At 42.5% G+C, this 245936-nt stretch overlaps 2 protein-coding genes and 1 long non-coding RNA gene across 4 annotated transcripts; 2 read left to right on the top strand and 1 right to left on the bottom strand.

Annotated features, from left to right (window-relative positions):
- Positions 1 to 29684: 29684 nt before the first annotated feature.
- On the top strand, positions 29685 to 41823 carry LOC308626688. Its single transcript, XR_014017287.1, has 3 exons — positions 29685 to 30030; positions 40614 to 40735; positions 41174 to 41823. It is a non-coding gene; the product is annotated as an uncharacterized lncRNA (long non-coding RNA).
- Positions 30034 to 224596, bottom strand: COLEC12 (collectin subfamily member 12). Of its 2 annotated transcripts, XM_081252051.1 has the most exons (10): positions 224472 to 224596; positions 207434 to 207484; positions 72536 to 72658; positions 62780 to 62878; positions 60992 to 62038; positions 48654 to 49142; positions 47566 to 47702; positions 46134 to 46243; positions 39066 to 39211; positions 30034 to 31490 (listed from the first exon to the last, which is right to left on the bottom strand). In XM_081252051.1, exons 1-10 carry the CDS (start codon positions 224476 to 224478, stop codon positions 31471 to 31473), a joined length of 2229 nt encoding a protein of 742 aa, XP_081108177.1. In that variant the 5' UTR covers positions 224479 to 224596; the 3' UTR covers positions 30034 to 31470. The 2 variants fall into 2 exon arrangements, with proteins under 2 accessions (XP_081108177.1, XP_081108178.1); XM_081252052.1 differs by lacking the exons at positions 207434 to 207484; positions 224472 to 224596 and adding an exon at positions 114796 to 115006.
- LOC308626976 (V-type proton ATPase subunit C 1-like) lies at positions 117106 to 118898 on the top strand. Its single transcript, XM_081252584.1, is given in 3 exon segments — positions 117106 to 117682; positions 117686 to 118040; positions 118043 to 118898. Coding segments are annotated over 3 exon segments (1143 nt in total). The 5' UTR covers positions 117106 to 117220; the 3' UTR covers positions 118369 to 118898.
- Positions 224597 to 245936: the final 21340 nt, after the last annotated feature.

Genomic DNA, 245936 nt, shown 5'->3' with positions numbered 1-245936 from the left:
AATGTGTACAGATTTCAGATTGGGATGATGAAAAAGTTCAGGAGATGGATATGGGTGGCATTTGCACAGCACTGTAAGTGTACTTAATGACACTGAATTGTACACTTAAAAATGGTTAAAATACTAAATTTTATTTATACTTTTCCACAAGTTAAGAAAAAATCTATGTAAAAACAGCAGTCTGATGCCAGATAACTTAAAAAGGGCAAAAACGTCACAGCCATCAGTATGATCTTGAGATCTCAAGGTGAAGTGATATTCAATAAGGCAAGGAAGGTGATGCATTTTAAAAAGTTGTCCATCAAAACTCAATACCATAGGGCTTCCCTGGTGGCGCAGTGGTTGAGAGTCCGCCTGCCGATGCAGGGGACACGGGTTCGTGCCCCGGTCCGGGAAGATCCCACATGCCGCGAAGCGGCTGGGCCCGTGAGCCATGGCCGTTGGGCCTGCGCGTCCGGAGCCTGTGCTCCGCAACGGGAGAGGCCACAACAGTGAGAGGCCCGCATACAGCAAAAAAAAAAAAAAAAAAAAACTCACTACCATAGAAATGTGTTAGCATTTAGATCATGTTAATAAATGCCTTATAATTCCCAAAGCACTTAACGTGTAGTAAGACATTTGATCCTTTAAATGATATTTTGATATGAGTAACACAGCGATTATGCTCACTTTACACATGAGGAAGCAAACTCAAAGAGATGGGGTTCTTGATAGAGGTAACTGGCAACATGAAATTACCCATGGGTTTTGATTTCAATTTTTTAGCTCTACACTGTCATACTGTCGTAAGTAATAGTCAAGTTTTATTGAGTACCTCCTATGAGCCAGACACTTTTCTTGTATTATTCCTCCTCCTTACAACAACATTGTACATAGTTATACACATCAGTGAGGAAACAGGCTCATCTGTCCTAGGTCACATGGCTAGAGGAAGCTAGGTTTGGGATTTGAACCCCTAGCTGTAATGCCAAAGCCTATATTTTTCTCGAGTCTTAACTCATGAATCTTTACAAAGCCATGGGCCTAGATAATGGCTCATAAATTATTTCCTTATAATTAGATAAGGGTGAGGATCATATTGTCATTCATACCATAAGTGTTTAAAGAAGTATGTGATAATAACATTCCAAGGGCAGACATCCAATAACATGTAAATTCCTCACTTACGTTTATTGAGCACCTCTTCTTCCTTCTATGCTAGTGAGGTAAGATGGACCAGGGAATGCCTCTCTGTTAGGAAATACCTCCATGGGAAATTCTAGGATGGATTGTTTGGATGGATTCTAAGCATTCACATCTTTATTCCTCTTCTTTTCCTTGGTATGTCTCATTTGGATTCAAGTTATCATTGGTGAGGTGAGATCTAGGAGAAAAGGACCAGGGAGGCAGCTTAGTCTGCTTTCGTTCTGGTCTTTATCCTCTAGCCCAGGCCAAGGAAACTTTATTCCATGCGAACAAGTCAACCGTGTTAGCATGTTGGATTGCAGCCTTTGCCGGTTTGGGTTCTAGGCCCTAGCCCTCTTTCCTTTCCTCTCCCTAGGGAATTTAAGTGGATTGAAAGAACTATATTGACAGGGAACTGATGTTTGAGAGGCAAAGTTGAGCAAAAAGAATGAGACTCCTGCATTGGGAGAGGAATGTCGCTGAGAAGAAGAATGAAAGAGGTTTGGCACTTTGTGTATATTTTGGGAGTTACATTTTTGTGGAAAAAGAGAAATTGCATGAAAACTGTGTGGGTGCTGTCTTTTTTATAGGGTGGTGGCAATTTTCAAGCGTTTTATATTGTAAATATTGTGCTATTCATTCAATATTTATTGAGTGCCTACTATTTGCTAGGCACAAGAACAATATTATTGGATTATATATGCAGTATTATTATTTTATTTTATTGTAAGTAGTGTATATATCATTATCTAGTATACGTTGTGAAATCCTATTTGGTGAGCTTGATTGGACCGCATAGATGAACATAATTTAAGGTCAGAAATTGAATAGTGGGTGATTCTTACCCTGGTGAGCCCAGCTTCCCTGAAAGGTTAGGCAGAGATTTTGACTGAAATTGACCCATCACTTGGCTTGTATCCCTTTCCTATCCTGTTTCTCTCCCTTACTGGTTTCTCCTGAGAGCACCTTAATCATTTATTCACAAATTCTCCCCTCGGGGTTTGCTTCTGCAAGTCCTGATTGTGTTAGTTTGGGTCTACCAAGAAGCAGATGCCAACATTTGATTAGATGTGCAAGAGATTTATTAGGGAGGGAGCAAGAGCCAGGAGCAGGCAGCGAGAGCTTGCAGACCACAGTGCAGAGCTGACACCTGTGGAAAGAGAGAGGGAGGGAAGAAGAGAAGTGCAGCTCCAGGAAAGGTTTGACTTTGCCAGTGGGGAGATGTCAGGCCAAACTTCTTGTAGGAAGGGTCTGGCAGTTTGCCAGAATGGACCTGCCCTGGTTACCTCTGCCATGCTCAGTCATTGACCTAGAGCCACCCTCAGAAAGCCTGGCCTCGGTACAAGCGTGGTGGACCCAGCAGGCAGCAGTGGGGCTGTCAGTCAATTATGTTTCCCACAGCAAATGGTCTGAGGGGAGCGTTTTCATGGCCACCACACTCTCCTAAGTTTTTGATATAATATTTTCTTCATTTGTTTATTCTCAACTAAGATATATATTAGTTGTGTGTGTGTGTGTGTGTGTGTGTGTGTGTGTGTGTATGTGTATATATGGATGAACCTGGCACTTTGAACAAAACAGAAGAGTTAACCTCATGGAGTTTTTATTCTATATGGGAGAAAAGATTTTTTTTAAAGTAAAGAAAAACATAAAAGAATTTCACTGTGAAAAATGCTATGAAGGAAACAACAGCATATATTGAGTGCCCTTGTGTGCTTCAATTCTTAGTGCTTTACATGTATGAACTATTTAGCCTTCCCAGCAACCTTGTGAGGTAGGTACTCTTTATTATTCCTGGTTTACAGAAGAACCTGAGATGAAGAGTGCTTAAGTAACGTAGCCCCAAGGTCCCTCAAAACCAAAGGAATGAGAGACTGAGGCAGGGGATGCTCCGGCAGTATTTAACTTTTGAGTTGCCAGAAAAGACCTCTCTGAAGAAATGATATTTAAGCTAAAGCTTAAAGAATGGAAAGGAATGAGCTGTATATTTGTGAGGGTGGGATTTGGCAGAGGAAGGCAAGAACGACATTCATATGACTGGTGATTTTTCATTCTGTATGTTTACAAATGTTTATAAATGAAGGTCAAGATTGTTCAGTCCTAATCACTGTTGCAGGGCTGCGCAGCACGTTTCCCACTCCTCGCTTGCCATTCCCACCACCTTTGCCCCATTCTTGTAACAGACAAACAGTTGTGGGCATAGGACCAGGCCTGGCCAGCAGTAAGTCTTTGACATTTTTCTCCTGCAGCTGGACAATATGGCGGTTGTACTAGTCAGAGTTTCTCTTTTATAAAACAATAGAAACCTGCTCTGGTTAGTATTTTGAGAAGTAAGTTATTGGGAGGGTATCGGGAAGCTCATACAAATAAAAGGCTGGAGATAAAGCTTGGGCAGGCCTCAGTGGAAGCAAGACATAGCTTCAGTCTTGAGGTGCCCCGCCAACACCATTTCTATGGCTTGGCTCTGCTCCTGGATTCGGCAGCCCCTGGGCACTTGTCACCGCGTCACTGAACATTGACCACCACACCATGCTGCTGCAGCTGTCCTGCATCATCTCCAGCTCTCAGACCTTTGCACGTCTTCCTCGAGATTCAAGTTCGTGGCTGACAGTATCTGATTGGCTATACTCAGGTCTCGTGCTTGTGCTCTAGCTTCCAGGGAACAGGAAGAGTTATACCTGTCCCTCCTCACTTTCAGCTTCTGTAGTGAGCTGCAGAGCCCTATTTTGGGATTTCCCTTCAACTGGAAAGAGTATTTGGATGCTGAACAGCAAGTAGGATGATATCCATTGGTGATGCTGGCTGCCTAGCCTGATTCTCTGTTACCACAGGAGCCGTGGTGAATATTGAGCTAATGCTGCCGTCTTCCTTATCACTTGGAGAAAGCCCATCTTCAGAAAGAGAAAATGAGGCCAACACACAGACACAGAGCTAACAGATGGACTATAGGAAATGAAAAGAGAAGAGGAGGATCTAATGTACAGCTCAGTGATTATAGTGAATAATACTGTATTTTGCACTTGACATTTGCTAAGAGAATAGATCTTAGGTGTTCTCATCAATCACAAAAAAAGTAACTAGGTGAGGTGATAGGTATGTTAATTAGCTTGATTGTGGTAATCATTTATCAAAACCATGTTGTACACCTTAAAATACACAATTTTTATTTGTCAATTATACCTCAATAACACTGGAAAAAATTAAAACTTGCCCTACTAGATATATGCTTATTAGAATCATAACAATTAAGATGCCATACGAATGGTTAAGGGAAAGAAAAATTGCCTAATGAAAGAAAATAAGGAGCCCCCAAAACAGACCCACACATATGAAGAAATTTTATCTATGTTTCATTGTATCACATTTGAAGACATTGTGACTAAGAGTCAAGAAGAAAATGGGAGATTATATGATAAATCATTCTAGGACAATTGGTTATCCACACATGGGGAAAAGATCCCTCATATCACACAAAAAAACTACAGGTGGATTAATGACACAGTCTGAAATACAAAATTAAATTATTTAGAGCATATCCAATTACCATGGAGTAGGGAGGGATATCTCAAACAAAATACAAAAAGCATAAAACATAAAGGAAAAATGGATAGTTTTGTCTACATTAAAATTAACTTCAGCTCATTAAGAAGACAAGATAGTAAAAATGGAAAGACGGGGCTTAGAGTGGTGGAAGATATTTGCGACTCTTATAACCAGTGATTAGTGTCTAGAATATATTAAAAACTTTTACAAATCAATAAAAAGGCAAACAAGTTAAAAATGGCAAAAGACATAAACAGTAAATTCATACAGAAGAGGAAATATGAAAAGATGCTTAGCTCCCTGAGTAATCAGGGAAATGCATAAAACAGTACTAAGATATTGTTTTCTCATCTGTGAGATTGGCATGAGTTTAAAAGCCTGATGTGGGACTCCCCTGGCGGTCCAGTGGTTAAGACACTGTGCTTCCACTGCAGGGGGCACGGGTTCGATCCCTGGTCTGGGAACTAAGATCCCTCATACCATGCCGCGCGGCCGAAAAAATAGAAAAAAAATTTAAAAAGCCTGATGCATGTTCATGAGGAGGTTGGGCCTGTATACTCAGCTAATGTAAGTGTAACCTGGTACAGCCATTTTGGAAGAGAATTTAGCATTCTATAAGGTTGAAGGTGTAATACCCTTCAATCCAACAATTCTCTAGGTATAAACACAAGAGGATTTCTTATATTGATAACATGTATACAAAGAGACACGTACACAAATGCTTATTTTGGTACTGTTGGTAACGCCACAGAATTGGAAACACCAAGTGTCAATCAATGAATTGGTGAATAAATACTAAAATATTCATTTGCTGAGTGTAAGGCAGAGAAAATGAAAGAGCTAGATGTATTTGTTTCAGTGTGAATAAATCTCTTTGGTTGGAGTGATCATGTTTGACTTTTATAATTTTCAATAGGAATGTAATAAGCCAAATGAGAAAGCCTTTGGAGGAAAGAGAGAAAGTTCTGGGATTGCCAAGGGAAAAGCATTTTGTGGATGAAGTTGTTTTTTCCATTAAAATAGGATCATTTAACTTTGCCTCTCCTATCCATAACGCAAATTATCTTAAATTCCATTGGAATGATACCTTCTTTAAAGTAACTTTAAAGAAGTGGTTTAGTAAGTAACTTACTAAAGTTTCTTACCAGGAGAGGTCAGCATTTGCATGGAAATATCTCCTCTAAAGTAGAAAGACGAAGAGACAAAAGTGAACTTTTTGTATTTAGATATATTCCTATCTGAAGTGGATTCTGGTAGTACTGACCTTAACGGCCTTAGTCAATGCAAATTGTAAGTAAGTTATTACTACAGAAAATGGTATATACATATAGTCCTGTGTTAGAATACTTCCTTAGTTCTGAGCAACTCAGCAGGTCCATCCACATTACAGAAGTCAGGAAGGCTCAGCTGGACTTTGGTGTTTTTTTCTTTCAAGGAGCTCCTCTAATGGCTGTCTATGTCAGTTTAAAACACAAGTGATACAGACTTACACCTGGGGGAATTACTAAGTTATGACTATTTCATGAGGTTTTGTGACCTTCACTCTAGCATGTGCTATTTTTATTCATAGCTCTTAGAGGAAAACGAAGCACTTTGCCCTCAGGGCTAGAAGAGGCCTCTGCCACTTGGTTCTGGTTAGACTTTCCACTAAAATGTTTTTGCCCGACTCTAGCTTCCTTCCTCCCACTTTGTAAATGGAAAGTCGTGAAGAGGTTCCTGTTTTGATGTCAGCACCAGACCCACACTAAATCATCAGTGATTGATGGCAATGAATCATAGAGGCGGTGGCTAAGAGAGCATTTTTGTTCAAACGTCTCTCCCACAGTGATTAGCACACTGCCTTGTACTTGAATATCTGCCTTAATGAAAACAGAAATCTGATCAATCCATTCCTTCAGTGGCTCCAAATAGCTTTCAAGACCTAGTTAAATTAGCTCCACATTCAAAGCTATTCATAGCATGGCCCTGCCCAATCCATCAGCCTTATATATTGATATATTCCTATTCATAGTAAGTTACTATATGCTAAGCACACATCGTATGCCATCATTGTCTTTTATACTTTATATACATGATCTCATTGATTCCTTTTTGAGATATTGTATGCAAACGAGGAAAACAAGACTCAGAGAATTAAAAAAAAATTCTTTACACGACTAGGATTTGGACTTGAGTGTTTTTGATTCTAAAGTCATAATTATATATTGCATTTCTCTTGTCTCGCCTCATAACCACATACTCTGCAGTCAGACTGAGCTACTCTTAGTTCTTTTTATGTCTAATAACTTTCGTGTACATTTCTGCTTCTTCCGGAATGCCTTTCTTCCCTGCTCTAACTAGTCGAATCCTTCTTGTTTAAAGCTCAGCTTAATCATCTCTGCTGTGGTTGACCCTCCCCGATCTATTCAACTGTGTTCATGGCCCCTGCTCTGAGGACAGAGTAGTTTTTCTTAGCATGTACATGAGGGAGTACGGCAGAGGATTCGGGAGTTAACTGCTGACGTTACTCTGGAAGAAACATTGCTCTGGTTCTTCAGAAAAGAACGTGTGGAAATCCACTTTTAGCTTGCACCCCAGCAAGGAAATGTGTTCAAAATAAGGGAGCAAAATAAGTCCATCTCCTTTGACCCCGAGATATAATTACTAGGAGAGGGAGAGTACTGATTGAGCAGTAACTGAAGTTTCAAGAAGGAGCTCCCAAGGTAGAGTTGCAGGGCTAAGAGAACAGAAAAAGATATTACTCGGATGAACAAATCAAATGGGCAGCTGTGTTTAAAGGTTAGACCTGAAATGAACTCTGAGCCTTTGCAAATACAGGAACCAAAAGGGCCTTGAAAGTGAGGGAAAACAACTGCTACCCAAACTACAGGGAGGACTTGTGTGCTCAGAATGGGCAAATCAGGAGGAAGCAACACTCCTTTCTTAAAATTCTTTCCATAAGGTAGCTAATGGCTATTTTGAGCATGCTACCTGGGAACAGAAACTTTGAGGGATTATATCTCCAACATGCTTTTTCATTTCTTTCTCAAAAATTGGGAGCTAGATTTTCACTTAGGTTTGTACCATGAGCATTGCCTTTCTTATTTCGCAATGGCTTTTTCCTCTTTTTTTTTTTTTTTTTTAATGTGCATCTTGTACAGTTTTCTAGTTGCTGAGACTCTGGAAATTTCCCGGCAAATTATGGTTCCATTTTCTTAAGAGCAAGGAATTCTTTAAAGATATGGCCTTATTAGTTTCCCATTTCAAGTAATTTATTTTTATCACTCATCTTGAAAAAATATATGAGAAAAGGAAGGGAATTAGTATTTACTGGGGATATGCTAAGTGCCAGACAACTCTTTCACATGCATTATCATAACCCCGCTCCCCCAGGGTTTCCCAAATTTAAATGAAGAATAGACCTCTTTTTAAAAAGGAAAACATTTCCACAGACCCCTTGTAATGATTAAAGTTATTTTATGTTTCTTAAGTGAACAAACATAAAACTAAATACAAACAGCTCATGTATATGGCATTTATGTAACTACAGGACTAAAAGCAAATATACAAATTAAATAGAAACAAAACTTCAAATGACATAATAGACAATGTAATTCTGTTAAAATAAAATTGAGGCTTGCAATATAAATACAATATTGATTCTCATAGTGCAGTTTTTTTTCACTTTGGCATTTCTATCTGCTGTGTGATGATTCCATTTCACATTACTGCTTACTCTTTGAACTACTGTGAAAATCCGAGATTTTTACAGCACATCATGATATGATTTAACCTTTGCTTGGCCCAAATGATTATTTCATTATGAAATCCACCTCTGTTCTTGTTTCATTACAATAAAAAATCAATCATGACAATAAAAATAGAACTATGTCCACTCCTCAAGGGTGGGTCTGCCTTTTTCACTGGTGTATTCTTGGTGTCTAGAACAGTGCCTGTCACATAGTAGGTGCTCAATAAATGTTTATTGGATGGAAGAGTTAATGAACAAAAAACACTTGAGGCCAATACATTATTACCTGTAAGGGCAGTTTCTGAGATCTTATGGTGATAATAGATTGTTCGATGGTCGTCCACATGATTCACAGTGTGCTTATATTGCTGAGATAATATTTTGAGGCATTAATTATTGATTTCTCTCTGTGTTTTCCCTCTCCAGCCCTCCCCTTTCTTCCTGTCCTGACTATTCCAGCAGGTACTTGGTTAAGTCCTTGCTTATCCTCCATCCGTACCTTCAGATCCACTCTCCATTCTTCTCCAGCCTGATCTGTGCCCTTGGAGGCTGCTCATTATGAATTGTATCACTGGTCCCTCTTGTCTTTTGGCTTCTGCTTGGATTTGGCCAGTGGGAGGCACTGGCATGAGACTGAGGGACGTATCTCAGTGGCTACTTGTTTGGACATAAGTCCTTGCTCCCACACAGGCCCCCATGCTTTGGTGTTTGGGGCTCTGTGAAAAGACACAGAGTTGAGACAAAGCCCTGGAGATGTGGGGTGAGGGGAGCAAGGAGACCTGAAGTTAAGTTGTTTGTCCTCCTGGTGGAATGGTAGACTCAGAAATTAAGTTTAATTGTAGAGAATTAAGTAATATATTTATCCCTGCTTAAATTTGCAGATTGAGATTCATACCCTCCATGGTACTTTTTTTAAAGGTTATCATTACAGTGGGAACTCCAAACTTAAAAATTGCCCCAGTGAACTCAATGGACCCCATCCAGGAATCCAGTTTGAAATACACTACACTATGTCATACTGACCTTTGGGTTACAAAATTCTAAAAGCTGGTTTCCGTGTGCATGAACAAATACTGTGACTAAAAGTTACACTCTGGAAGCTTCCCTGGTGGCGCAGTGGTTGAGAGTCTGCCTGCCGATGCAGGGGACACGGGTTCGTGCCCCGGTCCGGGAAGATCCCACATGCCGCGGAGCGGCTGGGCCCGTGAGCCATGGCCGCTGAGCCTGCGCGTCCGGAGCCTGTGTTCAGCAACGGGAGAGGCCACAACAGTGAGAGGCCCGAGTACCGCAAGAAAAAAAAAAAAGTTACACTCTGGGAGGCAGCAAAACATAGTGGATAAGAATGAGGAATCTGGATTCAGATTCCCGCCTTGCCACACACCATCTACGTGACTTTCAGTAAGTCTGTGCCTGTTTCCTCATCTGTAAAAGTACACAGAAATTTGAGGATTAAATAAGATAACATGTAAATAACTTAGAAAGGTGCACATAATAAGTTCTCAGTAAGTTTATGGTAATTATTACTCTGATCTCAGTAGTCACTCAAACACCACTTCATTTCACTGTTTACTTGCCACTCACCCTGCAGTGCACAGCAGAAGGCACTCATGAAAAAATGATAAAGGGTTTATCTGCTTCCAAGCAGATGGTTAGCCATTCACCAAAAAAAATCCATTTCTTCTTTTTCTTTGGGCAGAAAGCTACACTACATTCCTTGCACCCTTACAAGTAGGCATACAATGCAATGAAGTTCTAACCAATGGTTTGTGAGAAGTTTTACATGTCACTTTTGAGCTAGAGTTTCTAAAAGGCAGGGTTTTTAAGTGCCCTCCTCAGTGTCTTGATGCAGAAGATGACAAGGCTGTAGGAGATGACACAGCCACAAAATGGATGGAGCCTGGTTCCTGAATTGCCATGTGGAGGAGAGCTGCCAAACAATATCTCCTTCACAGTGAATTCTGGGAAAAAAAGAAACTCCTGTGGTCTTTGAGCCATTATACATTTTTTGAGGGGCTGTTTATTATAGCAGCTAGTGTTATCCAAATTAATATACTCTTCTCATAACTCTAACCATGATGGAGTACATGGAAAAGGTGGATATTTGCAGTCAAATATGTTGTCTATTTGGATTCAGATTTTCAGGAGGGAGAGGGTGGGGCAGAAACTAGAAAAATGGGATCCTTTTATATCTTGTTTTTTCATAAAGCCAGATCCCTCCCAGATCCTTCTGGTCTTACCCATGGTGTTTCACCCTGGGCAGTGTTTCCCCCCACCTATCATTTTCTTCTTTATGAGAGCTTCCAGGCAGCAGTCTCCTCAGCTCAACCACGAATGGCATCTGCAAACAGTGCTGGCCCCTTTTTCTATCTGGGTCATGCTGTGTGTGTGTTTCTGCATTAGTGGGATAAAGAGCTCTTCCTGACCCTTTGGTTCCTTTCCCAAATGATCCACTGGCAATTTGTAAAGTGAAAGGTTGGTCTTCCAACAGCCCATAAGTAATGTGACTTACTAATCAAAGGAATATCATCATACACAAGGCACTTACCTGGTTTAATTGAAAACAAGGTTTATTGTTATTTTGGGAAAATATTTTAAAATTCCAGATTAACTGTGTATCTACTTCTTGAGACAAAATACCTTACTTTCAGTGAGCACTTTCTAGAATGAAAGGCCCACCCCTTCACTAAATGGCAAAACCACGTGGTAGTTTCCATGGTATTTGGTCACCAACCTCCAATCTAAATTATGTATTTGACAGAGACACTTCTTAGGATACAAAAAAACACCCATTGGACAAACCTGTATATGACCCTAGAATGGCCTATCCAGAGTGGGCTCAAGTGGGCTCATCCCGAGGGTGCTGCTCCGATTCTGGGCAGCCCAGGAAGGCCTGGCTTGGGTCAGTTTCAGCGTGGCTCTGCTCTAGGCTCTGTCTGGAGGCCTCCCTAATGGGAGGTGTTGGTGCTGTCCATTTCTCTGCCTTCTTCAGGGCACTGCCAACCTGCAACCTTGGCTTGAACTAAAACACAACTAAAAACAAATTGTAGGCACATTTTTACCTGGAGTTGCCAGCTGTCCTGGGTTAACCATTCTTATCCAATAAGCAAGCCTGATTCGTAGAGAAAAATAAGCACTTCAGAAACATTTGGAAGTTTCTCTCTTTCTCTCTCTCTTTTAAACTCCTCAAACCTGAAACGAAAAAAAAGGCAATACTTCTAAAGTTGCCATAGGTAGATTCAAGCTACATTGATAGTTTTTGCTATCAGGACTTCATTTTACATTTTAAAACAATATTCCAACTCTGAAAAAAATTACTCTTTTGGCAGGTTTTCAGGAAATAAATGCTTAACCATGTTAGATTTTAGAAAAAAGGAAAGAAAATTAGTCACTCAATACTTTGAAGCATCCAGTAACTTCTAAGTCCCTGGAAGAATCAACACAAGGCAGACCTCTTGCAGATTTCTTAACTTTTCTATTCTCCTAGAAATACCAGTTTCTCAGCTGGCTGGAACACAATTTGTGAGCCAGGATTGGCCCAAACCAAATTGCGGTTTTTCATTTTTCTACAGCAATGGCATTCAAACTGGTAATAACAGCCACAGTGTAAAGTGTGCCCTCCAAAACTGGGCAGAGTGGGAGCTGGCACACGGATGTTTTTCTGACCTGCTCTGTAGAGGATGTCATGTTCTGGCCAGTCGCTAGAGTAGTAGTGACCACCCACTGGGCAAAGAACCTATAGGAGAAACTATGTATTCTCCAGCCTAGCACTACTCTCTGGTTTGGCAGAGTGGAGTGCCAAGGAAAAGCACAGACTTAAGCACCAAAGAGCCTCACTCATATCACATTCCTGCCCTGAACCTACCACAGTGGGAAACTTAACCAGCCACCTGCTATCCATTTACCAGCACAGTGGAAAGAGAGATCATGGGATCTTGGTGCTGGATGGAGATGGACTGCTGCCATGTTGTACCCCCTCTCAGGGTGGCCTTATAAAGGCTCACTTTATAAAGAAGGAGAAGTACCCTGAGATACAGATTGATACGAATTCTTGGGCAAGAGTGAATGGCTTGACTGCTTGGTTGGGGCCCAGAAGGAACAAAATTGGAAGGTCCATGGTGAGGAAATCTGGGTAAGAGGCATGAGGATGTATCTACAGTTGTGGGCACAGAGTATGTGTATCTTTGTATCCTACATTAATGCCCACCAGAGAACCCCCACTGCAGAGGGAACTCTCAACCTCAAGGTAGACAAGATGTCTCATCTTGTGGATGTGGACAGCTAGTGATGAGCCTTGGGGAGACCAGACCACCCACTTGGTGGCAGAATGATGTCAATTTCAATTTGTCCTTTCCAGAATTGATATACCTACCCTACCCACATGTCTCTATTAATATCACCACCCAAGGGCTCACAGAATTCCTGATCTATTAAAGATGGCACCCTGCACAGCATTGTGGCAAAGGGCACATGAACACGAGGTCTACTGGTCTCCCCAGAGATCTGATCAACCAGAAGTAGCTAGTCTAATGGGAGAGTGCAAAGACTGTTGAAGGCTCAGCTAGGGTTCTAGCCTTGGGGCAATAACCTGCAGAGTTAGGGTGCTGTCCTCCAGGGTGCAGTATATCCACTAAGTCAGTGGCTATAGTGCTATGCTCCCAATAACTAGAATTCACAGGTACAGGAACCAAGGGATAGAAATGGGTGTGGATCCTCTCAGGATCACTGCTTATCAAGCTTGCAACTTTAGACTCTGCCATTTTAAAGGTTCTGGTTTCCACAAGGGGAACACCAAGCAGCAGTTGAACTTGAAGCTGTGACTATGTCAGGTCATTTTAGGCTCCTCATGTCAGTGGAAGAACTGGCAAAGAAAAGAATTATCCCCTTGGTGGGCAAAATTGACCCTAATTACCATGAGGCATAGGATTGCTCCTACATAATGAAAGCATGGAGGAGTTGACTGGAACCCAGAGGACTCACTTGGGTGTCTCTCGGTGCTTCCATGCCAGCAATAACAGTAAGTGGGCAACTTCAACAGCTATGGTTTGATGAGGCCAAGGCAACTGAGGACTCAGGGCTGAGGTTCTGGGTCAGCCCATCAGGCAGGAAGCCTCAGCTGTCTGGAGTACTGGCCAAAGGTGAGTGAAATCTAGAGTGGGTGGTGGAGGAGGTAAATGAAGGCTTTATCTTGGGATCTGCTTTCCAGGGAACTCAAGAAAGACCCCCAGCTTCTGGCACAGGATCTAGAACATAGCAGGGAGGCCCTAAGAGGTGGACTATATGAATCTTTGATGAATGTATGAATGAATAACTGTGCCTTGTGCTCTGTGGTAAAGATGCTCAAATTAATTCACATTTGAGAAGTGCTTAGGGATCTCAGGGAAGGTCTGTATGTTAACACGTGACACCCACAGCCCCTGTTCAGCAGGGTTCACTCACCGTTCCTCCCACCGAACCAGGGTCTCATGTTGAAAGCTCACACACAGCTTTGGAAGTGCACCAAAGCCCCTCTGTGCTTGCCTCCCCAAGCCACTGTGTCGCCAGCAGGAACTCATTATTCCTCAGAGTCAGAGCGACAGAGAGAAACACGATACTTAAGGCTTAACCATTTTCTTCCCCCCAAATAAAAAAGCCAAGTCACACGTGGCTATAATTTGGATGCTGTGTCACTTTCACACTTTATTGCTCCACACATAAGCCAGTTGAATGTTTTTTAAAGTGACTGAATGAATTTACTTTTTAAATTATCCCACGTACCTTACTCTGATAAATTACCAAACTAGATGGCAAGTGTAATATAGTTGCAGCGTTGACAGTGGTCTAAGGCTCAGTTCTATGAAAAATTGCTTCCCCTCCGCCCCTTCATCTCTCTCTCCTGGGATTGGTTGGTGGGAGATGAATTCTCCAACAAATGAGCTATCTTCCTTTTTTTTTTTTTTTTTTTTTTTGCAGTACGCGGGCCTCTCACTGTTGTGGAGCACAAGCTCCGGATGCGCAGGCTCAGCGGCCATGGCTCATGGGCCCAGCCGCTCCGCGGTATGTGGGATCTTCCCGGACCGGGGCACAAACCCATTTCCCCTGCATCTGCAGGCGGACTCTCAACTACTGTGCCACCAGGGAAGCCCGAGCTATCTTCTTGAGATGTAATCGTAGGCCTGGAAGGACTTGGAGGTGTTTTTGCCTAGTGCCCAATGCCAAAAGCAGAGGCTCTGCAGATAGGGTCAGAAATCTATCAGTCTTTCACTCTATTCCCATCTTTTTTGCTTTCTCTTAGTTCTGACATTTTACAGCCTGGCTCACTGATTCTCAGCTCTTACATTTCTAGTCCATTCTCGTATGCTAGAATTTTGGTGGCATTTGTGAAGAGATTGAAATACTCAGAACAACAGTAAACAAGTAAGCAATAAATTACCATGCAGCCACTGCTCGGGTTTAACACTTCCTCAAGGTGTTATGTAAGCATCCACAGTCATTGCCTCATTCACCTGGCAGCTTTTCAGGCCATGTTGTTGTTTCAGAAGACCTTTTTACTGTCCTTGCCTTTTGCTCACATGGTTAAATTAGCATAAAATTTGCCTTTGGTACTAGCCTGATAAAAATATATGCTTTACCGCCTTACAGTAAGTTCCACATAGCTCTATATTGCTTTTCACAGCCTTGTCACCTCTGTGTTTCATTTTTTGAACAACTCTGTAACAGTAAGTATTGTAGTTGTGCCCCAAATGAAATTTATATGTTGATCAGTATTTGGCCACATGTTAGTAATGGATTTGTGAGATGCCACCGTACTATATGTGACCTACCAATTAAGAATCCTGGGTCTAGCTAGTAGTGAAGAAAACAGTATAAGAGTTATGAGTTATGAGATTAAAGCCTTGAATGTTAAGACCTGAAACCGTAAAACCCCTGGAAGAAAACAGAGGCGGTAGGCTCTTTGACATAGGTCTTGGCAATGATTTTTGGTAATCTGACACCAAAAGCAACAAGCAAAAATAAACAAGTGGAACTATAGCAAACTAAAAACTTCTGCCCAGCAGAAATGAAAAGGCAACAAAATGAAAAGGCAACCTACTGAATGGGAGAAAATGATTGCAAATCATAGATCTGATAAAGGGCTAATATCCCAAATATAAAAAGAACTCATATAACTCAATAGCCAAAAAAAAATCTGATTAAAAAATAGGCAGAGGATCTGAATAAACGTTTTTCCAAAGAAAACATATGAATGGCCAGCAAGTACATGAAAAGATGTTCAACATCACTAATCATCAGGAAAATGCAAATCAAAACCACAATGAGATATCACTTCACAGCTGTCAGAATGACTTATCAAAAAGATAAGAAATAACAAGTGTTGATGAGGATGTGAAGAAAAGGGAACCCTTGTGCATTGTCTGTGGGAATGTTAATTGGTGCAACTACTATGGAGAACAATATGGAGGTGGCTCAAATTAAAAATAGAACCATCATATGATCTAGCAATTCCATTTCTGGATATTTTTCTGAGGAAAACAAAACCCTAATTTGAAAAGCTGTATGCAGCACCCATGTTTATTGCAGCATTATTCACAATAGCCAAGATATGGAAACGGCCTAAGTGTTCATCGATGGATGAATGGATAAAGAAATTTTGGTATATATATACAGTGGAATATTATTCAGCCTTAAAAAGGAATGAAATCTTGCCATTTGTAACAACATGGATGGACTTTGAGGGCATTAATACTAAGTGAAATAAGTCAGACAGCGAAAGACAAATACCATATGATTTCTCTTATATGTGGAATCTTGAAGAAAAACAACAAAAACCAAAAAACTGAGCTCATAGATACAGAGAACACGTTGGTGATTGCAAGAGGTAGGAGGTGGGGGTGAGAGAAAGGGATGAACTTTTTTTAATAGATTGAATAAATTGAACTCAAAAAGTCAAAAAGAATATTATATTTTCCAAGCTAATGTAACCACTAACATAATGTCAAAATAATGTCTAAATAGCAAAACAAAAAGTAGAGAAGGGGGCAAAACAATATTTGATCCAAAAGAAGACAGGAAAGGGGAGAAAGGGAACATGAGAAAGTGAGACACGAAACACGTGATGCTTGATTTAAATCCAAATACACGACAATCACATTACTTATAAGTGGACTAAGTATTTCAGTTAAATAACAAAGATTAACCACTATACACCTTTTAGAATAGCCAAAGTCCAGAACACTGAAAACACCAAATGCTGACAAGGATGTGGAGCAACAGGATCATACATTGCTGGTGAGAATGCAAAATGGTACAGCTACTTTGGAAAACAGTTTGGCAGTTTCTGACAAAACTAAACATACTCTTACCATACGATACAGCAATCATGCTCCTTGGTATTTACCCAAAGGAACTGAAAACTTATGTCCACTCAAAACCCTACATAGATGTTTATAGCAGCTTTGTTCATAATTGCTAAAACTTGGAAGCAACCAAGATGTCCTTCAGTGGGTGAATGGGTAAACTGTGGTACAGCCAGGCAATGGAATATTATTCAACACTAAAAAGAAATGAGCTATTAAGCCATGAAAAGACATAGAAGAAGCTTAAATGCATATTACTCTTTATTAGTAATATGATAAATAGTAATTGAAAGAAGCCAATAAGAAAAGGTTACATACTGTATGATCCCAACTATATGACATTCTGGAAAAGGCAAAACTATGGGGACACTAAAAATATGTGTTACTAGGGGTTCCAGGGGAGGGGGAGAGGGATGAATAAATAGGTGGAACACAGGGGATTTTTAGGACAGTGAGACTATTTTGTATGAAACTATCAATATGATGATGGCTACATGTCACATGAACCCTAATGTAAACTATGGGCTTTAGTTAATGTAGCACTATTTGTTCATCAATTGTAACAAGTGTAGTGCACTAATGAATGATGTTATTAAGAGCAGAAACTGGGGGAGGGGGTGGTTGAGAGGGGATATGGCAGCCCTCTGTACACTCTGCTCAATTTTTCTGTAAACCTAAAACTGCTCTGAAAAATAATGATTAAAAAAATTTACGAGTTACGTTTTTAAGACAAAATTATCCAAAACTTGGAAATAACATAAAAGGATGAATATATATCCGTGCAGATGTCATTCTGTCGCATTGACCAACAAGCCCGTCAACGGGCCATCAGAACCTTTAGGGAATGAAACTTTGGCAACTTAATGGCTCAAACGCTGTAAAGCTGGATGTTAATGAAGATAATTGATAAGCTGCCAGTGATTTTTGACCAGTAGAGAAGCAGATGATTTCTGTCTGGCTGAAGACAACTCCAAAGGTTATGGCCCTATTGTCCTGTTAGTGTAGCTTTGTATCTAATTTAGCAACTAAAAAAAAATTTATTTTTATTTTTTATTTTTTCACTTTGTAATTCTTTTTGTAATTTTTATTTTATATTGGAGTATAGTTGATTTACAATGTTGTGTTAGTTTCAGATGCACAGCAAAGTGATTCAGTTATACATATACATAAATTTATTCTTTTTCAGATTCTTTTCCTATGTAAGTTATTACAGAGTATTGAGTAGAGTTCCCTGGGCTATACAGTAGGTCCTTATTGATCATCTGTTTTATATATAGTAGTGTGTGTATGTTAATCCCAACCTCCTAATTTATCCCTCCCCCCACCATTCACCTTTGGTAACCATAAATTTGTTTTCTAAGTCTGTGAGTCTGTTTCTGTTTTGTAAATAAGTTTATTTGTATCATTTTTTAGATTTCACATGTAAGTGATATCACATGATATTTATCTTTCTGTCTGACTCACTTCACTTAGTATAATAACCTCTAGGTCCATCCATGTTGCTGCAAATGACATTATTTCATTCTTTTTTATGGATGAGTAATATTCCATTGTATATATGTACCACATCTTCTTTATCTATTCCTCTGTCGATGGACATTTAAGTTGCTTCCATGTCTTACCTATTGTAAATAGTGCTGTAATGAACATTGAGGTGCATGTATCTTTTTGAGTTATGGTTTTCCCTGGATATATGCCCAGGAGTTGTTATTGCCCTGTTAGTATAGCTTTGTATCTAATTGAGCAACTTTTTTTAAAAAATAGACTTTATTTTTTATTTATTTATTTTTTAAATTGAGTTGGCCAAAAAGTTCCCTTGGGTTTTGTTTTGTTTTTTTTTTTACATCTTTATTGGAGTATAATTGCTTTACAATGGTGTTTTAGTTTCTGCTTTATAGCAAAGTGAATCAGTTATACATATACATATGTCCCCATATCTCTTCCCTCTTGCGTCTCCCTCTCTCCCACCCTCCCTATCCCACCCCTCTAGGTAGTCACAAAGCACCGAGCTATCTCCCTGTGCTATGCGGCTGCTTCCCACTAGCTATCTATTTTACGTTTGGTAGTGTATATATGTCCATGCCGCTCTCTCACTTTGTTACAGCTTACCCTCCCCCCTCCCCATATCCTCAAGTCCATTCTCTAGTAGGTCTGTGTCTTTATTCCCATCTTACCCCTAGGTTCTTCATGACATTTTTTTTTTTTTTTTTTTTTTTTTTTGCTATACGCGGGCCTCTCACTGTTGTGGCCCCTCCCGTTGCAGAGCACAGGCTCCGTATGCTCAGGCTCAGTGGCCATGGCTTACGGGCCCAGCCGCTCCGCGGCACGTGGGATCCTCCCGGACCGGGGCACGAACCCGTGTCCCCTGCATCGGCAGGCGGACTCTCAACCACTGCGCCACCAGGGAAGCCCATGACATTTTTTTTCTTAGATTCCATTATATATGTGTTAGCATACGGTATTTGTCTTTCTCTTTCTGACTTACTACAAAAAAATTGAGTAGATAGTACAGAGGATTCCCTTATACCCTGCACCCAGTTTCCTTTATCTTAACATCTTACATTAGTATGGTCCATGTGTTATAATCAGTGAACCAATATCGGTTCATTATTATTAACCAAAGTCCATACTTTACTCAGATGCCCTTAGTTTTGACCTAATGTCCTTTTTCTGTCTCAGGATCCCATTCAAGATACCACATTACATGGAATTGTCAGGTCTCCATAGGCTCTCCCGGGCTTTGACTGTTTTTTGTTCCTTGTTTGTTTTTGATGGCCTTGACAGTTTTTAGGAGTACCAGTCAGATATTTTGTAGGATATCCTTCCATAGGAATGTGTCTGATGTTTTCTGCACGAATAGACTGATTTTATGGGCTTTTGGGAGACAGACCAAAGGATAAAGTGCCATTTTCATTACATCATATCAAGAGTACATGCCATCCACATGATTTATGACTGTTAATGTTGGCTTTGGTCACCTGGCTAAGGTAGCACTTGTCAGGTTTTTCCATTCTCTGCCCTCCCTCCTAGTAACCACTGATCTTTTTACTGTCTCTATAGTTTTGCCTTTTCCAGTTGCTATTATTGGTGACCTCTTACAAGAGAGGTTGTCGAAAGTGCTACCTTGCTTTTAAAGTTCCTTAAGATGATTCTGTGTGCCCTTCAGACTCTTATCAAGTCACATTAAGGATATTGGTATTGTAGACAGAGTGGTGGGAGAGTGGGACGGAAACAGTGCTGAGTTTGATGACCCCTCTGCTACTCAGTGCCCAGTCCATTAACGCTTCAGCCTCAGCTTCCTCATTTTGTAAAGTAGGAAATGTCATAGCAGCGCAATGATACTGTAAGTGATAAAATATCCTAATCCACTGAGATGTTTGTCTGAAATAAAATTATATGTGTGAAACACTTCCTAAGCTCTACAGAAAGATAAATTATTACCATCTAATATAGGGGTTGGCAAAATTTTTCTGTAAAGGAACAGATAGGACATGTCAGCGTTGTAGGCTATCTGGTCTCTATCGCAACTGTTCAACTCTGCCATTGCAGTTCAAGAGCAACCATGGACAGCACTTAAACCAATGAGCACAGCTGTGTTCCAATAAAACTTTATTTATAAAAACACGCAGGGGGCTGTATTTGGCCCACAGACTATCGCACGCTGACTCCTTGTCTAGAATATGCGTGGAAAGACACAAACCACTCTGCCCCCTTCCTCCTGAAATCTCTTCCAAATATAGTGCTGGTGAGGACATTCAGTAATTTATTGGGAGTCTTGATGCACAGACTACAAAGACCCTAGGTGGATTGAGTCCATACACATATGATATACATAAATAAATGATGGAATAAATTAATAAGAGGGGGAGAAGAGACAGATCTCAAGGCTTGATCCTGAGGCCAGATGCACCACTGTGGTACTGCTGATTTTGAGGAGCTCCAGGGAGTGGTGTATCCTTGAACTGAAGACTAGAACGTCAGCAAGGATATACAGTGCTCAGCCATCACATAAGACGCCTGGGGAGAGAATGGTGCCAATTTGCAGAAAATAGGAAAAAGGGGGTGTTCGGGTGAGTTGGTAAAGGGGGTTGAGTAAGGACATCAGGGTGCCCCTATTCCCCAAAAATTCCCACAAAAGAGAAGAGCTGAAAGGGCTCCTGCTCTGAAGACAGGCTAACAATTGCCATCATGGAGGAACTCTTTTTTTCTTTTTAATTTTGCAAAGTTTTCTAAGTAGGTAGTGTCAGTTTGCAAGCCCCCCCGAGCTGGGTGCTAAGCATGTGGAGTCTTCGTTATCTCACCCTGGGAGGGCTGGCTGCTGCCTTGTCTCGGAGGACAGGTTTTATCTTTTTTTTTTTTCTGGAACTGCCTCCTAAATGCCTTGTGACAGCCAAGTTCCCAAGGCCAAGGGCCTCACTCTGCTTCATTCCACCTGTGCAGTTGCAACTGGGAGGAGATGTGTGGGAACTGGCTGAACTTTCTGATCAGTTTTTCCCTAAATCTAAAACTGCTCTAAGAAAGTAATGTCTATAAAGATAAGGAAAAAATGGTCCACTTATAAATGTCATCCCCCCTTATAAATGTCATCCCCCCTTTTACCTCCTATCCCCAGATTCCTCCCCACAATGACTAAGAGTCCACCTTTGGAGACACACTTCTTTGGGTGAACTTCACCCAAAAGAAGGCTACTTCCCAGCCTTTCTACCGAGGTTTGTCTCCCTCCCTGTCCCTTCCTCTGTCTCTTGTATTAGTGGCATTGGGTTTTTATTATTGAGATTTGGTTATTCTGGTGCAGACCCTGTAGGGTGAGGCTGGATCTTTTCTGAAGGTTGAGATCTGTGTCTTGTGAATAACTGGAGACAGATGTTTCCAGAGTGGACCCATGGATCTGTAGGCAGGAGAGGGGCACTTTGGGGGTCTAGATGCCTAAAAGGTGCTTCTGGACAGGGGGTTTTCAAGGTGATGTCAGGGGGTACCCTGGAGTGAGGAAGGGAGCAGTCCAGGTGAGACCTCTCTTCCCTGGAATCCTCCATGGCTGGCAAGCTCTGCTTGTCTAGCAACTGGATGCTCTCTGTGACTGTTTATCTTTTATTGTGCTCTAGCCCTGACTGTAAGCTTTCTCCAGAGCTTCTAACCTAGAGAATGAAAGGGAGGGGTTTGGTCAATGCTTGGATGTGAGCATTGACAGAGCAGTGTCCCCCTCCTGCTGTGATGACAGCAGGGATCCATGAGGCCCCAGGAGAACGTGAAGCTTAGGGACACATCAGGCTGTGTGGTCCAGGATGTTATCCTTCAAGTGCTAATCTTGGGGATTGGTTTATTTTCTTATGAGAAGTGGTATTTTCTTATATAATCTCTAATACTAAGTAGGAGATTATTTCTCAAAAATAGCAACAGGGCTAGACATGGAAGGATGAGAATCCAGAGTTCATGCAAATGTTCAGACGGATCAGCCTTGCCTGCTTTTCAGTGGTGCCCAGTGCCTTCCTGCGGGGGTTTCCGGTTGCTGGGAACAGCCTGTCTCTGGCAGGTCTGCTCCTGGGTAGGTTCAACCCCAACCTGTATTTGGGTAACATGCTGGGTTACTGGCCTCCCCTGCTCTGGCCTCACGTGGTGCCCGTTGTGGCAGGGTGCGTGTCAGCGAGCTGAATTAGGGAGGAAAACAGTCCCCACGGGAGGTGGGAAGCAGCAACCCCAAATGCCAGGGCCAGCTGACCAAGCTGCCAGTTCTTACTGCAGACTGTGGAATGCAGTGCATTTGATTCTGTTGCCTGCGATGGAAGACGAAAACAGGAAAAGGTAATGCTGGGGCTCTATGATTTCAAAACACTTTGGCCACAGAGTTGAAAAGTGAGCACAAACGATCTTGAGCAGATGATTTTTTCATGCCTTCAGAAGAGTATGTGCAGTGCCGCTGGCTGCTCCTAAGCTGTCATCATCTTAAACTCAGGTTTCACCTGCCTGGGGGGGCAGGCGGAGGACTTCAGGACTTCAGTGGACTTTAAGGCAGTGCTTTTTCCACTGAAAGAACTCTTTCAGATGGACTCTGGGGTTAAAAAAAAAAAAAAAAAAAAAAAAGGTAACAGCTTTCTCTTGGCTGATCCTCTTTCTTTTTCTCTTCCATTCTATGTGTCTATGTTTCTGTCTCCTATCTTTCTTCCTCCCTCCCTCCTTCCTTTCTTCTTCCCTTCCTTCCTCCCATCTGTCCATCCATCATTTAATTTGGGGGGGCTTTTTTCTTCTTTCTGAGAAATGCCAGGCTCTGTATGAAGGTGCTGGTCATTATTCCTTGTGCCTGTTGATTTAGGCCTCTTGGTATACTTCACCCAGTGAAGTTGTAGGTATAGGGTTGAAATAGGTGAAGTTCTGGTATAAACTGATTATTTCTTTGCAGAGTGTCAATTAAATGGCATCTTATAGGACCTGAAATCCAGACTATTTTATGAAATGGACTCCAAACTATACCTTTCGAGTAAAAAGAGCTTATTTTCACATAGTATTGTCCAAATGGAGGCATGGCAAATAGTTGTTTAGAAACAAGTTGTTATTACCATCAATAACAAGGTAGTGTGTGTCTACAATGTCCATGATCATCGTATATGCTGATTAAACAAGAGAAAAATCATTATTCATTTTACTATCTATGAACATCATGGCGGAAGGTTGGAGCTAGGAAATCTTTTGGCGGGGGCAGGATTATAGATTTTTAAGAGCATGTTAGCAAGTCCACTGGGGACTCTTTCTTGCTTTTTGTCTGTTTGAGCAGGATTTCCCACAGCATCAGGCTTCTGTGCTGTTCCTCTTGTGCCCCTTTCCTCCCAGGTCTCAGTAAGTGGGACCTGGAGCTGCCTCATGCAGCTGAGTTCAGCCAGCCTCTCCCATATCCTGTCTGACCTTCAGCTCTCCTTTAGTTGGCCTCTTAGAGTTTGGTTGAAGTTCCAGGAGATATGCTTCCAGTGGGATTTGTGTGGGGCAGAAAGTCGTATTTCTACAGGTCATGAGGAAGGAGGTAGAACCTGTGAAAAAACTACTTATGATGGGGCCAGAGCCTTTCCATGCAGCCAAGCATCTGTCCATCCATGCTTGCATCTATCCTTGCAACTATTCATGCATTCATCCTTCCATCTGCCCCTAAAACAAAGGGAGGACACAACGGTATATGAATTCATTCTATTCATTTTGGGTAGATACGATTTATATGCATAAAAAGACTAGTGTATTTCATGCAACTTTTCAAAAAAAATAATGAACCTCAAATGGAACCTCATATGAAATAAATATGTAGCCATCCGGATAGTGATCTGGAGCTACATTTGGTCTGCAGGTACCCTCCTTCCATCCACTGTGGCCCCTTCACAGGATCCCTGGGCTCCCCAGAGCACAGTTTACAGACTGCTGTATAAAACAAAATATTGGTGATGTGGTACAGGTGGTGGGTCTTGGGGGAATTAAGGAAAGAGAGAGCTCACTGGGGGCTGCAGACTTTTGAGGAAGTGTCTTGAAAGAGATGGTGTCCTTGAAAGGGGAGTCATGTTTGGACCCATGAAGAGGAGGGGGGCACACACTAAGTGGCAGGTAGAGGCCAGGGATTTGATGAGCAAAGGCCCTGGAAATGGAGGTGGGGTACAGGTAGGAGGGGTGTCAGTCAGGGTCCAATAAGAAAAAGATGGCACCCTCAGGCTGGAACCAACTGGAAGCCAAGAGCCAATGAAGCCCATAAAGATCTACCTTCCAAAACCCAGAGAATGGTGAAGAAGGGGTCTGGAGGGACAAATAGAAAATAACCACATAGAGAGCTGCTGGGTTAGAGCTAAAGGACTTGTATCAGTTAGCTCTTGTTCCAGTAATGCTGTGTGATAAAACAGCCCCCAAATCTCAATGGAATATATATCGCATTAGGTGTTTATACTCACAGGTCTGTGGGGTGGCCCAGTGGCTCTGCTTCAGGCTCTGAAGGCTGGGCTGGCTCTGCTTCTTGCTGCAGGTCTGTCTTGGCTGGGGCAGCTTTGCGCCATGTGTGTTCACTCTAGAGCCCTGGCCACAGGGGCAGCAGCTACCTAGAGGAAGCCCTCCTCAAGGTGATGGCAGATGTACAAGAGGGCAAGCACAGTTACCCTAGGATTTCTCAAGCCTTTGGTCACATCACATCCACCAATATTGGCCGAAGCAAGTCACCTGGCTGAGCCCAAGTCAAGGGGGCAGGAAGGTACCCTCCTCCCAGAGAGGGGAATTACAAATGGGTGGATACAGGGAGGTATGGAGAATAGGAGCCAGTAATTCAATCCACCAGAGTCTCCACAGGAAGGCAAGTTAGAAAATACAGTTGACCCTTCAACAAAGGGTCAAGTTAGGGGCACCGACCCTTTACACATAACTTGTGGTCCTCCCTCCATATATGCCATTTGGTTCCTCCATATCCGTGGTCTGCATCTGCTGATTCAACCAACTGTGGATCGTGTAGTACTGTAGTATGTATTTATTGAAAAACATCCACGTATAAGTGGACCCATGCAGTTCAAACCTGCGTTGTTCAAGGGTCACCTGTATGTTGTACAGGAGGGGAATTGGTGTGGGTGGGTTTGGAAGGTGCAACTACTATTTATACTGCTTCCCACCCATAGCCATACTCCTTTCCTTTTATCATAATAGAATTTTTAGCTTGGCATGTGACTGTATTTCACGGCTAAAGCCGATATTTCCCAGACTCCTTGCAATAAATGAGGCTATTTGACTAAGTTCTGGCTAAAGAGATGTGAGTGGAAATGATGTCTGCAATTTCTGCCTTAAAGGGATGCAATTCTCTCTCCACCTCTCCCTCAAGCGTGCTTCCTGGAATGTGGGTGTGGTGCTGAGCCCTCTTGGACCCTGCGAGTGCGGGTGATGGCTTCAGGATGGAAGAACAGGAATATAGTAGGAGGGTGGCTCCCTGGGCTGCTTAGGTTCATATAGTTAGATAGAGGAGAAGAAGCCTCCATCTCATTTAGGCTGGCATTATTTTGGGTCTTCATTTCAGCAGCCAAATCTGTAATTAATACAAACTGATAGGAACCTCTACTCTTATACCTAATTGAAGGGATAACACAGAGAGAGATACCAATTAATTTTTTTCAGCACTTACTGGACTAAGAGAGAAGAGATGATCACAATTTAAATTTTTCTCCATGTCACTCCTGTCTAGTATTTTGAAAGGCATGATCAGTGAGTTAATTGTCAATGCAAATTCATCCTAATGATAACAGGACAAGCAATACCACTTCTGAACCAGTTCTGGACCAATGCTGGTTCTGTCCATGAGCAGAGGGCCTGGTGGGAAAGAGAGGTGTGGGGAGAGAGCTATTTGTCACTTGTTTGAATATGCCTCACAAGCAGGAAGTAGAGAGGAGGATTCAAACCTGGGTCTATTTGGCTCCCAAGCCTGTCCCCCTTCATTTGACACTAATTATATCAGAGAACTCTGTGAGACGTCCAGTTACTCTAGACTCTACGGTGGTTTCTCCAAACTGGACCTCTTTAGACATCCATGGCATGGGCGCCAAGTGGACTTTTGCCTCTTTGCTCATTGATAACGAGGAGATTGGTCTAGTACTTTTATGTAAAGAGCACGAATCATGATTCCTCCATTATCTCCCTGCTTCTGTTAGAGAGACCTGGTGGCTTGACTGATTTCTTGTGGCAAAGAACAAAATACAACCCAGAAAGCCCAGACTCTCAGGAAGGTTACTGTTGGATCATAGGAGACAGCATGGCGGGGTGGAAGCTAGGTGGCCATGGGTTCAAATCCCAGTTCTTGGAACATTATTTAACCTGTCTGATCTTCAGTTTCCTTGTATGGTAGTTGGAGATAGTAGGTGTTGTTACAGCTACTCTAGAGCCAGCACTTTGTGCTGGTTTATGTCAAGCCTGGCCTAGCTCCCCTGCTCTCAGGCACAGGAACTGTTTTTAAGAATCTTATAATTCCCTGCAGCTTGCAGGCGTTATTTAGTGGGTCACGGCAATGAGTGATGATTAAAGAATACAGCAAACTCTGGCACCAACGGTTAGAAGACTGGCCAGAGAGGACTAACCCTTTTGTTAAAGCCCATTTAATGACCTGCCTGGTTGAGTTGTTGGCGGGAGTCTCCTTGCTGGCAGCTGACTCCCAACCAAGTTGTACGAGTGATCCCTGTTTTACCTAATAAGTCCTTGGAGGAAAGCTGGAGGCTGGGATACAACCCTGCCTATGGCAGGCAGGGCTGGACTGAGTTCATTCATAGACTCATTCATTGAAAAGTTTGAAAACCAGGGGCTCTGCTTCTGGAGAATTAAAGTTGGTTTTCTTAAGCCTGCTTTTCTTTGGACTTCTGCCCACCTGGTGTAACCTGGGCGTGCTATGTACTTATTTGAACAAGTATATCTAGGAGGAGAGGAAAAAGCATGAACGGGTGGAGTGGAATCTCTTTAACATCTGCTCTGTGATTCATAAAATAAGTGTGATGCCATGCCACTAAGGGATGCTTTCCAGGAAAATGGAGCTATGGTACAGAGAAATACCTTCTAAAAAATGGCAAAAGTTCACCTATACTTACTTCTAAAACTGTTCAGTATAACAGAAAAGAGATATTTGATTACACAGCCATTTAGAAAAGGTTTCTAAAGCTTTTCCCTGACTCAAGGCCATATTTTGATAAATGAATCTGCTTTGCCAGTTGATTCTTTTCACTCAATATTCCATTCATAATATGTATATTACATATATATCCAATATAGTGGATGTATAGTAACCAGTTGTTATCAACATGAATTGCTTCATTTCTCCTGCTTGGCTTCTCCCATTCGTCAGTTCTCTTAAGATTTCATTGCTGACTGGCCATATTCACCTTTCTCTTCTTTCTTTCTTTTTTTAAAATAAATTTATTTATTTAATTTAATTTATTTATTTATTTTGGCTGCATTGGGTCTTCGTTGCTGCGTGCGGGCTTTTTCTCTGGTTGTGGTGAGCAGGGGCTACTCTTCATTGAGGTGCACAGGCTTCTCATCGTGGTGGCTTCTCTTGTTGCAGAGCACGGGCTCTAGGCACGTGGGCTTCAGTAGTTGTGGCACGTGGGCTCAGTAGTTATGGCTCATGGGCTCTAGAGCACAGTCTCAGTAGTTGTGGCGCACGGGCTTAGTTGCTCCACAGCATGTGGGGTCTTCCCGGACCAGGGCTCAAACCCGTGTCCCCTACATTGGCAGGCGGATTCCCAACCGCTGCACCACCAGGGAAGCCCACCTTTCTCTTCTTAATTCAGTAATATTTAGGCCTCTCAGCTAATCTGTAGATAATCTAACATAGTGTGTGGGTTTTCCTCCATGTTATCTGGAGCACTTGTGTGTAGCATTTGGCATGGAAGAATCAGCTCTTCCTTCAGGGTGCATTTGTTTTGAAAGGATTCAGGCTAGAAGTGATGCTTGAGCTGAATCTTAAAGGAGGTACTTTCCAGGTAACAAAGGTAGGGAAGGGAAGTTCAGGTAAAGTATGGGGGTAAGAAAGAGCATGGAGGAAATTACAGGTGGCTTGCAAGGCTGTTCTGGCACATGGCAAGGGAGGGCAGGGTTGCAGCTGGAGGGGAGGCTGGAGGTGCAGCTGAGGACCTGGTCACGAGGGCCTTATCTCCCCTGCAGGCAACTCAGAAGATTTTAAACTGGGGGTAAGGGTTAGAATGGACTTAGATTTAGGGACATAAGAATGAGGAACCTGATCAGATTTGCACGACAGGGATGTGGGCAATGGGCAAGTCTTCAAATTAGCCTCAGTGTCCTCATTCCTAAAGAAGAGAGAAAGGTTTTGCACCACGGTTAGAAGAGGTAATGTATGTGAAAGTGCTAAATATATTTAAACTTTTATTATTATTGGACTTCTTTGAGCCATGAATGAGTTAACATACTTAGTTTAAGAGATCAGTTTTGTCATCTGAGGCAAAATACACATGCTTAATATTGTTACCTGATTTATATAGGGATATACGATTGATTGGCTGCGTTGGGTCTTCGTTGCTGCGTGCAGGCTTTCTCTAGTTTCAGTGAGCGGGGGCTACTCTTCGTTGTGGTGCACGGGCTTCTCATTGCGGTGGCTTCTCTTGTTTCGGGGCACAGGCTCTAGGCATGAGGGCTTCAGTAGTTGTGGCTCATGGGCTCTAGAACGCAGGCTCAGTAGTTGTGGTGCACGGGCTTAGTTGCTCTGCAACTTCCCAGACCAGGGCTCGAACCCGTGTCCCCTGCATTGGCAGGCGGATTCTTAACCACTGTACCACCAGGGAAGTCCCAGGGATATATGATTTATGTAGCTTTCTATTTCCTTAAACATCTGGTTTTTAAAATGGGAGCAGGTCTTACTGTTTGTTGTCTGCTTTAAACTCTAACTGCTAAAATTGGAAGGATATGGGAAGACCTGGTGAACGCTGCTCATGGAAGAGGAAAAGAAAGGGTTTTTTCTTTCTGGTTGTGCACTCATTCTTTCAAGAGTCATTTAAAAAGAAAAAGTTTCCATCTTCTCCTAGCAACTCAAGTGCTTGAAGACCTCATGACATTTTACCAAAACTCTCCTCCCAGAAGGGCATCAGTGGTGAGTAGGTGAATAGAAACATGGTGTATAGATAGCTAAATATACAGAGGAGTACATGAGGCATCTGGTAATGTGTGATTTTCATCTGATTTTACTGTGTTATTAAGACGAACCCTGCTTCCTAAAGAAAATAAGAACATTTTCAGAGCTCAAGTCTGAATCCTGCCTCATTCCTTGGTGATGATGTGACCCAGGAAATGACATCACCTCCCTGAGTGCCCCCCTCTATAAAATGGGGAGAGTAGTAAGGCCTACTTTTTAGGGCTGTTGGGAGGATGACATGAGATCATCTGATTGAAGCCTGACAAATGATAAGCACTGGGTAAGTTGTTATTAGGAACACCCTCAGCTGTGGGAGCCAGCACCATTCTCTTCTGAGCATAGCATCAGACGTTCAAGTTGCTTCGGAACATGAATCTTAAGTGACACCTAAGAAACCAGAATAGGATGAAAAAGCGGATAGAGTTTAGTCTATAGAAGGTCTTGAGCCTGAAGAGGTACCAGCGTCCAGTGCCTGTCTTGTGTCATAGGGCCCAGACGACAGCGGGTCCTACCAGCCCGACCAGACTACATGGACCGGACAGGAGGGCATAAAGGTGCTGAGGAGGTGACCATTCCTGGGCTGCAGAGATGGCATGAACGGTGACCAGGGCAAGACAACACAGTCCACACAGCTGCAGGTGTGAAAATCAAACTCTGTCTTTATTCTTTTACCATTGTATGTGGGATAGGTAGCAGCACTGCTGGGGAGCTCCTTGGGAGGAGAGGAGAGGGAATCTGTTGGATGGAAATCTTACCTTTGAGCATCAGTTACATCTAAGCCTGTTTTCAGCACATTTCATGTTAGACTTTTCAATGGCAAGTCAAGGAGTAGAAGGTAGATGGGCTCAGACAAAAGGTTCTTTGCAAGAGTTCAACATAGTGGCCAAGATTTTATTCTTGCATTTCATCATGCATGTGCCTTGGAATTATGGTTTTTTTGGACTCTGACTTAAGAAAACATAAACTTTCCAGGTAGTGTATAGCTGTCCCCATCTTTCTAACATTTCTGCCTCTGGCCGATGTGATGCCATACTTTCCTGACATTTAGTATCAGCTCTGGTATGGGTCTGATACCAAGTATATCCATACCTCAGCCATAAAACAGGACCTTCTAGATGGCCAGATTCAGGTGCTCCGCCCTTCCCAACAGATGCCTCTCCACCACCCCTGACTCCGCCAAAAGGAAGTAAAAGCACATCCTGAGTTGACCACTTCCTCTGAGCCTGGCAGACACACAGCAAGAGTCTTGGCTGGTGATGGGCTTGATGCATGGCCCACTTGACTGAGCCACATATATGCTCAGGCTTGACCTACACTGGCAAAATCTGCAAGGACACTTCTAGACATTTCAAGTGATTGATTCCTCTGAGGAAATGATACATTAAAAAATATACATATACACACATATTTAATTATTTTTTTAAACCACAACTGAAAAAAATTCTTTGCCACTGTGTAGAATTAAATCTGACAAGAAACCCTATGCGTTTTTATTAGTACCATTATTGTTTTCTTTGGCTTCATGTACTATATTGGTAAAATAACAAAAAAAAAAAAGAAAAAAATTGTAAAAAGGCAAATATTTTGTACAAAAATACAAAGTTTTAAAAGCTCTTTAAGTATATTTCATATTGTTACTAAGAGTTGACCTATATATCTGTATGTCTGCATATTTTTCCTACATGTGGGATTTTAGAAATGTAAGGTACTGTTTACACAGTATATGATTTCAGTTCTTCCTAAAGCTCAACAACCAATGATAATCTTTTTTCTGATTGGAGCATTCCATACTCTGGAAGACATGATTTGCATAACTGTACGATTACTGGCTGAGAAAAATCTATGTGATTCAGTCCATTTGCATACAGAAAATCAATGTATCATACTGGGAGAACACTTTTGTTCCCAAGTCCTTAAGTAATGGCAGATGGTAAAGAACGTTGGTTGTCAATTTTTTCAGTAATTGGTTTTCAGTGCTTTTTTTTCAATCTGGTGAGAAGGTGATGCAATGAGGAAGAAGTATCTTTTGCCTTTGAGAACTGTCCGAAAATTTGCTCTTATTATTATATCACAGTCCATTATAATGCAGGTGATAGTACTAAAAGAAAGGAAAAAGGATGGGTGTTAGTTTTTCTTAAAGAACAATGTTAATGTGTAATTCAAAAAAGGAACATGTGTTTTTATAGGAAACATTCCAAATACATCGTTCAATAATTATTTTTTTCAAATAAATGCCTAGAAATTCTTACTCAGATTAAATAAAAGGTAAAATTCACTTTGAAAGAGCCTATTCTGGGGAATCCTAGTCCCAGCTCAAATCCCAAACGGCCAAAGAAGGCTAACAAATGACAAATCTGGGTCACTTGTCACACTCTACTCTAATCTCTTGTTGAGATATTTGTGTTCTTTTCCTGAAACTGACCAGGATGGGAGTTCCTTACATGTCTGGAGACCTCTAGCACTTGGACGAGTGCTTGACACACTAGAGGTTTTCAATACACGACTGTTGAATGGATAAATGCAAAATTTGTGCCCCAGTTACTGTCAAAAATAATTTGAGCAAAATATATTTTTGTCATCAACTTTGTTCTTAAAAATTGAGATAAAATTGACATATAACATATTAGTTTCAAGTGTACATGATTCCAAATTTGTATATATTGCAAAATGATCACCACAGTAAGTCTAGTTAACGTCCACTACCACATGTAGTTATAATTTTGTTGTTGTTGCTGTGATGAGAATTTTTAAGATTTACTCTTTTAGCAACTTTCAGATATATAACAGGATTATTAACTATAGTCACCATGCTGTACATGACATTACATTACCATGCCTTATTTATTTTATAACTAGATGTTTATACCTTTTGAGCCCCTTCACCCATTTTGTACACCCCACCACTCTCCGCCTCTGACAACCACCTGTTTTCTGTATCTATGAGTTCCATTTTTTTCTTTAAGGTTCCATATAAGTGTGATCATATGGTGTCTGTCTCTGTCTGACTTATTTCACTTAGCATAATGCCCTCAAGGTTAATCCATGTTGTCACAAATGGCAATATTTCATTCTTTTTTATGGCTGAATAATAATATTCCATTGTATTTGTATACTGCATTTTCTTTTCCCATTCATCTATTGATGGACCGATTGCTTCCATACTGTAAATAATGCTATTGTAAATAATGCTCCAATGAACATAAGGGTACATATATCTTTTCAAGTTAATGTTTTTGTTTCTTCAGATGAATACCTAGAAGTGGAATTGCTGGGTCATATCGTAGTTCTATTATATTTTTAATTTCTTGAGGAACCTCCATACTGTTTTTCCATAGTGGCTGCACCAATTTACATTCCCACCAACAGTGCATTAAGTGTTCCCTTTTCTCCACATCCTCGCCAACACTTGTTATTTCTTGTCTTTTCTATACTGACCATTTTGACAGGTGTGAGGTAATATCTCATTGTGGTTTTCATTTGCATTTCCTTGATGATTAGGGATGTTGAGCAGCTTTTCATGTACCTATTGGCCGTCTGTATGTCTTCTTTGGAAAAATGTCTGTTCAGATCTTATGCCCATTTTTCAATGGGATTGTTTGGTGTTTTGCTGTTGAGTTGTATGAGTTTTTCATATATTTGGGATATTAGCACCTTATCAGTTCTACGATTTGCAGATATTTTTTCCCATTCAGTAAGCCGACTTTTCATTTGCTGATGGTTTTCTTTGCTTTGCAGAAGCTTTATAGTTTGATGTAGTCACATTTGCTTATTTTTGCTTTTGTTGTCAGATCCAAAAAATCATTGCCAAGATCAATGTCAAGGAGATTATCACCTATGTTTTCTTCCAGGAATTTTATGGTTTCAGGTCTTACATTTGAGTCTTTCATCCATTTTGAGCTTATTTTTGTGTATAAGAGAGTGGTCCAGTTTCATTCTTTTGCATGTGGCTGTCCAGTTTTCTCAACAGCATTTATTGAAGAGATTGTCCTCTCCCCACTGTACATTCTTGGCTCCTTTATCATAAGTTAGTTGATAAATAATCCATATGCATGGATTTATTTCTGGGTTATATATTCTGTTTCACTGATCTATGTATCTGTTTTTATGCCATTACCACACTGTATTGATCCCTGTAGCTTTGTAATATAGTTTGAAATCAGGGACTGTGTCTAGCTTTGCTCTTCGTTCTCAAGATTACTTTGGTTCCATACAAATTTTAGGATTGTTTGTTCTATTTCTGTGAAAAATGCCATAGGAATTTTTCTAGGGACTGCATTGGATCTGTAGATTGCTTTGGATAGTATGGACATTTTAACAATATTCTTCCAATCCATGAGCACAGAATATCTTTCTATTTATTTGGGTCTTCTTCAGTTTCTTTCATCAACGTCTTATAGTTTTCAGTGTATAGGTCTTTCACCTCCTTGGGTAAATTTATTCCTAGGTATTTTTTCCTTTTTGATGCAATTGCAAATGGTATTGTTTCCCTAATTTCTCTTTCTGATAGTTTGTTATAGTGTATGGAAACACAACATATTTCTGTATATTGATTTTTGTGTCCTGCGACTTTACAGAATTCATTTATTAGTTCTACAATTTTTTTTTTGGTGGAGCCATTAGGGTTTTCTATATATAAAGTATCATGTTACCTGCAAATAGCGACAGTTTTACTTCTTCCTTTCTGATTTGAATGCCTTTTGTTTCTTTTTTTTGCCTAATTGCTCTGGCTAGGATTTCCAATACTATGCTGAATGAAAGTGGTGAGAGTGGGCATCCTTGTCTTGTTCCTGATCTTAGAACAAAAGTATTCAGCTTTTCACCATTGAGTATGATGTTAGTTGTGGGCTTGTCACAGACCCTCTATAGAGAGTTTCCCTCTACAGGGAATCCATTTGAGAGTTGGTTGTTTTTTTTTTTTTTATCATAAATGAACACTGAATTTTGTCAAATGCTTTTCTGCATCTATTGAGATGATATATGATTTTTTTCTTTCATTCTGTTAATGTAGTGTATCTCATTGATTGATTTGTGGATGTTAAACCATCCTTATATCCCTGGAATAAATCCCACTTGATCATGGCATATAATTCTTTTACTGTATTGTTGAATTCGGTTTGCTAATATTTTGTTGAGGATTTTTACATCTATAGTTCAACAAGGATGTTGGCCTGTAATTTTCTTTTCTTGTAGTGTCCTCGTCTGGCTTTGGTATCAGGGTAATGCTGGCCTCATAAAATGAGTTTGGAAGTGTTTCCTCCTCTTCTATTTTTTGGAAGAGTTTGAGAAGGATTGGTATTAATTTTTCTTTAAACGTTTGGTAGAATTCACTAATGAAGCCATCTGGCCCTGGACTTTTGTTTATTGGGAGGTTTTTGATTACTTATTCAATCTCTTTACTAGTAATTGGTCTGTTCAGATTTTTTAATTTCTTCATGATCCATTTCTTCATAGATGGTATGTTTCTAGGAATTTATTTCTCATAGGTTGTCCAATTTGTTGGTGTATAATTGTTCATAGTGATCTTTGTATTTCTGTGATACCGGTTACAGTGTCTCCTCTCTCATTTCTGATTGTATATATTTGAGCCCATATTTTTTTCTTGGTAAATCTAGCTAAAAGTTTGTCGATTTTGTTTATCTTTCAAATACCAGCTCTATCGTTAATCTTTTCTATTATCTTTTTAGTCTCTATTTCATTTATTTCCACTCTGATCTTTATTTCCTTCCTTCAACTAACTTTGGGCTTCATTTATTCTTTTTTTAGTTCCTTGAGGGGTAAGGTTAGGTTGTTTATCTGAGATCTTTTTTTCTTGATATAGGATGTATTGCTATGAACCTCCCTCCTAGAACTGCTTTGCTACATCCCATAAGTCTTGATATGTTGCATTTTCATTTGTCTCACCATATTTTTTACTTCCTTTTTGATTTCTTCCTTGACCTACTGGTTGTTCAGTAGCATGTTGTTTAATCTCCTCATATTTGTGATTTTTCCAGTTTTCTTCTTGTGATTGAAGCCATATCAAGCATCCTTTCCAGTCACAATGATATGTGACTAGAAATCAATCTTCTTCTTAAATTTATTGAGACTTTTTTTGTGGCCTAACATGATATATTCTGGAGAATGTTCCATGTGCACTTGAGAAGAATGTGTATTCTGTTGCTTTTGGATGGGATTTTTTCTATCAGTTAGGTCCACCTGATCTAATGTGCCATTTAAGGCCAGTGTTTCCTTATTGATTTTTTGGTCTGGATGATCTATTCACTGATGAAAGTGGGGTACTAATACTGTACTGCTGTCTATTTCTCCCTTTAGGTCTGTCGACATTTGCTTTTTTTACTTAGGTGCTCCTATGTTGGGTGCATAAATATTTACAAATGTTATATACTCTTGTTGGATTGATTCCTTTATCACTATGTAATGACCTTCTTTGTCTCTTATTCCAGTCTTTGTTTTAAAATCTATTATGTCTGATATAAATATAGCTACCCCATCTTTCTTTGGGTTTCCATTTGCATGGAATATCTTTTTACATTTTCACTTTCTCTGTGTGTATCCTTCATCTGAAGTGAGTCTCTTGTAGGCAGCATATAGATGGGTCTTGTATTTTTATCCATTCAGCCATTCTATGTCTTTTGACTGGAGAATGTAGTCCATTTATGTTTAAAATAATTATTAAAATATATGTATTACTTGCCATTTTGTTAATTGTTTTCTGGCTGTTTTGTAGTTCCTCTGTTTCTTCTTCTCTTGCTCTCTTCCTTTGTGACTTGATGATTTTCTGTAGTGGTATGCTTAGATTCCTTTATGTATCTACTATAGGTTTTTGCATTGTGGTTATCATGAGGCTTACATACAACAATTTATATTTATAATAGTCTATTTTAATAACTTAAGTTTTAATGCATTCTACAACTGTGTTTTTACTCCCTGCCCCCACACCATTTTGTTTTTGATGTCACAATTTATATCTTTTAATCTTGTGTATCCCTTAACAAATCATTGTAGTTATAGTTATTTTTATTACTTTTGTCTCTTAACCTTCATACTAGCTTTATAAGTGTTCCTCCACTACCTTTACAACATTAGAGTATTCTGAATTTTACTATGTATATGTAAAGGTAAATATATTTTGACCTTTACCAGTGAGATTTATACTTTCATATGTTTCCCCGTTTTTAATTAGCACCCTTTCTTTTCAGTGTAAAAAAGCCTCTTTAACATTTCTTGTAAGGCTGGTCTAGTGGTGGTGAACTCCTTTAGGCTTTGCTTGTCTGGAAAACTCTCTCTCTCTTTCAATTCTGAAGGATAACTTTGCTGGGTAGAGTATTCTTAACTGGAAGTTTTTTTCTTTGAACACTTTTAATAAAACCATTCCACTCCCTTTTGGCTTGCCAAGTTTCTGCTGAAAAATCAGCTGACAGTCCATAGGGGTTCCCTTGTATGTAACAAGTTATTTTTCTCTTGCTGCTTTTAAGATTCTCTCCTTGTCTTTAACTTCTGACATGTTAATTATAATGTGTCTTGGTGTGGGTCTCTTTGGGTTCCTCCTATTTGGAACTCTGGGTTTCCTGGATTTGGATGTCTGTTTCCTTCCCAGGTTTAGGGAAGTTTTCAGCCATTATTTCTTCAAGAAGTTTCTGCCCCTTTACCCCCCTCTTCTCCTTCTGGGCCCCTATAATGTGAATGTTGGACCACCTCATGTTATCTCATAAGTACCTTAAACTATCTTCACGTTTTTTCATTCTTTTTTCTTCTCCACTGGGTGTGTTCCACTGCCCTGCTTTTGAGCTCACTGATCCTTTCTTCTGCTTCATCTAGTCTTCTACTGAACCCTACTAGTATATATTTTCCAGTTCAGTTATTGTATTCTTCAGCTCTGTAACTTCTATTTGGTACATTCTTATATTTTCTATCTCTTTATTGAAGTTCTAACTGTGTTCATCTATTCTTCTCCCAAGTTCAGTGTGAGCATTTTTATAACTATTATTTTGAACTTTTTAATAGGTACATCACTTATCTCCATTAAGGACTTTTTATAAGGTTTTATCTTGTTCTTTCATTCAGAACATATGTATCTTTCTTCATTTTGCTTGACTCTCCGTGTTGTCAAACTAGATAAAACAACCCTCTTTCCCAATCTTGAGGGAGTGGCATCTTGTAGGAATGAACCTTATCTTTCAACCCTGCCCTAGCTCTTGCTTGTCCTTCAAACCACTGTGATTGTTCAAGCAGCCTTTTTTATTTTTAGTGGCTCCTAGCATTTGAGTGTGCCAAGACCTGTCAGTGCCCCAAAGGGGAGGATCTCAGTCAGCAACTAGAGTCTTGCTGGTAAGAAACTAGACCTTCAGGCAGCAGCTTTTAAAGTATGCAAATATTTATAGTCTTGTGGGACTGAAATGTATGTCCCACTGGCCACCAGAACTGGGTGACCTAGAGGTGTCTCCTGCACAGTTGTTGCAGAAATCAGGGTGCCAGACAAGTGTACAAGCTCCATCCTGGGAGCTACCTGCACCCTGTCATGAGGCAGAGGGAGGTCACAAAGATGGCATCCACCAGCCTTTGTCCCTGGAGGGCACCTCAGTAGGTCCCTGGATGAGCCAAACCAGAAGCCTACCCCTCTTGCTGAAGCTCCAGGACAAGCAAATAGGCCTCTTTCACAGAAATACTGGGGGTATGATTCAGTTTGCTGTCTGCACAGTCCCCTGGGGATAGCAGCTGGCCAAGAATGATTTATTTGTTATAGTCTCATGGGACCCAGGAATGCAAGCTCACTGGCCACTAGAGCCAGGAGATCAAGGGGTGTTCCCTGGGGGGCAGCTGCAAAAAACTGGGCATCAGACGTGTGTAAAAGCTCCCCTTGGGGTGATACTGGTGCTGTGGAGCACAGCAGAGGGAGAGCACAAAGATAGTGCCTGCCCTTCAACGTCTCCCACCAACTTTCAAAATAAAGACTTTATGAGATAGAATTACATAATATTCACAAGACTGTATAGTTTAGAGCTATCTAAACATGTTCATCATCCCTAAAAGAAACCCATACCTATTACCACTCACCCCCATTTCCTCCTTCCCCCACCACAAACTTTCAAATCTAGTTCTGATGAAGAAAACTTAAGATGCTATGTCCTGAAGAGGGTCATGTATTTAATGAAGCTTTACATAAGTACCTTTTGAAATGAAAAAAAGAATCTCCAAATGCCTCTTAGGCTTATGAGCTTATAAGGAGGCAGAGAAACTATATCCCTACATTATCTAACACAGCATCTGGCCCATAGTAAATGCTCAATAAATACATGTGGAATTGAATGCTTGGCCACCTGAATTATCCGTACATGGAACTCTATGAAAAAGACTTAACACTGGTGCCATATGTTAAATAACAATTGACTGACAATATTATAAGGTAATGACCTAGGCCTTTTAGTCTAATATTTATTGAGTACTTCCTCTACATTAGGCACATTTATTAACTTCTTTAAGTCCTCACAACAACCCCATTAAGAAGATACTATTATTTCCCTGAGGTTCATAGCTTGCCCAGCTAGTAAATGGCAGAACCAGGACTGGAACCCGATTACCGAGCCTACATTCAGATCCCTTATACTCATCACCGCTTGCCCTTTAATAAGATATAAGCTCAGAGGCTCTCTCTTTAATCCCCTCTGCTGCTTACCTGTCTCCCTGTCTTTTTCGCAAATGAAGTTATTGAGGTCCACACATTGGAAGTCGTTCCACTGCCCAGCATAAATCAGCCCAGCACAGTCCTCTCCAGGCCCATGGCCATGACCCCAGTTATCTGGCTGTCCAGCTTTCCAATTTCTTTTAAGAAAACAGAAATCAAGTATTATTTGCAAAGTCACAGAGAAGTTTTCTTTACCCAAGAGCAGCAGAGAAAAGTAAAAAACAAAACCAAGGCCTGTCACTTGTCCGGGAATGAAAATGCACTGTTTAAAAAGCTGTGCACACTCTGATTCAGAATAAGCAGCTGTTTTGCAGAGCACTGTGTTACGCAGCATCTCCCTGCAGCCTTGTTATCATTGCCACAGTGCGATCAGCTCACTGAGCTGCTTCATCACGTTGCTCAGAGAGTAAATCTGTCTCCAGCACAGTTAGATGAATGGCAGCTTTCTGACGTGCCCTGGAATGCTGACTGCTGGGCATGTGGGTGTATATCTGTGTGTGAATGTATATGCATTCTGAGGACCACACACACACACGCACACACACACATTCTTGGAAGAACCCAGAGGGATCCTTGTACGTTCTGATATCTCTAACAAGTCAGAGTCAGGCAGAGACAGCGAAAGACCCTTGATATACACTTACAAGAACCTACAATTAAACACTTGGTTATGGTTTTCTGGCTAAGTTGTAGATAGTTAATTGCTGTAGAAAGAAATAGTAATTTATTCTTACTGAAAATGACTTATACATCTCACTGCCTTTTTTGGGAGAGAGACAAGTTTTCTTTAGGATGAGCTCATTTGGGGCTTAACTTGCATGCTGCTGCTCAAAGCACCCCTTTGCCAACGTTTGCTGTTCCTGACTCTATTTCCAAGCAGTCAATTAGATGTGCTTCCAAGACTCAAAACTCGGAAGACTACGTTTTCTCTGAGAACCAGGTCTTTGCACAGAAGCTTGTGGTTACCTCCTAAGAGGACAAGCTTGCCTCGTGCAGAGGGTCCGAAAAAACATCTGCAGTAGGAAGTGCTTCCCATAAACGATGACTCATGACCCAACCAGCATCATCTAATAATAACTCACTTTGGTCCATGCTTCATGTTCGTATCAGAGTGGCTGCGGCTTTGGCTGCTAGAGAGAAATCTTCCACTGTACAGACCCTGATAGCAGGAGAAAGTTCTACAGCAAAGAAACACTTCTCACTACTAAGATTTTCCTTTTCTGAGGCCAGGCTCTTACCAGGGTCACCTGGGGACAGAGCCCAAGTTGCCCTACTTCTTTTGACGACAAGACCAGCAAAAATCAGGGCAATGGGAAAGGAGAGTTGAAATTTACAGTTAAAGGGTGTAACAAGGTAGCGTGGACTCCCCCAAACCAACTGTATATTTTGGGATATTTTATAAAATGAAGTGACCTCACTTAAATAAATCTAGTGATGAAGAGATCATTTAGATGAAACCATCAACTGATGAGAGTAAATGCGGGACGATACTCAGGTGGAAGTCAGAAATAGTCATTCGTTAACTCATTCATTCGACAGATATTCACAGAGCACCAACTATGTACCAGGGATAAAGAATGCTAGCTGATGGCAACATGGCACTGTGGAGAATAGAGTCCCAGCCCTCTCAGAACTTATATCACAGGCAAGAAACAAATGAGGTAAGACTCTCAGACTGTCACAGTGATGCCAGAAGAGATGAAGTTGGAAGGAAACTTTCAGGCAAGCTTTTCTGTGTGTGTTTCCACCTTGCAGGACCCTCCCGGAAATGTCAACAATGCCTGGGCAGTTTGATGTTGTTGGTGTACACTTTGTTCATTTCTGTAGTTATACGAGGGGGTTCCATTCCAATTTTGTTTATCAAATTTGAGATTGTGATTCTTGATGCATACTGACAGGACATTTAGTATTCTTTATCTCCCAGTTAGTTGGGAAATCGCATAAATAGGAATTCTGATAGAAGATCTGTTTAATATTTTCCCCTTGCATTTCCTTGCCCTTTTGAGTAGATAAAAGGGGTTTATAGATGAGACAAAAAGAGAACTGCTTGATAAGAAAGGAGATTGTCTTTATCACCGTTCTCCATTCATTTTTTCCAGGTCACTGGAATTCTTCACATGCAGTGCTTAAAGCAATCCTTCAGGACTAAAGGTAGAAGGCAGCTGTGAGTGGAGTGACTCCAGTGGGACCAGCATGGATGTGCGGTGGAGTAGCCTGAAGCCAGGCTGCAGGAGCAATTTGTCTCAAAGACTAAGTCTCACAGCATCTCTTTGGAAAAGCTAAAATCACATGGAATGATTTGTGGCAAATCCCCCCAGTCTGCATGCTTGTAATAGAGCAGAATGTGTCAGATAAATAGAATGTATATATTTTGGAGAAGAATTTCAGCTTAAATGTTGCCTAAACCTCATTCATAGGTAGATTCTGGAAAGAAGAATGGCTGAAACCTGGGCGCCAGATCCTTGAATGCCACAGTATAACGTACACGTCACAGAAGTGGTTGGGTAGCAACGTGTGTATGTACTTGGACACCGTATTCTGAGTACGCTGGGGACCGTGGAAGCATCTGGAGTCCCTCTTCCAGGGAGCTGGAATCACTGCAAGCACCTCAGCCAGTGGGTGTGAAGCACCCCCCAGGATTCTGGGTTTCTACTTATGGAGGTAGAGCACAGACTCTCAATTTTGGGAACAGCCCCTTCCAACCTCACAACTTAGTATTTCTCATCAACCACAAGATTGACTGAGGCTTCGTGGCTAAGAAACTTCTGCTGGTAAGAGCCTGACCTCAAAACAGGAAAAATCTTAGTAGTGAGAAGTGTTTCTTTGCTGTAGAATTTTCTCCCACTATAGAGGTCTGAACAGTGGAAGATTTCTCTCTAGTGGCCAAAGCCAGTGCCACTGATAGAAACATGAGGCATGACCAGAGTGAGTGAGTATTGAAGTAGATGATGCCAAAGGTTCCCTTCTGGTCCTTACCATTCTACGGTTCTATATTCTAAAAATGTAGTATTTATAGACACATTTTTATATAAATACAGAAGGGCAGCCCATGTTTTGTCTTTGCAGTGCAGAGATGAAAGCTGTTACTCGTAACTTGACAGCATACTCCCGTTAAATGACATCCTGTGCAGGGGACCAAGAAATGGACAAGAGGAAGAGAGGAGCTTCAAGTGTGTTTTGGGAGACTCTCAGGAAGCACAGCACATCTCTGGTGATCTAAGGTGGGCAACTGCAAGCAGGGTGGGCAGGAAAGGCCTTCCAAGGCTCCCTTACAGTTCTGCTCTGAGCAAGTGGGCAGAGTCTCCATCCCATGTGTGTTTGACTGCCCCGTGCCTACCAGGCAGTCTCCATTGACAGTGATGACCTTTGCCAAATGACACACCGGCATTTATTCCATCAAGAGTAGAAAGACCAGCTTTGACATGCTCCTGATTTCACTGGTCTTCTCCCTGGTTTGTCTGTTTTCTATTTCATGGCTTTCCAGTCGTTATTATTTCCTTCCTTTTGCTTGCTTTGGGATTAATTTGCATTTCTTCTTCTACCCTCATAAACTAGAAGCTTAGGTCATTAATTTTCAACTTTAAAATATTTTTCTAATATAAGCATTGTAAATCTATAAATGCCCCTCTATATACTGTTTTAGCTGCATCTCACAGATTTTGATACGTTATGTTCTCATTGTCTTTGAAACATTTGCAAATTTCCTTTGTGATTTCTCCTTTGCCCCATGGGTTATTTAGAAGTGTGTCTTTAATTTCCGAATATTTGGTGACTTTATAGACATCTTTTTGTTATTGATTTCTAATTCAATTTTGTTTTGGTGAGAGAACATACACTACATAATTCCAGCCCTTTTAAATTTATGGAGACTTGTTTGATGACCCAGCCCATAGTTGATCTTGGTGAACATAGCATATGCACTTGAAAAGAATGTGTATTTGTAGTTGTTGGGTGAAAAGTCCCATAAATATCAATGAAGTCAAGTTAGTTGATAGTGTCTGCTATATCCCTCTTGGGTTTTCTATCTCTTCAATACTTGTTCTATTAATTACTGAGAGGAGAGCATTGAAACCTCCTTTGAAGCCCTGCTCTTCACCGTATCCACATTTAGGGTCAGAGTGTCTGTCTTCCTGATTGTGACAGGGTCCTGGAAATCAGACTGTTTTTACATGAGTAGAAGAACAGTACCTCTCACTCGTATTGTGCCCCAAAGTCCAGAAAAGATCCTCCAAACCAGCACAGAGGCTGGGTCATGGTGGACACTCCAGGATAATTCACTGAATGTTATCATGGGACTGTGGGCCAGTGGATCCCAATGTCCAGTCAGAGGACTGGTGCTGGGCAAGAATGAAGTTCTCACAGGTCTGTGGTGAAAAGAGAAAAATGAGGACAACTCTGTGTGTATGTGTGATGGCCAACTGTCTTTTCTTGGTTTTATTTTTGTTGTTTTCGTGCTGAGATTTGTTGATAGGTGATTTTTTTTTTTTTTTTTTGCCTGTGCTGTGTAGCACGTGGGATCCTAGTTCCCTGACCAGGGATCGAAGCCGTGCCCCCCTGCATTGGAAGTGTGGAGTCTTAACCACTGGACCGCCAGGGAAGTCCCTGTTGATAGGTGATTTTTAAAACCCATGTCCTTAGTTGGGCAACTAAAATCTTGGCAACACGAGTCAGCCCTGTAGTCTTTCTCTTGGAATTGTATTGGCGTGTGGACCCAAAGCATTTGGAAACCTGTCCTGGGGACCATCCTGAGACATCACAGATTGCTTCTCATGCCATCCTTTTCCCTAATCGTCATAAGATTTAGTGAGTCAGGTCGTATGTTTCATGGGAAGTAAATCTTCATTCAAGTCCACGTGTGCCCTAAGCTTCTGGCATCCAATCCACATCGCCGTTGCTTTTTGTCTGTTTATTCCAGCACTGTCTTTCTCAACCAGCTCTCAGTATAAAAATGGAGTGGGGGCAAGAGGCAGAGGAGAGAACCTTTTATCCCTTGTCTGTTTCCTCTTTACAGTCCCCTCAGCAGCCTGAAATAATTTCACAAGGGGTGTGTGTGTGCGTGTTGGAGAGAAAGGATAAGAGTAAAGTAGGGAGACTGACTTCTTCTGTAGCCTGGACAAAGTACGGGGAGGTGCCAGGTCCAGAAACCACTGTGGGTGGCAGGGGAAAGGGAAGTGGATGGACCAGGCTTGGAGGCCACAGAAGCAGAGGAGGAGGGTACAGGTGAGTCTGAGTATATGGAGAAGTACTTGGGGTGCTGTACCGTGTTGGGAGACCCCTGAGAGCCTAGAGCCCCATCCCCAGGCAATGGCAGGGAACATTCTTCTTGTCTTCACAAACCTGTTGTGAGTGTGTGGCATCTCCTTCAGGACATGGTATAATACATAACTGCTAGGAAGTGTTATCCTGCAATTAGTGACTAGTATGAAAATGATGACAGTGATGACAATAGGAGTAATAATTCTTGAGCATTTCCCATGGGTTCAATGTCCTCAATGCTTGATATATATTATCTCATTTAATTTTCACAATACTGACATTGGTCCTTCTGGAATCTTCATTTCTAGATGAGGGCATGGAGATTCCACACAGTTGAGTAACTTGCACAAGGTCACGAGCTGTTGAGTGCTGGGTCCGGACCTGGAACCCAGACCTTATTGACTCTAAGGCAGGTACTCTCTCCCCTCGCTACACTAACTCTTTTTCTAGTTTGTACTGTGCTTATTATTATATGTCAAGTTAAATTAGCCTTCGGCTATTGAGGCCTCATAATATGTCTGCCTAATTTATTCTTGCTTTTAAAATGTGATCCTGGGGACAAAGTGAGAGAGTGGCATGGACATATATACACTACCAAATGTAAAACAGATAGCTAGTGGGAAGCAGCCGCATAGCACAGGGAGATCAGCTCGGTGCTTGGTGACCACCTAGAGGGGTGGGATAGGGAGGGTGGGAGGGAGATGCAAGAGGGAGGGGATATGGGGATGTATGTATATGTATAGCTGATTCACTTTGTTATAGAGCAGAAACTAACACACCATTGTAAAGCAATTATACTCCAGTAAAGATGTTAAAAAAAAAAAAAATGATCCTGGGGTTTTTTACATGTCTATGTATTCCCTTGGGTGGAAAACTAGAAGTACAGTCTGGGCTGTGGCTGGGAACAGAGCTCCCAGGAAGGTGTCTGGGGATGTGAGCCTTCTCAGGTCCCAGGTACCAATTCTGGCACTCTCCTCCCAAATCACATAATTCCTGCTGGAGCCTGGGAGAGACGAGGAAACTTCCACCTTGGGAGAGCTGGCATAGGCCGTACTGTTCTGTTCCCTCTCAATCCATTCCATGTGGGCCAATCCAGTTTTTGCTTAGAGGAGGGCTTCAGATTGAATTTCTTAGTGAGTCTAACCCAGGCCTTTTTCGTATTTATGGTTGTGAGAAAAGTGGAGGGGACTGAGGGTTTTTTTTTTTTTTTCTAGCTCCCCACTGACTCGCTTAAAAAAAAAAATGATCCTGGCACTCTAGACTGTCAGTCACAAATTTCTCTTTCCCTTAGTAGTCTCTGCCTCCCGTCCCCCTCTCCCACTGGTCCGATTTTAGGTGACAACTCTCACAACTGTTTTGACTCTCCTGAAGCATATCTCTGCTGTGCTGGCTCTCGTCAGAAACATGGCTGGTGAGCTCCGACCATGATGGGGAGCCTGGGGCTTCTTTGGCCTTCATGGCAGCATTTAAAGAGCACGCTCGGCCACAAGTGCCATCCTGGGTGGTTTTATGAGTCTCTGGTGGTTTATTTTGTTTGTTTTTTTTGTTTGTTTTTGTAGAAATGAAAAAAAATTCACTCCATGAAAAGAAAAAAGAAAACCCCTATTTTTACAGCATATTGATTCTCAACCATAATTTCCCTACATGGAAATAAACATGCAGCTGGTACCTGGAGCCTCAGTTTGAGGAACGTGTAGGACACAAGGTCGTTCAGGAAGAAACTGTAGGAAGTCAGTCTGGCAAGAGGTGAAAACATAGACCAGTGAGAGCCTGACCAGCAATCTGGAAGTTTCTGAGACTCACTTATACTCTAGAGGTGTCCCATCCAGCCACTTCCACTCGTTTTCCTGCTCTGAGTCTGTGAGGCCGATCCAGTAGTTCTCTCTCCCTACCATCTGCTTTTTGATCCATTGCTGAAAAATAAATCAGAAACGGCACATTACTATTTCTTGAACAGACGTTTAGGGGACTTTCCCCTCAATGTTTAGAAAAGAAGGACACTTTATAAGAGGATGTTTATCAGACTTTAACAGAGAAGTATAATGAGATTTGAATAAGATAAAGCTGTCTCAAAAAAAAAAAGATGTTTGTCAGAACTTGTGCACTGCTCTTGCTGTTCTCTTTTTATTGCGCTTGTTTTGCACTGTTTTGGGGGCTTTGACGTTTTTTCCTCTTATAAGTTTATAAGCAATATTTAAGGGATGCTCTTTCTCCCCTAAAGTATCCAGACCACTCAATGAATCCCACCAGGCTCCACCCCCTTCCACCACCCCTCCCTCCCACGTTCTAAGAACAGTAACAGCCACAGCAATATTGAGTGCTTCCTCTGGGCCAGGTCCCATGTCCAGTGTGTCACATACAACGTGTCTTTGAGCCATTACAACCACCAACCTAAGACAGATGACAAGTGGCTGAGCTGGGATCAGGCCCAGGTCTGTATGTTTTGAAGCCCAGGTACCTGACTACTGTCTTATGGATGCTCATTCCCAGTCAGTTACTGCAGAAGCATCTGTTTTCAGGGTCATGTCTGCCAGAGACACTTAAGGAAAAGGAAGGAGGCCACTGGAACAGTGTGGCATTAAAGAAAGAGCATTGGTATTGTTGCTAGTTGGACCTCAGTTTCAATCTCAGCTCTGCATTTACTTGTCTCATCATGTATTAATCATTTAAACTTTGCGGGGCCTCAGTTTTCTTATTTGTTAGATGGGGGTAACATTACACATAAGCTCTAGGGATGTGGTGAGGTTTATAAGAGAAAATGCCTCATACAGTGCCTGGCACACAGTAGTGGCCTAGTGAGTGGTCACCATCGGTATCATGTGTGGGCTCTGCCCCAGGGCCTCCTCTGCTCTTCCTGACTGTGCCAAGGCCGCATGTCTGGTCCCTTGCATCCCTCCCCACCCCTACGGTGCTTAGGCCTCTCTGCCTCTCTCTCCACAGGGTCTTGGTGCCGGCCTGCCAGGCTTACGGCTCTTTCAATGGCCACTGGGAAAAGCCACACACCTCCAGGCTTGATAAAGCAAGACCTTCCAAGTGGAAGCATAAGGACCTAATTCCCATGCCATGAATGCTTCTTGTCACTGGATAAATAGCCCAAATCTCCATAATGCAGCCTTCTGTGTTTATGTGACTATGAATTCTTGATATCTTTGAATCCTCAGTAAGCACGTACTTTCCAGGTGTCACGATCTTTAAATTACAGTTTTCCCCAACTATAAGTATGCTGCAGACATACCTGTTCCTCTCTTGTGTTTATGAAAATGAGATGTGAAGACTTGTCTTCACAGGCAAGTTTTGCGTCCTCAAAAATTTCTTTTTCAACCGAAAAATAGTAGCATTTGTCTGTGAAGTTCTTCCAGTGAGGCGGGCAGCCTAGGAATGCAAAGTTTAAAAGTATTGATTAAAACACACACACACACACACACACACACACACACACACACACACACACAGCACTATGCCTTTCCTCAGCTGTGTTTAAGAGGCACAGCTATGGCCCTGCTTCCCCACGTCTGTGTGCCAAGCCAGTGACTGACATTTGGGGACATGCTGGGAGCAAAGACTAGTCCAGGAAAGTGGCCTGAAGAATACACAGTCGTTAAAACTACATTATCTGGAAAATATCTACCCTGAGCCTTTGTTCCTCTGTGTCTGGATTCGTCTTTATAATGACAGAAATAACAGACACAGCCACAAAAAGCAGCACAGGCACAGATGTTCAACATCAGTCTGGAATCACGTGGAACCTGTAAACAAGTGGCTGGGAGAGCCCAGAACTAGAACTAGGCTCACGGAACAAACATGACTGAGCTGGACTGAAGGAAACCAAGTGGAATCGGGTGTGGGTCAAAGGAGAGAAACACAGGCTTGGTTGCAGACCCAACACTCAGGGTTTGACCAAAGGTTTCACTATCAAAGGACGAGAAGGCGCCATAACATCTTCTCAAAAAGAAATACGATCTGGCTTCAGGAACAGAAAGTTCCATCTGCACGTTAACCACGGGTCATCCATCCCCAGGTGAAGGGCATAAAATGAGGACAGGGATGGGTCCGGGGTGGCCAGCCTCGGACTTTCCTGAAGGAAATGTTTGGGACCAGTTTGTCCCCGAGGACCCCAGTCAGCTAATCATAAACAAGTGCTGGAGGGCCTGGTGCTGTTTAGAGAGAAACACAAGTGCCTGAGCGCCACCGCCTGGCACGGGGCCGTGGGAGCAGCGGGGGCGGAGGCCACCCTGTGCGATGCCTTCACTGCCAATAAAACGCAGTGTGGGGGGCGCACATTGTGGGGGGCACCCTTCCCGGGTACGAGGGGCTCAGACTCACCGTTGGCCTCGGGTGCTGCGGTTGGCTCGCTCTGCAGGGCCAGGGGCACCACCGCCCCTGATGGGCCTGGGGGACCGGGGGGGCCCTTGGGACCCGGCATGCCTGGCACCCCAGGCAAGCCCGGCAAACCCCTCGGCCCGGGCACCCCAGGCTCCCCCACGGTGCCCTGCAGTCCCTGGAAGCCAGGGGGGCCCTGGGGGCCCGGGAGTCCGTCCTTGCCTGGTGGGCCGGGAGGGCCTGGGTCCCCACTGGGGCCCTGAGGGCCGGGCTTCCCGGGGGACCCGCGGGAGCCTTTGGGGCCCTGCAGGCCTTTGGAGCCTTTGCCGCCACGCTCTCCAGGGGGGCCAACCGGCCCGATTGGGCCCCTCTCACCGGCCTGGCCGGGAGGGCCAGGCTCCCCCTTCTCTCCTTTCTGTCCCTTGTTGCCAGTGGGACCCGGGGGTCCCTGCTGTCCTCTGTCACCTTTCGGACCCCTGGGACCAGGAGGACCTAAAACAAAAAAAAGACAAAAGGCATAAATGTGAAATCCACGACGCCTCTGGTCATCTGGGACCATTTTGTCACCAGCAGGAAGGCTGTGTGGGTTGAGAGCGGGATGCCCTCCCTCTTATTTCCTCCTCTTTCCACTGATGTGATGAATATTTATGAACTACCTGTTATATGACAAGCACCATGTAAGGTGGGGGAGAAGGGGTTGAATTAGACCAAAAAGATGCCATCGAGTGTTGAGGGCTCTTATCCTGTAATTCCTGCACCACACCAGCCCCGGCCTCTCCTCTCTGCTCCTCCACCAGTGCTCCTGTCCCCTTCAGCGGTGCTGAGGGCACACTGCTCTCCTTAGGGCTAAGCCTCACCCTGGACCAGCGTGCAGGGACGGGCAGTCTCCATGAGAAGTGCGCTCGGGGCCAGAGCTGAGGAGGATCAGTTTCATTTTTTCCAGAGAGTCTAATGATGCAAATAGGGAAGGTGGACTAGAGGAAAAAAGAGATGGACCATCTAATAGGCAAGGGAGAAAAAAAGACACCATTTTCCACCAAAGGAGGAAAAAGCAGTTCCCCCTAAAAAAGGTTGGGAGAAGAAGGCAAATACCTGTTCATCCCTTCTTGTTCCAAAAGGAAGTTCACATAACATGGGATTGTTTTGTTTTCTCTGAGCTCTCAGGGGTAGGTAAAGTAACAGGGATGTCACACAAATACATCACAACAAGGATTTGTATAGAAAATGACAGTGTGAGGTACTTTCACATACATTATGTCACCTGACCTTCATCTATGACATAGAATTCCCACAGCACATCTGAGGACACGCAGGGCCACAGACACCAAGCTCTTTGTTCAAGGTCACTTAGTGACTCAGGACAGATCTACCCAGGGGAGTAAGACACGGACAGTCACCATCTGGGAGAGGAGCTGGGACAGGAATTCAGGGCTTCTCGTGTTGAAATGGACGCATCGTGGAGGGCACTGTGCTCAAATATTCTGCTGCCTGGAATCTTAAGAGTTTGAGATCTCACTATTCTTCGTGAATAAGTGTAGGAGCTTCAAACCCATTCTTTGGACAGAAGCAGAGAGCCTCTGAGGCTGGAAGGGCAGAGGTGCAGGGGAAAGGCAGGGTTGGTGGGACTCCGCACTCCCACAGTTTTTCCTATTCCCCTGCACCAGCACACCCCACCGGCTGGTCGGGATGGAACCGTGAAGCAGCCTTTCCCACCTCAGTAGGGGGAATCTCTGCACCCTCCCATCCCAGGCCCTATGGACATCACTGCGCCCACATACCATCCATGGCCAAGTCCAGCCTGCCATCTCTGCCGTCCCTTAGCAGGAGCCTAGGTCCTGGACTCAGCTTTCCTTACTTGAGGCTACCCATGACGCTGCCCCTGGACTTACTGGCAGGACCCTCTACGGAGCTGTAAGCGAGTTTATGCCAATGGCTAGCACTGGCTTCAATGCGTTCTTTCTAGGGTCATCTACCCCATAAGTGGGAGGCTTTGGGATGAAGCACCCTCTCCCTGAACCCATTTCACTGACTCCTGTCCACCTGCTCCTGTTGACTCCTCTCTACCTTCAGCTCCCCTGGGCTCTGGGTCCTTATCTCCATCTCATAGTCAGATGGTCCATCTTCTTTGGGATGTCCCGCCAGCACCCCCAACCTGGTGTGTCTACACTGACCTTGTCATCTCTGCTGTTCACGTCCTCCTCCCACTACCCCTTATCCCACTGCATCATCACAACCATCTCATCACCATCCTAGTGTGAGTGTTCTCTCTCCTCTCTCCCTCCTGCCCCTCTCTGTCTTTCTGGTAGATTTTCACAGTAACCTCTTTTTTTTTTTTTTTTTGTGGTACGCGGGCCTCTCACTGCTGTGGCCTCTCCCGTTGCGGAGCACAGGCTCCGGACGTGCAGGCTCAGCGGCCATGGCTCACGGGCCCAGCCGCTCTGCGGCACGTGGGATCCTCCCAGACCGGGGCACGAACCCGCGTCCCCTGCATCGGCAGGCAGACTCTCAACCACTGCGCCACCAGGGAAGCCCCACAGTTACCTCGTAACTGCTCTTCCTACCTCTGATTCCTCTCCATTCATCCCACTCTGCATCTTTCGCCTTCTTTACACATAACTCTGGTCTCCACCTGCTCTAGAATATTCAGCCCCTTCTTGATCACCTGATGTCAAGGCTTTCATGACCTGGTCTCACATGTGTTTATTCCATCCTCCCCTGCACTTATGCAAATTTCTTCTCTTAGAATTTTCTCTGCCCATATCCATCTGGAGAATTCCTGTTCACCCACCATGTAATCCTCCCAGGTCACTCCAGATGGAAGTTTTTCCTCTTTCTATGATTTTTTAGTCCTTGTTTATTCTTCGAGGATCCTTCCCCATCTAGCAGCTAGATTATAGGCCATAGTCATTTTCCAGCAAGTGTTTATCAAATCAATGTGCATCACAGGTCAAAAAGCCCAGTGCACTAATGCCAACATTATGGGCCCCAGCAGAGACCAGAGGGAGAGATTTTGGGGGAACAGTGTCCTGCCTGGTGTCCCTCACCTCATTCCAAGAAGTACAGCTCCACTCAATCTACATATCAGGTTGACCCTGGCTGCCAGAGTGGAATCACCATGGGGAGATGTCTTTCCTGACTCTACTCACACTTCAGAATTGATCTAGTGGTCTTTTATCCACAATCTTTTTTTTTTTTTCTGTTTAACTTGATGAGGCTTATTAAACAGCCAAGCCATTTAGTAAAGACATGGAGGGTGGGTTTTCATTGCCAGATCAGTCTCCTTTAAAAAATAACTTAGAGGCTTCCCTGGTGGCACAGTGGTTAAGAATCTGCCTGCCAATGCAGGGGACACGGGTTCGATCCCTGGTCTGGGAAGATCCCACATGCCGCGGAGTAACTAAGCCTGTGCGCCACAACTACTGAGCCTGAGCTCTAGAGCCTGCGCACCACAACTACTGAAGCCTGCGTGCCACAACTACTGAAGCCCGTGTACCCTAGAGCCCATGCATTGCAACTACTGAGCCCACGCACTGCAACTACTGAAGCCTGCGTGCCTAGACACCATGCTCCACAACAGGAGAAGCCACCACAATGAGAAGCCCGAGCACCACAACGAAGAGTAGCCCCTGCTCACCGCAACTAAAGAAAGCCCACGCATAGCAACGAAGACCCAATGCAGCCAAAAATAAATTTTAAAAAATAATAAAAATTTAAAAAAATAAACAGGGCTCTCACTTTTATAAAAAAAATAACTTAGTTCCTTTGTGTAGTTGAGAAATAGTGTCTTACAGATTATTAGTGGGTAAGGTGGCATGTGTGTTCCTCCACAACAGATGTAGCATTATGGAAGATTCTAGTGGAACAATACTGACAATAGGCCAAAACGAACACACAATATTCTAATTTATTTAGAATAAGGGCAAAAAGAAAAGTAACTTTTTTTTTCCCCTCAGCTACTTCTGTTTTCTTTATGTTCTATGTTTAACCTTAAGAAATCCAAATAATGAGGAAGGTCTGTTGGGAAATTCAAGTGCTTTAGAAATTCTTTATCCTTATCCTCTTCGTGGATTTGCCAATAATCACGTCTGGGGTTGGTGCTGTACTTGCAAGTTACGGGAAATGAGTTCACTTGCAGCCATGAAATAGTACCCGTTCCGGGGCCTGTCTCCCGGTTCTGAATGTTCTGACAGGGACTTATATTTGTTCCAGAACACCCTCCTCTGGTTTCCGACAGAATTCCAAAGACGTACAACTCTCTCTTTGCCTCCTCACATGAATCCAAGACCTCCCTTACCTGAGGTGACGGCTTTTTGTGAATCTTATTTCTTTCTGGGGTCGGGTAGTTTATTGTATTCAGCTGTTTCCCTCTGAACCGAAGTTGTGCTTGAATGGCCCTATCTCCTCCACATAGAATCGTGGCTTATTTTAAGAACAGCATAAAAACACGGATCCCACAGTCAACACAAAATACCAACAGATGCTAATTTCCAGATCTTGAGAAGGAAGGGAATAAGACACTGGGAGAAGATGCAAGATTTTGCCTCTGATAGTCTAAAATCCTATTTGTGATGGATTTCCTAGCTGGATTAGCATAAAAACTGAAGCACTACATCCATCATAAATAGGTTATCTGTCTCTCTCTTTAAGATAAAGTTTTATATTCATGGCTGTGGATAAACTCCTAGCAAGCATACTATTATCAACGCATGTCTTCATCCCCAGCTGCCCCATCCGCAGAGCTAGAGCAGGAGGCTGGCGCTCTGCCTACAATGCTGGGCTATGTGAAAACGTATTCTGTGTGTCCCATACCTAGGGGATTCATTCATTCATATACTTGGCTCATTAAGACAGTACTTTGCTCCTTAAGACCTAGATATTTGCTAATCATTTCTTTTTAAAAATCACTAAGAAAAAGAGCTAAAACCATTTCAGAAGTCAGCACTGGATGACCCTACAAAGCTGATCATTAATGCCATGGGTGTATCTTCCTCTAGGACCTGGGATGTTGGTATTGCTTTTGGCATCTAGATGATCCCAGGCTTTTAGGTATTACTTGAATCTTTTATTAGGCAGCTATTGAAGTGAAAATAAAATGAAATAAAATATAAGCCATCCATAGTGCCTTAAAACTGAGAACACTGAGATAAATGATGAGGGAGTATTTATGAGCTCATGTGATAACAATTTGAATTCAGAGTCAAGAAAATGTAACACTACATGTGAGGCAGACATGATGTCTCATACAGAAGAGCAAACTGGAGATTTGCTTTCAAGGCCAAGTGGGTGGCTGGCTTGGGATTCTGAAATGCCAGGATACCCATGTTGCTGATAAAGCCACCAAAGGCTCCAGAAATGCCTGTATATAACCGACACCAGAACTTGGAGCAACCATGTTTACAGTGCCTGCTAGCAAAACCTTCTCCCCAGGTTCCCAGGCTCCAGAGCCCAGAGCCTTGAACACACGAATCCCCTAAACAAGCAGCTCCAAACAGGACAGAAGACTAAATCACTGTGCCATTTCTGCTTTAACAACCAAACTGCAGGCCTTGAGAAGGGCCCAGCCTGTGTCCTATGCCAGAGATAACTTTCCAATTCGTTTTCCAACAAAACTGCTGGTGCTTAACAGAAAGTAGAGAAACCACTTTAATTCTTACTGCCATTCAACATCTTGGAGAGACTGTTTTAGAACCACGAGTGGTTGGGTTGGAAGACAGAAGAAAACAGTAATATAATCTGACATATTTTTCTTATTATTAAAAAAATCTACTTTGCATTCAATGAAATTAATCAAACATTTATTTAACACCCACATATGAAAAAGTGGTCCTGCTTCACTTAGGTGAAAAGGAATATACAAATTAAAAGGAAATTTAAGAGGTTTTTTTGGCAATCATTTTGAAGAAGAATTTGATTCTTGACCTCATGTTCAAGACAGTCAGGCTTCTGGAAAGCCATGGAAGCTCTCTCTCCACAGAGGAGGATATATTTAAACCACTGTTTCTCACCAACTGGCCACCGTCTACATCGATGACTTTGAGTTGCCTACTCTCAAGGCTCCCCAGACAAGCGGTCTTGTTTGGGGAAGAGTATCAAGAGGGGGTGGGGTCGACAATGAGAGGAATCGAGGCCTCATGCCTGATCCACTTTGCTCCATGCCCTGTCCTGCTGCTGTGTGTGCTGTCCAGCCTTCTTGTGCATCTTTCAAGGTCCAGATCAAATGTCAGTCTCTCACTGAAGCCTTAACTGATAGCTCTCCTGAAGATAAACTCTCGTGTATTCAACCTCCCCAAACATGCCATCTTTCTCCTGAATCATCCGAGGGCAGCAGGGTACCATGTGGAAGCATGGGTTTGGGGACCAGACAGACCCGAGTTTAGCACTACCTACCACTGACTAGCTGCTTGATCTTGGATTAGTTACTCAGGCTCTCTGTGCCTCAGCCCCCCTCCCTGCAAATGGGGATGCTGACGATTTCTACCTTAAGGAGCTGTAACAATGAACAGAGACAACTTATCCAAGTGCTCACTGGCATGACTGGCATGTTGCAGACACTCAATAAAAGTCGATTAGGGACTTCCCTGGTGGCACAGTGGTTGGGAATCCGCCTGCCAATGCAGGGGACACGGGTTCGAGCTCTGGTCCCGGAAGATTCCACATGCCGTGGAGCAACTAAGCCTGTGCGCCACAACTACTGAGCCCACATGCCACAACTACTGAAGCCCGCGCGCCTAGAGCCTGTGCTCCGCAACAAGAGAAGCCACCGCAATGAGAAGCCCGCACACCTCAACGAAGAGTAGCCCCTGCTCGCCGCAACTAGAGAAAGCCTGCGCACTGCAACAAAGACCCAACGCAGCCAAAAATAAATAAAATAAAATAAAAAAATTTATTTTTTAAAAAAAGTGGATTAGAAAATGAGTGAAAGCCAGGGGTCGGCAGCACCGAGTGTGATTCCTCTCCTGGGCTGGGCACCAGGAAGCCAGCAGTTAAGTACTTTTGGACCCACATGGTACAACTATAGTCCTTGTGCACATGAAGCTGTTGTTTTCCACGGCGATGTGCTGGCTGGGGCTCCAGTGGAGGGAAGACTTGGATAGGAACTGAACAAACTCACTCTTGGGTATGAATATTAGCTAACTCCCTGCCAGGTACTGCACTATTTTATTTACATTATCTCATTAAGTACTTATAACTCTAAAAGGTAGATGCAGATGGGAAAACCAAGGCACAGAGAGGCTAAAGAAGTTGGTACTCGTATCCAGGGCTATCAGGCTCTAGAGCTTTTGTTCTCACCCACTAAACCTCGTGCTTCTCTCAGAACAGCAGGTGCAGGGAACTGTCTGATTGCACTAGGAGGATGTGACTTACACCTGCATGGCTTGCAGAGAATAGCTCAGGATGTGAGGTGAACTTGCCACCCAAGAGTGTGTGTTATGAGTATGAAGTCCTCCATGTGCCTAATTAGGATAAAAAGCATTACATTATTGGTAACAAAAAAAATAAGGCTTTCTTAAGGTTTGGGGGTTTATGGATGTAGAGATAATTGTTATCAGGATTCAACATATGACTTAGTTCCACATTACCATCTGGCTTCAGTGCCATCTAATCAGTCAGCTTCAGCTTTCACTTCCTAATGAGGCAAGTGTCTCCTGTGGCTGAAATGTCCCAGAAGCATTAGGGTTCTTGGTGCATGTCACCAAGAATTTCCTGGAAAGCATCAGGGTATTCTGAATCTTGCAGAGGCAAACCCAGCATAAGCCAGTGTTAATCCCATCCTGCTCCTTCCTGTTTTATCCCATCTGTCTCTCATCCTCAGGGGTGGGATGTGCGTACAGAGAAAGAGGAAAGGCGCTAGAGATGCAGGGTGGGAGGAAACGCTTGCATTTGGAAGTGGAGGTCTTCCCCCAGTCTCTGGTTCTTTTGGAATCGCTGGTGGGCATTCCCGTCCTGGAGGAAGTTGAACACATTGAATAGAAAGGGGGTGGCTTGGCTTGAGAAGTTTCTCAGGTCAACTCACAGAAAGCTCAGGTAATGAGAAGACCAAGGATAAATGTAAATGGGAAAGCATAAGAAAAAAAAAGAAAATACCATTCAGAGACCAAACTCTGAGGTCTTTCAGAGACACTGAGCCAGGAACCTCACCCTAAGTGACATCTCCCACTTAATACGTCTAAACAGACCTCCCTTTCTGCATCTCCTGGTTGGTACTGCCATCCGCCTAGGTGCTCAAGCCAAACACTTAGGAGACACCCATTCCTCCCTTTCCCCTGCCCTCCATGGCTGATGCATCCGTGAGCCTCGTCTACCTGCAGGCAGCAGCCCCTAACCCCGTGTTCAGTTTCTGTCCACAGCACCCCGACTCCTATGATGTACTGGTGCCTCTTGGCTGCCCCTTTGGGCTTGGGACACTTCGGGGAGGGAAATCCAGTGTCCTGTGCACCAAACGTAGTCAAGAAGGGATTGGCACAGACTCCAAACTGCACAGCCCCTCCAGCCCGGGGATTCCTCACCCTGGTGGGCACGGCCTGTTGTCCAGGGAAGGGCAGGGCTGTCCTTGATTCTACCTCCATGATTCCTCCTGACTGTGGAGACCCACCTCTGTCATCTCCACTGCTACCATCCAGCCCACGTCACCCATGACTGGTCCATCTCCCCTCACTGGACCCCTGCCTCCAGGCTCACTCCCCCAGAATCTGTTCTCCCCGCAGAGAACATTTATTTTTGTATTTAAAAACGTAAATATTTTTATATTTAAAAACATAAATATTTTTATATTTAAAAATATAAATCAGGTCATGTCACCACCTTCCTTAAAACTCTCCTTCACACTTAGAATGAAATCCCATCTCCCTGCTCTCACAGGCTCCCTCGGGACGGCTGGGAGGGGGGCGTGCACTTTCTGTGATTATCAATGGGGTTCGCACCATGGGCTTTGCACCAGACACACTGGGCTCAGATCCTGTTTAGCTACTTATCATTTCTGTAAATTTAAGCAAGTTCCTTAAACCTCTCAATGCCTTAGTTTCCTCATCTATAAACAGGTGATGATTTTCTGAGTACCTGCCATAGAGAGTGGGTGTTAGGACTCACCAGGATGGTTCATGAAAAGCCCTCATTCCTCTCACACTCAATATCAGCTGATAAAAATAATCAGAACAATGGAAACATTAACTAATTTAAAGCTGGGCTCTGAATCTTCAACCGTGAACTTTTCATACCCTTCCTTAGCTGTTAAGCTGCACTGTCTGTAAACTAAATATGTCAGAAGTTTCTTTGTACAAGAGAAGTTAACAATTAAACCCATGGAATAATAAAACTATGAAATTTATAGCTAGAAAATATCCATAATACCATGATAGGATTGCCTAAGGTATAACAACTTTAAGAGACAACTAGAAAGTTCTTATTTTCTGAGGTTGCACGTCTGCTGAGATCTGCCCTCATCCTGAATTTAGGTTGAGAAAGAATAGGAAAAAAAATAAATCAAGCACTGAAGAACTTTCTGGTCATTTGAAAGCCCACCTCTTTATTCAGAGTATCACTCATACCTACAATACCCTGATGGGCACTGTCCAACCTCTCCAGAGGTGGGGCATGCCTATGGTTCAGGAAACCCATTATAGTCTCAGGCAACACCAATTTTTATAAGGAACATTATATAAAACCAAAATTTATTTTCCTTTAATGAGTACCCACTAGTCTTTGTTTCACCCTCTGGAGCACCTCAGATGTCATTTAAAATCTCTTCCACATGCTGGCCTTTTGAATAGCTGTAAACAGCTGCCTTATTCCCCACTAAGCTGTCTCTCCTACAGGTTAAAGTTCCCAGGTCCTTCAGTCCTTCCTCACAGCACATCATTTCTAGACCCCATCATCCTGGTCATATTTTTCCGAGCATGATGGTCTGTGAGTGCCCCTGTTGAAAGGGGCTCCCCAACATACGCACTATCCTCCAGGAGTGGTTTTGCCATGCTGAAGGGAGTAAGATATCACCTCCCTCATTTTGGAAATCATATTTTTATTAATACGGTCAAAGATCACATTAACTTCCCTGGAAGACACATTTAGTTGCTTACAGTCAACTAAAATCCCCACGCTTTTCCTGCACACTTCCTCCAAGCCATGCCCTCCCATCAACACTGGCATTTGGTCTTTTCTATGTACGAGCAGGTTTTACATGTCTTCCCTATTTATTTCACTTAGTTGGCATCTCTTTACTATGCCAGCCTCTGCAGATCATTTTGGATTATGATTCTATCACCCATTAAATAGTATATACAGTTTCATGTCACACAAGTATTGGATGACCAGGTCGTCCACATCCTCAAGCGAGTCCCTGCAAAGCTGTTGAGCAGGTCCCTGCCATCTGCCACCCAGATCTGCCTCCAGGCTCAGAGGAGCTCATGAACTATCACTCTTTATACTCAGTCATTCAATAGTATGGCAGTCACACCCCAGGGTGACTCCCAATGACTCAGGCCCTCGTATAATCCCCTCCCCTTAAGTATGGAACCTCTAACTTGCTTCTAACCAGTAGAATATGGCAAAGGCGATGGGATGTCACTCCCTTCACTAGGTTACATTATATAAGACTCTGTCTTTGCCAACTAGAGTGAGAGAGACTCCCTTGCTGGCTTTGAAGAAGCTGTAATGTTTTGAGATGGTCACATGGCAAAGGACTGGGGGTGGCCTTTAGGACCTGACAGCCGATCTTACAATCCAAGCAGATGAATTCTGCCAAGAACGTGAAGGAGTGTGGAAATGAGTCTTTCCCCAGTCAAGACTGATGAAACCACAGCTCCTCGCTAAGACAGTAGCTGGGTGAAACCCTGAGCAAAGGACGCACCTGAGCTGTGCCCAGATTCCTGACCACAGAAACTGTGAGATAAGAAGTGGGTGTTTTAAGCTGCTGAGTTTTTAGTAATTTGCTATGCAGCACAGAAAATGAATACAACCAATAAACCCATCTAACTGGGCTATAAACCAGCACTGATTGCTCCATCTTGTTCAAGGGTATCACCGCCAAGTGCCTTGGTGAAATCCAGATATGCTATTTTTCATTCTCCTAGTTTAAACAATATACTAACTCTGTTAATGTGAGGACATAAGATTAGGTTCACCAGTCTTCTTCTTAGTGAATTAATTCTGATGATTATTGCATTCCTGAAAACTCAAAAATTATCCTTTTCATAATCTCCTCTCAAATTTTTCTTGGGCTTGAAGGCAAATTCCCCATTCTACACAGTGTGTAGACTCTACCTTTATCCCCTTTTTTTGAAAATCAGGATTACTTTTGCTTATAGCCAGTCTCTTTTTGCCCTAAAATTCTCCTGATTTTAAGCTACATGAGGGCAAAGACCAACTGGTTTTCTTTGTACACCCCAGAGCGCCGAGCACAGCATCTTCCACTCAGTACTTTCAACTTAAACCCTGTGAAAATAGTTCAGACTGAAAATACTATTAATATATGGTTGCTGCAAATCTTCAGAAGTAGGCTTAATCTAATCCAAAGACTTTCAATTTATAGGGATGATCTGGTTGAAAGCAAAACTCAGATTTTTATATAAGTCCATTATTCCCCTCCTCTGTGGTGTTAACAGTTACTGTAATGGCCAACCATCCATCTGCTCATGACACTTAGAAGCAGGAATCTCTTAATGGTAACTCCATGATCTAAAAGAATTAATCTTCCTTCCAAAGGAGCCTGATTTATAATGTCAGTAAAATAGCTAGGCACTAAGAAAACCCAAGTTAACCAATCTTTCATCCCACAAATATTTAATGGAACACATTTGAGCACTGTCCACAAATTCTTAGTTATGCTTCCTTTCAAGAAATGGAGCTTAATTCCCTTCCCCCTTGGGTGTGGGATGGACTTAGTGACTTGTTTCTAAATTAGAGAATGTGGTGGAAGTGATGGTATGTGACTTTTGAGTCTAGGTCATAAAAGGTATCGTGGCTTCCTTCTTTCTGTTTCTCTTGGATCACTTGCTCTGGAGGCAGCCAGCTGCCATGTTGTGAGAACACTCAAGCAATTTCACATGGTGAGGAACCGAGGCCACCTGCCAACAGCTGACAAGCCAAGAGCCGTGTGGATGAGCATCTTGGAGGCAGATCCTCAGCCTCAGTTAAGGCTTCAGAAGACTGCAGCCCTGGCCAATATCTTAACCACAACCTCATGAGAGTTACTAACCATCTAGCTAAGCTAAGCTGCTCCTGAATCCCTGGTCCATAGAAACTATGAGATAATACATGCTTATTGTGTTAAATTGCCGAGTCTTAGGGTCATCTGTTACACAGCCATAGATAACTAATACAAACACAAATTCAGAATTTTCACTTACCTTGTAGTATTGTAAAATTCTTGATGAGCTGACCATGCTTGGAGTCCACCAGCTTCATTTCTTCCATAATCACTGATAAGTTGGCCACTTCAGTGTCCAACCTCGACCTCATCAAATCTTGTTGCATCCTGAGAGAAACAGAATCCAAACGGATGTTGGCCAGTGTGTTATTCAAGGAGGTCAGATCATCTGTGTGTTTGGTCAGCGTATCCGTGCACGTGGTCCTGACTTCATTCAGGTTGCTGGTCAGTGTCCGTAGGTAGTGGGCCGTGTAGCTAATGTTGCTAATGATGTTCACAATGTCGGTCTCAAAGAGCTGGAAGCGCTCCTCCAGCTGGCTGAACTTGACAGCCGTTCTGTTCTCTGCATCCCTGTGTACATCCTGCAGATCTTTCAGGTTCTGCTCATTGGCTTGGGAGGCTGTAGTGATGTTGTCCATCTGCCCTGCAAAGGAGCTGAGCTGGCTGTTCATGTCCTCCAGGGTGTCATTGTTGGCTTTGGCCAAGGCAGAGTTATTGGCAGCCAGCGTCTGCAAGCTCTGCACTTTCTCCTTTAGCCAATCCGTGTCCTTCTTGGCTTGAAGGAAGACCTGCTGCAGGTTTTGGAAGTCATTCTTGATTCGCTGGATTGCCTGGCTTGTGTCATCCAAAGAGCGCTGCAGATTTGTGATGAGGTTCCTTTGCTGCACCTGGGTCAGGTTCAGGTTGTTGAGGTTCATGATGACCACATTGTGAGAATACATCTGGCTCTGCAGGTTGCCCTGAAGCACACTCGTGTCTTGCTGCAGATTTGTGACATAGCCGTTATATGCCTGGAGGGTTTTGTTTACAGTGGTGATGAGGAAGGAGTTATTCTCCAAAGTTTCTTTCAGTTGACTCTGCTGGTCCACCAGTGCATCCCCGCTCACCTGTAACTTCTCCAGCGTATCTTTGTTCTTGCTAGTCTTTTCTGTAATCTCACGAAGTTGCTGACGAAGATCCAGAATGTCTGACCTGAAGGTGGAGAGTTCTGAGTTGGTGCTGAGAGCTTTCTTCCCAGTTTGGTCCCCTGGAATAAGACACGTGTTACTCAGATTGGTGGCATGGAGAAGTGTTCAGGTGAGGTCACAGATCCCAGAGACCTAACTGGGATGTGCTCTATTTCATACATAAAACTTGTGGGATATGCAGACTGCACTGCAGTAGTAATATCCATATCTCTGTTAAAACTGGGTCCTCAGAAATTGGAAAGGCTACTGAGTACTAGGACAGACTAACTTGGGTGAACACTTATCTCAAAGGAGGGGGAATTTGCCTGATTCTAGAGCACTGGGAAGGACGTCAAGAAGGCAATAATCTTCTGTTTAATTCACCAAAATTCACTTTTTAAAAATTGAAAAAAATCACAGGATAAGAATAGGCTGGGATCTTTTATTTTTTTAAATTAATTTCTACAATTTTTTATGAGGTTTAAAATATTTCAAATAGGAATTTACTGAGTATTTCATAAAAGAGCTTTTAATAAAGGGTATTTGTGGTTCTTTTTGATCAGGATTGGTCTTCAGGTTTTATGTGGCACATAATAATGTTTTCTGGGGAGTGGAATTCAACTCCAAAATTGGTCCTTAACTTTAAAATTTTAAAGTCTTTGAATTAAATCATGAGGAAAGATTCAACACACAACACGAAAGTTTAAAGTCTTTCTGGGTGAATGTGACTTTAGAGCCATGTCATTCTAAAAAGCTGTGGTCATTTACATAGAGTTGAGTTAGGGGATTCAACTTAATAGTTCACTCTCATTGCAGATTACCTAATTTTTTCAGGTCGCTTTCCACTGCTGTGAGCTTGTCATCATAGGTTTGGCGAGATGTCTCCATGCCACCTGTAACACTGTCCATTTTCTCTACAACTAAGATTTGGAAATCAATGGATTAATACACACACCTGCCCATATTTTATCTTTCAGTTTCAACAAGACAGCATTTCATTACAGAATAAAGGAAACAGAGTGAAAGAAAAAGAGTATAAAAGAAATTAAATATAGGGAAAAAGCCATTCTTTTAGAAAAATAAGCAACGTACTTGTCACAAACCCCGGTGGTAGTTTACTTGGTTGAGAACTGTATGTTCTTAAAAGCTGTTCTCAGGATTCTGTATTGGGTTGGAGATTTTAGAAATTGTATGGAACTCATTAAACATTTTTTGTATTATAGAAATCCTCAATCTGTGTTATTTTTTATATTAACTTCCATAGGTGGAGGCATAACACAAAATGTTGTCACTCATCAGACTCCCTACCATTCTTGGTAGGTGTAACTCGATTATATGGAAGGAGATTCCATGGCAAAGAACATCTAGCTCAAGTCTATACATAAAGTCGTTGTAAAAGGGATGCAAAGTCAAGGGTGTTTGCTACTCTCTGTCATGAGTTCATCACTGAGGCTTGAAAATCTGCTTCTCTGTAGTGACAAGTGAATGTTTATCAGTTCCCAAGAAGATGCCTAAGTGGGTTTCCAAATAATAATTTACTAAGAAGACTTTTTTCCCAGCATTTTCCTGATTGTACATGATAGGGAAAGTTAGTGATGTAGTGTTAAATTAAAGCCACTGTCATTATTCATTCTCAGAAGGCAGTAATTCTCCATGGTTATGAATTTAAGTTTAACATTCTAAAATGTCTGGGAATTGTCTCCTAAAGCAAAAGAAACAACAGCAAAAAAAAAAAAAAAAACGGGACCTAATTAAACTTAAAAGCTTTAGCATAGCAAAGGAAACCAGTGACAAAGTGAAAAGACAACATACTGAATGAGAGAAAATATTTGCAAATGATATGACCCATAGGGGTTAATATCCAAAATATATAAACAGCTCATGCAGCTCAATATCAATAAAACAAACATGCCAATTAAAAAATGGGCAGATTTATTATACAAACACCAAACTTACTGAATTATACTTTATTGTAATTTAGAGAATGAATATGTAACATATATGTATACACACACACACATATATATATCTTTTTTTAATTGATTTATGGCATCCTCGATGCTTCCCTGAATTCCAAAGTTGCAGTGTCAGACTCACTTTCATCTATTTCCTTCTCTTTATACCAGCCTTCATCTTTCGTATTATTGGAATAAAAATATGCAGGTCACTAAGCTCTAGTCTATAAAGAAGAAAACTCTTACTCTCCCTAACAGTGATCCATCCTATGTCATAATCTCTTTCGTCTTCTACCTTCTCTAATATTGTACCTCTTCATATAAATGAAAACCTGATTCCTTCCCAATAACACCACTTCCCTGGAGGTCCTCCCTAGTGGGGACTGTAGGTATTGACATAATTGTTTACCTCTGGCACATCTTGATCCTTATCTTTGAAATATCTTTTAACCCTTTCCTCCTTTTGAAATCAGCATCACCCAATTTTAATCTACTTTTCTATCTATGAGGCTATAAACCACAGAACTTCAAGACATGGTGTACCTTCTCTCTGATTTCAGCATCTTTTTCTTCTCATTCTTTCAATGCAACATTTCTTGAGACTTCAATGTTTCCCTATTCATCTGGAATGGAGGCGTTGCAACAACTGTCTCTTGCTCCTTACAACTCAAGCCATGTCACTGTAACTCATCTTCCAGGAGACTCCCCCACCACCAAAAAAAAAATCCAACCAACCAGCCAACCAAACAAAAAAACAGGCACAAGATCTGAACAGACGTTTTTCCAAAGAAGATATGCAGATGGCCAACAGGTATGTGAAAAAAATGCTCAACATCGTTAATCATCAGAGAAATGCAAATCAAAACCACAATGAGATATCCCCTTACACCTGTCAGAACGGCTGTCCTAAAAGTCTACAAATAACAAATGTTGGCAAGGAAGTGGAGAAAAGGGAACCCTACTACACTCTTGGTGAAAGTGCAAATTGGTGCAACTACTATGAAAAACAGTAAGGAGGTTCCTCAAAAAACTAAAAACAGAACTACCATGTGTCCAGCGATTGCACTGCTGGGTATATATATGAAGAAAATGAAAACACTAATTCGAAAAGATACATGCATCCCAATGTTCACAACAGCATTATTTTACAATAGCCAAGATATGGAATCAACCTAAGTGACCATCAACAAAAGAATGGCTAAAGAAGATGTGGTATGTATCTATATATATATATATGCATATATATACAATGGAATATGACTCATCCATTAAAAAAGAATGAAATTCTGCTATTTGCAACAACATGGAGGGACCTGGGGGGTATTGTGTTTAGTGAAATAAGTCAGACAGAGAAAGACAAATACTGTATGATATCACCTATATGTGGAACCTAAAAAAATAAAACAAACGAATATATATATACAAAACAGAAACAGACTCACAGGTAGAGAACTAATGTTTACCAGTGGGGAGAAGGGAGGGGAGAAGGGCAAGATAGGGATTAAGAGATACAAACTATGTATAAAGTAAATAAGTAACAAGGATATATTGTACAGCACAGGGAAATATAGCCATTATTTTGTAATAACTTTAAAAGGAGTATAACCTATAAAAAATCGAGCCACTATGTTGTACACCTGAAAATCAACTATACTTCAATAAAAAAATAAAGATAGAAAAAAATAAAGTGTAGTGAGTGAAAAAATAAAAATAAAAAATAAATGTCAAATAAGAATATATCCCTCCAGAAGTAACTCCTGTGAGATCCAACCTCTAGCAGCTTGGGATCAAGTCTGACTGTCCCTCTTGGTATCGATAGCTTTTTAAAAAATAATGACTAATTTTTTAAGCATGAATATGTTTTATATATTACTTATCAGCCAATGGACCCAGTCTATTTTATTCAGCAAGCGTTCCACCCACGTGGGACTGTGTGAGAAGATTCTCCAGGCTCCCATCAGGAAGCAGAAGTATGTTCCCACGCGTATGCGTGACCTAAAGTGAACCAGGCTCCACGGCTCCCAGCACCTTCCCTGGAGAAGCTCGTCGTGCTCTATCTCAAGCTTCTATATAGTCTGGTCATAATGAAATGTGTGCTTTGCACCAAACGCTCTTTCTCCCCCAAGCCTTTCCATGCATGCTTCTCCCCACCTAGAATGTTCTTCCCTGGCCTCTTCCCCAAGCTAAGCCCTCCTTGCTCTTCAAGACTCAGCTGGTCACGTCCTGTGGGAAATCTTTGCTGAAGTTTATGTTGCAGGGGTCTCTCTCCCGATTATAGGACTCTCGTCACTGTGTTGTCATGGTTTCTCTACTCTAAGACCCTTTAGGGCAGGACAATTTGTGTTGGTTTTATCTCCAGCTCTTAGCTCAGTGTGTGGCGCGTAGTAGGTATTCATCACATACTTACTCATTACACCGTTTATTTAAATAAATGAGAATCTGCCTGCTGGCTGCTGACGCCTGTGGAAAAAAATCGACTGAGCTAGAGGTTATGCAAACAAACGTATAAACCAACCAACGCAGGGAGGCCTCGGCACTGGCAATGAGTATGGCATTTAGTTGAATAATTATCGTTTTTTTAAGATGACTATATAAACACAGAGGTATAGTTATAATAATCTGAGGGCTGTCTGATAGGCATGCACATTCCTAAATCCCTGGAAAATGGGAAGAAGAAAATGTTTCATCTGCATTTTAGCAAAGCTACCCTTTAAAAAAAAAAAAACGAATGTTTACAAGTTTAGGTTCAGTTTTGATCCTCAAATCAAACACATGCCTCAGTCTGTCCTCAAACCACATACAGGATCTTAAGTCCTGACCTTTTTTCCTGGAAGCCAAAGAAACCTCTGAATATGCTGACAGGCAGTCATTTTCTACCCTCTCTAATTTTTCTTCCATTTTACTTTTTAAAAACACAGAACTGTCGTAGACAGATAATTCAGGTTTGTATAGAGTAAAAGGAATAAATACATTCATTAAAAAAAAAAACTGTTAGGTTTCTCTTTGGTGCTAGGAAACTTTGCCCCGCCCACAAGGATTATGAATCCGTTACATGCACCAGTGCCTGTGTGTCTGTGTTTAAAAACACAGGATCTGGGTATAAAGCTGCAAACTTGAGGGCTGCAAAACTGGCAGCTTGCTACCTGCTTTAAAATACTAGACTGATGGAGATCCAGAAGTAACACTTGCTGTAATAACACATAGCATTTTCACTGTTTTTTACTCTTAACTCATTAGCACAAATTCTCTGTCAGGAAAATAGTGGCAGACCATCCTCTCTAACCCTGGAAACTCCCCATCTTTGGAGGGAGACCTCAGTTTGTAGATTGTTCTCATCTGAGGAAAACAAACATGAAACACAGAAGGGTCACGAGCAGTCTGTTTTTTCACAGGCTCCCCTTTATTGGAAAGTGTTTCTCGACAGATTTTTTTCTTTCAAAATATCATTGCTTTAGGTGTCATATCTGAAGTGTTGCCCTTCTTTAAGTACCCAAAACTCAATTCTCTAGGATCATCTGACAATAATACCTTTTCTATAAAAGCATGTTGGTATCATTCCTTGGCCTGGGCCACTAACCTCCTTCTCCCTCGTCTGGATTCCACCCGTCCTTTAAGGTCTACTCCAAATCTCACCAGCCCATTGTGCTAAGCCTTGCCTGATGATCTGATTCCACACCAATGGACTCTTTATCTGAATGGCAATAAAAACAGCCTCTATGGATTGCCTACTCTTTGCAAGGTGCACTGCATCGTCACTGCAGTTAATCCTTATGATTGCTGTTTTGCAGATGAAAAAATTGAGGCTCAGAGATGTTCAGTAACTTGTCCAGAGTCACACAGCTTATTTTTTTTTTATTTTTTGGGGGGGTAAAAATCTGCACTTTACTTTTTTAATTTTAAAATTTTTATTATTTTTTTGGCCACACGGCATGCAGGATCTTAGTACCCTGACCAGGGATCGAACCCACACCCCCTGCAGTGTAAGTGCAGGGTCTTAAACACTGGACCACCAGGGAAGTCCCTCACACAGCTTATAGGTGACTAAGTGGGATAGCAGGCCAGGAGATCTAACTCTAAAATCCATGCTTGCTCTATAATTCCACATTGCCCTTCATCCAGTATTTCTTTTTCCTAAATATGGTTTCTTCCAAGAAAAGTCCCTTCAGGGGAAGGACTATGTCTTCTTTATCTTCCCTTTACAGTCATCATCCTCAGATGTTTACCAAGTATCTGCCAGGTTTGTGGCCCAGAGCTGGACATGGAGGATCCAAGAGACTTAGCTCATGGCCCAGGCCCTGGGGACAGGGAACAAGAGCAGAGCACAGAGCTCCTGCCTGGTGCTCCCGAGGGTCTGTACCAGCCTGATTGTGGTTCTGAGGGAGAAACACGCCCCCTACTGGTACCTGGGACTTCCCAATAATACCAGTGATGCTCCTTCGTGATGTAATAAAGACATTTCTACCTTGAACACTATTGCATATTTCATTACAAAAATACAGAAGATTTGGTTATAGGGTGTTATCCTGGATTCTGACAACAGCTGCACAGTGTGAGCTGATGCACATCTGAAAGCCTACTTATCCAGCTGTAACTGCTACCTTGGCAGAGCCGAGCAGCAAGGCAGACATTTATGACTAGGAATGTTGCATCAGAGGAGGTTCTTACTGAAACAGATTCAGATGTCTGTCTTTCATCTTTATCCTAATTACACCTTAAGGTAGATGCCTGCTGGGCAGGACCACAGAACAGGATTTTCCTGTTCAGGGAATGTTCTGGAGGAAAAATGACCCACTGAATTTAGGAGGTGGCTTCTGTCATGGAAGCTTCACTGACCGATGACAAAGAGTCCAGGACAGAGGGTACACCAAGCTGTAACTGTCTGAGAATGTGCTTTCTGTAAAGTGGCTGACATGCCTCATTGTCACAGCCAGTGTACTGACCTGTCTGGGTGACTCAGCAATCCTCTGACTTGATCAGCAAATTCTCTGGAAGGAGCTTAAGTTACATCCTAACTTGTAGCTGCGTAAGTGACATAAAAGGAGAAGTAAAGAACAGTTTTGAGGAAAACACCATGGAACTGCCTCTGCAAACTCTGATAGATAAAGGAGTTTCTATTTTACTTCCTTCCAACGTCTCCTCCAGAGAAACCTCTTTTTTCACTGAATATTCTTTTTTGTTTCTTTCTTCCCTTTTTTTTTTTTTTTTTTTAAGTGGAGCGAGTTTCTCCAGACTTCAAAGGGAGATGTGTGAAGGGAGAACTTATCTTTCTGCCTCTTACCATGTTGGGTCACCAGAATCTTATCAGCAAGAAAGAGGAATCGCTATTCAAGTAAAGGGAAAACACATCTGGAAAATATCAGCATTTTAGCTCATTAAGGCTGTGTTTAAAAGACAAAAATTGCATGTTGTGTTACCTTATTTTTGTCAGTAGAAGCCTGAGGGATGGGGACCCTGAAGGAGGGAAAGAGGGGCCTCCAACTTGTCTCACTCCCTCAATCTCTTCGCCCTTCATCCTGGCGAGATACACCCCAGAGCAGGCCAAGTAATAATCTTCAGGATTTTAAGCTTCTAGGTAGGGCCTTGAGTCGCAGCAATTGGCTTAGAGGTCCCTGGGCATTGATTGACTGCCTTTATAGAAGTCGGCCCTAATCTACAATTCAACCATCCATCCATCCATCCATCCATCTTCTCATTAATTCATTCAGTAAACTTTATTGGGTAACTCTTCCGTACTATGAGCCAGGTGCTAGTGGGAGATATGATAAATAAAAGATAGTCTCTTGTCTTCGTGGAGCTTACAGTTTGGGTGGTGAGACAGACCCACTGGCCATAATGATACAGTGTGACAGGGGCTAAGAGTAAAAAAGGATGCCATGGGGACCAGCAGGAGGGCACCCAACTCAGCTTTCAGGGGCTTCTTGCGGGACATGTGTCTGAGGGAGACATGAGGGAAAGAAGGAAGAGAAAGTCATAAAGAGAAAGGTGGAGAACAGGGAAAAGGTGTTCCGGGTGAATAGACCAGCCCACACAAATATGCCAGAGCCGAGAAGGGCTTTCTACTGTCATAAAAATGGAGGAAATATCTGTACTTTAAAAATAAACAGGGCTTCCCTGGTGGCACAGTGGTTGAGAATCTGCCTGCTAATGCAGGGGACACGGGTTCGAGCCCTGGTCTGGGAGGATCCCACATGCCGCGGAGCAACTGGGCCCGTGAGCCACAACTACTGAGCCTGTGCGTCTGGAGCCCGTGCTCCGCAACAAGAGAGGCCGCGACAGTGAGAGGCCCGCACAACCGTGATGAAGAGTGGCCCCCACTTGCCACAACATAGAGAAAGCCCTCACACAGAAACGAAGACCCGGCACAGCCCAAAATAAATAAATTAATTAATAAACTCCTACCCCCAACATCAAAAAAATAAAATAAATAAAATAAAAAATAAAAATAAACAAACAAAGCCCCCTATTTTGTATCTTTCTGTATAATTCTTAAGGCATAAAGATCCTAGACCTTATCTTTTTGCAGAGGTAAAAATGACAAAATACCATACAGAGGTATTTCTTCAAACCTTTCTCATCTCTGTTTACTTTCATATCACACAGTGCTAAGCCCTAAAGACACCTATTAAATGACTGTTTGATTTCAAGCATCTCCTTTATCTGAGTTCACTAGGAAAAGTTGTGAAGTGAGTAGTGACCTAAATGACCCAGTAAAGGAAGACAACCAGGCTGAATTACCTGGGACATAAAACACCTTCCTTTTCCCCACTAGGTTTCCTCCCCCGCCTCCCTCTGTCCAGCCCCGCCATGATTTAATAGCCTTTCTTAACACTTGCTCTGTTAATCCTAGGTTAGATTAACTCATCACAAATGGATAAAATGACCTGGTAATTTTCCAAACTTCCATTGCCCAAGTTCATCAGTCAGCCCACTACAGGATGCACACAATTTTCCATGGAAATAGCCTTAGAAGTGGACTTAACAAGCCTTGACTATACTGAGTATTTTTAACATGTTTTGCCATTCTCATAGCTAGAGCTGTAAAAACGCAGTTATGAAGAAGCAAAGAACAGAGAGATTCAGCCACTCGCTACCGGGACCAACCTTAGTACTGGTGGCTCAGTTACATCATCTTTGCTCATCGCAGTCACCTTGAAGAGTGGCATTATTATTGCCATTTTACAGATAAGAAATCAGAAACACTAAGGGGTTATGATTCATACCCAGGTTACACAGCCATGCAGAGGATTGAGCGTGATGCCCGGCACACCAGCGAGCACTTAATAAACATTCACAATTGCATTACAAATGGTGGACTCAAGAACTGAACCGGGACTGTCTGGCTCCAAAGCCCATTCTTATTCCAGTACATTGTTTTCTCAGGAAACCGATAAACACTGGGAGAGCAGTGGGAGGAGTTACAAGGTGGAGGGAATTCACTTTGCATCCTTCTGTCCCCAGGTCAAGTCTATGGGGCAGGGAACAGAGAAGGGAACATGTGGGAATTCTCCACTGTTAATCTGTCAGTGCTGAGGGAAGGCAGAGCGAAGATCAACAGACCCCATGTCTGCCTCTTGCTGAAACCAGACATCACATCTATCTCGCATGTCTCTGTGAGGCTTCCATGGCTGTTTTCTTTTCTTTTTTTAAGATAAATAAATAAATAAATAAAGTTATTTAGGGCTGTGTTGGGTCTTCGTTGCTGCACGCGAACTTTCTCTAGTTGCAGTGAGCTTGCGGTGCACGGGCTTCTCACAGGCTCTAGAGGGCAGGCTCAGTAGTTGTGGCACACAGGTTTAGTTGCTCCACAGCATGTGGGATCTTCCCGGACCAGGTCTTGAACCTGTGTCCCCTGCATTGGCAGGTGGATTCTTAACTGCTGCACCACCAGGGAAGTCCCCCATGGCTGTTTTCTATAAAAGGGTTTACGTAGTTTGTGATTCTGAATGAGGGTGCCTTCAACCTGCAGTGTCTGGAACGGGGGGTGGGGGGAACCAACCCACTTTGCAGATCTGGAAGATTCAGGCAAAAATCCTCCACTGACCTTAAACCAGACATGTTGAAAGAATGCCTAATGTGCCATAAGGTACAGCTGAGGTGGTGGTGCCACCTCTTTTCATTTCTACAGGGTGGTATTTTAATGGGGGTATATAAACAGTGACCACAGTAAATGTGCTGAAGAGAAACAAAAGGGAATTAATTGGCCAGTCCCTAGGTGAAGTAAGTCGTATCTCTTGGAGGTCTTATGCTCTGTCAATACAGTTTTCCCATGTGCTGACTCCAGGGTTTTCATGGGGCCTCTTAGAGATAAGATGAAAAAAGATAGAGGAAGAGGGAGTATTTGGAAATAAGTAGGAAAAAGCAACAAAGAGGAAAAAATTTTATAACTCATAGAGGACCATGATTATGGTTGAAATGACTCAAAAGGAATTGCTACTTCTCTCCTTTCAGATCCCATAGCTACAAGAAGCTCAAGACACAAAGATGGAGCTTAAGATGTTTAAGTTTTGTTGGCAAGAGTTATATTAATGAAATACTTCACACTTGCAAATGTACTTGTTTTTTCAGGCTTAAATTAATGAAAGAAAACTTGCTATTTGGAAGGAAAAAGGAAAGAGTACTTACCTTTGTATCCCAAAATGGCTACTGTGATTGTTAACAAGGCACACAAAATGTATAATAATATGATAGAAAACTTCAGTGCCCAGTTATTTTTACATTTGGTACATTGTGTTCCTTCCTGAATACCTGTAAGAAAAGTCAAATCTTAATAATAGTAACCAAAAACACATTTCAAAAGTATCTTTCTGCATTTTGGTTCAAATACTATAACTAAGAATATAGTTTTTACATATGCCCTACTATAGGATAAGTGGTATTTTAAAATTAAACATACTTGAACAACACAAGCACTTTAAATCTCGCCATTATATTATTATAAACGTATTTAATGACTTGAAAATAGATAACTTTGTCTCATAGAACAGTTTCAAGATCACATTCCATTATGATAATTATAATTTCAATAAAGATCTCTACATAACAAGAGATTTAAAACACCCAAATCCACTTGTGTCAGCCATTATTGGACCTACAGTAATTCAGACACAACCAACAACAACAAAAAATTGTGACTGGGGCTTCCCTAGTGGCGCAGTGGTTGAGAGTCCGCCTGCCGATGCAAGGGACATGGGTTCGTGCCCCGGTCCGGGAGGATCCCACATGCCGCGGAGTGGCTAGGCCCGTGAGCCATGGCCGCTGAGCCTGCGCGTCCAGAGCCTGTGCTCCGCAACGGGAGAGGCCACAACAGTGAGAGGCCCGTGTACCGCAAAAAAAAAAAAAAAAAAAAAAAAAAGTGACTTGTCCCTTGATGTTTGTTTCAGTGGTGTGCTCGAACTAGTTCCTACTGGCTTGCAAGAGTCAACTGTCAAATTTGTAGGAATTTTGGGAACTGGTTGTTAAACAGTTGGCAGCTTGAAATCAACCCTGGAGGGAGTATTTACACCATGGAAATTGGCAAACACTACAAATGATGCCCTCCCACACCCTCAATTGCTTCACCAGCATGCCACTGGCTATACTGTATTATAACCTATAGCAGAAAATATAGGTAATTTTATGATTAAAATGCTCCATATATAACCATCTTTGTACATTACATATATACAGAAAATAGACACTGACGCTTATTTAAGTTATCACAGTGATTTACATAACAACTAGAGAACCAGAAAAACCAGACATTTTTGATGAGAGGTAAATTTTTAGTGCTCACAGCTGAACTTTTTGAAAAACATTCTAGTCTAAGTGGTAAACCACCAACACTTCTGCAAGTGACTCCAGAAACTAACCCATAAAAAGGGAACTTGCCATCGGACTAATGAGAAATACAGAAGACATAGACTCAACATTTTAATGTGAAAATCACATTGTAAGGAGTATCCCGAGAGTCTTCCTTTCCCTATGTGTGTCTTACTAATAGCGTCTCCCAGGAGCAACAGCACATAAAGGACTGATCTTCTATGATTGTGCTCAATAACTTTTGATGGGTAAATTGTGAAGATTAAGCCACAGCTGAAGTTTCTCTCCTTTGGTTTGTAATTTTACGCATTGTGCCCTTCTTCGGTGAAAAGAGTTCTTCAGCTGTGTTTAATGCAAAATGATGAGAGAAGCAGCATAGAACAATGACTCAAATTAAGTTTCAGGGTTTAACCAATCCCTCCAGTGTTCTGGGCTATACACCCAAGGGGAGGGGGCTCAATCTGTCTGTTCCATGACTTAGAGCAATGATTCTCAAACTCTGCGGTGCACTGGATTCACTCGAAAGGCTTGTTGAAACACAGCCTTTCTAATTCAGGAAGTCTGAGAAGGCATCTGAGAATCTGGATTTCTAACAAGTTCCCAGGGGCTGCGATGCTGCTGGTCTGGCCACCATGCTTTAGAGCACCGCTTCTCAAACTGTCAAGTGCTTACAAATCACATTGTTGAAATGCAGATCCTGATTCAGCAGGTCTGAAGCAGGAGCTAAAATTCTGTATTTCTAACAAGGTCCAGGAGATGCTTCATTGGAGGAACACATTTTGAGGAGCTATGGTTTGTTTTAGAAGATGGTCATGCTGGATCAACCTTGGTTAGCCAATTCCTTGAAGGTAAAGCTGTAAAGTCAGACTTATTGATCAAACAGACCTAGAGTTAATCAGCTTCTCAGCATCGCAGTTTTCTCATTTCCTTGACTCTTTTTCCTTTCCATCCTCCTCCTTCCATTGCCACCTGGATGTTTCAGTGCCATCTCTCGTGTCCAAAACTGACCTTGGTACTAGTCCTGCCAAACCAGATCTCCAGCTTTCACCCAACTTTTTTATTTCCATCCAATCTAAATACTCCTACTATCCCAATCCCCCAGGTGGTCAAACTCAGATACCTTGAAGTCTTCTCTTATATTTATTCTCCAACTCAATCGGTCATCAGACCCTGCTAATCTTCCTGTGGATATTTTTGTCATGATCATCTCATCCACAGTTTATTGATGTTCACTTACTGCCTACACTGTGCCAGACTCTAATATAGATACTTTACATCACCTTTAATTCATATAATAACCCTTCAAGATGGCATGGTAGTGAGAGCTGAAATGACATCCCATAGACATCATAGTCAGGATTCGAACCTGGGCCTTTCTGACTCCAAACGGCATGACCTCTCCCCTATGCCACGGTGCCTCTCTGGTCAAGCTTTCCTATCCATTTCCACTGCCACCATCCTAGTGTGAGATCTTTTGATCTCAGTGGAAGATTCCTCTTCCATTCCCACTGGAATCCAGCCTCACCCTGTAACAAAATACTGCTGACCTCATGATGATGCCAAAAAGAAAAAAACAAAAACAAAGAAAACTTTCAATCGTTCACCCTTAACTAAAGGATGAACACACACACACACACACACACACACACACACACACACACACACACACACCTGCTCGTAAGCTCTCTATAATCTGGCAGTTTAAAATGAAACAAAGACCCCTATATCCAGTTAGAGTGAGCATATTTTTGGAATTGGGAGTGGGGGAAGCACAGGTAGACCCAGAGATATGCCACATCTCATGTTCAGAAAACATTAACTTGCTTTGGTGGCAATTGTAAAACACAGAAGGAGGATAGACCCAGGGATGCTGTGGAAAGATTGGAGGACAATTTTATGGTTGATGGAGGGTTTCATTCCTTTTGGATTTTAGGACTGTGGTGAGTGAACTCTTTACGCCTCTCCAGGGCTATTTCTTTCATTCCATTAGAAGAACCTCAGAAGATTTGGTCAGAGGGCAGATGATGATAGATAACAGAATTTGGGGCTAGAGCATTGCTTAGCGGTCATCCGGTCAAGCATCATTGTGTTACTGATAATGGAGAGTGAGGCCGGCGAGGTAAAGCAGAATCAGAAGGAACGTGCCCTGACGTCCAGTGCAGGGGTCCTTTCCTCCCCTTCTCACCATGCATGCTGTTGCTGTGTTTTTGCCACTGGACATCTTGTGCATGTGGTCTTCATGCAGATCTGCTCCCAGACAGCTGTCACTGCTTCACATGCTGAAGAACAAGGGTCACTTCCTAGTGACACGCATTTCTCGTTGCTGACTCTATCAGCATTTAATCAATATCAGATGGCACCGCCTGGTCTCCAGTCCTACTTGACACAATTTCTCCGTCTTGTTTTTTCTCCCTCCCAAGACTTATTTTTCATAAGAATTCTGTTTTATCTTTCCCTCTCTGCCCTCCACTGGGAGGACATCTGGCCAAACATACGGATGCCTACTACAAAGAGACCCTGCTGGCTCACGGAGCTGGGGGACCCCCTCCTCCTTGAACCTAGATGGTCACAAAAAACATTCAAGAGAGACATCCCCCTGTTACCAGCCTTTGTAGTGTTTGTTTTCTTAGCATTACTTTCCAGAGACGGGGGACTCTGTTCCCATTGCGAGGGGCCGGTAGGAAGGGCGGGGAATGGATCCGCAAGGCTGCAGATAAGAGATTCTAGGTCAGGAAGTGAAGCAGTTTGCCCCTCACCAACGAGAGAGCCAGCTTATCACAAAACCTGGCCCAAACGGCACATCTACAATTCAGCAGGCCACAGGCAGAACGTGCCTGCAGGACCCATGCCCTCCCATGGGTTACCCCTCCTGCTCTATCCCCACTGAACTCAATGCTTGGCTTGTGTTCTGAATGCATTTTCCAGTGTCCAAGTCTTTATTATACAAAAAACATTGGGGAGGCCAAAGGAAGCCAGAATCACTCTGGTTAACTCCTTGAGTATTCTACGAAGTTCAGAATAGGCTGACAATTTGGTCCCATCCCCAGTGTGCAAACTCAAAGTTCCCTGTGTTGCCCTGCTTCCAATAACACGTTTTAAGTAAGAAGATGGGGGTCAGTGCGGCCGCCGATCAGAGTAGGGTGAGCTAGTTGGAGAGAATAAGTGAGAAACACTGCAGGAATGACAGTGCCGAAGGCCAGAAAAATTCACCAGCGAAGAGAATTCCTTTCTGCTGTGGTTCTCCATAAAGAGCCCTCCCAAGTTCTGTGGTCCTGGCCCCAATACAGTCTGTTTTGCCAATCATTTTGGAAAACAAGAGTCTCCTTCACTATCATATTTTTCTACTATCACCAAAAGAGGGCTCTCTGTTAACATGGATGCGTGCTGATCAGCGCCCTTCCTCCTTAAGTGAAGCCTGGCGCTGTGGGCGAGTGCACGGCACTTCCGGGCTGTCTTAATTATCATAAATGTCCAGAGCTCAGCGGTGTTGCCATAAAGATCATGTTACCATAGAGAAGCTTCAAAAAGCTGGTAGACTGCAAAATCCAGAAAACCACAGGTTTTGATCTGAGTTTTGCAGTGACCTTTTCATGTGGTTTTTAAATAGTTATTAATCTACTGCCTGGTGGCATATATTCCCATAAGCCCATGAGAATGATTTGGCTCTAACGGTAAAACTGATGATTCAAATACATTCCTATCATTAAAATGCCCTCAAAAGCAAAAAAAAACAGTAAGAGTTAACATCCTAGTTAGTTATTTGGATGTAGCGCAACATCACTAGAACAGAAGCTAAATACATAAAACACTTTATCCCACGAATAATTAGTTTTTCCTTATTATAAAGGCTGTTTACTAAATGATGGGATATGGATTTATTTAGTATTTTTTAAAAAGTATTAATGAGTATTTAGTTCCCCAAATATAAATCCCAGCCCTGGACAACTTATCATGCCAAGTTTCTTAACTAATGTAGAGAATCATGGTAACAGAAAGAGGACAAGAATTTAAAATAAAATCACTTTCTGTGCAAAATAAATGAAGCCTCACAGCATCGCTATATTCATAAAGATGCATTCAAACCAGAAAAATGATTTAGAACAGAGTTTCATGAATTTGAACTCTTCAGCATTCATCCTGAGCTTATATTAATATTCTGCACATTTACCAAAGGTATAGTTTCTTTTGACAAAAATTTTTCATGTATATATTAAAAGAGGCAGCCAGTTCTGGTTTGGTCTTAATGTAAAAAATCTATATTTATTATTTGTTTAAAATTTATAATGTATACCCTGCCTGCTAAAAAAGAATTGTTAGAGGCAAAAGCCAGATAATGATGCCACTCAGAATATATAACATCTGCCAGAACGTATAGTGTCTCAAAAGAATGCTATTACTTTCTCTTTGTGGTTTTTATAATAGGAAATCCTTTATTATATGAACTGTACACAAATGCCTTCAGTTCTGAGGAGCGGAATCCTAGATCCAGGAGGAGTTCATCCATCACATCTCTTACATATGTCCCTCCAGGCTGGCCCCTTCCCCCTGGCTCTCTTCCTATTCATTTTATTCCATGGGCACAGAGTGAACTGTCAACCATCCTAATGATACACTTCAGCAGCCCTGACTAGCTTCATTATCAGCACCACCAAACAATGTCCTTCTGTGATTAGGCGCTGAATCTTTTAATTAAAAGGACACATGAAAATTTGGCTCCAGCTTGGACCATCAAGAGTCTGTCGTATAATTGAGCTGGACACTTAGACTGCACAGGTATTTGGAGGAAAGCCACGAGATATTTGTTTAGTGGATGAGAGTTTGCTATTGCTGCAAACTCGAAGAGGAATTGGTAAGGATGGCGGCCAGTCTTGAGTACCTGATGTGTACCACGTCCCCCTGCCCAGCTACTCACAGTCCCTTTAATAACCCTGCCAAGTAGGACTTCTGACCCTGATTTTATAGATTTTTAGGAAAGTGGGGGTCAGAGAGGTTGAGCACCCAAGCTAGTGAGTGGCTGAGCTGGAAGCTGAACCCAGATGATCACATGTTGCTTCCCTAAGCTTGTTGACCTTCAGAGGTGGAAAGCAAAACAAAGCAAGGAGAAGGATGCCAAATGAGAGAAACCGTAGAAGGTGGACAGGTTAGACTTGTAGAAGTGTTCTGTCAAAATACAGGAATGCAGAAACATCCTTTCAAATGTTGACAGATAAGCCTTTCTCAGAAATGAGCAGGAAAATTTAGTCTCCAGGAAGTTAACTATTACAGGCCTGAGGTTTCTACAAGCTGTAATTTCTCTTCCTATTCTGTGGTGACATACTTGAGCACCAAGTTAATTCCATCCTAAATAAATCTTCATTATCTCTGTGAGAAGTCACGACTGGCTTGGAGGTTTGGCTGGTAAGGTCTGTTAGCCCCTCAGGGGAATCATCCCCCAATGGTGGTGAAATTTCTGGGATGGGGTGGCCTGGGAAGAGAAGGTAGCTTTATAATTTCAAGGCAAACTATGAGATATGTAAAGGCTTTGAGCTTGAAACCAAAACAAGTTGGTTGCCCCTACTGAGTTTTCTTCTGAAGTTCTAGTTCACTGAAATAGGAGCCTCAAAAGTCAATGGTGCACTCATCTATGGACCCAAATAATTGGTGGTTCAATCCTGCAGGAGTTGGGAGAGAAAAGTTAGTGGAAAGGAAGGAGGTGAAAGAAGGATTTATTGAGTGGTAATAAAAATTTATCTAGCCTCTTAACCCCCTTTTTAAAAAAAACCTGCCTGGGGACTTCCCTGGTGGCACAGTGGTTAAGAATCCACCTGCCAATGCAGGGGACACAGGTTTGATCCCTGGTCCGGGAAGATCCCACATGCCGCGGAGCAACTAAGCCCGTGCACCACAACTACTGAGCCTGCGCTCTAGAGCCCACAAGCCACAACTACTGAGCCCACACGCCACAGCTACTGAAGTCTGCGTGCCTGGAACCCGTGCTCTGCAACAAGAGAAGCCACCACAGTGAGAAATCCACGCAGCTCAACAAAGAGTAGCCCCCGCTTGCTGCAACTAGAGAAAGCCCGCACGCAGCAATGAAGACCCAATGCACCCCACCCCCCAAAAAAAAACCTGCCTGGAGTACTTTGGAAAAAAACAATTCTTTTTACAAATACCAGCTTGACCCCATGGTTCAGAAATCCACTGCAACAGTAACAGCTCCAGGTGGCTCAAAGTAGATACCAAGAAGCTCACTACCTACCATCCTCTGACCACCCAGGTCCTCAGAACCTCACAACCTGAGGACTTCAGCGGTCACCTCAGCCAGTGTCCATCTTACCAGTGAGGAAACTGCAGTCCAATGAACTTCTCTGCCCTCCAGGCTGTCCCAGGCTTGAGGACTTAGGTCTCTGGATTCTCTGCCAAAGTTCTTTAGACCCCAAAACACAGCCCACCATACTTCTTTCTCGCTACATCCCATTTATTCAAGAAACAAGGATGGAGCACCTAGTCTGTACCAGGAGCTGGGTAGAATGGTGAACAAAACAGACAACAATCTCTGTCCTTATGGAATGTACACTCTGGTGGGAGGATATTTTAGTATGTTGGAAGGTGCTAAAGGCTATGGAGAAAAATAAAGCAAGGACTGGACAAAGGGAACGTGGGAGAAGAGGCGGATGGCAGTGTAAGCAGGTGGTCAGAGAAGGCTTCAGGGAGTAACATCGGGGCCAAAGCTTGAAGGAGCTTGGGGTGCTGGGCGGGGACCTCATGGCGCAGCCTCAGCGTCTGCCTGTCTCCTCTCTGCGTCTTGAGATTTGCCCCCCTTCTCCCTGGAGCACTCTTCTCTCTACCAAACGACTTCTACTAAAAGCCGTTTAATTTCCTCACAAATTTCCTCCTGGATGAACCCTCTTCTAATAAGCCTCGCCCCAAGCCCAGCTGGGCCTGGACCCCTTCGGCTCCTCTGAGGTTCACATTGCATAAATCTATTAGGCTCATTTGTACGGTTTTCAAGTAATTTAAATGCCATCTCCTTGGCTATGACCATGGTATGGGAATGTAATTGTTCTGCTGTGCTGCTTTTGCATTTCTCTGAACAAACCAGACCCCTCTCACATACCCTGTACGCCCTGCAGATTCACGAATATGGGCCTGGAGCGTAGAGCCCGCCACAGGCAGACGGGCTCTGTCACCCCCTCAGCCAGTCCTAGTCAAACAAACTGGCAGCAGCGCCAGGTGTGGAGATTTCACAACCTTCTCTCCCACTCTGTGTCCAGCCTCCTGGGTGATGGGTGACACGCTGAGCTCAGTGTCCTGCAGGCCAGGGTGTAGACGTCCTGGGAGAGGCATTCAGCTCAGGGCCTGACAGTCAAAACGCAGACATACAGGACACCTTCCAACCAAACACTCAGGAACCCACGGCTAGAAAGGAAGCATCTTCTTTTCACCACTGGGGAAGGGGTGTGCAGTGGGATTTACTAACCAAAGAAATGCAAGCTGTTCCCAGAGACCCTTCCCAGCCGCAGGGCTACAGCTCTCACAGAACTAAACCTGACAGGGCAGAGGTGAGAAAGCAAACCCACAGTCCAACATTTGCCTTGAGGTGCTTGCTTTTAAAAGTGTCATTTTAGGGCAGCTGAACAGAGCGGGCAAGTCTCAGTTAATGATAGCGTATTTGTTGTCGATTACTGAGGCAGTGTTGGGGCATGTGGAAATTATGCTTTGGAGTAGGTGCTGGCAAGACAACCCACTATCTCTCACATATCTACTTGACTTTCTTTAAACCAAAAAACGAGTGTTTTGATGAAAAGAAAAAGGACCTCAATGTAAGTGAAAATATCAATCAGCCTGACAGACACTCCTCATTCCTGTATAAATATGTGTTTTTTACTTTCTTCAAGTGAAGATGATAGTTGAGGACACTTAAATTAAGGGAAAAGTGAGCCAGACAAGGTGACAGATTTTCCTGTCAGCGCTTTAAAGTAATTATCTATTCTGTGGTGAAGGTAGCCTCCGTTCTGAACCTCGATGAGAAGTCAGTCAATTTGAAATGACCCAGATGAGGGGGGAAAAAAAGCTGGTAAAAATAATGAGGAAAATGAGAAGGCTCTATTTTACAGACCATGGGACTGGGGGTGAAGGGGGTGTGGCCCCCAGATTCAGTGAAGAGCATCTGTTCACCAGCTTGGTATTCACACTTGTTATTAAAACTGGACAAAGGACAGAAAGAGGAAGAAATCTTTTCATGGAGCAGACAGCCCTGGCTGTAGAGGTCAAAGGAATGAAACTGAAAAATATAAGTGGAAAATCACTACACCAACAAGTCAGAAGGCATGCAACCAATTATAATTAAAAGTAAAGTAGGAGAGCGGCTTCAAGATGGCAGAGGAGCAAGACGTGGAGATCACCTTCCTCCCCACAAATACATCAAAACTACATCTACATGTGGAACAACCCCTACAGAACACCTACTGAACGCTGGCAGAAGACCTCAGACCTCCCAAAAGGCAAGGAACTCCCCACGTACCTGGGTAGGGCAAAAGAAAAAAGAAAAAACAGAGACAAAAGAATAGGGACGGGACCTGCACCAGTGGGAGGGAGCTGTGAAGGAGAAAAGGTTTCCACACACTAGGAAGCCCCTTCACTGGTGGAGATAGGGGGTGGGCAAGGGGTAAGCCTCAGAGCCATGGAGGAGAGCGCAGCAATAGGGGTGCGGAGGGCAAAGCGGAGAGATTCCCGCACAGAGGATCACTGCCAACCAGCACTCACCAGCCCGAGAGGCTTGTCTGCTCACCTGCGGGGGCGGGTGGGGGCTGGGAGCTGAGGCTCGGGCATCTGGAGGTCGGATCCCAGGGAGAGGACTGGGGTTGGCTGTGTGAACACAGCCTGAAGGGGCTAGTGCACCACAGCCTGCCAGGAGGGAGCCCGGGATAAAGTCTGGAGCTGCCGAAGAGGCAAGAGACTTTTTCGTGCCTCTTTGTTTCCTGGTGCGCGAGGAGAGGGGATTAAGAGCACTGCTTAAAGGAGCTCCAGAGACGGGCGCGAGACACTAAGGCTGCTGCTGCAGCCACCAAGAAGCCTGTGTGCAAGCACAGGACACTATGCACACCTCGCCTCCCGGAGCCTATGCAGCCCGCCACTGCCAGGGTCCCGTGATCCAGGAACAACTTCCCCGGGAGAATGCACGGCGCTCCTCAGGCTGGTGCAATGTCACGCAGGCCTCTGCTGCTGCAGGCTCGCCCCGCATCTGTACCCCTCCCTCCCCCCGCCTGAGTGAGCCAGAGCCCCCAAATCAGCTGCTCCTTTAACCCCGTCCTGTCTGAGCAAAGAACAGACGCCCTCAGGCAGCCTACACGCAGAGGCGGGGCCAAATCCAAAGCTGAACCCCGGGAGCTGTGCGAACAAAGAAGAGAAAGGGAAATCTCTCCCAGCAGCCTCAGGAGCAGCGGGTTAAATCTCCACAGTCAACATGATGTACCGTGCATCTGTGGAATACCTGAATAGACAACGAATCATCCCAAAATTGAGGCAGTGGACTTTGGGAGCAACTATAGGCTTGGGGTTTGCTTTCTGCATCTAATTTGTTTCTGGTTTTATGTTTATCTTAGTTTAGTATTTAGAGCTTATTATCATTGGTAGATTTGTTTGTTGATTGGGTTGCTCTCTTCCTTTAAAAATTATATATATATATATATTTTTTTTCCCTTTTTCTCTTTTTGTGAGTGTGTATGTGTATGCTTCTTTGTGTGATTTTGTCTGTATAGCTTTGCTTTTGCCATTTGTCCTAGGGTTCTGACTCTCTTTTTTTTTTTCTTAGTATAGTTTTTAGCACTTGTTATCATTGATGGATTTGTTTTTTGGTTTGCTTGCTCTCTTCTTTCTTTTAAAAATTTTTTATTTTTAATAATTTTTTTCTATTTTTATAACTTTATTTTTTTCTTTCATTCTTTTTTTTTCTCCCTTTTCTTCTGAGCTGTGTGGCTGACAGGGTCTTGGTGCTCTGGCCGGGTGTCAGGCCTGAGCCTCTGAGGTGGGAGAGCCGAGTTAAGGACACTGGACCACTAGAGACCTCCCGGCCACACGTAATATCAAACAGCAAGAGCTCTCCCAGAGATCTCCATCTCAACGCTAAGACCCAGCTCCACTCAAAGACCAGCAAGCTACAGGGCTGGCCACACTATGCCAAACAACTACCAAGACAGAAACACAAACCCACCCATTAAAAGAGAGGCTGCCTAAAATCATAATAAGTTCACAGACACACCAAAACACACCACAGGACATGGTCCTGCACACCAGAAAGACAAGATCCAGCCTCAACCACCAGAACACAGGCACCAGTCCCCTCCACCAGGAAGCCTACACAACTCACTGAACCAACCTGAGCCACTGGGAGTAGACACCAAAAACAACGGGAACTATGAACCTGCAGCCTGCAAAACAGAGACCCCAAACACAGTAAGTTAAGCAAAATGAGAAGACAGAGAAATACACAGCAGATGAAGGAGCAAGTAAAAACCCACCAGACCAAACAAATGAAGAGGAAATAGGCAGTCTACCTGAAAAAGAATTCAGAGTAATGATAGTAAAGATGATCCAAAATCTTGGAAATAGAATGGAGAAAATACAAAAAACGTTTAACAAGGACCTAGAAGAACTAAAGAGCAAACAAACAATGATGAACTACACAATAAATGAAATTAAAAATTCTCTAGAAGGAATCAGTAGCAGAATAACTGAGACAGAAAAATGGATAAGTGACCTGGAAGATAAAAGAGTGGAAATGACTACCACAGAGCAGAATAAAGAAAAAAGAATGAAAAGAATTGAGGACAATCTCAGAGACCTCTGGAACAACATTAAACGCATCAACATTTGAATTATAGGGGTCCCAGAACAGGAAGAGAAAAAGAAAGGGACTGAGAAAATATTTGAGCAGATTACAGTTGAAAGCTTCCCTAATACGGGTAAGGAAAGAGTCACTCAGGTCCAGGAAGTGCAGAGAGTCCCATACAGGATAAATCCAAGGAGAAACATGACAAGACACATATTAAACTATCAAAAACTAAATACAAAGAAAAAATATTAAAAGCAGCAAGGGAAAAGCAACAATTAACATACAAGGGAATCCCCATAAGTTTAACAGCTGATCTTTCAGCAGAAACTTAGCAAGCCAGAACAGAGTGGCAGGACATATTTAAAGTGATGAAAGGGAAAAAACTACAACCAAGATTACCTAGCAAGGATCTCATGCAGATTCGACAGAGAAATTAAAACCTTTACAGACAAGCAAAAGCTAAGAGAATTCAGCACCATCAAACAGCTCTACAGCAAATGCTAAAGAACTTCTCTAGGCAGAAAACACAAGAGGAGGAAAAGATTTACAATAACAAACCCCAAACAATTAAGAAAATGGTAATAGGAACATACATATCGATAACTACCTTAAATGTAAATGGATTAAATGCTCCAACCAAAACACACAGACTGACTGAATGGATACAAAAACAGGACCCATAAATATGCTATCTACAAGAGACCCACTTCAGACCTAGAGACACACACTGAAAGTGAGGAGATGGAAAAAGATATTCCATGCAAATGAAAATCAAAAGAAAGCTGGAGTAGCAATTCTCATATCGGACAAAATAGACTTTAAAATAAAGATTATTACAAGAGACAAAGAAGGACACTACATAATGATCAAGGGATCAATCCAAGAAGAAGATATAACAATTGTAAATATTTATGCACCCAACATGGGAGCACCTCAATACATAAGGGAAATGCTAACAACCATAAAATGGGAAATCGATAGTAACACAATAATAGTAGGGAACTTTAAAACCACACTTTCACCAATGGACAGATCATCCAAAATGAAAATAAATAAGGAAAACACAAGCTTTAAATGATACACTAAACAAAATGTACTTAACTGATATTTATAGGACATTCCATCCAAAAACAACATTTTCTTCTCAAGTCCTCATGGAACATTCTCCAGGATAGATCATATCTTGGGTCACAAATCAAGCCTTGGTAAATTTAAGAAAATTGAAATCATATCAAGTATCTTTCCCAACTATAATGCTATGAGACTAGATATCAATTACAGGAAAAAATCTGTAAAAAATACAAACACATGGAGGCTAAACAATACACTACTAAATAACCAAGAGATCACTGAAGAAATCAAAGAGGAAATCAAAAAATACCTAGAAACAAATGACAATGAAAACACAATGACCCAAAACCTATGGGATGCAGCAAAAGCAGTTCTAAGAGGGAAGTTTATAGCAATAAAATCCTACCTCAAGAAACAAAAAACATCTCAAATAAACAACCTAACCTTACACCTAAAGAAATTAGAGAAAGAAGAACAAAAAACTCCAATGTGAGCAGAAGGAAAGAAATCATAAAGATCCAATCAGAAATAAATGAAAAAGATATGATGGAAACAGTGGCAAAGATCAATAAAACTAAAAGCTGGTTCTTTGAGAAGATAAACAAAATTGATAAACCATTAGCCAGACTAACCAAGAAAAAAAGGGAGAAGACTCATATCAATAGAATTAGAAATGAAAAAGGAGAAGTAACAACTGACACTGCAGAAATACAAAGGATCATGAGAGATTACTACAAGCAACTCTATGCCAATAAAATGGACAACCTGGAAGAAATGGACAAATTCTTAGAAAAGCACAACGTTCTAACACTGAACCAGGAAAAAATCGAAAATATAAACAGACCAATCACAAGCACTGAAATTCAAACTGTGATTAAAAATCTTCCAACAAACAAAGCCCAGGACCAGATGGCTTCACAGGCGAATTCTGTCAAACATTTAGAGAAGAGCTAACACCTATCCTTCTCAAACTCTTCCAAAATATAGCAGAGGGAGGAACACTCCCAAACTCCTTCTACCAGGCAACTATCACCCTGATACCAAAACCAGACAAAGATGCCACAAAATAAGCTACAGGCCAGTATCAACGACGAACACTGATGCAAAAATCCTCAACAAAATACTAGCAAACACAATCCAACAGCACATTAAAAGGATCATACACCATGATCAAGTGGGTTTATCCCAGGAATGCAAGGATTCTTCAATATACTCAAATCAATCAATGTGATAACCCATATTAACAAATTGAAGGAGAAAAACCATATGATCATCTCAATAGATGCAGAAAAAGCTTTTGACAAAATTCAACACCCATTTATGATAAAAACCCTCCAGAAAAACCCTAGGCATAGAGGGAACTTACCTCAACATAATAAAGGCCATATACGACGAACCCACAGCCAACATCGTTCCCAATGCTGAAAAACTGAAACTATTTCCTCTAAGATCAGGAACAAGACAAGGTTGCCCACTCTCACCACTATTATTCAACATAGTTTTGGAAGTCTTAGCCATAGCAATCAGAGAAGAAAAAGAAATAAAAGGAATCCAAATCAGAAAAGAAGAAGTAAAACTGACACTGTTTGCAGATGACATGATATTATACATAGAGAATCTTAAAGATGCTATCAGAAAACTACTAGAACTAATCAATGGATTTGGTAAAGTAGCAGGATACAAAATTAATGCACAGAAATCTCTTGCATTCCTATACACTAATGATGAAAAATCTGAAAGAGAAATAAGGAAACACTCCCATTTACCACTGCAACAAAGAGAATAAAATACCTAGGAATAAACCTACCTAAGGAGACAACAGACCTGTACACAGAAAACTATCAGACACTGATGAAAGAAGTTAAAGATGATACAAACAGATGGAGAGATATACCATGTTCTTGGATTGGAAAAATCTACATTGTGAAAAGGACTATACCACCCAAAGCAATCTACAGATTCAGTGCAATCCCTATCAAACTACCAATGGCATTTTTTGGAGAACTAGAACAAAAACTTTCACAATTTGTATGGAAACATAAAAGACCCTGAATAGCTAAAGCAATCTTGAGAAAGAAAAACAGAGCTGGAGGAATCAGGTTCCTGGACTTCAGACTAAACTACAAAGCTATGGTAATCAAAACAGTATGGTACTGGCACAAAAACAGAAATACAGATCAATGGAACAGCACAGAAAGCCCAGAGATAAACCCATGCACATATGGTCACCTTATTTTTGATAAAGGAGGCAAGAATACACAATGGAGAAAAGACAGCCTCTTCAATAAGTGGTGCTGGGAAAACTGGACAGCTACATGTAAAAGAATGAAATTAGAACTCTCCCTAACACCATACACAAAAATAAACTCAAAATGGATTAAAGACCTAAATGTAAGGCCAGACACTATCAAACTCTTAGAGGAAAACATAGGCAGAACACTCTATGACATAAATCACAGCAAGAACCTTTTTGACCCACCTCCTGGAGTAATGGAAATAAAAACAAAAATAAACAAATGGGACCTAATGAAACTGAAAAGCTTTTGCCCAGCAAAGGACACCACAAACAAGATGAAAAGACAACCCTCAGAATGGGAGAAAATATTTGCAAATGAGGCCACTGACAAAGTATTAATCTCCAAAATTTACAAGCAGCTCATGCAGCTCACTGTCAAAAAAACAAACAACCCAATCCAAAAATGGGCAGAAGACCTAAACAGACATTTCTCCAAAGAAGATATACAGATTTCCAACAAACACATGAAAGAATGCTCAACATCACTAATCATTAGAGAAATGCAAGTCAAAACTACAGTGAGGTATCACCTCACACGGTCAGAATGGCCATCATCAAAAAATCTACAAACAGTAAATGCTGGAGAGCGTGTGGAGAAAAGGGAATCCTCCTGCACTGTTGGTGGGAATGTAAATTGATACAGCAACTATGGAGAACAGTATGGATGTTCCTTAAAAAACTAAAAATACAACTACCATATGACCCAGCAATCCCACTCCTGGGCATATACCCTTAGAAAACCATAATTCAAAAAGAGTCATGAACCACAATGTTCATTGCAGCTCTATTTACAATAGCCAGGACATGGAAGCAACCTAAGTGTCCATCAACCGATGAATGGATAAAGATGTGGCACATATATACAATGGAATATTACTCAGCCATAAAAAGAAACAAAATTTAGTTATTTGTACTGAGGTGGATGGACCTAGAGTCCTGTCATACAGAGTGAACTAAGTCAGAATGCGGAAAACAAATACCATATGCTAACACATATATATGGAATCTAAAAAAAAAAATGTTCTGAAGAACCTAGGGGCAGGACAGGAATAAAGGCGCAGACATAGAGAATGGACTTGAGGACACGGGGCGGGGGAAGGATAAGCTGGGACGAAGCGAGAGAGTGGCATGGACATATATACACTACCAAATGTAAAATAGATAGCTAGTGGGAAGCAGCTGCATAGCTGGGAGATCAGCTTGGTGCTTTGTTTCCACCTAGAGGGGTGGGATAGGGAGGGTGGGAGGGAGACACAAGAGGAACGGGATATAGGGATGTATGTATATGTATAGCTGATTCACTTTGTTATACAGCAGAAACTAACACACCGTTTTAGAACAATTATACTCCAATAAAGATGTTAAAAAAGAAAAGGTAAACTAAGTGGGGAAAGTATATGCTTATTATCATTTCCATGCCTATGTAAAGAGTTCATAAATGAGCGTTAAATTTAGAAAATTGTGTAAAACTGAAATAACTAGATGAAAAGATACGTAAGTACCTACATTTGTATGTACACACACACACACACAGAGTGACTTTCTTCAGATGGTAGAGATGTTTTTGAACAAAGGATTTCTAAGGCAAAATTCAAATTCACGATTTCCCATCATTTCTCAGGGGTGTGTTGGAGCCAGCTTACACCCACTGGTGACAGCCAAGTGTTCTTTTTTTAAAAAATAAAATTTATTTATTTATTTATTTTTAGCTCTGTTGGGTCTTCGTTGCTGTGCTCGGGCTTTCTCTAGCTGCGGTGAGCAGGGGCTACTCTTCCTTGTAGTGCGCAGGCTTCTCTTGTTGCAGAGCACAGTCTCTAGGCCCGCGGGCTTCAGTAGTTGTGGTTCGTGGGCTCTAGAGCACAGGCTCAGTAATTGTGGCACGTGGGCTTTGCTGCTCCATGGTATATGGGATCGTTGCAGACCGGGGGACTCAAACCCATGTCCCCTGAATTGACAGGCAGATTCTTAACCACTGAGCCACCAGGGAAGCCCCAGCCGAATGTTCTTATCTCTTCACACCCCGTGTTCAGAGACTTTAGTTGACAGCTTGAAGCTGGTCATGCTGGGAGTATTTACACCACAGAAATCAGCAAACACTACAAATCAGGGCTTTGGCCTCCTGGAGAACTGGTTGTTAAAGTTGGCCAGCATGCTGTTCAACCTGGTGCAGCTGACCCATCACATTTAAACAAGTGAAACAACTGTTCTGTCCATAGAATCACATGAGAACTTCAGGATCTCTGGCACTGTCAAGCTGGACATGGTGGAGTCTGTATTGGACTGTTGTTCCTTCTCTCCCCTCAAGGTAGTAGGGATAGCACACACGCTCCTATTGGTGATTTGTGCACATTAGAAGTTTTGCATTTAAAACTTGCATGGAAAGTTCATAAATTACAAATTCATCATATCAGTGGGACATAATGTCAGTGAGATATTATGAAACTCAGTGAAACTGACAATGTTTATTTTAGGGTTCAATTCCCACATGTCTGTTAACTTCATACCAGGGACACAAGTTTGACTTAACTCTGACCAGCCACCCTGAAAACTAATTTCTTTCTCATGTGGAGGAAGGGATTTCAAATGACAACCCTCAGAGTCTGGAAGATATTCTCTTGGCCTCCTAACATCATGCAGGAATTAAAACCACACTTGCGGGGCTTCCCTGGCGGTATAGTGGTTAAGAATCCGCTTGCCAATGCAGGGGACACAGGTTTGAACCCTGGTCTGGGAAGTTCCCACATGCCACGGAGCAACTAAGCCCGTGCGCCACAACTACTGAGCCTGCGCTCTAGAGAGTCCGCGAGCCACAACTACTGAAGCCCGTGCGCCTAGAGCCCGTGCTCCTCAACAAGAGAAGCCACCGCAATGAGAAGCCCGCGCACCACAACGAAGAGTAGCCCCCCCTTGCCGCAACTAGAGAAAGCCCGTGCGCAGCAACGAAGACCCAACGCAGCCAAAAATAAATAAAATCAATAAATTTATTTAAAAAAAAAAAAAAAACCACACTTGCTAGGCAGAAAAAAATCCAAGAGTCCAAAAGAGCATGAAACTTCTGTACCTTTTTAAGATGCACAAATGTCTGTGACAGCAACAAATGGACACAGAAACAGAAAGAGGAGAACATTAGAAATACACCAGCTGAGCCGCTCAGAGTGGAGGCCAGGTGCCTTTCAAACTTGACCTTTTAGAGCAAAGAACTGCAAAGTTTGGTCAGGGCTGCATCAGCTCTGGTCCATTATTCAACGGATATCAGAGAGGCAGAAAATGTATACACAATTTCATCATATGATATGAAATTCTTAGGGTAAAATCACTTAATTGTATTTCATGCTCAAAGAAATGAATTTTATTGCCCAAATGGATAAACTGCTTCTAACTAGGGCTGTAAACTGGTTAAACAGGCTGAAAGAAGAGGCTTTGGACAAGTGCTTCACAATACTGTCCAATGCACACCTAGCTCAGGGTTTTCTCCACTACCCCCGTGAATCTGGAATTTGGAATTAATATCAGGATCACCCACTAGGGAGTCATTCATATATTTCTAATATGCAACTCTACTGGTTTACATGAACTCCTAGAAATCTGTATATAGTTTAGAACACAGTGTGAGTTCACTGCTTATTATTCTTTAAAATCTCTTGTGGCAAAAGAGTCCCTCTTGGTTAAGAAGATGTAGCTGTCTTGGGTGGCCACTACACAATGGGATGCCAGGGATGGGCTCAGCTTGGCAGACCAAGGACACACCCCCCATCTAGAATGGGGCCTGAGCAGGGCTCTTCCTTCTTGGGGAAGCAAAGCTTCCCAACCCTACTGTTGGAAAAGCCACTTGAAGCTCAGGTCCTAGGGATGACGGGTCAGCAGTGTCATCTGGTGAACACAAAGAGAGCACTATTTCATTAACTTCACATTATGCATGGCTCTGGAGAGGAACTGAAAAAGAAAGATTCAGTGATTCACAAAACGTCTGTTCCTAAATGAGGAATCAGATGAAGTCTGGACTTAATAGCTCCAGCTACTTTGCAATGTTCCTTCCTGCTGGAAAGCAGTTGTGTTATAACAGCAAAGCTAGTAAAGACAACCAGCCACCTGTAAATACAACCTACTGGTTGCCCTGAAACAATGCGTCCCTTTATACAGCACTTAGAGGAAACAACACCTAATAAACAACACCTAGAAAAGCAAAGAAACATATACTACTGTAAGAGGAAACATCCCACTTACAACCGTGGTTATGACAGTGCTTATAAAATTAGAAGCACTAATTCATTAGGGTATACAGCGCCCTAAATGACTGTGTGATTGTATATTTACTAAATTTTATCTATAGGATGGTTGCATAGGAGTAAATCTTCCTGGCTTTGAGTTTGTTTCCATCCCTGCTTACTTGCCAGACACACATCCCAAACTGGGCACAAATCATCTAAGAGAAATGTTTATCCAAATGGAACTGGAAAAGTCAGGGGCTCCAGGTGGGCCCTGGGGCTCTGGGAAGGGCCCTTCTTTCAGTGACTTCTGCTGTACAGGCCCAGGGTGGGATGGAAAGGATCACAGAGTAGGGGACGGAAACGAGATTTCTTTTTTGAGGAAAAGAGCAAAGCTTGTGATTATCTAGTCAGAACAGGAGAAAGGGGACAGCTGTGGCAACCGGGAAATGAAAGTAAGCAACAACAGGCTTCACGAAATAGACTGTAAGGAAGGTTCCTACCATCAAGTCATTTGTGTCCCAACGAGCTGGGAAACCCTGAGGTGGAGTGTCTGTGCTTCACTTGCTGGGACACAGAGATGATACAGATTATTGCTGGTAGTAATGAAGAGCAGGCTCTAGAGAGTGAAGGAAAAACAAACTAGAACATGAAACGAATATTTGCCCAACAGTCTTGTTCATTACTTGGACATCTAGGGCAAAATCAAACCAGTATGTCAGGCAGAGAAATGAGTGCCAATCTAGTATCCACTGTTAAAATATGGTGATTCTTATTTATCAAAGGGCCAATCGCTTCCAGTACTAAGGTTTTATAGCTGCACCTGGTCCTCAGAGCAGGGTGGGACTTCACTCCCCTTCCCCTCCCACCCTTCCCCACAGCCAAGTACATCATGTGGCACGAAAACTGGGAACCAAACAATGGGGCTCCCCCCTCGTCAGATGTACCCCACTTGGGCGCACTATGTCCAGACAATGAAAGCATCCCCCTTTAGTAGATGTATTTCAGAGTCCTTCTACAACCTCAACTCCCCTCCCTCCACGAACTCTCTTTAAACACAAATCAGGTAATAAACTGAAGAGATCAGCACTGTCTCCTTTAAGTCAAGCACCACAGTGTTGAGATCACTGAGCCACAGCTGTGAGCAGGCTATTCAACCCCTTAAGTTGGTGCAGAAGTTTGTGCAAAATAGTTTCCTAACAACATCATTTTGTAAGGTACGACCAAAAGTGTTATTTACTGACACCAGGTAATAGAATTCACGCAAGGTCGAGCAGTGTGTGATCCAAGGGAATGCCTCTAACTACTTCATGCCAAGCGGGACATATGATGCTGTGACACAGGAAGTGTATCGATGTCTCATGAATAGGGGATCCAAAATGGATGTCTGATCTTCTAGCATAAAAAGAGTCTGGCCTAACAGGTTAAACCTCCTCCCGTCTTTAAAGGAAACAGATTACAGCTCTGTTGCAAAATCTAATGAATCCCTCTGAGAGACTGATATTGTTAAATTAATGAAACAAGGAGGCCATCGGACTGAGATGGCTCTAATCCCGGCAAGGCCTATGGAAGCAAACCAAAACCTGAACCTGAAATGCCTCAAGGTTACGAAATCTAAACCCAAGGACAACCAACCACAAACAGCCAACTAGGCTTTAAGCTACAGCCGATCAATAATTTCCTGTCTTTGCTTCTGCACCTTTTCCTTGTAAGTCTGGCCCCAGCTCTTGTCGGGTAGAATGCTCCAACCACTTCCAGTTTGGTGCCATCCAGGTAGAATCGATTTTTCTTCAAATAAGCTCTTAAAATTCTTAATATGCCTCAGTTTACCTCTTAACAGTCCATTCGAGTTAGAGAGGAGCCCAGACCACGGCTTCCCCGTGACCAGGACAAAACTGAAACGTTGGTGACAGTGGTGGAAAGGCACACAGACTGAATCCAGGGCAGTTTTCATAGTTTTTCTCAATTCCCATCTTGATGAAAAATGTGAAATCTCTACGTGTGTTTCCGACGGTCCCCATTTCCCCCTGCACAGAGATCAGTCAGGGGGCATGTCGATGCTTCTGACCCTGATGGGAGGAGCAGACAACCAGTGAGAGGAACAGTGCGGGAGGCAGCGTGGACATACAGGCCGGATTCAGACAGCACTGGGACTATTTCCTTAGCCGCACTGATGAAGGGTTTCTACTGGGTCCTTAGTGAGGAGAACTGGAGCCTGATATCAAAACCCACTGTATGTCCTTTGTAGTTTATTTTATATAATTAAGTACCACCAACTGCGCGGGGTTTGCATTCCAGGGCCTGGGATCAGTCATTCTCGACAATCCTTTTGTTGACTTCCCTAAGTCCCAGCTAAGAAACCCTTGAGGGCTTCCCTGAACTGGGAGGAACTGATTAGCGGGGCAGGACTCTAGCGCCCAGGACGCCCCTCCCCCGCCCCACCATCTCCGCCAGGTGTGCTTCACGGCACACCTGCAGGGGAGCATCAGACAACAGACACACCGGGTGCGTGCCCTGCCTCCAGATGCAAAAGAGGCCAGTACGTACCCGCGGGACTGGGAACGTGTATTTCTACCATGGTACTGCGGCAAAGTCGCGAGGTCTCCCTGTTAAGTCCCTCTCTTTGTTCCCCTTCTGAGACTGGACCTCGTCTAGTGTGTGGGCCCTGTTCCACCAAGGACCCGAGGGGACGTGGCAGGGGGCTTCTAAATACCTCAGGCCTAGGTTGTTGTTTCAAACCACTTGGCTCATGTGCGTGTCTGTAAAGCATTGCTAGAACTGGAGGTGTTTCAAAGGCAATGAGGAGCATATGAGAACAAATGATCTAATACGGCGGGTGAATTCCTGGTAACTTAGTCACTGAGCAAGGAGGCAGAACAGACCTTGAGTGATAGCACACCTTGAGGTCCTCAAAAATACATTCCACACCTTCTCAGGGACCATAATTTATCTATCTTGGGAACACTGTAAGCAATATTTGTCAAATATAGATATTACAGATTCTTAACATTACAGAACTAAAAGTTCCCTTTAAAAAACATGTACATTTTCACACGCTCGCACATAGGTTATCCAAGGTTGCAAATGTGGCCTACAGTTGTAACGAAGCCATTCAATGAACACGCAACTGAGCGCTATGACCTGTCCCCAGAAAAATGTACACAGACATCCATTTGGACATGATTTCAGGAGATCCATGAGCTCCAGATGCCACTCACAGACCTGGGGCTCAGAACCTGTGATGCCTGAACTCTCATAGGATGTATGAGGATGTCATAATCCTTTCCCACAAGAATGTACGGGTAAAAGTTGTCTGTCACTCGGACACACATCTGTTCCCCCATGGAACAGGATGGATGGGAAATTCCATTGACAAACATCTCCTCCCTCACCCTTCCTCCCTGCTGATTCTCTTGATTGCCAGGCCCAGGTAATATTTATCTGTGAGTCCCTGGTCCCAATAACTAATTCAACACAGCAACACGTTATGAATCACGAGTGTGGACCACAGTTGTCTATGCAGCCACTTAAGTAGCATCATCAAGACAACCCAATGCAGAGAGACAGCAAAGGAAAGAATCACTCAGAAGAGGGGAGGAAGCTGGACACAGATACAGGGGAAGTTGGCGAGAGTTCATCTGTTGTTAAAAATCAACACGTACAATGTTGACAGTGGAGGCCCAGATGTCCCATTAAGCAATGTCCTACTTAAAGTCTCAAAAAGTTGGCAACTGTCCTTATGGGAACCAACAGCAGGAGCAGCAGCTGTAGTAAATGAATCAGAAATGTCCTTTCTACACATCTGGCTTCCTCTTGATCATGTCTCCCCTCTGCTCAAGTTCTTCTGGTAGCTTCTCACCTCACTGAGATAAAGAGCTGAGACCCACAAAGCCTATCTTCTCCCCAAACCTTCTCTCTCTGACCTCATCTACTCTTCGGATCACTCCTTCTGCTCCAGCCACATTGGCCTTGCTGCGCCTTGAACACACCAGACACATGGCCCCAGGACCTTTGCACTTGCTGTTTCCTCTGCTTAAGACTCTATCCCTCTATACCCTCACAGCTCTCTCTCTCTCTCTTACTTTTTACAGGTCTTTACTCAAATGTCACCTTGTTAGAGAGGCTTTACCTGATCAACCTTTTGAAAATTACAGCTCCCCCATCCCCCTTTCCTGTTTTATTTTTCTCTATAGCACTCATCACCATTTAACACACTATCTAATTTACTTATCTTTTGGCCTCCCCCAACAAGAATGTAAGTTTCATGCAGAGGGAGATTTAGTGAGTTGCACTCACTACTCTATGGCTAGAATATGGCTAGCACAGTGCCTACTGCACAGGGTTATTGAGAAGATTAAATGAGTTAAGACAGATAAAACACCTGAAAAGCACAGGGCATATAATAAGAATCATGTAACTGTTTGCTATTATTTTGATTTTTGTTTTAAACTCCATGACACACCTAATGAGTAGTTGGTATTGTAATAGCCATTTTACAGATGTAAGAGGCTGAGGCTCAGAACAACTTTGCATGCTAGTGGTTGGCAGAACCAGGATTCAAACCCAGATCTGACTCTATGCTCTGTGCACTCATTTCCCTCGATCTGCTTTGGGAGTGCTGGGATAGAAGAGAGGCAGAAATCCATTCATTCTGGAGCAAGGGCCAAGCCCGAGAAGGCTCTAGCCCAAGGGGGTGGGCGGTAGGGAATCAAGTTTCCAGAATCCAGAGACATTTCTACTGCATGGATCTGAAATGGCATGTGGCATTCTGTTTACTTCCTAACCTCACCAAAAAATGTAGCAGAACCTGCCAATTAAAAAATGTTTTCATGACCCCAGAAAATCCGCGTGTTGGAGACATTTACTTTAAACAGTCATTCCACCATAACAGGAAAAAGAGGTGGAGCATAGGAGTTTATTATAACAGCTGCTTTCATACCCAAAACAAGGTTTGGCTGTTTTGGGCAGGTTGTCCTGTAGTGCAGTTGGCAAGAAGCTGACAGACTGCATGAGTTTCCTTTCAAAAGATCATTTTGCTTCCTTAGAAAAACCCACGACTGGACGATCTCGTGTGACCTGCAGATGTTCCTCCTCTGTCACCCCGGGGCTTCCAGCCTACCTGGGCCTAAACAGGGCACGAGCTTGTAGCACAAGAGGGTGTGGGTTTTGGAACTGCAAAGACCTTGGGTAGAATCGAATCTTGCCTTGACTAGCTGCTTAACTCTGAGACTCAGTGTCCCCGTCTGCACAGGGCTATTATGAGGATGAAAGTAAGGCAACTGCAGCCCCTAGCACATTATCAAGTACCACTGGCAGCTATTATTAGGATGCAGTTATTATCATGACTTTAAATGGTGACAGGATTGAGTCCCGATTCCTCTGAGACATTCCTTTTACAAAATGCACACAATGTGAAGTACAACTCCTTTCCTGGGGACTTTTTAAAAAGTGACTTATCTGCACCCCCTTCCTTTCAAAACTGCAAAGTTGGCAAGAAAAGGAACGGGGAGAGATGCCAGGGTCCCCCTGCAAGTGTCACTGCTCTCGAGGTCCAAAATAAGAGGAAAGGGAAGGGAGAGAAGGGGACCTGATGGCAGCCTGCAGCGCAGGGCTTCGCTGGGGTTGACACTGGAAATCCGAAAGGAAGCAAAGGGCTCCTGACTCCTAGGGACCAGGGCCATGCTGGGCTGCGCCTCCTGCAACACAAGTGCACAGCAAGCGGCTGAAACCGTCTCAACACTGATGGCTTCCAGATGGCAGGAGAGCAACCAGCACACGGCACAGGTCAGTCCAAGGGGTCTGATGCCCATCATTTGGGCCAGTGACCCAAACTCATAAAGAACCCATGTGAATTAGAACCAGACGTCCCGCATGTTCGGACCCCCTGGCTGGACCAACAGTGCGTGCTGGGGATCCCAGGTAATGGGCACACACCCTGTATCCTGCAGGGTCTCCAGCTGCACGGAAGCCACCTCCCTCCAGCAATGCATGCCCTGCCGCATTTGAGTCTGAGACCCACGGACAGCACAGGCCTTGCAGCACAAAGGAAATGAGCTTCCCACAGCATTTGGGAACTGTGGGCTGGGCTGGGTTTGGGACCCATGCTCGAGGGGAGGGAATCCTTGGCCATTGCTGGCAGCTCTGAAGACCTAGTTTTGATTTCAAAAGCCTTTAATCCTGTCTATTCAGAGCCTGAACTTGGAGCACTTGCCTTCCGAAGAAAGAGAGGGAAGCCGGTGAGCAGCACAAGGGGCGTGGATTCAAAGGGGCACCACCAGCTGGCACATCTAAGTCCTCATTCCTGGGCTCCAGCCTGGCGAGGAGTCAGGGTGGGGAAGGTGGGTGAGTGGGTGGGGCCTGTACTCCTTCCCCACTGAGAGGGCTGTAGTTTAATTCAGTGCTAAAACATCCCACAGCCCAAATACCAGCTCAACCGATAGAAGTGCACATCTTCAGCCTGAACTCCACATCCAGGTGATATTCCAAATATTTGATAAATGCCCTGGCACGAGCACTAATCAATGAGCAGGGATACCCCATGGCGCTCCCAGCTAAGTATCTCCCTGCCTGCATCCGGACAGAGACGTTTACAAAATACCACAGCAATTACCGGTGGGTGGAATATCCCAGCGCAGCCAACACACTTTCCACTGTTGACTCAGAGCTTACACTGCCTGGTGCTTTTCCTGGAGGGCGCCCTGCTCCGCGGTAGCCTGGCCACACAGAGCTGATGGGACGTCAGAAGATGGACTATCCGCCCCAGTTGTGAATTAAAAATAAAAGCTGTAATGAAAGCAGACAGGCGGATGTCCATTTTAAGTTGCTCCTCTGTTTAAGGAAAGCAGCCGTAAGGGCAGGTGCCAGGGCTCGGAGGATATCCTTCTGTTCCTGTGAAACTGGGTAAAAACCCCAAGTGCAATGTTTTGTGAAACAAACACTCAGGTGCGATTGCTGCAGGCCCTTCCGCGGGTTGACCAACATCGGGTCCTGCAGGGTGTGGCTGGTGAGGGAGAGAGAATGAGGACACCTGGTGCCCACCCTCCAGGAGCTTGCGCTGAGGTCCTGGCAACTAGTATCAAAGTCGGACATGACCGGCTCCCTCCATGTGGCAGTCTGTACTGCTCTCCACGGGGCCATTCTTAGGGCCAGAGGATGTGCCAAGAGAACCACGTTTGTCTTGCCTTTTCTGCACCCTCCTGACACCGTGCACTTCTTCCCAACTGATTTCCCCTTTTCCTTTTCACTCCCAGATTGTTACCCTCTCCATTCTCACCTTTCTCCCCCGGCCCCGTGCACGCTCTCCCCTGCTTTTTTTTTATAGCAGTTGTGCTTCCATTTTTATAGCAGTTGTGCTTCTTCCTCCCGGTTCTTTCTTCCCACCCGTGCCCTTGAGAACCTTACATCCAAACTGTCAGAAAGCAGCCTGCCTGCCCTTGGCTGAGGGTTGAATGGGACATTGGGAAAGTGTAGGATGGTTTCCAACAACTCCCTTTGTTTGGGAGACAAGGGCTGGATGGATCGCTCAACCCTTTTATCGCAACACTAGATTTTCGTCAGAAAAAGTTGTAACAAGCAGAAGGGCTCACTGACTCCTGACCGGGTCGCAACCTACACATTTTGGAAAAGCGAAGGAAACAGAGGGGGAAAACCGGAGGGAAAAAGAAAGAAGAAAAGAACAAACAGCAGAAGAGAAAGACCCCACTTCAGAGTGATCACAGCTCATTCAGGTCGAAGTTCAAAATACTCAAACTGTTCCTTATGTCCCACTACGCAGCAGCCTCTCAGGGCCTCTGACAAGTGATTTAAGAGGAGTGGTCTGCTCTCATGGGAGCTCACGAATCTCCATGCAGGATGGTCCGACTGAGCGAGCACAGAGCCGCACAGTGGGGAAGGCAGTGATGCAAAGGTCATACAGACAAGGGAGAAGGTCATCCATCAACCCGGACGTGCGAGCGTGCCCGGGACAGCTCACGGGACGGGAGCCATCTGGCAGCTTCGCTTGCAAGGCCAGATTAAGAAAGCACCAGCACAGAAACCACAAAGGAGAAGATGAAGCTGTATTTCCGGAGGAAAAGCGAAGATTTCTCCCCAAAGCTGAGGTAAGAGCTTTATTGATTTATTTTTCCAATGATGAAGAAAAAATCCTACTTCCCTCTGATTTGGGATTATTTTTAGCGTATGTGCCTCAGCTTTGAGGCCCACACGTCTGGCCGTATCTTTTCCCCAGCGTGAAAATTTTCAGGAGCTTCCCACTGCCTAGTGTATGAAACAAACGCCATGGCATGGCACCCAAGGCTTCCAAGGTGGGACCCCACCCACCTCTTCCCCTTTGTCTTCTTCCTGCATTCTCGGCTCAGACTTCAGAGTATTTGTGTTTTCCAGAGCACGTTATACTGTCTCACACTTCCCTGGTACATGCGCTTCCCTCTGCCTGGAACACCTTTCCCTGCTTGCTTGCCTACCGAGATTTTACTCTCCCTCTGTAACCCATCTCAAAACTCTAGCTCCTCCGTGAAGCCTGACTTCCTGGGTTCCCTCTCCTGGACTCCACTGCACTTGAGAGCCACCCCATTACGAGAACGATATTTCATTGTAATACAGATAAGAAATGTATCTTTTCATTCTTTTGTCACCAGTGTCTAGACCACATGAAGTGCCCCAAATGTATGCCAACTGTTCGTGTAGCATTCATTTGGATTCTAAATGCATACACATTTAGTTACACATACACATACACCCACACAGACATCATCCCCTGCATCTCCAGGGTTGTGGGTTTTAGTTAGGACCCTGCCATGAAGTTTCTGACCAGGGCCCCAGAGTTGGGACGGACTGATGGAATGGCATAAGTGGTCTATCAGAAATCAAGTCTAAAACTTGGAAATGAATGGCTTCAAGTGCTTGGAGACCTCATATGCACAGGCCTTAGCTTCAACTCAGGCAGAGTCTACATTGTCTGAGAGAGGAGAGCAGAGAGAGGGAGGTGCAGGGTTTTGTGCAGAGTCTCACACCTGGTCCCCTTCCAGCTTCCTGGGAAAATGGCCCTTATCAGGTCATCCTATGTAAAGAGCCATTTATTATATCAATTTTTTTTTTTTTTTGGCTACACTGCGCAGCATGTGGGATCTTAGTTCCCCAACCAGAGATGGAACCCGTAGCCCCTGCATGGGAAGCTCGGAGTCTTAACCACTGGACCGCCAGGGAAGTCCCCTATTTCCATCAATTTTAATTCCATTTTTAATTAGCCCTTTCCCAAAGAGCCATCCAACGTCAAAGTTGCTGAGATAAGCAGTTGAGACTTTAATAAATGTCAAAGCCAGTGGAACCAGCCTCAGAGAAAGGCAGGTAAGTGCAGGAAGAGACCTCTTGCATTCCAAAGCACACATGGAAAAGCACAGAAGTAGGTATTTACGTATGAAGGAATTTTTTAAATAGTCCATCGTACTGAGACATAATTCTGCTCCAAAACCTTAATTGTCAATAAGCCTGGCGTGAAACTGACAGGAGGAAAAAGGGGTATCTAAATCTCAAATGTTCTGCAGTTCTGAAATTTGGTTCTGCATTCTATTAAAACACTTCACCTCTCATCAGGAAAATAATTGCTGGATTTATGAATGTCAAGAACTCATTACTAGGCATATTTAACAAGCATACCAGGTCTGTGATCGTCTAGGGATCTGAAAAAAGCTACTTGCCACCATGCGGGAGATAGGAATATAATAATCAGCAGTATACTCATGATGGAGGTGGAATAGTATTTTCATCACCATATATGGTATACCATGGTTTAAAAAGGCAATGCAGATGGCCAGAAGAGAAAATATTATTTCTAGAGCAAAATATATCTTTAAATGATCAAACATCTGCCTTGCAAATCACCTTTCCTGTTCCAAGTTGGGGACTACCTATGTAAATCATTCAGACACACTCAGGGGGAAAAAATCCCTTTTTCTTTCTACCTTTCATGCACAGGGTCAAGAATATAGGATCAATTAGTTTCACAAGCACATTGTCTGACTTACTACTTTACAGAGCAAATTGCTCAAAGACAGGATGAGTGTCTTCTAAGAGTTCTGCATCTCATCACAGTGGAGTAGGTTTTCCGAACCTAGCAAGTGCACAACACAAAGAAAGAGGATTCAGAATGACTGAAAGACTGGAACTCTGGAGCGAACCCAACACGATGAAATGCAGTAGGATGTAGGGCATTCCTTACCCTAGCAAGATGGTGTGGTGGAAAGGGCATGACTCTCACTTTCATCCTGATACCCCACTGATTAGTGCTTAAGTCTCTCTGAGCCCCCATTTTCCTCATCTGTAAAATGGGCATAATTACATGCACATCACAGGATTATTGTATAGGTTAAAGGAGACCATGCATTGCCAATGAATACAGTGAATGTGGCACATATTAAGTCAATGTATTGTAGTTTCTTCTTCTCTCCTTTTAAAATGCAATTCCTCTTTGGAGGTATCTGCAGAGAACACACTTTCTGGTCTGTGCCTTCATGCTGCAGGTTTTACACGGCAGTCCCCACATGGGAAGTCTGTGGTTTTCCAGCACTTCCTGTAACTTCACAGGAAAGTCTAGCTAATTCTGGAGTCCAGGATTGGGAAGCTCACTGCTGTGGCACACTTAAGCCATATCCTCCCACCTAGCCTTTATCAGTATTAAAGGTGAATTTTTTAATTTTAAAACAAAAAGCATTTGCCAAAAAAAGATGGGGGGTAATGGTTTAGAAATAAAAAGACCTAGGAGTTAAAGTGCATAGCAAATTCACCTTGAGTTAGTGATCTGGTACAGCTCAAGCGTCATAATGTAGTGTGATGGAGGGGAGTGATCTCTCAGGAGGGAGATGAATATCTCCCCACATCTCAACCCCCCAAATGTCTCATCAGAGCATCCCAGAGAGCGAAATAAAATATGTGCCAGAAACACGATAAATAAGACATGAAACACAAAAACATGAGCTCAGCTAGCTCAGCTGTGAAACTTAAGTTATGATTATATTGGTTTTGTATCAATGTAAAAAACTTCAAGCTGAGAATCTAAAACCCAAGAAACAAGTATGAGTTCCAGCTTACGGAGAGACCTACCAATTCAACAATAGGCTGTAGCCCCTCCTCGACCCTAACACCCTCTCCCATTCCTTCTCCACACTCAGCCTGGGCGGCCAGCAATGCCTCTGACTGGTAAAGACTTTAGAATACTCGTTCTCAACCTCAGCTACATTTGCTATTTCCCCAGAAGTTTATACAAATCTTGGTGCTCAGACCACACCCCAGGTCAATGAAATCAGCATCTCCAAATGTGGGGCGCAGGCACCGTCCAGGTGATTCCAACACGCAGCCAAGGTTGAGAACAACTGTTCCAGAAGGCCAGTCCCATTCCAACCTGGAGGACGGTACCAGTTCTGAGCCACGAACCTGAGGAAGGTTGGTGAGGTAGGAGCCTGTTCAAAGAGTGACCAGGATGGTGAAGAGTCTGATCTCTGACATAAGGATAACTGGCAAAGGAAAGAGAGACAGGCGACTCGGGAGTATAACTGGTACTTAAAATCCCTGAGGCCCTGTCAGGTGTAAGAGGAAATCATTCTGTTCTGTTTTCTCTGCATTGATATCAAAGGATGGGAACTACAGAGAAATGGATTTCAGCTCCATCTCGGAAGAACTTTTGTATGAAAACTCTGCAAAGACTAACTTATAACCTGTGGCTGAACAGCTTCGAACACAGACTATGGTGAAGCCCATCGGGCAGGGAATCTACAGGGAAATCAGGCATCGGACAGGGGATTAGACCACGTGACCCTTCGGGTCTGCTGTAACTCTGTGATTCCAGATGTCTTTGATTCCAAGGGCTCAATGACTAATAATGGACTAAATCACAACTTTGCACAGTGAAGAAAAAAGATTTTGTTTAACTCAAGAGAACAAATCCATTATAAACCTTACCAAATGGATAAACATGAGTGGACTGGGACTTAGGAATAAACCCCAGAAGACTGAAATGCCCAGAAGTTCTTTCCACAATACCATACAGTTCATTAGAACAATGGGAAATAGAGCAATAAAAGAAGCAGCTGAATGGCCCCGCTGTGGCAGCGCTCTGGGAGGCTATCTGCTGATTTAAGAAGGCAGACACTCAGGAGGAGACCCCCGCTGTTTATATGGTTGTCCAAGTTAATTATCCCTATATTTTCAGATGAAATGAATGGTAATCTGTTTATCTAGGTCAAATATTTGGAGCTGTCTTTGTCCCTTGACAGTGGTACAAAATACATAGTGTTGTCCTTTTGGGCATTATAAGAAAAGATCAGGTTAAAAAAATAGTAGCCGCTTCTTTATAGGTTCAACACAGTAAGCCCTTATTTCTGAAGTACTCTAATTAGATCCAACTCTAAACAAGTGGTTTAAAATGGGATTTAAAAAATGACAGAAAGAAAAGAAATTTTGAATTCATGCCATATTTTTGTCTTGAGTTTATGAATATGTTTCCCCATAGAGATTATGAAAATCTGGCCTCTGGCCTCTGCAACCATTCCTAAGAGCAGTTAACTACCACTGCACAAGGAAAAAATGCATGGAGCCATCATAGACGGCTAATAAAGTGCTGTATTGTTTACCAGAACAAAGAGGGGTGTCAGAGTGGAGGAAGAAACTTTACATGTCACAGTGTACATGGGGAGGATGTGATTTAAACTGCAAAAATAAATAAAATCTTTGGAAGAGTAAGGTGCTTCTTAATGGTATTTACCAGGTGTCCTTTAAGGTTGGTCTCATTCTGGAACAGGTCAATCAGAGTGAGCTGTGGATAGATAGAGGTAGGGTGAATAAGCCCACTGTGGAGAAAGGATTATCAGGGACTCTGCCATGGGGTGGGGTGGGGTGGGGTGGGGGTGGAGGAGAAGGCCAGGCTCTGGTTTGGCCCTTGAACGATGGAGCCTTCAGGGAACTGCAGAATCACTGAGCAGCTGAAGTTAAAAACTTCCCTTACTTTGAGTCCCTTACTCTACTAAGCAGATCCAACGTCTCTAACATTATTGAAAACCAAGTATGCAAGGCACCTACCAAACGCAAGCCTGCAGCGGTGAGTGGACGACGTGGTGGCTGCCATCTTGGAATCCCAGGGTGATGATGCTGTATGACCTCCGTTCCTACACCAGCATCAGCATCACCTGAAGCTTGTTAGATGCAGAACCTCAGGCCTCTCCCAGACCTACTGAGTCAGAATCTGCATTTTAACAAGATCCTCAGGTGATTCCCATGCTCATTAAAGTTGGAGAAGCACTTCAGTAAGAAACCTTTGAGTTTCTATCCTTTCATTTAAATTTGTTTAAAATTAAGACTTTATGTTTTAGGGTAGTTTTAAGTTCACAGTAAAATTGAAGGGAAGATACGGAGATTTTCCACGTACTTCCTGCCCACCCCTCCACATGCACAGCTTCCCCCATTATCAACGGCCCCCACCAGATGGTACATTTCTTACAACTGACAAACCTGCATTGACACGTCATCACCCAAAGTCCATAGTTCACATTAGAGTTCATTCTTGGGGTTGTATATTCTGTGGGTTTGGACAAATGTATAATGGCCCGTAGCCATCATAATGGCGTCACACACAGTCGTTTCACTGCCCTGAAAACCCTCTGCTCTGCCTATTCGTCCCTCCCTCCCCCATATCCCCTGGCAACGTCTGATCTTTTTACTGTCTCCATAGTTTTGCCTTTTCCAGAATGTCATATGGTTGGAATCATAAAGTATGTAGTCTTTTCTCATTGGCTCCTTTCACTTAATGTGCATTTAAGCTTCTTCCGTGTCTTTTCATGACTTAATAGCTCATTTCTTTTTAGTGGTGAATAATATTCCATCATCTGCTAGTACCACAGTTTATTTATCCATTCACCTACTGAAGGGCAACTTGGTTGCTTCCAAGTTTTGGCAATTATGAATAAAGCTGATATAAACATCTGTGTGCAGGCTTTTGTGTGGACACAGATGCAGGTTTTCAATTCCTTTGGGTAAATACCAAGGAGTGTGATTGCTGGATCGTACGGTAAGAGCATGTATAGTTTTGGAACAATAACCTCTTATTTTTCAGATACAAACCTGAGGCTCAGGGAAGTTATGAGACTTACCCAAAGTCACACCATGAACTCATGGCAGCCAGGTCTAGAACAAGCATTTCTTGATGCTTCATCTGTAAATACACGTTGTCATGGGAGAAGAATGGATATGGGAACCAGGGAGACCTGAATTAGGAAACTCTGTGCCTCGGTTTCCTCACCTGTGGACACTAAGATGCTTATACTTCCTCAACAGTGTAACTGTGAAGACTGAGTGAAATAACAACTGAAAATGCCCAAAGTGCTCAAAAAATTTAACTCCCGCATTTTTTTTTCTGTTCCTACCAGCACCTTTGAGGGACCCAGTACCTCGGGAAGAGGCAAGGTGTATACCTGACTCAGGCTGGGGGTTTTTCTACATAGTAAGGAGTTTTCTTGGACAAAGAATGCAGAACTTACTTCATCTGCTGCAGGGTGGGTGCCACATTGCTGCCCCTGTTGTTTAAGACTGGTGTCTACGCTTTATATAGATCCCTGGATGCCTCCAGCCCTGTTTTCTAACAGTGACATGCTTGCTTTTGGCAGATTAATTGGTAGTGTTGTCAGCACAGCTGCCTTTTATTGCCAATAAACTTGGGCCCCTGTGAGCTGTGGCCTTAATGATTTGTTATTTCTTTTTCCAAGAGGGATAAAGTATATCCTGCTTTAAGCTGGTGTTCTCTTGTATCAGGACATGAAACTGAAGAGCACACTGAGGAATCGATCGTGTAGCAGTGACTAGAAGGGGTGCCTTCGAAAAAGCAAAAAGTGAACTGAGGCTCCAGCACCCTTCCTGGCTCTTTTTCATCCTCTCACCCAATCTTTCTCCCCCAAATCCATGCTTAATGGAAAGAGGCAGAGAAACTTCTGCTCATAATCTAAGCCTCATGAGGAAATTTCCACCAGTAAAACATTGTGATTTGTCTCTCCCTACTTAAATGTGTGAAGGCTTCTATGCCATAGAGCAATCTCTTGGTGATGTTTTTCCATGTCACACTGGAGTGTGACATTATTAAACATAATGTGCTCTAGGAAATTTCAGACTCCTTGTTGACAACATTTACAGAGTTAAGCAAAGCTCATTTTGATGAGTACAATCACTGTACAAACCATGTGTAATTTTTAAAAGCTTCACTATCTTGTTGGGTTTATCAGTGTTTTTCCTTACAGGTGACAAAATTAATGTCATATAAAGCAGAAGCCTGCTGACTTTACTTTTTACCCTACCAAGAAATAATCACTTCGGCTAATTATTAGCTCTCTCCAACATCAGGAATCCAGGGAAATCAAAGGAAAATTTAATCCACGGGAACACAAAGGTCTGTTTTAGTCAGTAGTTTCAGTATCTTCTCCACAAAATAGTTTACCAGATCTGCTGCTAGGCAGAAGGATGTGAATTTTACCTTCTTCCATTCTACCTTCTAGTCAAGGGGCTAATGAACTGTAAAACAGTCTCAACTGGACAGCAGGAGGCATAAGGAACAAAAAGAACTTGGTAATAAGCCATCAACATAATTAGTCCTTGAAACAAAAAAATCCAGCTTAAATGGTAACTTTTAAGGCTGTTAGTAGCCCTCAGCTTCCACAATGGCAAGACCTAGTAAATGACTTATTATACAATTTTATTGTAGTCAAATACCACCTCATTTTAAATAGAGGCCTTGTAAAATTGAACTAGATTGATGTCTTAGAGTTATCTGTGTAATCTCTAACTCCATCCGCCTAATTGGATCATCGGCAATGGCTCTTTCGGCCATTAGTCTTAATTAGCATGGCGCCACCATTACTGTGCATGCACACGTGGCTTCCAAGTGGGAGCACGCAATCACCCACCGGCCTCTTTACAAAGAGAGTCACTCGAAGTTTTTGTATGTGTGTGGGTTTCCCCAGATGTCAACCACACATCCAGCGAAGTTTGTAAACGTCCGTTTAAATACACTGAAGTCATTTCATTAACTACCTGTGGCCACTCATGTCCGAGAGAGCCGGTATGTCAGAGACATGGACCAAACAGGGACGTGCTGGGGAAACAACTGAAGGTATTCCTGGCAACTAATTAACGTGACATGAAAACTAGCTTTTGCCACGAAACCTGTCTCCCAGGGAAATTTGAACAGGAGCTGACACATCAGCAGTTGCCATAACTGACTGTGCTTATAAGATTCTCACCTACCTTTATCTCCCTTTCTTTTTGGTCGAAGAACCCTTGGGAGAGCACACACCTTCCCTCCCCAAACCAGGGTCAGCTTTGTTCACATTTTCAACATGAGTAGAAGTTTATCTTTGGAGGCCTCCTGCCTGTATCTCTGCATTGCCCTTCTTTCTTCTGAGCACCCTTTCTGCATCCTCATAGGCTCATGTGCCTGCCAGCTACTGGAAATTCCTCGCTCCAAGTACCTCTTCATCTGACAACATACACTCCCTCTCCCGGACAGCGTGTAAGCCAGGCGTTAGAAGGAAAGCAACATGATTACATTATTCACAATTCAGTGTGAAGACAGACCAACTCACCGCAACTCTCCTAAGAGTATTAACAATTGAAAAGATGAGCTTATTGTTATCATTGAATTTATACTGATACACTTTCAGCCAATATAACTTTGGAAAGGAACTTATTTTAGGGAGAATTGGGAAAGAATGTTTGAAAAGCAAGATACATATATCTATTTCACACACACCCCACCCGTACACACACAGAACCATGCTACAGAAAACTATACAGACAATTTTTAAAATGAGAGCGCTGTAGATCCTAAAGCGCCCTTTGAGTTTCTTAAATCCAACCACAAGTCACAAATAAAGTCATCCCTGGTCCTCCTCCACTAATTCAGAATAATCCTCCCCTTCCCTCACCCTACTCCCGGAGAGAATCAAGCTCACTCAGTGCCACCCACAGACTCAAGCCTGAAGAATGGAGCTGGAAACTTGGCATGGTACTTCTGAAAAATTGCTAATCCCCGAGCCTGGCCAGTGGATGTGGAAATCTCATTCGTGGTTAGAATCCCACTCACAGATCAGGCCACAAATGGGAATTCATTTTCCGCCATGGTATCCACAAACCTCATCTATAGCTTTCTGATGAGTGGCTTTTGTTCTAAGTGAAAGATCAAAGATAAGCTCCCAATAGAATTTTTTTCTTTAACACTAAAAGCACAAATAAAAACAAAAGAAGACAAAACACAGCGCGAACACACTGCCACACTCTTGTTTCACAGGTGCCGCCTCAACCTGGGGCAGTTTCCAGCACCCGGAAGTGCTTTGCCCAGCAGGGGGCGACACTGCTCCCAATCACATCTGCATTCTCCAAGAGCAGGCCTCAGATGCTCCCAAAATCTGGGAAGGGAAGCGAGTCCTGTTACCCAAACCGTGGTTTGTTATGGAAGCAGAGATGGCCTACACCTTTCCCCCTATGAGCTATTTCTGAACAAGAAGCAAGATGAGAAACTAGATTTGGAATTTTTTGAAGCAGAAACTACTCTCTGGGACCCAGAGGTTTTTGGAGATGTCCCATTATCTATTTCCTGGCACTAAGGATCATTCAGCAAATGACTCTTTTCTGTGCTCAAAGATACGATAACAGAGGCAAGGACTCCTTTGGCACATGTGCTATAATCCCTGAGAGTGAAGAAGGCTCTGCTTTCCTAATGCTTTTGTCACTGTTTAGCAGCAGGTCACAGAAGGCACCTGGACACCCCTTGCTGCTACACTGGTGGGACAGACATTGTCCCCACAGCAGCAAACTGGTGTTTGTCAGGAAGTAACCAACCGTGCAGGGAGCTGTGTTGACAGGGAACTGGTTCCACTCTTTTTTTCTTTTGTTCTTCTTTCTTTTTTAACCTGAATTTCCAGTTGTATTGCAAAGCCATTTCTAAACAATGGATTTCCCAAACCAGTCTCAAGTTTGGCTGTCAAAGGGTTTTGTTTCCACTGAATTAACATAAACTCTAACAATTTGGGAGGCTGGAGAGAAGCAGGCTCTTTGGTGTGTAGCTGCTTTCCTCTTGTAGAACCAGTAAACTCCCAAGTTTTGAACTGAAAGAGACTCAGGAGATGATGTATCCTCTCATTTTGGGAGTGTGTGCAGGTGCCAACTGGAAAGAAGTAAGTGGTAATGTGTGTGCCCTAACAGAGAAGAGGGAAGAACATTCTGGAACATTTCACCCTGATCAATTTGGGGATGGGTTGCTTTTGGGAACCTTTGGCAAGTAACTGCATCAAAAGTGTCTCGGTTTTTTAGTGAATACATAACATGTGTTGAGTTACCAGATCCACCCACCATTCTGAGATCTGGAATCTCCTCCCTGGCTATAAACTGGGGATATTTGGTGCTGTATTGAAATCATCCTTTTGAGTGCTTGTGGCTCTCTAGTTATAAGTAATTTTGCTGATCTGGAAGAGAGTACTGTCTTTTGGGACCCTAGCTTACAATTTAGTGCATTGTATCAGCAGTGGTATTGATGTCTGAATTTCACCCCCTCTTTGTATTTTCAGGGAGAATCAAGTGAAAACAGTCAATATCCACAAAAGTAACACCAAAGTATATGCACACCAAAGTAACTAGATACGAGTTAGCTCTTTAGATGTTCAGTGAATAAGTAGAAAAGAGATGGCAATGCTTCCACTTAAGTAGAGTACTCTGAAAAGCAATTATTACAACATACAGAGTTCAAGTTCATCCTCATATTGACAATAAGTTAGCTTTGAGAAGATTTGATCACTGGATACCAATAGGTAAGATTATTTAAAGTTTCTCCAATGTTTGAAGCTACTCTTGCATTATACCGAGAATATACACGTCCACACACTCATGTATGGCAACATGTATGTATGTTTGGTAAACAGAAGGGTGAAAGAACAAATCCTTGGATTGTCTCTGGCCAGTGTATACCTGGGGCCATGCGTGGGGTCCAGGAACTAGAGAGTGCTCATCCTCCCATGAACAGATGCCTCCCTTTAGCATTCCTGCCTAAGGAGTTGAAATTTTTTCTGAGTTAACTGCAGTGAGCCTTCCAACCCTACAGTGTTTGGAATTTTTCCCAACAGGCGCTACTCTAGCCTGGTGGCTGCTGAGCACGGTCAACATAACCTACAGTTCACTGGTCCTTTGGGTAAGTCAGTTGGGCCTGGGAAGGTAGAACAATAACTATACTAAAATCAAAAGACCTGGGTTACAATCCTGGTTCTCCCACCTCACATCCATGCCAACTTGATCAAGCCTCTGTTTTCACATCTGTCTGATGGGATAATCATACCAGGCCTGCTCAAGGTTTTTATGCAATTCAACTTAGATACTGGATGGGAACAATGGGAATACATTTTACGAGTTGTACCATGTTGTATAAATATTTGGGATTGATTTATGTTTGGCAAAATTTACACTTTTACCTTAGATGCTATTTGGTGAATGCCACAGGCCTTCTGAGACTGAAGCAACACACATAACACACACACATCAGCCTCTTGAACCTAGGTTTGCACTTCACACAATGACTTTAGCCGCTAAGGAAAAGAACCAAATCTCAAAAGATGCTCAACCCACAGCTTTACTTCTGTAATGTGAGGACTTTTTATGCTACCACCTTCAACCTAGATTCACAGCAATACACATGCCGGCAGGTCAGGGAACTCTACTTAGCAATCCGGCCTTAATTCCAGGTCAGTTGGAGCCAAGCCATGGGATTGCACTATTAGTCCGGGATAACCAATTACTTTCCTTCCATGATTAAACATCTTTGGAAAAATATTGTTTTTCTTTGTTACATAACCCAAAGTTCAAATTCTTTTGTTCTTGAGGTCTCTGCCAATGAATGGAAGCTCAAGTTCACTGCCTGCTGTCCAATACTTTTTAAGAGCCCCATTGTAAGAAATAATGTTCATGGATGATTGCCTAAAAGATATGAAGAACTTCTATTTCTCTAGATACCCTAAATTGTATCCGCACACCAAGCCAAACCATGGAAAAGCTGCAGGCTTAGGCTGAATCGTTCTGGCCCTGTGTTCAGCTGGTTTTACTGAATTACACTTTGGCAGTATGCCACTGGCTTGCATTGAGGGACATTACAAGAAACAGTCCTATAAAAATTGCTAGTGTGGGGAAGATATTTCCACTGTGTCCCCACATTGAGCCTTCGATAAGAATCAATGGAGAAATTTCCCTTGGCTCTTAATTCCAGCAAAAGCCTGTTTCTTTTGAGCAACTGGTGTTTTTTCATATGGGTATAGCAAAGTTCACAGTTCCCTTTTTGCTTTGGTATCTAGGAAGCTCAGAGTCAATTTTTGTCCAACCCCTAACAACTAACAGTACATAAACTCTATATGAACTGTTCATGGTCTTATATTATTTTTCATCCCTTATATTCCCTACACTTTAATTTCTTTTCTATGTAGTGTGTGTTGGGGTAAACCCCCCTGAATCTTTTTGAGAACAAATGTGTATGGAACTCATTGGCCCTGCATAAGCCTCTTCTAGATCCCAATCTGCCTTTCCAGCCTTGTCTTTGGCCACTTTTTACCTTGAATCTGTGCTCCAGTCACACTGAGCCATGTCATGCCTTCACGGTGCTGTGCTCTTTCGTGTTGTTCTACACCTGCCTATGTAGGTTCCCCTGCCTGAAATACCCTCTGCCTGTCTCTCAGTCAAGCAAAAGCCTGGCAGAATGCAAGAGTCCCCATCTCTGTTCCTGTACAGCTTTTCATTCACACCATCAGCTTATCACATACATTATACAGTAGACCAGGTACACCCCTCTGTCCTTTGCTAGATCATAAACCCCTGGAAGGCAATGCCATTTGCACTTGTCTTTGTATCTCCAGATACAAAGTTCCAGGTGTACAACAGGTCCTCCACAAACATTTGTAAAATTAACGAGTAAATGAGCGCTCCTGTTCCAGCACCAGCACGTGGGACCCTTCTGATGCTTGTTACCAAGGTTGATAACAAAATGCATTTCAACATTTGCAACCTGGTGGTGGCTGCTAGAAGCACAAGTGCAGGTGATGCCGTCTTCCAGAGTGTGGGGTACCGGTCCTCAGAGCAGACCCCAATCCTCCAACTCTCTTCTAGAGACAGCAATACTTGGATGCTCCTGCCGCCCCGCCCCACTACCACCTATGGCATCTGCTGCTTGGTCAGTTTCAGCTGTTTGCCATTGGTGAGGCTAACACCAAAACAGCAATCATGGGAAGCCAGAAACAGAAAAAAGTGCAGCTAATTCTGGTTTGTGATTCTATAGGCCAGAGGACAGGGGCCCAGGAAGGGGGATGGGAGGCAGCCTGGTATCCTGGGGGCAAATATCTATGCATATGAGCGCAAAGGAAAGTTAACACCAGAAACCAATTACTCAATCAATTTTCCAAACACTGGGGTGGAAACGATGCTTCTCCAGCCTCCCTTTGTTCTTCCAGTGCCAGAATAGTGTGTTTCTCGTTTGCTCAAGAATCCAGAATATTCTTAGGATGATGAAATAGAACATGAAAAGAGCATCACAGTGTTCTCAGCAGAATGCTGCATCGCGACATATTAAAAGGGCCTTGCACAGCAATGTTCAATTCGATAAGCAGTTACTTTCTACCTTGAAGGTTTCCCATTTTTGCCTCTTGCTTTCGTGTTTGCTTTCCTTCGAAATCTGACAATAAAACTGATGGGATTATTACTGTTTCAACAGGAAGACCACTGAATCCAATGCCTCCATTTTACAAATGCACAAGCTGAAGCCCTGTCAGATACAATGACTCAACCAAGGCCACACAGACCAAAGCGGCAGAACCAATACTGGACCCCCAGCCCACTGTTCCTCCCAGGACACCATACCAGCTGCCTCTCTGTAGGCATCCAACAAAAAGCAAGTACAAATAACCAGAAGCTCCTGGGAGAATAAGCCAGTCCATTTGTTTCCACGTTGATGCCAACTCAGTCCAAAAAACTCTGGTATTAAAGGGCTAACAGACTTAGTTGATGGACCCAGCAAGTGACTAATGAGTACAGGGACTAAGGTTGTAAAGAGATGCTGTATCTTCAAGCTTGGCGTCTGGGACTGGTTCGACAAACACTGGGAGAGCCTAGCACTGACCCAGTTGCTGGAAGGAGATGAGGTGATTGAAAGCCAAGTGTGGAAGAATGCAGCAGAAACCTAAGACTCAGACCTCCTGCTCTGCTGACGAACGTGTTATGTAGGTCACTTGGCAACAGGACATGGCGTGCATCAGCAGAAAGATACTCGGTATTTCTGCAGTTGAGGTGGGAGGGCACAGGGCCCTACAAACAGTTCACAGTTAAGTTGGGAGTGTTACAAGGAAGGCGAGTGTCTGTGCCCTACAGTCTCAATTCTGCCACAACAAGCTGTCTCATCCCCAATTTTAGGGGCCAAGGGTGTCCACGATCTCTCGGCACACACAACACAAAGGGCAGGCTCGTGAGAGGTGTACCAACTCAAGCACAGAAAGGGCACTAGACATTTTTGAGTTTCTGATTGCCTTTTTTTCAAACAGTAAAAACACGGATAATAATCCTTCCCAGAAAAATGTGAGGTTAAAAGTTTAATCTGAGTTCACAGCACACACATTCCAAGGGGGGCACCGTACTTGGGGAAATTACTCACCTAGAGTTTATGTAAGTTCCGAGGCGATTAGAGTCAGCCGACAAATTGGAGCCAGAACACGTTTACATTTAAGGCTTAAAATGTAGATTCCTCTTACGGAAGAAAGAAGGGTGTCGGGGGTGGGGGTGGAATCACCCACCGCGCAATGTTTCTTGTTAAGGGACCAGACTCCATTAAGTGTCAGTCCGTCATCTCAAAGAGTGTGGAAGATGCCAATACACGATCCCCCCTCTGCCCGTCCCTCTTAAAAAGCGCACGTCACATCTGCTTGCAATCAGCATTTATCTCGCGGCGTGCGTCTGACTCATTGGGAAAACTCAAAGCACATGTCTATTCCTGCTGAGGCGCCGGCCATTACCATGCAGGTCCTATGCAACCCTGAGCACACGGCCAAGAAGCCAGTCCCGGCTGGGTTTGATGACTTTGCTACCAGCTTCGCAAATGGAGGTGACACCCGTGTCAGCCTCCACGGAGCTCTCTTGTCACTTCCCAGCCCCAGTCACAATGAATGCTTCTCCTTCTTTGGTGAGCAGCCCAAAGAGAAAGTGTTTGGGAAAGAGTGGCCACATGTAACTAATGGGGAACATGTGGCTTGTTAGTTTCTGGAAGCAAACGGCATGCGTGCAACCCCTCCAAAAAAACCCTTGGTCAAAAAGCAAAATCAAAGTACTCTTTCTTTTTTCCGAATGTCTGCAGTCTCTGGGATGGAGCTTGGTGATTGCAGCACACTTTTCACCTGGGTTTCTCTCCGCCACCTAATCTGATTTCAAGCAGCCTCTCTAACAACACTGAAAGGGAGTGCAGCATGAACCTACTTAACCATGGCCTATACCAAGCCACACTCCGGGTTGAAAAGTGAAAATTCATCAGACTTAGCATTCTGTCTGCTGGATCTTTTCTTGTTTTTCCTTCTGATTTTGGCTCTAGTCAGCCACAAGTCACAGCAAGGTCATGGCCATAGTGGGTCCACAGAGGTGCCTTTGTGTAAGTTATAAAAAGGTGACCCTTCCAGGCAGCTCAGCCCTTCCGGGAGCCTTTCTGCAAAGCAAAACCTGCACCAATGAATGTTGCAGCACTGGCAGGAGCTCATCAGCCTTTCCTTTCCAGAAATCTTGAAAAGTGATGGACACTCTAAAGTTTGTTCACCTTAACTGGAAAAGGCCACACCAGGCTGTTAAAATGCAAGGGGCCAAAGGCTTGAATAAAAGTCTACCATGTACCCCTGTCTGTGTTCTCGGAATGCTGGACCTCTGCATGGAGAGGCTGGCATGAGTTATCTAGACCCGATGGGCTTCCATCTGGCCAGGTGACCAGTATTCATTTTGTTCTAGAAGCACCTCCTAGATGGAACTGGTTCCTTTGGTGAGGTGGCGTCCACTTTCCTTGGGTCCTTCCTTAGTTCTGCGTATCTCTGGAAAGATGGGAGATTTCCTGTCCTCCTGGTTTGCGCAGAATGTCCTCCCTGCTCTTTACTTCTCACCAGTGGCCTGTATCTTCCCTCAGACTTTGCAGGCAGGCCTGTCCTCTGAGGCCACCTCTACCTTTGAACATGCCACCAACCTTTTTTTTTTTTTTTTTTTTTTGCGGTATGCGGGCCTCTCACTGCTGTGGCCTCTCCCAATGCGGAGCACAGGCTCCGGACGCGCAGGCTCAGCAGCCATGGCTCACGGGCCTAGCCGCTCCGTGGCACGTGGGATCTTCCCAGACCGGGGCATGAACCCGTGTCCTCTGCATCGGCAGGCGGACTCCCAACCACTGCGCCACCAGGGAAGCCCTGCCACCAACCTTTGACCATCAACCTCAGAAGATGCCATTTCCTGGAGCAGTGGGTTCTAAGCATTTTGAACATATATCCTCCAAATCCTTATTTTTTTTTATTCTTTATTTGTTAACATATACATTATCTACACAGGCTATTACCATTATTTAACAGTTCAAGGCACAAAATAGATTTTGAGATTTATCATAACAATTACACATGTAAGTTTCCATCCAGACTCCCAGTGACATTTTAAAATTTTTGGAGGTTTTTTGGCCAACTGCTTATTAAATCAAATTAGATTGCCGGCTTCGTGGGCTCTGGGGTCGAGGAAGTCGTGAGGCCGGAGCTTACGTCGGGTAGGGATGGATCGCCGAGCCGTTAACGTCTGCCAGCCTGTACACCTCTGTACCTGTTACTGGTGCCACTTCCTTGTTTGACACTTCCCTGGGTCTTTGAGAGAAAGTAGAAGAAAATGCCATTCATTGTATAGTTAGGGACCTATCTAGACCCTTGGACCTAGAAATGGACATCAAGTGATTTGTTTAAGTCTAGCATAACTTCCATCGTCTTCTGATTGCCGATTACCTGCACAGTACTTCACCACAATCACATCTAGAGAGAAGGAGTCTCTCTTGATTTTGGAAGAAATATCTGGTAACCAACATGACTGAGTTCTGGCTTATATCAGCTCCTGGGGAGAAAACATGTCAGCAAACATGGGAGAAATGGCATGCGGCAACTATGAAGAACAACAATCTTGCAGTTACTTCAAAGTTCAACATTCCTGACTTAAAGGTTGGCACACTGGACGTCTTGGTTGGTTTGTCGGATGAACTGGCTAAACTGGATGCATTTGTAGAAGGGGTGGTTAAGAAAGTGGCTCAGTATATGGCTGACGTATTGGAGGATAGTAAAGATAAAGTTCAGGAGAATCTGTTGGCCAATGGAGTTGACCTGGTTACTTATACAACAAGGTTTCAATGGGACATGGCTAAATATCCAATCAAGCAGTCCCTGAAAAATATTTCTGAAATAATTGCCAAGGGAGTGACTCAGATTGACAATGACCTGAAATCTCGAGCATCCGCATATAACAACCTGAAAGGGAATCTTCAGAATTTGGAATGAAAGAATGCAGGAAGTTTGCTAACTAGAAGTCTAGCAGAAATTGTGAAGAAGGATGACTTTGTTCTTGACTCAGAGTATCTCGTCACATTACTGGTCGTGGTTCCCAAGTTAAACCACAATGACTGGATTAAGCAGTATGAAACATTAGCTGAAATGGTAGTTCCAAGGTCTAGCAATGTTCTCTCAGAGGACCAAGACAGTTACCTGTGTAATGTCACCTTGTTTAGGAAGGCAGTTGATGACTTCAGACACAAAGCCAGGGAAAACAAATTCATCATTCGTGACTTCCAGTATAATGAAGAGGAGATGAAAGCAGACAAAGAAGAAATGAACAGGCTTTCTACCGACAAGAAAAAGCATTTGGACCACTTGTACGGTGGCTGAAAGTGAATTTCAGTGAGGCGTTTATTGCGTGGATTCATGTAAAAGCGTTGAGGGTTTTTGTTGAGTCTGTTTTGAGGTATGGCTTGCCAGTGAACTTCCAAGCAATGCTCCTTCAGCCCAATAAGAAAACAATGAAGAAACTAAGAGAAGTATTATATGAATTGTATAAACATCTAGATAGCAGTGCAGCAGCTATTATTGATGCTCCTATGGATATTCCAGGCTTAAACCTGAGTCAACAGGAATATTACCCCTATGTGTACTACAAGATCGATTGCAACTTGCTGGAATTCAAGTAAAATGAGCCCCCCAGATAGCCCTGCCCTCATGTCGGGGTCGGTGTTTGCTAATAGACATAGGTTGTAGTATGGCTGTACTTTTAACTCTCTCTTACCCCTTGCTTGCTTCTCACCCCCTTTCCTATTCACGTTCTCTTGTAGTGGTCCATTTGTCAACATTTTGTTTTTAAAAGGAAACTATATGTCTTGTTTCTTTTTATTGATCAGGTCTGTAAATGTGTACTAAAAAAAAATCAGAGTTTATTTATAAATAGAATAGTTTATTTAAAAAGAAGGTCTTACTTCATTGATATTGTGGTATGCATTAATTCCATTTGTTGCTGTTGTGACAGAAGCCTTGTGTACAAGGGAATGGTGTAAATAGTTATACCATTTTGTTCACTGTATTTAGTAGACATAATTGTTTAATAGTTATTGAATCATGATGTAAAGAAATGTGACAATATTCAGGTATGTGCTTTCTGAATGTTTCAAATTACAATCTGTGAGCACTTGACACCCACAGGAGAGAATAAAATTACCTGTGCAAAGGTGGATTGTGGTGTGTGTAACTTCCAAAGATTACAGTTCAAGTTTGAAGATTATTTTTGAACACGTGATGGGTACTTATATTTGGACACTAGACTTTCAGGTCTCTCAATTAGGAGGTACAGCCAATTTTTGAATAAAGTGTAGTAGAACTCTGCAAAAAAAAAAAAAAATTAGATTGCCACTGTTTCTACCTTGTAAAACTGTGACCTTGTAGTGTGGTTGGCGAACATTCTGCAGTGGGAGTAGCAGGAGGGCTACTTCTGCCATTTTGTTCGGTTTTCTTGGGAACTGTATGGTTAGAGTGTTGTCTTTAATCCGTGGTTCCTTTATAGGAGTCTTTTCAAGCTATGTGTCCCTTTTGTCGAGGTTAAAACTAGATAATACAACTGGTAAATCCATTTAACCAGGCACAAGGAACCAGGCACAGGACACTCCATGCCTTTGAATTGGAAAACTTGGAAACAAAAGACTAAAGACTGGCCCATTCATTCACTCAGGGTTAATACCAGGTCAGGAAAAAAAAAGCAGAGGGAGCTTTTTGGGGGGCTGCCAAAAAAATGCTACTTTCACAGTTGATTCCACATCTACATCATTTCTGGTTTAGAGCACTTCCCAACAAAGGAAGGGAAGCGACAGATACCACACGTGTGCCAACGTCTCAAATGCCTCTAAAGGGAAGCAGGTAAGGTATACGACCTAACTTCTTAGGTTTAAAGAAACCCAAATCGGGGCCTGTCTTCACACGCCTTTCCTGACCACAGAAGGTCAGGGAAGCATGGGAACCACGAGACAGTGGAGGGAACCATGCCGTTCCTCCTCCCATTGGCCCATGCTGCCTCTCATCCGGCAACAGTAATATCTACCGTCTTAACACCTCCAGTAAACTGATTTTTGTCACCCCATTCTGGGTTTGAAAAAACGAGAGCTGCTATAGGCACATTCAATCTCAAGGGTCACAACTGCTAGTGTTAGAGGGATGTTGCTACTTTATCCAAGAAAAGCAACCACCGTCAAGGTGAGAGGAACGAGCAGCACATTCCCTTTCCGCCCACTTCTACGGTAAAAACCCCAAATCAGCAGATTTCTCCACTGTTGAGAGTGAAGACTTTTCTCTAATGCTTGAAAACAACCGGCCCGTCCCACGCAGGCTCCCTGGGACGGTGGGAGCAGCTCTGCTCACTCAGTGGGTCCTGATGCAGGGAAGGGCCCTGGGGGAAGGGCGGGTAGCTGCCTGCAGCAAGGTCCAGAAAACCTCAGGATGGGAAAGGAGGGTTCAAGCTAGGGAGGAGTTAGTTAACCATAAGCTAACTCTAAGTTATAGTTAACCATAAGCTAACTCTAAGTTAGCTTATACACTGAACTATCCAACTCAGTGGCATCCACAATGGAATTCACAGAAGTCAATAATTATATAAAGAACGAGAAGAAAACTGACATTGAAGCCAACAAAAGACAGGAACAGAGACAGGCAAAACCTCCATGTTTTCTGGGCCGGCGGGACATATGTGAGCTAACGGCTTTGCTCTCATCCACATGCTGCCTCTTTTCTCGCTACTTGGAGGTGTTCATATACCCGTGGACATAAATAAGACAAGAAGGAAAGAATCAAATGCCAGCCTATATACAGTATCCAGACCTGAAACCTAACCTAAACATATCCAGATTCCTCTGATCTTGTTACTAATTTAAGACAAGAGAGTAGTTCTAAATAATGCCAAGCATCTCAGGGCCACCCATGGAAACCAGGCTACTTTATCAGCAGCTCAAGGCACTATTTATAAAAAGCAAAACCAACCAAACAAAGCCACCCAAAACAACCCAAAGCCGAAATGCCATCCTGGAAAATGCACAAGAATCTGAGGTCGAGGACATTTTCTACCCTGCTGGTCTCAGGCCAAGTGTAAGATGCTACTGACAGAGTGAACTTCAGACGGCTGGGGGAGGTTGGTGGGGGGGGGTGTGACCCCGGCACTAGAGACCTGCTGGGTGTGTGTGGCCAGGAAGTGGGGGCTGCGGAGCAGCTCACTCAAAAGGACCCTTCTCCTCTGTCCCCGGCTCCTGCTGCTCGAGTGTCCTTTCTTGTCAAACCAGCCCCGAGAGCAGCCCGAGCTCTGCCACGTCATGTCATTCACTAATTTATTCATCCATTTAGCAAATATTTATTGAACTCCTCTGAAGGGTCAGGCCCTGGGGATACACACACGAATGGGACACACATGGCCTCTACCTTCATCTGAAGCTTTCTCTAAGTCTCTCTGGCAGGTTGTTGGCTTGAGTTTTCACCCTGGTTAAAAGGCAGATGTTGGGGGCAAAACTGTGCTTTGTGTTCAGTAAGTGGAGTTTTTCAATCCAGGCTGATGCCCGCTGCTTGGAAGGAGCAGGCCCCTGCCCCGGCCTGGGCTGGATGTGTGGGGAGAAGCATGGTGGGAAATTAATTTTCATCTGCTTCACGGTTTGCTTGGGACTAACCCAACCTAGGACAGAGCCCCCATCTTGGCTCAATCCACAGACAGCCCTTGTTAGAGGGTGTCTCGGGGTGGGGGACTAGAGAGGCTCTATTTATTCAGGGTCTATAGAAAATCCCATGACAGTTTCAGCAAGGACTTGCCGTTCTCTCTTAGTGTGAATAGAGAACGCTCTTCACCTCCATCTGCGTCCCCAGCACAGGTCTGCTGGTAGTGCTGGGAGGAATGAAACTGCAAAAAAAGTCTGGGGCAAGTGGGTATCTAGAAGATGGAAAAGGCCCAGATAAGTTCTAATCTGGATGATCTCTGCGTACTGGATGATGATGTGCCCTCAGAGTGGAGCAAGTTTTAGTCTAAATCATGCCAATTCTGTGCTCAACCGTTTACAGGCTAAATGGATCCTTTTAGTCTGTCATAAGTTCATGCACTTGGAAGGACCAATAATGTAGACTTAAACATGCCATAAACTTAAAGGAAACGAGGGTCCAGGGCGTGAGGAGAAATGAGCTATTACTCCTCTGGCAGGGAAAGGCCATTGTATTTCATGTATGATTTGACCATGCTTCAGGAAAGCCATTTTGGCTTTAAATGGCACATTTCTTTCTGCTTTATTAGGCTTCCTGAAGGGTTATTTTACCCCCAGGTACTTTCTTACACTGAGTAGTATTTCAGTTGTGTTGCACAAACCCAGAGGTCTTGCAGAGATCTCAGGAATACTTGGTATGTCACTAACGGTCAACAACCAGCAGACTGTGGTTCTGGAATCCTGAGATGCACACTCGGATCTGTGATGGATGTTTATAAGTCTCGGGATGTGTCTTCAATCATTGCAGAAATGCCTGAGCACGTGGCTGTTGGTTGTGCAACGTGAGACGTGACTGACAGTGTCTCTTAAGATGGACATTTGTGCCATTATTTATTATTGTTCTGGTAACATTTACTATTTCGGAGTGCTTGTTGTTCTGTTCTAAGAAATAACAATTTGAGTATGGATTTTTTTCAAAGTAAGTAGCCTAAACCTCCTTTCCCTGAGTTTTGGAGCAAGGCAGCATCTGGGAACATATGGCTACAGCTTCCTGAAAAATAAACTGTCCTTTCTTATTTTGTTAAAATGCATTCTTTATCCCTAGTGAAACCAAGATGAGATTAGTTCATGGAATTTTATTTCCTTGGGACTTATCTACATGGGGACATGAATCTCATTAGAGCCTCTGAAGGCAAGGGCTAACAGGATGCAGACCGCCTTGCACATGGATGTGATCCCCACTCAACAGTTCTCACCTAGGAACTGCATATGCTCGGTTGTGATACTATCTGCATCCAGGCTGGTTTCAACCTCTTTAGTATTTAGGTATTTTAAATTAGTTATTCATCAGTGAAATCAAATATTTTTATTTGCATTATAGTGCTTCAGATCTGTCACTGCTCATGCGCCACACGGCATGTGGGATCTTAGTTGCCCAACCAGGGATCGAACCCATGCCCCCTGCAGTGGAAGCACGGACTCTTAACCACTGGACCACCAGGGAAGTCCCCCTGGCAGGTCTTTAAAATAATTCCTCTATAAAATCCCCAGCAACTCTGTCAGTCAAAGCCATGCAGTTACCTTTGGCTTCCTTAAGGGATTCAACCCTTATTCCAGGGGAAACAGACCAAGTTTTCAAAAAGCAAAACTGTTTTCGACGGGAAACAGACCAAGTTTTCAAAAAGCAAAACTGTTTTCGACTCCTTAATTGCTCATGAAAGCACAATTATTACCAACAGAAAAGATATTTTCTAACTGTCACTAAGGACTTGTCCTCAGTGTTCTGTGATATCTGCAGCTGAAAGTCTCCAGGTGTCATGGGGAGGGCCAGGGCCAGGGCTGGGCTTAGACTCACAATGCATCCTCTTGGCACCCAATGCTCTTTTTTTTTTTTTTTTTTAAAGAAGATGTTGGGGGTAGGAGTTTATTAATTAATTTATTTATTTTTGCTGTGTTGCATCTTCGTTTCTGTGCGAGGGCTTTCTCTAGTTATGGCAAGCAGGGGCCATTCTTCATCACAGTGTGCGGGCCTCTCACTATGGCGGCCTCTCTTGTTGCGGAGCATAGGCTCCAGACACGCAGGCTCAGTAGTTGTGGCTCACGGGCCCAGTTGCTCTGCGCCGTGTGGGATCCTCCCAGACCAGGGCTCGAACCCGTTTCCCCTGCATTAGCAGGCAGATTCTCAACTACTGCGCCACCAGGGAAGCCCCACCCAATGTTCTTGATTATGAAGTTGGGCTCTCTTCTCCCTTAGAGATCCACTGAGAAGTACCTCAAGAGAATATGCTCAAAAATTTGCTTCAGTATAATTCTTGGGGGCATGGCAGTGGCCGCACCATGTCATATGAGCTTCATAGCAGGCTTCAAGCCCTCTTTCTTCAGGGTCCAGGGACAGGAAGGCTGAAAACCATCTGTGCTACGTGATGACCTGGAATTCAGAGACCCAAGAGGGCCTGAAAGGGACATTTGTCTTCTGGAGCAGTTAACACTTGACTCCAACAAAGGCCTCCCTCCTAAGACAGCACAAAGAGTTCTACTCTGGAAGGCATAACGAATGGTCTGAGTTCAAACATGGCATCACCGTGGTTAATGGTTTCCTCACCTGTAAAACGAGGGTTTGGGTATATTCAACAACCTTCCGAACCCCTTCCAGTTCTCATTTGTGTGACTCTGTAATTTTATTCTACATAGAATTATACCCTAGCAGACCATGGTAGAGCAAAACTGTAACATAACAGTACGAAAGAGGGTATTTATGACAGTTAACCATGGCCAAACAATACAAAGGCTACCAGAAGTGAGGCGAGAAGGCGACTTCTCATGACTCCTTTACTGCAGAGATCTAAAAGATCCAGGAGAAATCTGGCAGGGATCTAAAAGATCCAGGAGAAGTCTTGCCTTGTGAGATGTTCAACTTTCACATAATAAGGGTCTTAGCGGTAGGTGAATTAGGGCTATCTCCATGACTGGTATAACGATCCCACTCCTCCGCCCTGGGCAGCAGTAATAGTTTGTTCTTTGCCTTCAGGTGTATGTTTGGGAGCCTCTTGGAGGGTGAGGCATGTGCACAAAAACTAGAAGCACATAAATCAGGCACAAAGTGACTAAGCAACCATGGCCTGAGTGACCACTTTGGGAGAGCATCTAATTGTTTCACAGGAAGTGTCTGACGGTGTCCCTGTTCCTGACAGTGAGCCATCTGGATTCACTTCTCCTTCAAGGGTTAATTTATGTTGCCCTTCAAATGGGTTTTTTTCAACTTTCCATCTATAGTCTTAGCACTCAGAAGAATGCTAATCCTACTGAGAGGACTTTGAGATACTTGGTTCCTAGGCTTTAGGAAACAAAGGCTGAGAGTTATGTATGACCAGCTTAGGAGAGACCTTTTGAAAGTAAGAAGTACAAACTAGATCAGGGATGACACAATAATGATAGAAGGACTCAGCCTGGAACTTCCCTAGTGGTGCAGTGGTTAAGAATCCGCCTGCCAATGCAGGGGACACAGGTTCAAGACCTGGTCCAGGAAGATCCCACATGTCCCGGAGCAACTAAGCCCGTGCACCACAACTACTGAGCCTGTCCTCTAGAGCCCACGCACCACAACTACTGAGGCTGCACTCTGGAGTCTGCGAGCCACAACTACTGAAGCCTGCACACCTAGAGCCCGTGCTCCACAACAAGAGAAGCTACCACAATGAGAAGGCTGTGCACCACCACGATGAGTAGCCCCCACTTGCCACAGCTAGAGAAAGCCCGCGCACAGCAACGAAGACCCAACGCAGCCATAAATAAATAAATGAATGAATGAATGAATTTATATTAAAAAAAAAAAAAAAAAGGACTCAGCCTGGACCAGAGCCACTGCCTAAGGGCAACCAGGTCCTTAATGAGTGGAACTGGTAACTAATAGCAAACCCCACTTTATCTTCTGTGTGGTTTGTTGTATGTACACATGAGTGGCAAATTGTGTAAGGTCTTCACTTATCAAAGAGTGTGATTTCAACCACTCCCAAGAAATCCTTTTGTTGTCTTCATACAGACCCTGCGTTAAAAAACAACAAAAAACAAAAAGACAAAAACACACAGACAAACCAAACAACTTTCAGGGGTTGTTATAAATAGATTTGAACACAGGTGACCATAAAAGACAAGATTCTGATGCCCAGAGTGGGAAAATTCAGGCTAGCAGCACCCACCTGCCCCACCCTTGAATACACAGAACACAGACAGCACTGGGTGTGCTAACACTATACACACTTGCATAGGGGCACTAAAGAACAGTATATTAAGCAAAGAGTGTTTTGTTGGTGGTATTTGTTTTATTTTCAGTGATGATTTACTGTCCAACCTTCTGAAAAGACAGTTTTAACTGAAAACACATCCATCTTATTTCTTTTGGAAATCTCTATCAAAAAGATACATGGGGGCTTCCCTGGTGGCGCAGTGGTTGGGAGTCCGCCTGCCAATGCAGGGGAAAAGGGTTCGTGCCCTGGTCCAGGAAGATCCCTCATGCCGCGGAGCGGCTGGGCCCGTGAGCCATGGCCACTGAGCCTGCGCGTCCAGAGCCTGTGCTTCTTAGCAGGAGAGGCCACAACAGTGAGAGGCCCGCGTACCACACACACAAAAAAAGATAAATGGAGTTGATGATTACAGTTGTATTTCCATTAGCTAACCAAAATGACGAGCTGAGGAAATTATCCAGTTTGGGTAAAGGTAAGAGGATAGTTATCCTTTCAAATCTAAAATGTCCACACTGCCAATTTCACCAGGTCATTGGGCAGCCTTCTGATTCACCTGAAGCCAGGTAAACATGGCGCAGGGTTGGCTCATCTGTCGTTCTCACATTCCTATAGTATTAAAAAAAGGGAGTGGGAAGAGGTTTTCTTTTGCTGCTCTGGAATTGGAAGAACACCAAGATCCAGCCCAGGTCATTTTCCCTTTTTCCCCAAATGTATTTCTGGTTGGTTTATTTTTTAAATTTATTTTAGGTAAAATGAGAATAGCAAAACCACGTGAAGATTAAGCATGAAATGGAAACTGTGATGTCTTCGGCTTCACACATAGCAGCACCAATGTGCTTGTGTAATACAGTAACGAAAGCACTGCTAGCTGAACTTCGGTGACTTCTTTTGATCCCTTGAAATCTGTTTATTCCCTTGAACTGGAATAATTCCTGTGGCTTTGTTTGTTTATTAGCAATTGTTTTTCAAACTTTGGAAAAATGTAGCCAAAAAAAAGAAAGAAAGAAAAGCAAGTGATAAAACAGGAACAGCATTCCTCTGCCTGCTATTTACAAGACACTAAAATGAATTAAAATTTACTCTAATAATCTCCAAGAATCTCAAAGTGCCATTTCATATGTTTAAAGATATTATCAGTGTGATAGAAATTTATGGGGAACTGGATTATGGTGTTGTAAACCAAGGCTTCTTTTGACCGAGTCATGAACTTGTGTTCCTGAATGAAACAAAATATTCAAAAGACAGGATGGAGCCACATATTGATTTAAAGTGGGACTAAGGATGGGGCTGTATAAACTGAATGAAAATTAGCTACCACTGCACAGGGCTTTCAACCAGGTGGACCCATTCATTCATGGCCACATGGCAGGCAGACATAGAAGAGAGTCATGGATTGCAACAGTGGAGACTTCTGGTCTACCTTCACATCTGCATCTCTCTTTCATCCCATCCCATCCTGTTCTCCTGGCTACCTCTGCTGGGCTTCTGAACCTTTGACTTTGCCCTCCTCTCTGGCTCCCTGCTTGCCCCTTGGACTGGCATGGGACAGTGGCCTGGCGCTCAGTGCTCTCTAGGACTGGCTTGCAACCCTCTTTGGTTCATTTTTCTCTTGTCTCTTTGGGTAATCACTTCCCCACTCAGGGCTGGGCTCTAGACCCCAAGTTCAGCTTTAGCCATCTGTCCAGTACCCTGAGCAGACTGACCCCAGACCCCCCTGAGATGACTGGACAATGTGAGTTAACAGTGGGCACCTTATATTAAGGTGCCTGTACTCCCCAGGCTGCCCTTCCTGTGACGGGACCACAATTACCTGAGGGGGTGTCCATCCAAACCCCATTTCAAAGGCATTCCTTGTGATGTCTCCAGGGACCTAAAGTATGAAAAAGCTCAGAGACGGAAAGGTGTCTAGAAGTCTTAGTCAGAAATGGAGTGTGTTAGGCAGGGTTCCCCAGAAAAACAGAACCAATAGAATGCATAGGAATTGGTTCATGCAATTGTGGAGGCTGAGAAGCCCCAAGAGCTGCGGTTGGCAAGCTGGAGACCCAGGAATGCTGATGGTGTAGCTTCAGTCTGAGTCTTAAGGCCTGAGAACCAGGATAATGGTCACTGAGACACTAATAAAAGGTCAGCACAGTGCCTGGCCCCTGATAGGATTACAGCAAATGTCAGTCTCTTCCTCTAACTCCATAAGAATCAAGTCTTATTAAAGTCTGAGAAACAGAAACATTCATATCATACATGTAATCCACCTGTGTTTTCAATAAATAAATAATACATCACATACTGCACTTCCTTTAGCAGTCTTTCTTTTCAATCACTATCTTGTACTAAAAACTCCTGTAGTTCACAAACAGAAAAAAAAAAAGACGTCAGATTTTGAACGTGGAAAGGAATGAATGCAGGATTAAACTTGAATTATTCATAGCTGTCTCAAAGTTGAAACTCTCCAAGGAATTCAAGTATTGCCAAATATCAAGAAAAAGAAAAAAACGGGGAAAGCAAAAAAGAAGGAAATAGATTTAAGCTTATGTAAGTCGAATTTCAGAGACACGAAATAGGTCTAAACTCATTAGTGTGTATGGGGCTCCTTAGGAAATAATTTTGCTACAACTTATTTCACACTAAAACAGGGGTTGAAATGCCTGACTCAGAAAGGACTGTGTTCCATAATTATGACCAGCTTATTAACCTTAGACAAAGTCAGTGCTTTTTCACAACTGAAAGAATATTATCTGGGTATTCTGCATGCAGACAAATGTTTTAGGCTCTAAAAGAAATGTCTCCTTCTCTCCAAAATGCAAGCATTCCTATAAAGAGTGTTGATGAGTTGCTTTACTTATGATTCTGTAGGTATTTATTTACTACCAGAATCCGTCTATTATACCATGGGCACACTTAACATAGCAATACTGGAACATGTTAGCATTGTGGAATCTCACTAATTTGATCCTATAGGTATTTATTAATTACCTCCTATAAGTAGAGGACTCCTCCCTGTTGATGCAGTTATATCTACATTTATACACATAACCACACATATCTGAATAGGCTTCACCTAACTGATTTGGAGTTGCATGGGATTTACTAGGCATGGGCACACAAAAGAAGCAGGAAAGATCATCTCTGTGTCAGTGAGCTCACAAGCTGACTGAGGCCTGTGGTGGGAGAAAAATGTGGGCAAAACTGGCCTCAAATCCTGGCTCTGCCAATTATTAGCTGTGTGATCTGGAACAAGTTACTTAATTTCTCTGAACTTCAGATCTCACCTCGGTAAGTCAGGGTTAATAATACCCTCCCTGTAGCATTATTCTGAGGATTAAGTGAAATTATGCGTAAAGTGCCAAGCACGTGGTAGACGCTTTTCTTCTTACATAAATCCTAGAAACAAATGTTTCCTGCAGGTGGTTTGGTGCCCTTCTGGTTTGTTAAGTGATGCCGCATGTGCATAAAATACTGAGCTTGGAAAACCAAGCTGGCTAAAAATTAAAGCTTAGGACTCCTGCTTCCAGGAGGATGAAGTGGACACACTTTCTCCCATCTCTCCTGTTAAGTATAACTAAAACCCTGGACATTAGATTTAAAACAAATTTAAGAAGACTCTGATAGGTGGAGAAAAGAAGGCAGACTAGCTAGGGATCTCAGGACCCATGGAACAACACGGTGGTGAGTTGTTCTCCTTTCTTTTTGTTTCACGTGCCCCATAGTTAGAATTGAAGCCAGCAACTCTAACCAAAGTTAGAGACACCAAAGGGCACAGATGAAAAAGGTCCCAACAAGAGCCTGCCCTCTCAAGGAAAGGGGCAGTCTAGCAAGACTGCAGACATTTAAATAATAAAAGCTGTGCTCCAGCCAAATGCCACACACACAAAGATGGTGGCCCTACCTCTCCCCATGCAAGCCAAGCCCAGGTGGGGAGCCTAGACTTCCCCACCATGAGGTGCCCCAGCACCCCTCTGGAGTGGTGTCAGAGAATGCCCACTGGAGAATCAGGACTCTCACCATTGCCTAGTGATAACAAGGCCACCCCACTGTGGGGTCAGAGGAGACCACGGAGAGAGCTGGAACTTTCACCCCTGCCCAGGATTGATGCTTAGTGATGAGCTATGAGGATAATGAACAAAATGTCACCCATCAAGTGTCAATGGAGGCTGAGTGGGGGACCTGGATTTCTGCCCCCACTTAAGCAATGAGGTGGTGCCCACCCCTGCCCTGCTGAAGTCCTGTCAGAGAGAGCCAGCTTAAAACGGATTTCAGTAAGACCCAGAGTCTCATAAAATAATATGAAAATATCCCAGTTTCATTTGAAATCACTGTCATACCAAGAAGCTGAAAAATCTCAAACTCAATAATAAAAGGACAATCGATAGATGCCAACACCCAGAAGACACAGTTTAGGATTCCCTGCCAAGAATTTTAAAGCAGTCATGAAAACTTGCTTCAATGGGCAATTATGAATGTTTCAAACAAATGAAAAAGATAGAAAACCTCAGAAAGGAAATGGAAAGTCTCAGCGAAGAAACAGATGACCTAAAAAAAAAAAAAAAAAAATCAAATGGAAATTAAAAAAAAAAAAAAAGAATACAGTAACCAAAATAAAAAGCTGATTGGAAGGGCTCAACAGCAGAATGGAGGGAACAGAGGAAAGAACCAGTGAACTGGAAAGTAGAATAGTATTTTATCTGGACAACAAAAAGAAAATAGATTGAAAACAAGATGAGCCTCAGGGACCTGTGGGCCCAAAACAAAACAAAACAAAACAAATCTAACACTCATGTCATCCGAGTTTTGAAAGGAGAGAAGAGAGAGGAGGTGGAAGAGGACTTGAAGAAATAATAGCTGTGAAAACTTCTCAAATTTGGCAAGAGACATAAACCTACAGATTCAGAAGCTGAAGGAGCCCCAAACAGGGTAAAGCCAAAGAAATTCATGCCAAGACACATCATAATTAAACTTCTGAAAGCTAAAGACAGAGAAAAAAAATTGAAGGCAGCAAGGGAGAAACATTTTACTTGTGGGGGAAAAACAATTCAAACAACAGTGGCTTTCTCATCAGAAAAATTGGAAGTGGAAACAATATTTTTCAAATGTGGAAAAAAACACACAAACAAATAAAACAACTAACCCAGAATCCTATATCTAGCAAAAATATCCTTCAGGAATAAAGGGGGAAATGAAGACATTCTTAGAGGATGGAAAACTAAGATGAGTTGTAGCTAGCAGACCTACTCAGAAAGAATAACTAAATAATTTTCCAAACAGAAAAATAAACAGAAGAGACCTGGAATGTCAAAAAAGGAAAAAAGAATATAGTAAACAAAAATATATGTAAGTGCAATCAATTTTTCTCTTCCTCTTGAGTTGTCTAAACTATGTTTGATGGTGAAGCAAAAATTTTTGACAACGGTGCAGAAGCCACGCAGTGGAGGAAAGACAGCATTTTCAACAAATGGTGCTGGAGTATCCACAGACAATTCTCACACTTGTATGAAATTTAACTCAAAATGGATCACAGACTTAAATATAAAACATAAAACTTTTAGGAAAAAATTAGAAGAACATCTTTAGGATCACCAGATAGGCAAAAAGTTCTTAGATTTGACACCAAAACCACAATACATAAAAGGAAAAATTGATAAGTTGAACTTCATCTAAATTAAAAGCTTTGCCTCTGGAAAAATGTCTTGTTAAAGGATTGAAAAGACAAGTTACAGGGTGGAAGAAAATATTTGCATACCATATCTCCAACAAGGAACTAATAGCGAATATAAAGAACTTGCAAAAACTCAACAGCAGAAAAGTGAATGACCCAATTAGAACATGGGTGAAAGACATGAAGAGACATTTCACCGAAGAAGACAGATGGCAAATAATCACATGAAAAGATGTCCAACATCATTAGTCATTAGAGTAATATAAACTAAAACCACAATTATATACCACAACACACCTATCAGAATAGCTAAAGTAAAAAACAGTGACATCTCCAAATGCTGGTGACGATGTGGAGAAAGTAGACCACTCATACACTACGGTGGGAATGTAAAATGGTACAGCCACTGGAAAACAGTTCGGCAGTTTCTTAAACAATGAAACATCCGACTACTACATGCAATGGCACTCCTGGGCATTTATCCCAGAGAAAGGAAGACTTGGGTTCATACAAAAATCTGTATACAAATGTTTATAGCAGCTTTATTCACAAGAGCCCCAAACTGAAGACAACCCAGACGTCCTTCAATGGATGAATGGTGAAACAAATTGTGACGTATCCATCTCATGGAATACTACTCACCCATAAAAAGGAATGAAGTACTGATATATGCAACAATCTTTTTTTAATTGAAAAAAAATATTATTTTTATTTTTTAAATCAATTATAGTTGATTTACAACATTTCAGGTATACAGCAAAGTGATTCAGTTATATATATATATTCTTTTTTTTAGATTCTTCTTCATTATAGGTTATTATAAGATATTGAATACAGTTTCCCGTACTATACAGTAGGTCCTTGTTGGTTATCTATTTTATATGTAGTAGTGTGTATTTGCTAATCCAAATTCCCAGTTTATCCCCTCCCCTTTCCCCTTTGGTAACCATAAGTTTATTTTCTATGTCTATGAGTCTATTTCATTTGTATCATTTTTTTTAAGATTCCACATATAAGTGATATCATATAATATTTCTTTCTTTGTCTGTCTTACTTCACTTAGTTTGATAATCTCTAGATCCATCCATGTTGCTGCAAATGGCATTAGTTCATTCTCTTCTACGGCTGAGTAGTATTCCACTGTATACATATGCCACATCTTCTAAATTTACCCATTCATCTGCCGATGGACATTTAAGTTGCTTCCATGTCTTGGCTATTATAAATATTGTTGCTATGAACATTGGGGTACATGTATCTTTTCAAACTAGAGTTTTTGTCTTTTCCATATATGTGCCCAGGAGCGGGATTGTTGGGTCATATGTTAATTCTATTTTTAGTTTTTTAAGGAACCTCCATACTGTTCTCCACAGTAGCTGTACCAACTTACATTCCCCTCAACAGTATAGGAAGGTTCCCTTTTCTCCACACCCTCTCCAGCATTTATTATTTGTAAACTTTTTTTTTTTTTTTTTTTTTTTTTTGCAGTATGCGGGCCTCTCACTGTCGCGGCCTCTCCCGTTGCGGAGCACAGGCTCCGGACGCACAGGCTCATTGGCCATGGCTCACGGGCCCAGCCGCTCTGCGGCATGTGGGATCTTCCCGGACCGGGGCACGAACCTGTGTCCCCTGCATCGGCAGGCGGACTCTCAACCACTGCGCCACCAGTGAAGCCCTATTTGTAGACTTTTTGATGATGGCCATTCAGACGGGTGTGAGGTGATAACCTCACTGTAGTTTTGATTTGCATTACATGCAACAATCTTGATGAAGCTCCAGGGAATTATGCTCATGGTGGGGAAAAAGGGTATACATTGTATAATTCTGTTTATATAACATCCTTGAAATGAAAAATCATAGAAATGGACAGCAGATTAGTGGTTGGTGGGGATTAAGGAGAAGGTGGAGGGGAGGGAAGTTGGTGTATCTATCTATATAAGAGAAATGTGGGAACCTGTGATAATGGACATTTTCTGTATCTTGACTCTACCGATGCCAACACTCCGCTTGTGCTATTGTACTATAGTTCTGCAAGGTGTTACCATTGGGGGAAACTGGGGAAAGTGTACAGAGAATCACTTTCTATTACTTCTTACAACTGCATGTGAATTTACAATACTATAAAATTTAATGCTCCAGAGACGACTTGCAAACTGGTAAAGAAAGTAAGCCAAAGCAAAACAAAACAAGCAAACAAAAACCAAACTCTTATGCAAACATGATCTTTAAAGATAAAAGAGTCCTTACTTATCAACTTGTCTGATTTCTTAATCTGAAGTTGGCAAATGGAGGCCCAGAGGTGGACTGATTTGCTCAAGGACAGACCTGGGACTCTGACCACCAGTCTTGGTCCCAGACACTGAGCCTGTGGGCCACAGTGAACACATGTAATGTCTGTGTAGTTAAGAGGGGATGCAGGAGCTGTTTCCTCATCTGAGCACAGACTACTTCACTTGAATTATTTCACTGCTTTTCTGCACCTAATAAAGCTACTGTCACAAAGACAAGGGAGTAGCCTTGATTTTAAAGGTTGAGTTCAAAATGCATTTGTGCAAGCTTGGAATGAAGCCATTACTTGTGATCATTCCTCTAGAATTACATACATTGTTCAATTCAAGGTGAGAACAATAAACATTTGCATGAGGTTTTACAGTTCATTAACACCTATATACTCCTTATTTCACTGGATCATAGCAACAACTCTATGTGGCCTAGGAATTATTGCCATCTCCAATTTTTAGATGAGGCAACTAAGGTGCCATAAAGCTATATAACCAACCCAAAGTTAAAAACTAGCAAATGCAGAATGAGGGCGCCGACCTAGATTTTCTATCTTCAGTTACTGCTGCCTGTCCCTCGCATCTGTTGTGTTCTCCCAGATCTAGGGACAAGATATACGTTAATCCTTACAAAGCTAACCCCATCCTGGATGGAAATTCCACTCTCCAGACCCGAAGTTAGGCTTCATTCCTTACCATCCTGGCTCCAGACCTTCTCTGCACCATCCAGTCATTCTACACAACAACATGCTCTTATTTTTGTGGCTAATTGAATTATAATTATTTGTTCAACTCTCTTATACTAATCTTCGTATCTTCTATAATAGATACCCATTGACGCGACTCATTTGTAAAAGTTGCCTTTCTTGTCTTGTTTGTACACTGGTCTGTCTTATCTGATGACCTCTTTGAAATTTAAAAGCTTTTGGATTTAGACTCTAGAAGTTTCTACAAGGCACTGGCAAGCAGGTTATGTGTCACCACAGAAAAGGAACTGGCTCTTCAGGAACTAAGGGAAAGAGAATAAATAGCAGAGCTTTTCTGGCTACATGTGCAATAACATGGAGATTTATTCAGTTGCCTGTCACAGTGACATATGAACCTAATTACATTGTAATTCATGTCTGTCTTTCTTCAACTACTCAATACTCCGGTGTTGAATATGTTAGGCTTATAGTAAGCTGGAATGAAGAAAAATAAATAAGAAGCGATAGTCAATAGCACTAGTTCCTGGTCAGGCTACTGAATTTCACTGCCCTCAAATGAGTTATCATTACACTAGTAGATGTGGGTGAGATATTTATGGGGTAGAGAGATGACATTTAAACCTTTTTCTGGATTATCCAGTTCTTATTTTCTTCTTAAAGAAACATAAATATCTAACAGACCAAAATTCAAACCTGACCTGTTATGGTGTTGACCCACAAAAAAGTCAATCTGGGAATTGTTTCATCAAAAAGCAAAAGCCAACTGAAAATAGTAAAGGCCAGCCAGGAATGTAGAGTGAAGTACTTATCACATGCTGGCTATGGTAGGTGACTGAAACATGAAACAGGACTGGGTTTTAGGAGATTTGGAAGAAAGGAAAAAAAGAAAAATGAATCCACTCAGAGGTTGAAAAGAGAGTAAAGGAAGAGTGACCGCCATGATATCTATGAGCTGTGAGTCTCTCTAACTACTCCCTCAATATTTTTAGTAAATGTCTTATTATGATATCCTAGAGAAATTCCACCACTCACTTTAAGTGTCTTCTGTGCCTCCTTTCCAGTAGGGAATGGCTTTCCTTACGAGTAGGGAGGTAACGAAGCTTTGGGACTCTTCCCCGCCCAGCTGTGCCCCCTCACACAGCAGGAACACTGTTCACAGGCTTCTCTTTCAGAGAGGGTCATGGGAAGCTCCAGCTCTAGGGAAGATCAAGTTCTGATACGTCTCTGTACTCAAAGTTTTTTAAACTAAGAATAACATTAAAGTTAGAAGACCTGTCTCACCCTGCATTCTCGACAGCATGAGATGACGTTTGGCTAATCAGGGGGAGGTAGAAAAGGAAGGAGGGAGGGAAAAGGCATTCCAGGTAGGGGGTCCAGCAGGTGCAAGGGCATGGATGTGAGGGAGAGTGTGCCAGGTTTAAAGAACGGCAGGAGCTAGGTTCATTCATTTCACACGTACTGTTGAGCACCCGGGCCAGACATTATTCTAAGGGTTACAGTGACCAACACAGACAAAGCCCCTGCTCCCATGAACCTGCCTCTCAGCTGGGCGTAAAGGGGTGGGGAAAAGACGTAAAATAAACAAGTAAAGGAACATGAAATATATACAATGGAATACTACTCAGCCATAAGAAAGAATGAAATAATGTCATTTTGCAGGAACATGGATGGACCTAGAGATTATCATACTAAGTGAAGTAAGCCAAACAGAGAAAGACAAGTATCACATGATATCACTTATACGTGGAATCTAAAAGGAAAAAAAAAGACACAAAGGAACTTATTTCCAAAACAGAAAGAGACTCACAGACACAGAAAACAAACTTACGATTACCAAAGGGGAAAGGAGGTGGGGGAAGGATAAATTAGGAGGTTGGGAGTAACATATACACACTACTATGTATAAAATAGATAACCAACAAGGACCTACTGTATAGCACAGGGAACTATACTCAATATTATGTAATAACCTATAAGGGAAAAGAATCTGAAAAAGAATATGTCAATATATACAGAGATATATATATATATATATATATATATATATATATATATATATATATATATATGACTGAATGGTTGTGTTATACACCTGAAACTTACATGATACTGTAAATCAACTATACTTCAATAAAAAATTTTTTTAAAAGGAACATGAAAATATCAGATAGTGATCAGCACTATGCAGAGAATCCAAGTGGCTGCTTTGAGCTTGGGTCCTCAAGGAAGTGATTATTAAGAGGAGATTATTAAGTGATTATTATCAAGGTGATTATTAAGTGGAGATTGAATGACAAGAAACCAGCCATACCAAGAACACTGGGGAGAAGGTATAGCTAATGCAAAGGTCCCAACACAAGAAGGAGCTTGAAAAGAGAAAGAGGGTCAGGGTGGCAGTGGCGAAGGAATGGGGAGCTAGGAAACATGTCCTCAGCTCCAGTCAACGTTCAGACACGCTGCTCACATCTAAATGGAAAAGGGGAGGTGTTTCTTAATGCTGTTTCACTTATTCCCTAGTCTCTCTGTGACACCTATAGATGTATGTGAGATATTGGCTCTACCCAAATATTCACCGACACAGGTTCAAACCCAGATTCCAAACCCCTGCCTTGTCCTTCTCGCCATCAGCCTGGCTCCCCTTCCCCAGAGCATAACCACAGATGAGCCACATTCCCAGGGCCACTGTCAACATGTCAATCAAGTGACATGAGCAGAGTCTTGCCCTACCCTCTGGCTAGGAGGAGATGATGGTAGGAAGAAAACATGGTGGAGGTGCTGAAATGGTAGAGCCAAGTTCAGTACTATCAGCCTCAGAAGCATGATTAACAGAGGAGAGATTTCACTCCTAAGGCCTGTTGCTGTCAGCAAGTTCCAAGAAACATTGGTCATTGCTATAGCAACTGATTTCACATGCATCAGCAGAAATCGTAACAGTATTAGTTCCTCCTGGAGACAAGTTGAAACTGCCTACAATTAGTGTTCCCCATTTCCTCTAATGGTGCTGGCACTGCCCTGATCTTTTTGCCTTTCTCTAACCACTTTGGGTTACTCAGTTTTCTGAGGCCTCCCATTTTTCTCCTTGAAGAGGATGGTGCCACCCTAGACAATTAGGCCGTTTATGTGCTGTTCCGAGCCTTCCAAAGCCAAGGAACCTGGGGTTGGGGAGTGGGGATCAGAGAGGGAGAAATCACAGTATTCAGAGTTTAAAGTTCTGGGCTTGGGCACCAGCTCTACCAGTTAGCTGTCTGACCCACAGAAGCACTTTACTTAACCTCTCTGTACTTCTGTTTCCTCATCAGAAAAATGGCGCCATTAGTATTACCTCTCTCATGAGATCAGCATGTAGAACAAAGTAAAAAAATGGGTGTGAAAATACTTTGTAAGTAGAAGAGCCATGTAAGTACCAAGTATTTGCCTGAAGCAAAGGATCTTCTCTTCATTTTCGGAGATAAACATCCAAAATGATGATATGTATTTATTAAAAGTCCTTACCATATACTGATGAACCTAGTGGCAGGGCAAGAATAAAGATGCAGAAGTAGAGAATGGACTTGACAACACAGGGGGCGAAGGGGAAGCTGGGACGAAGTGAGAGAGTAGCATTGACATACATACACGACCAAATGTAAAATGGATAGCTAGGGGGAAGCTGCTGCATAGCACAGGGAGATCAGCTCGATGCTTTGTGACCACCTAGAGGGATGGTATAGGGAGGGTGGGAGGGAGGCTCAAGAGGGAGAGGGGATGGGGATATATGTATACATATAGCTGTTTCACTTTGTTGTACAGCAGAAACTAACACAACATTGTAAAGCAATTATACTCCAATAAAGATTAAAAAAAAAAAAGTCCTTACCATAGTCTGTAGCTTCCTTCCACCTCTATTACAGAATTCAAGGAAGCCATCAGTGAAAGTATGCAGCTAACCGAATTCTGGTTCTGCCTCTTCCACCATTAGTAGCTTTGGGATCTGGGACACTTAACCACTCAGAGCCTCAGCTTCCTCAACCACAAAGTGAAGATAATAATACCTAAGAGCTGATGCAGGGAACAGATAATACATCTCAATATTCTTTGGAAAATATCTAATACATTTAAGGATATACATTTGAATATCTGCATACAGGCATGCATATGTTTTAGATAATTATGAAGTCATAATTTGAATGTGAGATCAAAATTTTTCCATCAAAACATTTGCAGTCAGTAATCTTTATATAGAAAGAACTCTGAAATGAAGTGCGTTGAATATCTATCTTTTTAAGGCAGGCACAGAGTGAGATAGAAGTAATCTCCTTTGGGGCTTCCCTGGTGGCGCGGTGGTTAAGAATCCGCCTGCCAATGCAGGGGACACGGGTTTGATCCCTGGTCAGGGAAGATCCCACGTGCCGCAGAGCAACAAAGCCCATGCGCCACAACTACTGAGCCTGTGCTCTAGAGCCCGCGAGCCACAACTACTGAGCCTGCATGCCACAACCACTGAAACCCACATGCCTAGAGCCCGTGCTCTGCAACAAAAGAAGCCACCACTATAAGAAGGCTGTGCACTGCGACAAAGAGTAGCCCCCGCTCACCACAACTAGAGAAAGCCCACGCGCAGCAACAAAGACCCAACACAGCCAAAAGTAAATAAATAAATAAATGCATTTATTTAAAAAAAAAGAAAGAAATAATCTCCTTTTTGTAGATACAGTAAATGGTGGGGCAGGGGGGATTTTTGATCTGCCACCTGTGGTAGATTAAAGATGACCACAGATTCTTTGCTATTCCTCCCACTGACACGTGTAATTTATGTTCCTTCTTCTTGAGTCTGCAGGGTAGGATTGGGGGTGTCTCTGTGAAAACTTAACCATCAGAATATGGCAGAAAGGAAGCTGTCTGCCATGTCAATTTCCAAGCCTTAAGAGACTATGAGCTTTTACTCTGACTCTTGAAAGACTTGTTTTTGGAGCCCTGAGACACCACATAAGAAGTCTGACTACCCTGAGGCTGCCATTCTGTAAGGAAGCCCAAGCTGCTCACCAGGGGAGGTCATATGAGGAGAGAGAGTTGCCCAGCTGCCCCCAGGCCGCCTAGCTCTCAGCCATTCCCATCACCCCAGCTGAGACCCTACGATGGTGGTGCAGAGGTGAGCTATACCTGCTGCCCTGTCTAAAGTCCTGACTCACAGGATCAGAGATAGAAGAAGAAAAAGTTTAAGCCACAGAGTTTTACAGTGGTTTATTTTACAGTAATAGATAGCTAGTAAATCATCCAAACGTGAAATAACAAAATGTTTGATGACCATTTATGAAAGTGTGTCTCACCAAAATGAAATTTCAGCCCCAGAGTTGCTTCAATCTTAGAACAGGGAAACATTTTCCTATGGCTAGCTGCCAGCGGGTGTCTGAGAAATTATGGCAAACTGGAACGATTCCTCAGTATTTCCAAGTACACTGACAAGGGGAAAAGCCTCATTAAGTTTCGTCGAGCAACAAAATCTACGTAGGCTTAATCTCTTTTGCAAAAATACAACAGAAAGGGAAAAAAAGTCTAAAAATCTATAAACAGCCCTCAAAAAGTTTTTGGGTGAGGAGAGGGGGGTTCTTGATTCCCCCCTCCAGCTGTCCAATAGAGGTTAAACTCCTTATTGGATGATAACTTGAGGACTGTAGAAATACTGTACCAGGGGACTTCCCTGGTGGCGCAGTGGTTGAGAATCCGCCTGCCAATGCGGGGGACACGGGTTCAATCCCTGGTCTGGGAAGATCCCACATGTCATGGAGCAACTAAGCCCGTGCGCCACAACTACCGAGCCTGTGCTCTAGAGCCCGTGAGCCACAACTACTGAGCCCGCATGCCACAACTACTGAAGCCCACATGCCTAGAGCCCGTGCTCCACAACTAGAGAAGCCACCGCAATGCGAAGCCCGCGCACCGCAACAGAGTAGCCCCCGCTCGCCGCAACTAGAGAAAGCCCATGCACAGCAACGAAGACCCAACACAGCCAAATATAAATAAATTAAATAAATAAATTTATTTTTTAAAAAAAGAAATACTGTACCATGCATTCAAAATCATGTACCATTGAAGAGAAATTACTTCTAGAGCATACTTGGCAAATGATCATGCAACTCCACAAGAGGTAACTAAGAAAGATTCAGACAAATATGTTAAACTCATTTGTATTGTATGTATTTAAAATTTTCTGTATATTATTATGTTTTGACATCTTAAAAAAATCTTTCTGGCTGGAGAGGGACTGCTCCCTCCAGAAGCCAGACAATCCTTGGAAATGGCAAAGGACCCAGGCTGAAGCAGGTCTTTGACAAGCAAACTAATCCAGAGCCACACCTCCTCTGTCTGGTCCGTACACCCCAGGAGGCAATATTCCTCTGCCTTAGTCACCCCAGGCCAGGTACTACACAACTGAGAGCACCGTATGGTCCAAAGCCCTCCAAAATTATTAAACTAGCTAATCCTAAACCATTTATCCTGTCCTGCCTTGCCTTTCCCTGGGAAACCCCAGTAAAAACTGTGGCCCTATTTTACCATAACATGGACATTCTTAGAATATCATTCAAAGGGTTATGTGGTCAAAGACTTAGCTGAAATCAAGAGTAACTGCTGGGAATTCGGGTGGGTGAGGTTAGGCTAGTTTAGTGACCATGGAATTATGGAGGGGCTTTTCTCAGCTTACAAAGGAGAGAGGAGGTGAGAGAGAGCACAAGAGGAGAAACTCAACTGCTTCATTTCAAAATCCAGTTTCTCATGTAATCTAGCAGGGAAAAAGTTATGTAGCTTTATAAGCACCTACTTAAATTAATTCTTTTAAGTAAAATAGCTAAATGGCTGCATACAGAGCTTTAAATTGCACAGGGCTACATATCTTCTGAAAATGAAGCCTGTCTCTAATGCTGAGTTATGAAAGCCGCATATTAAGGTAATGAGCATATACTTTAATAGAAATACAAGATGAAATTGAACCTTCTTGCCTGGTGATATAAACCAAATATGTTTTATTAATATGGTAGAGAGCAGATGGTGAAAAATGTAGAAAGGTACGACTCACTTCTACCTTGAAAGGCTTTACTATTCTCTGCTATCAGCAGAAATCAGATTTCATATTTTCAAAACTTCTAAATATGGTGCCTTTATTTTTCTGAGAAAGGCTACCGTGAAAGCCAAAGAATTAAGGTCTTTTCTCCTTTTCCAGATCCTCTACCTTCACCATTGCTCATCTTCTTCCGGTAGGTCGATGAAGCAGGAGGCTAACATGAAGGACTCAAAGGAATGTAGGAGGAATCTGGAGGTGTAATTAAAAGAATTATATGTCTGCCTTTCTGTGCCTTTAATTTAGGAAGTCAGTGGCTTAAATCACCTACTTCACAGCATGAGTAAGGCACAGAAAGTCTGGGCTGTCGCCACATTTAAAAGGACTCTGCCACCCAGACTGCACACAAGCAGCACTTTCTTCACTTAAAATGTTGAAGTGATTCCCACCATTGCCTACGGATGGTCCTTTTATCTAGACATTCCTGCCATGAGGATCTTTCTATCAGCTTCTTCAAGTAGACTCCAAGCTGCCATTCAAGCATTTTCAATATCGCCAACTCATGTCCTAAATGAGGGGTCAAGAAAGGGTTTCATGCACTTGGGTCATGTCAGCTGGACTGGGGTTAAAAGCTCTCATTCATCATGTCAGATTCTGGACATCAAGTTGTAGGACAGGCCTTTCTGGTCAATTCAGTCAAATGACTGGTGGTTGAGCCACTGGACTACCGCCTCCCTCCCAGTCTCACTAGTTCTCCAGGTGATCTGGAAACCAGCTGTGGCCTGAACACAGCTGTGAGTACAAAGGCCTTTCAGACCACCATGCATGTCCAGCCCTGTCAGGTGAGCAAGTCGCCAGGCTACTGGCCTTTGTGTAGGCAGTAGACAAACCCACAGGAACACCTACGACTCGGTGTGACACTATGTTACTATACATAATGCTGTGTTATTTGCCAACAGCAGTTAGGTGGCTAATTTGGGCAGTTTTGTTTCTAAAAGTGGGAAATACGCAGTTTAGCAATGGCGGCCTCACAACTGTTCCCTTATTTCTGCTGGCCTCTCCCAGCGACAGAGCCAGATGATGTTCTCTTTCCCTAGATCTTCAGCTCAATTTCCTTATCCTCATCCCACTCCTACCTCGCTCAAAGTCAGGTGTTTGAGTATAATTTTTATGCCACCCTACTGACTGATTCACCTATGTGTTTGCTTAACACTGACTGAATATTTGCTAGGGGCCACACCGTGTGTTAAGAACAGGAGATAAATGAATACTCATGATAAGAAGGTTTCAACAAATGAGAAATATATCAGGTAAAAATGTGAACGTTCCCTGTATCTTTTCCAATTTTACTCCTTCCAATTGTATTCCTAGAATGTGCTGTAGATGGGTTTATCTATATCTTCTTTAGCTTTAAAAGTGCATTTATATGTGCACACACAATCTATGTATTATATTCTAAGCATATACACATGGGAGTGTTGGGGTGTATGCACGTTCACACACAATTTTATTTATTTATTTATTTATTTGCGGTACACGGGCCTCTCACTGTTGTGGCCTCTCCCGTTGCGAAGCACAGCCTCCGGACGCGCAGGCTCAGCGGCCATGGCTCACGGGCCCAGCCGCTCCGCGGCATGTGGGATCTTCCCGGACCGGGGCACGAACCCGTGTCCCCTGCATCGGCAGGCGGACTCTCAACCACTGCGCCACCAGGGAAGCCACACGCACAATTTTAGATACGATACTCATGAGGTTAAAAGTATAAATTATTGAAAATTATACTAAATGTTCTTTTAAAATTCCCACTCTGATCTTCTTGTTTATACACATTTTTCAGAGTTTGCAGAAAGAAGACACCACTGGACTCACAGCCAGCCAGCCCAGAGGCTTTTGCTCTGTAAATATTCTTCTCACTCCATTCATTCAAAAAATATTTGTTGGGCTTAGACCGTCTTCCAGACACTGTGCTAACTAGGAGCACAAAAATGAATTACCCTCAAGTCCAGAGTACACAGGATTAAAATGAATATATCTAATTTTTCCAAATAAAATTCTTACGTTTAAAGAAAATAACCTCAAAAACCCTTTTGATTATAAATATTTGTTTTACATCGCATAACGGACAAGTGTTATAATGACAGCTGTTCAACTGCTGGCCTTCCCAAGTAACAAGACAGGCTGACTCAGGATCAGTGCGTGTGAATGACTTTTCAGGAAACTTGAGAAACTGGGCAGCTGTCACACCATACGCACACTCACGGGCTGGCCTAATGACAGGACGGTTTGGGGTCGTTCTGATTTTCCCTTGTTGGTAATTATGGTCGCCTTAGTCAGACTGGGCGATGTGGCCCCCGGTTCAGGGGCAGTGGAAGAAGTGCCCAGGAGACAGTTATGCAGGTTGAGAGGCTGAGGAGTTCATTCGATTTCAAGCTTTAACGCCATCTTGTTCCTCTCGTCTTAGAAGAAGACGGTCTCTTGCTCCTGCCTCCAACTGGGAAGGAAAAGAAAGTGACTTTGGAATGTTCTATAGATAGGCTTTTATAGCTGCCCCCAAACTCCGTCTTAAGGACAGCATCTTCTAGTGAGAGAAAACATTATACAACAAATGTCCCTGATCATTTTTCTATGGAGAGTGAAAGCCCAGTTATAAATTACACTATTGAATACTTGAATCATGGCATGACCTACAAGTGACCTTCTGCCTTCATCGGTCCAGCCAGCCTGGACTCCCACATCACTGTCACCATAGACACTGTATCACAAGAGAAGACCGTATGGGACTTACGTAACCACAGGCCTGTCCCCACCCCAGCCCTCTGCTCACATGAATGCTAAGCAGTGTATAATTTAGACAGGGGGAGAGGCGATCATAGCTTTTGACCTCACACTGCTATGAAATTCCAGGCTTTTATGTGCAGGAAGCTCCATGTTGATCTTGGCGTCCCCATGGGTTAAAAATCCTGTTTAAATGTTGCAGCCTTAGAATAGTCTTTGAGGTTTTTCTATGTTGTTTTATAAAAGACTCTGCCTGATTATTTACAGATGCTGTCTCTGAGAAAGCTGAAAATAGTCTCACTACGAATGCTGAAATCTGGACCCAGGCTTCCGTAGTATTTTATGGTGAACAGTTCATGAGAGCTCAAGCCCAAGGCTCAACCAGCTTTTAAACGGGGTTTTCTGTCAGTGTCTCTAGAGTTGAGGTTTCTGTTGACCTGACCTCAGCCTGTCAAGGAGTCATTCGTCAGTGCTCTCATTCAGCAAGTATTTGTAGAGCCCTACTATGTGCCAGGCCTTGTGCCCGGGGCTGGGGACACGGAGATGAAAACCAAGGCTCTGCCTTTGAGGAGAGGAAGTCAGTCAACCAACAACTAGAACATGGTGTGACAAATGTTGTGACAGACAAGCAGGGTGCACTGGTCACCTCCCAGGGCACAGGGAGGCGGGGAAGTGAACAAGGAGGCCAGCTCAGATGCTCAAGCTCTCCTTCCCTCGCCCTCTAACTCCTACTAAACAAGGGCTGACAAGCAAGGTATGATTTCCTCATCTGTTTTTTCCTTCTTCAAATGTGAACCAGGCCTCGGCCTCTAGGGGAGCATGATCTGTAATATTCTAGATTAAGAAAGACCCATTCTTGTTCCACAAAATCTCTAGAGAGGAACTTAGTACAGCCTTCATAAACGTGTTTGCAGTAATCATCACCGTGGGCAGAGAGGTCCTTGGTCTCCATGACCATAATCCTTGAGCTGCTTTGCTACTCGAAGCAGCTCAAAGATTATAAGCTGCTCATAATCTTTGAGTTCCTTTGTCCCGTCCCAGCCTTGGGGGAAAGCTGGCCCCTGGAAGCCTCTGTCCACACTGAGTCATGCCCCCGCCCTCTCCTCTCCAGGCCAAGTGGTCCCAACGCCTCCCACTCAGGACTCATTCACCTCCTTCAGTGCATTCAGTGTCAGGTCCTGGACTCACTCCAAACCCTCCTCATCACTTTTCAATTCTAAAACACAGAACTGGGCCAGGAGAGGAGTGTGCTGGGCCAAAGGTTTTCCTTCCCAATTCCTGCAAATTCCTGAGTCTCCACAGGCTGGTTGAATGAGTCTCTTTTAACATGACGACCAGGGGAGACTCTGGGATGACAGCTTCGAGGGAAGGAGTTGAGGAGAGTAAAATACAGTCCTAACAGGCTTCATTAGGGACACACAGCCCCCCAGTCATCAACATTACCACTCCTGGCACCACTAGCTTCTCTCCGGAGCCATCAGGACATGTGGGTGAATACTGGAGAAGTGCTTTTGGGTTAACAGTAGTGCCATTAATCACTGGTACTGAGTTAGAGACTTCTCCATATGATTTACAACCTGCAGTAATAATGACCTGGTGAGTTTGAGAACTCATCACTCCATCTCTTATCCTATAGTGTCTCCTTAAAGGAAAATGAACCAAAATCTAAGCTGAGAGCAATAATGTAACCATATCTCGTCTCGGCACAGCATTTTGTATTTCCCCACATACCACCTCATCTAATCCTCACAATAACCTTATGCAGTGAATCTTACAGACTGACTTATAGCTAAGAAAACAGAGGCACAAAGCTATAAAGTGACTTGCTCAAGGTCACATGAAAGTATCAGAACTAAAATAATATTGTATGTTAATTATAACAATTTAAAAAACATTAAAAGAAAGTGTCAGGAGTAGGACTCAAAGGCAAGTCTACCTCACCTCTCTCTTTTACACTATAACTATTAGTGTTTGCAAAATACATCTTAGTTGTGACAACTTTTCATATACATGATTTTATTGGTCTTCAAAACATTCCTAGGATGTAAATAAGGAACTAGCAAAAATAAAAACTGTGTAGGAAATAACTGTGAAAATTTTTGAAATGCACCAGAAGGGTGAGTGGACATTGCCTAGTTCACCCTTCCCTAGTTCACCCTTGCCAGTTACCTTGTACTATGAGGACTTGGCATGTTTTGTGGTCTTTGAGCTATTTTACAACTCATAAACTGTAGATAACTGAGTGCAAACAATTCTTGCCCACAGAAACACAATTGCATTTTGCCCCCTGAAAGTGCAATTGCTTTCCCTCTCCCTGTAGAAGGAGCCAGTTTTGCATCTCTTAAGCCAATTCACTTCAGCATCTTTGGTTGCCTATCTATGCACTTACCCTTTGAATTCTCCTTTGAACTAGTTGTAACATCTTACTTATTCATCAATTAATGAGTTAAATAAATCCTTGACACATGCTCATTTGATATTTGTATGAGATGATGATTTTATCTTGTAAAATAATTATGCTTTAACAACGGCTAACACTTACTGAGCACTTACTATAAGCCGTTACTAAGGGCTTGACATACACTTAATTCTCACAACAACCATAAGGCAGGCACTCTTATTATCTCCGTTTTCTAGATGAGGAGACAGAGCTTCAGGAAGATTAAGTCACTTGCTCAAGGTCCCAAAGGCAGCAAGGGAGGGAATCTCTTCTCTCCTGCTTCCTCCTGAGGCCACCCCTACTGATTTTTCCTTGGGGTCTGTGATATCTAGAACTAAATAACTGAGGAAGCAAGGTCCCTGATGGAGGTAGACGTGTGAGTCCATCTTGAGCAGTTATGGCTGGCGGGCTGCAGTTCATGGTAAGTTTAACACGGTAAGGTTAAAATCATTCTCATTTTGGATGTTGATCAACACCCCACTGCTTGACAATTTGGGGAGCATTCGGTATGATTTGTCTCCCACACAATGTGAGTTGAGGGAAGATGGTGTCCTGGAAATAGCAGTGGCCTCGTAGTTAGAAAACATGCATTCCTGCTCTGGCTCAGCTGCTGACAAGTAGTGTGACCCTAGGCAAGGCACTAAACCTTCCCAGTTCTTGCCTGTAAAGTGAGGAAGCCTGGATGGACAGAAGGGTAGGTAGGATGACAAATTTCGCTGTGCCCACATTGAACAAAGACAATGGGCACTGAGCCAGGTGCGCATTGTATGGAGGTCCCTGCCCCTTCAGTCATTAATCCTGGGTCTCAGGGATGGCAGGGGGGCAGGGGGGGATCCTCATTTTAAGACTGGTAAAGGAGCAAGTATTACAGGTCATCTGGCACACACAGGCAGATGTGTTCTATATCTTGCCCCTGCTGGGCAGGGCTGTCCTGGGTGATCTCTCAGGCCCAGCCCTTTAGAAGCTTCTTCACAGGGTCCCTGGGCAGTGGCTCAGGGCTGCAGCCCTCTTGGAAGAAAAGTGAAACTCTACAGCTGGGACTAAAAAGACCTGAGGCTTACTTATGTAATTGTTAATCCCTAGAGGCGAAAGACGTTGTCTTACTCATCTTTCTGTCTCCCCAGTGACTTGCACACCTCATAACTAGTTCTCAAATGTGCACTGAATTGAGTGGAATACAAGCCCATTAACTAGTTAAATAACTGATGCAACAAGCATTTTATGGGCATCTTCCACATGCCTGGCATTATCCCAGATGAAAGACACCCCAAGCCCACCCCACGGTGCTCACGGTACAATGAGACGTGCTCCTCAGATTCCACTCTCCTCTCTGGCTGCCTGTGCGGAGACACTCTCTTCCCCTTTCAAAGTCATCTTTAGTGCTTAACGATCATCTTTTCAAAACATGCAATTCTACACATACTGTTATTTGCTCCCATGGAGGCCCTACTTAAAGAGATTTTTCCAACAAATATTGATTGAATGTTTACCAGGGGTTATGGCTTGTTCTATGCAATGGACTAAACAGAGAAAGTCTCTGCTCCCACAGAGTTTATGTACATTTTAGGGTGAGACAGGGTAGTGAGAGGAGATAGATGAAATTAAAAGAACGTTAAAAAAAAGGCATGTAAATTGAAAAGAAAGAAGTACAACTGTCTCTATTTGAAGATGACATGATATATATGGAAAACCCTAAAGACCAAACAAACAAACAAACCTGTTAGAACGAATAAATGAATCCAGTAAAGTTGCACGATACAAAATCAATATATATAAAATCCATTGACTCTCCATACACTCACAATGAACTATCAGAAAGAGAAATGAAGAAAACAATCCCCTTTACAATAGCACCAAAAAGAATAAAGTACTTAGGAATGAATTTAACTAAGGAGGTGAAAGACCTATACACTGAAAACGATAAGACATTGATGAAAGAAAATGAAGAAGACAAAAATAAATTGAAAGATATTTAAAAATCTACAAACAATAACTGCTGGAGAGGGTGTGGAGAAAAGAGAACTCTCTTGACCTATTGGTGGGAATGTAAATTGATACAGCCACTATGGAGAATAGTATGGAGGTTTCCTAAAAATCTAAAAATAGAACTGCCATACAACCCAGTAATCCCACTACTGGGCATATACCCTGAGAAAACCATAATTCAAAAAGAGTCATGTACCATAATGTTCATTGCAGCACTATTTACAATAGCCAGGACATGGAAGTAACCTAAGTGTCCATCGACAGATGAATACATAAAGAAGATGTGGCACATACATACAATGCAATATTACTCAGCCATAAAAAGAAACGAAATTGAGTTATTTGTAGTGAGGTGGATGGACCTGGAGTCTGTCATACACAGTGAAGTCAGAAAGAGCAAAACAAATACCATATGCTAACACATATATATGGAGTCTAAAAAAGAAAAAAAAAGGTTCTGAAGAACCTAGGGGCAGGAAAGGAATAAAGACACAGATGTAGAGAATGGACTTGAGGACACAGGGAGGTGGAAGGGTAAGCTGGGAGGAAGTGAAAGAGTGGCCCTGACATATATACACTACCAAATGTAAAACAGATAGCTAGTGGAAAGCAGCCGCATAGCACAGGGAGATCAGCGTGGTGCTTTGTGACCACCTAGAGGGGTGGGATAGGGAGGGTGGGAGAGACACAAGAGGGAGGTGATATGGGGATATATGTGTACATATGGCTGATTCACTTTGCTATACAGAAGAAACTAACACAACATTGTAAAGCAATTATACTCCAATAAAGATGTTAAATAGAAAATAAATAAATAAATAAATAAATAAATAAATGGAAAGATATTTGTGCTCATGGATTGGAAGAATTAATATTGTTAAAATGTCCACAGTACCCAAAGCAATCTATAGATTCAATGCAATGCTTATAAAAATTCCAATGGCATTTTTCACAGAAACAGAACAAACAATCCTAAAATTTGTATGGAACCACAAAAGATCCCAAATAGCCAAACTAATCCTGAGAAAGAAGAACAAAGCTGGAGGTATCACACTTCCTTATTTCAAACTCTACCACAAAGCAACAGTAATCAAAACAGTATGGTATAGGCATAAAAACAGACACATACATCAATGGAAGTTAACAGGCCAGAAATAAACCCACATATAAATGGTCAATTAAATATTGACAAAGGAGCCAAGAACATATAAAGGGGAAAGAAGAATCTCTTCAATAAATGGTGTTAGGAATATTGGATAGTTACATGCAAAACAAATGAAACTGAACCCCTATATTATACCATACACAAAAATTAATTCAAATTGGACTAACAACTTGAACGTAAGACCTGAAACCATAAAACTCCTAGAAGAAAATATAGGGGTAAGCTGCTGGACATTGGTCTTAGCAATGATGTTTTGGATTTGAAACCAAAAGTAAAGGCATCAGAAGCAAAAATAAACAAGTAGGACTACACCAAACTAAAATGCTTCTGGGAGCCTGAACCAAGATGGCGGAGTAGAAGGACGTGCTCTCACTCCCTCTTGTGAGAACACCATAATCACAACTAACTGCTGAACAATCATTGACAGGAAGACCCTGGAACTCACCAGAAAAGATACCCCACATCCAAAGACAAAGGAGAAGCCACAATGAGACGGTAGGAGGGGCACAATCACAGCAAAATCAAACCCCATAACTGCTGGGTGGGTGACTCACAGACTGGAGAACAAGTATACCACAGAAGTCCACCCACTGGAGTGAAGGTTCTGAGCCCCACGTCAGGCTTCCCAACCTGGGGGTCCAGGAACAGGAGGAGGAATTCCTAGAGAATCAGACTTTGAAGCCTAGTGGGATTTGATTGCAGGACTTGAACAGGACTGGGGGAAACAGAGACTCCACTCTTGGAGGGCACACACAAAGCAGTGGGACCCAGGGGAAGGAGCAGTGAACCCAGGGGAGACTGAACCAAACCTACTTGCTAGTGTTGGAAGGTATGCAGAGGCGGTGGGTGGCTGTGGCTCACTGTAGGGACAAGAACACTGGCAGCAGAAGTTCTGGGAAGTACTCCTTGGGCTGAGCCCTCCCAGAGTCTTCCATTAGCCCTACCAAAGAGCCCAGGTAGGCTCCAGTGTTGGGTTGCCTCAGGCCAAACAACCAACAGGTAGGGAACCCAGCCCCACCCCTCAGCAGTCAAGTGGATTAAAGTTTTACTGAGCTCTGCCCGCCAGAGCAACAGTCAGCTCTACCCACCACCAGTCCCTCACATCAAGCCTCTTAGATAGCCTCATCCACCATAGGGCAGACAGCAGAAGCAAGAAGGACAACAATCCTGCAGCCTGTGGAACAAAAACCACATTCACAGAAAGATAGACAAGATGAAAAGGCAGAGGACTATGTACCAGATGAAGGAACAAGATAAAACCCCAGAAAAGTAACTAAATGAAGTGGAGATAGGCAACCTTCCAGAAAAAAAATTCAGAATAATGATAGTGAAGATGACTCAGGACCTCGGAAAAACAATGGAGGCAAAGATCGAGAAGATGCAAGAAATGTTTAACAAAGACCTACAAGAATTAAAGAACAAACAAACACAGATGAACAATACAATAACTGAAATGAAAACTACACTAGAAGGAATCAATAGCAGAATAACTGAGGCAAAAGAACGGATAAGTGACCTGGAAGACAGAATGGTGGAATTCACTGCTGCAGAACAAAATAAAGAAAAAAGAATGAAAAGAAATGAAGACAGCCTAAGAGACCTCTGGGACAACATTAAACACAACAACATTCGCACTATAGGGGTCCCAGAAGGAGAAGAGAGAGAGAAAGGACCCAAGAAAATATTTGAAGAGATTATAGTCAAAAACTTCCCTAACATCGGAAAGGAAATAGCCACCCAAGTCCAGGAAGCGCAGCGAGTCCCATACAGGTTAAACCCAAGGAGAAACATGCTGAGACACATAGTAATCAAATTGGCAAAAATTAAAGACAAAGAAGAATTACTGAAAGCAGCAAGGGAAAAATGACAAATAACATACAAGGGATCTCGCATAAGGTTCATAGCTGATTTCTCAGCAGAAACTTTACAAGTCAGAAGGAGTGGCATGATATACTTAAAGTGATGAAAGGGAAGAACCTACAACCAAGATTACTCTACTCGGCAAGGATCTCATTCAGATTCGATGGAGAAATCAAAAGCTTTACAGACAAGCAAAACCTAAGAGAATTCAGCACCACCAAACCAGCTCTACAACAAATGCTAAAGGAACTTCTCTAAGTGGCAAAAACAAGAGAAGAAAAGGACCTACAAAAACAAACCCAAAACCATTAAGAAAATGGTCATAGGAACATACATATCGATAATTACCTTAAACGTGAATGGATTAATGCACCAACCAAAAGACAAAGGTTTGCTGAATGGATACAAAAACAAGACCCATATATATGCTGTCTACAAGAGACCTACTTCAAACCTAGGGCCACATACAGACTAAAAGTGAGGGGATGGAAAAAGATAATCCATGCAAATGGAAATCAAAAGAAGGCTGGAGTAGCAATACTCATATCCCATAAAATAGACTTTAAAATAAAGAATGCCACAAGAGACAAGGAAGGACACTACATGCTGATCAAGGGATCAATCCAAGAAGAAGATATAACAATTATAAATATATATGCACCCAACACAGGAGCACCTCAATATATAAGGCAACTGCTAACAGCTGTAAAAGAGGAAATTGACAGTAACACAATAACAGTGGTGGACTTTAACACCTCACTTACACCAATGGACAGATCATCCAAATGAAAATAAATAAGGAAACAGAAGCTTTAAATGACACAACAGACCAGATAGATTTAATTGATATTTATAGTACATTCCATCCAAAAACAGCAGATTACACTTTCTTCTCAAGTGCGCACAGAACCTTCTTCAGGAGAGACCACATCTTGGGTCACAAATCAAGCCTCAGTAAATTTAAGAAAATTGAAAATATACCAAGCATCTTTTCTGACCACAACACTAAGAGATTAGAAATGAATTACAGGGGAAAAAACATAAAAACAAAAACACATGGAGGCTAAACACTACGTTACTAGATAACCAAGAGATCACTGAAGAAATAAAAGAGGAAATAAAAAAATATCTAGAGACAACTGACAATGAAAACACAATGATCCAAAACTTATGGGATGCAGCAAAAGCAGTTATTAGAGGGAAGTTTATAGCTATACAAGCCTACCTCAAGAAACAAAAAAATCTCAAATAAATAATCTAACCTTACACCTAAAGAAACTAGAGAAAGAACAAACAAAACCCAAAGTTAGCAGAAGGAAAGAAATCATAAAGATCAGATCAGAAATAAATGAAAAAGAAATGAAGGAAACAATAGCAAAGATCAATAAAACTAAAAGCTGGTTCTTTGAGAAGATAAACAAAATTGATAAACCATTAGCTAGACTCATCAAGAAAAAGGGGGAGAGGACTCAAATCAATAAAATTAGAAATGATAAAGGAGAAGTTACAACAGACACCGCAGAAATACAAAGCATCCTAAGAGATTACTACAAGCAACTCTATGCCAATAAAATGGACAACCTGGAAGAAATGGACAAATTCTTAGAAATGTATAACCTTCCAAGACTGAACCAGGAAGAAATAGAAAATATAAACAGACCAATCACAAGTAATGAAATTGAAACCGTGATGAAAAATCTTCCAACAGAAGTCCAGGACCAGATGTCTTCACAGGTGAATTCTATAAAACATTTAGAGAAGAGCTAACACCCATCCTTCTCAAACTCTTCCAAAACACTGCAGAGGAAGGAACACTCCCAAACTCATTCTATGAGGCCACCATCACCCTGATACCAAAACCAGACAAAGACACTACAAAAAAAGAAAATTACAGACCAATATCACTGATGAATATAGATGCAAAAATTCTCAAAAAAATACTAGCAAACAGAATCCAACAACACATTAAAAGGATCATACACCATGATCAAGTGGGATTTATCCCAGAGATGCAAGGATTCTTCAATATACGGAAATCAATCAATGTGATACACCATATTAACAAATTGAAGACGAAAAACCATATGATCATCTCAATAGATGCAGAAAAAGCTTTTGACAAAATTCAACACCCATTTATGATAAAAACTGTCCAGAAAGTGGGCATAGAGGAAACCTACCTCAACATAACAAAGGCCATATGACAAAGCCTCAGCAAACATCATTCTCAATGGTGAAAAACTGAAACCATTTCCTCTAAGATCAGGAACAAGACAAGGATGTCCACTCTCAGCACTATTATTCAACATAGTTTTGGAAGTCTTAGCCACAGCAGTCAGAGAAGAAAAAGAAATAAAAGGAATACAAATTGGAAAAGAAGAAGTAAAACTGTCACTGTTTGCAGATGACATGATATGATACATAGAGAATCCTAAAGATGCCACCAGAAAAGTACTAGAGCTAATCTTTGAATTTGGTAAAGTTGCAGGATACAAAATTAATGCACAGAAATCTCTTGCATTCCTATACACAAATGATGAAAAATCTGAAAGAGAAATTAAGGAAACACTCCCATTTACCATTGCAACAAAAAGAATAAAATACCTATGACAATATTGTGAAAATGACTATACTACCCAAAGCAATCTACAGATTCAATGCAATCTCTATCAAATTACCAATGGCATTTTTTACAGAACTAGAACAAAAAATCTTAAAATTTGTATGGAGACATAAAAGACCCTGAATAGCCAAAGCAGTCTTGAGGGAAAAAAACGGAGCTGGAGGAATCAGACTACCTGACTTCAGACTATACTACAAAGCTACAGTAATCAAGACAATGTGGTACTGGCACAAAAACAGAAACATAGATCAATGGAACAAGATAGAAAGCCCAGAGGTAAACCAATGCACCTATGGCCAACTAATCTATGACAAAGGAGGCAAGGATATACAATGGAGAAAAGACAGTCTCTTCAATAAGTGGTGCTGGGAAAACTGGACAGCTACATGTAAAAGAATGAAATTAGAACACTCCCTAACACCATACACAAAAATAAACTCAAAATGGATTAGAGACCTAAATGTAAGACTGGACACTATAAAACTCTTAGAGGAAAACATAGGAAGAACACTCTCTGACATAAATCACAGCAAGATCTTTTTTGATCCACCTCCTAGAGTAATGGAAATAAAAACAAAAATAAACAAATGGGACCTAATGAAACTTCAAAGCTTTTGCACAGGAAAGGAAACCATCAAGATGAAAAGATAACCCTCAGAATGGGAGAAAATATTTGCAAAGGAATCAACAGACAAAGGATTAATCTCCAAAATATATGAACAGCTCAAGCAGCTCAATATTAAAAAAACAAACAACCCAATCCAAAAATGGGCAGAAGACCTAAATAGACATTTCTCCAAAGAAGACATACAGATGGCCAAGAAGCACATGAAAAGCTGCTCAACATCACTAATTATTAGAGAAATGCAAATCAAAACTACAATGAGGTATCACCTCACACCAGTTAGAATGGGCTTCATCAGAAAATCTACAAACAACAAATGCTGGAGAGGGTGTGGAGAAAAGGGAACCCTCTTCCACTGTTGGTGGGAATGTAAACTGATACAGCCACTATGGAGACCAGTATGGAGGTTCCTTAAAAAACTAAAAATAGAATTACCATATGATCCAGCAATCCCACTACTGGGCATATACCCAGAGAAAACCATAATTCAAAAAAACACATGCACCCCAATGTTCATTGCAGCACTATTTACAATAGCCAGGTCATGGAAGCAACCTAAATGCCCATCGACAGACGAATGGATAAAGATGTGGTAGATATATACAATGGAATATTACTCAGCTATAAAAAGGAACGAAATTGGGTCATTTGTTGAGACGTAGATGGATCTAGAGACTGTCATACAGAGTGAAGTAAGTCAGAATGTGGAAAACAAATACCGTATGCTAACACATATATGTGGAACCTAGAAAAATGGTACAGATGAACCAGTTTGCAGGGCAGTAACTGAGACACAGATGTAGAGAACAAACGCATGGACACCAAGGGGGGGAAAGCCACTGCGGGGGTGGTGGTGGTGGTGGTGTGATGAATTGGGCAATTGGGATTGACATGTGTACACTGATGCGTATAAAATTGATGACTAATAAGAACCTGCTGTATTTAAAAAAAAATAGAAAAAACCTATTTATTAGGTTTATAGACATGTGCAATTTGGAAAAAAAACCCACTACTGTTACCTTGAAAAAATAACTAAATAAAATATTACCAAGTTGGCAATACAAGTTAGCGGGGAAAGAATGAATTATTCAATAAAGTAGTTTTATTCCCTTTAAAAAAATAAATAAACAAAAATAAAAAATAAAAAGCTTCTGCTCAGCAAAGGAAAGCATCAACAAAATGAAAAGCAACCTATGGAATGAGAAAATATTTGCAAGCCACATACTCACTAAGGGATTAATATCCAAATTACATAAGAAACTCATACAAGTCAATAGCAAAAAACCAAATAAGCCAATTAAAAAACAGGCAAAGAACCTGAATAGACATTTTTCCAAAGAAAACACTCAAATGGCCAACAGCTACATGAAAAGGTGCTCAAGATCACAAATCATCAGGGAAATGCAGATCAAAACCACAGTGAGATGCACCTCAAACCTGTTAGGATGGCCATTATCAAAAAGACAAGAGAGGGGGCTTCCCTGGTGGCGCAGTGGTTGAGGGTCTGCCTGCGGATGTGGGGGATGCGGGTTTGGGCCCTGGTCCGGGAGGATCCCACATGCTGCGGAGCGGCTGGGCCCGTGAGCCATGGCCGCTGAGCCTGCGCATCCGGAGCCTGTGCTCGGCAGCGGGGGAGGCCACGGCAGTGGGAGGCCCGCGTACCGCAGGAAAAAGGAAAAAAAAAAAAAATAAGACAAGAGATAAGTAAATGCTGGTGAGGATGTGGAGAAAAGGAAACCCTTGTACACTTGGTAGAAATGTAACCTGGTAGTGCCACTATGGAAAACCGGATGGAGATTCCTCAAGAAATTAAAAATAGAATTACCATATGATCCAGCAATCCCACCTCTGGGTATACAGCCAGAAAAAATGAAATCATTATTTCTAAGAAATATCTGTACACCAATTCTTTGAAGCATATTCACATTAGCCAAGGTTTAGAAATAACCTAAGTGTCCATTGGAGGATGAATGGGTAAAGAAAACGTGATACATATACATATACCACATACATATATATATTTATTTACATATATATACATACACACAATGGAATATTATTCAGCCTTAAAAAAAGAAGAATATCCTGACACTTGCAACAACATGAATGAATCTGGAGGGCATTATGCTAAGCGAATTAAGCCAGACAGAAAAAAACAAACACTGCATGGTATCACTTACATGTGGAATCTAAAAAATAAACGTTGAACTCAGAAACAAACAGAAAGGTAATTGCCAGGGGCTGGAGAATGGGGGGAAATATGGAAAGGTAGGTAAAACGGTACAAATTATCAGTTATGAAATGAATAAGGTCTGAGGATCTAATGTAAAACATGGTAACTATAGCTGATAACACTGTATTGTATAACTGAAATTTGCTAAGAGGGTGGAACGTAAATATTCTCACCAAGAAAAAAAAAAGGTAAATATGTGAGGTGATAGATGTGTTAACTCAATGGGGGAATGCTTCCTCAATGTACACATACAGCAAATCGTTATGTACGCTAAAAATATCTTACAATTTTGTCAGTTATACCTCACTAACACTAAAAAAAAACTTTTAAAACTTTACACTATGAAAAAACTTTTAATTATTAGAAATCTTGCCTTGAATTTCAAAAATAAAAAATGCCAGCAATAAAATTTCATACCTTTCATATTTCTCCAAGACAAGTTAAATGATGGCAAAGAAGGTTGATTTCCACAAGATTTTCTAGTATCTCCCATTTTCAGACAATAGAGAAAGCAGATCTTTTTTGTTAGAACTAGTGCTAAGTAATTGGTTACTTGAAGTTACTCACTGGATAACTGGATCAAATGGATCAAACACACATCATGGGTTGCTCAGCAATCTGTTATTATGACTAAAAGAGTAATTGGTTAGCAATTATATCCAACTGATATGTATGGACACATTCTGTGGGAGCTCATTAAAAAAGAATTATTTTAAATAAAGTATTATTCCCCAAGTGAAGCAGTATTGTATTTAATTAGGTAATTAAAAACTGTTTTGAGACTTAAAATTTATAAGCCATGTTGCCCCTCCCACCCCCCTTTTTTTCTTTTTTCTGCTGTGGTTTTATTTTGCCTTGTTGCAGTTCTTTCAATTATAATTTTATTTTTCCTAATATATTTTTTATCTTTCTATTTTATTTTGTTTTTTATTCTTTGATATTGTGCTGCTCCTTTTTTTCTTTCCTCCTTTTTTTTTTACCACGCCATGAAGCTTGTGGGATCTTGGTTCCGAGGCCAGAGATCGAGCCCAAGCTCCTGTGGTGGGAGCTCCAAGTCCAAACCTCTGGACTAACAGAGAACCTCGGCCCTCAGGGAATATCAATCGTAGTGAGGCCTCCCAGAGGTCCTCATCTCAGCACGAAGACCCAGCTCTATCTAACTGCCTGCAGACTCCAGTGCTGGACATCTCAGGCCACACAACCAGTAAGACAGGAATACAGCACCACCCATCAAAAAAAAAAAAGAAATGATAAAAAAATATGTTACAGAGAAAGGAACAAGGTAAAAACCTACAAGACCAAATAAATGAAGACGAAATAGGCAAACTATCTGAAAAAGAATTCAGAGTAATGATAGTAAAGATGATCCAAAATCTCAGAAACAGAATGGAGAAAATACAAGAAACGTTTAACAAGGTCTAGAAGAACTAAAGAGCAAACAAACAGTGATGAACAACGCAATTGCTGACATTGAAAATACTCTAGAAGGAATCAATAACAGAATAACTGAGGCAGAAGAACAGATAAGTGAGCTGGAAGATAAAATGGTGGAAATAACTGCCAGGGAGCAAATAAAGAAAAAAGAATGAAAAGAATTGAGGACAGTCTCAGAGACCTCTGGGACAACATTAAACACACCAACATTCAAATTATAGGGGTCCCAGAGGAAGAGAAAAAGAAAGGGTCTGAGAATATATTTGAAGAGATTATAGTCAAAAACTTCCCTAACATGGGAAAGTAAATAGTCAATCAAGTCCAGGAAGCAAAGATAGTACCATAGAGGATAAACCCAAAGAGAAACACACCAAGACACATATTAATCAAACTATCAAAAATTAAATACAAAGAAAAAATATTAAAAGCAGCAGGGGAAAAGCAACAAATAACATACGAGAGAATCCCCATAAGTTTAATGGCTGATTCTTCAGCAGAAATTCTGAAAGCCAGAAGGGAGTGGCAGGACATATTTAAAGTGATGAAAGGGAAAAACCTACAACCAAGATTACTCTACCCAGCAAGATCTCATTCAGATTTGATGGAGAAATTAAAACCTTTACAGATAAGCAAAAGCGAAGAGAATTCAGCACCACCAAACCAGCTTCACAACAAATGCTAAAGGAACTTCTCTAGGCAGGGAACACAAGAGAAGGAAAAGACCTACAAAAACAAACTCAAACAATTAAGAAAATGGTAATAGGAACATACTTATTGATAATTACCTTAAATGTAAATGGATTAAATGCTCCAACCAAAAGACATAGTCTGGCTGAATGGATACAAAAATAAGAACTGTACATATGCTATCTACAAAAGACCCACTTCAGACCTAGGGACACATACAGACTGAAAGTGAGGGGATGCAAAAAGATATTCCATGCAAACAGAAATCAAAAGAAAGCTGGAGTAGCAATTCTCATATCAGACAAAATAGACTTTAAAATAAAGACTATTACAAGAGACAAAGAAGGACACTATAGAATGATCAAGGGATCAATCCAAGAAGAAGACATAACAATTGTAAATATTTATGCACCCAACATTGGAGCACCTCAGTACATAAGGCAAATGCTAAGAGCCATAAATGGGGAAATCAACAGTAACACAATCATAGTAGGGGACTTTAACACCCCACTTTCACCAATGGACAGATCACCCAAAATGAAAGTAAATAAGGGAACACAAGCTTGAAATGACACATTAAACAAGATGCACTTAATTGATATTTGTAGGACATTCCACCCAAAAACAACAGAATACACTTTCTTCACAAGTGCTCATGGAACATTCTCCAGGATAGATCATATCTTGGGTCACAAATCAAGCCTTGGGAAATTTAAGAAAACTGAAATCGTATCAAGTATCTTTCCCGACCACAATGCTATGAGACTAGATATCAATTATAGGAAAAAGTCTGTAAAAAATACAAACACATGGAGGCTAAACAGTACACTACTTAATAACCAAGAGATCACTGAAGAAATCAAAGAGGAAATCAAAAAATACCTAGAAACAAATGAAAATGAAAACATGACGACCCAAAACCTATGGGATGCAGCAAAAGCAGTTCTAAGACGGAAGTTTATAGCAATACAATCCTACCTCAAGAAACAACCAACATCTCAAATAAACAACCTAATCTTACACCTAAAGAAATAGAGAAATAAGAACAAAAAACCCCAAAGTGAGCAGAAGTAAAGAAATCATAAAGATCCAATCAGAAATAAATGAAAAAGATATGAAGGAAACAGTGGCAAAGATCAATAAAACTAAAAGCTGGTTCTTTGAGAAGATCAACAAAATTGATAAACCATTAGCCAGACTCACCAAGAAGAAAAGGGAAAAGACTCAAATCAACAGAATTAGAAATGAAAAAGAAGTAACAACTGACACTGCAGAAATACAAAGGATCATAAGAGATTACTACAAGCAACTATATGCCAATAAATGGACAACCTGGAAGAAATGGACAAATTCTTAGAAAAGCACAACCTTCCAAGACTGAACCAGGAAGAAATAGAAAATATAAACAGACCAATCACAAGCACTGAAATTGACACTGTGATTAAAAACCTTCCAACAAACAAAAGCCCAGGACTAGATGGCTTCACAGGCGAATTCTATCAAACATTTAGAGAAGAGCTAACACCTATCCTTCTCAAACTCTTCCAAAATATAGCAAAGGGAGGAACGCTCCCAAACTCATTCTAAGAGGCCACCATCACTGTGATACCAAAATCAGACAATGATGTCACAAAAAAAGAAAACTACAGGCCAATATCATAGATGCAAAAATCCTCAACAAAATACTAGCAAACGGAATCCAACAGCACATTAAAAGGATCATACACGATGATCAAATCAAGTGGGGTTTATCCCAGGAATGCAAGGATTCTTCAATATACGCAAATCAATCAATTTGATAAACCATATTAACAAACTGAAGGAGAAAAACCATATGATCATCTCAATAGATGCAGAAAAAGCTTTCAACAAAATTCAACACCAATTTATGATAAAAACTCTCCAGAAAGTAGGCATAGAGGGAACCTACCTCAACATAATAAAGGCCATATATGACAAACCCACAGCCAACATCATTCTCAATGGTGAAAAACTGAAACCATTTCCTCTAAGATCAGGAACAAAACAAGGTTGCCCACTCTCACCACTATTATTAAACATAGTTTGGGAAGTTTTAGCCACAACAATCAGAGAAGATAAAGAAATAAAAGGAATCCAAATCAGAAAAGAAAAAGTAAAACTGTCACTGTTTCCAGATGACATGATATTATACATAGAGAATCCTAAAGATGCTACCAGAAAACTACTAGTCAATGAATTGAACTACTAATCAATGAATTTGGTAGAGTAGCAGGATACAAAATTAATGCACAGAAATCTCTTGCATTCCTATATACTAATGATGAAAAATCTGAAAGAGAAACTAAGGAAACACTCCCATTTACCATTGCAACAAAAAGAATAAAATACCTAGGAATAAACCTGCGTAAGGAGACAAAAGACCTGTATGCAGAAAACTATAAGACACTGATGAAAGAAATTAAAGATGATACAAACAGATGGAGAGATATACCATGTTCTTGGATTGGAAGACATGTGAAACATGTGAAAAGGACTGTACTACCCAAAGCAATCTACAGATTCAATGTAATTCCTATCAAACTACCCATGGCAGTTTTTACAGAACTGGAACAAAAAAATTGCACAATTTGTATGGAAAGACAAAAGACCCCCAATAGCTAAAACAATCTTGAGAAAGAAAAATAGAGCTGGAGGAATCAGGCTCCTGGACTTCAGACTATATTACAAAGCTACAGCAATGAAGACAGTATGGAACTGGCACAAAAACAGAAATACAGATCAATGGAAGAGGATAGAAAGCCCAGATATAAACCCATGCACATATGGTCACCTTATCTTTGATAAAGGAGGCAAGAATATACAATGGAGAAAAGACAGCCTCTTCAGTAAGTGGTGCTGGGAAAACTGGACAGCTACATGTAAAAGAATGAAATTAGAACACTCCCTAACACCATACACAAAAATAAACTCAAAATGGATTAAAGACCTAAATGTAAGGCCAGACACTATCAAACTCTTAGAGGAAAACATAGGCAGAACACTCTATGACATAAATCACAGCAAGATCCTTTTGACCCACCTCCTAGAGAAATGGAAATAAAACCAAAAATAAACAAATGGGACCTAATGAAACTTAAAAGCTTTTGCACAGAAAAGGAAACCATAAACAAGACAAAAAGACAAACCTCAGAATGGGAGAAATTATTTGCAAATGAAGCAACTGACAGAGCATTAATCTCTAAAATTTACAAGCAGCTCAATATCAAAAAAACAAACAGCCCAATCCAAAAATGGGCAGAAGACCTAAACAGACATTTCTCCAAAGAAGTTACACAGATTGCTAACAAACACATGAAAAGATGCTCAACATCACACTAATCATTAGAGAAATGCAAATCAAACCTACAATGAGGTATCACCTCACACCAGTCAGAATAGCCATCATCAAAAAATCTACAAACAATAAATGCTGGAGAGGGTGTGGAGAAAAGGGAACTCTCTTGCACTGTTGGTGGGATGTAAATTGATACAGCCACTATGGAGAACAGTATGGAGATTCCTTAAAAAACTAAAAATAGAACTACCATATGACCCAGCAATCCCACTACTGGGCATATACCCTGACAAAACCATAATTCAAAAAGAGTCATGTACCACAATGTTCAGTGCAGCACTATTTACAATAGCCAGCACACGGAAGTAACCTAAGTGTCCATCAACAGATGAATGGATAAAGGAGATGTGGCACATATATACAATGGAATATTACTCAGCCATAAAAAGAAATGAAATTGAGTTATTTGTAGTGAGGTGGATGGACCTAGAGTCTGTCATACACAGTGAAGTAAGTCAGAAAGAGAAAAACAAATACGATACGCTAACACATACATATGGAATCTAAAAAAAAAATGGTTCTGATGAAGCTAGGGTCAGGACAGGAATAAAGACTCAGACGTACAGAATGGACTTGAGGACACGGGGAGCGGGAAGGGTAAACTGGGATGAAGTGAGAGAGTAGCATTGACATATATACACTACCAGTTGTAAAGTAGCTAGCTAGTGGGAAGCAGCTGCGTAGCACAGGGAGATCAGCTTGGTGCTTTGTTTCCACCTAGAGAGGTTGGATAGGGAGGGTGGGAGGGAGACGCAAGAGGGAGGGGATATGGGGTATACGTATGCATATAGCTGATTCACTTTGTTATACAGCAGAAACTAACACAACACTGTAAAGCAATTATACTCCAATAAAGATGTTAAAAAATATATATAACCCAATATAATCTGGGAGAATAATAATTAGGACACCAAACTAAATATAAATATAGTGGCTTTCCATTAAGATTTCATTAATTTAATGTTTTTCTCCCTTTGGATTAAATTACATCAGGCCAAAATGAACTTGCCACAGAGCATATTTTCCAAGGAATGAAAACAACATTTACTAGGGGACACAAACACAGTTTAAGAAAAAAAAATTTTTTAAGGTATTTTTTTCACTTTGTTATAAAGCAGAAACTAATAAAAAATAAAATAAAAATAAATAAATAGGGCTTCCCTGGTGGCGCAGTGGTTGAGAGTCCGCCTGCCAGTGCAGGGGACACGGGTTCGTGCCCCCGTCCGGGAAGATCCCACATGCTGTGGAGCGGCTGGGCCCGTGAGCCATGGTCGCTGAGCCTGTGCATCTGGAGCCTGTGCTCCGCAACGGGAGAGCCTGCAACAGTGAGAGGCCCGTGTATCGCAAAAAAAAAAAAAATAAAAATAAATAAATAAATAAATAAATAAATAAATGTAAAAAAAGATATTTTTTAATCAGATGGAAGGCTTTACTTACAAAATGTAAAAGGTCATAAAAGCCCCCATTTTGGGGTAATCATAATTTTTTTAACAAGCCAAAGTGAATATTATTAATATACAAGTGAGACTTTTAGTTCTTTAAAATGCAGTGGGGAGTAATTTTTCCTAAACAGTAAAAAGGAAAATCCCTCTGAGATTGTGAAGTCACAGAATTTGAGACTAAAAATTTGCTCACGTCGAGACACTGTTAGTTAACCATCTGTTCTGCATGTGTTTGTGTGTGCTTTCTTAATGAAAGCATTTTGTCTCCCCTGTGGTAATGATGTAGATTGCAAAATATTTAAACTATGTTGGAACAATGTGTACCACATCAGATAATCGCTATACTTGGCTGATTTGATAGTAAACAAGGCAAGCTCTTTTCTCATGCAATTCATTACCAACACAAGCTAGCAGAGAGCATGCAAGAGTGAAAGGGAAATAGGACCACATGATAGAAGATGTGGATCTGAATGTCTAATTCCAGGCTGGTGTGAATGAATAAAATCTCAGTGAAGAACCAAGTAGGCAGAAGCCCTACAGTCTATGGGAGATTCCCCACCACCCCATCTATCTAATCCAGCTCTTTGTACTGTCTAGTCCTTACTGACCTTATTTTAATTCACAGCTTTCCTATAGCTTTTTTTTTTTTTTTTTGTGGTACGCGGGGCTCTCACTGTTGTGGCCTCTCCAGTTGTGGAGCACAGGCTCCGAATGCACAGGCTCAGCGGCCATGGCTCACGGGCCCAGCCGCTCCGCAGCATGTGGGATCTTCCCGGACCAGGGCATGAACACGTGTCCCCTGCATCGGCAGGCGGACTCCCAACCACTATGCCACCAGGGAAGCCCTAATTCACAGCTTTTATCACTGCCTGGCATTACAGGTATACTGTTTATTCATTTATTTCCTGCCTCAGGTGAGGGCTCTGGTTTGCTTATTGTAGCATTTTCAGCTCCTGGAACAGGACCTGACACAAGAAAGTTCTCAATAAATATTTGGTGAAAAATGAATACATCCTTTGGAGAACTGCAGACTCTGTACCTGGATAACTCTGCATATTAATTACCCCTGTTTTGAAAAATTATATTTTCTCAGAGCTCTTTCCTAGTTTAATTAATTATTTATTAATAAATGATCAGCTATTAACAGTACATTTTGAAAAATGTTCTCTTTCACTGATATAGTAAATTTGAAACTTACGGGGAATTAAAAATCTCTACGGTTTTATTTGTACAGACAAAACTGCTAAGAATATGAGTATAAATGGACTAAGCTAAATTTATAAATCCAAGCTAGTATATAAAAAGTAGGAATTTTTTTAACTGAAAAGTCAATTTTAAATTCTTTTCAACCTATCTTTATACCACAAAAAAACAATCATTATACAGACAAAAATCTAACCAAAGGACTGAATATTCTTAAAAAGAGGGAAAACTTTTACTGTAAAGCCACTGTTGTGTAAAAGAACATTTTTAGGACCAAAATGAAAAATATGATGAGTAATAAAAATTAGTATTCCTGGGGTTTCCCTGGTGGCGCAGTGGTTGAGAGTCCGCCTGCCGATGCAGGGGACAGGGGTTCGTTCCCCGGTTCGGGAAGATCCCACATGCTGCGGAGCGGCTGGGCCCGTGAGCCATGGCTGCTGAGCCTGCATGTCCGGAGCCTGTGCTCCGCAATGGGAGAGGCCACAACAGTGAGAGGCCCGCATAACACACACACAAAAAAAAAAAAAAAAAAAAAAATTAGTATTCCTGACAAATATGTTTTGTTAGCCCAAGGGGCCAAAATTTTTTAAATACAGGATGACCCCAGGATTATATCCTTCATCAATTTTGCATGTAAGTGGTTGTCCACTTCAAGTGTGTTTAAGTGGGTGGCAACATATTGGAACTATGGTCACATCATGTGGCCTCTTATATAGCTGGTTAACACATTTTATGGTGACTGGCCTACTGTCATGGGATTTGGATCAGACACTCCATACTTTGTATCTCTGTCTTATGATATCCTGAAAATTCTTCAGGACAAGGATCATGTCTTATTCATGTTTATTTCTTGAAGCACCTTGGACAGTGCCTGGCACACAGTTGGTGCTCAATAAAAAATCACAGTTGAAAGAATGGGGCTTCCCTGGTGGCGCAGTGGTTGACAGTCCGCCTGCCAATGCAGGGGCCACGGGTTCGTGCCCCGGTCCGGGAAGATCCCACATGCCGCGGAGCGGCTGGGCCTGTGAGCCATGGCCGCTGAGCCTGCGCGTCCAGAGCCTGTGCTCCGCAACGGGAGAGGCCACAACATTGAGAGCCCCACGTACCACAAAAAAAAAAAAAAAAAATAGAATGGATGACCCATGGAATGTGGAAAAGGAAGGAGAGAGTAAAGGAAAAGACAACTGAGGTTTCCAGTTTGAGTGAATAGTGATGGTGCTGATGACAGTGGGATTCCGGAGGAGGAGCACACTGGGCGGAAACAAATGAGTTTGACTTTGGACCTTTGAGTTTGAGGTCCTGTTACATATCTGGGTGGAGATGTCCAGTGAGTAGTTGGGAAAACTGGGCTACAGCTCAGAAGTACCAGAGCTCCTTCTCAAATTCACTTTTTCTTGACTCCTTCCAACATACAGAGGGCTACGTTGGAAAAGCAGCAACAGTAGTAGTTGTAAGTGATGATAAGGATGCTGCTGCTGCCATTGCTGATAATAATAATAATAACTGATAACACTTATTGATCCACTGCCATGTGCCAGGCACTGTGCTAATGGTTTATATACATGATCTCATTTATTACAGAAACCCAATGAGTACCCAATGGGTACTCTCCCAGTGTTACTTAGGGAGAGTAAATAACGTGTCAGTGGTCTGTTACAAGGCCATACCCTTAATCATTTTACTAAAATCCAAACCAACCCAAAAAGACTTGAGGAGTATAAGGAAAGAGCACTGCCATCCTTAACTCTAAACATATACCTTCTCTGTAAGTCCATCTACACTCAGGTCTGGAACTGCATCCATCGTGAATCTAGATTTGATTATGTCCATTCATTTATTTCATTAATTTAGTCATTCATTTACTAACAAATGTATATTCAGTGCCAGATATTACATTAAGTGCCAACATCTACACTGAAGAGCTAGTTCTGAAATCTACATGAAAACAACTAAGTACTAAAATAATGTTATCACCAGCAATAACATTAAAATAATGATAGCAGGAGTTTATAAAACACAGCGAAAGAGGCAACAGAGTATGTAGACAGTCGTACTGCAAAAGGAGCCTGGGGTCCAGGAATCCACACTCAGCTCAGCTACTAATCTGGCTACGAAACCTCATTGAAACCTGGGTCGCAATGTCCTTATATAAAAATTAAGGGGGGGCTTCCCTGGTGGCGCAGTGGTTGAGAGTCCGCCTGCCGATGCAGGGGACACGGATTCGTGCCCCGGTCCAGGAAGATCCCACATGCCGCAGAGCGGCTAGACCCGTGAGCCATGGCTGCTGGGCCTGCGCGTCCGGAGCCTGTGCTCCGCAACAGGAGAGACCACAACAGTGAGAGGCCCGCCTACCGCAAAAAAAAAAAAAAAAAAATTATCTTCCCAAATCTCCTATCTGAAGCTCACTCTCCCCCACAATCACACAGTGGCTCCCTTTTCCTCAGACTCCTTGCCATGGCTTTTCATGCAAACAACATCCCCACTGCACCCCACTGATGTGGCCTAGACTGTTTTTTCCTGCTTCATCTCTCATCAGAGCCATCCACACATCCCCCCAAGTGAGCCAAACCACTTGCCATTCCCAGAAGTGCTCCACCTGGCCCCTCCTCCAGGCGAACACTCACACCATTTGCTTAGCTTGGAGTGTCAATCCCTCATCCTTGCCTATTTTCTCATTGACGTCCCTGATCTCCACTAGCAGCTTTTTGGTGTCTGACTTACTCCTGATATTATAATTCTCTTCACTTATACTTCCCTAGCTGGATTCTGAGTTTCCTAAAGATGTTAGCAGCCAGCACACTCTCTCAAACATAATAAACACTCTATTAATGTTCACTAAAATGTAACTGAGCTGAACTTCAAATTAAGGAAAAGATGAGAAGTTAAAATCTTTGGTATATATATATATATCTGGCTGATACATATTTGAAGTTTCTTTTTATACACTGTTTTTTTCTGAATATCCAGAGTTAGACAAAGCATGCAGAATTTTGCCAACTTAAAAAAAAATCCTTCTGGATATCATATTATATTGAGTAACCTTCTACACCTAAGTTGAAGAAACTCATTTGTTTTCAAAATGCAAAAAGTGTTGAAATATAAGGACTATTATCTTGATGGGTCAGCCTGAAGAATTTCCTGGAACTTTACACTCTTGTTTCTGATAACACACAACAGAAATTTAGACTGAAATCTAGACTCTTTATCTCCTGCTCACAGCAAAGGTCCACAAAAGACTGTGATTGTGTTTCTGGCAGTCAGATATTCTTAATAACCGTTCACCTTTCCCCTTTGGTCTTCATGTGTCTGTGTTGTCTCTGAAGAGAATTTAAGTCAGAATCCGTGACTAATGTGCAGAGTATGTCAGCCAGACTATCCTTCCAGTTAGCCATCAACTCTCTGTCATAACATTGCTTCTTGGTCAAGTTCCTCGACTGCATGAAAAAAAAACCTACTTAGTGATTAAAATTATGCTCAAATAGGCCCTGCACTGCCAGGGTACTAGCCAGAGAAATGGGGTCTTTCTCATGTAGACATGGGTTTATTTTGCAGGTAATAAAGGAAAAAAGAAAGCAGGCTTTCAGTAATTTAGATCTGGGGTCCCACACTGTACACGCAGTTTTGGTCTAGACATTACATAGATCTCTTCTGTGTTCGACTGGGATTCTTAGGCCCTAATACCAGCCTACCTGGGAGTCACCTGAACCAAAAGTCACGACCAGAGGCAGGTATCACAGCAGGTGTATTGTTTTCCTCTAAACAGCTATGGAAGAGTTTTTCTGCATTGTTCTGTGATGATCTGTGTGTTCACCACTCCTCTACACCCAGACTGCAAGTTTCTTGAGGCCAAGGTCCGCGTTTCATATTTTATTTGTATCCCTCGCATGGCGGATAGAGTCACCAATGTTGAAATATTTAGCACATGCTCCATAAATATCTTCAATTAATTGATTTTGCCCTAAAAAGATAAGTAACACAATCCTTGTGGTCTTCAGATATTTCTAGCTCATAACTTGAAATAACCACACATTTACATAACCCAGGAGCTTCTAAGGCGAAAAGCAATTCAGTGAGGAGAATAAAACTGGATATGGGGGTGCGGAGGGCAGAGGAGGCAACAGTCACTGAGGGGAACTTACAGGGTGTAGTGGGCTGTTGGGCCCCAAACCAGGACCTCTCTTACCAGGACTGTATATTTTCAGAGAACAGCTCCATTAAATATTGATGATAGGACTATGAAAGGCCTAGAATTAAATTCCAATCCTGTTTTAATTTTATGGGCCATGCAACATAAAGAGCGAGGGAGAACAGCTGGGCCACTGAGCCACAATGCACATGTTCACAGCTGGAAGAGATCAGAGATGACCCGACTTAAATTAGCTTCGGGGTGGCCACCTGCACAACATTTTCATTTCTCTAAAATTCTTTCCCCTGCCCATGTTGACCTGTCCCATGACTCTCCACTTAAACTGGATTTTTTTTTTTCAAGTCTATTTCCGTAGCCTCTTTTCTCCCCTACACTCAAGCTGGTTTTCACTGCATTGCTGGTGCACGTGCACACACGGAATGAGGAACTTGCAGTCGTTTGCTGAACTGGTCGAGTTCTCTCTCTTTCGTATATTCCTAAGTACAATTAGAAAGGACAGGAAATGACTCCAGGGCTGAAAGTTTTATTCTGATTTGGATAAGTGGCTTGAGTCAACCCAGATGGTGATACTTCATACAGACAGCATTCGAGTTAAAAGAAAAGTCTTTGGAGAAATAATAACAATGACAAGAGTTTGCATCGACTTAGCCCTCACCAGGTGCCAGACACTTTTGTAAGCTCTTTTGCATCGATTAATGTATTTAATGGACTGTTTGAGCTACAAATTGGGTACCAAAGAATCCCTAATATTTCTCTGGCAACAAATAAAATAGACTAAGGAAAGTAGAAGCTAAAGCTCTGACCTGTCATCTGAAAGCACACATATTTCTAAAGAAATACACTTTTTAGATATTTACAGTTTATATACATATGTTACATGTATATAGTCAATTGTAATTCAGCTTTGAACTCCTGGGTATATTTTGAGTTTAACTTTTTAAAAAATTATGAAAGGGGCCAGGGGACATATGTGCTAGATTATAAGGTAAAAGCCATGTTCTTAAATAAATGTAACAAAGGAATTAATTTGGCCATAGAGATACTATTGGATATAAAAAGGTAGACATGAGTGATTTCAGATGTTGTAAAGTCAGAGTGCCAGCTCAGACCTCCTGCTATTACAACCCAGGCTGAGAGATGAATTAATCATTTACTTTTCCTAACTCTTTTCTTCTAATCTGATAGTTTAGCCTCCAATATAAAGTGGTACTGTATCATGGAGCTAAAATAATTCCAAATTTTAATATACTCTATAGTTCTGCCAACTATTTATTATTTTTAACCATATTAAAATCTTAAGTGAACATTTGTCATTTTATTTCCAATACTTGGAAGGTTTATATGCCAAGTTTAGCTTCACTTTATGAAAAAAGAAGGTATACAGTGGAAGATCGAAAGTTCTCATTCCATAAAGCCCCAATCACCCCACAGTTACAAACTTTCACTGAATGTCTCTGAGAAGCCACCGAAGAAAGAAGAACAGACCTGAAGTTCGGGGACAAGGCCACAATTATGGGAAGTCAGGTGCAACTGGCAGGAAGGAATAATAAATAAAGGAAGCAGGAATAATAATTTTGCATAGGAACTGGTTGCCCTTAACATGACTTGTCTCTCTGGGAAACGCTGTCAAGACCCAACTCAAACCTCTCTTCCTGCCTCTGGCACTGTCCTTGCTCTAAGAAATCAGCTGCACCCGAGCATTCTTTGTACATACTTCATTTATAATTCTTTGTTTCCATGTCTGCCTTTTCCTCAAAACCATGAACAACGGAAGAGTTTTTTGTGTGTTTGTTTTCTCTTATTCACTGTCCATACGCCTAGACCAGCCAAAATGGTACATTCTCTTGAGTGCTTAATATGTATTTGTTAGATAAATGAATGACTGAATGAACAAATGAATGGGAAGAGGTAGCTAGGCTATCAAGGGAGAGAAAACCTAGAGAAATGAGGAGAAATCAAACTAATAACCACAGCAATTCAAATTTTCTGAACCTCACGGTCTCCAGAAGCACGAATTTTTTTCCATTTTCCTAATTTTATCTATCATCTATCTATCTATCTAACAATCTTATTGAGATATAATTCATATACCATCTATCTGGAGAACAGCATGTGCAGTAATAATACGGAAATAGGACTAATATTATACCTTACATGTGATTAAAGTTTTACATAAAAGCACACTCACATAGGTTAATGCATTGGATTCTTTCAAAAGTTCTTTGAGTTACATACCATAGATTTTATCATCCCCATTGTACATATCAGGTACCTGATTCACAATTACAGATGATTCTGGGAAATGCTGGCTTAGTTAATCAGGGTCCCTACAGTGGTGCTTCACTTTAAAGTGTTATGCACATAGTACATCTCCAAAGAAGGTTACACTAGGCAGCTTTTCCTGCACTGATATGATCAACAGGCATTTTTCCAAGGATCACCTTTGGAGACTAGTTTGAAAGAACACATTTTGGGAAACACTGTGCTTAGTCATTCAGCATTCAGTTGGAAGTGTCTGTCATACTATACGACAACGGGTATATAATGGTGAACAAAGCAGACACAGTCCTCTGCCACATCAGACTGCAGTTCAGGCATCCATGGGGATGGACACAGGCAGACTGTCCACACGCCTGTACCAACCACAGCTGTGTCTGTTCTACCTCATGCTCATATTTTCCTTTTACCAGTGAATGTGCCCCTATAAAAACCCCAGGGAGAAACTTTGGGACAAACAAAGTTACTTTTCTTTATATAGTACTCAACAGGAAACTAATAATGTCTCTTGGTCTAATGTAATTGGTCAAATGTTTTAAAAAATCATATCAGGGCTTCCCTGGTGGCGCAGTGGTTGAGAGTCCGCCTGCTGATGCTGGGGACACGGGTTCGTGCCCCAGTCCGGGAGGATCCCACATGCCGCAGAGCGGCTGGGCCCGTGAGCCATGGTCGCTGAGCCTGCGCGTCTGGAGCCTGTGCTCCACAACGGGAGAGGCCACAACAGTGAGAGGCCCGCGTACCGCAAAAAAAAAAAAAAAAAAAAATCATATCAGATCCAGAAGATCAATTTCTTTCAGTCAATAGGTTTAACAACTAGGAATGTTCCTTACCCAGATTTGTAAGAAAAAGAAAATATTTGGGGGTTAGAAGGACACTAAGTCAACAAACGTTTATTGACCATCTACTCTGTGTGGATGAATGAGACAAAATGTCTCCCCTCAAGCTGTACAGAGCCTGCAGAACAGAAAAGTCTAACAAACATTATCATCCTATGCAATGAATGCCATAATAAAAGAATGGAATGCATGATACTGGAGCACAAAAAAAGGGACATGAAAATCAGCTGGAGGTGGGGAAGAGGGGATAAAGTGGCAGAGGAATATAATGCTTAAATGGAGTCTTGAACTGATGCTTCTGATGACCATCGTCAAGGCAGGGATTCTGAGACTGTATGCCAACCTTGTGCTCCTCGGTGCTGGGGATGCCCAAGGAGTAAGTCAGACAATGGTGCAGAGACGGAAGAAGAGGTCACGAAGCATGCAACGTAGGCTGGCATTTTCCTTCCTCCTCATGCCTCCCGGGGCTCACTGATATTCCATCTCCACAGTATTTCCTTCAGAGATGGGTTATAAATTCAAGCCTTTGATTATGATGTGTACGCAGAGGGCATTTGAATCTTTAACTTCAGTCCTGACTTCTCTCCTGAGCTCTTCATGGTTGGGTCCAACTCTCTGTAGATACTTCTACTTGGAAATCTTCTCCTCACCTCACCTGTTGACCTCACACTAGGTAAGAGAAAAAGATCACCTCGCAAGTGTTCCTGATTTCAACCTCTCCTTTTTTTCAATCCATTTCATACACTGCAGCTGACCTAATGCTCCTAAAACAGAGGTTTTGTGTGCCTTCCACCATATGACAGCATCTAGATGTTCTACAGGGATCTCCAGTGACTCCCCTGTCCCACTCAGAACAGGGTCCTGGCATAAAAGACAGGAGTAGAGGCAGGCTTCCTGCCTCTGGGTCTGGACTGCCATGACCTTGGGCAAATACCTAAGCCCAGGAGGACTGAATAAGAAAACCCAGGCCAATGCTTAGCACAGATCCAGCACTTAATTCCCCTCAGTAAGGAAGGCTTTCTTATTAAGTTCTGCTTGTTCCTGCCTTTAGCTCTTTGAATATACTGCTTCTGTTATGTGCATTCATGTGTGTTCATCCTGCTTGTGAAACTTGCCCTCAGCACTACAGCCCAGAGCGACCTCTGCTTTCTCTAAACTCCTAGGACCTTAACTACCAGCCCCTCTACACAATCTAGAGCCATTTCTCTGAAGGCTAGAAGCCCCTGTAAGAGCTCATCTGGTCCACTCACCTGCTGGCAGGAGAGGCATCTCTTTTTCCTGATGAATCATGTCTCATATAAAATCCTGATTGTTCCCTAATTATCTATACATGTGTTAACATGGAATATATATACATGAAAAGAATATATATGAATATATATGATTATATATATTCTTTTCATATATATGAAAAGAATATATTCTGTATGTGCATATTCTTTCCAACTATGTTGGAAGCTCCTGAAGAAAAATTCTTTTCTAATTTTTCCCATGGCACCTAAATATAGTATGTACTTAATGAGTATTTAACTGACTTTAAGTATTTCAGATTGGAGTTAAATGATGGATCAGAATCTCCAAATCTGGAAAAAATAGATACATCAACTTTCTCATGGTTTTAAGAAACCAAAGGTCAAACCTGAAAGAACTCAATTACCCTGTGTCTCACTTTCATGTGTTCTGGTTGGTAAAGTGAAACCACTCTAACTTTTTGTTTAAATCTCCTTCTGGCCTTCTATTGAAATGGTGGTTGAGAATAGTTGTCTCTGGAAGTGAGGCTGTCCTATCAGGTTTTCATGGGAATGTGTGTGTGTTCGTGTCCCCTAAGGTGCTCTTGGCTCCAGCTCTGTGGCTGTGTTCCCTTTGCCTAATGGTGCAGGCAGAGGAGAAGGGGAACAGTGGAAATGGATCGTGAGGCTGGAGCGTAAGGATAAGGGTTACGTTATGATGAAAAAGAAAAGGGAAAGAAAAAAGGAGCATGCTCTCCAAAGTTTTTGATCAGACACCCTTATCAGAAACAAAGCAATGAGCAAGCATCCTTGAGTATATGTATTTATTTATAAATGATATATACCTGTGATCTTTATCCATCATTCAAGAGCATTACAACTTACATGTCTTTCTCTTTTCTCAAATAAAAGACAAGCAAACATGGTTATCACTTTGGAGATCACTGGGGTAGAATCTAGAATCCCTAGCTAAGGGCTGGTTCCGTAAAAAGCCTGCGGCAAGGTGAAAGTGCTGACCTAATTGAAGCCACACCTAAAAATAACACACCATCTGTACAGTTAATAAAGCCATGTAGATAGAAACTATAATAAGCCCATATTTACATTTCAGTGTAAAATGTAAGAAGCAGTTTTCATACGAAATTAATTTATTTTTGAGACATGATATTTCCAGAAGTGGCTTCTAGTCCTGTCACTCAACATTTTTTAGAGGGATATTCCTGTGTTTCTTTGGTGTTTTTTTTTTTTCTGGTAGGGGATGGAATAGAGGGGGCAAAGTAAAAGTTAAAATATAAGTACAGGTATGAAAAACAAGAAAACTCTTTCCCCAGTGTGAAAACCACTCATTTGAAAAACATACATCTCTATGTAAATGAGATAGACACATGATATTTCCACATTGCCTTAAAGCAAGAAATTTAGAGTTGTCAGAAATCATATCCTGAAATCATCTCACCGAGCCCCAAAACCAACAGTGACCACAGTTCTCACAGTGGTATGCAAGATTTGACAAGGCTTTTCCAGATCTAGAAAAATACTTCCTCCTTGATTTGTTATGTTTCGTTTCTACTTTATCAGTTTAAGCTATTTTTATTTATTAAGACATTTTTCCTTACGGATTATTTTACAACAGAGGTCAAATCTGACTCATTACCCTCCTCATATGACATTTACAGTTTGTTTCTTGCAGTTGAAAATGGTTTTCCCACATGATATTTGCAGTCTGAGGTGAACATATAATAATCAAACCTGACCGGGGCAGTACTTTTCACTGTGACCAAGTATGTGTCAGCAGATTCCATTCAGTGGGGATTTCAGAGCACCCTGGAAGATACATTATCAGTCTCACCTAGGTGGTAGCTACTGTTTCTCAACCTTGCTCCTCTTAACTTGCAGATGTTGTTTACATTATAATGTGAGATCTTATTCATCTAAATGCCAATTATTCTTATTTATGAAAATTCTGATAGGGATAAATGGACATATATCTTTTTTTTTAACAGAACAGCTTTATTGAGATATATTCACATACCACATGATTCAACCATTTAAAGTGTTCAGTTCAATGTTTTTTAGTATATTCAACCATTTAAAGTGTTCAATTCAATGGTTTTTAGTATATTCGTAGAGGTGTGCAACCATCACTATAATCAATCTAAGAACATTTTCATCGTCCCAGAAAGAGACCAAATACCCACTAACAATTCTCCAGCTCCTATACCTGCCTGGCAACCACTAATCTACTTCCGTCTCTACAGATTTTCCTATTTGGATGTTTTGTATAAAAATAACCCTTTTGTGTCTGGTTTCTTTGATTTAGCAAAATACTTTCAAGGTTCATCCATGTTGAAGCAGGTACCAGTACTTCCTTTTTATAGCTGAATAATATTCCATTTTATGATTATACTATATTTTATTGATCCATTCATCAGTTGATAACATTTAAGTTGTTTCCACTTTTTGGCTATTATGAATAATGCTGCTTTGGACATTCGTGTGCAAGTATTATGTGGACACGATTTCATTTCATACTTAGGAGTGGAATTGCTGGGTCATATGAAAAGTCTATGTTCAACCTTCAGATTATTCCGATATTTATCTTTTTAATCTATGTATACAAGTTTTGTGAAGAAATTCAAATGCAAAATGCAAAAACAAAAGTCCTGGGCCTGCTTCTTTTCTAAAACAATCTCCATACCTTTCAAAATGTTAGCATTACTTGCATAAAATATTTACTGTGTTAATTGCAAACTATTCTATCTTATTAGAGCAAGGCCAGTTGATCTTAACGCACACTGCAACGTTTTGTCCGCCGTTCATTTGTATTACTGAACACCTCGAAAAACAACCAAAAAGGCATTCATTTCATTCGCATTTTCCATTTGACTTCTCCCTAATCATCCTGAATTATTTTACCCATTTCTCCTCAGAATACAAGGGTCTGGGGACATATAAGCACATCAATAGACTTCTGAAAAAATAATGCATTCATCTTTGACCTTGAGTGGGCTGTACCACCTTCATAGCTATTCCTGATCATTTGTACTGGTTTATCTTCCCATGTTCAAGATGCCGACTATCGGGCTTCCCTGGTGGCGCAGTGGTTGGGAGTCTGCCTGCCGATGCAGGGGACACGGGTTCGTGCTCCGGTCCGGGAGGATCCCACATGCCACAGAGCGGCTAGGCCCGTGAGCCATGGCCGCTGAGCCTGCGCGTCTGGAGCCTGTGCTCCGCAACGGGAGAGGCCACAACAGTGAGAGGCCCGTGTACCGCAAAAAAAAAAAAAAAAAAAAAAAAAAGATGCCGACTATCTATGGGCTCCTCTGGCACATGTGATTGGAGGGAATGACTTCCTCCTAGGAATTAACATGCCTTTAAATCAGATAATCACATGTGGAGTCCCTACCTGTGAAAGGCAGTTCATGCTGTGCAGATGACACACGCATTCAGGCTTTCTCCTGGGCTCATCGTAGCCTTTGCTAACCAAAAAAATGGTATCTTTTAGTGCATCCTATTTTTCTACCCATAATTTGGGGTCAGCCACGGTTGTACCATCTAAGAGATACTTGTATCAGAGATCTTACTTCCTACATGGGGAGACACCTTGCTCAGAGCAGGTTCTGACTTCCTCAGGAGGCAATTCCAGGTCCCTTCAACTCCCCCTGGGCAGCAGAAACCTTGTCTAATTTCTCACAGGGGGTAGAGGCAAGGCAGAGCAGCCTACAACTTCTGGAAATTCACCCACAGTTCTTGCCTGGCGTGCTGAATGGAGGCCACCCAGTCTGGCTTATTGAATAGAATGTGACGACTTCACCAGACCAAGTGAAACAGATCCACCGTAGAGGCACTCCAGGAAAAACAGCAGACCGTAACCTTGGTGTGCTGAGAATCTGCTGCACCGCTCTTTATGGGCCACTGTCAAAAGTGGGAGGGGATAATTCCAGTTTCTCGCGTTGCAAAATTCACCCCAACACATATACTGGACATACATTAGAAGCAGTTTCTAGTGCTTGTTATCTTTTACTAATATGTAGGAAACGTACAAGTAAAACTGTAAATGCAGGTCCTGTCCTCTCTGACTTCACTAAGCATAAAGCTACAGACCACATTTCCACCCCCCCCGGCAAAATACATCAATAGTGTAATCACACGGAGAGGAAAAACTCTAACCTCTATTTTTTATAATTATCAAATATTTTTAGAACTCTTTTCAAAAATAGCCAGCAGTCAAAGTATGTTGTAATGGGGGTGTGGGTGGGGAACCTGACTTGGGGGAATACTGTGCATTGAAAATATGTATCTAAAAAGGTCAGGGTGAAACGTAGCACTGCCTTGACTGGAGAACAATAATTATGCTGCTTTCAAAGACCCAAGTGGTAGCCACAAAGTTTACCTTTTCTCTAAAGCCTGTCTGTATCAGTGCCTTTTGTCTCTCTTGAAAATATTACCTCGTGGAGTAATCTTCCTTTTAACCACTTTGTCACCATGTGGGATAAACACAATGGAGCTTCCAAGATGAACTGGGCAGGCTGGGGTTCTCTAGATAAAACAGGACTGACTCTGTTTGGCAAACAAGTGCTCACAGAGAGCTTGATCCAATAATCTTTGTGTTGGCAGAGCTCTGCTGTCGTATAACTCGGTTTGGCAAACTTTGTGTAAAAATAGGACCCTTGACTTAAGACACAGTGTAAACAGACTGACTTCCCTCAATGGGTATGTGATGAATGAATGCTTAGGCGCAGACTCTGCTATGTAAAACCAAGTTAACTTGAAATATAATTTTTCTCTTCTCTCTCTGTTTTTCATAATGTATGGGCAATCCCAACCCCACCCTCCCACCAAGAACTTCACAATTATTGCCCAAAATCCTGTGGAGTCCACAGAGGAGATAGTATTCAACTAGTGGAGACATTGAATACAATGAGATTGTCTGTGAGGCCAATTAGGTTGTCAGTGGCCAAAAATAAGCATAGGTTAGAATAATTAAGTGAACGAAAATGGTCAAAAGAAATTTGTGGGGAGATATGTTTTTCACAGATTCTGTTTCCATTATACAAGTAAAAACACCATTTTTAAATGAGTTTAAAAGGTTTTTTAAATGACTATACTGTACCTAAACCTAACCGAAGTAAAGTGATGCCTTTTGCTATAGTGTACAGAGGAATAAATTCAGTAGTTTCTTTTGAAAAGTTATTTTCATTGAAGGAATATTGTACATTCAGTATATTCACAAACAAGAAAAAGAATATGAGGTCATTTTTCTGCTCCCAAAGAAACGACAACTGAGGGAAGGAGGGGGGAATAAATACTGTTTACTTGAATTCATCTCTTTCATTGAAATCAATCGTCTTTTTAAAAAAGTATATCCCCAGAAATTACATAACACACAGAGGAGAAGGCAACATGACCACAGAGGCAGAGACCCAAGTGATGTGGCCAAAAGCCAAGGAATGCCAGAAGCTAGAAGCAGCAGGCAACAGACTCTGTCCTGGAGTCTCCAGAAGGAGCTAGCCCTGCTGACACCTTGATTTCGGCCCAGTGAAACTGATTTTGAACTTCCAGCCTCCCAAACTGTGAAAGAATAAATTTCTATTGTTTTAGGCAACCAAATTTATGGTAATTTGTCACAGCAGCCACAGGAAACCTACAGAGCACTGTACTAACAAAGTACCACAAACACAGTTACCTCAACAACAGAAATTTATTCTCTCAGAGCTCTGGAGGCCAGAAGTCCCAGATCAAGGTGTCAGCAAGGTTGACTCCTTCAGAGGATTGTGATGGAAAAATCTCTTCCATGCCTCTCTCCTAGCTTCTGATGGTTTTCTGGCAATCTTTGACATTCCTTGGCTTCTGCTGCATCACCCCGATCTCTGCCTTCATCTTTACGTGGTGTTCTCCCTTTGTGTGCCCTCTGTGTCCAAATTTCCGCTCTTTATAAGGACACCAGTCATACTGGATTAGAGCCCATTCTAAAGACATCATCTTAATTTGATCACCTGCAAAGACCCTATTTCCAAATAAGATCATATCCACAGGTACTAGGGATTAGGACTTCAACACCTTTTGGAGGGGATACAATTCAGCCCATAACAATTACCTCAAATTGAATGTGTACAAAACTTAATTCATCTTCCTTCTAAAATGTTCCTAGACTCTATGTGTGAGATGGTGCATCACCACCCCTGAGCCAGTCAGAAGTCTTGGCGTTATCCTGGATACCTGGTTTTTCTGACCTCTACCCTCAGTCCTGCTTTTTTTTTTTTTTACCTCCTAAGCATGTATGTATGTATGTATTTTTTTAGCTTTTTAGTTTTTTTTTTTCTTGGAGTATAGTTGCTTTACAATGTTGTGCTAGTTTCTGCTGTACAACCAAGTGAATCAGCTATACATATGCATATATCCCCTTTTTTTGGATTTTCTTCCCATTTAGGTCACCACAGAGCATTGAGTAGAGTTCCCTGTGCTATACAGTAGGTTCTCATTAGTTATCTGTTTTAAACACAGTATCAATAGTGTATGTATGTCAATCCCAGTCTCCCAATTCATCCCCCACCCCCCTTTCCCCCCTTGGTGTCCATACGTTTGTTCTCTACGTCTGTCTCTCTATTTCTGCTCATCTCTCCACCCCTCGCTACTGAAAGGGACTCTTAACTGGCCTCCCACCCTCAAGTTTGCCCTTCTCACATTTGCCCTCCTATTTTCTGAGCTCTTTGACTACAGGGACCATGTCTCAGTCATCTTGGAATCCCACTGACCTTGCACAGAGCCTGCCACGTAGAAGACCCTCAGTAAATGAGGATCATCAAACTCATTCAAGAAACTGTGTTTAGACACACAACATCAAAACCATACCATTTAAGGTCTTCTGTAGGATTTATAGATAAATTCCCCTATTGAAACAATGTTATAATAGTATTTTTTTTTTCACACTGTATTTTATTTTTACAAGAGATAAATAAACTGACACCAAGCATTGTAAATGGATGACCACAACAAAAGCAACAATGATTGCAATTACCAAACACGAAACACACTCATACTATGTCATAATATTGACATTCAGTCCAGTAATCCTCCACTGCAACAGCTCCTTTACTTTGCAGTGAAAATTGATTTGTATATTTTTTGCCTCTGAGTCCTTGTGGGATTTAAAAAAATTTTTTTTATTCAAACAGAAAGTCACAAAAATTGTAATCATCCTCATCAGTTCACTCAGTCCCATGTAATTAATTTTTTTCATCTTGATCTTTTGTTAGCACTATTATGAATTCATCCGAGTTCTGAAAATGCTCATTCATTCAGTTCAGCAGTATAGTCAGTTACCAGAAACCTGTACTTGTCAGAGTCTTTTCCATGAATTCCCTGAAGATGTATAATAGTATTTCGTAAAAGGGGATTTTACCAACAAATATTTCATTTTCGTAGGCTATTAAGTATTACTTTTTACATTAGTTTAAAAAATAGTTATAGGACTTTCCTGGTGGCTCAGTGGTTAAGAATCCACCTGCCAATGCAGGGGACACGGGTTTAAGCCCTGGTCCGGGAAGATCCCACATGCCGTGGAGCAACTAAGCCCGTGTGCCACAACTACTGAGCCTGCGCTCTAGAGCCAGTGAGCCTAGAGCCAGTGCTCCGCAACAAAAGAAGCCACCGCAGTGAGAAGCCCGTGCACCACAACAAAGAGTAGCCCCCGCTCACCGCAACTAGAGAAAGCCCACACAACAACGAAGACACAATGCAGCCAAAAATAAATAATAAAAATAAAATTAATTAATTAAAAAAAAAGATAGTTATATCATAGAGGAGAGGTATCACTCTGACCTTTGTAACTCACATTGTCTTGCTCTCTCTTGAGCATCTGCAATATTAGTCTATACCTCTGATTAGGCACTTGGTTCCATGCTGCCTTATACTCATCTATTTTTTTTAGACCATGTCTTCTCTCAAAGACTGTAAGTTGCATGAGAAAAAGAATAATGTCACATATATTTGAATGCCCCCCCATGCATGATCTAGTGTTAAACAGAATAGATATTACTGAGTGAATAAATTTCACTGGCATCCATTATCACTCACATAGACTCTGTTAGAAAAGGAAAACCAACTTTAACTGTGCACCATTGTTTCCAATATATATGGTTTAGAGCGAGAGCTTGGGTTCTGAAATCAGAGACTTGGTTTCAAATTTCTCCCACCTACTAGCCCGTAATGTTGGGCAACTTATGCAACCCACTGAAACCTCAGCTTCCTCATCAATAAAACGGGATCCGCCTCCACCTTTAGTTCCTGCTTTGTGAGACTGTAGCAAGTATGAGGTAAGACATAATGTACAGCACAGTGCTTGGCACGTGTAAGCGCTCACTGAATGGTGGTTATCATCATCATTATCATTTTTTATCCCTTAAGGCTTTGGTTGCTGCTTCCAGGAACTGCCTCTTCAGCAGCATCCTCCTCCTCCTCACTACCACCATCAAGGAACATTTCTTAAGAATCTTGGAAGAAACCTTATGCTTCCAGGTGTTGGCTCTGGCAGGGTTCCGTGGGAGTGTGGAAGATCAGCCGATATCACCCCTGACAAAACCAAAACTTTCCCCAACCCAAGGCAGGACCCAAAGATTGGATCTCCAGGACTGACTTGCAGGTTTATTTTTTTAACTACTGTGTTCTGCCAATATCGTTTTTTTGCCTTGCGTGTCTTTTCTGTGGAACTTCACATCTGTTCCTCTTGCTCCACAAACACCTTAGTGCTTTGGCAATGTGCACTTCCAATGGAAGTGCGAGGTGGCTGGGGAGGGAGTGAAGGACGCTGCGTCTGCCCCACGAAACAGTGTCACTTGGGGACACAATGTCAGAAGTCCTAACCCATGGGAATTTGAAGCTAACATTCTACAAGTTGAAAGAATGTAACCAAAAGACATCATCCTAAAAACCAGCAGGAAACTGGAGTTATTCTTTATTACACACTGTCAAATCCATCCTCTGATACACAGAAGAATTTCTGGACAACAAAGAAGGTCTCTGGAGGTTGCTGGTTTGTTTTTCTCCTTCCCCCACCAGAAGTCCAACTTCCCCTACTTAAAAGCAGCAGTGGATTTAGCAAGCAAGAATTCTGAATTACTGACACATGATCAGTGTCACTGGACTTGTTCTGGGGATCAGTAAGGATAGGAATGTGCAGTATAAGCCAGAAAGAAGTCCACTCCCGGCCAGGTTGGGAAGCTCTAGAAGTTGGGAATCAATCAAGAGAGGAAAGAGGAGAGAGCAGGAAGGGGGAAAAACAGGGAGGAGAAAGAGGAAAAGTAGAAAGATGAGGAAGAAAGAGGAGGGGGGAAATGATGAGGACCTGTCTCCCCTGCCCCCCGACACACGGGAAGAGCACGGAGCTGTCCTCTGGGAGTGAGGAATTGGTGTGTACGATTTAGGTGTCAGCGCTGAACTTTGCAGAACAGAATGCTTAGCTCTTCCTCCTCTTCTCAACCTTTAAATAATACCGAGGGGCAGCCCTTAGCTCCCAGCTTTCCTATCGACACTCTCTCCATATGTAATTGCCCCTAGTCCCTTGACTTGATGCTGAAGATCCCAATTTCTATCTGCAGCCACAACTTCTCCACCAAGCTCCAGATTCATGCAACTATATCTCACTGGATGTATAATCTCAAAATTGACATGTTTAAGACAAAATTCCAAATCCGCTCATCCCTTAGGTTCCAATGTCAATAAATGCACCACTCTTCGCCCAGATGCTTAAACCAAACACCTCAACACCCTCAACCTCACTCCGTTACACCCACATCAGCAAGCCGGATTAGCTGTGCCTCTAAAATATACCCCCAAAACCATCACTTCCCATCATCTCCACCATCTCTCCATTCCAGTCAAAGATACCCCCACCCCATCTAGTCTACGGACATGACCCCCTACAAGCCTCCTGCTTTCACACCTGCCTCCCCACCCTCTGTGCCCCATACACACTTTGCCATGAAGGAGTCAGAGTGGCTTACACTATGAGGCGTAAGCCAGACCATCTTACTTCTCTACTTGAACCCATGAAGGCTTTCCATAGACTCCAAAGTTCTCCCCATGGACCCCAAGTCTTAACATATTCTAGTCCCCCCACCCCATTTCTTAACTTCATATCCTCCATCTCCCCTTCACTCTATTCTAGCAACATCTGGCTTAGTTCTGCTCCTTGTACACTCCAGGCTGTTTCCACTTCAGGCTATAATGTTTCCCCCAAATCACAGCACCCATCAGTTTATTGTTCCAATGTCACCTCCTCCGAGAGGCCTTTTCTAACCATCCTATCCAGAACACCATTCAGTGCCACCATGCCCTAGACCCCCATCCTGGTTTTTCTCCACGGCACCTATTTGAATTGTTTTTATCTCTCCCACCTGCCTAAGGACAGGTAATCTCTGTCTTGCTCTCCACCGTAGTCCCAGAGTCTACAACAGAGTCTGGTGTACGACAGATGCTCAATAAATGCCTGACTAAATAAATGTTGAGCCATGCAGATTGGCCAGAAAGGGCTTCCTAGAATCAGATTTTTGAGTTTTATTTTCAAAGCGATACACGCTGGGTGGAATTATCCTTGAAGATCCCTGAGGTTCCTGATCTTACTGATGTCCAAGCAGCCCCCCTCCCCCACCAGCAGGGACCCCTTTGATGATCACAGACCACACATCATCGTTCAGACCATGCCTGTGAGCCAGACGGAAACCATGTGAAAAATCATTGTTTCCCATTCCACGACGGTGTCGTAGCTAAGCGGAAAGCCCCACTGGAAGATAAATAGAAATGAAAGGCACGGTGATGGGATAATGTTATAAAAATAGTGTGACGTATTTTAAATGACACAATACTTAAGTGTATCAGGCACACTCAAGCAGGGTGTGAAATCAGACCATGTGTCAGCCCTCAGGTGGGATTACAGAGCACGTGGCTGAAGCCTGGCTGGTTTAAGAGGGCCCTGCAATCCATTGCATGGAGCATTTTACTGCTTTTCTGAGTTGAACGTAGCCACAGAACTGAGAAAAACCATCTGACACCCACATTTACCCCATCTCCTAGAGGCAGGCACGACAGCACGAACATCCACTCTGTAGCTACGCTTGGTCCGAATTCCCAGTGCAGAACTATGAGCTTGGCGTTATGATGCATTGATTTCCATCCTGCACATGGCCGAGTTCTCCAACCTTCCTACAAAACACAAACCCCGGGCTTCCCTGGTGGCGCAGTGGTTGAGGGTCCGCCTGCCGATGCAGGGGACACGGGTTCGTGCCCCGGTCCGGGAGGATCCCACATGCCGCGGGGCGGCTGGGCCCGTGGGCCATGGCCGCTGAGCCTGTGCGTCCGGAGCCTGCGCTCCGCAAGGGGAGAGGCCGCAACAGTGAGAGGCCCGCATAACGCAAAAAAAAAAAAAAAAAAAAAAAAAAAAAAAAAAAAACACAAACCCCTCACTGGTCAGGAAGCACTGGGGGTTTGGACCAATCGTGTCCCACGAGCAATCTGTGCTCGGAGCCAGGCCCACACAGCTGAAACATTTTGCACAAGAAGAGAAAAGCTGTCTAGAAACTTTCTCTGAAGAAATACTCAGTGTGGGTCAGGATCTCCCCTCAGTGCTGGAAACAGCAGCGTAACTTCTGAGTTACCAGTGATCTGTTCTCCACACTTCACTGGGCCATCCCACACCTCGGCTCAAGACGGTCACAAACCCACTTTGGGTTAAATGCTCTCACAGCTTACTGGAAAGCCACTAGCAGCAGATGCCATGTTTCAAGAATAAACTATGTCATCTTCAAGATTTCCAAAAGGCACATTTTCTCTTCCAACAAAGAGCAGCTTCTGACTGGGCTGTGGGCTGTGGGCAGTGGTCACCCCTCGGCGATTCACTCCTTAGATTCTGGAGGGATCGCACATGAGGATCAAAGACTTTGGGGACGGCAAGATCAGCTTCCCAGCAAGAAGGTAAAAATAAAATACAGGTGGTAGGCAAGAGCCGTGCCCACATAATGCACAACCCTGAGAGCGTTCAGCCCTGCTGCTTCTCCACGGATGAGCCTGGAAAGGTCTTCGGGTTCTGAAATATTTCACTGCTTTCTGGTGGCGTATTCATGGGCATTTTGTTAGGATGGTGGCTTGCTGGTGTCCCTGTGAGTTTTGTCTTGGCAAGGATCCGTCCAGCTAGGTGACGGCTCTTCCTCCTAATGAGTCTTAATTAGATTATGATTAACAGCAGGGACTGCACAGCAAGACCCGCTGATCTGCAGACAAGGAGCAGCTTACCCTGTAAATTAATAGGCCTGCCTGGGATTAGGGAAGCTGGTTGGGTAAACGCACGAGGAGCCCCGTAAGCCAACAGTCCTTGGCCTGCTGACACAGCTGCGCCCGGGTACCCAGGCACCGGAGCGCCCAAGGATATTCAGTTACAGTGAAGAAATCATAACAAAGACAGGAAACAGATCAGCACACTCTGGATTTCACACCCTCCCTGGGGAACTCTGCTGATTTCCAGGCTGCAGATGTTTTTAACCCCGCCTTGAAGAATGTCCACGTCACAGGCTCGAGCTGATGGAGGCAAGGAAAGTATTTAAGCAAAGCACACATATTCAGCAAGTGGACCGAGTTATGTCGATCAGAGGTCCTCATCTCTGAAACAGAGGCAGGGCAACTGCTCCAACCCGCAGAATCCTTTGGTGGAGTTTGCTGAGCTGTCGGGAAATGGACGCCGGAAAATTCCATGGTTTATTTACTTAACGTAAGGTGTAAGTGAAGCCAACTAGCGCCTTCCATGAAGATCTGAGTCCCTACACTTGTGGGGTTTCTCAGCTGTTTCCTCATTTTACTCTTCTCCGCACTCCACACCAAGGGGAGTAGAAGGAAAACAAGGCGTCTTCATTCAGCATTTGGAAACATCACTGCCAACAAAAACGGGATCCTTGACCGTTTAGAGCGTATGATTAAAGGGATGGCATATCTTACTGGCAGGATACGGGTCATTTTTCAAAAGTTACAGTAAATTTATCTTTTAAAATTCTTCTAGGCTACATAAATATGTCGAAGGCTGCATAAAGATGTGGTTGGCCAGAGACACCACATCTTCTTTGGGACAAAAGAAACCAACTGGACCTGCCAGAAAAGAGTTCAGGCCAGAGGAGACTATGAATGTGAGATGAACCTCAAGCCCAAGAGATGGAAAAAGAGAACAACATTCAGCTCACTTGTGATTTTGGGGGGGCGGGGGGTCACTTGCAACTTTTTTACTGTTTGTTTTAAGTTTTCTTATCTGTTACATGAGTAAGTTTTAAGAATGCTCTCAGAGAACTCTGTTAGGACCAAAAACTCTATCACTAATTTCCTAACTTACCCTTGAAACATCCCACTGAGGATGTATTTTTGTTTCTCATGTTAAGAAAGCAATGATCATTTCAACTGCTACTGAATTAAGCCCTGTGTTTGAGGAGACACAGATCTCTGGTAATTTAGGGCAATTCTCCTTTCTCCACCTGAGTTTGAAGGCTTATCCAAACAACTGGGAAGACATGAAGGTGGGTGGGGAGGGGGAGAGGCTGCCTGAATTACCCAGGCCGGCCCTCCGCCCTCACCACAGGCATCGGGGAACAGCTGTTCCTGACCGCACAGCCCCACTTTCCAAAGGCCAGTCTCGGCTTCTGTGAACAGGTTGGCAGTTCAGGACCTAGGAGCTGACGGTGACCTATGGAGAGGCCTGGACCACTGCTGGCCAGTTCCACCTGTTAAAAAGCCCCTCCTTAATTTTGGACCTCTTCCATCTTATGATCCCAGACTCTCACCCCATACAACCACTTCCCAAGATTTCTCTCTCCTGGGTGAAGCCTTTTCTCCCAGCTTCCTCTCTGCTCCACCACTACACCTGATGGAATTCTCACTTCACACACTGGGTCCTCGGAGCATTCTTACTTGCTCTCTACTTAGCTGGTGGACAGAGCTGGATCACCCAGATTCTGTGAGGAGCTTGGACTGACTCAGGACAGGATGGCCTTAGCTGTGGGCAGAAAAATCCCTCTAAGGTGTGAAGGGTGCCAACAAAACGGCCTCTGTCCCATCAACAGGCCCTAAGTCTCGTAAGTCATGTGTTGTGTTCTTTTTGGGGTCAAGCAGTGCCCTAACACAAAGGTCTACTTTTGAATGAATGATCACTTGGAAGAGCAAGCATGCACAGTGCCTGGTACGTATGTGCTGAACGAGTTTATAAGTGAAATCATAAATCAGACAGCTTTCTCACTGGGAGAGCTTGCAGGAGTGGAGGGGTATGTATGTAAAACCTGAGTGAAGATATGAAGGGCGTTTAAGATAGTTCTGTCTACATAAAACTCTGCTTGCTAAAGACAGGTGCATGTCAGGAGACCCCAGAGCAGCTTTCTCTATACACCCAGGGCAGCAAGTACCATGCATGTACCAGAATGCTTTTGTATATTCCTTTCTCCACTTTCCAGAAGCTTCATGGTAGAAGTGAAGCCAGAGGCAAGGTACAATCTCCTGACTCGCCCATGCCTCTCAGCTATAAGGTAAGGGAGTACAAGAGGAAAAAAGGATGCTGAGGACCTTCTCAAAGGAGGATCGTTGCTCATAACGTTGGCCCCAAAATCAACCTGGAAATCCTGCAAAACACATGTGTGTTCATTTATAGGATTGTTGTCTCTCTTTCTTAATTATCCCGTTTTTCAGTAAACCATAATGACCTCTCAGTACTTCCCATAGGGACTGCCCTGAGGTTCTTCCTTTAAAACGGGCAAGTGATGAGTGATGACTGATTAGCCTGCCAAATCCTTCACTTAAGAACTCACCAAGAGAAAGAAGAAGAAAATGAGCTCAGCTATTTTGATTTGGCTGTGAGCTCAAGTAAGCAACATCCATAAAACAGTAAGAATATTTTTGACAAGAGACATCATTTAAACACACGTGGAGTCCCTCTGCTGTCATCCAAAAATAAACTCCTGGCTGGCTCTTACCTCTTTTTATTCTCCTTCTTCCACAGTCACTTGGGATGGGCCCCAAGAGAGATCAGGATTCTTCATTCACTCTACGCCCTAAGGTTTTATGGACTTTGTCTCACCTTCTGAATCCACTCCCATCCCAAGTTTCATTTTACGCATCAGTGAAAGTTTCAGCCAAATGGCAAGAAGTTTTCTTCCTATTGGAGTGGAATTCAGGAATGTATCTGTCTGGATGTCTGGAGTCAAGCTAAATTATGTTACCTGAGGATGCTGCCAAAATACAGGTCTGTTCTCTGTTTTGAATCATGAAACAACTAGTGGTAACCTTATGTCCAGATATTTGAAATTAAAAACACCCAGTACCTAATGTGTGTTTTACGAAAAAGGGTTGCCAAGGATGTTATGCCTTCCACAGAGCTTTCCTGGTAACCTGAATACTGTTCTTCCAACAAAAAAGGCAGCTGAGAAGCCCCGGACCAACCCTCTCTATTTACAGCTACGTGGTATTCACACGTTAGCTGAAGGACGACTCAGCGATCACCGCCCCAGCATCTTCCCTATCATTTTCCGTGTGTGCCCCATCTTCTCTTCTGTAGTCTGCAATGTCCACCAGGTCACACAACAGAGAGGGGCATCGTCTCAGGCCAGCCCGTGACTGGGAGGGTCAGGGAAGGAGCTGTATCCAATTATCACAGGATTTTGCTTTAACGTCTTCATGGCCATGTTTCTGTTCGTCAAGGCCTTCTCTTATTTTGTTGGGTAGGCAATGGGTTAACTTTGAAGGATGGTTGGCTGGTTGGTCAATTAAGGCCCTACGGCTGAAAGCTGACCAGAGCTCATCTGATTTGCTTCTCTCACTCAGGGAGCAAATGGATTCCTGGTGATAAAAAAGTGATAAGAAGATTTGCTAATAATCATCTGAGTTTTACCCAAAGGGAATTTAGATGACATATTTTTCTTTTCCAGGAGCTCAAAAACAAGCCTTGAAAATATTAATAGTATGTAAAAACACTGTCCAATAGAAATACAGATCACATATGTAATTTAAAATTTTCTAGTAGCCACATTAAAAAGAAGTAAAAAGAAACGGGTGAAGTTATTTTTCACAGTGTATTTTATTTAACCCAATAGACCCCAAATACTATCCTCTTGACATGCAGTCATATAAAAAACTATTATGAGATAGTCTACCTTCTTTCTTTCATAGTATGTCTTCCAAGTCTAGGCAGAGTGTAGACTGACAGCATATCTCAGTTTGAACCAGCCTCATTTTCAAGAGCTCTGTAGCCACATACAGCTCAGGGCTGCCACGCTGGGAATCCAGGCACAGCACTGCCTGCACCCTCACTGACTTAAACAGGGACTTAGAAAAGAGGAAGAAGAGGAATGTTAACCAGACCACCCTTTCCACATGGCAGCAAACTGAAGTGTATCAAAATGTACAGATAGGGCTTCCCTGGTGGCGCAGTGGTTGAGAGTCCGCCTGCTGATGCAGGGGACACGGGTTCGTGCCCCGGTCTGGGAAGATCCCACATGCCGCGGAGCAGCTGGGCCTGTGAGCCATGGCTGTTGAGCCTGTGCGTCCGGAGCCTGTGCTCCGCAACGGGAGAGGCCACAACAGTGAGAGGCCCATGTACCGCAAAAAAAAAAAAAAAAAAATGTACAGATATTGAGATGGAATGCCACCGTATCTAAAACCACTCTCACGTCATTTCAATTCCTTTTTAGTTAATACATATCATCCCTGTATGATAGCAAAATAACCCCAGCTGATTTTTTTGTCTTTTGGGATAAAAAAATGGGGATACTCAGTAATGGAATGGTGCAGCCACTTTGGAATGGAGTCCAAAAGGTAAACGTAGGGTGACACGTGACTCAGCAATTCTACTCCTAGGTACACACCCAAGAGAAGTGAAAACATATGTCCACACAAAAACTGGTACAATAAAGTTCACAGCAGCATGATTCATAATAGCCAGAGAGTAGAACCAACCCAATGCCTGTCAGTTGATGAATGGGTAAACACAATGTAGGTAGACTATTATTCAGCAATAAAAGGGAACGGAGTACTGATCCATGCTATGACATGGACGAACCCTGAAGACATTATATTGAGTGAAATAAGCCAGATACAGAAGACCCCCATATTGTATGATTCCATTTATATGAACTGTCCAAAAGAGGCAAATCTATAGAGTCAGAAAGTGGCTTAGTGGTTGCTGAGGGGTTTCACAGAGGAGCATGTGGAAGGAATGGAGTGATGACTAATGGATACAAGGTTTCTTTGTGGGGGGATGAAAATGTTCCAAAATTGTGAGGATGGCTGTACAACTCTGAACACACTAAAACCTATAGAACTGTACACTTTAAACCAGTGGATTGTATGATATGTGAACTCTATCTCAATACAGCTGTTATGAAAAGAAAACAGTGAAGAAGCATTGCTACCTGATGGATGAGGCCCCTCCAAACCGCACACAGTTTATCAGGTGGCTGTATGATATGGAGCACTTGACCACAGGGATACAAATAGAGAAGCATTCTACCAGCACAAACAATGGTTGAAATGTTGAAGCCGATATGTTTCTTTTACTGGAAAAAGGCAAAGCAGAGCAGCCCCAGGTTAATTTCTCCTTAGCCAGAGTTTATTGAGAAGAGCCAAGTGCAATATCTCAGATTTAAGCCCTCCCAGCAACAATGGAGGAGCCAGCTCTTTCTATCTCTGTGCTTTCGTGAGGATGGGGTGGGGAGGGGAGTTTGGGGAAGGGGTGGCCGGTTCTGCAGAAGCTCTGGCTCCAACTGAGAGGCCCCGCTTAGTCCCACAAGCCCACTGCCTTCCCAGTGTGTGTGGCTCAGCTCCCCTCACTCACTACTTCCCCCTCCTTGACTTGCTTCCCAAAATGAGCTTCCAACCTCAGAGCCGGCTTTCGGCATCCACTCTTCCAGAAAGGGATTTACTTACCCTTGGCAGAGGATGAGGCTCGCTGATTTTCGTTTCAGACTTCTTTTACAGTGTTTTGTTTTAGGCCTGGTTTGTGGTTGTTTTGTTTTCCCCCAAATCAAAGATCTCCAGCATCACACTGGCACATTGTGAAGTAGTAGCCACTTAGTAAAACGTGCTTATTAACTGTACTTGATGGTACATGGTTGCATTTAAGACATCTGACAACGACCAGCCAAACCAAAAGATCTATTAAAATCAGGAAAGGAATAAACCACACACATACAAAGAAAAATAATTAGTTGCCTAATAGTCTCAATGCACTGAAAAGTGGCGGCCTGTGTCGTAAACATTGAGTGTGCCTGGCGGGGCTGTGCTGTGGCCACTGCCTCCCTGGCTGACCTCTGAAATCTCAGTGGCAGATAACTATCAGTGAGCACGGTAAGAGTCAGAGACATCCTGGAGTCACAGATTACACGACTCTCTCACTTCATTCCCATCAACACAAGCACATTATCAGCTTACTCACCAGTGACAGAGACAGCTCACTTCCCCTCTCCCCTAAATTCCACTTTCTCTTCTTTCTGTATAAAACTATGTAGTAACAGCACATCAGTTGCTCCCGATACTCCTTTTGCTACACAGACGGATCTGTTAAAACACTTTGAGTCCGGTTACTTTAATTGGATCAAATTGAAATTCTGCCTAGTTGTCAGCTCCCCAGCCCAGCCCAACCCCCAACACGCAACCCCAGCTCCAGGCAGGAAGGTTTACAGTTTCCCTCCCTGGCAGCCTTTTCTCCCCATCCCCACAGGCACCCTGAGCTAATTCCTGCCCCTCCTCACTCAGAGCCCCAGACCCATGCAATGGTTTTCCTCTTCCTTTCCTGATTTCCTCTTGTCTGGACTCATCTTCGGCACAGACCTCTAGGATATAGTGGCTTGCATTGTTTGCTCTGGTTTCATGTGAGTAACTTCTGTCCTGTTAACTTGGTGGTGATATCCTGACAGCAGGAACCATGACTTACTATCCTGAATCCTTCCCAGCCCCTGAAACATATCAGGCGCCTAATAGACACAGTATTTAATGACCATCGCTGGATACCGGATCCCAGCGGCAGGGTGCACCTCTGCCTGCAGGTGTACACAGGCATACCTTGTTTTATTGTGCTTCGAAATTGAAGGTATTTGTGGCAACCTGCGTTGTCAGATGATGGTTAGCATTTTTTAGCAATAAAGTATTTTTAAATTAAGGTATGTACATTGCTTTTTTTTTTTTTTAGACATAATGCTGTTGCACATGGAACAGACTACAGTATAGTGTAAACATAACTTTTACATGAGCTGGGAAGCCAAGAAACATTGTGTGACTCGTCTTATTGGGATATTCACTTTACTGCAGTGATCTGGAGCCAAACCTGCAATATCTCCGAGTGTGCCTGTCTGTGTCCCCTGAAGACAGGACTTACTGCCCCTTGATGCTATTGATGCTATTGCTCTAATTTCATTCTGTTTCTTCTGCCTTGAGGATCTCGCCCACTGACTGCCAGGGGACTTCCTCATTTTAATGTCCCACCCTTAAACAATCATCCTTCTCTATGGCTTCTGTGATCACGGGTTCCTCCCTTCCCTGCAGAATTAGTAACTTCAGAATCTGGGTCCTCTATTACCTTTTAAGGATCTTTCAAATTATAGTATGATGATGTAGATGTTCTTTCCCCTGTTAGACCATGAGGACTACACACACTGGTGCCATGTCTTAGCAATCCAATCCCAGGGTCTAGCACAGGTGTAGATATAATAGGTACATGACAGATATTTTTGAATTTCTTCCCCAATCCCAAGTGCCTTAGATCCAAAGCTCCTTGAAGCTTTCATATCTCTGAAAGACGAATCTCTTAAAAACAACCACTGTGCTGATTTCAGCTAGATTTGAGAAAGAAAGCAATCTGATTAAATAGTTCACCCTGAAGCGCAGATGACTGAGTAACCATCTTCCTCTCTATAACTTCCTAGAGTTTTTGCACTTCACAAGAGCTCTATAATCTTAACTAAGTTTAAGCACAAAAGAAATTCAGATGAAGCCAGAGGACCTTCCCAGGGTCTTTCTGAAGAAGCAAACAGGGACGTGGGCCCACCTCAGCTAGAGAATTTCAGGTGCTCAGTCTCTCCCCCTAATACACCGGGAACTCTGTGCAACCCCCATCCCCAGGGTCGGCTCTAGCTGTTGTTCTTCCTTCTCAGCCCTAGTCCCAGCCGTGGGGCATCTGTCTTGGCTTTGAGTCTGTGCCGTGGCTGGATGCTGGATTTGGAGTCCACGCCTCTCCCTCCCCAGAATTCAACTTTGGAAAATGTTCTTGGTCCACACACAGACGCCGTTGGGGAGATGCCCACCAGGTCATGGGCACTGGTAAGATTTAAGAAAACACCCTGAGTACAACGCGTGTTATAAGCACCAAAGCATATTACTCATCCGTTCTCAAATGCTTGTTGAGCCGAGGACCTGTCCTAAGTTCAATGACGAACAAAACGGACACTATCTCTGTCCCCAATGTACTTACACCAGGGCTGGGAAAAATACATTTTTTAAAAGTAAGAAATTATCAGAATACAAGGGTTTGCTCCGTTCCTTCTTCCTGTAATCCCTGGCCCTTGAGAACTAAATCCGATTGTCTGACTCCCCCATCCCACAGCCTGCGGGACTCTCTGCTACCCCCACTCTGCTCTCTCTTCCCCTCCCCTGTGGCTTTTCCTTCTTCCTTCTTTCAGCCCCAGGAAACCCAAATCCTTCAGGTCTCCAGCTACATGCATATATACCTAAATCCACACAAGGGCCCAGCAGGGAAAAAAAAGACTCTCAATTTATCAGAATATCATTTCTAAGTGTTTGCAATTATAAATAGGAAAAAAAAATTTAATACTCTTCCTTCTTTCCTTCCTTCTTTTTTTCTTCCCTTCATTCAAATGCTGACTCATTCACGATTTTCAAAGCGAGGTTAACTATTTACAAAATGCCAGAGAGGGAAGGAATTGACTTAATAATTTCCCAGCTGGGAAAAAAAAATCTAGCTCACAAGCTTTTTAAATATACGTGTTCCCACTTTACATAACCATAACCCCTGGTTCTCTCTTTTTTTTTTTTTTTTTTTTTTTGCGGGGTGGGGGGAGCGGTGTATTCTAATACTTGGTCACTAACCCAGGAAAGTGAGAAAGACAGAGCTCCCAGCGGGCCTTCTTCTCAATAAGGGGCGTGGCTAAAGAGAGATTTTTTTTCCTTTGTGGATAACCAGTAGATTTAGGTTCTCATTCAATATGTCTTTCATTAACATGAGAAGCACAAAGAAAAAATTCATAATATGATAAATATAAACAGCTCACTGAATTGAGAGAAACTGCCAAATTTTCTTGGGGATTATTAATGGAAGCATTATGCTTCTTATTAAATCTGCAGACATGTGTATCTGAATAATTACCCACTGATTTTATGAAGCTTGGAGGGAATAGAATCTTCCCTTTTTGAGTGTAGAAATCTAGAATAAAGTGAGTTCAAAACACTTAAGCCTAGAAAATGCTTCAATACTTCTAAAGTTATATGAAAGGAACATACAACCAAATGGAAACCCAACAATCATGAGATCGTTGACATGTTGAACAAAACTAATGTGAAGAGAAGATAGTTTTCCATCTGCCATTTTTGCTAAATTTTGTATCAGATACCTGGGAAAATATGTCTGAAATAAGGGTACCAAAATACTTATTCTGAATTGTTTGAGTAAGTAAAAGGAAGGGTGAAAATAACATATATTTTTAAAAATCGCATGTAGTGGCAGAATAGAGCCTAGGATCACAATATAGTTGCAAACCCATAACCCAGTATGGCCTAAAGAAGTCTTTGAAATCATCTACCCCAACCCCCTTCCTTTGCAGACCAGGTTATTTGAGACCCAGAGAGTTTACATCATTTTGCAAAATTCACACAGCTAGTTAACTGTAGGAAAAAAAAGACTACAATTCTGATCTCCATGCTTCCAATTCAGAACTCTTCAAATACCCAGTGATGCACACACATGCACACACACACAGTATATACAGACATGTGTGCCTGGGTAGACAGAGAGAAAAAGGAGTTCAAATGAAGTACTGAACTCACTTTTTTTTTTTTTTTTTTTTTTTTTTTTTTTTGCTGTATGCGGGCCTCTCACTGCTGTGGCCTCTCCCGTTGCGGAGCACAGGCTCCGGACACACAGGCTCCGCGGCCATGGCTCGCGGGCCCAGCCGCTGCGCGGCATGTGGGATCTTCCGGGATAGGGGCACGAACCCGTGTCCCCTGCATCGGCAGGCGGACTCTCAACCACTGCGCCACCAGGGAAGCCCTGAACTCACTTTTTTAAAAAAAAATCTGGTTCTCTTTCCCCGATGAGCACTTATGGAACAGTTTCTAAGTGTCAGGCAATGAGCTAAGCATTTCACTTCCCTTAAATAATCTTCGATGTGCCCTCTCTCATGGGTAGTGTTGTTATCCCTCTTTCCATAACAAGCAAACAGGGCTTCCCTGGTGGCACAGTGGTTGAGAGTCTGCCTGCCGATGCAGGGGACACGGGTTTGTGCCCCGGTCTGGGAAGATCCCACATGCCACGGAGCGGCTGGGCCCGTGGGCCTGTGCGTCCGGAGCCTGTGCTCCACAATGGGAGAGGCCACAACAGTGAGAGGGCCGCGTGACGCAAAAACAACAAACAAAACAAAACAAAAACAAAAACAAACAAAAAAACAAATATGACCATAACAAGCAAACAAAGGCTTAGTGGAAATGTATGTGCTTGAGGTCACTCAGGTCCTCTGTGATCCTTATTCACTGTTTACAGGAGGTACGTTTTGGTCCATCAAAAGTGGGCCAAATATGGGAGTTCCCTGGCAGTCCAGTGGTTAGGACTCGGCGCTTTCCCTGAGGGGTCGTGGGTTCAATCCCTGGTTGGGGAACTAAGACCCCACATGCCGCGCAGTGCGGCCAAAAAGTTGAATAGTGAAGAATTCTAAACCAAATTATCTTACTACACACTTACTGAATTGTGTTTTCAACACACAAAGCTGCTGTTAATAAGCAGAGCAGGTTTACGTGGCAACAGTTTGGTAACAGCTGGGTCCACATCATGTACACCATCTGGAGACGGAAATTACCTTCCAACCTTCTCTCACCGGCTTATATCAAACAAGTTCTCACATCTCGTCCTGAACCTTTTCTGGGGGGCAAAGGACAGGGACTCCACATACGCCCTCTTCCTGTGCACAGATGGGAGAGGCGGCTGCAAAGGAGAACCCCCAACCTCATCCGGAAACCACTGAAGTCTTGCCAATACTAAACTTAGAACAGCAGAAAGAAGAGGCGGCTTTCACTCTGTCTGGCATGTGGTGCCCTCTATTGTGCCTTTGGAAATTCTGCGGGTGGGAGAGGAAGCAATTCGTAGGGTTGGTTGATATTTTTCTTTTATGCAAATACATCCCTGTTGGAAAACTCTGCTTTCCATTATACTTGAAATTCCCAAAGGCAAAAGGCCATGTCTTCCTTCTTTATTGTGCATGATACCCAACACATTATGGGTGGTTAATAAATGTCACATCACTTTCATTCTGCATTGACTGAGAATGACATTTTCCCAGGAGTTTTGCTTGCTTCAGTTTCTCAGCAAATCTCACAAAATGCGTACATTTCCCAGAAAAAGGGCACTGTTTAAGGCCAGTGTTCCTTGCTTGAATCTCTTCCCCAGATTCCCATCAACGTTTCACTCACCTTATCCCTGGGCCAGTGGATTTCCCCCCTGTTCTCCAGCTGTTTTACTCTCTTTTTCTATGCCCACCTGCAAAATTTATACGTAATTCTCTGACACCCTATTTTATATCACTTCCATCACAAGGTGGCAGCCCTCTGTTCTATGTCTACCTTTTGACTCTTTGTGGGGAGCCTTTGATGAGGCTTATCATCTGGGCTATTCCTAGTATAAACATTTTTAGGAGAAAAATTTTGTTTTCATAAGGACTTTTATACCTGTTGTTTTCTGAGAAATTTTTTTTAATGCATTATAAATGCTGATAAGGAATAAAAGAGTCAAGAGCAGAGACCTTGTTTATTCATCTTTGTACCCCAGTTCACGGCAGTCAGTGAATTCTTCTCAGAATGAGGAGCATTCCTATTTCCCCTCAGTGGTTTCCAAACGTGATTCAACAGTAGACTTCTATGTAAACCGTGAGGCAGAACAATCAATACATTTTGATATTCCTTATCAAATGACCCTGGTCAAATATTAAATGTGAGATATCACGAGGACGTCCTCTTACAAGTACAAAGTAAAACCCACAGGGAAAGAATATGGTTCTCTCTCACTCATACTGCTTTGAATACTTGAGCTTAGACTGAAGATTCAAAATCGAAAACGTCAGCAATGATTTTTGTCTATACAATTTCCTCCTTCACAGACCAAGATGGACATGTCAGAACGGTTATGTCAAATATTAGAGAATAGAGGGCATCTTCAGGCATTTGGATAAGAATGTAGTCTGGATTTTTTGCCAGAACTTTTGCAGACTTCTAGTTCCATTCTCCTGTTTCCCAACAAGCCTAAAATCCTTCATCCTCATCTTTCAGCATGTGAAAGAAATTGATCTGTATATGGAAATATTTACACCAATGAAGAAAAAAAAAAACACCCTAGTGTATAAAAGAGAAGACTGTTTCAATCAGGGCCAAATGTCAGTTTTCAAAAACGTATAAAAAGGATAAAAATGAAATATCAGAAGAAGCAGAAAGTGTTTATAGTTATGACTCAGAACAGAAGACCAATTTCACAATGTTTCCTGTGGCAGGAGTTGTACTCACTGAGATTTGGGACTGTCTCCTTTTTTTTTTTTTTTCAAGTTCCTGTTCTAAAAAAAATTGTTTCTTCCAAATCTGCTGAACACTACTGAGAAAACTAAGCTCCAAGAAAGCAAAACAACTTTTGTTCATTCATTTGTTCATTCCCTTCTCTATCATACTGATCTCTTGTCTTTTGAAGGTTTCTCTTTTTATAAACTGTCAAAAACTAAGAACTCTTGGTGCTTGAGAGTTCAGCACACGGCAGCTCCACTTATAACAAAGTTCCAAATCATAAAAAGAAACTTGCAGCTATTTTGTGAATGAACTGAATTTTTCAACATGTTATATAAAACATGATAATTTTATATGTGGAACAAATTATAAATAATAATTGGTCAGATTACAATTAAATTACATTGTTATTTAATAATCATTTATCATCTAATTTAACATTAACTTATAAATGTAACAATATTACATGTTATACATATTATGTATTTATAATAGTCTATATTATGGATATTAACTTATATATAATAACAGCGGTCAGAGTGCTTAATTCCTCACCATACATTTTGCCCCAAACGATGAGCCCAAGCCACCCAAAGCCAGCCCATTCCCTTTGTCCGTAACTGATTTAGGAAAAGACTGACTCAATGTTGGCCAATGACACGAGAGGAAAAGTCTCTGAAGGCCTTTTGGGAAAGCTTCCCTGCTTCCAAAAGGACATAGGAACCCAAGACTGTCTGTCACCCACCTGGAACTGCCACAGCCACCTTGTAACCATTTATGTGACTTCTCATGATGCACCATTTGTGTGTCTTTTTGTGTGCAAGGTGCTGCTCTAAGTACTAACTTCTTGAGTTCTCACGAGAGTCCTACAGGCAGATACTATAATTACCCCCGTCTTTTTTTTTTTTTTTTTGCACATGGGATCTTTATTTTTTTTTCTTTATAACAAATTTAATCAGTTATACATGTACATATGTTCCCATATCCCCTCCCTTTTGCGTCTCCCTCCCACCATCCCTATCCCACCCCTCCAGGCGGTCACAAAGCACCCAGCTGATCTCCCTGTGCTATGCGGCTGCTTCCCACTAGCTATCTACCTTACGTTTGGTCCCCCGTCTTTTAGACAAATACACAGAGGCCCTGGGAGGTTAACTGGTCTGAGGCTATCTCACCAGCAAGTAGCAAAGCTGGAAGCTGAGCAGAGGCAGCTGACTCTGGGGTACATTCTCTCAGCCAGGAGGCTGCTACGTCACCTCCTGCTACGTTACCTGCAACGTGCTCTTAGCTCCCCCCACCGTACTCACGACCTTCCTTACAATATATTCTTTGCTGGTGGCCACCAAGACTTTCAATTAAAAAAAAAAAAAGCCATGCAAGAAAACAGACTCTTTTGATATTCCCTGAACAAAGTATGGCCCTTATGCAGAGCAGAGAATGCAGGAGTGAGGGCAGCAAGATTTCTTTTTCCTTTTGTTTTTTTTCCCTCAGACAGTCTCTGTATTTTACTTTAATTTTTAAAATTAATTTTTATTGGGGTATAGTCGATTTACAATGTTATGTTAGTTTCTGCTGTACAGCAAAGTGAACCAGTTATACATATATATATATCGACTCTTTTTTTTAGATTCTATTCTCATGTAGGTCATTACAGAGTATTGAGTAGAGTTCCCTGTGCTATACAGTAGGTTCTTATTAGTTATCTGCTTTATATATAGTAGTGTGCATATGTCAATCCCGATCTCCCAATTTATCCCTCCCCCTGCCTTATCCCCTGGTAACCATAAGCTTTACCTGGCACATATTCAAGAAAGGATACTGAAGAAAAGATGCTTAATGCTTTCTTTCACATGAAAATAGAAAAAAAAAACATAATCACGTGGCCATGTGGTGTTGAACAAATTTTTACTGATGAGCAGAAAGACGAGGCAGGGAGGATGTGAGCTGCCCATTGAGAAGCTCTTGATGGAAAAGAAGGGAAACCCAGGTGAACACTGTTGGCAGGGGAGACTGTGAATATTATCTCTAATGATAGAAAGTAGGAAATCTCAGGTTATTTACAAGAAGTAACAGCCAGCAAACCCTTTTTCTCAGGTCTCAGGAGCCCCACTGCTTGAGTGGAAATATGGGGAGAGGGGGTCACGTGAGCTGTTCTGAATCTCTTTGGCATCTACTTCTCCACATGCCGTTTGACCCCCAATTCTCATAAAACCAGAAATATCTACTCCATTAGGATTTGCAAAGCCACATAAAGAAGACTCTGCCACTAAGGAAGCAAATAGCTTTGAAGAGAAACCCCACAGCGGCACCAGTTCAGCCTCTCATCCTCACTTATCTCTCTGCCCAGGGTCAGTCCTTTGCCTGGCCTGGTACCCTTTCCATTTAGAGATGTTTAGAAAAGGTGCTGTTTGGGCCTCCCTGGTGGCGCAGTGGTTGAGAGTCCGCCTGCCGATGCAGGGGATACGGGTTCGTGCCCCGGTCTGGGAGGATCCCATATGCCGCGGAGCGGCTGGGCCCGTGAGCCATGGCCGCTGGGCCTGCGCATCCGGAGCCTGTGCTCTGCAACGGGAGAGGCCACAACAGTGAGAGGCCCGCATACCGCAAAAAGAAAAAAAAAAAAAAGAAAAAAAAAAAAAGAAAAGGTGCTGTTGAAAGGACAGCCTCACGCTGGGCTTCTTTAGTCATTCCCCACAGGAAATGATGGAATTCCTTGCATTCTTATCAGGGAAAGGGGTGAACTCTGCCGGTGCCGGTCTGGAAGGGCCGTGCGGAGACGAATGCATGGAGCCCTCCTTTATGGCTGGAGGTAGATGACTTCAAAGCGGCACCTTCTCCAAATCCAAGATGAAGCCAGGCTTCTGGGAAGAGTCCGGGGAAAGCAGAGACAGGCAGCCTGGTCCCCAAGCCCAAACATCCAGAAGAGGGGGCGGCCAAGTGTTTATGTTGGGCAGCTTCCCAGAGAGAGTTCATCATCCTCTTGGTCAACTCTTGCAACCCTCTCTACACTGAAAGCAGAAACTCACCATGTGCCTCAGAAGGAACCTTTCTTTCTGGCTAAGCATACCTGTGTTGCTATTTTTCAGAAGCCCAAGTGGTCCTCTGCACTTTCTAGACATTCACTTCCTCAAGCCCTCTTGGGAAGACACAGCTCCATGATTTAACTAGCGCCCCTGATTGGAAGTTTCATATGTTATCTCTTTGGAAGGTGGGTTGGCGGGGTGGGGGGGGAATGATGAAGAAAAGGAGCAGGGTAGGGGGCGTTCTGGGGCAGGGCTGTGTTCTATTCCACACAGATCTCTCGGGCTGCTCCCACATGCCCTGCACTGTGCAGGTTAAACTGTTAAAAATATTCTTGCTAAGCCAAAATTGTTGTCCAAGGGAAGAAAGCCTGTGTGAAACTATAAGTAGAGGGAGGCCTGTGAAGTTGCAGGTGAACAAAACTCACTTTTTCTTAAAAAAAAAAGTCAAGAACTGACTCCAGTGAATACACTTAGGAAAAGGCATCTGGTGCCCCTTTTTGGACTGTTACCCTTATGTAATTTTTCAGTAGTTCTCTTAGAATTTTTCCACTTCGTTTTTTACAAAAGATTTGAGTTCTACTCCATAGAATACGGTTCCTTGCACTTTTTGCTACTATTTCACAGTTTGCAATTTTTGAGATCTTATTCTCTCATAGCTATTAACATTCCCTTATTGCTGAGCCCCAAGGAAGCACTTTTGTCAAAGCTTTGTTCGTCAAACACAAACAACAAATGTTTCCAGCTGCCCCCAGTTGCTCACTGTCAACCCTTAAATCTACCCACGACGTTCACAGACGGAAGGAACCACATGCCTCTGATTCCTGCATCAGTCCAACTTCTGACATCCTATTATTACACCAGGTCCTATTCCAAAGATAACACAAGAGAACCCAATGCAACCAATGAAACAAAGTCAGTCTTGTCCCCCCAGCACAGAAAAGGGGCAAAGCAGGCTCCAGAGGGAGGGTAAGGAACACCCAGAGTGGTACTCGCCATTAGGCTCCCACACTGCCCACCAGGGTGCTGGGGCAGAGAGCCATGTCCCCAAGCCTTCTCGCCTCTCCCAGCTTTTAGCAGGAAAGCAGGGGGTGTGATGCAGCCAGAATCCACGAGGCTGCAGGACATCAGGAGGTCCCAGGGGCTTACGAAACCCTAGTTCCGTGTCCAAGCATCAGGATCAAAAGGTTCAAGAAGGAATCTGATAATAGGATATTGGTCAGCGTTTATGGGATTCTCACAGTGTGCCAGGCACTGTGCCAACCCAGCAGCATGTTTAATTCCACAACAGCCCTATGGAGTTGGCCTGTGATGATGCAAACGTTACAAGTGAGGAAACGGACTTCACAGCTTTGGATAATCACGTGCCCAAGGTCACATAGTTGGTGAGTGCTGGAACTTGGATCCAAAGCCACCCACCTGGTTCCAGCACCCACACACCCAACCACTGCACCCCACTGCCTCCCGAAAAGATGACAAGCAGCCATCAAATAGGAAAGATGGAGCCTGGCCTGTTGGCCTCATGGAGTAGTGGTGAATGAAAACTACATTAGGACGTCCTTTGGGAAGATAAAAGCGATAAGCAAATGTGAGCTGGATTTGTTGCAATCGTTTGTACGTGGGTTAAAAAGCAGGATCTGGAAGTCACCCCTCTTCCCACACTTCTCCCCTTCTCTGGAACTGTGATGCACTTATCCCTCGGGGCTGAAATGACATTCTTCCTTCCTCCTACTCTATCATTTTAATGGAAAAAAAAATTTTTTAACTTGAATGCACTCATGTTAATCACACGACTAATCAGAAGATTTCAGAAGACATTTTTGGAGCAACTTATCGCAAATTCCAAATTTTATGAATTCATATTTGTCCCGTAGAATATGAATGAATTCTCTTTCCCTTTCTGCTAACTATAATAATTAAGGATACTAGAGCCATGTGTGATATTTTTGAAGAAAACAGTAACTGGGAAATAAGTAGAAAGATATCATTGTAGTATAGATCATATTCTATCCGTAGAAAATAAAACTTTATATACTGGTACCCCATGTTCTAGAGAATGAACTCTGCCGAACTGTAACTACAGTTACATCCCAAATTAATTAGCTCTGCACACTGAGGCCAAGAAACGCTGACCTGCAGAGCCTGATGAAAATTTGAAAATGCTCACTTCCTTAACCTTTCAAAGTTTCCCCTCATCAAAACTTTCATCAGAGGAGCAGATAAGTGCAAACCCGCCAGATTTAACTCCATCTCTTCTCCAGACACCTGCCCAGAACCTTGGGAAAGGGGCTAACAAGCAGGACATATAGAAAGATGGAAGAAAAATAGAAGCCTTGGTTGAGACCAAAATGCAACAATGAATTCTTGACTAGACAAGGGATGACCATCTTAAAATAATACCATCACATACTAGATTACTGGAGATGATCACCCATTTTGCTCTTTATTAAATATTATACTGAATTTGAAAAAGGACAGTATTATTACATAAACAAGGCTTGACTTTATGTAGCATATGTTTCTGAATAACTAATATCAATAACTTTGGAAACAAGCTACCAATTTGCTAAAATAGTGGCCCCTTTGCCCTGCAAATAATTAATCTCTGGTTCATCTGCAGCCTAAATTCAAGCTGTGACCACTGTATTTGCACAAACAAGACATACCTAAAATTAGACAATAACTAACCCCGATATGTTATCCAGTCTATTTTGCAAAAATAAAAGCCAGTGATAGTACCATGTTCATCTTTATATCTCTCTTCAGGAATGAGACTTCAGACCTGTCACATTTTGATATTTGGCAGTGGCTGGACCAAAATGTCTGAAGAGTGATAACAGCCTCAAATCTCAGGAAAGTGGCAACACCACCCTTGTTTTCACAGTGTTGCAACTTCTAAGCATTGGTCCATTTGCTATCCTTCTCAGTCTCACCAAAGGCTTGTGAGGTAGACTTACTACCATGGCAGGTGTCACTCTGCCCACAGGGCAGATGCAGCACTGAGGCCCACAGTGTGGAAGTGACTGGTCTCAAGTCACAGGAGTAAGTAGGGGCGGGGCCGACAGGACTGCCTGGTCTCCGGACGCCTCCCACTCACCACCTTTCACCAACTTTGTCTTCCTTTAATGGTTAAAGTTGAATCATACCTGAAGGAATGGGTTCTTGGGTCCTGCTGCTTTCAATGACCAGCCTTGGCCACACCTTAGGAACTAGAAACCCATTTACCTTCTATAAAACCAGGTGCAGAGTCCTAGGCCCTATGAAAGTGATGAGGTCTCCCTGGTGGAGCCAGACTGGTGTCCAGCCCACTTTAAGATTCCAGAAGTGCAGGGACACTTCTAGGACACAGGAATTGAGAGGTCACCTCAATGTCACTGTTGGACCCTTCCTCAAAATTACGCTAGCCTGAGAGTTAGAAGACCCAGCATCCAACCCAGCTCCGGCTAACCTGCTTGAGCAAGGACTTGATCTATCTGGGCCTCACCTTCCTTATCTGTAAAAGTAAAGGCTGAGGGACTTGCCTGGTGGTGCAGCGGTTAAGAATCCGCCTGTCAACGCAGGGGACATGGGTTCGAGCCCTGGTCCAGAAAGATCCCACATGCCGCGGAACAACTAAGCCATGTGCCACAACTATTGAGCCTGTGCTCTAGAGCCCTCAAGCCACAACTACTGAGCCCTCAAGCCACAACTACTGAGCCCACGTGCCACAACTACTGAGTCCACTCACCTAGAGCCCGTGCTCTGCAACAAGAGAAGCCACTGCAATGAGAAGCCCGCGCACCGCAACGAAGAGTAGCCCCCACTCACTGCAGCTACAGAAAGCCTGCGCGCAGCAATGAAGACCTGACGCAGCCAAAAATTAATTAATTAATAAATTAATTTTTTTTTAAAGTAAAGCCTGATATAAATCATCGCAAAGCCTCTTCCATTTCCAAAACTCTACTCCACCCCTATGCTGGATATCCATCACTGTGCCTAAAAGCTGAATCCAAGAATTCTCAGCCTCGGGATGTCTCTCTCACAGCTCATTCCAAAGTTTCTCTTTTAACTTCATTCCTCTCTTCTTCTACTTGTGCCACTTGGTATCACTCTCTCCACGTCTCCCTGGTTCTCCAATATTTGTACGTTGCTATCATGTCTCCCCTCTGAGTCATCAGTTTACGGTTTCCACACACAATTTAACTACCATAAATTAAATCCTTTCAGCAACTTACTATGTTTTTGTGTTTTCCACCAAAGCCTGCCCATCTAGCTAGTTACAGGATCATGAAATTTTAAATAAAATTTCTCTCAAGGTCACTCTTTTCTCTTGGTTCTTCATATTTCTACCGATTTCCGTGTAGAGATTTGAAATCTGCTGATCTCCAAAATACACAGGCACGTCAACATTTATTCTGCCTTATCTTTACAAGTTTGATTTTCCTCTTTATTTCTGCCTTTTAATTTTTGTTTTGTTTTTTCTTTCCTTTATAATGTCTGGTTTCCTCTTCACTCCTTTGACAACCTTCAGTGAACCCACGATGGGAAAGCAGAATAACACATGGTACCAATGCAGAAACATGTCATTGTGCAGATAAAGAACAGTAGCATGGGAGAGGGGAGAGCATGGTGGGCAGAAGCCTCTCTGCCAGCACGTGAATGGAGGGGCCGTGGGCTTCGTGCCACTGCATTCTCACTTTAAAGCCCTACTTTTTTCCCAGAAAGAAATGCAGAAGTGTGTATCCAGAAGAAAAATGCTAAAGCAATGAGGGAGCCAGAGCAGCTGGGGGATATTAAATTTAATCAAGGTCCAGCCAGGATTTTTTTTAAGCAACAGGAAGTAGATTTATTCCCTTTCATATTCTCTCTCTCTCTCTCTCTCTCTCTCTCTCTCTCAGACACACACACACTCTCATTCTTTTCTCCTCTTTCCTCTATTCCTCATTTCCTCTGACCAAGGCACAGAAACGGGCTGGACAGAAAAACCTCAGTTCCCTTGAACTGTCCTTGGAACTTTGTAATGTTTTCACTGGCAGTTTGAGGCCCAATTGCAGATGCCGGGAAGTGTGGTCAAAGACAGAAGAGCATCCGTGAGTAGGCAGAGAAGCGTGGATTAGCTCCCTGTGGCTGCTGGGACAGGTCACCACAAACGGGGTGGCTTAAGAGAACACAGATTTCTTCTCTTACGGTTTGAGAGGCCAGAAGTCTGAGATCAGCTTTAGTCGGCTGAAATCAAGATGTTGGTGGGGCCGCATTCCCACCAGGGTTCTCTGAACAGAAAATGTTTCCTTGTCTTTTTCAGCTTCCAGTGCCCACCTGTATCCCTTGGCTTGTGGCCCCTTCCTCCACCTGCACAGCATATCACTCCAATATCTGTTCCCATCATCCCATTGCCCTCTTTTCTCAGCAGTCAAATCTTCCTCTCCCTCCCTCCTATAAGGACAATTGTGCTTCCATTTAGAGCCCACCCGGATAACCCAGAATAACCTCCCCTGCTCAAGCTCTTAACTTGATCACATCTGCAAAGCACTTTATGCCATATAAGGTAACATTCAGGTTCCAGGGATTAGGATGAGGATATCTTTAGGGGTCACTGTTCAGACTAACTTGGAGCACCTGTGTCTAGCTGGGTTCTGAAAAAAGTCTTCCTCTCATTCTCCACTGACACTAAGCTATGAACATGGGGCCTGAGGAAAAAGGGAAAAGATGTTTTCTAAATCTCAAAATAGAGAAATGCCTATCTTGTCACAGATTTACCTTTCCCACCATGTTTTGCCTGTTAAGCCATCAGGTTTGTATTCAGCCAACCCCCCTAAGCATCCCATCACTTCCCCATGCCTGGGCGTAACTCCTGTCCCACTAGCCTCAGATTCTCTGAGAAATCATCCACGTTATACAGAAACTCAATTTCCAAACAAAATTGGGCCTCAGAGCCACACGTGTTCATGTGTGTCAGAAGTCCAGCCATGGTCATGTTACCATATCCCAGATCAAGCACAGAGAAGGAACAGAGCTTTGCTAGAACTCACCAAACCGCTTGTAACCGAAGGAATGCACCTCCTCCTCCTCTGCGAAGTCGTCTGCGGGAGAAGAAAAGACAGAGCATTAACCACAGTGAGGCCGGAAGTGCAGGGTCAGTGCTGGACTCAACTTCAGCCGTCTCCACCTGCTCCACCCTCCCCTCGCCCACCATTCTCCGCACAGTGGCTGTCCTTCTGCTCCTGGAACATACCACGCTTTCTGAGAAAGACCACAGTGTCCCTGCGCTGGCTGTTCCCTCTGCCTGGAGTGCTCCTCCTCCTGTTCCTCAGGCGACTCCTTCTAATTCAGGTCTCAGCTGAGGTATGGTATCTTCGAGATGCCTTTCCGGACCACCACCCAGCCACTCTGCCTCAAACCATCCCATTTTAATATTACTCTCTGGTATCATCCTCATTTATGTGTGTGTGTGTGTTATCGTGCATGCTGTGAGCAGAAATTCTTTTCTGTCTGATTTCATGAATGAATCCCATGTAGCTAGAATGGTGCCTGTCAAAGAGCAGAGGCTTAATAAACTTGGGTGAATGAATGACTGAATAATCAACTGTCCAAAGGGTCAAGTTATCTTCACGTAACTGAGCCTAAAGCCCTCCTTTGCAGATGCCAGGCTCTGGGGTCACCTCTTCCACCAACTGTGGCATCTCAGGAGCTCAGCATGCCTCCTGCAAGGACGACCAAATCCTTCCCCACTCTCCTTCCACTGGATAACTGGGACTGACGGATGATTTCCCAGTAAATGCATTTCAAAAGACAGACTTGCTTGGGAATTCCTAAAGGTAGGGAACTGGAAACAAGGGCAATGTTATGGCAGCCACGCTTTCTACCAAAAGCCCAAATCCCCCTCCTCACATGGACACGATGCAATTCCTATGACGCTGATAACGAACTTGTCATTTCACACATCTGCCAGGTGTGGGTGTGCAATTAAAGGGTACTTTTGATGACAAGTCAAAGTGTTAAGACCAGGCCTTTCCAGGGAGACCTAACCAATTCTTCTTTTTTTTTTTTTCTTTTCTATTATGGTTTATTATAGGATATTGACTATAGTTCCCTGTGTTATACAGTAGGAACTTGTTGTTTATCTATTTTATATATAGTAGTTTGTATCTGCTACTCCCAAACTCCTAATTTATCCCTTCCCCACCCCCTTTCCCATTTGGTAACCATAAGTCTGTTTCCTATGTCTGTGAGCCTGTTTCTGTTTCATAAATAAGCTCATTTGTGTCACATTTGAGATTCCACGTCTAAGTGATATCATATGCTGTTTGTCTTTCTCTCTCTGACTGACTTCACTTAGTACGTCCATCCATGTTGCTGCAAATGGCATTCTTTCACTCTTTTTTATGGCTGAGTAATATTCCATTGTATACATGTACCACCTCTTCTTTATCCATTCATCTGTCAGTGGGCATGTAGGTTGCTTCCGTGTCTTGGCTATTGTCCAACCAGTTATTCTTGGGTTGGTCACCATCACTGCACCAGCACCCAGCTTTCCCCCCACATGCAGTTCAGTTCAAAAGCGCTGACTCAGCACTCACTATGGACCAGAGATTGCCAGGCAGTGGGGTGCACAAATGAGTGAGCCACGGTCCCTTCCCTCAAGAAGCTGACAGGCTTTCAAAGAAAAGAGACACGTAGGGAGGAAATAGAGCCTCTATGATCATCTTTTTCAGCCCACAGATGGGACACAGGGCCTGGCTATAACCGAACCTTGAAATGTGGAAAAAGCCAAGATGTGTGATATCTACCACACAGTGTGTTGAACCTCAGCACACTAGCTTGTTATGAAGTGTTATGAAGACATGTGTGAGAGAACTACTCCTAAGACAATGGAGAAGTCAGAAATCTTTGTATTTTACCATGTTTCCTTATTCAGAGAACAGTGAAGAGAAATCCAGGTTTTCATGATTCAGCTCATCTTCTTCTGGCAAGGATTAAAGCTTTAGTTCTTTCTAGATGGAAGAACGTGCTTACAAGCAAAAGAACAGCACCTTTTTCTCTCTGACTCGGTGATTAGTTAGTTCGACAAATACATATTAATCCCCTAGTCTGTGCTGGCTTTCCTAAGTAATTCTCCCATTAATGCCTGCAAAGTCCGGTCTAGTCTCAGTTAAAGAGAAACCCTTATCTGCTTCTTCTGCTTAGAAATCCATGCATTCATTTATTCACTCAGTCAATAAACAGGTACTTATAGACCGGTGGAGTTGAGGGGGCATGAACATAGGTAACGATGCCACCCAGACGTCAGCTTCCCCTGCCAGCTCCAGCCCCTCCACTGCAGAGACACATCTGCAAAAGAATCTGCTCACATGCACACGCTGTGGGCCAAGGAACCATCATCACTGGAGAACTCACAGTGGAGACAAAAAAACAGCTTACACTGTGCTCCCGGTAGCAAACAGCTTAAAAAATTAGTATTCTCCCTAAAGCTTCTTTTCAGCAGACCTACCATTAGTTTGTTTGTTTGTTTTCTTTTTCCTCTCTGGTCTTTTTCCCATGCAGCATTTAGTCTGACTGACTCCTCTCTCCTTCTGAAATTTCCCTGGGAACTTCAAATGTCTCATATTTTTGTTATTAAAGCAATTCAGCACTGCCTCCAAATTAACCTACCCAAACCCATTAGGGGTTCGAAGAAACAAAGGCTTTACAGGCGACCCCTAATACAGGACTCAAAGAGGATGTCCTGCTTCTTAACCCTCATCCCAAGAGGATGAGAAATTCTTATAGCAGCTCCTAAAAGAACACAAATCTCTGTCTCATCCAAGTCTATAATTAGATACTAAATCATATGAGACATGAGGGGTACAAAGTTCCTCAGAGAACGTCTTACTGGGATGATCAGGGAAGGTATCACGGAGAAGCGTCTTAATCTTTCTTAGTGTTTATTCTTTGGAGGGAAAAAGAGAGTTACTGCCTACCATATCCCTTTCTTGGAAATTCATAGCAATTTTGGAACCATTAGAGACTCAGGGAGGTGCTGAAAGAGAGAGAAAAAGATTGTTCAACTCTGTTTCACTCAATGTTTTCAAGAGTTGACTTTTCACATCCTTAAAAGCTACGTCGAGTTGGGCAGGTAACGCCTAGTAGACATTCCATTAGTGGAGGTGTCCCCAGAGCCCCGGCCAGATTCCCCAGCTGTGTAGATTAGCAAACAGCTGATTCAGGCTGGTGATGCAGTGAGACATTTCAGGAACTGAGAAAGAGAAAGGGGCAGGAGCTGATGGGGCTTGTGGCTGTCTGGACAGCCACATCAGACTACAAGAGTCACAGGAGATTGGAGGAGAGGTCAGCGGTTCCCAGTGCCTGAAAGTTTGAGAGGGTGAAAGACTCCAACAGGGCCCACATGGCTGGCAGATGGGTTTCAGGAAGACAAACAGCCTGATATTATGTGCAAGGTTATACTTTGTTCTCAAAACCTTTTCCTCACACTGAGTGGACCCAGGCTAAATGCATCCTGGATTTTCTTTATAGTACCAGGGGCCTGCAGAGATGATGGGCTCAAATAAGGATATTATCCCTCAAGGATATCCAGTCACCTTTGCAACCTGCCAGTTTTCAAAATCTGTCTCGGACACAATCTACGTCACATAACTGCTACACTCCAACACGAGCAAGGATTTTGTTAAGATTTAAGACCTCTAAGTTCTGCAGTGGCCAGAACTTGATCCCTGCTTCGGACATCAGTTAGTCTGCAGGGAAGAAGTAACCTTAACATCCTAAATAACAAAATGTGTTTAACTGGAGATTTATGTCTACAGGCACGTACTTTCTTGGCTGCCACAGCTGTACTATAGCATTTTTGTTGTAATACCTATGGGCTATACTGTCTTTTGCTTGCCTATTTCAAAATGTGATTTTTATTTATTTTTTTACTTTCCTTGGTAACTGGCACAGGGCCACGCTGGCCAGAGGTTTCGTGATGGAGAACGCAAAACAGAATTCTGCTGCTGATTTATTCTTTGAGCTTAGCTATTTCAGAATACCACGAGTTCAAGTGAAGTTTAGTTTAGTTGGCTTGGAGAGTTGAGAGTCATACATATTAATATGTTCCAATCAATCTGTGGACCAAGTTGTGCAATATCCCTATGGGTAGAATTCACCTCTCCTTCCCCTGCACTCCCTTTGTATCAGTGTGACAGCAATTACTTCCGTCTGCCTTATATTCTAGTTCTGTTTTTGTTTTTTTTTAACATCTTTATTGGAGTATAATTGCTTTACAATGGTGTGTTAGTTTCTGCTGTATAACAAAGAGAATCAGCTATATGTATATATATATATATATATATATATATATATATATATATATATATATCCCCATATCCCCTCCCTCTTGCATCTCCCTCCCACCCTCCCTATCCCACCCCTCTAGGTGGTCACAAAGCACCGAGCTGATCTCCCTGTGCTATGCGGCTGCTTCCCACTAGCTATCTCTTTTACATTTAGTAGTGTACATATGTCCATGCCACTCTCTCACTTCATCCCAGCTTACCCAGTTCTGGTTTTGACTTCACCAGATGGAAAGCCTTTGGAAAACAGGAAACTTATCACATTGTACCCTCAGCAACTAGCACATTTATGCCATGCTATAGAAACTCAGAAACTGTTGTTAAAAAGTAAGTAGATTATAGAGTTATACATGTGTCTCTCTCTCCCACTAGTGGATGAATTCCTGAAGGAATTCTTTCTCTTTTTGCATATCCACCATGTTTGAGGAAGAGAAGAGAACCAATACTTACTCAGATCTACTGAATGTCAGTTACTTCCCATTTGTTGTTTCTCTGTTTTATAGGTGAGAAATCTGAGGCTCAGAGAAGATATGTAATTTGATCCAAGGTCCCAAGACTTGTGAGCAGCCAGACCAACACTAAGACCCAGGTCTGGCAGACCCTCAAGTTTCACACCATGGTGGTTGCTGACCCCACAGACCCAGGAAACTGAACTCTGTGCTAGCAGAAGAGAAGGCTGAAAAGCGATGATTTATACCCCAGAATCCTGAAAAGGCTAAGGAATTTGGGACACAGGCCACTCTGAAAGGAGAATATAGGTGAGGCTAAAATAGGAGGACTTGTTGAACATATGTTTAAGAAGCAACTGCTATAGGGCTTCCCTGGTGGCACAGTGGTTAAGAATCCACCTGCCAATGCAGGGGACACAGGTTCGAGCCCTGGTCCAGGAAGATCCCACATGCCACGGAGCAACTAAGCCCATGTGCCACAACTACTAAGCCAGCACTCTAGAGCCCATGAGCCACAACTACTGAAGCCCGCACGCCTACAGCCGTGCTCCGCAACAAGAGAAGCCACTGCAATGAGAAGCCCGCACACCACAACAAAGAGTAGCCCCCGCTCACCACAACTCGCACACAGCAACAAAGACCCAACACAGCAACAAAGACCCAACACAGCCAAAAATCAATAAATAAAATAAATAAATTTTAAAATAAAAGAAGCAACTGCTATAATCAAAAAGATAGACAATTAGTGTTGGCAAGAAGATGGAGAAATCAGAACCCTCATATGCTGTTGGTGGGAATGCAAAATGGTACAGCCACTTTGGAAAACAGTCTGGCAGTTCCTCAAAAGGTTAAACATAGAAATATCATATAAGCCAACAATTCTACTCCTAGGTATATACCCAAGAGAAATGAAAACATATGTCCACGCAAAAACTTGTACATGAATGCTTATAGCAGCATTATTCATAATAGTAAAAAAGTAGAATAATCCAAATGCCCACGAATCGATGAAGGGATAAACAAAATGTGAATATAATATTATTCAGCAATAAAAAGGAATGAAGTACTGATACATGCTACACTAGGAAGGAACCTTGAAAATATTATGCTAGTGAAAGAAGCCGGTCACAAAAGACCACATCTTGTATGATTTCATTCATATGAAATGTCTACATTAGGCCAGCTCATAGTCAGAAAGCAGGTTAAAGCTTAGGGCTGCGAGTTTTGGGGGGAAATGGGGAGTGACTGTTAATGGGCATGGGTTTTTGGGGTGGGGGAGGGTGATGAAAATGTTCTAAACTTGATTGTAATGATGGTTGCAAAACTTGTGAATATATATATATATATATTTAAAACCCTCTTAATTGCACACTTTAAACGGGTGCTCTGCGTGGGATATGAAAAATAAAGCAGTTTGACCTCCCAGGCCCTTCACAGAGCTGGGTGACTGTCCCTCCCTGACCACAGCATAAGATGGAAGATTTATTACTCAGAGAAATGAAAACAAAAGAACACAAATGGTGTCCTCCTCCAGAGGAGATGAGGGGAACTGTAAAGGAATCAGGGGAAAAGGGGGAAATTTTCATACTGAATGTTCAGACACTCAGTTCTCTTCTCCCACTCAGCCAACAAGACTGTATCCTCCAGGCTAATGACTGAAGGTTCTTCCTGGGGAATCTGGCCAGTTAAGAGAAAAATAAACTAATGATTCTCATTCCAGGAGGTCCCCAATGGAACAGCCCAGCCAGATCAGCCTAGAGCGATAGTCACAGGTCACAGAATCCACCAAAACAAGGAGCTTCTAATTAATGTTTATAATACTCTGCTCTTATATGTGAGGAGACACCAGACACGTGACACAGCCTCTAACATGAAAAGACAAGATGAAAATAAAGAAACCAGGTAAAGCAATTTGGAGGAAATACACATTATGCAGAATGATAAAAATAGAATAAAAAATCCTACCATTAATATCCTTGTAGAGATAAGAGAAGATAACGTATCCATAAAAGAAGAACAGGATGCTATAATAAAAAAGAGACCCTCAGAGAAAAAGAAAGAACTCTTGGAAATTAAAACTATGATCACAGAAATGAAAACTTAATAGAAGAGTTGGAAGACAGAGCTGAAATATTCCAGAAAGCAGAAAAAGGGCAAATAAATAGAAAAGAGTAAAGACGAGAAAAAAAATTAGACAACCAATTAAGTGGGTCCAATATTCAAATAACAGGTGTTCCAGAAGAAAAGAACAGAGGGAATCATCAGAGGAATAAGTAACAGTATTTCTAGGATTGAAGGACATGAGTTTCCAGAATGAAAAGGCACATCACTTCCCAGCACAAAGAAAGGAAGAAGATCCACTCCGAGGCACATCATCATAAAGTTTCAGAACCCTGTGGACAACGAGAAAACTCAAAAGCTTCTGGACAGAAAAAAAAAAAAGATTACTTACAAGAATTTTTTTAAAAAGGAATGTCTTCACATGTCTCACCAGCAAAACTGGAGCTAAAAGAGAAGAAACCAGTGTCTTCAAAATTCTAAGGCTATATTATTTCCAACAGAGAAATCTCTCAACTAATTGAGTAGGTAATATAAAGACCTCTTCAGACCTACAGATTCCTCAAAAATGTACCTCTCATGCACACTCTTCTTGAGAAGTCACTGGTGAAAGCATTCCACTGAAATAAGGAAAAAACCCAGAAAGATGTATGTGCGTATATGTGTGCGTGTGCACGTGCATATGTGCACCCTAACCTAACCTTAACCCTAACCCTGAGTAGGTCGGAAGAGTCCAGGAAAGATTTCTTCAAGAAGATGAAAATGCGGTAATACCTACTATGTTTGAACACACTACACAGAGATGGAGGACAGTGGAAGAGACTTTGGGGGTGAGTGTCGACGTAAATATACATGGGAGGCTAAACAAACAAAATAACAAGAGGATTACCAATTCCAGAGGAAACACAGTTATGCAAGAGAGAAATATAAGTCAGCTGTGAATAGCATTGACATCATCTTAATAATATAAACACTGAATATTGATCTAGGCCAGACTGTGATATAACTATACTGGGATGATGGGGGCAACAGGAGGTGTCCGTGATGGTTGTCAGGTGGAGGTGAAGGGTAAAATAACTAAATCCTCATCTGCTATAAAGGGAAGTCAATATATAATGCCTAAAACCAAAATAATAATAATAATAATAATAAAACCAAAAAGTGCCAAAAGCATGGCACTTAAGGACATGGGGCCGTAGTAGCTCATCCGCGTTAAGAGCCACCAACAATTTTTCCATCCCTCCAAGTGCAAGTCCATTTCCACTCTTTTGAATCTGGGAGGACCTTGTGACTTGCTGTGGCCAATGGTATTTGCCAGAAGTAGCAGTGGGTGACCTCAGGGCCTAGGTCTTCTGCAAGACCTTTGCCTTTCAGCTTCTGTTTTCACCCCCTCGGCAGCTGGCTGCCATGGGAAATGTCCAGGTACCCTGCTGGACCAGAGGCCACCTGAGGAGAGAGAAACCCTGGGGGATGAGAGACTCTGAAGGAAAGGAGAGAGCCTGGCCAGCCCTCGGCCCTTCCAGCCACCCCGCTGATGCTCCAGCCGTGGAGCGAGGCTGACCAGCCTGCCCAACACCTCGGGAAGCAGAAACCAGCCATCCCCGCCAAGCTCAGCCCGAATTGCAGGGTCATGAACAAATAAACATCTGTTGTTTGAAGCTACAGGGTTTGGGGATGGTGCGTTCTAGGTAGAGAACTGAAAGAAAAGTCAATGCCAAAAGAAAATGCAAAAAATGTTCTCAGGAGGTTGCCTCTGGGGACTGGGAAATGATGAAATGAAGTGGGTTGGGCAGGAAATTGCTGTTTTTCATAATAAATGTGATATTCTTTGACTCTTTAAACTATGCGCATCTCTAACTTTGATAAAAATAAGAACTGAAGTCAAGCAAACAAAACAAGGGAATGTGTAGGGGAGATAAAAGTCAGGTAGACAAAAAAGAAAAGTGCTCGGGTCCAATGGATGCTGACCACCAGAAAAGGTCCCCTGCTCCAAAGAGCCGGCGAGCAGAGTTCACCCTAGAGCAACAGCACAGAAGGTGTGGACTCGCAGCCTTCACTAGCTGGCACAGAGTAGGTTCTGACAAATGTCACACTGATCAGAACAAGTTCTGGTGCTCTTAGAGCCAGGCTGAAGGCCCGTGGACAGAGGCGAGGCTGAATTTAAACTTCTCTTCCAAGCCGGGCTCAGCACTGCTGTCCACTCGGTATTGTCTCCACCCTGATGCAGCCCCAGCTCCTGCAGCGTCACCACTGCTAGAACAAAACAGCATGGTCCCACAGGCTGCTGAAAATATTTGTAGCTTATTCCAAATAGTACAAGACATTTAGTTTGGTCACTCAGCTGCTTTCCGAATTTTATGTTTTACAGCAATAGGATCCCTTTTTTGGTTCAATGGTATAGGGTTTTTTTTTTAAGTCAAAATTGTAAAGACATAAAGGGACTCCAATTTGTGGCACAACTTGTAATTCTGATGCTTTTCAAAAACTTGCTTTTCTGACAAGGAGATACGATACCCTTTTCCTTCCTTTATCGTCCAACAAAATTGAAGGGATTTTTTGGGTGACTTTTACCACTAAATTGGTAGTGGAGGCTAAACCAGATTTCCTCCAGCAGGCCCACTTCAACAACTTAAAAAGTAAATAAATATGAGACTCAAAATGTTGACCCCCACATCTATCATTCACAGTAACTACAGGGGAGGTGACATGTCTCCCCTTCTCTTATGAGGGACCTTCTCATCTAATCACCTTGGTCAAGTAGAGTCAGGATGAGGACTTGAATCCCTGCCCCAAATTTTATAAGGACCATGGAAAGGTGTCAACTTCATGGGTCGTTTGGCAAGAAAAACCAATGCCGTCCGTGTCTCTGGAGACACACACACAAAATAAGTAGTCTTTGTTTAAAAACCAAACCAAACCAAACAAAAACTGATATATCTGTTTTGTTCCGAAATCATTTAACTTTATGTTTAGGTTATCCAAACAATTATACCAAAGTAACATACTATAATTAATTACGAATGATGGACCAAAATTGAGCCTAGGAGACAAAGTTCTAGAAAACTTTGTATTTGATTCTCTCTCATCTCCCACATTGAAATGTCCTACTTGAAGGTTTCAGGGTGGCCCTGATGTACCATTTGCCTCTAATTACTATTAGAGCAATGTAACCTGAAACATGAAATATAATTTGAGATAACAAATCAGCTTGAATCTCCCCTCCAAAGGAAAATATCCCTGTCCTCAGCCATCTCCTCCTGTGTCCTACAGCAGCATTTATCTGAACCTCAAATAAGGCACTTTTCACCTTCTATCTTGAATGCCAATTGTTTATGCATAAGTCTTACCCTGTCCATCAGACTGCAAGCTCCTTGAGGACAGGGGCTATGTACATACTAAATATCTGACTATATTTCAATAACATTCTAAATGAAGAATATTTAACTATATTTAATATAAAGAATATTTGAATATATTTAAATAATATACTACATAAAGAATAAGTGAAAGCTAGTTAGGACTTGGTGGCCTAATTTTAAATAATGAATAAAATAGAAACATGACAGCTTGATAGAAAATTAACATTATCAATGAAATAGACATGATGTCATACGGTTAAAAACACATACATACACATACATCTGTCCTAAGACTTATGTACAGATAAATTTGTTTTATGTTTTGACTCTTTGATGTCATATCCTTACTGGACAAAACTGGACACTGGATTTGAGATACAAATCTTTAAAAACATTATGTCACCATCAGTAGGTACCTGAACAATAGTGCTCCAGGAAAATTAGTGCTCCTAGGTAAATTAAAGGTATTTACATATATTTTCTGATTTCCTAGCATGATCATAACAAATGAGAAAATGGTACCATTTTCACTATAGTTACAAACTTCACTGTAAATATGGTCCATGCATTTTCAGTAGGGCTGATTTCTGACTACATGACAATAACACGGGTGATGGCAGCTGGAGATGGACCAATAGTAAAACTGTTTCCCATAAAGAGCACAGTTTTCTCCCATCCCCCAGGTCTTTGTACCACACATTTGTAATTTGAAAATTACTTTCATTTCAAAACCAAGCTTTTTTCTTCGTGGTAGAAACTGTATCACTTGATTAACTTAACATAAGATGGTTCATAATTGGCAATTACGTTCTGCCTGGAGGAAGCAGCAGGTTATAACTAAACAGTATTCTAACACCTAAAATGTCTTGAGTTCTCCTTAGGTGCTAGACACCATTCTAAACAACTGATCTATACTAACCTACTTAATCCTCAAAACAAACCAACAAAACAAAAATAAAGCAAATAAAACCCAAAAAAAGGCATCCAGTACCTCCCCCATTTGACAGATGAGGACACTGGGGGCCCCAGTAGGTTAAGTAGTTTGCATGTGGTCACCAGGCCCTCTGATTTCAGAGCCCACACTCTTCACCACACTAAAATTGTCAGGTTCAACTCCTGGGAACACTACTTATAATTACATTTTATGAAATGGTTACATTTTAAAGTGTATATTATTAACTATAAATTTGGATTATTTTGCCTTTGAATAATAAAATGTTTTATATATATATGTATATATATATATACATCAGCTAGTTTCCAAACATTTCTATGTCACAAGGAAGTGACTTACACCCAAAGAAGTGCATCTATTTCCACAAACCAATGACAAGTTAGTTTTTTTCACACAGAAATGTCAAATGTCCAACCTCTTAGGCAAGTGCATATGACTTCACGTGATACAAGGTTATAATCTCAAATGACTCAGGAAGTATAAAGGAGTCATTTAATATATCCGAGTCCAATAAATAAATAAATGTTTAAATTTCCTCCCATGTTGAAAAATATATTTCCTTCATATTTTTTAAGAGTATTGGTTGACTATTTGTGATAAATTCAGGGGTTAAGAAAGCTCCTAGGATCTCTTTGGAATTTTAAATTAGATTACTAATTTCTCCTTTCACTGCTATATAATTACGAAGGTCCCTTAAGCAATCAGTAGGACCTGTTCAAGGTACTATTTTGGTTTGGGCCCTTCAAACATCATTCACTTAAAAAGAAATCAAATCACTGCTTGACTGAAAAGTTACCCCCTGCAAGCTTTGGATTGTTGGTGTGGTTAGAAACTGTGTTATCAACAGTGAACAATAAAATACTTTCTATGAAGAATGTCAGTATCTCCCTATCCCTTGTTTAAGATGTTTACTTACTACTACTACTACTACTATTTTTAAATTATTATTATTACTGATCACATACTGGTGGTTACAGTCTGTTCTTGAAAAGCAATTCTGACAATGTTTCATTGTCTCACAGCAAACCTGTCAGCAAAACAATGCAGGGGCTGTTTCCAGAGTCCATGGCTTAAGGGAGCCATTCACACTCATTCAATCAATCACAAGAAAACCTCCTGCAGATAAATTCTACAAAAGGCAGCAACCCTGGAATCCGCCTTATCTCTGCAGGAGCTCCAGCCTAGAGAGACTCCTCCAGTGACTGGCTGAAGAGCACAGCAATTTCTTCAGACCTTTGATGCCAGGTTATTAAAGTCTAAGCCCAGACAGTAGGACCTTTTCTACCTTGCTCACTCAGTATCTATGGATTGTGGCACACAGTATGTACATAACAAAGCTGGGTTGATTGAATGAAACATTAGGGTGTGGCTAGGAGGAAGCCTAAATTAGAGGTGTTACATGTGGATTCTGGAGTCAGACTGTCCGAATTTGCATACTAATTTCCCCACTGACTAGCTTAGTGCCCTTAGACAAGTAACTCAGCCTCTCTGAGTCTAAGATTTCTTAACTGTAAAATGAAGAAAAAAATAATGCCTGGCATGGCAGGTGCTCAATAAACGTTAGCTATTACTAAAGGGAAAAATAGTAAGTGGGGATATTAAATGGCCCATCAGTCATGCCTAAGAAGTTGTTTGCAGTACTAACCACGGTACAGATCAACTTGTCCCTGGCTTTTATCTTCCAACTCACAACACTGTTCCCTGCCTCCAGGCCACAGTCAGGAATTCCAGAAGCTGAGAGAGCCTGTGCCTTCGGAATGGCATAGGAGCAGAAGATGGAAAGGCAGGACCAGCCTGGTAGAGCCAACCCCACAGTGTGGGTAGACTTTTTTCACAGATGATCACTTTGATGACCTAGAACACTGTCCCCTGGCCCCCAACTGCCTGATTCTTTTCACTCTGATTTACCCCCCAAAAGTAGAAAGACTGTCCTCTGCCCACTCTGGGCTCCTCTCCTAGCACCTGACCGCTTTTTCCCATCACGCGGAGACATGTGGACCAAACTGTCCCCCTGAGAGATCACTCATGTGCTGGGTTTACCCGAGGCAAAATAGACTTTTTCTATCACAAAATTTAAATGTCTATTTTCCCATTTGAAAAGTAATACTTCAAAGGCCATTTAACTTACTTTGGCAGCAGCTACATCAACAGTTTTGAACTAATGTTTTAATGAGAATAAGCATTAATTCAGAAAATTAGACACCTAGTTATGCTACAGCTTTAAAGCTATCATACTCCAGCTTTTCCCATCCACACCATTATTGCTGGATAAGCCACATAGTGGGGGGAGGGGAGGAGTGGTAAGGGGATGGGAACAATCTTGGAAAATTGCATAGGAGACCACAGGGAAGATCTATACTTAGCAATAATTAAACCTCAGACTAAGAATGTCAAGCATCTTCAAACTAAGAGACAAAAGTGTAATTGGATTGCAAATTTGTCTTCCAGAGGAAGGGCAGCCCCAATTCCCAAACAGTGAAAGGAAAAAGGTCTCACTTTGTTTCCATTTCCCTGCAGAAAACATGATTCTTTCAATGTTAAATGCAGTCAGCCCTTACACGCGTGCCTGCTTATCCCAGTTAAGGACCAGAAATTTTAGACACTGGGAAAGCAAAGAGACCATGGGTCTGGGAAAACAACAGGCAGTAGGAGAAGTATACTGCTTACTAGTGCATTTTAAAAGTATTATCGCCAGACAGCATTTCAGAAATGTTTACATACAAAAGCACAAAAATAAGCAGCTGGACACTATGTTTTGATGGCACCAACCTCCTCCCTGTGTTAAATTAGAACAGTGGTTTGAACCACTTTGGTCCCATGGTTGTTTCCGGCCGTCTCTTAGGCAACAAGTGCTGCTGCATTAAAGCTCACCAATATTCCCAACTTCCAGGACTAGAAATGTGACTTCTTAATGACACACCTAACTCTAGAGGAGTCAGATTCCTCCATAAAGAATGTGAATATTTATTAAAAACCATGAAATTTATGGTGCAGTACAGCTAATTGAAAATGTAACTAGAAATAAATCAAAACCAGCTTCATGTTTTAATCAGTTTGGAACACTTCAAGTATTGCAGCAACAAGGCAAGTTATTTTCTTCTGGAAAATATATAATGATGTCATTATTTTGGTACTTGTGACTCCAGAGATGGAGGAAATAGAACCGAGACAGATATTTGCTGAACGCAACAGATAGGTGGCGCTGTGGCTCATGGCAGACCTGGAATTAGACTACAAAGGCCTGGGTTTTTACAAAGGCTATATCCCAGGTTTAAACATCAGAATTAGAAAGTCACAGGCACCCTGAAAAGGTATCTGTCTCGCATAGTAGCTGAATTTCTGCTTTGGCAGATAAACTTCTGTAACTTCTAAGATGTCCGCTAATTTTCTATTTGGCTAAAGAATGTTTTAGGTTAATACCTTAATTTTAAGCATTCGCAAGGCTTGTCACTAACTTCTATTATTTAGGGATATCAAATTCTAATGAAATGTTGGCTTAAACATAATGATTTAATAGCTATACGACGTAATCACGAACCCAAGGAAGACTCTGCGTTGGTTACCTATGGCAAATCATCAAAATAATTCTACTTGGTAAAGGCAGCTTTCCTTTTTGGCTAAAAGCATACTCTGCTTGGCTTCAAAAGTCTTGTGTCCAATTTCTTGGTTCCACACCTTCCTGGCTGCTGCACCAACTTTGAGTTAGTTGGCTACTTAATTGCCTGAGATTCACTTTTCTTCTAGTCCAGAGATTATCGGATCTGGTCTCCTAGGTCTCTCCAGGCCTCACAGGGAAATTTGGCAAAGTTTGTCTTTAGATGCCTACCATCCTCCTTGTGGCTGGTTTCTATTTCTTCTAGACTCCTTTTCCACATCTATAATGTAGGGGTTAAAATACCTACCTCACAGGGTTGTTGAGAGGGTTCACTGATGGAGGGCTTATAGAGAGTGGAGCACAGGGGCTGGCACTTAGTAGGTACTAAAGAAGTATTACTGCTCCCTCCCTTCCACATCTCACAAACCAGACAAATAAATGCAAATTACATGGCAATAGTTGGTAAGCAAACCTCTCACAGAATATTTTGTTTTAAAAGAGGCCTTCAAAGTGACTAGTCTACCCAGGGATTCAGTCCCTCAGCTCCCCTCTCCCACTGGGGCAGAAGGTAAGAGGGGCCTTTGAAGCAGTGCCCAGACCACAGAGAGTAAGCAATAAGCCTTCTCCAGGGGGTCTGCAAGCTGGTCTAGAATGCAGTGTAAATCTCACACACACCCAAAAAATAAGTTTAGAACTTGTAGGTGTGTCTTCCTCTGCAGAGTTGAATTAACATTGGAAAAATATGCAAACTGTAGTAACAGTCATTGACCCAGTCAAAAGCATAACAAGATTTTCAGAGTTTCAGAACACACATGGGAGCTGATGAAATGAGTAGCTGGCTTATCTTTCCGAGAGTTCAAAACCTTCTGGCCTCAGTGACCAGCAATGAGAAGATTAACTGGCTAAAATGATGGTAACTGAGCCCCAGAGTAAAGTTTAGCCGCGTGAACTCTTTCCTTTCTGGGAGGATCCTTCAATCAGTGCTAAGGAAAGTGCTCCTTTCCTAGAATGTATCTGAGAGAAGAGAAACCGAGATGGAGAGAGAAGGAACACACACCACTGCCTTTTGAAATTCTCTAGCCAGAGAGCAGTATCCTGTCTTTTGTTTCTCTGGCCCTGGGGCGGGCCCCATTCCACCTGGTGTTCTGTCCCCTGCCTACCCTGGGTCTCCAAAGAAGGACACAGAACCCCCTTGGAAGGAGAGCTAACTGGCATTACCGCTCCGGAGTGTTCAGCGTGAACTCCGTTTCCGAGAAACCTAGAGCCAAAAGTTACTTTCCAAGTCTGTGGGGCTCCCGGGGCGCCCGCCTCGGTCAGCAACGCTTGCAAGTCAAAGCGGTCGCATCGCGTGGTCTCGGGCGACTGGAAGCTCGGTCCCCGCGGACAGATGGCATTTCGCACCCAGCCCCCTCACTCGAGCCCGGCCCGCGCGGGGACAGAAATGTGTTATCCTAACGCAAAACCAGGTCTCCAGTCTTGTGTAAACACCACGCCGGCCCATCCCCAAACGGCTTCTTTGGATGCCTCCGCTGTAATTATTTATCTCACATATAAATCTGGATTCTGCTGACAGATCTTCGGGTTTCTACTAAACACAAGGCTGCCCTGAGAAGCCCTGCTCCTCGCGATTCCGTTTAAAGGTACGATAACATCTGACACTTCCCTAAACCGGCCTGCAGAGGATACCGCCCGGGGGGCTGTGTCACCCCTGAACACACGTGGGCACAACAACTCCGCAAGCGGGCACATGGAAGGGACGCGGAACCCAGGACAGTTATTTTCCAGTCAGTGGGTCTGATGGAGAAAGATGCCAAACGCACTTCCCAAGCCAGCTGAACTCCGCGGGCACCTAATCATTGCCAGATGTGGGGAGGGCGCACCGAGAACATCCCCGAGTCCCAGAGAAAACTCCCGGCCAGCAGCCCTTCGACTTCTTGGACGGCGAAACGGCAACAGCGGGGAGGGAGAGGACGCTGGGGAGAGGGGGGGAGTGCTCCAGAGCGGAGAACCGACTGGGGGGCGGGGGTGAATGATGATGCCTCCACTCTCCTGGGCATATTTTTTCAATTAAAAAGTTGGGAACTGGAATCCGTAAACACTAATTTGGGGCTTCAAACTACTTTGTAGAGACAAGATGGGGAGGGGAATACTCACACGCTTCAAAACCCCAACCTCTAGGTCTCCGGCGGTACCCGACTCCGGAGCCGGGGGCGCCCCCAGGGTGCGCGCATGAACCAAGCACCGGGTGTCCCCCGGGGCTCCGCGCAGAGAAAGTCCGCGCCGGATGCACCTCGCCCCCTCACGCGCTCCCCGAAGCCCGCCCTACCTTTCATGGTGGCCGAGGAGACGCACAGCCAGCCGGGGAGCTCCGCGCCGCCGAGAAAGTTCGCGCTGAGCAGCGGGTCAGTGAGCGCCCATGGCAGCTGCGCCGTGCGTCGGCCGTCTGCGCTCCAGCCCTCCCTCCCCGCTTGGCGCTCTGTGCCGCGGGGCCGCCGCGCGCGCCGCTCACCCCGGGCGGGAGGCGCCGCTCCCGCCAGCGCCCCTCCCCCTGGCCCGGCCGCCGGGGCGCGCGGGCTGCCGCGCCCACGCCCCCCTCGCGCCCTCCCGCGCCCGCCCCGCCCGCCCGTCCGCAGGCCGGCGCCCGCCCGGGCCCGCCACTTCTTCGCCGCGCCGTCGCTCGCCCGCGCTCCCCCGGTTCTCTCTTTTTCCCATTGGACCAGAAGCGGGACGAAGTCGGAGGTAAACGGCTCCCGAGGGTGGTCAAGTGCTCACCCTCGGGGTGCACGGAACGTGCGGCCGCTGGGCTTGTTTCTAGACCCCTGACTACCTAGAGTGTGGGGTGAGAGGGCTGGGAGCAGCAGCGTCACGGGGACGGAGGAGTTAGCTCGTCCCTTCCCCAAAGGGCTCTGGGCACGGAGGGTTAGAGGATCAAACAGGGGGCGAGCGCTTCCCCGAGGCTCCAAGTTTCCAAGTGCGCTTGTTGATGCCCCGAAGGGACACAAGGGACAGTGCACACTGCCACCCGGGGAGAGCTGTCGCTAAGTTCGAAGTCACCATTAGATGATCTCCCTGCAGAACTCGGAGCAGGATTACAACTCTTGGACCTTCAAGAAGAGAGAGACAGAGACTAAAAAACCCACCACATTCCCCTGGGTTGGAAAAGTCCCCCTTCTACCCACAGCCCCTGAAATGATCAGGTTGACTCGAGTTTTACCAGGAAAGGAGGCTGGGCTGTTGAGCAGATTCATAATGAGTTCCTTTCATTGTGGCCCATCCTCTTGCCCCACAGTGTTTATCTTTCCTTTTAGAAACCCTCCTAAGCAGACCCATTGCTTTATTGCTTTACTGCAGACACTAAGTGGTGAGTGGAGCTGGTGGGGGGCGGGGCGGGGGGGCGCTGCGGAGGAACTTTCTTCCACAATGGTGAAATGACAGATTACTTGCGCTCTTGTTAGCATACCAAAAGCAATACAATTCTGGCACGGGCAGTGGTTGCAGCTTTTCCGATTTCCTCTCCTGAGTACTTGGTAACACAGTGTAACCAGCCCATTGATTCATTCTAAACAGGGAACTCTTTGCTCTAGTAAAAGTCGGTGCCCAGAAATGAATACATTCTAAAATATTTCAGACTCTCCATTCCAGAAGCTTTCTATTTAGAACGTTAGGGGGAAACTTGTACATGACTGGCAAAGAAAAAGACAAAAACTGGCAATTTTTTTTTTCACTTTAGGGCTTGATGAAACTATAGGGTCCCTGAATATTACTCTGGAGATTTGCTCCAGCTCTCACCAAGGTACCTGCCTTGTTTTGCATGTCAAGTGAGAGTCCCTGAAGAGGCCAGAATATGGATTCTCAGCCCAGAGCTTACTAACTAATGTTGGGATGGAATAAGCCCATCAGTTTCTTTGCATAATAGTTTCTCCAACTGAAAAATGGAGAGAATTTTGGCCCCAATATTTTAATTGAAGAAAATCATTGATAGCTAGTGGGAAGCAACCGCATAGCACAGGGAGATCAGCTCGGTGCTTTGTGACCACCTAGAGGGGTGGGATAGGGAGGGTGGGAGGGAGGGAGACGCAAGAGGGAAGAGATATGGGAACATATGTATATGTATAACTGATTCACTTTGTTATAAAGCAGAAACTAACACACCATTGTAAAGCAATTATACTCCAATAAAGATGTAAAAAAATGCATTCACGTCTTAAATACAAATACATTCCCATTATGAAAGCAAAAAAAAAACCTAAATTATAGCTGTGACACCGAAAAGTCAACAAAAGAAAAAAATAATAAATTGGATTTCATCAAAATTCAAAGCTTTTGTGCATCAAAGACACTATCAACAGAGTGAAAAGGCAACCCACAGAGCAGGAGAAAATGTTTGTAAGCCACATATCTGATAAGGGGTTGATATCCAGAATATGTAAAGAACTCCTACAACTCAACAACAAGAAAACAAATAACCCAATTTAAAAACTGGGCAAAGAACTCAAATAGATATTTCTTCAAAGATGATATACAAATGGCCAATAAGCATATGGAAAGATGCTCAACATCACTAATCATTAAGGAAATGCAAATCAAAACTACAATGAGAGGGACTTCCCTGGAGGCCCAGTGGTTAAGACTTCACGCTTCCACTGCAGGAGGAGTAGGTTCAATCCCTGGTTGGGGAACTAAGATCCCGCAAGCCACACAGCATGGCCAAAACAAAACAAAAAATTAACTACAATAAGATACCACTTCATACTCACTAAGATGACTATCATAAAAAATAAAAACTTTTCAAAAAACAGAAAATAGCAAGTTTTGACAAAGATGTGGAGAAATTAGAACACTTGTGCATTGGTAGTTGGAATGTAAACTGATGCAGCCACTATGGAAAACAGCATAGTGGTTTCTCAAAAAATTAGACATAGAATTACCATATGATCCAGCAATACTGCTTCTGGATAGATGCCCAAAAGGGTCAAAAGCAGGGACTCAAATAGATATATTTGTACACCCATGTTCATTGCAGCATTATTCACAATTGCCAAAAGGTAGAAACAACCAAAGTGTCCATTAACAGATGAATGGACAAAATAAAGGCAGCACATGCTGACAATGGAATATTTTTCAGCCTTAAAAAGGAAGGAAATTCTAGGGCTTCCCTGGTGGCGCAGTGGTTGAGAGTCCACCTGCCGATGCAGGGGACACGGGTTCGTGCCCCAGTCCGCGAAGATCCCACATGCCGCGGAGCGGCTAGGCCCGTGAGCCATGGCCGCTGAGCCTGCGCGTCCGGAGGAGCCTGTGCTCCGCAACGGGAGAGGCCACAACAGTGAGAGGCTGCGTACCGCAAAAAAAAAAAAAAAAAAAAAAGGAAGGAAATTCTGACACATGCTACAGTATGGTTGAACCTAGAGGGCATTATGCTAAGTGAAATAAGCCAGTCACAAAAGGACAAATACTGTATAATTCCACCTATATGAGGTACCTAGAGTAGTCAAATCATAGAGACAGACAGTAGAATGGTGGTTTCCAGGTGGAGCGGGGAGGGAATGGGGAGTAGCTGTTTAGTGGGGACAGAGTTTGTGTTGCAAGATGATAACAGTTCTGGAGATGGATGGTGGTGATGGTTGTGCAATGATCTGAACGTACTTAATGCCACTGACATGCACACTTAGAAAGGGTTAGGATAATAAGGTTTGTGTTATGTGTATTTTACCACACACACACACACACACACGCAAAACCTAACAGAAGAATTATAAGGTTGGAAAAAATCCCACAAAAACCTGTTAGCTACAATGGGCTAGACTCACAGACCTGGTGATGAGAAAACAAGCTCAGCAACTCTAGAGGACAGAGCTTCTGGAACATGCATCCTCCCTCCAGCCCCACCACCTTCAGCACCAAGAACTGATTGAGCCCCTGCAGGTGGGTCCCAAAAGTCCCCGGCCTGGCGCCTCCTCTGAGCCCCACTCTGGAGGATACCGGGGCTGAAGGTTGTGGTCACGTGCAGAACATCAGCTGACCAAGATTTCCCTGGTCAAGAGCTCCGGGAGGAGTTGAGTTGGGGCTCAGGGAGAGGAGAGAAAGGCCCAGAAGAGGAGGATCGTGTGGTTGGAAAGGACACCGGTGAAGATGCCTTGCACTCCTCAGGGGAAATGGGCTGCAGGGCGGGAGCTCATACTCAGCTCTCCCCGCTCCAGGAGCAGCAGCTGTGCCCTGCGTTCATATTACCTTTATAACCGTAGAGAAGGCATCGTCTCACTTCATCCTCACACCAACCCTGTGCTAGTAGTGTCGTTTTACTGATGAAAAAGCTCAGTCACCCTTGCCTCCTCCCTTCCCCTCTACCCTGCAACCTCACCAAGCTCTGCTTCTACCTTCAAAATAGATCTCATAGTCCACTTCTCTCCGTCTCCCCCGCACTCCCCATGTGGAGACCACGATAGCCCATCTGGAATTCTGCAATCACCCTCCAGGTGTTGCTCCCTCACCACCCACCTTATCAGATATGAACGGCCCTCAACCTCGCTTTCCATATGCATCTAATTTTTGCTATCATAAACACCTTTATCTCCTCCTCTCCCACCTCTGCAATTAATCTACTCATATACTTGATCTCACTCCCTCTACCTGGTCTCCCTGACTTCAATCTCGCTGCCTTGAATCTACCCACACCAGTACAGCCTAAATATTTCTAAAATGCAAGCCTGATCATGTCACTCTCCTACTTAGAATTTAAGTTCAATGGTTTGACATTGTCCTCAGGCTAAATTCAAGTTCTCAGACCCAGCTTACAAGGATCTCTATGACTGGACCCGTGTTTATCTCTCTGGCTTCAGCCCATACTCCCCTCTGTGCTCTATGCTTTAGCCCCTACCTTTTTTTTTTTTTTTTTTTCTTTTTAACATTCCATTTCTCTATCACCTCTTAGCCTTCAAATATTCCATTCCTGCCTGAAGCACTTTCTCCCAGGCCCATCTTCATTACCTAACTTAAGTTTCTGGCCTCAGCTTAACCTCCCTCTTCCTGACACCTAAACTAGTTTAGGGTCCCCCACCCACCCAACCGGTGCCTCCATAGCAAACTGCATTCCACACTCTCTTGTGGAATAGTTACTCGTCAACTGTGTGAATTCCCACTGGCTACAGCTCTATGAAGGCAGGGACCATGTGGATCCTGTTCAGTGCAGAACCACAGACAAACATGTATGAATAAGTAAATGAAGTAAGTCTTCCTACATTACATGTCATAATTTGTGCCCTTTCTTAAATCTTCAAACCTTGCCCTCACTCCCTAAACTTCCACATAAGCTCAAGTCTCCCCATCTTATAAAGTTCCTTGGATCCTATTTTCCTTGAAATGAGCCACTTTCATTTGACCTCTGATTTACTACCCAACTCAAGGCAATCGGACTGGTGCCTTATGACCCACAAAAATTGCTCTTGTGGCTGTCAGAGACCTCCAACTTACCAAATCCATGATTTCCCTTCCAGATCTTTTCCCACCAACTTTATCCCACTGCCATGCTTGTCTTGCTGATCATCATTTTTTTATTCATTTACTTATTTCTGCAAAGGCCTCTCTTCACTTTCATGATCTCTGTCTCCCTTCATTTTCCTGTTCCTGTTTTCTCCACTTGCCCTAAGCACTTGGATTTCATCCGTTGCCATCTTGTCTTCAGCCTCCACAATCTCTCTTTGGGTGGCCATCTAAACTCTCCAAGGTGTCAGCCATACTGCCTCCCACTGGGAGTTGGGGAGTGAAAAAGGTAAGCCTCAGGGAAAACCTTTCAAACCACACTTGGGCCTCCTTCATATTCCAATTTAATCCCTGTCATCCACATTTAAGAGTAACTGAGTCGCTTCTGCTTGCAGGAGTTAGTTTTATTAACTCAGGTGTGTCGGGGAGAAACTGATATGTATCATTCACCTATATGCTGAAGACACCCAAATCCCTCTCCTGTTAGACATTTCTCCTGGACCCTAAGCCCTTCTTTCCATCTGCCACCCTACTGACAAATTCTTCCCGGATAACCTACAAGCATCCCAACTCAGTTTCTCTAAAACCAAATCACCTCTTCCAGGCACGTGCCTTTCTATATTTCCTACGACACACAACCCAGTTGTCTAAACTTGAATATGAGCATCATCTTAAAGCTTCTCCTTTTCCTTCAATCCCACTATTCACATCCTCTCAACTCCACCCTGATCCAACTGCGACCTCATTTTTATAAAGTGCAGAAGGTTGGGCTTCACTTCAGGCCTTGGAATCAGAATCTTTCAGGAAGAAGCTCAGTTGCTCCTGTTTTCTGTTGCTCCCCGGCTGATTTTCGTGTTCACTAAACTTGGAGAATCATTATAGTAGACTATGAGCTTCTTAAGAGAAGGGGCATGTCTTCTTCACCTTTCGAATAACAGTTTCTAGCAATTAACATTCAGTGAAAGACTGAATAAATGGAGAAGGGATAAGCAATGGAGGGAACTGCAGAGCAGGGAAAGCAAAATGCATGGCACATCCCTGAGGATTGCCATCAATGGGTGATACCACATGCTCTGAGTCAAACCTTTGAGTATGGCAGGAGGATGAGCTGGTTTCTTGAGAAGGATGTTGCCTTCCACAGCTTGGTCATCTGAGTCACGTCATATTCTCTTCCACACTTGACAAAGAATAGACCTTGTTTGCCAGAGGAGCCATTGTTGTTATTAAGCAAGTCCACTAAAATATTACGACCCCTTGAAGAGACTAATGTGGTTGTAATGGACACCAGGTGTTTTGTCTCCATCCTTTGAGATGTGATTATGCTTGAGATTTACATGAAGGTTTTGGGATTTTTTGTTATTTTGGGTTTTTTTTTTTTTTTGGATAAAGAAATAGCTTTTTGGTCTTTAAACGTTTATGGTTTTTGTCAGTGAGTGTTTCTATTTCTTTCATTTTTAAATAAACTTAAGGTTTTTGAAAGGAGGCTCTGATTGAGAGCTGCTTTCCCTGTTTGACCAAAAAGTCAATATTTATTCCATGTCATGTTTCACAGTTCAGAGGATCAGTCTAAAATTTTTCCTCTAATCCACTACAAGGCCACTGATGATTCTCGAGACTGGTTCAGGAGCCTCTTTTTAATTTTAGTGAAAAGGTAAGGGCCGAGAAAAAAGAAATGTGACCCCTGAGCCTCAGTTGGAGACCCAGGTACGTCGCAGGGAAGGCCAGAATTCTCTCATCCTGACCTGGGAAGTACAAGGTAGATGGCCAACTGCAAAATGCTGATGATTCGTTCCTATTAGGTTTCAGGTGTATTACATCTGGACATTGCAGACAAGTGACTTATATGAAAATAGTTTATAGAGGGTTTTTTTGCCCTTAATGTGTGTCTTTTGCAATGGCATAGATGAGAGGGACTTATTTTGGTTTTATCTTCCATTTGGTCTTGTCATTCATTTGTTCTGGTGGAGATGAAGTGTGTTGAGCCACGCCACCATCTGGTGATCAGTAGAGTTTGACTCCAGGCCCTGTTCTGTTCTTAGGGGTCTCTCTCACTAGGGCTGGCCTCTGACACCTCGAGGCCTGAGTATTCTTACAGTAAAAATGAAAGGTTTTAGACTAATTTCCAAGGTCTTTTTTGGCTCAAAAACCTTAACATGAAATGCATGTAAACACTATTTGAGGGGACTTCCCCGGTGGTCCAATGGTTAAGACTCTGCACTCCCATTGCAGGGGCCTGGGGTTCTATCCCTGGTTGGGGAACTAGATCCTGCACGTAAGCTGCAACTAAACATCCCTCACATGGCAACGAAGATCCCGCGTGCCACAACTAAAACCCGGGGCAGCCAAGTAAGTAAATATTTTTAAAAAACTGTGGAAGTGGGAAATTCAGACATATTTTGGATGTGTGTGTATACATATGTATATATATTATATGTCCAAATTATGTCTGATTTCCAACTTTCACAGTGATCAGCTACAAACATATATATATTTGTATACATATATTGGTAGCTGATCACTGATTTGTATATATATTATATATTATTTATGTATGTATATATTTTTACTTATGTATATTTGTATGATATATCTGTAGCTGATCACTGATTTGTATATATGTGTATATATATACATTTGTGCATATATATATATATATATATATTTGTAGCTGATCACTTTTTAAAATATTGGACTAGCTCAGAGGTACACCTTTGTCCATATATTCATGCTGGTGTTCCCATTACCTAGTAAGTATCCAGTAGATGACTAAATGAATGAATATGCAGATATAAGTGAAACAGAGAAGCTGTTTCATCTGTCCATCAATTCTCACCTACCTTTAAAATGAGCCTCTTCTTTATGGTAATAACAGTAACTATTGCTGACGTTTACTGAGTGCTTTCTATGTTCTAGAGCCTATGCTTCGCCCTTGACACACAGTATCTTATCTATCAGATTCAGAAATATGTGGGACTTTAGGGAAACCACTTAACTTCTGAGTATCAATTTCCTCATCTAAGAAATGAGGACAGTACTATCCATCTTGCAATATTTGGGGGAGGGATTAGAGGTAATGTTTTAAAATCCCTCATACACTACCTATCACTTAGGAGAAGCTCAGTAAATTGTGGTAATTTTTCTCATAATTAATTAATTTTCTATCTTCTATTTTGTTTTTCAAGGTAAAACAGAAGACCAAATTGAACAAAGGCAAAATAATTTCATTAAATTATTTTATACAAAATAACAATTTGGCTGGTTAAGGAAGAGCCTAGTAAATTTTATTTAAAGTCTTAATGGTGAATAGCTTTAAAGAGACAGTTTTATTTTTAAGAGCAAACAAGTACAAAAACAGTAGAGATCCCAAAGAGGACTACCCTAAGAGATAGATTAAAATGTTTACAATTCACATGTACATTCTTACTAAGTGTGGTGTGCACAAGATATTTGAACATAATTTGTTCTCTAAAGTAATTTAAACATTAACTTTATGAATTTTGTTTATACTATAATTTGATTAATAATGGTGAAAAGGTAAACTTCTGCTAAGCTTTTGTCAAAATTGTTACAAATTCCAAATAAGTATATCAAGACTGTTGAGGTTTCACAGTATGGCATTATTCCTATGTGATATTGTCTGTTGATACTATATTCTTTCAAGATTGGCAGAATTTTATTTTACTCTTTACTTCTTATAAATAACTAGCTATTTTCACTGGAGTTTTTGACTCCTATAAATAACTTACACTACATTTTTTATTCAAGGTCAAGATCCAGTAATTATTTTCACTTTATTTATATTTTTCATTGAGACAATACATTACATTTGAACTTAAATATTTCTCTACCTTGAATGTGCTTTCTTAGAACATAAGAATAGTGCATATCAATATTCTAAAAGATTTATTTAAAAATAAAGAGCATCAGATGTGCAAACAATTTATTACATAAAATATTTTCATAGTTTTTTTTCTGTTTGTTTGTTTTTGCAGAATTTGAAAGATGTTCCTTGTGGATTGCTCCCATGGTGCAGTGAATTCTCACATCATCCATTAAGTTGATCTGCTTTATAGATTTTAAAAGTTGTGGATTTCTATTCTACACAATTAAAATGTTTAGTATTCCTTGTAATGGAAGCTAAAGCCCAGAAGGGTTCCACAACTTTTCTAAGCCCAAGACAGTCAAGAATAAGGCTCCACTAAGATTCTTATTGAATGTGTTCAAATCAAGCACATCTCAAATTGAATATGATTTTTCCAATAATTGCAGTTTAGCTGAGTGAGAAACTTGAGACTGAAAAGAAAGAATTGGAATTTTATAACTAAACCTATAATGCTGCAGAAATATAGGAATGCAGATAGCTGAAAGGTCATTCTTACAACTTATTTACTATCTCCTATGAAGAAAATATGGCTAATGAAATCTTTGTAAAATATTAGAATCCTATCCTTGCTCCATTTGCAACATAAGGACATTAAAGTAAGAAAATCCAATTAAAGAAAACACTGACCTTACCAAGGGACTCATCAGTGTAATAGATAACTTTCTTTTCCACGGCTTTCTGTCCTATTTTTCATATCTAAAATATACTGGTTTTTCACTAATTATTAGCCAATGAGAAAAATTTTGAACTGTGAATAATGCTATTTCTGATAATTTATTGATTAAGTGCTCATGTATTACATTAGTAAAAATATAATTTTGTATTAGAAAAAAAATTAGAATCCTAGATTCTAATGTGCTGTAAGGAAAATGCCCACAGGTCAGAATCCAGGGTCCTGGTCATAGCTGGCTCTGCTGGGGCCTGACAAGCCTTTCCGTGTCCTTGTATGTGCTCTGGGCAGCTCACTCCCCATTTTCCTAGCAATTACTCCTGACTTTCTTCTCAAGGACTCTGCTTGACGCCTACCCTCTTACTCTGAGCAGATGACCTCATCGCCTTCTCTGCAAAAAATCAGAGGTTATCTGACAGGAATCCCCTGGAGTTCCTGCACTCTTTCCTCCGCCCGGCCTGCTATGACTTATCTCTCTCGGCACCTGGACTCACCACTTCCCCTCATCATCACTGAAAGAGACATATCTGTCCTCCAGGGCTCCTTCCACCAGAAACCTCGCCTCTCCCATCCCCATCTATTATTTTTGCCTCTCTCTCTTCTTGTAGTTCCTTCTTTTACTTCCTACACTCTTCTTCCCATTAGAGACAAACTCTTGAAGTCGTCTACACTTGAAGTGTCCATCCACTTCTAGAACCTGTTCCCTCTACAGACGTGGCCACACCTGTGCTGCCACACGGTGGCGCCGGCCCTGCTATAACCAAGGTCACTGGAGCCATTCAGACCGCCAAATCCAGTGGGCACTTAGCTCCATCCTTGGTTCCTTTAACTTCTCTCTTATTGACAATCAACTTTTTTTTTAATAAATTTATTTCTTTTTATTTATTTATTTGTGGCTGAATTGAGTCTGTTGCTGCACACGGGCTTTCTCTAGTTGCGACAAGCGGGAGCTACTCTTCATTGCGGTGCACGGGCTTCTCATTGTGGTGGCTTCTCTTGTTGCAGAGCATGGGCTCTAGGTACGCAGGCTTCAGTAGTTGTGGCACATGGGCTCAGTACCTGTGGCTCGTGGGCTCTAGAGCACAGGCTCAGTAGTTGTGGCGCACGGGCTTAGTTGCTCCGCGGCATGTGGGATCCTCCCGGGCCAGGACTCGAACCCATGTCCCCTGCATTGGCAGGCGGATTCTTAACCACCGCACCACCAGGGAAGTCTCGACACTCAACTTCTTGAACATCCCTCCTCCCTCTGATAAGTGTCATCACGTCTCTGATTCTCCTACTAACTCCATCACTCTTTACTCTTGGGCTTCACTGCGGCTCCTCTTTTTCTGCCTTGCTTCAAAATAATGACCCTCCTAAGGATCCTGCCATCAGTTTTGCCTCTAGTAACTCAATAATTTTCCATTTCTGATGATGGCTGTTTCCTGACTGGACTTCTCTGAGCTCCAACTATCCAAAAATGCTTACCATTCAAATGTATACATACTTACTATATCTCAAAACGTTTCCCTTTCATGTAGAGTTTTAAATTTACTAGCATAAAGTTCAAAGTAGTTGCTTTTGTTTTAAAAAAAAAATCTCATCTCTGTATTTATATCTCTTCTTGTTCCTGACATTATTTAAACCTTCTATCTGCTAGAGATGTGCCTATTTTAAAGAAACAGCTTTTTAAAAAAATTTTTTATTGAAGTACAGTTGATTTACAATGTTGTGTTAATTTCTGCTGTACAGGAAAATGATTCAGTTGTATACATATTTTTTTTTCATATTCAAAGAAACAGCTTTGATGTTGCTCATCTCTATATATCTTTGTTTTGTTTTATTTCTCTATTTTATTTCTGCTCTTACCTTTATTATTTTTTATTATTTACTCTCTGGTTTTACTCTGTTGTTTTTCTAGTTTTTGTTTTTGTTTTTGTTTTAGTTAATGCTAACTCATCTGCAATTTTCTAACTTTTTTTTAATTGATGGAGTTAAGGATTGTGGTAAATACTTGTTATTCTTTTGGGGTGTTTAGCACCTGAGTCCCCCTACTATGTTCAGTTAATTCCCCACCACATGAGTATTGAAGGGAGGCAATGGTTCTTCCCAACATAGAAGCAAAAAAGCCAAATATTTGCTGTCTCCACTTATCAAGGTATAGAATTATAAATTACCAGTTACTGTCTCTCAGCAATTTAGCTTCTGACGTATATTGCTGCTGAAGAGAGGTTTGATATCAGTCTAACTGCTATTTCTTCACGTTTGACCTATATTTTCTGACAGCTTTTTAGGATTTTCTCTTTCTCTTTGAGGTTCTGTGGTTCCAGCTACGATGTATTTAGGTATTGACTTATTTTTATTTATCTTGCTTGATACTAGCAGTGCACTTTCTACGTAAGCACTCATGTCTTGCTTCTCTCTGGAAAATTCTCAGCCATTTTCCTCTTTGAATATTGCTTCCTCACAAATTCCATCAATTCTCTTCTTTTGCAATGTCTACTCACTGCACATTGAAGGCTTACTCTCTATCTGCATATCTCTCAGGGCTTTTTCATATTGTTCATGTTTTTGTCTCCCTGCACTGGACTCTGGGTGAATTCCTCATGCCTATCTTTGGTTTCCTTTGTCCATCTAGAGTTCACCTTTTCCACTGAATTTTACAAATTTTAATGAATACATTGTTCAGTGTCATGATTTCTAATTTTCTTCTTCATATTTACCTATTTTGTTTCATTTCTCTTGTTTTGATTTATAATATCTCATTCTATTTTTATGGCTGTGATTCCTTCATTTACCTTTATGAGCATGCTAAGTTACTTAGAGATTTTTTAAAAGATTATCCTGTACATTTAATTTCATCTGGAATGAATGCTTGTTCTGGAAGGTGATCTTGTTTGTTGTCTGTGTAGATTCTTCTCTTCCCTGGGACAGAACTATATGTTCACACCTTTACTCTGTCCTGGTGATGGGTGGAGTCTATCTCCCCACTTCTTGATTTTGGGCTTGTCCATATGACTTGCTTTGGCCTTATCTGAAGTGACTTGAAATATTCCTATGCTCTTGGGCCTCCCCTCCTGCTCTCTGATGATCTGTGGTGAGAGGAACATGAACCAGGTAACTGCTGTCTCTCCAACCCAGGTCCCTGAATAGGAACTGTGAAGCCAACCACATGCCCTAGATAGCATTTGGTCCCAGAAGGAGGAGACATATGGACCAGACCTGAAACCAACCTGGAGCCTGGAGGCTGGTTCCTGGAACCTGGAGTCCAGCCAAGCCCAGCCCAGAGGCAGATGCCAGCAGCCCCATGTACTTGAGAATAAATGGCTATGTTTTAAACTACTGAGTTTTGTTACACAGCATTGTTGTGGTAATAGCTGACTAACACATTATGCTTTATTGCATTCGTTTTCTTCACCTGTTTTGAGAGTTTTGGTTCGCAGGCTTGTTTTGAATGGGAGAGTTTCTGTTTATTTTCCTCTTTCTCCTTCTCTGTACTTATCATTACCTGTTTAGTAAACTTCAGAAACCTCCACGCAGCCCCTCTGGGCCCTATGTCCAGAGCCAAGTCTGATATTGATTCTTCAGGTCCTGTTCTAGGGTAGTATTGGAAATAGTCCTCTCTGGTCCTTGACCCAGAGGGTCGCTTGGCCCAGGGACTGGTTGTAAGCTGTGTTTGCATCTTCTATTTCTCTGGATATGAAGCCCACATAAGGCAGAGGCCCCAGCCTCTGGTTTCTGGGAGTGAGCCTGGCTCACTTTTTCTACCTCGCCCAGTGTTCTTTTCATTCTTGTTACCCTATAGGTCACAAATTCCACCTCCACCTGCTTTTACACCTTTAGCCCAGCAGGCCCAGGAGTTCAGTTCTGCTTCTCATTTTATACTTGTCTTCCAAATTTGGTTCAATGTCATATTTACCTGGCTTTTGAGATAACAGTCCCTTTTGAAGTGTTTCTAGTATACTTTTTCCATCACTGCTGTGTGTTTGGAGTGGGGAAGGGGCGCTTCAGAGCAAGAACTCACTGCTGTCTTTTTTTTTTTTGCTGTGCACAAGCCCCTCACTGTTGGGGTCTCTCCCGTTGTGGAGCACAGGCTCCGGATGCGCAGGCCCAGCGGCCATGGCTCACGGGCCCAGCCACTCCGCGGCATGTGGGATCTTCCCGGACCGGGGCACAAACCCGTGTCCCCTGCATCGGCAGACGGACTCTCAACCACTGCGCCACCAGGGAAGCCCTCACTGCTGTCTTAACCAGAATTCTCCTGGACATTTCTACTTGCGTGTTCATCAAGCACTGACACTTCATACACTCAAAATAAAACTGAAATTCCACCATCCGTTTCCCGTAAAACCACTACTTTCTGTATTCCCAACTCTGGTTCACATTACCATCATCCATCCATTTGCTCAAGTCAGAATCCTCATTCTTTCTTTTTTCTCACCTTCCATGTGTATCTGCTTCTAGTCTGATTACCAACTCCTTCCCATGCCACTGCTGGATCCCATCTGTAAAGTCAACTCCCTAAAATGCACATCTTAATCTATTACTCCATAGCCTAAATGTTCTGTTAGCTCAAGGATAAAGTCCAAACTCCACAGCACAGAGGGAAGCAGAGACATGATTCTCTCTCAGCCTCAGCTCCAGTTACTAATCTATTAACAGTTCCCTGACTCTGTCCACCTGTTTCTGGCTCCAAGACTCTTTTCATACCCTTTGCTCTAACTGAAATTCAGTTTCCTAGACCATCAGCCCAATCCATCACATCCTCTACTCCTCATCCCTCCCCTCCCCAGGCTCATCTGGCAAAATCTTCAAGACTCAAGGACATATCCAACCCCCAGAGTGACTGATCCCTCCTTCATGACCTCAAGGAATCTGGTATTATACCTCTGTTATAGAACCTACCACACTAAGTGGCATGTGTTTGATTACATTTATTTTCCCAACTAGGCTGTAATATCCTTGAGAGCAGATATCATTTTATTTTTCAATATCTAACACCAAATCTGATATATAGTATGCACCCGTTGGTAGGGGTTCCTCTACCCTTCGAAGAGTCTTTCCAATGGTTGAATAATCAAATCAACATGAGACGGATGAACAGGAGAAAAACAAATTTAATTTTGTACCTACAGGAACCCCCCCATACATGAGAGGTTCAAAGACAGAAAGGTGAAATGAAGTATATATGCCACCCTGAGCTAAGGAGTAGGGCTTCCAAGGAGAGAAAGGTAATTCATAAAACGATAAGAAGAGTAGGTGTTGAATAATAAGGTGCTTGACCTGCCATACAGATGGGTCACTCAGACAAAATTTATCTCTGGTAATAATTCTCATTCTGGGAAAGATCCCCAATTTAAATTGTTCTGGGTAGTTTAGGGAGGGGCAGAAGTTTCTCCTGAGCCCTCACAGTCTCAATTGCCTTTAGCTCAAAATAACCCACATGTAAAAGTGCCACATTTGGGAGAGGCTCGAACTGAACTCATTCAGTCCCACCTTTGAAGTTTCCCCAAGAAGTTTCACAGACCAGAAGTTGAACTGCTAAGTGGCTCCATCTCACTGAATCAGTCTCTTAGCACTGAGAAAAGGTCAGTTCAGTTCAACAGTTGTGTTCATTTTAGGAGGCGGAGATGCAAGGCTCCCAAAGCTAGGAATAATAATTAATGATTAGAGCAGACTATAATCCCAGTTTCTAAATTTTGAAGGCAGCCAGTTGAAAAAATTTCTAGATGTCTGGCTCAAAGCATCTTCAGATGGAGCAAGGGCAGGCAGTGACAATCTGATAGATTTTCCTGGTTTGCAGTTTGAATGTCTCTGGTGGTCTTCCTGAGTGTCCACACAGGAACAAGCACTAAGACTATCCAGACATAAGCTGTTGTGGTGATTCCTCTGAAGTTTATATCGAGGTGTCCAACGTTTAGCTTGCATTGCTTTGGGAAAAGGGCAGTTTTACTTCTCAATGATTCCAAGGCAAAGGAGTGGGAGAAGAATTGGAAATGTTAGTTTGGAGAGTTGTAGCCAAATATTGAAGGAAACTAGAAGGATTCAGAATCCAATCCAGTTTACAGATAGAAAAAAACCCTTGAAAGACAATGGACAGCACTAGAATCTAGTATCCACAAAGGTGTATTACCAAAACATAAATTTTCTCCCTAAAATCAACCCCATTTTTACCAAAGATTGCTAAGTTAAGACTAATTCATTTGCAAAATAAGTCTGGTGTAATAAACTTGGCCTCATTATTTACATAAGTACAGCAAGAATAATGACTGATCATATAAAATCTTATAATCAACTTTTCTGGGACTTTGAATAAGAAATTTCAGATAGGACTTTTCAATGCCTTTTGAGGCCAACTAGCCAAGTCAAGTCTTTGTGATCAGACTTTGCCTACAATACCTATAGGTTTTGGTGAATTCCTCTTGGGAAACTATATAAGTAGACCTACCATAAAACAATCATTGCTAAAAAGTTCATTGCTAAAATAAAAACTCTTATTTACATTAATTTATTTGTTCTTAAGAATCATGTTTAGATTACCTACAAAAGCTTCACTTGACATTAGACAACATCAGTCATATCCTAAGTTATTTTTCTGCCTGACAAATTTTGTAATAAAGATAACATGAGCATATTTGACTTGGTAAACCTACATAGAATAAAAGTATGCTTATTATTGCTAGCTCTAAAGACATGTCTGTATTAATTAAACCAACAACCTCAAATTAGCTTTTTGTTTGTTTGTTTTGCGGTATGTGGGCCTCTCACTGTTGTGTCCTCTCCCTTTGCGGAGCACAGGCTCCGGACATGCAGACTCAGCGGCCATGGCTCACGGGCCCAGCCGCTCTGCAGCATGTGGGATCTTCCCAGACTGGGGCACGAACCCGTGTCCCCTGCATCAGCAGGCGGACTCTCAACCACTGCGCCACCACGGAAGCCCTCAAAGTAGCTTTTATGTACTAAAAATTATCCTAGATCACATGAACTTGGAAAACATTTGTGTTAGTTCCTGTTATATTTTCTGAGAATTTAATTTATATGTACATGTTTCTTTAAGCCAATTAAATAGAGCTCTGTACAAATTAATTTTGGCAATACTATACAGAGGTAGAAAAATATCGGTATCTATAATGTACGTATATAGACATACATTAAGCATTTAGACACGAACAGAGATTGTGTGGCTTTCATTTAAAAATGTTTGGTCATAAATCAACTACAACCATATAAAACTCACTAGCTAGCTACAAATAACTATTTGGAATAAGTTTAGCTGCTCAGATGGCTAAGCTTTTTTTTACTAACATCTGTGGAGAAGGTACTTAAGAGGTGTATTTGTCCTTGAATAGATTTTGGGAAAGGGTGTTTCTGTAGCAGTCTGTATTTTTTAAAGGCCTCTTTTTTCTTTCTTTCTCTTTTTTTTTTTTTTTTTTAGTCTTAGGAATTGTGGATGGTCAAGATAAGAGTTCCTGGAGAGTTTACAAGCCTTTTTAGATAAATAAGGATTGGTGAAAAGGAATGGGTGGAATTTGAACCACTTCTAGAGCTGAATTTCCAGTTTTGCAAAGATTTGACAAATAAAGACAGTTGTTCTCAATTCCTCAAAGAATTTGGGTTGTAACTTACATGACATCATAGGTTGACTCACTCATCCACTCCATTTGTTCTTTCCTTCTGGGTATACACTTTTATTTTAATTTAGGGGAGAAGGCCTAAAATATTTTTTCGATCAGGCTCTGAATGTCAGCTACCTTTATTTATTCACTAATCTCAGGAGGTAACCCATTTCCAAAACTTTGAGGATCTTCCCTGGTTTTAAGAAATCCTTTAACTACGGCCCTTAGTTTCAGCCTTTGATGAAAGAGTGATCTCCTGTGGCCTCAGGTGGTCTTCTTTTAAAAGGTAACCATTTAACCGTCTCCTCCAAGTGGAAAGGCAATTCAGATAGAGAATTGGTAAAACGTGAGCCCTCTGGAAAAGCCAGACAGAGGGGAGCAGTAGGAATCACATCAGTCTCAGCATCCTCCCATTAAGGTATCACCCACGTCTTCAACTTTTCATTAGCCTTTTACAACAGGTCTTTCAATGAAGCTATTTTGGAATTTTGAAGACTTTAGGAGTCTCTTGCATACCAATTAAAATATGCATCCTATTCATTTGATTTGGAAGCCCTGACTGTTAAGTACACTTTTTAAATGATCTTATTGAATTGGAAAGTTCCTTCTGTGGCCATTGTGATTCCCCTGAGGGCTGGCTGCAGCTCAGTAGGGCCCTGGCCACAAATGGAGTTCAACCCACATTTCTGTCCAGCCATGTTTTGAAGCCCCCAACCTAAAAGTAACCAAGCCAAGTTCTCAGGACACAAAACAAGCTTAGGTAACATTTTGCCATTTTTTGTAGAGGTTTATAGCTTCTGGAACCAGCAGTTCTTAGACATAAAATAAGAAGGTGTGCTAAAAGGTGGCACACTTAACTCTTTGCATTTTAAGAAGGGGGAACTTATGCTGGATGTAGAGATTTTGTTGTTGTTGTTCTTAGTCTAATTTCCGTTTTTTCATTTTGTTAAGAGAGTCCCTAAGGTTAGCTGTTATACTTTTTTGTATCCACTTTTCAATTTGATCTTCCCATAGGTATTGAACCAATAAAATGGTTGTTTGAGGGTGAAAGTTCTCTAAAATTTTTTTCAAATACAGTTTTTCCAATTCAAAGGATCCATCATCTGGCCATCGACAAGCAGGATTTTCATTAGTATGTGTAACCAGATTGAAATTAAAAGTTGTTGTGAAGGGAAGAAAGGATGGGTACTGGGCAGGCAATCCACTGAGGTTTACTACAAGTGCTGCCATAGGAAAATATAGAGTGTTTTGTGAACAAATCGTGCTTTGGGAGGCAGGATGGTATTGAACTTGGGAGCAAGGGCTTTGAACTCACATTGCCTGGGTTTCAGTGCCAGTTCTGCTAACTTACTTTCCTGCCCTGTACTAAGCTTTGTCAAGTACAAAATAGAGATTATAATAGTAACTTACACTCTCAAGTTCGTTTGAGGATTAAGTGTGATAATGCAGGTAAAGAGCCTAAGACAGTGCATGGCACGCTTAGCAGTTCCTAATTTTGTATTAAAGACCCTAAGCCAGCCTAGAGGAGTCAGGGAAGGCCTCCAGGAGGAAGCGGCATTCATACTAACTCCTAAAGAACAAGGAAGAGTCATCTCAGGAAAAAGGAGGACTGTTTTTTTGTTTTTGTTTTTATTTATTTATTTTTGGCTGCATGGGGTCTTCGTTGCTGCTCGCGGGCTTTCTCTAGTTGCGGCGAGCGGGGGCTACTCTTCGTTGTGGTGCCCAGGCTTCTCATTGCAGTGGCTTCTCTTGTTGCAGAGCACAGGCTCTAGGCACACGGGCTTCAGTAGTTGTGGCACGTGGGCTCAGTAGTTGTGGCTCACGGGCTCTAGAGCACAGGCTCAGTAGTTGTGCACAGGCTTAGTTGCTCCACAGCATGTGGGATCTTCCCAGACCAGGGGTCGAACCTGTGTCCCCTGCATTGGCAGTTGGATTCTTAACCACTGCGCCACCAGGGAAGCCCGGAGGACTGGTTTTTAAGAGAAAATAGACTGGCCCCTCATTTTTGGCCCTGAATGGATATAGTACTGCTTCAGAAGGAAGTGTTTCTTGTGTCTCATTTTCTAAGTGCAACGTGTAATGATTTTACCAGAAATATAATTTCTAGAATGACCAGAGAGAACTAGCTTTAGGGGAAGGGAGAAATTTGAAAATGGAGCTCAATGAAAGGACGTTTGGAAATAAAAATTAGTTTGTGCAAATTATTTTGGGATTTGGCTTATTTTTTTTTTAAGTATAGGTAAATGAAAAAGCTCTTTAGATTTTGAGGGGATCCATCAAGGTATGTTTGGTAGATTTATAGTAAAGGGAGGTTAGAAAAGACAGAGTGGGGTGGTGGAGCTCACAGTTAATTCTTTACAGGCCATTGAAGCTAGTGAGAATTTGGAGCAAAACACACACCAGACCCAGCTTGGGGAATCTATAATTTAGTAATCGTGGGTCAGGGAAGTGCTGAGCAGCTACAAAGGGAATCATTGGTAGGAAAATGAGGCACCTTCCAGGGAAAAGGCAAACCCTAACCCACTGGTAACTTAGGCCAGTGAGGACAAACTGGCCTTCACCAACCCCATTCCTTGCCACACTCAGATCCAACCCAAACCGTGTCCATAGTTACACCAGCAAGCTATGAGGGCGGCCAGAGTTCATTCAGTGAACCTTCACAGTGTTTCCCCAGGCAAGGTGCTCTGCTTTGTATGGAGATTTTAAAGATGTATCAAACACACACCCTTCTAGGCTCTTACCTTCTGGAAATGTGATTTATTCACGTAGTGTCAGTGAGCCCACACTCTGCTGACTGCTTTGAGAGCGTGGTTGTTACTTATTAGTTTTCCCACTTAACAGATGAGTAACAGGTGCTTAAGGTCCCACAGCTGACGAGGGTCAGAATCAGGACTCTAATTCATGGCTGTCCGACCTTGGAGGGTTCACTTTTAACCCTGTTCGTGTTGTCTGAGCATCAAGACTCACTTCGGGGTTTGTGGGAAGTAGGTACAGTGTCCACAGGCAGCAGTGCTCTGGTTTCTTTGCCAGGCAGGGGAGTGATGAGAACTGGAGAACTTCAGTCGGCTGGTGACAGATTGTTTTGACCGTTTTCCCTCCGTTGTTTTGACCGTTTTCCCTCCATTGTTCTCAGAGGTAGTGGAAATCCTCGTTTGGTTCTTCACGGTGAGTACTCTGATTTTCCCTTCCCCAAAAAATGATATCGAAAAGTGTGGTGTTCATTGAAAGCGCTCTATTGGTCTTTATGTATGCACTGAGTTTTTTCTAAATATACAATTTTAATTCTTGTTGCTTTTATCTTTAGCCATGAAGGCAATTTTTGTTCTATATTAGCTACAAAACTACAAGCTTACTAGAGGATGGTTGTATACATTTCACTAATTGAATGTACATTATTTCCAGTATTAACTCATATCCAAAAAAGTAGTAAGAACAGTTAAAAGAGTCTGTGTTTTTGTATGGGGCGGGGGTGTGCGGGGCGGGGGTGTGCGGTGCGGGGGAGAGATGGAGAGACTTTTTCATTGGAATGTTTTTGTCTGAAAATTTTTCTACATTTTTTAAGCACAAAAAGTCTTTTCTCACCCTTTGTTTCCTTATTCATATTGTTATAAATTAGTAAAATGTATTGTTGCTAAAAAATCACTTGAAACATTTTTCAACCACTTCAACAATATTTATTATCTTCTTGATAAAGTGAAATTGCACTAGTTCTTAAGAAAACATGCCAAGCAAGGACTATCTCAAGAATGTGTAAATACTCTTAATCTTATTTCCTCACCTCTTTTTTTTTTTTTTTTTTAAAAGAGAGTCTTTTTTTTTTTTAATTTATTTTTGGCTGTGTTGGGTCTTCGTTTCTGTGCGAGGGCTTTCTCTAGTTGTGGCGAGCGGGGGCCACTCTTCATCATGGTACGCGGGTCTCTCACTGTCGCGGCCTCTCTTGTTTCGGAGCACAGGCTCCAGACACGCAGGCTCAGTAGCTGTGGAGCACGGGCTTAGTTGCTCCGTGGCATGTGGAATCTTCCAAGACCAGGGCACGAACCTGTGTCCCCTGCATTGGCAGGCAGATTCTCAACCACTGTGCCACCAGGGAAGCCCTCCTCACCTCTTTTAAAGAATAGAGATTCATTTAGTTGAAATCCCCTCTGGCAACCATTTATTCACTTTCTG

This window comes from Mesoplodon bidens (genome assembly GCF_964165515.1).
Source record: "Mesoplodon bidens genome assembly, chromosome: 13".
Taxonomy (NCBI): Eukaryota; Metazoa; Chordata; class Mammalia; order Artiodactyla; family Ziphiidae; genus Mesoplodon; species Mesoplodon bidens.
Note: the sequence above shows the minus strand (reverse complement) of the source record. Positions and strands in the feature narration are given on the sequence as shown.

Coding starts and splice junctions, on each gene's coding strand:
- COLEC12 (XM_081252051.1), bottom strand. Junction 62,039..62,779: donor AAGCGACCTGAAAAAATTAG/GTAATCTGCAAT, acceptor GTCTTATTCCAG/GGGACCAAACTGGGAAGAAA. Junction 46,244..47,565: donor TAAACACAAGAGAGGAACAG/GTATGTCTGCAG, acceptor TTTATTTTTCAG/CAATGGATCAAAAAGCAGAT.